Below are 234,787 nucleotides of genomic sequence, written 5' to 3'. Positions count from 1 at the left end.
CTGCACCAGCTCAAGACACTTTTACTTTCATATGAATTAAAACAAACAAGCTATGTCGTGTTGAACTGCGGGTTAACAGTTAGCTGATTTTCAACGTTTCAGTCTTCATGCAAAGCTAAATTAACGGGCGCCAGCTGTAGATTAATGTTAACCTTATAAACATATAAGCAGTATCAATCCCCCTATCTGACTCCTGTAAAACATGGTCATTATTTTTCTGTAAATGTGAGCATATGCTGCAGTCTTACATTATATAATTTTTAATCTAATTGCAAAACTTAAATAAAGCAACATAATGAATAAGGAATTTGGTTGGTGCACTTTGGCATAGTTGATGCAGCAGAGGGTCAGTGTTGTTAGAAACCAAAGACCCACTTACAGAAATATTACCATATTTGCCGCATATAAATGACTCTGCTAGTTCAGCCAGTTATGGAGACAAAATGTTTGGCACAAGATGGATTTATTTATTTGTATGCAAGCCTGATACACAACTTAGGTTAGATGACTTCCTGTACTTGGTAATAGACAATGATGACACTGATAACTATACAGCTGTCACAATCTGTAATGAATAACATCTGTAACATCTGCAGGGATGAACTCTGCTTCTCGCTCAGTCACTCTTTCTTTTTTCTCTTCTTAGCTTCATCCGTCAGCATCCTCTTCTGTCTCTTAGCTGTTGTATCAAACAGTAAAGACGGACTAACTGGCTACGTGCTGTAAAGCCATATACACTTCTTGCGAGAGACCCGCATCCCGCTGCCAAATTTACATCGTGATATAAACAGGCAACTTGGACACTATATGGACATGAGAGAGACACTCTTCTCTCTTTTGAAAGTTGACAACTTTAAACCTACTATTTTAAGATGGAAAAATAAAAAAATAAAAAAAAGCTATAAATGCTGTGGCAGATTATGTAAGAATGAGTCATGTTTCTAATCTGACACATCAGCACTGGATCTATGCTAACCAGTGGAAGAAATACAGAATCATTTGAGTCATTTGATTGAGTTTTAGATTGTGATCTTGGTTTACTTTATCTTTAAACTTGTTTTGACCTTTTATGACGTGAACACCATTTATGAAAAATAGTAATGAGGGAGTTTTGCGATTACAAATGTCTCTGTGAAAGCTTGCTGCTGGCTTCAGGGGAACCATTGCTTCACATCCACTGTGGGAGTAAAGCGGTTCCAACAGGCTGGAACACAACTAATAGAGCAAACTTTTTCTGGTGAAGCTTTGCCGTGTCATGCCCAGCTCTCTCACTGCTCCCATCCTCACCACTCTCAGTCCATATCGCATCCTCCTTCACACTGCAGCCCGGAGACTCATTTTACTGGAGCATTATGAGAAACCATTAGCTCCTCTAAATAATCACCAAGATTTAATGACCCCTGCCGTGGTGCTCTCATTTGCACAGGAGTCAGATTGACAGTCTGCAGGCAATCAAACTCTTAAAAGCCAGAATGTTCCCTTGTAATGCTTTTAGTCAAAACGGAGAGTCCACGGGACGCCTGCTGTCACATCATGTGGAGAAAGTTAACATTTTTAATGGAGTGAACATTAAAGGATGAGAGGGGTTATTCCCTGGTTCTCATCATTTCAGCTAAACGGAGCGCATAAAGCAGATGGCAGAACGCAGCTGACACATTTGGCATTTGTGCGACTGCTATCTCTGATTCCCACATGATCAATGTAAGTCTATATATCTCTGTAATAAGATCCTGTTGATAACCGCCCGGCAATGTGATGAATCATTCAGCGGCCCAAACTGTAACCACTGATGTTTGATCTGAGAACTCATCTTCACAAGCGAGTCTGTTTAAAGGCTTTATATGTGATTTTTCACACTTAAATGTCATATAAATCAAGTATATCCTCTGAAAATAACTCTGTGAGTCATGACTGTCTACAATGGGTGTAACACCCGAGTCCCACTGTCTGTGATGTTTTCAGAGTTTTCAGAGTCCTATCTTCACTTTGTTTACATTGCCAGGACGGCCGGCTGACTCCTCCCCTCGTGTATAAAAGTTGTTTAATTGAGGGACTAGAGAAAAGAAGAATAACATACTGTACTCACTGCTTAACTGTGTTTCTAGATCACGCTCATTTCAGGTAAATTTACATGCAGTGTGAAGATATGAGCATAATAAAGATCACTAGCATTAGCATGCTAACACAACAATGCAGCGCAAGTTGTTTTGGTTTCATGCTGGTGCTCAAGGGCGACATCTGCTGGATCAAAAAATCACATATAAAGCCTTTAAGACACTGCAAATGTTCCTTTCTGATCTGATAATAAAGTGTCATGACGCTTTGCATTGTAAAATCTTGCAACCTATGAAAGGTCCTTCTATCAGTCGTCTACTTATAACACATCCATGCTCTTGAATACTCAAAAAAAATTCTGTATTTTTAGGCTAAGCCCCCGTGTACAGCTGCACCAACACGACAAATTCAAGCAAATTAATTCTGTTTGATTCTTTGAAGTCTCTGCGCCACGGCCTCTAGATGCTCCCTGCAAGCCTCCTCTTATCCGTATGCATGTTGAGCTGTGACAGAAGGATATTCAGCTTACTTCAGGTTGGTTTCAGGCAGCTGTGCTCAGTTTATTTATTAGCCAGTGGCAGCAAATGCGAAGCTCCCTAAAAATAAACCTTACTTTTGAAGAAGTCCTCCGTCTGCACTCTCAGCATCATGCAGCATATGTACAGCATTAGTCAGAGGATGGAACTGGACTTCTGTGTGTGTATCACTAGTGTGCAGCTCCATCTATATACATTTTTTTATAGCAAATCTTACTATTAGCCATGACTCATTTTTGCAATCAGATTCACACGTTCACATGCTGCCGTAATGGATGCGATGGGAAGTTTTGCATTTTGCTCCCAGTTGGAAAGATGTCCCACATGTTTCCTTTGACCTCCATTTGATTCCTTATGTTTCTCTTTCTCCGGTTTCTCTTCCTGCCTGCTCCACTCTCTCAACCATTGTGTGAAAGGAAGTGTGTCACGTTACTTGTGTGTTTGCATTAGCAGGAATGTGCGTGGGATTATTGCAGATGGTTTTCACAGGATGCAGGAATTCCCCAAAAAGTCGACAAGACAAGAAGAGTCGCAGCTTTGACTGTCTATGCGTACATCGATAGACATTATTTCTAAGTTATATTTTTATGAGAACTTATTCAGAATATTTACACAGCAGCCGTTTACCTGTAATGTCAATCTCAGGGTTGGAATCTCACAACCTGTCACTCTGTCGTCCTGCAGTGCTCCAGGTTACATTTTGTATTTGGTCATCTAAAACTTTTTTTTTTTTTTTTTTTTAATAATTTCCCAGCTTCTGATTTGATAGGCAACAAAAGTAAAGAGTATGAGTAAACATCCAGAGGAACATCAGGCAATATTTAACACATTTGATAACTTATAGGCTATTGTTAGATAACAGTAACAATGATAAGCATTCCACAAAGTTCTAGCTTTCCTCAATGGTTGTGTCTGAAACTGCACACTCATTCCCTTCTTCCTCCCCATCAGAAAACTCTTGACTTTATGGTGAACTCATCAGCACAATGAGATTTTTTTTTTTTTCAGACCCTACTTGCAGGATAAATAACAACATGAATATCATTGGTAATTTGTATTATTCTAAGCATTTACAAAACAATGAAATCTCAGACATAAAGTATTTTACTGTATTTCTAATAAAGTAAAGATAAGTACTTCATGCCAAGCACTGAAGCCTCACAGGAAGAACGTTTCTGGTTTGAATCCCTGTTGGATGTGGCTTTCTGTTTGGAGTTTGTGTATCCTCCCCTTGCATTATGTGGCTTCCCTCCGGGTACTCCTACTTCCTCACAGTTCAGAGACAAGCTTGTCAGGTTAATTGGTGGCTCGAGGTGTGAGTGTGACTACTTGTTATATCTATAGGTCTGCCCTGTGATTGGCTGGTGACCAGTCCCGGGTGTACTCCGCTTCTTATCCAATAACAGCTGGGATCCCAATCCCAAACAGGACCTGCGGTATAAATAACCCATGGATAGACATTCCCTTATCTTCCTTTTTTTTTTTTGTAGTCCGTTTTTGTTTCAGTGAATCCGCCAGCTGACATTACACATTCAAGTTACAATGGTCACAGGATTTTCAAACCTGGAACACAGCAGTTCAACCCTTTCCCTTTTTAACAGTATTTAGCTTACCACCCTGTCACATTGTAGAGAAAAATGGTCATCGTGACTTTTCTTTGTGAAACAAAAGAGGTGATACATTTGATACAGCCTCATTGCAAAACACATTCCACTTAGGACTGAATGAGAAGGAACCACATAACAAGACAAAGAATTAAGAAAACAGATCATATATAGCCTCAATCTCAATCCAGACAAACCAAACCCTAAAACAGCAACTGAAACTCTGAAGCTGTAATAACTCTTTATTTTCCTCAATATAACAGTAAGGGTCATGAAACAGGTTACGTGCTTACAAGGCTGCAGTCGTACAACAGCAGCCAAAAGATGCACTGGATGAATCCAGCTCTGCACATCAGGGTCATTTCCTTGATGAGTGCAACTAAAGTTCAGGGCAAGGAAAAAAAAAGGAGGACAATAAAACAGAATGCCACATATAGATGGACGTGGTACGAAGCAGAAATCTGTCACACGTATATTAGAAATGTTTTGGTGCATTTGACGGTTGTCTAAATTTCAGTTTTTGTTCTTTTTGATACCCTCAAGGTTTATGAAAACCCACATCCCCTCAAATACCAAAGAGCTAACTTATATCACGGTCTTGCTGTGGGATATATAAATGTGATACCGACCACATGATGTTTTCCCAGACAAGATAAAGTGAGACTCCATTCACTCAGAAAGTACATGTCTCATCATGTGCATTTGAATCTATACGTAAGATTATGTCATGAGACAGAATTGGCTCTTCAACTACATTGCTGCTAAATTACAAAAAAAAAAACATAGACATGTCTTTGTTGGGCTATTTTTCACGTGGAAAGGAAAATAAACCATAGGTCATCGTTCTTACCGATAATGTCATTTTTATAGAAACATTTGGCGTCCATGTTGTGTGACAAAACGTTATTAATTGATGGATAGGTGCACCTTCACATGTCCCATTAAATAAATCCTGGAGACGTGGATGATCTTCTGAGATTTAATCCTATCTGAATTGTTTTTTTGCTATTGTAAGGAAGCCCTAAGGAGACATTCATCCATAGATTTTAGCAGTGAGTGAGTTCTTCTTCTTTTCTCTAATATTTGACTTAAACAGCTTTTATATGCAAGGAGAGGAGCCGACCGTCCCGTCATGTAAACATGATGTAAACAGGGTTCCAACAACAACACAGCCAGAGGGACTCAGGCTTCTCACTGATTACAGACAGTCATGACTCAGAGAGACATTTACACAGGATATAGTTGATTTCTGCTGTATTCATGAGTGAATGTTTGCACATTCCACCTTCAAACCGTTGTGTTCCTTTATTGTGTCTTTTGCTGTTTTGATCACGTCTTTGCTCCCCACACACTAACAGATTCTATCTGTCAACAACCAGAATCCTGACTGTTAAATCTGGAAATCCTGTGAAATTTTTAAGTGGCCAAACGCATATGAAGGGTAAACAAACATGACAGACGACAGGCAGGAAGAAATGAAGATTGTTTTTGACTCATTTTAAATGAAAATCCACAAAGAAGGAAGTTAAGCTATGGACATGGAGACATCTTTCACATAATCCATACTAGCTGGAGGTGAGTACAAAACTGAATTTCTGCACTTGTTGTTCTTCCTTCTTCAGTGAGCTTGCTTCTCAAGTGGCTGTTGTTTCGTTCACATGACGATTCACATAGTGACTGTTTTCTGTGGGGTTCCTGAAAGTCGATTTGTAATTGGGTTGGCCATGACGTCCTTCAGAACAGCTCTGATTATTTTTAATTAACACACCTCACACCACAGAACAACTGTCAAGACAATCTTTAGAAACATTTAAATATCAGGACTTTGATTAGGTTTGGTGAAAGGGGGGGAACAGGCAATGCCCTGTTTTTAATGTTAAGCTTATTTTTATGTTTGTGTTGTGCTTTTTGCAACTCTGGGGAAACAAGACAAGATCTTAAGAAAACAATCGGAAATCACTTTGTATCACAGGAAAACGGAGTAAATAAAATGTATGTATGTGTGCTTGTCCTCTTAGGGCTTCCGTACTCGTACACGTAAACTGGATCATGTTTTCACTGCAGAATGTCTCTGTATGAATAAGAAAATAAATTTTTGTGAGCAAAGACATATCAGTAAATTGACAAATCAGCCTTACCCTGTATTCCACCCATATTCCTCCCCATGCATGCAGACAACAGTGTGTATGTGCAGAAATCAGACTGCAGCACATGCACACAGTCATCCACTCTTCCAGGCTCGGGGTCAGTCCATCCACTGCACACGAGATGTTTTAATTTGCCCAACATATGCTGCCTCATAGGACCCCGCTTCCAGTGAAATATGGAAGCGCATTCATGCAAAGTTTTCTGCTGGAAGTGCAGGCAGAGATGACGTCAGGCTTGGGGTCGAGTTTAGGGGTCAGAAATTAATCAGCCGAGCAAAAGTCTCACTCGTACAACTTCTGCTCTTCATGTCAGAATAACTTGACATCCTCGGTTTAACTCTGGCATATGGATTCATTTAAAAAAAAAAAAAAAAAAATGTACTTCATGGACAAAATGCTCCTGGCAAACACCGTTCACATTGTTAACAGCAGATGAATCAACTCAAGTGTTTCATTGATTAGAGGGGAAATAATAGAACTGTAGGATGGAGAGAGTGTGCTTTTGCTGGACTCCACCCTTTTAGTTCCACTGCAGCTGGAAGCTGAGCCTCTTCCTGTTCAGTTCCAGACGTCTGCGCTCAACGCCAGATTATTCCCAAAACTGACGTCCTTAAACACCCCCCCACACACACACACACACATACACATACACACACACAAAAAAACTTTACTTTTTTTTGGTCAAAAGTAGTAGAGAAGAAAAGCAATGTATATGAAGACATCATGTTTTTTGACTCACTTCTCCCTCAAAGTTTCTCTGAGCTGCTCTGTTTGCTTCCTGGCTGCAGGCGGGCCTTTCACGGTGTGTGAGGATGGATTTATGGGAACATGGTGCAAATTAATTGTAACGCCCATTGCTGTGGATTTTTATTTGTTTATGCCTCAAGCTTTTTAAAAGAAAAAAAAACATGTACGTATTCTATCCAAGGAAATAGAGGATATTAAGCTCTTACTTTCATACTGTATGCTGTGATTCAGAACAAACTGCAGACAGAGACATCTTTTTGTCCCCGGAGAATCAGCATCAGTGACATGTGATCAGATCACAAGACGAGTGTTTTTGGGACTAAGCTAATCAATATTTAAAGGTTATTAGACCATGACAACTTTCTGAGTTTTTGGCTCTTTATCATTTGACCTTTACAGGCTGATGAATTCAACACACTGTCGTTTTTTCTCTGGTTTGAACACAAGGTTACTTAAAAAAAAAAAAAAAATTCCACACCCTTGGATTTCTAAGTATGTGTTGTCTTAGTGTATAAACATCAAGAGATTTAAAAATAAGTTGCTGCTTGTGCTGTCCTCGTTCCAGTAATAGTGAGGTCATCTCCAGTGTATGAAACAATGGACACACACATCAGTTATGTCAGCGTGGCTGTACAGCCAACAAGTGGACTTTACAAACAGTGGGGACCACAGAGAAGGAAGTGTGGGAGTGGTGCACTAGTTTCCATATTTGTTGCATAACAGTTGGAGCTTTGCATGAACATACAAGAAAAAAAACCACACATTGCATTATAGCTATAAACTGACCCAAGCAAATAGTTACATGTAAATATTTCACTTACTGTGAATGAATAAATGTTCAAGCCAATTCAAAGGAACAGGACCACGCAAGCCAATGAGTAGTGGTGACATCTCCTATTTTTTCCACGACTCCCTAAAAAATAAATCCTAACTTCTGCATGAGATTGGATAAATAATTAATTAGCTACTATTACAGCAGGGGTGTGTCATTTTTAAAGGATGAAGAAAACGATTGTATGCCACCACAGAGGATTGAACCAGACCAAAAGAAAACTGTATTCAGTAAAATCTGGCTCACACTGCGATTTTTCCCCCGATTGTATAGAAGTCGGGGTGGCATGTCAGCTCACACTGTACGAGTGAAATCGAGACGGAGTGTTGACAATTGTTAATAAAGTTTCATTTGAAAACTCCAACGGACGACGGTTGGTGAAAGAGAAGGAAGTTGTTGTAGGAAATAGAAAAGTTGATACAATCATAGATATATGGATTGCATCCTGCCACTGGTCGCCATAACTACAGTCCTCCCTTGTCTCTCGTGATTATATTGTAGTCACACCGAACCCTTTCATGACGTAAACGTCAAGATTTTAAATTCTAAATATCAAACATGTTTGAAATAAATTGACGATAGCCGGGCAGATTGGAGACATTAAAATTGGATCTTTGTACCGCTCACACTACAAGATAATCTGAACAGATAATCGGGTCCGAGCAGCCTGGAGTCGGGAGAGACCCTGAGATTGTCGGGAAGGAAGAATCGGAGCTGAAATCGGGCCCGATTATCCTGCAGTGTGAGCCAGGCTTAATATGTTGTCTTTAAGTTGTAAAGCAGCCACTCACAAGCTCCCACTAATGGCTACTGAAATACTTCCATAACGCTCTTCTACCTGAATGAACCAGCACAGTGGATTGACGATGGCATCTCAATGGATGTATTTTGATCTAAAAATTTGAGCTGAAGTTGTAGGCTGTGTCAGATTAATGCATAACCACTCGACTGCCACACTCTGAAAATCAATTTAAATTTGTTTTTTTTGCAGACACCATGATCCTGTTTTCAATTTTGACCATTTTCAGATTGTTTTCTGAACTTTAAGTTCGATAGTCTTATTTTGAATTTCCACCTAATCCACTTTAAAAACGAGTTGCCTAGGAAACTCACTAATGAATACTGTTGCGTGGTACTGTTGTCGCTGATGACTTCTGTGATGTTCTGTAGTTTGCCAGTCCTTATGATTGAGCCTTGTAAAAGAGTCACAAAATGATGCTGATGAATTATGAGATAACGAAGGAGAGGAAAGAAGAAATACACAACTAAATATGTTTTCATTATTTTCTGTTTCAGTATGTGGAAATGGTTACTATGTCACATGGTGCATTTTGTCTCCAAAGTGGCTGACGATCAGGAATGGAGCAGTGATGTGACTTTAATCCTTGCTTTTTGAGAAATATTTAAATTTGAACTCTTTTTGGTCTCAACTACTATCATAAATAAACCACATGAGAAGTCAGGATGTTGGAGGGAGTAGGTATGAGATTGTTTCATCTTAAACTGGTTTTGGTTTATGTCATTCCCCTCTCTCTCCCTGGTTTCCAGCTCTGTCCGCTATCCTGTCTCTCCATTAAAAGGCACAAAAAGCCCAAAACTAAATAAATAAAAAACTAAAAAAAGACCTGTGTTTGGTTTTATAAACTGAATGTGTGTTATTGTATGTAGAAGTTAAATCTGTCAGTAACCAGAAGCTGCAGGTGAATGGAGTAGAAAGTAGAATAATGCAGTTTAAGATTGTTAAATTGAGATATTTGTATTTGTACTGCATTTAACGTTATTTTCCATCATTGGAAGTAAAGATACAGGTCGGATCAGATTTCAGAACACAGCTAGGGTGTGGAGAGTGCGTGGATCACATCATTTCCTTTTCTGGGACTTTCTCCTATTGTCTCTCTGCAGAGCTGCACAATGAGTCCTCAGCACAACTCCCTTCCTGAACTCTGGACCACATGCTGCGTCCTGCCTTCATTTTTTTTTATATCCCTGCAGCGGAACATCACTGGTCATCTTCTCTGGAAAAGCTTCAGTGAGTCATGAGCTCGGACGGGCATTGAGAGAGATGTCCTCATACCTACTTCACTGATAAAAAGGAAAGTTGAGCGGACACATGAAATCAGACTCACTTTGGTGTGGACTTTTAGAAGTTAACTTAAGGCGTTTGATAGTGTTTTAAAAGTATACCTAATGCACAGCACAGTGGTGATACTTATGAAATGTTGATATAATTTGACATTTTATCAATGGACTAGGTAGCTTTAAGAGATGAAACCGCTGTTCGGAAGGATGTCATGCCCACCCCAACTGTCCGAAATACAACAAAAAGTCAGGTTTCCTGCACTTGTCAGGTCCCCATACATTTTTTTGATGGATGTTTCAAACCCCCAACTGAAGTGAATTGGCTGTCTCTGACCTTAAAGGGGCTATATGTAACTTTCAAAAATACTGCGTTTGTAGCGATACCGCAGGCCGTTAGGTGAACTTCACCAGTAACCTGTTGCTTGCTCTCCCTCGCGTGCTCGTCATAAGTGCTCGTACGTACACAAACGAGCATCACCATCGGCCGCGAAACACTGGATATTTACCCTCATAATGTTTACAGAGGAGGTAAGTGGACATACACATGTGAAAGTCTGTGAAGGAGTCTATGTGTCTGTATTCATTCTCCATCCTACAAACGACAGTCTTTGCAGGCACTGGCTGAGAGCAGGAGTGTGTGATGAGTTTGATAGAAGTGTGTGGAAGACGGCCTCTGGCTGTGGAGGTGAAGACCGGGAGTGTGTGATGAGTTTGTTCTGTTGATCTCTGTAAGCGGAGCGGAGTGAGGAGGACGTTGAGAACGTGCAGAAAATGTCACTTCCTGGAGCTTTCGCGGAAAATCAACCCGGGGAAACTTTTTATACAGGCAACACAGATAGACAGTGAACATCTACTGTTTCACATCAGTTAACCGTTCACTTATTAATGGGCGATAAAAAACGATTTATGCATGTAAAAAGTTACACATAGCCCCTTGAATGAATCATTATTAACACATACTGAAAGTCTTGAAATTGAATGATCTAATGTTTCAGCTGCTGTTGCACTTCTTCTATCTTGTCCATCGATGATTCACTTGATATATCCTGACTTGTTGGTTGTCTCCATTTAAATTCATAAATGGAGATAGCTTCTTTCAATGAATGCTGCATTAATGTAGCCCACAAAGATGTGTTTTCCTATAAGTATATACATTCAAAGTTCACAGGAAATTGCTGTTTCAAATACACAGATGAAAAATTGTGCCATTGTATTTGAAATCCAAGATGGAGACTTCACGATCGACTACAGCTCACTGTGTGATGTACACAAGGTGAAAAGTTCATCTCCTTTAGGTCAACAATGCCTTTCTGCTATAACAGATGTATTGTATATGTTATTCTACAGAGAAACGATAGATCAAATACTTTGAAGTGCTTCCACTGTGTGAATATATACAAATGTACGGAAGAGGATTAGGGCCACTGAAAAAAAGAAATTTTGGTTCTGATTTTTTTTAAATTCTGACTTTAATTTCAGACTTTAATAAAGTCAGAATTCTGAGAAAACAGTCAGAATAAAAAAAAAAAAATCAGAACCAATTTTTTTTTTCAGTGGCCCTAATCCTCTTCCGTACATTTTATAAAATAAAAATTAAAAAAAGTTAAGAAACTACAGGCAATGCTACATCGATTTTAGAGATTCCCTCGTGTCACTGAAAAGTTAAAACTGAAATGATCGTGTTTACAGAGGAGGAGATTGTCTTTTTATGTGACGAATCAAAATGACTACAGAGATGCAAAAGAATAAATTTAAAATAAAAACACAAAGATGCCAATACAAAACAACTGCAGCAGCATTAAAAACCACCAAGAGACTCAAAACAACTGCAAACACACACAAAAAAACTACAAAAACACTCAAAACAACTACAAAGACATACAAAAAACTACAAAAGATTCAAGATTCAAGATTGAAAATGTTTATTGTCATGTGCACAGTAGGAAACATGTTTCCCTGTACAATGAAATTCTTTCTTCACAATAAATTCTTTTGTCCACAATAAATGCCAACAATAAAATATTAAAATTAAACATAGCCAAATAAAAAATATATATATACACGAATATACAAAAAATAAGGCAATTTGAAGGCAGTAGAGTGCAAATAGAAAATTTAAACTTTTAACTTTAAAATTTAAAAATTTAAATTGTGCAAAAAATGAGTGTAAAAACACTCAAAACAACTACAAAGATATACATGAATGAGTACAGAAAGACTCAACTACAAAGTCATTCAAACAAACCACAAAGAGAAACAATACATCTACAAAGGTCACAAAAAAAAACTACATAAAGGCACTGAACAACTACAAAGAGGTTCAGGTCACAACAAAGAGACAAAAAATGATTACACACAAATAATAAACTACCATAAAAATTAGCAAAACAGTAAAAGAGATAAGCATACAAACACAGTGACACTAACAAACGCTAAACCAACACAAATATAAACTCAGTATACGACCTGAAAACACACAAACAATCATCTGTGTGATTCTTTTCCTCATGTTGAAGGGCTGAGAGGCTTTGTAAAGTCTTGTGTTTTACTTGTCTATAATCCTCCCATGGATGAAAAGCTCCAGAACACATACTAATAAACCTTGTGGTGAGATTATTTGGACAAATACCTAATGCCAATGTTGGCCTAAATTTTGGATTATCACTAATCCATGAAATCAGATGAGATAATTGAAATACAGTGCCTCTTACTCAAAACATCGTATGAAAAGGTTGTGATTATTATTGTGCAACTCAAGGGATAAGGCAAATTAAAATCATGTTTAACCTTTCACTCAGTCAGGTGGGCTCCTACAGGGTTGATATAACACCTTAGTTTCACCCAGATACCTGAATCTATTTGCAAATCAGAGGAACAAATGCAAAATCCAGACTTGCAGATGTTCTTTCGAATCTGTTTATAGCCAATGATAGGGTAATTATTAAAATTCACCTTCATGGTCAGCTTAATAATAATAATAATAATAATAATAATAATGTGTTTTACCAACATCTGCTCCGATGAAGTTTAATGTAATGAATGCAATGTTAAATGAAAGTGAAAAATATGACTATTAAATCATTTTAACATGGAAATTAAAGTGTAAAAAATATTTCATAAACGTTAATTAGTCTACTTGAAATGCTCACGTGTGTGTGCGTGTGTGTGTGTGTGTGTGTGTGTGTGTGTGTGTGTGTGTGAGTGTGTGTGTGCGTGTGTGTGTGTGTTTAGTGTGGGGGTGTTATTAGCAGGGGCGGGGCTTGATGACGTCGCCGCGGTTGCAGTGAATGCAGACGGAGCAGCCAGAGGAGGATGGAGCAGAGAGCAGAGAGAAGGATGTCTAACAACGCGGGCAGACACATCTAAAAATCTCTCTGCCACATTTAGGACCCTTGTCTGTTCATTTACACCCAGACTGCGGCTTTTTCTTCTTTCTTTTTTTTTCTCTCCTGTTTTTTACGAGCATTTAACCAGCTGACACATGCGCACAAGCCCACTTCACATATCTGTCTGTCAACACACCGGGGTTTGGACTGTTTGTCATAGAAAATACTGTTGAGAATCAGTCAGTACAAATTCATATTCCGTGAGGTTTGAGTCGGTCACACCTTGTCTCGGACTGAACCTGTCACCGCCTCAGTCAACATGGATGAAGACAATCACGGTAAGGCTGTTTTTCCATTTCCACACTGGTTTCCTCTCTCCCCCCACTCAGCCCAGTGTGCATGCATGGATGCATGGATGGATGGATGTGTGAGTCAGTGGACACGGGAGATTTTTCAGGTTTTGTGCAGACACAAAACAACCAGAGTTGTCGTCTCATTATTTTAAACCTTCAAATAAACCAGCACTTCTCAGAATAACACTGCAACTCGCAGGTGAGAAAGAGTCGTGGCTGTGCAGAAACAAAAATAAAACTCTGCAAATGTTATCATCCATGCACCATTTCCATCTGTTTGATGTCTTTGCTGTAAACTTTGAAGTTGCTCTCACTTATCTCGTTGCGCTGCTGGAAGCCTCTAAAAAGTGGTGGAAAATGATAAGAAATCCTTCTGGCAGAGGTCCCATATGGAGGAGCAGGGATCTACTTCCTCTTGCAAAACATGTAAAACAGGAGGAAAATACATCTCTGTAGTGATAGTTTAGGGATTAACCCACAGTAAAACATGATCAGGTTGCTAAAAGCTGCACGGTGTATGAGATATAATATGAGCTAAAGCATAATAAATCTGTCAGTGAAACCCTAACTGTGGATGCATTGTAGTTTGGGGTCAGGCATTATAACCATTTGCTTTTCCACAACTTGTACTGAACAGGATGTGTAAATAAACTGAAGAACAAGTCTACAGTGGCGCAGACATGCTTCTGTGATTGAGTGATAAAATCTGAATGAAACGGACCCCTGTGCAGCTTGCAGCCTGACCCTGGATTACTGCTCACATGGAGGCTGCACAGTCCCGTATCAGTTATGATATGATAGTGGTGCTGAAACACACACACATGCAGCCTCTGCTCCTGAGCATGATAATCCAAACCGCTCTGTGGACTCAGAGCCTTGAAGGCAGTGTAGTGTAAACAAATGGTCATAGTCTGATAAGAGTTTGTCAGTTAAACTGTGAGAGATTAGCAGAGGGGCTCATCTGGACTTCCACTTTTTGAGCCCAACATTGTTCTCAGCCTGAATGCATCTTAACCATCCTACTAAATGGGAATGACCCAGTTTGTCTTATTTTATATGGTTCTGTACTTTACTTTTCTGTATGAAGTTACAGCCTGCTCTAGGTCTGAATGTAATCATACTTTTATGTCTCTGTTTTCTTTCATTAACTAAATTTAAAAAAGTGTTTTTAGATGATCTTGAATCTGTCTTTGTACATCCATGGTCCTCAGAGGATAAGTCACAAAGGGACCCCTTTCTTTCACAGTGGAACATTTGAGCAGAAATAATTCACAGAACATTTAGCTATACCTTCTACTGAGCTTCATCTCTTCAACTTTTAAAACTCTCACTCATCACCGTTTGCTGTATGCACGTGTTGGACGGTCAGACACTGTGGTTATCTTACTTAAAAGACTATTTTATAGGTTTGCTTCCTTTGTTTTATCAGTCAGAAGAGTACAGGAACTTTCTTTTCTCACTTTCTGCTCTAAAGGTCAGAACATAAAGAGCCCTTTAAATGTGTAAGGTGGGAAACTTAAGGAGCTGCTCTCATTGGATATTAAATGTCTTGGAGGCGGGCACATCTAGCTGTAGATGTTTTGGCACGATATAATTATAAATGTGGTTGACTTTGACAGACATTGGCTGCTTTCACTTGTTATTTCATGTCTTTTTTGATGTATTAACGTCGTGTATCTAATATTATGTTTGTATGGCTGCTTGTTGTTCGTATAGGAAACTTTTGCTGACTGTGCTGCGACCAGAGTTGGCCAGGTCACTCTTGGAAAATAAACCCATAATCTTAACAAACCTTTCTTTGTTTAATAGCCCAAGAAAAAAAACATATTTCTGAATAACTAGCTTGAATTTGAGTGTGCACATTTGACCTGCATGATATGAGAAAAATATGCGACGTGCGATAACAGTAACGATATGAATTGTGATAAATAAAGAAAAAATTAAAGTACATATGTCTGCCACATGTCCCTTCTCAATCCAAAATAAATCCACTAATTAATTGGAGAGAAGCTGATAGTTAGCTTTAGCTTCGTCTGACTGCATCAAAATGTTGCAACACAGGCCTCGTACAACTGGTAAAAAGCATTGTTTGACTACATTAAACCTTTTTTTTTTGGTAATGTATTGCGATAAATTCAGACATGTGATGTGTTTCTCGTGAGTGCTTATTAGGACCAGACCGCTATGAGATGTTTGAGGCCGATACCGATACTGGGGGAGAAAAAATATGACAACGATATATTGAACGATATCTTTCTAAGATCTATGCTCGACCTGTAGAGATAGATACTCATTTATTGCGTTGATCCCTCAACTGCAGATCAAACACGTGTGGAAAAGATTTGCATCAGCGCTTCACAATCTGGAGGGGGATATCGCTCATTGTAATCCATATAGCGCCCTCTGCTGGTGAAAGGGAACTGCTAGTTTAATACAATGACATTCAAATAAAAAGCTATTTGCCTCGTGAATAAATCTCATAATATCAGTGCATATCTGCAATAAAAATTTGCCGATACCGATAGACACTGGATAATGATAATATCGGCAGGTCGATTAATCGGTCGGCCTCTAATGCTTATATCGCAATGACGATCAAGGGAGGCTGCAACCTTCATCTTTTGGACACATCATTACCTTTCATCTGGTTAAAACATTGTGCTAAAGATGCTTTGGCATGAATTTTTCTTCCTGATACCAACTACAGTACACACATTAGTTTATTGGCTGATACAAGTATACCAGATAAATACAGAAATAAACAATGGTATTGAAAAGCATACTTGCTGCTACCTGCTCCTACATTTGAAGGTTGTATCCACTCAGTGTCTAATAACTCTCATTGCATGAACGCTATCTAACTTCATTGTGTGGGGATTAGGGGGGTATATTTTAGCATGTAATGATGATTTAAATGATGTTTAATTGATATTTATTTATTATACTAGGATAAGCCCCTTGGGGTGTATCACCTTGTTTTCAAGGGGGTCCCAAAAAGGGGATGAGGCTTAATGAAAGTTTAGAATGTTTAATATCCTCTTTGTATATGGACTCACTGTGGCCCTAAGTTTCCCCTCAAGATATAGAAGAGAATCACATGTCCCGCCGGTGCACCCTCCATACATGAGAACAGTCAAAGAGATTGTGAAACATGTGACAGGATGTCAGAGAGCAGTGGAGGCACGCTGCTGCCTGCGATCGAGCTGGAAACACACGACACACACTCAGAAAAGATTATATGTGCAGCCCTCGTGCGGCACGGTGTGTGTGAATAATTCAAATAACTTACCATAAATGTTAAAGTAATTAAGTGCTCTAGTTCGCTCACTGACACCTTCACTGTCTCACACACTTAACATTGTTCACACACACACACACACACACACACACACACACACACACACACACTTTGTATCACAGCGCTGGCACTCTTGAGCTAAATTTGTCTCCAACACTTACTCACAGCAGCCGATGTCAAAGCTACACCTTCATCAAGAGAAGCTCGCCAACTCAGATAAGCACCGGAAACATAAGAGTGTAATATCTTTATGACCTGAATCCAGCTAATGATGAGCTTTTGCCTTTTTACTTTGAGGGCCTTTTTCTGCATGCCAACTAATGTGCACATGACCCCTCGTGTGTGTGCGTACATTATGGATCGCGCTCTCGCACGCCGGCCTGCGCAGTATGCATGCAAACATAAATAATGGGACTATAATCATTTCTGCATCAGGGAGTACAACAGACAGAGAACAGAGCCAACAGATGTCATGGATATCCTTTAGGATTAATACATGCCAAAACAAGATAAATCTCCCACAATGCATCACACATTAGAAATATTCTGTGTAAGAAAGGGGCAGTTTAGTATCCGTGCTGCGAGAGTTTTTTTTGTAAATTAGAAGTGGACATTAGAGATTCTAAACTTGATAACAATGGAAAACCATTTCATTAGGTGAGACATCATTGACTATAAATGATAACACCCAAACATGGAATTCATTAGTGCATTTTTTACTGCTCCCGCTAATCAGACTTGGCGCTTCTCCACTCAAGTTTACACACCCCGCAGCAGTCAGGGGTTGGGATGAAAATCAGCAACAGGCTCATATTCCTACAAGTTGTTTTTATTACTCATTGTGGGTCTATTTTTAGCATCATGCTATAGCTGGATGGAGAAGTGGAAAGAACACAGAAGCATAAATTGGCTGGAAAGCAGCTCACCGAGCAGCTGGAAGGACGCCCTGAGTTTAAACACTTGGCTCTTTTATAGTTTCTCGTCTGTGTTGCAGCTTTGTGTCGCTTCAGACGGGGGATTAATATGTGCAGAGTAAAAAGCTGTTTGGGGAGTAAGAGTAATAAAATGCTGAAATGAACAGAATTCACCAAAAAAAATCTTTGTGTAAGAATAAAGACATCTTTGAGGACTTTGCTCTTGAATGAAATACACAACACCGAATGAAATTAGGTGTAGGTACAGAACATTGACTGTATAAATATAGTCAATGTGTCTCAACTTCCAGGCAGGTGCAGGGAACACATTCCCCTTCACTTCAACAAAACAACTGACCCACCCTTAATCACTGGGAGAATACAGAGTTCTGAACACAGCTCTCAACACATAAATTACTACCACTATCACTGCTTCACTCTCTTCAGAGGATTCCCCCTGGCTCCTCGAGGAATTATGAATTACCTAACAAATAACTACAATTGGTGATGGTTTCATTAGGCTTTGACTTGCAGTCTCTTACCTGTCTGCCTCTCTCTTTCTCACTGCCTCCCTGACCAGTATTTGCAGTCGATTAAAAAAAGAAATCTTGTTTAATATCCGTTAATTATCAATATGTATTAACCTATTATATTTCCTGAAAAGTTTTTTTTTTACATTTAAGTCTCCCACTGTAACCATAGAATATCACAGGTATATCAATTGAATAATTTTAATGGAAACTTCTGGTAACTTCTTGAAACTCACTTGAAGTTCGGACTAAGTTACAGAAACATCTTTTCCTAAGTCCTCAGAGAATTAGGAACTGAATGTTTGAATTCTCTGTTGTTTGCCTTAATGATAAAAAAAACTTTCAGCGCCCCAGTCTCAAAAGTCTGGATACGCCCCTGCTGACAAAACAAAATGCACTAAAATGTTTGTGAAGGGAGTCCTGTGAGGTTTCCTCGGCCATGTTTCCTGAGTAAATTCGGTGATAACCTCTCTGCGTCAATCGACACTTCTTCTGTTTCTCTGACCGTGGGAAAGCTGAATGGGGAAGGCTTTTTTCCCTTCAATTCTTCTCCTCTCTTTGGGCTGAAAGTGTGAGTGTGTGCTAGAATAACAAATCATATCAGACCGCAGCACAAGTGTTTTGTCTGTAAAAGCATTTGAAAGGCTTTATATGTGATTTTTCACACTTAAATATAATATAAATCAAGTATATCCTCTGAAAATAACTCTGTGAGTCATGACTGTCTACAATGGGTGTAACACCTGAGTCCCACTGTCTGTGATGTTTTCAGAGTTTTCAGAGTCCTATCTTCAGTTTGTTTACATCGCCGGGACGGCCGGCTGACTCCTCCCCTCACGTATAAAAGTTGTTTAATTGAGGGACTAGAGAAAAGAAGAATAACATACTGTACTCACTGCTTAACTGTGTTTCTAGATCACGCTCATTTCAGGTAAATTTACATGCAGTGTGAAGATACGAGCATAATAAAGATCACTAGCATTAGCATGCTAACACAACAATGCAGCGCGAGCTGTTTTGGTTTCATGCTGGTGCTCAAGGGCGACATCTGCTGGATGAATATAAAGCCTTGTGGAGCATTCATGACGTTCTCTGAGTGAAGGATCAATAAGGAACACCTTGGCTTTGAGATTGTTCTTTTTTTTTAAATGAAGCATCTCCCTTACGATGAGAAGTGTCTTGTCCTCAAACTGTTTAACTGAACTTTTTTATTCTGAATCACATCTGAATTTTTCAAGCCAACAAGCCAAACATGTCTTTCCATTATTCATCACAGAACTCCTCCTGTTAAACCCATGCTAAGGTAGCTTCAGAAGAAATGTGACTCATCATACTGTGTGTTTGTGATTTCTTGGCATCGACTGTCATTCTGAGGAGGATTAGTCTGTAAGAAGGGGAAGTTGATGTGATTAGGATACTCTCTTTGTTGTGGCTCGAGGCTCTGTGTGTGGGAGGACACGGGGGCGATCACTCGAGGCGAGATGTGGCTGCTCTCTAGCTAAACTTTGCCCCGGGAGGCTGGCTCGCTTACTCTCAAGTGGTTGGTGCTGAATGGCGAGATAGCCGCAGAACAGAGTGCAGACATCTGTGTCTGTCTGCATCTGTTTCATCTACCTAATGTGGCCTTACTGCATTCAGAATCTTATAGGTTAAAATGCATTAAAGCTGAAATAACAGAATTTTTTTCTAATTGTGTTTTTGGAACTCTTTTAATCAGTTAAATACTTACTGGTTTATTGTTTTGTAATAGATATTCACTGAAAGAACTCTGGATTTTGGACATTGCTTCTGACAAAACATGACCATGGGAAGCATCACTGGCTTTTAGCACTCTTTGTGGATATTTTCAGAATCAGAATCAGAATCAGAATTGGGGTTTATTGCCAAGTACATTTACACATACAAGGAATTTGACTTGGTGTATTGGTGCTAAACAATTAACATTGAAATAAAACAGAACTAGCATGATAGTATGGCTATAGAGCCTTTCAGAAGCCTTTGTTTTCAAGTGGATGTCTTGTGTATTTCACATCTGTTTTATTCACCTGCATCACCCCAGAAAGAATTCCCCCTCAGGTATAAAAAAAACATTGAGCTGGATTGAATTCACCATTTCCAAATTTCCTGCAACACACCCCAGTAGCCAGAAAACAAATGTCTGCAGCGGTTTAGACAAAACGAGCCTCTTATGTGTGTCGACACCAATGCCAAAGAAATGTGTGAAAACAGTCTCTTTTACAGTCTCGTCGGTTGACCCCGCCAGGCTGCCGATGTTGTTTAAAGGCTTAAGGGCAGATTTGGAAAGAACAGAAATTCATTTTGACTGCCAAGATTATGTTTTTTTTGTTTGTGGTGCAACATTAGAAGATTAAACATACAGCACGTTGTACCCACATGCAACGAGACAAATACACCAAACACAGACGGGGCTGGCGGGTGACGTGCGAGGGTTGAGCCGTGGCTTGTAACAAAGTGGATGATTGAAGTGAGAGAGGAGACTACATATGGACCTGATTAGGAGCGAGACTGGGGAGGCTTCCCGACATCTTCCCATCACCATGGTAGTGTGACTGTGTGTGTGTGTAGGGGTCTGTCGGTAAAGCAACATTTCTGCTGTTGAATAGAGGTACTCTTTGCCTGGAATTATTGCTTGGAGCTGTCGAGAGGGGGGATCCCTTTAACTGTGAGGCAGAGCAGATGGGAGACAAAAAGGAACGGCAAATTAAATGAGCTGGAGTCACTGCGGAGCACAGTCTGACATTTAGGGGTAGCAGAGATGTACCGTGTTGAAGTAATCCACACCTAATTACAGTGGAAGGAGGGTTAAGAGAAAACAAGGTCCAGCTGATTCTACAGACAGAATGAGGAGGGGGGCGAGGGGGAGCTGTAGGGACGTGTGTTTCTTGGCTTCAGCCTCAAAAAGAAATGGAGAACTCCTTTTTTCACCTTTATAACATTCCCTGGCACTTTTTCATTTCATTTCCTTTCATTTTTTTTCCAAAACAAAGTATTATCTGCTGTTCTGTTTCAAATAGACATGCTGAGGAGAGAGCTGCTTTTTTCCAGCAGGTAGCCATGAAAGCAAATCTTTTTTTTAACAAGATCCATCTTTGAGGAACTGTAGTGAACTTCATGTCAATACCAAAAGAGACCGATTATCTTAACTTGCTGGGTGGTTTCTATTTTATGGATCAGAGGTAGCTCTGGTCAAATTTGTGTCTCAGATCAGGGTGGTCCGACAAAGTCAGTGTTTTTGCAGGCAGGCACACAACCATCACAGAAGCAATGTGGACTTGAAGCAGGGCTGGAGGCGGACATGTTGTTCAACACTGTGAGGTTTGAAGTCAGTGCCAATCATCCAGACCGGCCCCCTCTCTCTCTCTGCTCGTATCTGCTCAACATCACTGGAGATATGAAATCCTATTTCCTCTCATCTGTTGTTGTGTACAAGATGAAATGCAGACCAAATTGTTCCCCTAGCTAGATATCAATCGCAATAATGCAGGTGAGCGTGTTCATATCAGATAAAGCGTCACATTCATTCTGTTTGCTGTCAATCACCTGACTGACACCAGCAGGAAGTAACTGCACTGTTGGAAATGAAATAAACCCCTCAATGTTGTCTTTCAACATTTATTGTCTTCCATTCTGGTTTGTTGAGACGAGGGTTTTGTTTGATTCATGTTTGAATCTTGAATCGTGCAATAAAAGAAGCAAAAGAAAGATGTCTGTCACATGGACCATCTGACCATCTTGATCCATACTAATGGTCCACCTAGACTTATATTTCTGTTCTCTCAAACAGTCAGTTTAAAATATAGAGATATGAAACGTCTTTGAGCCTCTAAACAAAGTCCAGTTGTCTTTTGGATCAAGCTTTGCAACAGCAAGGAAGTTGTTTATAGTCAAGCGAGTGGCTCTTGGACGCTGTACCTTGTTTTCAGCTAACACAAAAGTCAGCTGGCTAACTTGCTCATAATGACGGTGCCAACTATTGTTAGGCAAGTATAATCCCTACCTCATTCACGATCTTATTTTATTGAGTTAGCATGAAATTTGTAAGTTAACAAGAAAAACAATCGATTGGGGTTGAAAATTTAAATTTTCTTATCTAATCATAAACCAAAGTATTTAAAAAAAGAGGAGAGCTTATTGAACTTCAACGTCACTGGGCATGTAGATATCTAACATGAACTGTGTGAAGCGGTTTATACACTGCTGTTTTGAAGACTTTTAGCATTTTGACCATCACCAAATTAGTTTCTTTGGAGCAGGAAATGACCATATTTGGACATCATGGTAAATACGTTTTGTTAGTGTCTATCCTTGGGCCGGCAGTAGCTCAGGCTGTAGGGACTTGGGTTGGGTACCAGAGGGTCATCGGTTCAAGTCCCGGTTGCATGACTCATTAACCGAGTGTAAAAACAGAATTTCCCCTTGGAAGGATCAATAAAGTAAATCTTCTTCTTCTTGTCATATTGTTAGTCTCTAGTTGAATAGCTCTGTAGTATACCTTGTCTTTCAGAGGTAGCCACGCCCTAAAGTTATGTGAACTAGATATTCATGGTATTAAAGTGAACTCTACATAACACCAGTTTCCGGCCCCTATGTATTAAATTTAAGCTATTCCAGTCCTTTGAGAGAAAAAAAGGGAAAGCGTTCCTCTAAATGTTGTTGAAAACCTGGATGAAGATCTGTTGTTGTGAGTTAACAGAGCCTCTTGGACCATGCCAACCCTGTGAAAGCCCCTCATCCCACCCTGACTCCAGGAGAAACAGCACCCATCTAATTCACTCTCAGGCCTATCATATCATCAGATTATGGTTGCTTGGGCTCCAGCATATGGCCGTAGGAAAACCCCCTCAGATTCTGCTGGCTGTGTTCATCAAATCAAATATTGACATAGTGCTGATGCTGAGCAGATGTGTGATATAGGGAGGCCATCGTGGGCAGGACCACCTCCTATGCAACCACACGCTCAAACACAAAATGCACTCACAGCAGGAGGTCCCTCCCCAAAACTGCAGATTAACCAGAGCAATCAGTGTGAGGGCTCTTCAGCTCCCCCGAGCCCCAGATTCTCCTCCTGACCCAGCGGTAGTTAAAAACTAGAAGCCATATTAGCCCCCCCAAATCTGTCTTCTCACGCAATAATGGCCGGGGACTGATGTTACTGAATTATTACTGATCAGGCTACTGCACAGTGAGTTATGATGCATGACTTCACACACAGAGATATTTATCAGGGGGTCGTAGTTTTTAAAGAAAGGTATGTGCTTGTGAAGAAACAATATGACTAATGTAGGCTCAGTCTAATTTTTTTCATACTCTGGTTACAAAATTAATTTAAGCCCCATAATGATTCAGCGGACATAAAAGCTTCTATGCCTTCTGTTTTAATTGGTTTCTGTTTTTTGGGGTCAGTTCTTTCTTTTTCTTTCTTTTATTATTTCTCCTTGGGCTCTATTAAACTGGATTTACTGTATTATGTACATATACTGTTTTTTTCTTTTTATCTGTATCAAGGTTTCTTTTAATTACCATCATCATTTGATACATTTTCTTTAAGCAGGACAATTATGTTCTAAACTTGTCCATTAAACAGTATACCATGCAATTTAGGATTCTGTTCCAGGGATTTTTCCCTTGATCTCTATTTCTACATGGCGGCATGGCTTTTGCACATGCATGTCTCCTCCTGTGTGTCTGGCCTTTCACCCTCTGTATCATAACCTCCCCTCTCTGCTGATGTCCCAGCATTCCTATCTCTGTGGCTCTGAGCCAAAAGAGAGACTGCTCACACCGTCACATTTCACCCGGCATCACTGAGGCGAAGTAGGTTAAAGGCAGGCAAGCGGGCTGGTCGGCGGCAACATCTGTGCATATGCTGTTATACATCACACTTCCGCTCTGACAGACTTACAGAGAGGCGGGGAGGGCGAGTGTATGGGATTAATGCCAGCTGGCTTTGGTGTGTGTGTGCTCATGTGGGGCTCTGTCCACATATCTTTCTGTCTGTGTGTCTGTGTCTGTGTGTGTGTGTGTGTGTGTGTGTGTGTGTGTGTGTGTGTGTGTGTGTGTGTGTGTGTGTGTGTGTGTGTGTGTGTGTGTGTGTGTGTGTGTGTGTGTGTGTGTGTGTGTGTGTGTGTGTCTGTCTGTCTGTCTGTCTGTCTGTCTGTCTGTCTGTTTCTCTCTGTGTGTGTGTGTGTGTGTGTGTGTGTGTGTGTGTGTGTGTGTGTGGGACCCAGACCCATGTCATTGTCTACAGTTAGAGGGATTGAGAGCGGCGGGTTTCAGATTAGAGTCTGGATCCAGAGGAAGTTTCTTTTTCCCTCCTTGCTTCCTCTGCACGTGTTAACCACTGTGCTGCACGGCCAGCCGGGGGGTAACAGGGTTATCTTTTTTTAAAGCTCACCCACTTTTAAGCGACATTATATAGCAGCGAAAGTCGCAGTTTAAAGCCAGTAGATCTGGGCAAATCCTCTCTCAGTCACACGAGTCGCTGAAAACTGTGTGGGAGCGCAGCCAGTGTTAAAGTGAGCGTGGGATTTTTCACTCTGAGCTCCTCACTCAGCGCTGTTGGATACTGGTCGTGAGGAAGTCCGCGATTAAGTTCTCAAGGCCTGGACATACTCTCTCTGTCTTTGTTTTCCCTTCTCTAAAAAATGGCAAATTCGACCAAAATAAATATTTTAAAAGTGATGAAATTAAGCATTGATGTGCCCCCCGGGATAGGTTTTGTCATGCCAAAGCATCGCTGCATTAGTTTAAATGCCATCAAAGCTGTTGGTTTCAGTGGGTGGCCGGGGACAGTTGTTAGTTTTGGGTGTGAGGAGCAGCAGGGGATTTACTCCCAAAAGTAGATTTTGAGGGATTTTGTTTTTTAGGGGGGGAAATTACTGGAGCTTCTTTTTTTTTTTTTCTGTGGTGCACATGTTGGAGTTTAAACCCTTTGGACCCTCTCAACCCACCACTCATACGGTGGATTTGTGGGGCTTTCGTAATGCAGACCTCTTTAAAAGTCACAGAGGTTGAACGCTTTAAAATTGTCTGACCATTTAGCTCACATGCAATAAAAAAAAAAAACTGTTCTGCACCAGCTACAGCTTCCCCCTCTATTAGACCGTCTGACCTCCCCAAGGTCTTTTGTTTACTACGAAGCAATGACTCACACCAAAGTTGATCTTAGTAAATTATCATTCAAGCATGGCCTAGTTTGGTTTGAGTCAAGTGTGGAGCTTTGCCCCTCTGATGACTCCCTCTGTGCCTGCTGAAGACACCAAACTAATTTCCTGAATGAGTCACAGAAGGTCACAGGGGGGAAGTGTGTTAATCATGTAATTGGTGGACCACCTCTGTAGAAGAGCCCCTCCACCAACATTAAACAAGATTAACCAATGGACCAGAGACGTTAGCACTGGTTTTATAGCACCCGTCTTATTTTGAATATGTGATTTTGAAAGATAAATAATAAAGAAATGCCAGTAAGGGTGGCCTGGATTGGAGGATAATGGAAAACCTTGCTGCCATTAATGGTGGTAGGTTTGGATTAAAGGGAGCGTCCTCTGCCTTTCATTAGATTTGCAATGAGTCAAGATTGTAATCACACACATTGTTGCAGCCAGTATCTCCATTAGCTAATGCACAACCTGCAGGCAAAATGTTAGCTGTCTGCTCCTGGCACATCAACTTCCTCCAAGCCTGATATCTGCTGTCCGTTTCCCCGGCTTAATGGTATCGTCTTCATCAGAAAAAGGCACAATGCTCTTTGCTAAATGCTAACATCAGCCTGCTAAAAGGTTTCTAATGACAAAGCTAGCTTGTTGACATTAAGTAGGCAATGTTTGCTATCTTAGTTTAGCTAGTTAAGTGAGTTAGGAGTCTGGCATCAACTAGTTGACCGGGGATGATGGGAATGACAATATTTAGCAGACTATTGGTTATGAGTTTAAGCTAAAGAAAGTGTGTCTTTGATTTGAATAAACCACCGCAGTGTTTCAGCACTGACAGATATAGTTTTGGTGTGACTGATCTCTGTCACAATAAATCATAAACAATATGTAGATAGTGCCTTGGGTTATTTACAACTAAGTGTTTCATTATTTAGTTTTTGCCAATATTGTAACTTTGTAGTGGCAGGAATGACCTTGTAATGTTTTAAAATGTATTAACTTAAATTATAGTTTCTCCTAAAGCTAATCAAATTTGCCTTTTTTCAAGAGGAAATGCTAAATCTCCAAGGCTTTGACAAAATGTGGCTTTGTGACACATTAAAACATGAAATTTGAATGCGCTCAGCCCAGCAGGTTTAAAAAAAATCTCAAGTTATGGAAAGTAGCGTTTGTTAAATTTGAGGAAGAGTCAGCAAGCAGCTCGCTAAGTTAGCATAGAGACAGCTAGCCTTCCTGTCTTTAAGTCACTGAATCGGATCTAACATCCAAGATAAATAACAAAGTTAGTTTATCTTTTGATGTGCTGGAAGGTTTTATAGCTCTTTACTCATTTCCAATGTTCATGCTAAGCTAAACAGCTGCTGGTTGGCAGAAGATCAAAGTTTTAACATGTTCAAGCTAGCATGTGTGCCAGGTATTCTTTAGACACATGGACATAATTGAATGCCTATGGGCCAACATTTTACAGTTACTCCAGAAGAAGAATCATGTAAAACGGCCGTATATCTGTTTAAGGGCACTAAATAGCTTAAAAGGTATCATCACAGAGCTCACAGTTGTTTTGTGTATAAATGCTGTGAGACTGCCTCAGGTTAGCAATGCTAATTAACATTTTTATTTTCATACATTTACTCATTGTGCATTTATAATCCCTTATCTTGTCTATTAAAAACATGGTCCACAAAGGATTTCCGTCAGCTGTTTCTCCTGCTGTTTAGCTGACCCTCATCATGCTGCTTCAGGATTAAATAACTAGGTTATGAAGCGCCTTTTGTCTCTTAATTTGAATGCCTTCTTTTACAATACTTGGCTCCCCTGAACGCAAACTCTTTTACAAGCTGTTGAATTAAAACAGGCTGCATGCCCTCTCTTGAACATGTAGACCTTGTTGAGCGTTAATTGGGATTCTTTCCCGCCTGTAAGAGGAAATAACAAGTGTTTTTTTTTATTTTATCTCTTTTTTTAGCAGCACATAGGCACACAGCTGTGACTGTGATAAAAGATGTGCCATTTTTCCTGTTGAGAGCTTTCCGTTTTCTGCCTCTAAGCTGGCTTAATGAAGCAAGATTTGCACAGAGGCTTCTTTTTTTTTCTGCATAAAAATTGAGAAATAAAGTGTGTGTGTGGGTGGAAATGAAAAAAGAGAGAATGAGCGGAGTGGGGTAAAAGATTGAAAAACAAGATTGAGAGATCAAGTCAGAGTGAAGAACAGAGGGGGGGGACTCCGAACAGAAATCAAGTCATCCTCCACTCACGCTCATTACGCCTGGAGTGCTGACATCCTCGCGGCCTGGGATTCAGGGTCGTGGGCCGTGTTAAAAAAATCACTCCTAATGAAAAAAATCTTAATCTGGATTGGTTTTATTAATAGCATTTCTCCCCTGAGCCAAGTGGAGAAGGAGGGGGGGAAGGCGCAAAAATCACTTTCAAGTGGAATAATTAAGACCCCCTCGTCTTCTCTCTTTGTAGTTAATTAAGGGCGAACACGCTGCCTCTTGATATGTGTTGCTGCAGCTGAACAAGGTGAAACAGCAGCAGCAGCAGCCTTGTCACTTTTGTGCCTCTCACCTGTACTGAGCTGAGTGTGTGCAGGGATGTGAGTTGTGCACAGAACGAGAGTAAAGCTGTGTTTTTTCCCCATCATGTGTTGCAGTTCCTGAGGATCTGTCCCTGGAGGAGAGGGATGAGCTGTCAAACATCCGACGCAGGAAGAGAGAGCTGCTCGACGATATCGAGGTGCGTGACATAAGTATATCCAATACAGTACAGGAAGGAGCTGTTTCACATCTATTTATAACATATCGTTCAAATTTGAAATTTGAGTACAGTATCTGCTTGGCTTTTCTTTCTAACCTTTTGCCTATCAACTGTAAGCTCTATTTGCATGCTGTGTGCAATGCAAATAGACCTACAGCACATCTTTGCAAAGTCAATTTGCTGTCAGAAATCGATGATCTTTTCTTCACAAGCAGCAGGACATGTCCTTGTGCTTCCTCTGTTTTAACCGAGACATGTCTCACTTTCTCTCAGAGGTTGAAGTTTGAGATAGCAGAGGTCATGACGGAGATCGAGCAGCTGACGTGTGTTGGAGAAAGGTAAGTCGCTGCAGTCGAGATGCCATTCCTTGCATGATGTGCATGTTTACATCAGACAGTATATATCAGAAATGTTGCATTTGTCAATGGTTTTAAAGTGTTTCTCAGCTTCAAAATACTCCATTTTATTGTGTAGGTTTACTCGATCGTTCATCTAAAGTAATCTATGGCAAACCAGTAGGCTTCAATAGTTCTGCTTTAAATAGGAACTTTCAGGTTGATTTTTGAAAGTCACTAACTCTAACCCTAACCCATATTATCCTTGGTTTAATATTGTTTAACAAGTGCTTATATTTGGAGAAAATCCCCAACCTGCAAGTTGCTTTCTCAAAGCTCCTGTGGGGAACTTTTTCATTTGGAGTTGATTTTGATGTTCCTCCTGTGAACGAGGCGGAAACTCTTATCTCTTTAACTGATCTTGTCCTGAACTTGTGTGAATCATGTTTTCTGAAGAAAATTTGAATCCTGCTTTTTTTTAAAGTGTCAAACGTATCGAGCATTGTGATCCTTTCCATTGAAAGTGTCAACAAAGGTTCTTCTTATCTTTTAATAGAGCTGTTTATCACCTCGCCTGACACAGATCCCTTGGCAGCACTTACAGATATATATAAAATATATTGCTGTACATCATAAAAAGGGCATCAGTAGTCATTTCAGTTTGTTTAATAATCAGCGGTGTTAAAGTCCCCATTACACGTGCCAAAGTGACATCAGTCTCTATAATTTTTTGTTGATTGGGTAATTTGACATGTAGTCCAGTGATATAGTCAGTGAAGTTAATTATGAATTCAAAGGCGATAACAAGTGATTAAGTTACTTTATAAGAGAGTTTAAAGGTTGCTTCAAGGCTCTCTGCACTCGGACAAGATGGGGGAAATAAGAAATACAAACCGTGTTGAATAAATGTGGCTCCTTAAGTTACAGAAAATAAAAAGATGACCTCCACTGCCCTAAAGCAGACTTGTAAAAGTGTTTGCCTTCAGTCATAAATAACCAGTAGCAGAGTTATGAGTATTTGTTGAGGCACTGCCTTTATCTCGCTCGTCTTTGGGATTTGCATGTGAGCTTTTTTGTTTGACAGATATAGGCTGTAACATTGACATAGCTGGATAGGATATCCATCTGGTTGTTTATATAGATCAAATATTGACTTTTTAGTGATTGAAAATGTTAACAACACCATTCTTTACAAAAAACTGTCCACAACGAGCTGCTTAGAGTACAGTGTGTGTTTTTAACTACCAGCTGCATAAAGCAAACAGTAACAGTTGATATGCAGCATGTGTGCTCATTAAATCAATCAGGCATGTTGTCTTGTCCATACATAAACTGTGTGTCTGTGTGTGTGTGTGTTTCTGTGTACTGTTTATCATTGAGGTCAGGCCTGCTCTGTCATCAAACCTAACACTTTATCGAGTGCATGTTAACACACACACACACACACACACACACACACACACACACACACACACACACACACACACACACACACACATTTAGACCATGTTTTTTTAAGATGAGTTTCAGATGAGTCTCAGACATGAACATATTTAATGGTTCATTATAGACCATAGAGATGTTGCATCCGTATATAAAGCATAATAGCATGTTTGTTATTCAGGTGTCTGTATGTGGTATTTTTTTGTGTATTTATTAGTGTTTAGTCTACAAGTATGTTTCTGTGTTGCAGTAAAACCTCCCAGAGAAACAAACAGATCGCCATGGGCAGAAAGAAATTCAACATGGATCCAAAGAAGGTACAGCGTGCCCTCATCATAAAGCACCACAGCCTCCAGTGTATCTGCAGAAATAAACGATTTCACCTGTGCTATACCTCAAAGAGCGATCCATTCTCAGCCATGAAACCCTGTCATCTTCCATCATCCCTCCTCAATTGAGATGAACAGCCGTCCTGATTGCCCCTCTCCCCCTCTCCCTCCCCGTTTCTCTAGGGAATCCAGTTCCTGCTGGAGAACGACCTCCTCCAGCACACTCCTGAAGACATCGCACAGTTCCTCTACAAAGGCGAGGGTCTCAACAAGACTGTCATCGGAGACTACTTGGGCGAGCGGTGAGACAAAGAACAGCCCCCCCCCCCCCCCCCCCCTTTACATAAGATTAATGCTCTGTCTGTGATTAGAGAAGGATATTATGGGCTGAGTTTATTACATGATTGACCCCCTCCACATTATGAATCCTTGAGTTATTGTGTGTCTTGTCATTGTTTAACTGGTAGTAAAAAGGGCAATGCAGCTCCTCGTCTCTTAGTCCAGACTGCTGGATAATAAAGAAGAAGGGAAGTCCTGCAGATAGTGAGATGGATGATGTTATCTCAAAATCAGATTAGAGGCAAAAAAGGAACAAAATACACTGAATCAAAAAAGAGGAAGTTCCAGTTTAGTGTTTCAGAATTATGACGAGCAAATGCAGTTGATTCATCATCTGTGTTCAATTTCAAAAACCTACTATCAATTAGAAATTATTTGAATGTGAGCTGCTAAGGTTTATGCTGTGAAAATGACATGCACACCAACATGCCACATATTATATAAACTGATATTTAACTGAAATATGTGTGACTGATCTCCGATTTAAGTATGGTCGTCTTTCTATAACAAATTTCTGTCATTGATTTTTTTTTGTAAGTGTATCGTAACAGAGGAGTCAATGTCTTTAAAAAATCAAATTAATTAGTCTATGTTATTTTAGGAAAGAACTATGAATCAATAGAGACAATGAAACACACACACATACACACGCTCAGTGAATGAGGCTGAAGGATGGGGAGGGGGGACTTTTAGGGCTTTATTCATGGAGCATCATCAAAGAGACCACCTACCCGGTGAAAATCACACTTAAACACAGGCTGAGGGTTCACGCTCAGTAATTATCACTAATTGAGCTTATGCAAGGAGCAGGAACCTATCATTACATGCTGAGCCAAGCGGGAGAGGAAGGGGGGGGGGGGACAGAGAGAGAGAAGGACACATGGAAACAGAGATGGAGGCAGTGAAGAGAAAATAGCTGGAAGGAGAAAAGATAGCAGGAGATGGATGCAGGCTGAGAGGATGACTGGCTGCTAAATGAAGCTGTTATTGTTTGTTTGTATACAATACAACCCACCTTTTCAACACTGAGACACCTATATGAGTTTTATTTTACAAAGAGCAGGCGGGTTTATTTTTTAATAAACTGCACCTATTGCAATAACCTTCTATATGTAACCCTCATTGGACAGCATTCATTTCATTGGGCTGCAGAGAAAGACAGAAATACCCTGAGTCATCAGCCAAATAATCCGAGACTGTTATTGCAATACAAGTTTGTTGTTTATTTTTCAACCTCAAACAAAAATCTAAGAATTCCTGCTTTCGTTTAAACAACACACAACACAAAGCTGATCCAGGATCTGGATCACATGAGACCCTGAAGTACAACAAACATGATCAGAGAAGCTGTGACCGCAATCCGAGAGAAGCTGTTGACTTTTTCTCCAAAACCCCCTCCGATTGGCCAAACAAACCTCTGAGAAAAAAAGAAAAAAAAAGAAAAAAGGAGCCTGTGTGGGTTTCAGTTTTTGGCTGTTTTTCATCAGTCAAACATGCAGTTTTACTCCCCTCAGGGCGGAGAGACACTCAGCATCGGCCAGCTGTTTAAATTGTTTCCAGACCCAACGTCCGGTATGAATAAGAGCACAAACATGACAGGAATGCTGAGAAACAGGAATTCAGGTTGAGAGATGCTAACATGGAGGAAATAGGGTTTTCCCCCCACCCTGTCTTCAGGGTTCACATTGTTTTCAGAGTTATCTTAAATCTTCTCTCAGGTGTTTTGATGTCTCTTGGATGGTCTAATTGTTCTTTAGGATTTTTTTCTCATCCCTCTTTTTGATCACCAGGGATGACTTCAACATCAAGGTGCTGCAGGCTTTTGTGGAGCTACACGAGTTTGCAGACCTCAACCTGGTCCAAGCACTACGGTCAGCAGAATGATTTACCTTTTTATTTTTAAAGTCCTGTGCACCCTTATTCCCAGCAACAACACATAATAATCTCCTTTCCTCTGCTTTAAATTGTAGGCAGTTCTTGTGGAGTTTCCGTTTGCCGGGAGAAGCCCAGAAGATCGATCGTATGATGGAGGCGTTTGCCTCGCGGTACTGCCAATGCAACCCTGGAGTCTTCCAATCCACAGGTGAGACGCGAAGCAGCACCAATGGGTTATTGGTACTCATCTAACAAGCCTCTCAGAAGAGCTCCTGTGCCCCCTTCAATGACCCCAACACTCTTTTTACAAGTCTTATATGAAATGATTTCTACAATTCGCAGACGCTTTTATCCAAAGTGATGTACATCAGAGAGTAAATACAACACAAGCAAGGATCTAGAAAAAAGGGAACAATGTCACTAAGGGCAAACGATCAGCTTTGAGTCCGATTGGACACACAGGTGCTGACAGGAAGTGACCAGAGGCAAAGCACAACATTGAGGGCAGTTCTTGATTCTAGTCAGTTCTAATAAGTATAGAAACCATCTTATAAGTCATCGTTATCCAACAAAAACCATCGTCATTACCATCATTATCATCAATAATATGGAGACCATCATCATTAAGTTAGTAGGTATTCATGAAAGAGCTGGGTCTTTAGCTTTTTCTTAAAGGTGCAGAGATTTTACACTGGATCTTATTTAAAGACCCATCCAATGAAAAGCAAGTCTATTAACTTGTTTACATGTCAATGTGGTTTAAGTAATTTTCCACAAGACAAGTCAGGAGCATGCTATAATGAACTGTTTTAAAATGTAGTCCAGCTGACATTTGTATCTATTATGTTTTCAACATTGAAACATAGACACACAAAGCAAAAGCAAAACAAACACAGCAAAACAAACACATAACACACCTACTAGACTGGAGCTTTATTACATGGGACACTATTTTTAGTTTGACCAGTGTTTGATTAGTGTTATTAGTTTTTAGTTGTTGGACAGGTGGTGGTGAATCTCTTGGAGCATGCTAAATAGATGGAGTTACATCTAAACTTTCCCTCTACAACACCACATTGCTGATGCCATAGCTGACCCAATTACTTTTTAAATTCTTCATTGTATTAAAATGGAGCTCATCTTTTTATGCAGCCCAAAACTAAAACTAAAAATAGTGTCCTATGTAATAAATTCCCCTGCCACTTATCCCAGGGGGTATATGTATGAGCAAAGTGTGAAATCCAATATGTTGGACAAAGTCAATGTAAGCAGTGTAGGCTTATGTTCCCGCAGAAGTACCGCCTGAGGGTTTTTGTAATGCATTTAGTGATGGCCTATTTTTTATTTAATGCATTTTAATCATTAGGCCTTGAGAGTAGCTGTAACTAAAGCTCAATGAGGATTAACAGGATAACAGTAACTAAAGATCACAGTTCACAGCAGCATGTTTAGAGTGAACAACACAGCAACAAACAAGAGACATCCATTATTCAGGAGGACTCAACCTGGCTGAGTAATACACAGTCCTGTGATAAACAAAGCCTACAGCTACAACGATCTGCAGTTAATTATTGAAAACGTTTGTGGAGCAACTTATTGTGTACAAGCTCATTGAGGATGTTTGTGGTCCCATTGAGGAAATAAAGCAGAATTGGCAATTCAGTTGACACATTAAATAATGAGTGGCAGTATTATATGTTATGTGATATACAGAGAGCAACTTTATTTATGATGAATGCCTCCAAAATGTATGACTTTGAAAACTTTAAGACAAAATGTTTTGCAGATTCGTATTAGAACCATGGATGTTGCAAAACCGTATGTTGTTTCCCTAAATAAAACAACACATCTAGTTATTATATTAATAGATAATTTCCACGAGCATGAGCAAACCCTCTCTGTCTCTCAACTTAATTTTTCATGCTCATCAATTTTTTTGATCAGACTGACATTCCTCTGGCTGTTTCCAGCACCTCTCCCCCCGCTGTGCACACACTCTATCTTTATATAGAGAGCAGACAATAGGCGGCCCAGGACAGCCAGGACCAAAGTGTGTCAGTGAGAGGAGACAGACAGAGGGGAATGAATGATTCATTTACAGGCAGCCAGTGGCCCGTGTGTGTCTGCACATTAACACGGAGTAGAGAAAAAGCCCTGCCCCCCCACCCCAGACGTGGCTGACTGACTCTAAAGATCCACTCGTCTCATAAATAGAGAGAGACTTAACCTTTTTTTTCCTCAGTGTCTTTCTGTATCTTTCTTGCTCCTATACCAGTCTGGTGCTGGATCAATTAAAGAAACATTTCAATTTAGTGGAATCAGGATCATCTTTGCCGTCAATAACATCAGATGAACTAAAGGTGTCTCTTTATGCTGATGATATCCTGTTATTTGTACGAGAGCTTTAAAATTGAAGCTTTAAAATGTTACACTACATTTGCTACAAACATTTTCCCTGTTTCACATTAGAGATGAATCACCATAGAGAAATACAAATGGAAAATAAAACCTATATTTAACATGTCATTTTATATTTTCAAATTTAGCAAACAATACACTGATTAACTAGGGACATTTTTTTATTTCCTCAAGGAGGGAAACTTATTATTTTTGAGACTTGTAGTAGCATTCAATCAGGTTGTTGAGAATACTTCACACTAGGAAATAGATATTAAGATATGAATAGCGTGTTATTACCAAATTGAAATGGGGTCTCCACAGCAGGACATACTCTCTTTTAACACATTCGATTCTCTGTTGCTCTCAGATACCTGCTATGTGCTGTCATTTGCTATCATCATGTTGAACACCAGCCTACACAACCCTAACGTCAGAGACAAGCCCCCTGTGGAACGCTTCATTTCAATGAACAGAGGCATCAATGAAGGAGGAGATCTGCCAGAGGAGCTTCTCAGGGTGAGGGTATATCTGTAGAGTGTGTGTGTGTGTGTGTGTGTGTGTGTGTGTGTGTGTGTGTGTGTGTGTGTGTGTGTGTGTGTGTGTGTGTGTGTGTGTGTGTGTGTGTGTGTGTGTGTGTGTGTGTGTGTGTGTGTGTGTGTGTGTGTGTGTGTGTGTGTGTGTGTGTGTGTGTTTTTGAGTGGGATGATTGATCTTTGTGACTGCTCTGTCACACCTACTCCATGAGAATGATGTGTTACCTCCACCGTTTTCATTTTTGATAAATAGTGTAACTCTCCCCATCTGCAGAATCTTTACGACAGCATCAAAAACGAGCCATTCAAGATCCCAGAGGATGATGGGAATGATCTGACGCACACATTCTTCAATCCCGACAGAGAAGGCTGGCTCTTAAAGCTTGGTATGTACATTAATTGAGAGAAAAGTATCGTGTTTATATATACTGTATATGTCAGCAGAGCCCGTCTGTCGAGCAGTGTCCTTCATTTTCATGGGGATGAGTGTTTGTGTTGTTTGATTTTGTGAAACTATTTCATGATTGGCTGTCAAGTAACCATGTAAAGGCTCATTTATGTTTCCTTTATATGAAATTAGACACATACATTTAAAACGATATAATGGTCACTATCCATATACTCCCATGCGTCCTTTACTGTAGGATGGACGTTGTCCAATGGGCAGGTTAACATCACATATATCTTTATAGTTCATAACCAACTCGCACAATGCTTTCTCAAAAAAGGTTTTTGCCATTTTCCAAACTCTTCTTCTTGGTTGTGTTTTGCTGGTCTGGCTTGAACTATTGGCTACACTGCTCGACGCTGCACCTATGATTTCAGGTGGTATTTCAACTTTTTGGTCTGTCTCCATAAGCTTCTGAAAAACATTCCAGAAATACGGATGAAATAAGTGCAGAGTACAGGCAAAAGGCGCCGTCAATATTTCGTATGCGTATCAGACGTAGAGCATAAATGAGCCTTTAGAGGTTGAAAGCTCTTGGGCAACAAAGATGAAATAGACAGAAATAAGAGTCCAAAATGGAGAAAGCTGTCAAAAGTGGTGTAACACCATCCATTGTGTATGACACTGCTCTACCTTGGCATAAATTCATAATAATGTTAGCAAACTGCTTAAGATTAGGTCGGCGATCGAAGGGTGAGCGCTTTAGCATGTCAGTATTAGCATTTAGCTTTAAGCACATTGGGCCTGGTATTACTTCCCTCAACTAATAGTAGGCCTATGGCTCGCAACTTATTTCTGTTAGCCTGCTTACAACTGTGGGACATACTGTATTACAACAACTGATTGGTCACGGGCGGCTAGTTCACAAAAACGTTACTATTTAACCGGCTCTTTGCTAACTATTATTGTTAGGAAACGAAGATAATCTTCAGTCATGAATTTATGCTCCGTATAGCATAGCTAGGCTATAAAGTGGTTGTGGTTCAACAAAAGCTAACACAGCAATTAATTATTTTCGGAACTTTCCTCTGCTTCTCTAACTGGTTTAAATCATCGCTTTTTCCGCCAAAACTGTCCTCCTCAAACTCTCCTCATGATGTTAGCCAAAAATGCTATGAGATGTGTCCTTTCTCTCTTCATCCAGATACCTCGTCTTTGTTTTGTCTCGGAGGCTACTGTCTCTCTCCTTCTTCTCTTCTCTCTTAAAGCATGCTGCTTCTTGTAATTACACTTTCACTCCATGTCTCTATGACATGGTGATCTTTGTGCTTGTTTAGAAACCTTCTGTGCTTTTTTTGTTACTCGCTCCCTCTCTCTAACGTTTCACCCTTTCAACTTTTGTTCTGTTCTGTGATGGCTGTTCCTCCTTGAATCTCTGTATTAGGAGGTAGGTCACACTCCTTCCTCCATCCTCCCAGTTCATAACAGAGTCCCTCATAAAGGCATTGGCTGCCTCAGCACACCGAGCCCCTGAAACATGCTAGCCACCTCATTTAGTTGGCTTATTTTATTTAGAGCAGTTTTTGAGCAACATAGTGAAACGGTGGATTGTCGCATTTAAAGGCAAAGGCGATCATCAGGTCAGTGGTCTCTCTCATTCTGCATGGGGATTGGCTGGTCTCCTCTTGTGCCTCTGGAGTAGCTGGATGACGCACAGGGCTCGTCTCAGTTGGTGCACAAGCAGGTCACTAATTTTTGTCCCAAGAAGCTTTCACATGAGTAACTGTTGACCTCATCAGACTACAGTGTCACACGCAAGTTCCTCTATAATATCTTGACTGTCTGCACACAAACATAGCCTATCATGTCTGTGTGTATCCAGGAAAAGTAATTATTAGGCTACAGATGTTCCCACGAATACCATTTGTCAAAATTACTGATTTGACTTTATTTAACAGTTTAATCGGTTAATTTCTCCATTTGTAAGGACAACTTCATTAATGTGAACATTTTTGAGGAAATAATGAAAAAAAAAAAGGAACAGACTTTTTTGCCCCCTAAATCGCTACTAGACAAAGAATTTAGGTCAATCGAATATTGAAAGGTCAAATTTCTAGCTGCCATCTAAACTTAGCTTAGCACAATAACGATAAATAACTTTAAAAAGCTAGCAAGGCCAGGTCCAAAGGTAACAAAATTAAGCCCCAAATCCTCTTCAGCTCACTAATTAACACTGTTTTAAGCTAACTACTAGCTTAAATGTTAGCATATTAGCATACAGACATAGGAGTGTATTGTGTACGTTTTTGCAACTGTTGCCAAGAACGCTTAAAGATTACTTCTAAAATGTATTTCACTAGGTCTTTAAAGTTGCTAAAAAGGGACAGTACACCCCTTACAACAACCTTAAAGCAATTGAGCAAGAAATTCTTATATAATAAGGCTAACGTTGCTTGATTGACTCTCCCACCATTTGAACCTGCCCTGTGCCTCACACAGCTCCTGTGAAGTATCGGGCTAGTGGGGATGCATACCCACTTCTGCATTTCTGGACATTACATTTAAATGAAGGAGACCCTTACTTGATTTTTTCCCCCTGTATTTACACTCCTACAGACCTCAGTATCAAGCACTACTGCCTGCTTATCCTCTTCCTGCTTTCAGCTGCATTTCCCACATCATTTATCTCATTAGTGGATTCTACACTCATTTTAGTTCCCCCAGCAGACTCCCCGCCTAATGAGAGAGGATTTTCTTTTAGTTGTGAATGACGCACTCTGCTAGCCTGTCAGGTTTTTCAATATGACATATTGCTGCACCGCTGAAGTTTCATAAGCTCTCATTACACCATACTGTTAGCGAGGGTTGAGCCTGCTGCCATGTCTGAATCCCTCATCATCAAGTGTGTAAAGCATGCTTAATTATTATTTAGACTTTTTTTTTTGTTTATCATAAGGATTACTGTCTGTTTAGAGGTTAGACTGACACTTTGTTGGTCCAGGTTTTAATGATGGAAAAGAGTAAGAAGACAAGGACAGATGCCACCATTTTTAACATGGTCCATATTCATTTGAACCATTGACAGTAAAAGAGGGACAATGTGTATCCACCTCTTCCCGTTGAACTAAAGTGAACACAAAATCCTGACAGGCGCTGGTGCTGTCAATTGGAGCCACAGTAGCGCAGTAGGCTCTCGGCACAGTTTGGATGTCTCGCCCCCTTCTGCTCACCAAGACACACTTTAAAAAGACAAAGACCCTTCCTGTTCCTCCTCTACTCTGCTAATCTTTCACATAACTCCCCAAAGGAGCAATGTGAAAGAATCATGATTTGACTCATCTGGCATTTAATTCTATTAAGTGTTCAGTTAGTAAACTAACCAATTGAATCAATACTGCTATGAAATGACCAGTCAATGTGCTTTATTGTGGCTGTTCTTCAAATACATCCAACAAATAACCTTTTGACTAAATTATACTCAGGGGAAACATTTTGATCCTTAGTTCAATAATACTAAGTGAATGACAAATGTGCATTTTGAAAGCATGAAAACCTGAACCTGCAGTTAAATTTCATATTAAATGTCTGGTTTTGCAGATGAAATTTCACATATGGCTAAGCAGGATAAACTGCTTTGTGGTAAAAAAAAAAAACTGGCTGAGTAAAATGTGTCTGTGGATTCGCCCCAACAAAATAGGCGATTTATTTTTTTTTAACTCCGTCCTTGTTACTTGAGTAAAATGCATGGATGCATCTTAAAGTCAACACTTCTCATGAATAATATAGATGCTGCATTTTACTCTAGCTTTCCCGTATACAATGAAAATCTGGGTCAAGCGAACATTACATATTGATTACATCAGTAGCGGCTGCTCGGCGCTCTTTCTGTGATGTCAGCAAAACGTATTATTGTGCACGTGCTGCAGGAGACGCACTGACATCAGCCTCATTGTGTTTAGTTTGATAACAAAGGTAAACAGCACATTGCATCACTGACGGGAAAATCCAATAAGCCTGATAATCTACTTTTATCTGATGATGGAGGCAGATGGAGAGATTTTGTCGCTGATGATATTATTCCTACAATCGAATGTGTAACCCCACTCACTCCTGCTTTAGTTTTCACATGTATGTAGATACACGTCTGGGACCAGTTTTCATGAGACCCCCGCCCCCCCTTCTCCCCTCCCCACTGAGCTGATTCCCCAGGCGTGGATCTCTTGAGACGGGGGGAGGAGAGAATCCAGCCTCTGATTGAGCCTAATAATGCAGAAAACTGAAAATCAGAGCCAGATGTGGCACGTGGAGCAAGGTCTCCAGCAGGTTAGGTTTCGACATGTCCCCCCTCTCCCCCAGTTTGAACTCAAATGTCGTGTGTTTCTCTCTCTGCAGGCGGCAGGGTGAAGACGTGGAAGAGACGGTGGTTCATTCTGACCGACAACTGCCTCTATTACTTTGAATACACGACAGTAAGTCTGCTGTTAGACGAGGGATTATGTGTGTCTGACGTGACTGCATCTTTTGCAAATAAAGGCTATATATGGTTTGTTAAGCAGACTGTATGTGACATGATCGCATGATAAAGAGTTATAGAAGATTGATGCCACTCTCTTATCTGTTCAGCTACGGCTCAGAGAAGGTTAACTTAGCTTATCTGCAAACAGCTAGCCTAGCTTTGTCCAAACCTAAAAAAAAGAATCTTACTAAGTTCAATGAATAAAATGTATTTTATTTTTTTAATCTGTCACAAAATTTAACATTAAAAATATCAATTTCCTTAGTTTTCTGAGGATTCTGTGCAGGAATATTTCTTGGCCATGGTTTCATGGAGTGTTCATGGTTTACCCTGCAACAAGATGATACGCTGTTCTTTGCTAAGCTAACAAGCTGGTATCAACCCTTTCATGTAACTAACAAGAGAGTAAAAAAAGCACATTTTAAAATGTCAAAACGCCTCAAAGAATCTCTACAATTATTTTCAAAATGTGTATAGTTTTAGATCCATGTGTTCCAGAGAGCTGATGATATAATGGTATAGACGAGTAAAGCACTGCCAGATTGTAAAACGAAAACATTAAGACGAGAAGGCATCAAAGCAATCCAATCAATGTCCCTCTTACATACCTTACACAAACACACACACACACACACACACACACACACACACACACACACACACACACACACACACACACACACACACACATAGTTGAACGTAGGGTCTGGGGTCTTTGCCTTCGAGCTCTGCCTCTTTAACAGATGCAGCCCCTTTGACCTAAATGAACCTCACTCCAGCAATTAACATGAAGCATTATGGGAAACATCTGCAGAGTCTACGCCGCCACACATCTGGCCCTGCTAAGCCGTCAGCCAAGTGCCTCCCCTTACCCTGCCGCCCCTCACCCCACACTTTACCCCAGAACCCAGCAACCCCCCCCCCCCAAAAAAAAAAAAAAAAAACCTTCAAATGCTTACATGCATCAATCCCTCAGCCTCAGCACACGCAAAGGCACAACAGAGCAGGGGCACACTCATACACACTCATACACACTCATACACACACATACACACTCATACACACTCATACACACTCATACACACTCATACACACTCATACACACACATACACACTCATACACACTCATACACACTCATACACACACATACACACTCATACACACTCATACACACTCATACACACACATACACACTCATACACACTCATACACACACATACACACTCATACACACTCATACACACTCATACACACACATACACACTCATACACACTCATACACACTCATACACACTCATACACACTCATACACACTCATACACACACATACACACTCATACACACTCATACACACTCATACACACTCATACACACTCATACACACTCATACACACACATACACACTCATACACACACATACACACTCATACACACTCATACACACACATACACACTCATACACACTCATACACACTCATACACACACATACACACTCATACACACTCATACACACACATACACACTCATACACACTCATACACACTCATACACACTCATACACACACATACACACTCATACACACTCATACACACTCATACACACACACTCATAAAAGACACGCACACAGCCAGCTGTGAGCAGCTGTCCAAGGGCATTTCCTCCCCCTGCTGTGCCCCCTTATTAGTAAGAAGATGATAAGCAGGACGCGGGGCTGTTCCTCAAGGACCCCCTCAACACACACACACAAACACAAACACACACCTCACATCTGGCCCCGCAGACACACAGCAGTCACTGGAGGATGGAGGTGCAGGGCTCCCTCGGGGGCTGTCCTCCACGCGACCAGGACTTATAAAAAACCTCCAGTGTGTTTTTATCACCATTGGGATTTTGACTTTGATGCTGTCGGGCTATTTGAGATTTTAAAATAGTTCTTCAGACATTCCTGTGTTTAACATAAAAAGGTAACTATAGCAACATTAGCATTTTGGTTTTCAGACTCCAAGCTTTATAAAGTTGCTCAGATAATAACATCCATGCAGAGTGTCATTTTCCACCAGCCACACGTTGTGAGAAAAGTGTAGTTTGTAATGAATCAAATAAAATGACTGCATATTTATTACCATATAACAAACAATATAAACTATACTCTGCTTCTCCTGCATGCATTTTGATCCCCTAAGAAATAATAGAACTAAGGAACATCCCAGGTGCATGCTTACATCAAAATGAAAATCCTGAGCTGTTTTCAGATGTTAAACGTGTATGTTATTTTCCTTTGCACCATTTTAGTTCAGTGTGTTAGCATGCTAGCATTAGCTACATACAACTACATTCTGAGAACAGCTCATAAAACGGAAATGATAAACAGAAATTGTGACTGGATTTTCGGCCATATTTAAAGGTTGACCGAAAAATCATTCAAATATATTTATTCTACTGGAAGATATTTAACTAGAAGATGATGAGGATGGATGAGGCCACCCTTCATCTTACCTGCTGTTATTTTACTGCTAATATAAACAGCTAGCAAAACGGTTTGAAATGATCCATTCATTTATGATAACAGTGAAGTAAAGAGGAAGTGTCTTCACTGACTTCAGTTTACAAGATTAAAGATTTGGTTTATTTGTCATTTTTCTTCAGCATCTGCAGACACACTACTCCCCCCCCCCCTCCTTAGAATCCCTTTAAAAAAGCACAGGTCCAGTGAAAACATCCTAAGTTAAATAAGAAGTAAATGTGATATGTAATATTTTCTGGTTCCTCTCTTTTGGTGATGATTGTCATCTTTGTGTGTTTCCAGGACAAAGAGCCTCGTGGGATTATTCCTCTGGAGAACCTCAGTATCAGAGAGGTGGACGAGCCCAGGAAACCTGTAAGGATTCACCCCCAGACTCCTTATCTCTGAATCCATCTTCATCTGCCCTACAAAGGCAAAATGCAGTAACTTAGAAAAACGTAGATTAATATAACGTTAGCTAGATCGGCAATCCTTACCCTCTATCTAAGTTGATTCTTGACTTGAGTTATTCTTGTGTGACTTTTATTAACTAGTAGAAAACTTACACACATCATCAACAACAACTTTTATGCCCTGTGTGTTTTATCTGAAAACATTAACTGATAGTCATAGTTACCTTGGCGTTACAAAATCAGTTGCAAACTGTTACTTAAGGATTATGAAGAGAAGAGTACCTTAAAGGCTTTATATGCGTTTCTTTGATCCAGTAGATGTCGCCCTTGAGCATCAGCATGAAACCAAAACAACTCGCGGTTTGGCTGGACAACAAAAAAGACTTTAAAGTCATTTTTCTCAGTTCTACACTCTGGCGAGTTAGGGCAGTATAGAGAACATCAACTTTGTAAAAACTTTATAATAAACCTTTATTTTTCCCTCCTGATGTGTTCCCCCAGAACTGTTTCGAACTCTACAACCCCAACCACAAAGGTCAGGTGATAAAGGCCTGTAAGACAGAGGCGGACGGCCGGGTCGTCGAGGGCAACCACGTTGTGTACAGGATATCGGCCCCCACGCCAGAGGAGAAGGAGGAGTGGATCAAATCCATCAAGTAAGAGAGAGCGCGCATGTTAATGTGGATCCATTTACACTGAGAGGGCACTTAGCCAACACCAGGCTGCTCCCATGTGAGACTTTCTCATGTCTGACCTTGACTGTGAGACCCCGACATGTACAAACACACACTCTTTGAAACACACAGAGCTGCTAGCTTAATGAAAAACACACACACACACACACACACACACACACACACACACACACACACACACACACACACACACACACACACACACTGGTGACTAAATGTGAGTCCATTTCTCACACCTCCACACAGATAACACTCTGAGGTGATTTCTGCCCGGCTGGAAAAGCTCACTTCCATTTGATTAGCAAAGAAAACACACGCACACACACACACACACACACACACACACACACACACACACACACACACACACACACACACACACACACACACACACACACACACACACACACACACACTTTGGCAGCCTCTGCAGCTGATTTGTCGTATCCAAACGCTCTCTTGTTAACCAGGAAGCGAGTAAAAGTGCAGCAGTAAATTGGACCTGGTGGGTAATTGATCAGCTGGTTGGATATCGTCCTCTCAGCTGCAGCTTTAACAGCAAATATGATCAATATCACAGCAGAAATCATATTACACATTAACGCTAACACACTCTAATGATATCTATAAACTGTTTAGCATCGACATATGTGTATCCATTAAACACAGTGATGGGTTTAAAGGCTAAGTTAACTGGAAATCTTGCGCTGGTGATGCTGCTTTGAGCACAGTTAAAGTGATTGGGAAAAAGGAGGGTTAAGAGATTTAGGTTGTTGACCTTCATATGACACGCTGTCTGTGTTACACTTTTCACACTAGTGCAAAAATGAAAGTGTGACCCTGGAGTGTTTTCTTTAGTCCAGTTGCACGCCCCCTCTTGTCACTATGGGCCAGTGGTGTAATGATACACAGCAATAGTACTTTGTAGGGCTGGACGATATGGACCAAAACTCATATCTCCATATTGTTTAGCTGAAAGGCGATACTCGATATATATCGATATGTATTTTATTAACAGTGAAAACACAAGGAAAATAAACTACCTGTTTGTGAATTTAAAAAGTAATATTATAAAATAAAATGTTCCTTAAATACAATAAAAGAGAGCGAGAGGAGGAGCAGAGTTAAGAGGGACAGACAGTCAGTCATCATCAGTGAGATGAGAAAAAGGTGAACTGGCACCTCTATAACCTTATTTTAATGCAACATAAACTATATCCATATTAAATATATTGTCTTACTCTATAGCTTGTTTGAAAATATATCCATATATCTTAAAAACTTGATATATTGCCCAGCTCTAGTACTTTGTTACAGGAGTTAAGTATTTTCTGGGAGTATCTGTACTTTATTTGAGATTTCACATTTCTGTCAACCTCTAAAAGTGTACTTTTACATTTTTTATTGTAGAATTATTATTAATCAAATTTAAATCAATGGAAATGTGTTGGTCAAGGGATTTTGGATTTTTTACTTCTCAAGTTATATTTAATTAGCTGACGTTCACCTTTACCAAATTAATTGTCTAGTTTCATGTTTGTCCCTTTACTCAAGTCTGGCTCTTTAGTAATTCATCCTTCACAAAACAGATCACAGATTGGACTCAGCAGGACAAACAGAGCTGTGCTGCCTGAAACACACTCTCATCTGACTCAGCTGCCGGGGCGGCAGACTGTCCCGTGGTCAGCAGATTCTCTCACACACACAGACACTCACACACACACACACACACACACACACACACAGAGTCCCACCTGACTCATCTGCACGGCTAGAAACCGCCCCTTGATGTTTTCTGTGCACACACAAGTGTAATACTGGTGCTCTCAGCGTGTCCACTGTTCCTCTGCTGGGAAAGCAGCAGGTTACTCAGAGTTTTTCTCATCATCAGTGTGTGGTTGTGTGTGTGTGAGGACACTTTTAGAAATGAAGCTTTGATTTGTGTGTGTGTACAGAATGCATGAGAGGCTGTTGATCTGCGTTAACACACACCAAAACAACTTCAAGAAACTATTTGTGATGACAACATATCAGTCAACTGTCAAAGGGTTTACTTAGAAAGACAAATGTTTATTACTCAACTCATTTAGTCTTTGGAGCTCTGTTGAGCGTTTTAGTGCCTTTCTGCTGTTGTTTTGATTTAGTTGGCTTTTAATTGACTGTTTTTGACTGCTCACAAAGTGCTTCAGACTGCAGGAGGAGAATATTCTCAGCGAAAATGCTAACTTATTTTGAGTTAGCGACTAGTCAAAAAAAAACTTTAAACACTGGATTGAGAAGCAGTTATAAGACATAAAACTTTCTAACTTTATGGGAGATGCAGGGTTTCTGTAGTCAAAGACAAATCAGTATTTTGCAAATTTTTCACCAATATTAATTTAATTACCGGTAAACTTTTTCTTGAGTACATTAGTGATTAGATAAATTTAAAAAAATCTGCTTTTCTAAAAAAAGGAAAGTAGTTGTTTTGTTTCTTAAAGAGATGAGTTTTGTGGCGACATCAGAGCCAAAGATAACGACAAAAACCCATCACACTTATTGAGCTTAATGTACAATTGATTGATAAACCTCTCAGCAGAGATGACTCTATAGTGACGAGTTGACAAACGTTTTTATTGCTTTTTTTTTGTGGCAGCAAAGTGTGTCGAGTTTGAAGACCAGACGTCTTCAGAGGTGTAACAAATCACTGTAAATGTCAGGATTTGGTGCAAATAGCACAGAATCAAAGCAAACAGGCTTCTTTGTACATCTCCCAGAATGCACTGCAGACAAAAAGCACGATGTGTTTTTTGGTGAGATGAGTGATGGAGACGAGACAGATTAAGGTCAAGTTAGTACAACAAGAACTACATTGAGCTCATGCCAAAATAGGCAGGAAATATTAATCACATCACAAAATGTTTGAGATTTGATGTTTTTTTTTTTTTCCTCTTCGATTTTTTGAGGAAATATTAATTACGCACAAATTTGGAAAAATCAATGACTCTTTCTTTTTTCCCCCACAGAGCGAGCATCAGCAGGGATCCTTTCTACGACATGCTGGCCACCAGGAAGAGAAGGATAGCCAATAAGAAATGAGGACTGTCCACCTTCAATACCTTCATCTCCTCCATTTCTGCGACCTGCAGAGTCCTCCTGTGTGTGTTAGTGTGTGTTTTTGTGTGTGTGACAGGGGAGCCATGAAGACCTTCCCTTGTTCTTTCAGGACTGCACAGTGGGCAGTGGACACAGGTGGGCGTTTATTTCAGACTGAAATGGACCGTCTGCACCTCAATTCATGGTTGCTGTGAATGTGAAGTCCTTGTTACATCTGCACAGACTTCGAGGGACTCTTTGTGCTGAATCTTTAAACAAATGGAGAAAGGACCGGAGTCGATGGCAAATGTGGCTGTGACAAGATCGCCCTCTGCTGGAGGCATAAGGAATTTTACAGTCACCTTAATCATCCTCAGAAAGCTGCCAACACTAACAATATCTTTTGTAGTATTCACACTACAAAAAGCCTCAAGCTTCTAAATCAGCTGGTCTGATTTAAAGCCATCAAGTGACTGTATATGCAAACAGATTAACTCTGAAAAAAAAGAGAGAAACATAAGCTCATACATGTTTTCAATTTAGTTTGTTTCATTACCTCATAAGGCACAGAAGTTAAAGTTCAGATTCAGATATACTGTACATCATTTTGAGTGTAGTGACCCTTTAAGTGACCACAGTTTTATTCCATGGTATTGAATATCCTCCTCTTTGATCAAGTTAAATTCTTTTGTATTTATTTTCTGAATTTTGTTTAACAAAAAGAGGCAGCCACCATTTGACATTATGCATGTATAGTAGTAGATGTACATACAGTTCTTTTTCTTTGTGTTTATGTAGCATGTAAATCAAAACGGCTGTAGCCTTTACCCGTTCACCTTTTTTTGTTCAAAAGATAAGAGTTTACGAGTGTGGAGGGGGGGCAGCAGTGAGCCCTCCTCACACTGTGTCATTATTACTGGACATCAGATATACACGACGTGATGTGAAGAAAAGGTGTTTTCAAAGAGAATACAGGAAACAAGCGGGTTCAGAATACCTTTCAATACTGTGCAAATGCCGACTGGAATCTGAGGATTTTCCCCCCCATCAAACAGATCAAACAGAGTGGCAGCCTAATCTGAGGTTATGAGATGCAGTCTGAAGTTTAAACATAGTTTGATCTTCATTTGGGGGGGAAAACTTTGACTGAAACTTTGATGAAGACTTTGAATAAAAAAATACATGCTGATAATCAAACAAAATGTTGTCAATGTGAATTCAGTAAACCTTAACACTCACTTGGTTTCTCATTTATGAAACCAGTTCTGTGGTCAAATCTTCAGTTAGCTGAAAAGAATAATATCAAAGTGTTTGTCTAAACCTGACTACAGAAGAGTGCTTACATCATCATTTACATCATCATTTAACTGTAGTTTGTTCAACAAGAGACTCGAGTACAATCAGTCTATCAATAGTTTATAATACAAATACAGACAGGAGCTTTTTTTTAAGTTTCCTGGCACCTCTTCAGTTGTCTCAATCAGCACTTTTCATTACATCGCTTGTAAACAAAGTCAAAGACCAAGACCCACAAGTTACAATTTCTGACATAACAAATGTATTTAAGGCTTTTACCTTATACAATGTATAAATTCTGACATGCTAAACTAAAGATAGAACAGCTGTTTTCAACTTCTGTGTAAGGTTGAAAATAAAACAATCAAAAACAACTAAATCAAACCAGACTCAGTACAGACATTCGCCCGGAGAAAATGGTCAAAACATGAGATTTTCTAAAAACAAAGCCGAAAAAAAAAACGACCAAGCACCCTGATACAGGATTTTTACATATAAAAGTAACTGATAGTACAGTTGAAAATTAAATTCACAGTATTTTTATGACGCTAGAAGACACAAACTGTAGTTTTCATTTAAAAGCAAACACAAAATGGTCCACAGCCATGATAACACATTTTAGATGCATTGTTTTTTTTTTCTCTCTAAATGTTTAAAAAGAAAAGAATGTGAGACAGAAAAGAGAGGCATGATCTAGAGAAAAAACCTCCATATAGGTGAAAAAGTTTTAAAATTACAGTGTGAATCTTAGGCTTCTGAGAAGAATGGAAACAAAAAAGTTTTTAAGGTGGGAAATGTTCTCAAGTCTGTCCAGGCTTTAACGTGGAGGTATCAGTCAGAGAAGTCCTGTTCCCATCAATGCCCTCTTCTGTTTCATTCAGAAAAAATCTCGCCCGTTAGTTAGTCCACTCCCACTGGGAACAATGAAAAACTCAAACGTAGCAACTCCGTGGATTTGGGGATATCTTAAACTTGAAGCCATTCTTTTTTTTTTCTTAGGCAACACATTTCCCTTTTGATTCGTTGGGATTTGAAGCGGGTAGATATCGGTGATGGATGTTCATTTTTTAAGTCCTGAGTTCCACTGAGCAGCAGCTGAGATGTTTAAGCTCCAGGCGTTGCTTGTGTTCATACAAGTATATATTAATATTTTTCATCATAAATGTTCAAGGTGGCAGTTTTTTTAACCATTTTTTGAAGAATCACTGAAAACAAAACAATGCCCTTAAAAATGTTTTTTGAACATTTAAAACACTTCAGTTGCGATAAAAATACCCATTTACGAAGCACCACTTCAAAAAGGTCATTGACGTCATTCCTCTGCTGTTCTTAAAATAGTGGTGATGGGTCTGAAACACAAAAGAAGAGGCCTCCATGTCATCTAATAGCAGAGACACAACTTATACAGGAGAGGACTGTGTGAGGAGGAAAACCCACTCACCGAGTCAGTGCTTCAAGCCCCCGGAGAAGCCGTGGGTGTCGCCATTGGTGTGGCTGAAACCATTTCCTGCAAAACACCATCAACACTTCAAATTAAAGAGCACGACAGCAGCATCTACGCAATTATTTTCGTGATTTTTGAGGACGACTTTAAATGCAAAACAGCAGACGTACCTGTGAACCCATTGAGACGGCGGTGACATGAATCGTTTGTGGGTGAGGTGTGATGGGAGGGGAGTTGTTGATCACTGCTGTCGTCAGTATAATCTGTGCGCCGGCGCTTTTCCGGTGATAAACCGTTGTCGTGTTTAGAGTTCTTGTTGTCATTATAATGTCTCTTGCGGCTCCCCCTCTCCTCGCTGCTTCTGTTCTTGTGGCTGCGAGTAGCTCCCGGGCTGTGCTGCTCCTCCTCCTCGCTGTCCCGCTGTCGCTTCTTTTTCTTCTTCTTCTTTTTTGTTTCGGCAGCTCTGTCAGAATCAACGTCGGAGCTTCTAGAGCACAGACACCACAAAGGAATCAATCAGTCCAAGAATAAAAGACACAAGTCAAAAGTTAGCAACTTTTTATTTCACTGGGTGTGTATGTATGTGACTTCTGATGCTTCTGCAGCCAGCCTCAAGCCGACACTCAACTGACTGCAGGATCTGGCTTCCTTTTTTCCCCCCAACACTGGAGGTCGCTGCTGTAGCAACCAAGCTACTTTGTTTGTTTGTACAAACAAAAAAGTTTTAAAAAATCTTGACATATACTAAAGCAGTGAAAATTCCCCATCTGTTTTTCTGAAATATAGTCATTGGGCCCAAACATTCAGTTCGCTCGGTTAGAAATCTAAATTTAAAGAGCTCAACTCAGACTGGTTTGCATTTTGCAATATTGCATCATGAAAAATTGTTCAAATAATCAATCTTTGAAGTTTTTCTGCTTATTGACTTTTGAATGGTAATTATGCTTTAAAATTCACTTATTGGTAAATATGACTTCCCCAAAACTAATGAAGACAAAAAAGCCTCCTCAGGCATAGAAGCAAAGATATTGTCACTCACCCGCTCTCACGGCATCTGTCTTTATCCTTTGACTTCTTCTTTTTCTTGCTCTTTTTGTGTTTTTTAGAGTGACGGGCCTCACAGCTACCCTCCCTATCCTTGCTCCGACTCGTCTTATGATTTTGATCCTCCGTCCTGTCTGGAGCAGATTTGAATGAGGAGACGGGAGCTTTAGGGGGAGAGCTGTTGGACTTTGAGGAGGTTTCTGTCACTGTGGCAAATGAAGAAGTCTCTCTTTCTTTAGGCAGGTAACAGTCTCTCTCCCCGCCATTGCTTTTGTCCTTCATCAATCGGGATTCTCTACTCTCCTGCCACCTTCTGTGACCATTTGACTCATCGCGGTATGGGTAACCGTGTCCCCTCCGCCCACGCTCCCAGTCCTCTCTGGACCGGTAGCGATGGTAATGATGAGAGCACCTGTCACGATCGCGCTCTCTGGGGTGGTGGGGATGTCGCTCCCATCGACGCTCAGACTCCCCGTCCCTATGGTAACGATCATGAGTAGGCAAACGATCTCTGTACGAGCGGTGATGGTGATCTCTGTAGTCCCGCCTGTAACGGTGATGATCCGCATCGCTTTCTCGCTCCGTACTTCTGTCTCTGTAGTGTCTCTCCCTGTCTCTGCTCCAGTCAGAGTAGTACGATCTGTCTCTCTCCCTGTCTCTAGAAGAATGTCGTTCATTGCCTTTTACACTTAGTTTGTACTGGTGCTGCTCTTTACCATCTGTACGTCCTTCAGTCCCTGCTGACGGACATTTTGTCTGTGGTCTGTTCACTGCTTCGTCGTCACCTCTGCTAGTCTTTAGCTGAGACGCAGTGGGCCCATTGGTGCTTTGGGAGCCGTCTGACAGGGTGGATAAGGCCGCATTGAAGTTGCCATTATGGTCAGGAAAGGATGCAGATTCTGTAGATGTGACAGAACTAGTGTTTGTGGCCGTAGCTGAAGATGGAGAGCTAGCAGTGGACGATGGTGGAAACTGAGGAGGAGTCTCAGACACAGTTTTAGCCCTTGTGTCGGGATCGGAGATGTGCTGGCTTTCACTGGCAGCAGTGTGTACGCTCTGAGAAGAACTAGCCTGAGAGGCAGAATGATGTTCCTCTTTGCTGGGGAAACAAATCATACATACCTGTGTTAAATCACAATCACAAGGGGGATAATGCATAGTTTTAAAACTTGAGAAAAACTCTGAATAAGCCAATTCCAAAAATAAAAATGTGAAACTTAAGTAATTTATTAGTAGACCCTAATTACTATATTTTCTAAATTCTTTTTTTTTTCCTCAAGGAGTGTGTGTGTGTTTTGGGATGGGGCGGCTATAAAGGTTACCATATTGGGTTGGTGGTTAATCATTGTGCAAATCATTATAAACCTTGAGTGATCACCCTAAAGATAAATATATCTTTTATGGGGGTCGTAGGGGAATTTTCCTGGTGAAGGAGTAGGTCCAGGTTTTTCGCCATATTGATTGATGGATATTGATGACTATTGTAGTAATGATGTGTTGATCTGTTATTAATTGTGGGTCCCATAGATGGGATTATGTTGTAGTTTGAAAGGTTGAAGAATAACAGAAACACACAATCTGGACAGGAACAGGCACAAACCAACAGTTATCTAACCTCTGAATTTAGCCAGGTCATAAGGTCATGTTCTGATACACGTACACACATACCCACCCACCCTTTCCTGGTAATAGACCAGTTGTCCGTCCAAGAAACTTCTAGGAAATGGTCTTTATATAGCACACATATTGTAATTGCCCAGCGTGATGATTGGGATACAATAAAATAACTGCTCCAAGAGAAATAAACAGATCCTTGATTCACAAGCCACAGTCTCTGTCTGATTGTTCAAGAGCATTTACTCTTCTACAGTATCATAACTACTTCAAAAGAGGACTTTTTCTAAATCAGTGTCAGAGTGCTAATCTTACCTTGTGTGACTGTGCTCACTGTCCAGTCCATTTGCAGCAGCGGTAGCCACATGGAGCGAACTGCAATAATTACTGCCAGAGTCCTGAGTAACACAAACAACACACGATCATCACTACAGAGACAAAAAAGCTAGACAAAAAAAGTTATGAGTATATTATTATTTAAAGAATCAGCAGAAACACAAAAGAATATCTCTTACTTTATCAGGGTTGTTGTGTCCGTTCACTTTGTGGTGTCCATAATGGTGCCCGTTTTGACTGGGTTTGGAGATGCCATTGGCCGATCCATTTAATCCGTTACCATTATGGTGCACGCCTGAGTCTCCGTTTGTGCCCCTAGGAGAATTATTGAAGACTTCTCCTGATCTTTTGTTTCCGTTAAGGTGAGACTTTCCTAAACAGCCATTCCCCAGGGTACCACAGATCTCCTGGTCTGATTCCTCTGAAGACTCTTGGCTGTACGGCACCAAGAATGGTGCTCCGTTCCCTCCAGCATGGTGCTCCCCGTTACTGCAAGACGTGCCATTAACACGGTTTAGCTGACGTGGAACAAAGCGAATGTCTGAGTGGACTTCTGAGGTAGACTGTGAGGAGGATAAAGAGCTGGAGGAGGAACAGGAGCTGCTGCTGCTGCTGGCAGAGGACGGCTGGCTGTAAGAGGACGAGGAGGAGGAGGAGGACGGGCGCTTCTGCTTTCCTTGTCCAATGAAGAATGAAAGCTTCTGGCGTTTGTCATGATCAGGGATCATCGTGGGCCGGCTGATTGAGTGGGAGATGGATGAAGTGGAAGAGCCTAGCCCGTGGTTAGGTTTTCCCACAACACTGCTGCTGGTGCTGGGTTTTGAGTTGGTGGGATAATCCCGCAGAGATCCATTCCCATTAACGTGAAGGGAGTTCTGAGGATGATACAAATGCACAAAAACTTGGTCTGAGTTTCTCTGTCCAACAACATCTGGCTTTATCTTTCATCAGAGTATTTAGCATGTCTGCTGTACCTTTGTCATTTGTGGTGGCAGCTGAGGACCTATGAAGCCAATGTTATTGTGGTGGGCTGTGGTGTTGATGCGTGGTATCACCACTGGCCGGGGAGACGACTGACCAGGAATGCTTGGGTTATGGCCCATGTGACCATAGTCCCCAGTTTTCTTCACATCGCTGGATCTAGCAACACAAAATAAAAGGATATTAAGAACATTTTAAATGAACAAGGTCTTAAATTAGGACTTCTGAATGATTTTGAAGCAAGCTTCCTTTAAAACCCAACACATTTTCACTTACTTGATGTAGAAAAGGACATAGGCCTGCTGATTGAGAACAGACCTGATGTCACTGACAGACACGGACGAGTCATTCATCTGATACCACTGCCCATTGCTGGCCTGGAAACAAAACAGGACAGTTGGCAGGTTTTTAGATATTTATAGCAAATAAGAATCCTTTGTGTTTTAAAATGATAATGCTAGAAACAAGTCTGTCAAATACAAACTACATCATATTTACATGAGTTATATAGAAACAGAACACCATTTTTGTGTTGATGTCTTGTGTGCAAAGTTTTCTCTACGACTTCAAGTCTGTCCGAGAAAACGTTGTCATAAGAGATCTGCCTGTGACTGTTTCAGTGAGGCCATGACATAATAATGTTAGGGAGACAGATGTTTGCAAATGTACCTGACAACTTAAGTGTCATGATAGATTAGAAAGGTGATCGGCAGCAGTGCAGTACCTTAATATAGCAGAAGTAGTGACCAGCATGACAGCTGAATCCAGAGTGGACCAGCACAGCATACAGCCCGTAGACCAGGGACTCCCCTTGAGACTGAGACATGAAGGGCCGCAGGTCCAGGTACTCTGGATATTTCACATCCTAAAAATAAAATCAGCTGGTTGTTACTACATCCATTAGAGAGATATTAATAAAAGAACAAAGAATAACATAACACAAAGGTGCTGAATAATTGCATAATTATGGTTCTCTATTCATGTAACGGCACCTTTGTTATTTTGCCTCCACTGAAGTTTGCAAAGCGTTTGAGAGAGAGTGTGAGAACATTTGAGCTGCGGTGGATGGTGAATCTCTTTGAGGCTGTGACCATCTTTTTGCACCTGAAGGAAACACATTTCAGTTGGTGAGCTAGAATACTTTTAAAACATTTATAAATAAACAAACAAAAGGATTAAGGTCAATAAGAAACCGCCGGGGTGTGTGTTTAACTGTAAAACAACGTACTTGGTGCATTTGTAGGCGTTTTCTCCATCCAGCTGTTCTGGTTTGACAAACTGCTCCAGAGCCTTGGAGACACTGGGAGCTGTCTGCATGGAGAGAGAGAGAAATGTTTTATTTAGTGTTTTTACTAAATCTGAGTTTGTAACACATTTGCAGTAAAATATATCAGAAATATTGGACCCATAAGTTACAGTGTTTTTCCCCCACATTACCTTTATTTCCAGAGTAATATCCAGAAAAGGATCAAATGTGTCGGAGACTGCTTTGCAATTTAAACATTTAACTGGAAAAGGTGAAAAAGAGTGTTAATCAAGTAGTCTAGAAAAGCTGTGAAAGAAATCAACAGCAGCAGCATGAAAACATGTATTAAAAAAACGATTTAATAATTTACCTCTGGATCTTAGGTGCCCTCCAAATACTTGATGGATGAAAGTGGTTGCCTGCGTTTGCCTGTCCAATCTGTCAAAAAAACAAATATTAGGATGAAAAACCACCAAAAAAAGTCATGAAATAATAGTTTGAGTCCCAACAAATAGAAATTTACAATTTTTTTCAAGGAATACTAGAACACAGAAATTCCCTTGGTGGTTAGTCTGCGTGCCCCTTGTACAGAGGCTGAAGTAATCGAAGCGGGCAGTCCAGGTTCTAATCCGACCTGTGACTACTTTCCCGCATGTCATTTCACACTTTTTCTCCCTGATTCATGACTCTATCCACTGTCCTCTCTCTCTCTCTCAATAAAAAGGCACAAAATCCCAAAAATAGTCCCTTCACACTATCTGAACAGTAAAGTCATCAGATATTACAACCCAATGAGCAGAAGTGAGAAAAAGGAATTAGACCAAAAGTATTAGTTGAAAGGTCGACTGTTAATACAGAATAAGAACCGACTTGATACTTGTTTTTCTAAAATTCAATTTTAATAGCTCCCCTGAATGTTTAGCAAAAAATATCTCCTAAAGATGCATGTTAGCTTTTTGTATGTTTGCATAACCTACTTGGCAGTGGATTACAGTGACTTCAGTTAGGGCTGGGCGATATGGCCTAAAAATTAAATCTAGTCACTAATATTCATTCCCTACCCATAGCTGACGTTTGAAATCAAGATCGACCGGTAAATCGAGAACTTTGCCTTCAGGCTCAGCTCCCTTTCCACCACAATGGTTCGGTACAACGTCTGCATTACAGTGACGCCGAGCCAATCCGCCTGTCAATCTCCCGGTCCATCTTGCCCTCACTCGTAAAAAAAGACCCTGCAATACTTTAACTCCTTCACTTGGGGCAAAGACTCACTCCCCACTCAAAGGGGGGAATCCAATGTTTTCCTGCAGCGAACTATAGCCTTGGACTCAGAGGTGCTGACCCTCATCCCAGCCGCATCGCACAGTGCTGCAAACCCGCTCCAATACCTGCTGGAGGTCACAGTACGAGGAAGCAAACAAAACCACATCATCTGCAAAAAGCAGGGATGAGATATTGAGGCCCCCAAATGGGAAACCCAGAGCGTTCCTATCCGCGACCTGAAGTCACAGGGAGATGACTCTTTCGTTCATGAAAAAAGCTGCGCCAAAATGCCACTCCCACTTTACAGTCAGGATCAACAAGTCATGGAATCAGCCTGACATTTTAAAAACATTTTTTTTTAGTTTTCGGCAGTAAAAATAAACAAGGTGAATAATGTTAAAATCTGTCTGATATATAATTATGCAAAGTGAGTAAACAGCTGAGGTGAAGAAGAACTTGGTTCTGTCTTTTTCATGTTCATCATCAGACTATATGTGAATGATAACACTTCAAATCTGTTAGAATGTGAAATGCTAAGTACCATATATGTATCATTTACATGAAATAATTTTCCTTTTTCAAAAACATGGGGAAAATAAACCACTTAAACAAACTGGTGCACAAAAATACACCAGAATACAAGACCCCCAGATCCCCCAGGCTTAATTTAATTCAACATATTTGCTTTAAATGTTGAAGTGAACAAATTAGCTATCATGTTGTGTTGATTATAATTTTGAACATGGTACATTCATTTGTTTAATTAATAAGAAAGGTACCACCACCTCCTCAGCAAAAGTACAGATAAGGCAGAGGAACGTCAGTAAAGTACTTGTGGCTTGGTAGCACAAATCTGGGGCCACTCTGTAGGAAGGTAATGAGGGGGGAGAATGTGAACTACAGGAGCCCAAGGGGAGCAGTGAAAATGTTCTAATTATGTCAAAAAATGACCAACCTCTACAAGTTAACTCACAATTGATTTGTTATCCTCACTGTGTAGGTTTCTATAAATAAATTAAACTTACTTGGTTCCAGGTAAGCAGGACTTTTGCATAGCATCCACTGTGTACCGCAGGAATTCATGGGCATCCTCCTGGCTTCCATAGCGGAAGTGCTTTGCAATCCCTGTGTGGGGGAAAACACAGTAAGTTATATTAAGTTATTTTATGGAATCACACTTGCAAGTTAATGTTGAATTTACATATCTATCTCGTTAGCAGTAGACCACAAACTCCCAACTAAAAATTCCCTCCAAAAGTACAAAGGTAAACAGCCAAACAGCACCACCTGTCTCTCTTATCAAGTAATAATTTTGAGAGGGTACTACATCTGTAATTTTGCTTTCTAGAATCACTTACTTTTGAGCTCATTGAGCACACCAATGGGCTTAATGACATTCCCAGAGTTGGCAAAAACTTGAATGATGTGGTTTTGCATGGTGCACATCATACAGAACCCCGGCTCGTGACCTGTGGTGGAAACAGATGGATAAAACTTGAGTTCGACAATATTCAGACAAAAACAGAGTGCTCATAGATAGTGCTGAAGTGACAAAGATTGATAGAAAAACAACTGCATGACTGCACAGTTGCACAAGGCCTTCCTTGGTATGAAGAGGCACATCGAAACCCCAACTTACATGTTTTCGAGTGCTCTCGAGTCAGCATGTAGTTTGCAAATGGAGCCGTGTAGGTGAGACACTGTAGGGCTGAGTTGAGGAAGCAGGTGTTCCCCATGTTCTGCAGTCCTGCACCAATGCGGTGAACCTGGGTCCACTTTAGGTGGAGCCGCTCTGCAGGGAAGAGGACCTTCTGGGGCAAGTCGATGCCGTCATCACAGCTTATCACTGCACACAGAGAGCCAATGTTATTATTAAAATTAGAGTCAATCCATTTTCCTTGACAAGGACAGCAACAAGTATAAATTGCCAATATGTGATCACACTGACAAATTGTGAAGGAATATCAGTATCTTCCAGTGTAAGTTGCTCATATCAAACCATTAAAAAAAGACTACTGAAGCAGAAACAAGCTGGAGTAGAGGAGATAACAAAATGTGCTTTCTCTTTTGTTTTTGCGAACGTAAGGCTGCTGCTCTTTATGTCAAAACACTGATGCGTCACGAGCTGAAGTGATTGATCATGCTCTCACTTCAAAACTGGTTATGTAACTGGATGAACGAAAGTGGAGCGGAAGCAACAAAACAACACCCACAAAACCAGTTGTGTCACTCTCTCAAACAAAAATAGCATAATAAAGTTCATCTTCATAAGTTAAGTGCTTCATCGATAATGAATAACATTTCTGGAAAACAACAACTCCATTTGCTTGCAAGAGATTGGCACCTTAATGATTATGGACTAGCAGCAACATAATCTTTTTAAAGACTACTTTACTAATTTAATATAGCCAAGTCTGAAAAACAATACCTTTACAGATTTATCTCAGTTTCAAATCTGTGCATTAAACTCACAACTGATTAAAGCCCAGCTCTTACCTTGCTCTTTAGATCTTTCCACAGAGGATTGCGTGCTGTTGTAAACAGCAGCTCCAGGCATTGGGCCCAGGCAGCCTCCTGAAGCCTTTAGCCTCGGAGAGTCACTGGGCATGGTGGGACCCACTGCCCAGCTGCTGGAACAGCTGCCGTCCATCCCCACGTCTCCACTGGTGAAGGGAGATCGCTTACACCCGACTGACTCGTGGTCAGACTTCTCTGATGATCTGTCAACTATGGTCATTGTTCATTGCTGTATGGAGGCAGAAATACACAAGTATATTAGTTCACTGGATGTGGAAAATTAAAGTTATGTTGTTGTTGTTATTTTAGATGTAGACAAGTGTGTGTGGGTCATCATAAATCTATAAAATCTTGGATTTGATAAGCTACATTCTAATACAGTGGTAAAGTGGTTTTTGCTGTTAGTTTGAATAAGAAAACTAAACACTAAATTATGCATGTTTTATTAATAATAATATAATATATCGTATCACCCAAAGCAAATTGAGATTGCATTACACTTAGATCACAAGCACTAAATGCAAAAGCCAGGGAATCAATATCCCTACACACAACTGAGGGGAATATATTGTTCTTTTTAACTACATGCTGATCTAGTACTGTAATTTGACCTAAACAGGCAATCATTTCTTATCCACTTAGATAAATCAATGCATTTCAAGAGTACTCTTCTAGTAGGGTTGGGCAATTAATCGAACCCAATATTAAGAACCTCTGACTGACGTAATCTTGCCCATGTCGATTACGACACCAAACAAAAAGAAGTCAAATGTTAACACTGCGGAAAAACTGTTTGCAAGAAATGCAAGGTCTTTATTTTCTACTGTTTAAACTCAAATGTGTCTTTTTCATTTCAAGTGATGATTTGACTTCAGTTCAAAAATATCCAATAAATAACCACAAAATAGTTCATCAGATATGCACTCTCATTAGAAAAAATAACCCAGCTTTAATAGTTGAGCATATTTACAGTAGAGACCATGTCAGTGAACTATGTGGGAGAAAAACAAAAAATAAATAATTCTTCATTAATCATAATCGAGGTAAAATATTAAATTAATCGTAATGTTGATTTGAGGTCATGTCACCCAGCACTATATTCTAGGCAATAAGAGTAGAGATGAAGTTTCTACACTGTCTTGGTGATGCCCCACACATCAAACTATTTCCAGCAACAGCACAGCAGGCTTTTAAATACAGTACCAAACTCTGCGTGAGCAATGTATTTATGGTCATCATCAAACGTATCAATTACCAAGTAACACTGAATGAGTAATATCAGAGTCTATCACAGAGTTAAAGCATATTTAATTCAACAAATGCGTATATCCTATTCTGTGCATGTTAAATTTACAAATTATCCCTGCACTCATGTTGACTTCATTTGTCTGTCTACTCGCCGTTATATTGTATAGTTTCTGCTTTTAACATGTCTACACTCATGCACATTTACTTTTAATCTTCCATATTTAATCTTCCTATTTAAGACTAGTCATGCTAAATTAAATCCTGGTTGTATATATTCTCAATCTTAGTTTTGATATTTTTAGTGCTTATTTACTTTGTATTTAATATTATATTGTGTTTTTTTGCTCATATTGTGTGTTTGGATAACCTGCTGCTGTAACGCCACAATTTCCCTGTTTGGGATCAATAAAGTAATTCTATTCTATCCGGGAGCAACATTAACTATGCTCTTGGCGAATTATAGGCAACGCAAGTTCTCCATTAAGAGATTACTTTCAGGTAAACACTTGCAATGGAAAACATTTGATTTAACTAGTGTGTAGACCTACCAACTTCTGTGACCTAACATAAAACACTTGTTAAAGTAATAAAGTGGACGGCAACAGTTCAGATTGAGAGGAAATGTCCTGCCTGGTCGGAAGCACGTTTACAACAACAGCTGTTCCCTCCCACCTGCTCTCAGCAGACTGGCTCACATTGGCTAGCAGACGGCAGCTAGGCCTTTAACACGCAGTGCCGCCAAAACCTCATTAAAACTCACATTAAACCTTCGTTTACTCTCATAGATGACGGAGCATCGATTGAAAGTTAATATTTCTTGTCGAAGACGGGAACAGAATGAATGTGTTATGACCCAGCTATTCGGGAACACAGACACCGACTCCATGGAAACGGAGAACGTAACACATAGCTCCAGAACCAAGCTAACATAGAGATGCTAAGCTAGCTCCGCACGATGGAAGCTGACTGACACGGCGGAGAGCAACACAACCGTTTATTCTTCACGCTAAAGAGAGCCGTGTGTTGTTTACACAACGACGTTACTGTGAATTAAATGTCTTGACCCGAGAAACGGGGCTCTAACTAGCTTTAGAAAGGAGGGGCTCGACACCGGTGACTGTGTGTGCTCACTGCGCTGCTCTCCGACATGACAGAGACCCGGTGTAAGGCTACTACAACAAACCTAGGCGGCACAGGCCTCCAAAAATATCACAGCGGCACAGTTTTAGTGCTACTTAGTCGTAAGAGTAACAGTACACTCACCTGAAATCTATTATGAATACGTTAATAGCAGTTGTAAATCCATTCCTTATTTCCAGCGGGTGTCCGGCGGTGAACAATGACGTAGCTAATTGCTCCACGGGTACATCCGGGTACCTACGATGAAACAAGGTCTCTGATTGGTTCATTCGGCCGCTTCTCTGAGAGGAACGTGTTTCGGGGAGATCCGTCGCATGTACACTTCTGACCTTTGTGTAAATGATGTACACCAATATGGAGCGTTTTATACAAATAATTCCGTGGAGAGTAGCCAAAGACACTATTATTTATCATTATTTTGGGCTTAACTATGACGTGCGAACAGAATATCCTTTGCTGAAATAGCCTTCCTATTTATAAGGAGATTACATAGTTTCCATTGTAATTCCACTCTTGAAAGTTATCAAAATATGATTGTTTCCCTGTGACAGGTACATTATTCATTCAACCACATTGAACATCTGTGAATGAATGAATATGTCAATGTCCTTATTCAAAAAAGTATTGAGTCCAGAATTGCTTGCCACTTCTATAAACAAAATGGATCAAGAAGCTGCACATAATTGAAGTACACATTGTTAGCTTGGTAAGTCAGATTTTCAAATTGAAATAAGAAAAGTGTATTAACCCTGTTAAGTAACCTCAAATCTTAAAATAAAACAACTGCTTTTTCACAAGTCATGGCAGAAATAGGTTTAATTCAACAGCTAAATGAGGATAAATAATTGCACCTGTACATCATTCACAAGACACACACTCAAATACTTACACACACACACTCTCTAAACCACTTGTGCCTGTGAACAAAACAGTACAGCAGTGATTAAGAAATCAAGTTTTGTCAGTCTTTGTTGGTTGAGATGATGAAGTCTCAGGTGTTGTCCAGTTCAGAGAAATGTACTGTGACTTGTGAACTCTGAAGTCGACTGATCTGTCTCCTCAGCAGCATGATCTCTTCCTCCTGCTCTTCAACCTTTTTCTGCAAACCATGGATCACCTGAGACGGGAAGGGGGTATTGTTTAAATATTTTGCAATTACAATATTATAACACAGGGTATGGTTATACATAAAGGAAAACAAAGGCTGCACATAAAAAATACTCCTGAATAGTTAAAACCCATTTTTTAGGTCAAAAAACATTATACTCGTATTATTTTATTATTCCTTATACTTATATGTTTTTGATTTTACGGGTACAATATGCAACTTCAGACCAAAACAATACTCCCTGACCGCACCATCCCTCCTCGCCCGGCCCTCTCTTAGTACAGCTGTCTGAAGGTCTGATCTCCATTCTGATACTGCAGCCATAGACCAGAAAAAAAATATTTTCTATGGTTTGGAAAGATTGTTGGTTCTCCTTCAGTCCTAGTCTTGTGACTACACTCTGACATGATGCCTCTACTTACAGTATCCTATATTTGACTGGGCGGTCTCTGTTCCCCCACCATTGTGGCAGGATGAACAGCTGGACAGGGAGAGGTTCACGTTTAAAAAGCATGAATGAAATATGTCTGAACCTCTAAGTGAAATATAAACAAGCTGAAGGAAGCGCCGTCCCATCGGTATGAACACAGGGCTGAGAACAACAAACCCAGAGGGAGTTTGAATTCACTCTGTTTTCAGAAAGTCATTACGCAATGATACACGTATTATATATAATAAATATTTGATATCCGCTAAATTAATGTTTAAAATGTTGCATATTATACCTTTGATAGCACAAAAAGACATCAGAGTGTTAAATTCAATTCAAAGGTAAAACAGATCCAGAGACAACATACTATGTCTTTACTGCAGAAGAGTTCACTCTGTAGAAGCTGGCTGGCCGTTGGACGAACACTGGGCTCTTTACTCGTCAGGTTAAGGATGTACTTAGTCAGGAGTGGCCATCTTTGGCTGAAAGAGTCAGGGATTTTCCCCTCACTCAGGTCCTTAAGGGTCTGGACCCTCTCCATCTCTGTCCCAAATGGCTGAAATAGCTCCAGAGCCAGCACCCCAATGCTGTACATGTCCGACTGGTAGAGAACAACCGTACAAATATATGTTTAGCCTTCATAAAATGTTACATAAGAGACACCAATGAAGTTGTAAAATAATAAAATGAACGTGTTTACCTTTGAGTCATAATGTGAGCCATTCAGTTGTTCTGGTGCAGCGTAAACAAATGTGCCAACACCTGTAGTATGGGAAGAATCTGGGGGGGAAAAAGTGACTTTTAAGCAAACGGCTCCCTCTATTGGTGATTATTTGCCATGCACTATAACACATTAAGAGATGCAGTCTTACCACTTCTGAGAGAGGTGGTGCTTTTATGGCCGTCCACTATCATATTGCTGCAGGCCAAACCAAAGTCCCCTATCCGAACATGGCAGTCATGGCCATGAAGGAAAATGTTCCTGGGCTGTGAAAAAAACAAAAAACATTATGTCATATTGTAAATATATAGTAACATCTGTTTGTTATGAACATGTATTATGTTTTTGCACACACAATTGTGTTTTTACATTTGCAAAGTATTAAAAGCAGAATGCAACAATTTAAGGCTTTCACCCTAAAATTAGATTCTAAACTTAAATTAGTTTTGCCTTAAAAGCTTCTATGGGAATGTGGTGGGTTGAAGATCAAATGGCCTTGGATTTACTCGTCTATGTTCACTTTAAGAGGAACAAACTTCCACAGGACTCCGAAGTAAAACTGATCAAACAAATTCCTTTATTCCACAGTTTTGTTAAACAATCTTACTGGATGATTCAAAGTCAAGTTATCCTAATCAATTAAATATACTAAGGTAAAGAAACCATGTGGCTTGGTCCTTAATTGATCCCCAACTGCCTGAAACCAGTCTAACCCTCCCACAGCACTAAAGAGCTCTCTCTCTCTCTTAAAGGGACAGTAACCTACCTCACTGCTCTAACAGCAATACCATACTGCTTTTAACTTTACAGAAAATCCACATGAATTAAATCAAATTACCTTTAGCTGACTTTTAATACATTTTATAACTTAACTTATACAATGAAATCCCTAAAATAAAGATTAACTTTCAACCCAAAATTACACTGCTTATTTATTTACTTTAATATGTATGAATGTAACTTGGCTCCTACAGGGAAGTTGAATAAATGTATTTTTTTTCATAAAATACTGGATGAAGCTATTACACAGGTAGAGATGACAAAAACAAATCCAGCGGATTGGTGACAAAATTGTCGTCAAATAAAATGTAAATATTTCAACCTTTCTGACTGCATTAAAAAAAAAGATTAGTAGGCTATACATGTTTGCAAAGTTATATATCTGCTTAACTAACACTAAAATATTGAACACAGCATCAACCTGTAAATGACTAAGAGGGACGTCACCAGTTCCCATAATAGGCCCCAAACAAAAAGAAGTTATCAGTTTTTAACAGGAAGGCTCTGCATCAAACTTACTCTCACAGCAACATGGCAAAGTCAACACCCAACATGGTAAACGGAAGTAGTTAACGAAACAACCAACCACAGGAAACAACGGTAGCTCAAATACATTCGTATTGTTGCCCTTGCACCGCCTAATTTACAGCCATCATGAGTTCTTGCTTCGGCAAACCAGAAGAACAAGATCCAACCACCACAGAGCTTCAGGAAGCTTGAGCACAGACAGCTGTGCAGCTAGTCATGCTGATGGGGAAAGAGGAACATGACGATGGCAGAGCTAACCCTGTCAAGTTTCACAACGATGAATTCTATAACGCCATTATGGATGAAGACTTGGGACGTATAGAGGGCATGTCAAGAGAGTATGGGAGCAACACTCTCATCCAGATGCAACAGGGTGCACCTGGAGAAGTTTTCTGGAAGGTAATGCATTCTCCTTTTTAAGGAATAAGAAAAATATCTGAAGGATTTTTAAAAGTTTAACTATACATCAACATATCAGATGAATGTATGCATCTTCAAGTCTCATGGAATTAAATCAAAATGATCATGCATATAGGTAATGATAGCCAAGAGATGCAACAGAGTGATCTTTTAAAGCTTAGAGAAATTCCTGGACTATGAGATTACTCACTATTTGCATATTACAGTTTTCTAGTTGTTCTTGTTATGTCTTGTCTTGCTCTAGGGCTTTGCTATCTTCCCTCTTCACCTGGCTGCCTCTTACAGAAGAGTAAAGAGCATGCAGAGGCTGCTCTCTGCAGGGGCGGACCCTGAAATGAGGTCAAGACAAACACACACCCTACCACCATAAACCTCAAAACATTACACCTGTCAATACTGATGAGTTACATGAGGTTACTTCCTCCTTATGAAGTATAAAAAGCAGCTGGATCTCTACACATAACCTCATTTTGGCTGTAGTAGTTTAGATAATACATGAAGTGAGTGAGAGCCTGATTTAAATGTTTATGATTGGACAACATCCTGGTACTGCAAGCACGTGCAGGCAGGGTCCGAAATTAACACATTGTCACCTCTTTCACTTTCCCCACCTTACAGGGACCAGCAGGGTCGAACCACTCTACACTTGGTGATAGCCAGCTGGCCAAGCATTCCTACTGGTTTGTCGAAACGACAATCTAAATTCCTGACTGCTGTAATCAGCGCTCGGAGGCAGGCAGAGGCCTGTCTGCAGCTCCTCTGTGAGCATGGCGTTGACGTCAATGCAGAGGTAAAACTGTCTCTATTAAACACACCTTTGCATCTTTCTGCACAGCTTCTATCCCGTAAATTGAAAATGCACAGTTAATAAAAATATCTCATTTAATCTTTTTGAAGTGTTTTGCCTCAGGTGTGTGTTTCTTGTGGCTCCTCGCTAGGTGGAGGGAGAGAGTCACCAAACGGCTCTCCACCTGTCAGTACGCTACGCTGCACAGTCTGCTGCCCAGATTCTGTCCGTCCACGGTGCTAATGTGAATGCTGTGGACAGCTCTGGGATGACAGCCCTGCATATGGCTGCCGGGATGCTGCATCAGGACCTCATAGCAAGCTTGATCAAGGAGGGAGCAGATTTAAACGCGGTTTGTGCTACTTCTCTCTTATAGTGGCTGGCACTTTTTCAATCTTTGCTCAAACTTTAAATATGAAGCAGAAAAAAAACAAAGAGAAGAAATGCTTACAGCAGTCATTTTGGTGCATCCAATAGAAGTAAACGCTAGTGTTGAAGTCAAGACCACACTAACCAAGACCAAGACATACTCGAGACCAGAGTGCTCCGAGACCGAGTCAAGACCAAGACCAAGGCAGGTCAAGACTGAGACAAGACCAAGACCATAAATATTCATGAAAAATCTTCATCTTGTGTGCAGCAGACATGTCACTTATTAACCAGTCATGACATGGAAAATAGCCAATCAGTGGTGGTCTTGATTTGAAATCCTGAGTCCGCCCAGTTGGACACCAAGACAAGACTGGGTAAAAACGCTTTAGATTCCGAGGACAGAACCTTCAAAAAGTGGTCAAGACCAATTTTGAGTACTACAACACAAGTAAAAGCACAGTTGATATTAAGAATAGCGACTGCATTCAAAAGCCTATTGGATCATTGTTCATGTGATTGGTAAAATCTGTGATAGAACGTTGAGTGTCTGTCATAAAAAGGGTTTGTATTTGAAGGTGTTTATTCTGACCAAGAAAAGGATTAGGAGATCAAATATTCAATCATTATAATTCAGTCAAATATAAAGCAAAAATAAGAATACTGAATTCAAGAAACGTGCCCAAGTACAGACTTTAAAAGGTGACTTATTTAAGCCCGTAAGTCGTTAAATTGCGAGCAAATCAACAACAGCGTAGGTCTCAATTTGAAGAGGCAATTTGTGCTTCAATAATGTTGAAATTATTCATAAAGTTGCCGTCACTCCACAGCCTCTTAAAGTGTGCATTAGGTTCTATATATCTGCCCTACTCTGAACAAATGTAAATCCTTGACTCTTTCTAGGGGGTGAAGCACTCAGGGAACACTCCTCTGCACCTCGCTGCCATGTCAGTGTCTCTGAAGAGCAGTAAAGCCCTGGAGGAAAACATCCGATGCGTCTCTGAGCTGCTTAAGCAGGGGTCAGAGGTCAATGCAGTCAACAAAGCTGGTGTCACGCCCTTACAGGAGGCCTGCAGCATGGGCAACAAGGAGCTGGTGGACCTCCTGCTCGAACACGGAGCCGACATCAACCAGCTGAGTAACGCCGGGGAGAACTGTCTGTTCCTGTTCCTGAACCACAGGCGGAACGTTCGGAAGCGATCTCTGCTGGCGAAACTCCTCAGTCTGACGTCCCCGCTCACCATCTACAACCACAGCGGCCTCCTGCCCGACACCCTGACCCTACCATGTTTCCTCAAACAGAGAGGCCAGCTACTTAGTCTCACTCAGCAGCCGAGGAGGCTTCAAGATATCTGCAAGTGTTCTATTTATCTACGACATGTTCAAAGTGAAAGAGACGAGGCGAGGACAATTCTGCCTGTGAAACTTTACGACTTTGTGTTCAACGTCTGGGAGAATTTACACATTTCCTTTGGAGACTGATGGTGAAAGGGAACTCATTTAATCACCGTTGAGGTTTGTTTCATGGACACGTTGAATTTGCTGAGCCTTGAAAACATTGCAAACACAAGTTGATGAAATAAAATGGAGCACAGCACTTTACCTTCAGGTCTCTGTGCATGATTCCTTTGTAGTGAATGTACTCCACTCCTTCAAGTATCCTCCTCAGCAGGCTGAGTGTGTGTTCAGCATCCACACACCCATATGGAGCTGAAAGCATTAATGTTTCATATATTTAGTATACATTTATTTATACATTTCTTTATCAAAAGTGTTCTTGGTATAAAGTTCACTTCATTCTATGACATTAGCATTTATTTGCACATGCTAGAAAATCCTCAAGCAATCAAAAGTTGTGCCTCTTTTTTTTTTTAAATACAATCTGTGATGAAGCGTTATAATATGATTACAATATTGTGAAGTAGAGCACGTGTTAAAGAATTACTTCTTGAGGTTTGTTCTGGGAGAGGCTTGTTGTTCCTTTCAGAGATCCAGTCCTTCAGTGAGCGCTCACAAAGCTGCATCTGGATGTAGAGCATCAGCTGGAACTGTGCCTGCGGATGCAGCAAAATCAAAACTCATTTTTAAACAAACACACTTCAAGGATGATATGAAGCATGACAATCTTAAAAAAATAGATATTTTTTTATATGTTTCCTGAAGTCGATCCGAGCTACCTCTTTGGAAGGCTTTGTTGTGCGTTTGTTAGCTTGCTGTGGTTGTTCCTTCTCCATGCAGGAGTTGTTGTTCAGTTCGATGCTGCTCACGCTGAAGTCCTCCTCCAGCAGGGCTGAACTGTCCAAGTCAGTGGCGGGACATCTGGGGGCGTTCATTGGTCCTTGCTGTCCCAAGAACACACAGGGGACGTAGTTCTCTGGGATGCGGCGCATTGTCTTGGGGCACACCACCTGTCCCTTCTCTAAAGCTTTGACTGTCAGGGTCTCCTTCAGGGGTCCTTTGGCACTCGGGACAGCCTCCGTCTGTGCCTGACTGAGGCTTTGGAAAACGATAGAGTAGCTGTCTCTGCTGTCAGCGCTCTCATTAGAACTGCAAATGAAAAAAGATGAGATAGATATCATTGATTGTCTAATGGAGTCAGACAAAAACAACAACATTTTTAAAGTGAAATTCAACAGTTGCTGATATGTTGGCTGATAATTTAATTACTGCAATGAAAAGATATCAGTTCAAAACACGTACATTTTTTTCAAAGGCACGACTTAGAATCATGCAAAAGTCTTCTTTCTTAAACAAATGACTTTTACTCAAAACTTTGCTGTGGATCATTATTAGTGCTAAATGTGCTGCAGACAGTGCTGAGAGTAAAAAAGAGCATTGTTTTCTGCGTAGTATGACCTGTCCGATATGTCATATTGGAGTATTTTGGAAAAATGTTAATCATTAGGATTCAACTGAAAAAAAGAAACATAATTTTTGGATTATATCACAGTTTTTAAATCGTAGATCGGATTGTTATCATTCAGGTCAGCAAAAATAAAAAAATAAAAAATAAAAGGTTAAAATTAATTACTTTTCCACTCAACTGTCACTGTGAATCTTAACTGCACATCAATTCTCGTATTTGATCCTCAGTTGTCTATATTATTGTTTATTGATCCTTTTTAAATATTAAGTACAAGGGTTCAGATCAATCTTCATAGTTTTTTTTATTTTGAGGTACTTTAGAAAAATCTAAGTTCAACAGTCTAATATAAAAGGGTCAACTTTTAATATCATTAATTTTGTAACCCACTTAGGCACGTAAACAAACAAACAAACAAAATAAATCTTACCCGTCCTATCTCTGTGATTCATATACAGATACTGATAGAACTGATATCGGACAAATAATGTTAACTGATAAATTATTTGATTATTGATGTGCTATACCTTTTCAACCTTTAAAATCCTAAAGAATAAACGTGAGATCAGTTGGTGCTGGATCCTACCTGTCTGGATTCTCTGGAGATTCTAGTGCTGGCAGGTGAGACTCAGGAGCTGTGACAGAGATGATTTGAACATGAAGCATTTCTTCTGATGGAAACAGTCAGTGACTTTGTTCAAACCAGAACAGTAGAGCTTTACTCAGTCTAGGAAAGCGGTTAAATACTCACATGTTGCAGGCTGAACGTGCTCCATCCACGCAGTGTGATAACCCACAACGTTGACATGCTGCAGGCTGGACAACACTTTGACTTCCCTCAGGACCTGGAGCACATTACTCTGATTATCAGTTTTTTGGTTCTCTGTTCAGTGTTTAAAGTGATTATTGATGAAGCACTTATGTCCCACCTTCATACAGTCTTCCTTTGAGACTTTTTTGATGAGGATTTTCTTCACAGCGTAAAACTGTCCATCCAGTTTGTTCATGACCTACAACATGAAAACACACTGTTTTCATATACTGACTTCATATTCTACTATATGGAGGTTATTAAAACTGTAACCTCCACCATAACTCATTATTTATTAAAACTGCAATATAATAATAATGAATAATATGTCCATGATAATAAAGTGCAATATTAAAACAAACAGTGCAATTATCTTGAAAATGTGTGCATATATTCAATCTGACTCTTATTCCTGTAAATATTTCTTGTAAATATTATTGAAATCTTACTTACATTCCTATTCTATTTGATTAATATTTTTATTACTATATTTCTACTGCTATACTGTATATTTTGGAGCAACTGTAACAAATGAATTTCCCTCTGGGATTAATAAAGTATTTCTGATTCTGAAACTGAAGTATGGAGTACAAGGAGTTGAAATACCTTAAAAACGTTCCCATAGGATCCTTTTCCAAGCCTACATGTTTCTTCAAATTCTCCAAGGTACCTGGACGTCTGTGCCTGGAACAGTCCATCCTTCTGTCTGTGGGGAGGCCAAAAAAAGAAAACAGAAATCTTAATCATCACTCAAACATACCTAAAAATGTGTGTGTAGCAACTAATAGCAGAAAAAAACAACAATATGAGAGTTCAACCTACTTTATGGTCAGATTGTGTGTGTTTGGGCTGAGACGTTGTTGGCCCTGCAACATGACATGAGGAAAAACACAAACAAAACTTTAAACACAAATTGTTATAGATCCCGCAGTTCACAAAGTCAATAATGGGGGAAGATTATTTTAGCAATTTCAAAGCCAATTTTGTATTATTTCCCTGGCACCACTTGGCAATAAAATAAGCCGAAATGTAATAAATGAATTAAAAGAACAGGATATATTTGAGGAAAAAATGGCCAGTTCACACCTTTAAGAATTTTATATTAGCATACCCCTGACTTGACATCACTCACTGTTGCATTAGGGCTGGGCGATATGGACCAAATCTCATATCTCCATATTGTTTAGCTGAATGGCGATACTCGATATATATCGATATGTATTTTATTAACAGTGAAAACACATGAAAAATAAACTACCTGTTTGTGAATTTAAAAAGTAATATTATAAAATAAAATGTTCCTTAAATACAATAAAAGAGAGAGAGAGGAGGAGCAGGGTGAAGAGGGACAGACAGTCAGTCATCATCAGTGAGATGAGAAAAAGGTGACCTGGCACCTCTATAACCTTATTTTAATGCAACATAAACTATATCCATATTAAATATATTGTCTTACTCTATATCTTGTTTGAAAATATATCAATATATCTTAAAAACTTGATATATTTCCCAGCCCTATCTTGCATACTAGCATACACAAGACAGCAAGGCAGATCCAGGGGTGGCCTTGAAGTTCGGGGGATTATACTTAAATGTTTGCCCTTGCTATAGTTACCCAAAAATATAATAAAGTAAAGACTTCATAACACACTCAAAGTGTTACCTGTGGATACAGCGTGGAGCTGGCAGCGTGGAGCAGCTCCGTGAACGCTCGGTTGTGCTGCAGTCTGACCGTGCTGAACTCATCGCTGATGGCCAAAGGTGAGAGGAGGTTCATGGCTGCTAACTGCTGACCAATGACTGCCAGGGGGACGACAAAATCATTTTAAACTTGAATTTGAATCAAGATTTACTTTTTGGCTTCTGTCTTTATTTTGAAAGGAGAGAAGAAAAGAGTAGGACATTGGGGGGGGGGTGACAGATTTGATCCCAGGCTGCCCTCTTGGAGGATTAAGCCCCCTGTAAATTGGGGTGTGTGACCTAACCTGGAATTTGAATCTAAAAACAACAATTATTTCTATTTCTAAATGTTCAAGCAGCCTAAATTAATGACAGAGTGTTTTATACTATTTGTGAAATACCACGTCTCAGTACATACCTGTAAACAGCATGCGTGAGCGAGCTGGGTTGCTCTCGTAGACGTAGCACAGGTGCTCCAGCAGAGACCCCAGGAGAAGGTGGTTGGGGATCGCTGAAGCAAAATCCTGAATGGATGGATAATGTCTACCGGCCATTATCACCTCCCCATTATCATCTGTGTCTGAAGCTGAGCATCCAAACGAAACAAGAGAAGGAGGAAGCTGTGGTTAAGAGTTCCCTGTTTTGTCCATTTTGTTTCTGTGACATTGTTAGAATGAAAAATCCCCTGAGAACACTTGAAAGCAAGATCGCAGCACAAAACATGAGTTCAGATGATTTCAACTTCTAAATGAGAAACAAATGGAAACAACATTTCCTCTCGTTAGTCTTACCTTCTTCAATAACCTTTGCTATCATTTCAACAATCTTTTTGTCAACTAGATCCATTTTTGGAAACAAAAACACTTGTGGTCTCAAAGCTGTACTAATGATTGTCCTCGTCTCCCCCAAGTCAAAAACTGATCTTGCTTATACATGAGGGGCGTGTGCAGAAGTAATGCTTATCTGCCTGTTCCAGCGGACACCAGCCTCCTACACCTACTGAGCTCTGTAAACATAAAAGCAGGCTGAGGCACCCGGTCACTGTGTAAGAATGGGAAGGAGGCAGCCGCCTGATACTCCTTCACTCTCACTTCATCTTACAGCAGGATGAGTGCAGGGGCAAGTCCTGACATGTTTGGAGCCAGGAATTAATTCACTGGTGGAGATCCCTGTGACGTCACCAGACCGTGCAAGCTTATTAGCATATTAATAATAAAGGAATAAGGGGAGACTACACTTGACCTTACTTGACCTTCGGTTTACCCATCACAGCTACACTACTCTGGCTGTAAAACCTGCTATATAAGGTCAGCAGTAAATTCTGAGACAACCACCTTGAAAATGTCACTGTGGAAAAACCCTGACACTAACCCTGTGTTATAAACTGTGACCATATAATCTGAACGATAGCTGCATTTAACAGGCAGGAATGGTCTAATTAAAGACACCTTTAATTTTAAAGCATTGTGAACTTTGATGGGGATATCCCAGCATCTGCTGCTTGACTTTTGACTAAGCTATTTTTAGTCAGGTCCTCCTTCTCTTTGCACAATATCAAATTGCTGGAGTACTCATTTAAGCCTGTTGATCAGGGTTGGGCTGTATGGGAAGAAATAGCTAAAGAGCTAAACCCTTCTTCTTATTTTAATTTTGTGGTATCAGGTCAGGCAGTTTGTGTCTTGATTTGAGAGGTTGATTGCCTGTTCTAAGATGATTCTATAAAGTTGAAATCGATGGAGGTTTATAGTCTGCAGTTTGTGCAACAAAAAAAAGGCAATATCATGGCTTGTATAAAATGAAAGACTGTCCAAAGAGTGAAAGGCTAAAAGTGAATAAAAATGTCATTTGTTGCTCAAACTAACACTTTACTGGCCGGATAAACTTGATCTCACTTTTTAAGATTCTGGACGCTGCAATGCCAACTAAATCCAAGAATAAAATAAACATAATAAAGTTATAGATTACATTGATTTGGAAAAATGTTGAATAAAAAATGAATAAATTACCTTTTATAGATATTAAGAAAAATTTGAATTTCTTTTATTGTTAAAACATTTCAGAAAATGGACACAGGGAGATACTGGTCTGAAACACTGACATTATTTGCCTTTCCAAGAGTTTGTTCATTATTTTTATCTTGATATTTGTCAGCTGTCCACATTATAATTCTATATTTTGACACTGTTTCATTTTGTTTCTAAATAATGTATGACAGTTCATGTTTTATATGCGCCTAACAAAGTACTTTTTACTTTTGACATAATATATTTTAATAATAAAGAGTTAGGGTCAGGTGGGTATAGAAGAGGGGTAGGGACACCCTAAATGATTCCTTAAGTACGCCCTTGTCAGTTTCTAAAGAAAGACAACCCAAGAATCAGACCATACTTGTGTCCTTGTGGCAGATCGGACACTCGCCACCAGATTCAACTCAATAGCTGGAATTTCCCACTTAGGAGATGAACAGGAACGCACCAATAATGGAACAAGAAGACAAGCTGCTTACTGTCAAACTGGACTTCATCATCATCATCCTCTTCGCTTGCCAAACTAAACAGACTTATGTTCGTCTCAACCTCGTGTCTACTGATGGAGTTGATGTTTCGGTGAAGCAAAAGGTTACTGCCACTTCCAGAACAGTCCTCCAACAGCTCACGTCCCTTGGTCGATGTTGAACTGTACATTTTTAGTGTGGGGGGGAAAAATAATGACTAGACAAAACTAAGTGCTTTTTTAAAAACGTGACCAAAATCACAACAGCTAACCCATATCAGCAAGTGAAGCGTCGAGCCTCACGTTAAATCCCAGTTTCTGACGAGTTTACGTAGTCCTAAAAATGTCCAAAGAAAGCTCACAAGTCCATATGGTGTGTCAGTGACAACGAACGGCCATGCCTAATGTTGCATTCAAGTGCTGCTCGGGTGGTCCAAGTTTCCGAGTTGGGAAGTCGTTCTTCCAACTTCAGTGTGTTCATGTGATTTCAGTTCAGAAAGTCTGAATGTTGTAACAATAGCACAAAAAAGCGTTAAAGGTACGAAGAAGAAGATCAGGGAAATGTTACTGTTAAAAGTTATATTTGAGCAAAACTGAATTAATTAAAAGTATGTTAGCATTAACAAAACATATTTTGGACCCCATTTGATGACGGTTATGACGTCAGGTCGGGAAGTCGGGCACCTAATTCTTTTCCGAGTTTCCGAGTTGTTGTTCCGACTTGAGCAGGTGTTCATGTGCATTTTACAACTCGGAAACTCGTTTTTCCAATGTGTCCGACATCACCTGAATGCAGCATTACCAGCAGCAGTAAAAAAAAAAAAAAAGTTAGGGACCGTCAAACAATGTTGGTGTTTGACTTCACCTGATCAACACAAAAGAAAAATGGTTTGACGATTCATAAAATCAACACAAGTTAGACAACACGTGTCGCAATGCAAATTTAACTGTTTAATCGCAAATTGTAAAAAAGACCATAAAACAAAGAGTGAAGTGTACGTTTTGTTCACTACAAGACAACTGCACATGCGCCCTAACCTCTCCATGGTCAAGATGTAACACTATGACGATTTAGGCAACACTTTAACCCTACTTTTTTACGTGTAGCAATTTTATTTGTTTGTGTTTTTATCACTCATGTATTTTGTGTGTGTTTAGTGTGGTTACTCTTTTACGGTCTCAACAGTTTATATCGGTATCTTTATTAGTCAGACTGCGCAGTTTCGCGCAACAGTGGTGTTTGAGAACAGTCTGCGTCCTCGCGCGGTACTTGTGCACATTGTGTTTACAAATCCTAACGTGATGTTGTGAAGCGGTTGCACCTAAATGTTGTTACTTACCACCAGGTTAATACAAACTTGTCCATGTGCATGAACGGCTACGTGTTAGCTGGTTTAAAAGCCCGACTCTGTTTAAAAGTTATTTTTATTTCACTGACAAAACCTGAATGAATTCCTCGTGTTGCCTTTCGGCCCTTGAAGATGTCTGATGCTTGGTAAGTTAGCTGCCAAGGTATTTATTCAGCTTGCCTGCAAATGTTTGTTTTTCACACTGTAGTGGCATTCCTTCAGAAAGTTTGAGCCTTTACATTTAAAACATACGTGTTTGTTATTCTCTAGTCAAGTTTAACACTGAGTTAAACATTCTGAACAATAACATTTGAATGCTGTCAAAATGAACTTGTATTTTCAGATTGTGGACCTTACACACACTATGCACATTTAAATGTTATACAGTCTGGTTACAATGTAGGCACACACCTTTTCATTGGTCATTAACGTAACGTCACTCTACCTTAAAATGCATTTGATGTAATTGTTTATTGCAGTGTCTTAAGTCCACTCAATCTGCTTAGACACAATTTCTCCAGCTGGTATTTACTTTGGCAGAACTTCCTTGGTGCCTGACATTTCCACTGTAATCATGTACTTATCATAGACCAGATCACACTGAGTTTGAGGAGATGCTTACATACTCTTTTCTATCCAGTTGTTTCTAATATTTGTTTTCTGCGATATGAATATAAAGTTATTGCGTTGCCTGCTTATTTTCTTCTCAGCAGCTCTGAACCTGCTAAAGCCATCAAGGCCATTGACAAGCACTCGGTGCATCAGATCTGCTCAGGACAGGTGGTGCTGACTTTGGCCACCGCTGTCAAAGAGCTGGTGGAGAACAGCATCGATGCGGGGGCCACTAACGTTGGTAACTATTGATGCAAACAAGGGAATGCATTTGCAAGAACCAAACAATACCATATTGTATCAGGATACAGGGGCAATTAAATATATTTCTATTTATATATTTGTTTTGCATTTCCTCCCTTTTCTTAGGTCTGTTCTTCAGTTTTCACACTTTCCTTCAGATTTTGTTAAAGTGAAAGTGTCTCATATTGAAGAAAGAATAGCACACTGCTAATGTAATGGTCATGATTTAACTTATCACAAAATCAAATCACTCATAAATCATTCTTTGCATGCAATCTCTTGATTAAAAGTTTATAGTTTTTTTTTCTAATTCTACAATTCACTTAGCAGTGAACAACCCCTACACACAGTTGAACACATCTAAACAGCTGTGACAGGGTGATCTCTGTTTGTCAATAAGGTTTATATCCCTTCTTTCACCAATAAGAGCTACAGCCGTAAAATGCTGGAAACATAATCATCCTGTCGTCGTTAAATAACATGGGGCCAACACTTACAGGCACAGTAAAATAAAGAAATGTGTTAGAATTGAAAAGCAGTATCACATTGTCTCCTCTTTCAGATGTGAGGCTGAAGGAGTGTGGAGCTGAACTAGTGGAAGTGTCAGACAACGGCAAAGGAGTTGAAGAAGCTAACTTTGAAGCATTGAGTGAGTGGCAGCATTCTTATTATCAAATTTGTCTGTAGAGTTATTCCTGTTCTTTGTGCTGAGAGTGAAACTTGGTCTGTCTGTTCCACAGCTTTAAAGCATCACACATCAAAGCTTCGGGACTTTTCTGATCTCATCCATGTGGAAACGTTTGGTTTCAGAGGTGAAGCTCTCAGCTCTTTATGTGCTCTGAGGTAAAACACATTAAACAGCCTCTTTCATTTGATCTATAAGATTAGATTACTCCTCACCTGCTTAAATCCCTTCTGCCTTGCTTGCTGCAGTGACCTGGGTGTGGTGACGTGTCACGAGTCTAGCCATGTCGGGACCAAGCTTGTGTTTGACCATAAAGGCCACGTGGTGCAGCAGTCGCCTCACCCCCGGCAGCAAGGCACCACCGTCAGCCTGCAGCAGCTCTTCTACACCCTGCCTGTTCGACACAAGGAGTTCCATCGTAACATCAAGAAGGTCACTGAAGAATCATTGTTCTGTTTCTCAGCAGTCACAACAAATCACAGACATTTAATGTCAAGAATTTCATTGCTTTTTTAATAATAATAATAATAACTTATCCTTTATTAATCCCGCAAGGGGAAATTCAGTTTTACACTCTGTCTATTGAACATGCTACACACACATGCACAAACAGGATCCTATGGACATGCATTAATGGAGAGGTGTCAGAGTGAGGGAGCTGCCCACAGCGAGCACTCCAGATCAGTTTTGGGGTTCGGTGTCTTGCTCAAGGGCACCTCGGCAGTGCTCAGGAAGTGGACTGGCACCTCTCCAGCTACCAGACCAACTTCCAGACTTGGCCCGTGCCGGGACTTGAACCGGCGACCCTCCGATTCCCAACCCAAGTCCCTACAGACTGACCATTTTTCCTACTTTCTTGTTTTCTTGCAACAACTTTATGCTTACTTGGGATTAGTTATCTGTGAAAGTGATTATTCATTTATTATATATTATTAAACTGTAAAAGAGAGGGTGTAGTTGTTGTCAGCTGGGGAACCAAGAAGTGGTACATATCAGATTGTCAATGGCAACATTTTTTTGTTTGTTTTTCAATGATCATTTGTCCCTTATTGTTTTCTTAAAGGTTTGACTTCCTGACCCCATTTTGTAATAGTTCTTTTTTTTTTTTTTTTTTTTAAGATTTATTTTTGGCCTTTCTGTGCCTCTAATGTAGAGATAGGACAGTGGATAGAGTTGGAAATCGGGGAGAGAGAGAGAGTAGGGAACGATGCATGGAAAGGAGCCACAGGTGGGATTCAAACCTGGGCCGCCCGCCTAAAGGAGCGAAGCCTCCATACATGGGGAGCGTGCACTATGCACCGCACCACCAGCACCCCATTTTGTAATAGTTTTAAAGTCCCCATGAAATTTTGAGAGTATCCAACTGCCGTGCCATGACTTTAATACTTAATATTTATCTTTTTTTCTGTATTTTTTTAGGAGTACGCCAAAATGATACATGTCCTGCAGTCCTACTGTATCATCTCCACAGGAGTGCGGATCACTTGCTCCAACCAGAACGGGCAGGGAAAGCGCAGCACGGTCCTCAGCACCGGCGGCAGCCAGAGCATGAGAGACAACATAGGAGCCATATTTGGACCCAAACAGGTTTGAAACTCTCTCCGTTCACAGGTGTCTTAATGGTTTGATTTATTTATGGAACAAAGAATAGAGTAGAATAGATGTTTATTTCCACCTGCACAGGTACAGGACAGTACAGGTACATTGGAATTCTTGTGTGTTTCTCCCTGAGTCAGCTTCTACAAAAAAGTTAAAATGATATATAAAATAGAATAGCATTATAAGAAAAAAAGAGTAGAAAAGTACAAATAAAACAAATAAATAACTTATAGTAACAGCTAAGTTAATTAAAATAAAATGTACAGAAGCTATACACTGTATTAAAGCAAAGATATAATACAAACAATAACAAAGGGGAACACTGTACAATGAAATGAAAATATGAATATGTTTTCTTGTCGGAGGTGTCGACAGTATGTCACTAGAACAAATCTTTTTCTTTATTATTAATGGTTGGATTTATTAATGTGCTTTTTTGGCATTTGAGTAATTCACCAGTTTTCAAAGTCAATTTGTTTGACTTGTTTGGTAAATTCAGTGTTGGAATTTAAATGTTTATTGTTTCTTCTGCAGCTACAGAGTCTGCTGCCTTTTCAGCAAGTGTCTCCGACAGAAAATGTTATCGAGGAATATGGACTCAAAGAGGCAGAGCTCCCAAAACAACTGTTTTCGTGAGTCACACCATTTTCTATAATACATGAACATGCCTTCTCTGAAAACAAAGGACGTCTTTTATTATAAATGTAAAACTGTTTTGGTAGCATCACAGGGTTTGTGTCCCGAGGAGACCATGGTGTTGGGCGGAGTGCCACAGACAGACAGTTCTTTTTCATAAACAACCGGCCATGTGATCCTCTTAAGGTAAACATCCAGCACTCTATAATGAACAGGTAGTTTGTAAGCAGCCTTCAGGACCATTTGTAATTTGTTGTTGTCATATGCAGGTGACCAAGCTTGTGAATGAAGTGTATCATATGTACAACAGACATCAGTATCCATTTGTGGCTTTGAACATAGCTGTTGCCTCTGGTGAGAAAATCATCTCAAGTTATTTCTAAAAGACTCAGCATTTTTTTTGTCCTACATGAACTTTTTGTTCTGTATTTTTCTTATTTCAGAGTGTGTGGATGTGAACGTGACCCCGGACAAACGACAGGTTTTCCTTCAGGAGGAGAAACTCCTGCTGGCTATTCTTAAGACCTCTCTTATTAACATGTACGAGGCCGGAGTCAACAAAATCAGCCTGAACTTTACACCCATGCCAGGCACCAGTAAGAACATAGCATTGCACCCCCCCCTCCCCTTTCTTCTATTTATTTATTTATTTTCATCACTATTATTTCTCTAAATAATTCTCCTTTTTCTTTCCTTCCTTTCTTCTCTTTATACTATCTGACCTTTATTTATTTATTTTTATTGTTTTATATATATATATTGCTTTACATTTTGTGTTTTTTGGACACATATTTGCAGTGTATGTTGTAAACAAATGTACATTGATGTTGCTAATTGAAAAACTGTTAAACAAAAAAGAACATATCATTGCATTTAACCCACTAAACAACACATGGGGTATTTATATGGTTATGTAGCCTGACAGGTTTTTTTTTTCCATGAGAAATAGTGTGTTTTATTCTAGTGCTTTTTTTTAACACTTGCCATTTATTTTCTCTAGAAACAACGTCTGCCTCTGATATCTGTCAGGTTGTGATGCCTAATGAAAACATGCAAGAACGTGGAGCCGACAAGGAGTCAGTGGTTCAGAGCCCAAAGTCATCTCTAAACCTGGCCGGGCTCAAAGCTGCTTTTTCAAGTCACCACAGCTCCAGTTTTGGGAACAAGTCGAGTGGAGCGAAAGCTTCCAGCTGTGGTCCAACACAGAAAACTTTGCAGACTTTTTTCAAGGGCTCTGTCCAAACTTCTACCTGTGGTTCAAGTTCAAAATCTCCTTTGAAATCCACAGTAGACCCAGCTCAATGCTCGCCAGGGGGGAAGTCGGTGCTGGATGGGTTCAAATATGGAAAGATGTCAGTCGGTGCTGGAGATTCTGAAAAAGACAGTGCTGTCAGTGACCCTCATAGACAGTCTCCTGAACCATACACCAACACCGCCACTGTAAAAAATGAAACATTTGAAGAAACAATCGACCAAACTCACTCTGTCTCTGAAGACCTGGAGGTACAGATCGAGCCTTGCACTTCAAAGGACTCGTCCATAAGCCCAGATGCAAAGAGGGCCAGGACAGAGGAACCACATCTGGCTAAAGAACCCAAATCAAACAGTCTTTCAAACCGTTCAGAGCGGTCCTCCTCCTCCACAGTGGATGCTCCAGTTTCCCTGCAGAGGAGGACAGTACTGCTCCAGTTCTCTTTCCAGGAGCTGGTGGGAAAGCTGAAGAGGTTACAGGACCAACAGAAACAGAGGAGCAACACAGATCTGTGCTACAGACGCTTCAGGGCCAAGATCAACCCCGGAGAAAACCAAAGTGCAGAAGAAGAGCTCAGTAAAGAGATCAGGTAGAAATCTAATCATATAACTAGTACTGGTTAAACTTCCTGCTAAGATTAAAGATTCCTTAACAGAAGATGATCTTTGTTTCAGTAAAGACATGTTCAAACAAATGGAGATCATCGGTCAGTTTAACCTCGGCTTCATCATCACCAAACTCAACTCTGACATCTTCATGATTGACCAGCATGCAACAGACGAGAAATACAACTTTGAGATGCTGCAGCAGCACAACGTGCTTCAAGGACAGAAACTCATAGTGTAAGAATCTCAAACTGCTTGTTCAATTTACCTTTATAATTTCAGAAATGGCTCGTTACTGATCTGCTTTTTTTCTTGTAATTTTAGCCCTCAGAAGCTCCACCTTACGGCTGTGAGTGAAAATATACTGATGGAGAATATAGAGATATTCAGGAAGAACGGCTTTGAATTTCTAATCGATGAAGACGGTATGATCTGATTTAATATCCAGCTTGAAACAGTTATTTTACATTTTGAAGATAAGAAATATTAAAGTAACTTTTTTTTTTATTATTCTGACTGCAGCTCCGGTGATGGAGCGGGTTAAACTGGTGTCTCTGCCCACCAGTAGAAACTGGACGTTTGGCCCACCTGACATCGAGGAGCTCATCTTCATGTTGAGTGACAGCCCAGGAGTCATGTGTCGACCGTCGCGCGTCAGGCAGATGTTTGCCTCCAGAGCGTGTCGAAAATCTGTGAGTTCACACTCATTTCACAAATATTCTATTCTAATAAAAGTTATACTTATTTGTAGGGTAACTCACAATTCAATACCATACGATGCGATACACAATACACGATATATTATGTTGCCCATAATAAGGATAATATCACAATAAAGCGATTCTGGGATAATTGATATTTTGCTAAACATAATGATGATTAAATGGTATTGTGAAGAATTAATCTTTTCACTGTAGTTTGCAGTCAGTTTCACCTCTTATTATGCTTCAAATCTTTACTTCTGTTCACTGCTGTCAGACATTATCCAGCTGTCTTCCTTTCATTTATCTAACCCTCTGTCTACTTATTTTTTGTCCAATTAACTTCAGTTTGCATTACCATTATTAAATTAACAAGCGCCACCGTGAGGAGTCATGAGGTAGTGACAGGATGAGTCAAATTAGCAGAGAAATCTCTCCAGAGTGCCATTTTCTTTCTTTTTTGAAAGATTAAAATGTCTATGAATTGGCACCAGTGATTCGATTAATGTATCACACGAGTCAGGACTGCATCAATATTATGTCCCATCCCTAGAGTGTAGATATCTTAAAAAAAGACTTTGTTGAAAATAAACATTGGCTGAAATAAAAGGATAGAAGTCTAAAATGTAAATGATCTGAAATGTAATTTACTTTTTCAAATAAGTGAAATTAGTTTTGTTGAACAGGTATTTAAATACTGTTACTTTTGTCCTGATACATAATCTTTTGTTTTGCTGATGCTCATCTTCAGGTGATGATTGGCACTGCTCTAAGCGTCAGTGAGATGAAGAAACTTCTGGTTCACATGGGGGAGATTGAACATCCATGGAACTGTCCTCACGGCAGGCCCACCATGAGACACCTCGCCAACCTGGACATGATCTCATCCGACTGAGCACCTTTAGGATGGACCTGTTGAAGAGTGTTACTTGTCTTACACTGTCATTCCACTTTATTTCTGTTAAACAAAACCAGTGACTGAATGTTTACTGTCTTTTTTTTTTTACAATACAATGTTCAAATTAGTTCTGATTTTATTTGTATTTTGAATCCCAACAGTTTTTAGTTTGACACCTCATTACTGAGGGAAATAAATAAGCTATTTTTCAACATGTGCTGAAACTATCTGCTATTTTTACTGTTAAATGTAGTGCTGAAAGAAGAATTGAGATGCTTCACTTGATTTAAACTACTACAGCTGTTTTACACTGTCAATTATTAGCAGTAAATTTGCCTCAATTATCTAAAGATAAACCTAATCTGTTTAGTTGTGTAGTATTGTGCTGCAGATGTTTCTGCTGCATTGTAGGGGGCGGGGGAACAAAATTCGCGGTTTTCACCGGTCAAGATTAGTTGTGATATATATATATATTTTAATTTTTTGGGGGGCTTTTTATGCCACCATTCGGACAGACCAGGGTAGGAAATCAAGAAGAGAGTGGGGAATGACATGCTGGAGACGCTATGGATCATGGCCTCCGAACCTCCGCCGGGCCAGCACCGTCTCAGCACCGCCTCACCTATTTCTAACATTAGGAATTGTCTAAAGCTGCCAGCAAAGAAAAGTGAATAAAAAAACATCTTCCTCTTCGCTTTGGTGGTGTAGAGTGAATAAAAACTGATGTAAAATCTAGCATGGTCTACTGCTTGAGCAACACTTGACTATTTTGTAGTAACAGAATGACGGTAATACCCTTTTTGGCTGACTAAGGTTTCCGTAGCTCGGCGTCCCTTTCCGTTGCTATGGAGACATGGTTGACACGAGATTACTATATGGCGAAAAATGACACACAGAAAGGAAAAGAAGAAATGTGCGATGAAAGGAGAGACACAAAGAGCACAGGAGAGGAGAGAAAAGAAAAGGTCGTCGAGCAGATTTGAAGGTTTGAATTCAGCGGAGGAGGAACAGCCCGAGAAACACGATATTCATGAACTCCCCTCCCTTATTAACTTAACTGTGCAGAGGTGAACTACAACTCACAACAGTAACGTTACTAAGTTGTTTTTGTATAGTCACATCATGGTTAATAATATCCTGTCCTGTGTGTCACTGTCAGATATGAAGGGGAAACCTGTGAAGGACAGTTTCATGGAGAAGGGCTCGCTTGTTTTGAAGGAGGACATTTGTACAAGGTAGCCTAAATGTTTATAACACCATAAATTAAAGAAAGACAAGTTTGATTTTACACTTAAGACACTAAATGCATACTTTATGACTGTTTTAACCTACAGTATAACATTTAGCGAATTATGATTTGCTTATAGGTTCATAAAAATGTAACAAGTATTGACACTATAACTTTAATAAGAATAAAAATATACAAATTATTAGATATTTCAATGGCTAGCCTACATATTATACATCATTATTATTTGAAACTACATTATGCTTGTTTCTAATGTTTATTTACATGTAACTGGTTGTGGAAAGAAAAAATATATAACATATAAATCTGTTCCTCAAATGCAATGAAATGAATTCTGCAAACGCACCAGAAATGTGTATCAACTTTTCATTTTGCATGACTATGAACAAAACTACATATTTAAGTCACTGCTTGTTGTTTCTAAAGGGGATGTTTGCCAAGGGACTCATGGATGGACGAGGTGTGTTCACATGGGCAGGTGGCGTGAAATATGAGGTAGGGCACAGAAATGAGAAATGCCGCTATTATAAGCTTAATGATTTACATTTTAAAGTGCCGTCTGTGTAGGTCCTCAGTCATCCAGGTCATGGTAAATTTGAAGCTTGATCCAGAGGCAACTGGACTTGGTTGAAGATCTTGAAGATGTGACCCCCAACGACCCACAGATGACTTGGAGGAGTTAATGACTCTAAGTTAATGACTCTCATGTGAGTCATCCTTGATCATGCTCATGATCCACAGAGGCTCACATTTCTAGCTCGGTCCCCCAGTTAGTTTAGTCCAGTTGCCTTTGGATCAAGCTTAGAATTGAAGTGCTTTTTATACATCACATTTAAAAACATGCATCCTGTATGTTAAAAACAGAACTTCAGCAGGATGATAACATTTGAAAAATTATAACATGAGAAGGTTGATATGGGTTGATAAAGCATGAGGTAAATTTCTTATCCCAACAGGGAGAATTTGTCTGCAACCAGCCCCTGGGTGAGGGCACCTACACCTGGCCTGACGGCAGCTCCTATAAGGGGGAGGTATATTATGGTATACGCCATGGGACTGGAACTTACACATGTGCAACAAACAGAGTGTCATACATAGGGCAGTGGGACCAAGGCAAGAGGCATGGAAAGGTGCGATCCACTCATTTACATCTTTATTTTCTTTCTTTTGGAGTTTTATATTTAAATTGCTTATCTTTGTGTTAGGGTGAAGTGTATTACAACCGGGATAAGACATCTTGGTACAAAGGAGACTGGGTGAAGAACAACAGAGAGGGATGTGGAGTGAGATGGTATGTTTTGATTACTTGTGTACATGACCTCATCTGCAGCATGAGCATGTATTCAGAGGGTACATCTGTGTTTCACCGGCAGCTACCCCTCTGGTAACATTTACTCTGGTGAGTGGAAGAACAACCTGAGACATGGGGAAGGCAAGATGAGGTGGACACAACTGGGAGAGGAGTATGTTGGGATGTGGCAGAATGGAATCCAGGTTTGAATTCACACACAGAGTTATCATGTTGTATTGAAAATGACCCCAATCCAAAAGTCCCTCAATACAAACAAAAGCGAGATAAGATTGTTGTGAATGGAGTGAGCACTATTCTCTTGCAGCATGGACGAGGCACACACACCTGGATCCTTAGGCGAGCAGATGGATCCCAGTACACCCAGAGCAACCAGTACACTGGGGACTTTGTTCATGGTCAGAGGCACGGGCAGGGGGCCTTCAAATACGCTGGTGGAGCCATCTATGAAGGAGAATGGAGGGACAATAAAAAGCATGGGAAGGTGAGTCAATATGCTCACATACAAACATTTCAGGAATTTGTATTTTTTTTTTTTTTTTAAATGTTGAGTTTTAAGATATTGTTTATCCAGAAATACATCACTGTCAAAAAAAACGAAAAAAAAAAAAAAAGTGCAATACTCCTATTATTATTAGTTATTAGTATTACACATTAAAAAAACATATGCAAGCAGCTAAATCTGCACGTTGCACTTTGACACCCTGGACACTTTACACTGTTTACATTATTCTACATTTTGTATATTCAAATATTTCTTTTTTTAATTTTACATTATATTTCTACATTACTGTATATTTATGTGTATTAGTAATTTGAGTGTTTATTGCATGGCCTTGTGGAACAGTCTTTACATTTCACTGCACATCTGCATGAGCATGTGACAAATACAAATCTTGAATCTTGAATCTAAACTATTTTCCTTCTGTTTATGTCAGTAAAGTATCAGAACATCTGAATGCAATGTGTTGCTTATGTTTCACAGGGAAAATTCACATATAAGGATGGGCGTGTTTTTGAAGGAGAGTTTGTGAACGATCAGATGATGACAGATATCGTGAATGGAAAAAGAGCTCCCACCCCTTTTTGTGGTAAGCAGACACAATACATGAGCTCTATTTGAAAAAAATGCTCAGCCTCTCATGAAGGAGAGCATTCATAGTTTCAGAGTCTGGTACCAAAAGCTTACAATCCTTAATCTTGTTTTAAGGTCCGTCCCCCCTGCCAGGCGCTGATTCCACGATCTTAGGACCAGACATGGCTCTGAACATTCATCGTCTTCTGGAGAATATCCCAGAGAGAAACAGTGAAGCTGAGCGGGGACAGGTCAGGTCTCTCCTCACCCCCCTTTAATATATCATGTGTGACCTTTTTTCCATTTCCTAATTTTCACCAAAGAAACTTAAAAAAGAAGGAAGGGTCATATTGTCTGATTGCTGCTCTGTTGCCAGACTTTAGCTCTGCTTATATTGAAGTTAATGGAGAACAAAAATCCCACTTTTAAACTTCATATCTGTGTTTATTCAGATTACAATGAACATTTTTTTTAAAAAGCATGTTGTTCAAAAAAATGTTTTTGTTAATGTGCAAATGATTCTTCTTGTTATTGACATATTTATTGATCGAAAAAGACCAAGTACTTTGAGTTTTCTGTTGTATCACTACACTGATTTACACAAGTCTTATCCCCAAGGTACTTTTATTGTTCCATTTATGGTCTTAAATGGTCACGATTTACAATTTTGCTTTAGCTGTCTTGGAGGAAACAAGGGTTCATTAGAGTCAAAGGTAACTGCTGCAGGGTCTCTCAGATTCATTACAAAGAAAAACATATTTAAACATAATCAGACAACCCTAAAGACAGATTGCTCTGCATTACTTAATGTGTTTTATTCTCTCAGTAAGATGTGAAACCACAAGGACATTGTGGGTCATAGTGGTACTTGCCACGTCTGTTGTTGAAGAAGAGGCAGCACAGACAATGCACAATGCAATGACCCTTCCTCCACTTCAGTTTAGTTCATTCAACAGTAACATTATGCTATTAACATGGCAGAGTTATTCAAAAAGACTTTTTTTGTAGTCCCTGCCCAAGATGGCGGAAAAAAAAGTACCTAAAATACATCAAATGAAGACAAACCAAAGCAGAGCATTCACTCTAAAGACTGGGTTTAAAAGTTGGTTAAAATAAGTTGAAGCAGAAGAAGTGTAAATGCGTCTTAAACAAACATTTCATCCACTTTATTTTCCCTGTTGTGTTTCTGAGCTGATTGTGCGTCTCATGTGTAACAGGTGGAGTTTGTGGTGCTGATGCTGGCCACAGAGCTCAGGTCAGTGTACAGTTTCTACAGCAGACTCGGCCAGGCTCACTCTGCTGATAACACCTTCCTGCTGACCCGCCTGCAGCTCTGGCGTCTGCTCAAAGACTGTTACATTCACCATCGAGGCATCACTCTGACACAGATCGACCGTTTGATCAGAGGTGAGAGGTACTCTTTAACTCTCCTCTTTAATTCTCTTTGTTCGCTGACAGGGCAGACAAAGCTTCACACTTACAGTATGTTGTTTTTACTCCCTGTGTGTCTAAACAGATTTCAGTGCATTAGGGCCACACTCTCCTTTCACTCCCATTCTTCTTCATGGGCTCCTCAGCTGTCTCGTGGTTGTGTCCTACCACATCTACCATAAGGAAATGATGTAAGGAACTATTACAAATCTTTGCCTGTAGGAGAAATGTTTGTATCTCTTGTCTAGATAAAACATCTTATCTAGACATTGCTGGTCCCCAGAGGATGCATCCTTATTACTGTGGTGATCCCGTGGCTTTACTTCAGTGGTTATACAGTATAAGGCTATTATTTGTGAGTTTGAGGAGAAAACTAGATATTGTCTATCGGATTGACTGGACTTGTTGAACATATTTTATGTGTCCCTCAGGATAAATCCCAATAACTTTGTGTGTTGACCTTTTGTATTCAGTGTTGGAGAGGAGAAGTGAATTGTCTGTACAAAATAAGAACAAACTGGACAAGGTTGTTGAACCATGCAGCAAGTTAACTGGGAAGCAAATGTGCAGCATTTCTGACCTGACAGACCAGTAGACTCTGAATCTAGCCATCAAGATTACAAGGACTAAAAGAGGCATTACATCCTTTGTACCACTCAGCATTCAGCTGCTCAACAAGCTCTGATCATACATGAACTTAGCACTCTGCACTTTATTGAACTTGCTACTTTAAATCATGTGATGCTTCAATGATGTATATTGTGATTTGGTTTTTATGTGCTGTCCGGTATATGGTTACCTCGTCTTTTGTCACTTTTATTGTATTTTTATGCTCTCAGTGCTAGGCAAATCCCACGTAAAGTTTCCATTCATTCAGCAGCTGTGGAGGTCATAAAAGCTCCGACTGGGTCCTATATGTTGCTAGATTTGCTTTCATTGAAATATCAATACTGGGACAGAGAACAACTGAGGACACTATTAGAATAAAAGCTTTTGTTTATCACTGGTCATTTTTGGAGAAGACAAACATCCCTTCTTGTCTTTTTGCAGGTCGCAAAAGAACCTTCTGGCTGCCTGCTTTTCTAAACTGATGACAGACAACATCCTTCCTAATGCCAAGACTTTAAAAGGTGTGAACAATAATCTGTTGTAAAGTCCTGTGCACACACAAACTGCATGACAGAAACATGTTAACTGTGTGTGTGTGTGTGTGTGTGTGTGTGTGTGTGTGTGTGTGTGTGTGTGTGTGTGTGTGTGTGTGTGTGTGTGTGTGTGTGTGTGTGTGTGTGTGTGTGTGTGTGTGTGTGTGTGTGTGTGTGTGTGTGTGTGTGTGTGTGTGTGTGTGTGTGTGTGTGTGTGTGTGTGTGTGTGTGTTGTATTGGATGGTGTGTGTGTTGTATTGGATGGTGCAGGCTCCTTTTCTAAATGTGTTTTGAATCTATTTGTTTAGTTTTTTATATGTTTGTATTGTGTTTGTTTATTTTTGTTTTCTGTAAAGCACATTGAGTTTATGTTTGTTTGAAATGTCTTATAAAAATACAATTGAATTAAACTAATTTTAGAACTATGGAAAGAAAAAAAACAGGTATTTTATTTAGTGTAACAAGGTGTTAAAGTGCTAAAAAAAACATCTGAATAATGAATAAAAAACAATTAATAGTTTGTAAATAAAACCTTTACTCAATCTTTGCTTGATTTATTTTTATTTTGTATATATTTTGTCTGAGGGATAACACACATAAATATACAGTAATAACTGCACTTGTTAACTCCAGCTGTGTTTTTGCAGGCTTTCTGTTCAGGCAGCCAGACTGTGCAGTTGTGGCCTTGAACTACTTTCAGAAATGTTGGGAAATCTATCAGGCTTACTGCAAAGATTTCACAGCCCCCAGAGACGAGCAGACCATGACCTGCAGACACCTGCTGTGGATCTTCAAGGTGCAATGACTCGAACATGAAGATAGCCCTGTATAGAAATAGCTTCTTCCCATCATCAGTTTGAAGGCATAATGATGATTTGCACATTGCTACCCCATACAGGATCTCCATCTGCTGGACAACAACCTGACAGTCGAGAAATTACTGGAGATCATCACTTCAGAGAGCAATGACCCCAGCAACTATTCCTCCTGTCTGGATCTGGAGGTCCGTCTGGAGTGTTTACACCTAGACACACATGTTCCTTTTATGTATCCCCTCCCCCTCCGTTGAGTAACGTTTGTTGTTCCAACACTTCCTACATCAGATAACCTTCCTGGAGTTTTTTGAGGTGCTTCTGGGCTCTGCTGAGGTGAAGTGTCAGCAGGTTTGTGTCGGCCTGGAGGAGGAGGAGGGCCGATCATCGTTAAGTCCCGACACAGAGGCCATGAGAGACCTAAAGCTGGAGGCTGGAGAGAACATGGTAAAGACTACAAACAGCCCTTCCCAGCCCATCACAACCTCTCAAGGGTCTTTTATGGCCTTAAACCTTAAACAATTATTTGCAGTCAAATTGTTCTAGTGGAGGTTCATTTGTTTTTCTTTGAAATTAATCAAAAAGATACAAATATATGTTCAGATTTAAAATGTGCAAAAGTCTGAAGCCATTACAAACTTTGTTGTTTTAGGAGTTTTACTGTCAATCAATATTTTTTGTCTTTATGAAGTTACAAGCAGAAGGCAACAAGGCAGGCTTCTACAGAATTTATTGACTCAGCACATCTGAAACTCTTGAGAAGACATTCCTGATAAAGTTTTCCTCAGTAATCTTCTGGTTTATTATTCGTTGAATAGTTATATTTTAATCTCATCCTAGTCAGGAAAACCTGAAGGATCATCAGCTGCTGAAGAAGCCGAGAGTCGACCAGATGTCAAGACTGAAGAAAACAGCAAACTTCCGTCTGAAGGTTCATTTTTTTTTTATTATTCTTCTGGTTCTTTTAACTCATGTAGATGCATATTTGTATTATATTGTTTAACTGTTGAGGGATTTCATTTTCAAATAGTGACACATAATTTGTAGTCAGAAATAGATTTTATAAATTGGACTGAGAGACATAAACAAGTATAAGCTAGAAAGAACAATGTATGAAGTAATTATATAACATGTGACATATTTCCTCCTGTTCACTCAGACGAGCAGAGGAGTGAGGAAAAGAAGGCAAAGCAAACCAGAAGAGAGGAAGACAAAAGTCATGATCAGGAGCTTTGGAGACAGACAGTCCATCAGTTCTTCAACCACTTTTTCTTCCCGGCTTATGAACATGACCAGTTAGTGTCCAAAAACATGAAGGAAGAGACGCTCTGCAAGGAGAACTAGAGGAGGCATCGCTTTGGCCGAAGTCTAGGAGACAGCCAGGAAGTTCACTTCTACGAGTCCCAGCTAAGATGCAATATAAGACTCTGTACAAACATCTTCCTATCATCTAAGGCTGACTTAGCCAAAGCGTGAGCAGCCGTACTGGCTCAATGTTACAATGTTAACAGTTTGTTTTAAAAACCAAGCTCAGCTTCTTATGTTTAAATACATCCACCAGGGGGCATCTTTAAACCACGATCTAAAATCACCCCACTACTCAATGACTCACTGTGTTTCAGACACGATGTGTAATGAACTATTGTTCTGTGTTGTGCTACAGGTAGAAGAAGCATCAAGGCTCAGAAAAACCTAAATCAGCTCAGGAAGAAGCCAACTGTTACTTAAATGGACAATCTTTGAAATAAAGTGTTTAACAAAACAAACTGAGTGTGTGCTGGATTTGTGCTTTGAGGTAAAAGAAGAGCATTTGTCATTTTACTGTTGGAACTAAAACTTTAATAAACATCTTGTAAGACAAACTATTGTCCACTCATCTAAAATAAAAGAATAAAATCAGATATTGTAAGATACAAAAAGAGAGATTTAAAAAAAAAAAAAGAAACATTCTTAGCTACACTTTAGAGGGGCGGTGTAAAGACCATGAGGTCACTTGGACAGACAGACTGTCGTATCCGGTCCTTCAGGTCCGGGGTGAAGAGGAGCATTTCAGACTCAGCTGACTTGACCTGAAAGATCCAGAAACACAAAATAATAAAGTACGATTCAACAATGCAAGGAAATCGTATAAGTAATTGTCATTTTTGATCATGAGTTAAAAGAAAAACTATTTCAAAGTGAAAGTGAAAACAGCAATCACCTCCCCTGGAGATACACTACATCTGTTTGTCGGCTGGAGGTAACGCTCAAAGTCCAAACCGGTGATCTCCTGAAAGTAAGAAAACGTTTTTGTTTTAAAGCTAGATAAACCTTTTTAAAATTATTGGCATTCTAGAAAGGGTAGAAAATGTGTTTTACCTCGATAACTGAGCTGTCCGGAGTCTGACAAACAGAGTTCTGGGCCTCCACAGCAGGAGGAGGAGGGGAGGAGGTGGGTGGCTTGTTGGGAGTTTCACAGGGTGACAATGTGAAGCTCAGAGACGATGAGGGCTCAGGGGCCTCGGGGACCCGAAGAGGGGTTTTGCACAGAGAGAGGGAGAGTCTTGGAGAAAAAGCGAGCTCACTATTGACTGTGTCAGCTGGTTCTTCTTGCTCCACTACAAAAATAGATGGAAGTGGAGGCTCAGGTGTGGCCGTGCTTTCCTTCACAGAGACTGTTTCTGATTGGCTTGCTTCAGGCTGGGGGGCGACATCTGACAGAACTTCCCTGACGGGTGTGAAGCAGAGTGAGACATTTACAGAGTTCTTTCTGTTCTGAGACGACCGAGGAGTCCCTCTCTGAGACACTTGTGCTGGTGTTTGTTCCAGGGTGAGACAGAAGTGGGCGGGAGTGTGAGCGGGCCTAGCAGGAGAGGCGGCGGTGGCGGGAACAGGGGTCTGTGCCAGAGCCATGGATCGACGAGTGACTCTCCTGGGTGAGAGGAAGTTGGAGCAGGGCGAGGCCTGAGGGAGCACGGTGGCACTGAGACGACTGGATCTCCTCACTGAACCTACAGATATGATTATATGAATGACACAGTTTTAAGGTCGGAACATTGGAGCTGAAAAAAGGGGGGGAAAACAGCTAAATAAAAATCCTTCCCATACCTGGTAGTTTGGCTGGGCTCTCCACCTGGAAAAAGCCTCCATCAAACACCATGGTGTCAGCCTGGTTGGCCTCTGCTTGAGGCTCCTGAGATTTTTGACACAGGTTGTCGTCATTATTCCCAGCATCCTTTGCAGCTTTCTCTGCCTCAGCTGCCTGCTGCTTGGCTTTCATGGCTGCCTTGATGGCAGCCAGACGAGACTTAGCTGCTGCTTTGGTTCCTGAAGGCTTAGCAGGTGCAGCTGCCGGTTTCTGAGAAAAGACAGGAACAAATGATTCAAATTCACACTATGACACTAAAACTGAGTAAACGCACAATAACCTGCTTTCTTAAAGGTCCCATATTATGCTTTTTCTGGTTTTATATGCTCTTTAGTGTGTTTTCCAAGTGTCCTGTGCATGTTTAGGCACACCTATTTGCAAAAAGTCCGCGGAAACGCGGCTTCTCCTACGTCCTCCTGTTAGCTGTAGCATTAGCTGCATGTAACGCTCGGTTCTAGCCCCCCTCGATAAAAATTGTCAGTGTGAGATCACTGATCTAAGCCCATTGGCTCGTTGTGGCAAGCCCTGCAGCTCATGTTGCACGCCCATTAACTTCTGTAGCACGCCCACGATATGCTGTAGCCTGCCGTAGCACAGTAGTGCTAAGGTGCTAATGTTTATGCACCCGGCACTCGGAGCCAAAGTGGCTGAGTGACTGACCAATTACGGCAGAGCCGACAGGCCGACCAATCAGATCAGACTTAGACAGACTCTGACTGTCTACAATGGGTGTAACACCCGAGTCCCACTGTCTGTGATGTTTTCAGAGTCCTATCTTCAGTTTGTTTACATCGTTGGGACGGCCGGCTGACTCCTCCCCTCACGTATAAAAGTTGTTTAATTGAGGGACTAGAGAAAAGAAGAATAACATACTGTACTCACTGCTTAACTGTGTTTCTAGATCACGCTCATTTCAGGTAAATTTACATGCAGTGTGAAGATACCAGCATAATAAAGATCGCTAGCATTAGCATGCTAACACAACAATGCAGCGCGAGTTGTTTTGGTTTCATGCTGGTGCTCAAGGGCGACATCTGCTGGATGATTTTTTTTAAAAAAGCATTTAAAGCCTTTTAAAGCGAGCATCGGCTTACAATGAAGTTTAAAAAAAAAAGGTCTATTTTCCTCACCTTCACGACTTTCCTCTGTCTCGGTGGCGGCTTGTGCTCCTCCACCCACCCTCGGCTCTCTGCTTCTTTCAGAGCATCAAACTTCTTGTTGACGTCTTCTACCTGAAGAACGTTGTAAAACAAATACAATAATTATCCTCCAGCTTATCTTTTGTTTTGTGTCTGACACACCAAGTTGTTCCTCATTAATGAGGCGCTCACCTGGTAGTACACCATGTCCCAGAATCCCTGCAGGTCGGAGCAGGTTGTGATCTTCTCTCCTCGGCCCAGCTCGCAGTCATCCACCAGACCGCTGAACTGCTTAAAGCGCTCCTTCATCAGCAGCCTCGCCTGGCCGACGACTGTACGTATAGTGTCTCTCACTAAACAGACCAGAGCAAGAAATACATCACACACACAGTTCACCAACACGTTCTTAAATTAATAAGATACAGCCACACATTTAGGACGTCACTGTGCACACTCACTCTCCTCTGGGATGGATTCATCCTCCACTTTTGGCTCCCAGTGTTCACTCATCGTCGTCAGTCCGTTGGTCTCATTGGATATTTCTGACCTGAATCATCCACAATTAATAACAAAATAATCTTAAAACTTGGAATTGAATAAAAACACAAAAATAGTTGAACAAAGGGGTCTTGATGACTTTTGGCCACACCCCCCTTGGGGCTGTTAAGGTACTGCAGGTTGGCAATAGATGTGTTTCTCTTTTTTATTCCTTCAATGCTTTTTTCCTCACACTTGTAATGTGTAGGGATTATTTATATGCACTGCAGCATATTTATTGATGGTAATGAAATAAAAAGATACTGGTTAAAACGGCATCTTAGTCACACGTGCTGTGTGAGATGTTTAGGAAAACGTGTATTTAAATTTAAAAAAAAGATACGCTACCTGAAGTATGGAACGTCATGCTTGGATTCCAGCGAGCTAACTGGAGAGGGAGGGGCCGCTGTTGGAGATGAACGAGGAGGAGAGCGGCGAGGGGATTTAGGAGGGGACGGTTCGCTTGCCTCAGCCTGAGGCTCCTCGTTGAACGAGGGGGCTGCTGGGACATTGAAGCTGGAGCTGTACAGGAAGAATGGAAGTTTTAATCTTACAATCTTTAGTTTTTAAGTAGCCCGTCTGAAATAAACCTCCAGTACCCATATTGAGCTGGAATGAAACAAAAGAAGAACAGAAAAGCTCTCCAGTGTTCTAAATATCTTAACAAAACTGTTTAAAAATTAAAAGAGAGAGGGATATCACACACAAACACACCTCGGTGTGAGGAAAGCGTCCGCTGATCGCGGAGTAAGCGGCTCAAACTTAAAGGACGACAATCCATTGGGAGCCTGGAAGACAAAACCATCAGGAGCGAAAGAAGACGGTTCTTCTACGGGATCGACAGCCGGGACAGAGTCGAGCTGAGCTTCATCCACCATCATGTCCTCCTCCTCCTCAGGACAGGGTGCCGGGCTGGGCGGACATGGTTTCTCCTCAGGCTCCTGAATCTCAGGCTCCTACACAAGACCAAAACAGAACACTTATTAATTTACCGATCACATTTATTGTTTAGCACACATTTGTTAAAACTCAGAAACATGCTCACCTTAGGCTCAGCAGGCTGGGCTGCGTTGGTGACAGCTGCTGCATTAATAGAATGAGATACAGAGAAATGGTGTTAAGGGGTTAAATTACATCCAATCATTGCTCACTTCACAAAAAGGTGATACCAATTTTCACACTTTAGTCATTACCCCCTGAGTTCACTCTCTGGGTGGGACGTTTAAATGTTGTCCTGCTGGGTTGCAGGTCGTGAGACTTTTACAGAATCATAAACATTTTCATCAGTTCACCGCTTCTCTATGAATCAGGGACTGAAAAGACAACGGATTACGAAATAATGAGACTCAGGGCAGCAGTCTGGAGTTTAAAGATATTTGATCAAACTTTATCTACCATCAGATGAAACCCAAACATGAGCATTGACCTACATTAGTATTAGCTATATATACACACTATGAGCTAGGAAGTGGCATAAGGCTGTTTTTGATCAGCTCATGGTTTTATGAATATGTTCTTTACCTTTTATATACAACACAATGTCCCTTTAGATATTTACTCTCCACTACCTTTTTGCTTGTTGATCAACTGATCAGTCTGGATGACGTCAACAATTTGTCTGACAAACTTTATTTAAATGACATAACGTGAACTGATTTGTGCCAGATTTTATAACTGCACTTGAGCTTCCCACCCTGAGAGTGTGACATCAGTGGAAAATGGCCGCGGTGTGATTACGGTTAATTCAACAGCTCTTTTGAGAACATTATGTGGTTACCTTTACAGTTCCTTTTTCTGTCAGAAGGGGGAGCCAAAGGGTTGACAATCACTCTGCTTCCTGTGCTTCTAACATCTGAGTACAAGGAGACATTCAAAATGTTTTATCTTTTTTTTTCTGATGAGCTACAGAATCCGGCTGTTTTTAGTCAGTATCTCTGGTGACTTTAAAGTTTTATGCTTATGAAAAAAAAAAGTTCCTTCAATCGTAGCTGTGTCTCGGTGTGTACCTGCAGCCGTGTCCTTGGGTTTGTCTTTCACTGCCGGAGCAGCTGTAACAGGAGGCCTGCTGGCTGATCTGGAGGCTCGTACAACAGGCTCCACTACGGCAGGATGGCAGAGAGGCACAGATTGAGATGCAAATCAGGAAACACTATCGGGTGAAACCAACACGATAGCTAATCTACAGACCCAGTCAGGGGGCCAGGATTTCCTTCTCATTAGTTACCTGCACACACTTTGGTCTTGGTCGCAGGCGGCGCGGTCTTTGCAGTAACTGCCCGTGTCCGGTTCGATTTCTCCGCAGCAGGTTGAGCTACAGGAGGACCGAGAGGTTTTGATCTAATATTCAACAGAATTAGGGGCACTTCATTTAAAATAAAAAAAACAATCATTTACCTTTTCTTGAAGCATTTGGATCTTGCAGCTTCAGAGGCTGCAGAAAAACAAAGTGTATGTTAGCATCTGGTTTTAATAAAAGGTAATAAGAGAGCAGGTTTGTGAGGCATGCCAGATAAAGTTGTACCCTTTGCACTTCCTGCTGCTGCTTCATCGACCGGGTCACTCTGGTACTCTGGGGTGGAGCCATGTGTAACTTTGTCTGAAAGTAAAAAAAGTTGATCACATAGTCATTCAAATGTACCCAGCACCAGAGAGCTTTCATTCTTGTAATAACTCTTGTCACCATCTTTTGTAAATAGAGTAAACCAGTTCATTCCTCTCTCACCTCCTTAGTTCTGGTTGAGGCGCCTGGGACCAGGGGCAGAGAGCCAACGACAAAGGTGTCCTTAGGATGATAAACGCCGGTCTTGAAAACCCCTTTCCGCTCAAGTTCTCTCCTTTCTTTCTCCTTCTCCAGAGCTTTACGCTCCTTCCATCTCTCAAGCTGTTTCAGTCTCTCCTCTACAGCCACGTCTGCAGGGAAACAGGTGTGGGGGCACAAATAAGTAAAATTGTTGCATTCAAATACTACATTTTCCTATTGTACATCTTTTCAAAAGGAACACACTGATAGCTGCTGTAACCTGAAGAAGTAGGATCAGTGTAAATGTAGTTTTTTTTTATTTTAAAGATGCAATGGAAACTGACTCCTTACTTTTGGCAACTTTTGTCTTGTTCAGAGTCTTCTCCTGTATGATCGACATGTTGGCCATTGCGATGGAGGCATCCAGTGATGAGACGTCGAGCTCCGGGACCTGGTCAAGCTGTCTTCGAGAGTTCACAGCCCGGTCACGGTTCTCCTTCTGGGACTGAGACCTCCTGCGGGACAGTTTTACCCTCAGCATCGACACACTGGTGTCCCGCTGTCGCAGGTGAGCAAATCGAGAGTCCATGTTCAGGTATCTAGATTTAGCGGGGAGGTGAACAGAAGATGTGTCGTTAAGCAGCTGTTGAAAGTGCATAACTCTGGATGTACACGCATACAAATGAGAAACTAATCTCAACAGGGTGTTAAAATACGTTAAGAATCTTGAACCGAGGCTGGAATGAAAATAATGTGAGTTCTGATTGATAGGACTAAGTCTGAACTGTGACTTGCATCACTACACCCTTAACAACATAAAAACAAAAGACCTCATACAGAGATAGATACACACATTTGATGCAACAGTTCAAACACCAAACAAATATTTAAAGCTCCTCAGAAATGAACGTTTGATCCAGGATTAAGCTTTAAACTCAATTTCAGGATCTAATGGTGTACACAAGAGTGTTTCAGTCTGACTTCATTAACACATAGGACCCTGTAGCTCAGGTTTGAGGATAACTGTTCATATTCACTGAACTGTGGGCAGTCTTAACCAACTGGTATGGTAACTGGAACTCACTATTCAGGACTCCAACGTGTCCTAAAGGGCATTTACCACTCAGGACACTAAAAGAAGCAGGTTGTCTAAAAATTACATACAAGCAATCTACTTAAATATCCAAACTAAATGATCATACCCACCTCCGTTAACGCTTGATATAATAGTTTCATTTAAAGTCAAACTTCTTGAGTGTAAAGGAAACAGCGTTAACTCTGGAGGTGTGTCTCGTCTCTAGTTAAGGTTACAGATATTTGACGTCTGTATGTTATAGACACAATCAAAATACAGAAAACGTCGAGGCGAACTTATAGAGATAAAGTGGCCAACGATATGATTCACAAAACAATAACTAATAACGTTATAAAGATGGATTAAAACAGAAATGCCACATCTGGTACTAAATAGAGCTGTAATGTTTTCTAGGCCTTAATGTTTGTTTTCATTTCCACCACTCACTGGTATAAAGTTATCAAACTGGAGCCAGTAAAACTTCAACACGGTGAATTAACGACAGTGATGTAATGTTAACAGGTAACACAGTTAACTACACACGGTGAATTAACGACAGTGATGTAATGTTAACAGGTAACACAGTTAACTACACACGGTGAATTAACGACAGTGATGTAATGTTAACAGGTAACACAGTTAACTACACACGGTGAATTAACGACAGTGATGTAATGTTAACAGGTAACACAGTTAACTAAAGGAAGACACAAACTAACCGTTTAGTTACCTGCCAGATATCCTGTAAGGCTAATTAGCCCAAATATAATATAACATCCGTCTTACCTTTCTTTTATTCCTAAAACGACGTTAAACAAACAAGCTTCCTCTTCTTTGCGTCCAGAAAATAACAAAACTCACTGCACGACGGACGAGCTGAACTATTTCAGCCTGAACAACACAACAATCATGGCGGGTGAGGTTTGAAAATCTTCTTGGGCGACGCTGATTGGCTGGAAATCAGAGCGAGTGGTGAGCGCCGATTGGTTGTTGTTCTTCTTCTGATTGTTTTTGTGTGGCAGAATGATTTGATACTGCCCCCTAGTCTGGAATAGAGTAGTAGAGCCGTGTAAATTTAACACTTCGCAACAAGAAGCTTCCTCTGTTGAATTCGTCTCATGTTTTGTGATGTTTTTTTTATCCGTCACATCGTATTGATAGGGATGTTTATTCTCAATATAAGCTGATATTACAGTCTATGAAGCTGATATGTGTTTAATGGTTGTAACTATACAAAACCATCCAAATTATCATGGTTTTATTTATTATTATTGTCAAACATTTAAATCAGGGATGTCAGAGCTCTATTGGGTCGGGGGGGGTGGATTTGTTCAAATGAGACCTCAAGTGGGCCGGACTAATTTTGCCAACATCATTATAACTCAACACATAGATATATAGGCTAAGGTATGATTGTATAGAAAACTTTAACATTAACATTAAGCAGAGGGGTTAACTCTGTCATTGCAAACTGCATGTTGGCATATGGAAATGTTTAAATGTACCACATTACAGAAGACAACATCAATAATTATGTTTTGTTTGAGATTATTATATTATGTTTTAATATTGCTGTTCAAGGTTGTAGAAAGTTTGACACAGGTTATTCTACCTGCCCTGGGATCAGTGCATTAGAGAGACAGAGAGAGAGGGGGGGGGGGGAGAGAGAGAGAGAGAGAGAGAAAAGAGAGAGAGAGAGAGAGAGAGAGACAGAGAGAGAGAGAGAGAGAGACAGAGAGAGAGAGAGAGGGGGGGAGAGAGAGAGAGACAGAGAGGGGGGGGGGAAGAGAGAGAGAGAGAGAGAGAGAGAGAGGGGGGGGGGAGAGCGAGAGAGACAGAGAGGGGGGGAGAGAGAGAGAGAGAGAGACTCTTTAGATGTGTGTGTGTGTCAGGCCACAGCACAGTTTGCACTCGTTAAGGTTCATTACAGATAAAACCTGCTCACATGAATAAGTTGTCACAAACACACAGAGTGTCTTTGATGCATCTTCGGGTATTTTAGTGTGAGGCATTATAAAATGATAACATGTTTCCAAACCAACAGACTAGAATTGATCCTTCAGCGTTGATCACTGCAGTCTGATCAGCTCCGTGTGGAGTTCAACTTCTTCAACTAAGTAAACTCAGTTAAACGACATTTCATGAGTCTGGCTGTCCGTTCTTCTCCGTGTCCGCACTATCGTGATCTAACTCTGTCTCTGACTTTTTATGCGCCATCAATCTGTGTCATCTCCGTGCGCAATTCAAGGAAGCATTTTAGCGCTGCTCCTCGGTTAAACCAGCAGACCTCTGTATGATCGGACAGCCTGTGCGTGATATCGTTTTCAGATAAGAATGAAATGTTCAGTAATAGTTATATATTTACAGTCTGATGAAAGCTGGTGATAAAGGCGCAACAGCAGTCTACTGCATTTAGAAGTGATGCCACGCTGAAACTTTTAGATGATCAACACGTTCACCTCTGGGTGACCTAAAAATGAACCATCTGTAAATAAAATCAGTTATTATTCATTTTAATTTACTGTTTTTACAATAAGCAGAGGTAAAACTAGTCGGGAGATGCATCAGGCTCAACGTCTGGATGTGTGGAGACGGTCTGGGCCGTTACACAGGACAGAGATGATTGTTTTTTATTTGAACGAGCTGCTCTTTGTGGCTCACTCCATAGGAAGCTTTGTTATTATCAGCCAAACTTTTGTTTTCCATCAGTCAAGACAGGAGAAACTGCTAAGAAGTGTGCACAGAACCGAAGACCGCCAGGATGCGCGCGCAATGCAGCAGAGTAAAACTGAAGAAATATCGCTCCTTCGACCTCTCTTGAAAACCTGCATTCTGTGTCACCTGTCTCAGGTGTTCAGCCTGTTTTCTGATGTGATGTATTACCAGCGTAATGCAGGAGCAGCTCGTGATGCTCCCTGCTGAGAAAATAGTTCAAAGTGCCCCGTTTCATTAATATTCCTATCATGATATCAACCTTTACGTTGCTCATTATAGGTTTTAATACAATTCGGGGAAAATACGTATTACAAATATTTAATTTATAAAAAATCTCAAAATATTTTTCAATACATTTCCTCCTTCTTCCCAAAACGTCTAGTATGTCTGACATCCCTGATTTAAATTATTTTGTTTCTCTTTTTTCCACTCCAGTGCAAATTAATAAAATAAAATAAGCATAATTTCAAATTAGTTTTTTTTTTAACAAGTCTATCTTACTGGGAAGAGTATTTCTGACAGAGACTTGATTTTATCAGTTTTATTTGTTGTACAATCTGTGATTTACAGTCCTGGCAAAGCAAGAGGGCATATTGACAAATTGGATAAAATGTTTGGATGCCAATTATATATATATTTCATAGTTCTTTACAGTATTTTTCTCTGTTACTGAATATGTTAAAAATCATCTATCATTTCAAAACTTCAAACATTAAACTAGAATATCTAAGTTAGCCCTCAAATTACATCTTTGAATCTTTTCCTACTTTAGCAGCAGAATGATCACAACAAATCCCCACCTTGTAACAATCTTACACAGTGTATGTCTAGAACTTGATCTACTAGAATGCCATGATTTTGTTTGGGAAAAGGAGTCAGATGTCAGATGAAAATAATGGCTAGTACTAGTACTACATCTAAAACTATTTGCAGGTTGTCCTTAGCTTTTACTCGATGTGGATCTTTAACACAAAAAAAAGACATGTCTTACACTTGGTCAAATTACTTCTTAATTTATTTAAAGTAAGTGCAGTCCTTAATAAACTACAATACTTTTGAAATGATGACATCTTATTTGAAAACTATCTCTGATCATCAATGAACCTGGAGTTACTGTTCTGTGCGTGTTGTTTAAATTAACTTCAGACATTGTCATGATGTGTTCATTAAAAAAAAATGCATGAACAAACTGCTGAAAGAAATCGAATGCAAGAGTAAACAAAATTCTACAAATATGTACAAAGAAAAATGACAGAAAATAAAGTACATGTACAGTAAAAATCTGGATTTACACTTAATTACAAGAGAAAATTACAATTCTTATAGGTTAAATTAAAAAAAACTTGGTGAGAAAGCTTCTTTTTTTTTCTTATATTACAATGCAATTATTGCATTACACTGATGCTGTCATTGTACCCTGCAACAATGACAGTTTTTAGTGTGCCGAAACAGTCTGTGTGTCTGTTGCATCAGTCCAAGAAGAAGATGTTGTTGAACTGCGTCGCACAAAGCCTCTTAACCTCCTCTGCAGCGGGGAAAAGACAAAAGGGCATAAAGGGTGAGGCACCGATTAGGAATGGAGACATAAACATGGAGTATCTATTTTGGCCATAAGGACACAGTTTTACTCATACCCAGGGGGTGCAGACTCACCGTTAACTTCAATCAGATTTGCGTTTTTCTGATTCAAGATCACATACAGTTCTCTCTGGTCTGACTTCTTACCGACTACCCAGTAGTCTGTCATAGCTTTAACGATGATTTCTTCATCTTCATCCACCCTGGGAGACAGATAGAGTGTAATTAGCACCATCAAATAAGGGTAGTTATCACATTTACAGCATGTTTCTCACTGTATTTGTGGGCCACTCTTATTCAGCATTATGTATTTACCAACATGTACATCAACACGTCATACAAAAAGCCCTGACATTTGCATATTTCTGAACGTTTTCATCAAAAAATGACCGTCAGGCTGTTAAGTTACTGTATACAAAACACTACGTTTAAAGGGATACTTCACCTGTTGAAACATGAATCTGTATTGACATTGGGTCATATATGTAGTAGAAATGTGAAATACATGAAGTTGGTGCCTTTTTGACCAATAAAAGGCAGAAAGTGTCTTTTTGGCTCATGTGGATGAAAGACAACAACTCCCAGAATGCACAGCCCCCTCCTGTTCCTCCATCAGCCTCAACAGCTCGCCGCTATATCGCGACTCGTAGAGATAGCCACGAACATCTGATTAGATCACAAGACCTTCAAAACCCCCTTCATCCATATCAGTTTGAAGTTGAAACAGAGCCTGTTAGCATAGCTTCCAAGCAAGATGGTGGACGCTGCTTTTAGATTCTGGGCGTGAGGTCCCACCCACTGATCTGTAATAGGTCTGTAGCTTCACTGGGTCCCACCCCCCTATGGGCGGGTTGAAAACATGAGGAACTAGCGATGTCGTTTCACCCCCTCTAACCAAAGCAGCCTCCAATGATGCAAAATGACGATTTTTGCATCATCGGCGGCTCCTTTTCAGACAAGAAATACAGAGCTTTCCCATCTCAGGGGAAAATGAGGGCCGGATGCACGACCATTCAAAAATACTTTTAGGTTTCTAATGATACAAAGCTTAATGCAAATGGGTGAAGTATCCCTTTAACATTGAAAACACCCAAATATCTTATGACAGAAATAGCACTGTGGGTTTGCTTTGAGCTGAGGGCAGCATCTGCACATAAAGAGGAACTGATCTCGCTCCTGGAACAAATGATCCGTGTGTGCTCTATGTGTGGATGCCACAGCCACAGCATGCCCTGCAGACTGAAAACAGGGCTGTCACATGACGACTACAGTCTCATGACTGTTTGAATAGATAAGTGAGTTTACAAGATAGCCGGGGCATCACATTACTTATGAAAAAGACAAAACTGTTTTCAAATCATGTGAGAAAGGTTGAGGCTTCTTAGTTCAGCATATTTTCACACTCCACTTTTTTCTTTCTTTTAATTGGAAGCCACTGTGCTGATTTGTGGTCAGTCACTGTGAAAACTTGTAAATAAATGTCTGGAGGCATGTGGTGAAGATACAGATACAGCTACAGATTTAAAAAGCCTGCGTTCTCTGCGGCACCTGGCAAAGTCGCAGTTGATGTCTCCCAGGATCTTCATGAGGTCGGGATGGACGGAGGTGAGGCAGACGCTGGCGGTCTTCCTCATGTGGATGGTGCTCTTCTCCGCCAGGTTCATGTGGTTGAAGTAGATGAACTTAAACTGGGGCTCCTTTTCCGGCCTGAGGGGACAGAAAATGATCAATGCATTTGTTAATAAATGTAAATAAATGACACTCTGCTGTCCTCCTTGGTAAGGGGAATCATACAAGGAGTAATTACCACAGCTAACCTGACAACAGTGCTGTAATTGCTAGAAGAGTGTGTATGCATGCTGACTTCTATCTTTGCTGTTAATTTACAGTCCCAGAAGACCAAATCAGGGCAAAGGCATGAATGTGAGCTGAGGATTTTGGGACGTTATTATTTATTCAGAGGATTCTTCCGTAGCGTGATTAAAAAGGAGCCCATCACATTATCTGGGCCGGGGGAGTCCGGTCTTGGATTACAGGCGAGGACGTCTCCATAGCTAATGGCCAGGGTTTCAGGGACAGCAGACCAGGATGCAGGTCTGAGGCCTTTACAGCTACCCTGCTTGGGTTACATCTAAGTAGTGTGCCCCAATGATATCACATGGTGCCAGAGTGTCATCTATCACTGCCAGCCAGGCAGAGCTGCACACAAAAGGATTGTCTGCAAACTGATGACAAACAATAACAGAGATACTGTCACAGCTCTTTATGCTGCAGCTGCTCCGATTCTTCACCAGAATGCAACTAACGATTTTTTATTTACTATGGATAAATCTCTGGATTATTACCTCAATCCACAGATTGATCATTTGGATTTAAAAACAATGCCCATCACAGTTTCAGCACCCTCATAGTGATGTCATGAAATTGCTTCTTTTCTAACCAAGTATCTGACTTAATGTCAACATAAAAACATTTTTAGCGAATAAAACCAATAAAACAAGAACATTCGTCCAATAAAGAGGCTCCATTTGGGGATATTTGGCACATTTTACTTGAAAAATAATTGATTTAAGAAGTAGCTATACATATATAATAACTTTTATGTCTGTTGTGTATCCTTACTGTAATGAAAATATCAAACACTGTTAAACCATTTAAACAAAATGAGCACAGTAAGTATCAAGACATCAAGAACTGTGTACACAATCTGAGCCTCAGTAATCACACGGTGTGTGTCAGTGAGTTGTCATTTAAGGGGTGTGGTGGATTTTCTCTACTGACCCTGATATCCTGCGGTTAATGGTGAACTGTTCACATATGTCAGATGCCAGCAGAGTAAGCTGAGGGCCCACCAAGCCGTCTAACTGCTCACAGAAGTCCCTCGTCAGCTCCACAGAGGCTGCAAGAAGAGGACAGGAGAGTCCTATTTTAGATGTATACAAACTGTGAAATTGAAACATATCAAGAAGAATAGCAAAAAATAGTGAAAATGGAAGTTCCATCCATCTGTTGTGGTGGTCGGTGCTTACCATCGACCATAAAACAGGCTGCTGCACTCATTGCCTGTAAGAGAGCAGATCAAAGCTGTTTAAATGTGGACTCAGGTCACACAGGTTAGAAATGACATTACTGTGATGGTAAACATTTTGGGAGCGGCTTCATCATTTTAAAAATTCAGCTCTTTAATCCCTAAAGTCTATATCATTTTATTGAGCGGTGGAAAATGACATCTTTAATCAGCTGTTCAAACACAAATCCTGCAGTCACAGTTTATAAAAATAAAATTGTTCCTCTTTTAAAACATGAAACACGTTGTCCTAGAAAGGACTGATTACTTGTGTACACGTTCCTGAACTAGCAGATCACTTTTTTTTTTACCTTATAAACAATCAGATGCAGCTCCTCGTAGCCGTCCTCTGTGCTCACGAAGATTTTTGGAAATCGGAACTTGGCTTCTGGATCTTTGAGATTGGTCGGTCCTGTTAAAAACCTGGAAAAAGAAGTGCAGGGTTCATATTTTAAGTATGGCTGTGAAAGTCAGTATTTCTTTTTCTGAGACAACCATTACAGAACAGGGTTCAAAACAAAAAAAGAGCTGTAATGCCTACAGTGCTGTATAAAAAGAGGAGCCTGAAGAACAAAGGAACACACATTTTTAAAGTCTGCCCAAATAGTTGTGTTTGAGAAGAGTCCACGAGTGATAATAACCATATCAAGAAAAGACAGATAATAGAAGGAGGAGAACTGAGCATGTAAAAAACAGACGAGGAAAAACAAAGTTTCTGAATAGCAACTGCATTCTTGTGTTACATATTTTATCAGAGCTTTGACCTCTCTGAGGTTGATAACATTGTTAAGCTGAAGTCCCAAAAAATGGAAAAGCTGCTCTCCCGAATTCGGAGCAAATTCTGGGTACCTGGTAAAGCAGCCATCTAGTGGAGCGGAAATCCTAACAGCTGTTGGTGAGTGGTAAGAGATTATACAGATGTCAAAGGAGTTTACCCAGTTTGGCTTTGGAAATTAAAAAAAAAATACAAATGCATAATAAAGGGCATGGAAAATTAGCTGGACAGAAAATGTAACCCAATCTGATAAACTGAATCCAGGCAATGAACTGTGTGAAAGAAGAAGCAACATGCTTGTGAGTAATGTAGCCATCATCTTTAATACTTGGGAATGTAGCCCGTTTAAGTCTTTGATGAACTGCTTCGAAAAGGCAGAGCCGATGTACGTAGTGAAAAACAGTCTGCCAGTTTGTTCACTTGGTTCTTAGTTTGCATTTCAAAAGAAAGCCTGTGATTCATTCAAATGCTGAGGTTCTCAAAGGTTGATTCCCTTTAAATTGAATTACCCGGTTAAGTGGGAATGGCAGCATTATCTGAAATCTGGGAGCAAGCTGTAAAGAGTTTGTTCTTCTCAGAGTTAGGAAACATCTTTGGACCATGTTAACAACTAGTCCCAAAACTGATACCTGTGTTGTATCGCTATAAACCTCCAATTTAGCCTAATGAGGTAAAGTGTATCAGTAATCAACAGGTTTCAGTCAAATAACCATGTGATAACAAACAACTACAGTCCATTGCTAACAAAGGATGAAACGTTCGGCAAACAGAACAAAACACATTAACAATCTGTATGATTTTAATCCTACTGGTGCCTGAGGGACACTTGGTAGAACTAGAAGTTATAGCTAAGGTAAATAACTCTTTAACAGGAAGGACAGAGTGGTATGAAACACCTCTACGTATAACTAGGCATGCATCTACTGAAGGGGAGTCTGGAGAAGATACAACTAAATATACCACTGTATCATCTGCATAAAGATGCACTTTCTCTGTATCTCTGTAACTCATCTAAAGCCAGACAAACTTTATTTAAAGTACTTTTTTCAGAGTTTACTGGAGATTCTAAAATCTCAGAGAGGGAGGGGGTCTTGTAGCATGGACGTACTCGGTATATTTGAAAGTGAATGTGGAATTTGGAATGTGGTGTTTAAGGAATTTTCCTTAAACACCATCAGCATTTTAAACTTTTAGTAGATAGACCAAACCTAATCAAGCTGTTAGCATGCTAATGCTAATAATAAAAATAAAAAAACAAGCCTTCAAATGGACCAGAGAGTATTCACTACTCTTCCCTTCATGACTGATCCAAAGGAAGGGGCCCCGTGCTCAACAAAGACTTCACTGTTGTGCCCGTTAAACACTGGATTCCAAGGATGCCATTTACTATTAAGTGAAACCATTTGCACTGAGAGGCATACGTGTGTGCTCCTCTAGTGTAGCTTCAACAGCAGGACCTTGAAGAGCATCTGTAGCTTCTCCTATTTTAATTTAACCATGTTGGTATTTTATTGGTCTGTTTGCATTATGTATATATTTCAACTCTACATCCACCTAAAGCTGTAGTGCTGTTTCCTATCCCATGACCGGAGGCCAGGCGTCACACTGTGATTTCTGTACCTCTTCAGAACTCTTGACATGAAGCAGCATGCAGACACACGTTTTGTCAGTCAGCAAACACTGGAGCAAACTGTCTCTTGTTACATATGTATGTAAAGGCTGAAGTGATACTCTACCTACTGCTCTCTTACTAACATGCTTGCAATGTTATGCAAGGGAGTGCACTATATTTTGACAGCAAGCAAACCTTATTAATGTGAGTATGTCGAAACCAAATGATGCATGCAAATGTAAACATTGATGTGCACTCTGCTGTCACAGGTTTAATGCCTACTTCTAAACTGACATTGCATAAAGAGACATATGAACAAAAATACAAACTACTCGTTTCATCTTTCTCTGCAGAAGAAGAAGGTACACAGATACTCAAAGTTAGAGACTTACCTCCCATAGTGCAACAGATTCCCTGCGACCTCTGGCCTTAGAGGAGAGTCTCTGCCAGCCAACTAAGGAAAGACAAGAGTTGAAGGCTCAGAGGAATATTCAGTCATCTTGTTGGTTCTGTTTAAATCATTAATTTAAAACACATTCTTATATTGTTTGATATCAGGAAAAGGTTTCAGATGTCACACTGTTGGTTTTTACGTGGTTATGTCATCAGAAAAATGCTGTGCTGTTGTTTTCTAGATAGCAGTGAGCCTCTTTATTCTATTCTACGTAATCATCCCGTCCTCATTTTATTTCCCACACTTCCTTCAGCTTTTTTACATTTTACTATCTCTCCTGCACTCCCACTTCCTCACCTCTGGTTCAGAGTGTCTGGGAAACAATGAAGTGGTCAGGTACTTGTACAGGATCCTCATGTCATCTTGTTCCAGTCCGCTCCTGCAAGACCCAGCCAAAACGTAAGAATAACATGTCACACCTTCAAAAACTTCATGCCACACCTTATTCAAACTGCAAAAACAAACATGTGGATAAGTGCAGCATTTTCCGTGTGCTGTCAACTAATGAGTAATGCTCAATGACCTGGATGTTAAAATGGCATCACATAGTGGTGGTGATTACTGTTGAGCTTTGGCAGTAAAAAGGTACTGTGATGAATAGTGTGCACAATGCAGGCACTTAATTTGGACATTAATTAAAAGCTCTCCAGATCAAACAGCTCTGGAGTAATTTCATTAGCAATCATTTAATCCCTCAGTGTGTACACAGCCAGCCAAGTGGCAGGTGACATGTCAGGAAGCACATTAACTGCAAAGAGGATTACAGGTCGTGTTTGAAGCCACCTCTGTTTGCCCAGCATGCCTTGCTGAGTGTGTACATGTCAGTGCTGAGATTTTACACTTGTAGAAAAAAAACCATGTGGGGTTATATAAGGTTGTTGTGGACAACAGGAGTGTATGATACCACAAAACAATCGAAACCACAAGTGGATTTCAGAGACAAGCACATGGATTTAAGTGATAAGTGTGTGTACCAGATGAGCTGGTCATTGTAGAGAAAGGCTGTGTATTTGATCAAACTGAGGCTCTCCTCCACTCTGTTGACGAAGGACTGGATCTTCAGGTAGGTCATCTTGTCCAGTGGGAAGAAGCTGATTCCTCCAAACACATCCAGCAAGTCGCAGGACTGCAAGTGCAGAGTCTGCAGATACTGTAGAGCCCAGAGTGAGGCCACACAGACACACAGAGGCAGAGAAACACCAGAGAGACACATGAGAAGGGAAGGTGAAAGGGTTTTAGTTGAAGAGCTCCGTGCTTTGTTACAGTGCAATAAAGTCAAGAGGGATAAGAAACTTTGACTGATGCTCTGCTCTGCGTCATCCTGAAGGAAGCACTGACATTGAACCTCTTACAGGCACAACAAACCCCTCTCTGTTTCAATCTGTCTAAGGGTTACTTACCGGAGAGGGAATCCTGTGTCAACTTCTGGAGGGTTTTTCCTCATTAGGAATTCATTTCTTATACTTTTACTACTGATCAGTTTACGCAGTGTCATTCTAGGACATGAAGCAAGTTACCAGCTACAATTCTGTCAATGCCAGGTCAAAATATGCTAGACATGTAATGAAAACATATGATATGACTTCATGTTCAGATTTGGACAGTTTTTTTTTTACCCTGTAGAAGAACTTTTCAAGTTTCTGAATGAGCAGCTCAACTCCGCCAACTTCCATCGCTCTGCCAAATGTGCCGTTGAAGAGCTGCAATACAACGAAAACGAATAAATCAATAAATAAGGGTACTCATGTATGAAGTCAAAGGAGCTCAAAAGAGAACATGCAAAACAAAAAGAATATAAATGCAGAAATCAAAATTGGGGTAAATAATAGAGCCCGACCGATTAATCGGCCAGCCGATAATATCGGCCGATATTTGCATAAATAAACACAAGAAATTATTTAAAAACAGAACATTAAAATGACAATAAAAATTAAATATGGAAGAAATATTGTAATATTCTAACATTCACTTCTATATTTATCTATTTATTATATTTAGGGCTTTTATTAAATGAATAATGGAATAAGCTCCAAACGCAATGTAAATATATGTGACATAAAGAACAGTGTCCAATGAATCCATGCATATGATACCAAACATACCTTGTACATGCTGTAGCATTGTCTAACCACCGCACCATAAACTGTGTCCTGCAGATTAGAGAGGGCACAGTGAGTACAACTTTAAACTCAAGGGAACAAATGTTGGCGAGTATCTGTCAGCACTCACAAGTATTTCCTCTTCCTGATATTCTATTGTCGGAGGTTTGCCGTCTTTGTTTGGTTTCTCAATCATCGGGTTTCGAACCACCTGAGGAATGAAGTTTGAAATTCAAAGCGCAGATAGAGACGGGTTAGAGAGCTGATGCTGCAGTTTTACAAAAAAAAAGAGTCAATGACGAACAAGTGTTGTAAGCCTTGGAAATACCATGACTATCCAGAAGCTGTCCTCGGGCTCGAAGAAGAACTGCCGGTTCTTCTGTGTGTGCAGAGATTTCGCTGGTTTTGTTGGGCAGAATGTCCTGGAGGATGGAAGATGTGACCATGAAAACAAAGGAAAGACACTTAAATATGTCTCTTTATACATCCGATATGTGTCATTGTGTATCTTGTGAGTCATTATCTTCTCCTGAGGTTCTCATGGAATTCATGCTTTTTGATTCGTTTGCAAAGCCAGTCAAACCAACCAATGAGGTTGAAGTGTTTTTAGAACTGCTGACCTACAATATTTTACATATGTCAGAACGAGTCTTAATGATTAATAGCTATAACATGTTTTGGAATGATTCAGTCCAGTGTATAGGTCAGGGTTCAAACGCTTCTCGTCTACTCTTCAGTTTTGACTCCAGTCTGACATTTTCCACCAACTTCTCTCTGAAACAAACCCACCTCTGACCACAAGCATCCAGAGAAAGAACTGTTCTTAGGCAGACTTCATAAAAATTAAAAAAAGTATTTCAGTAGAAATAGGAAGCGTTGTGTGATGTAGTCAAACACTAACAAAAACAAAGCGAACCTGGCCGTTTCAGAGGCCAAACAACGGAACAATTCCAAAATGATTTTTACCTTTTAGTAATTTCCTTATATACTGGTAATATTAGAGCCAAGGTTTTTATGAGAATTATACTTTGATTTTTGAAAAGTTTAAATCCATGCCAAGACGGCTAAACAAACACACACAAAAATCCACCAAGTGAAACAATTCAGAGGATTTTCAGGTCCAAACTCTTTACCTGGTGAACTGTACAATGGCTTCACAAAGGCCAACATTTCGGATCTTCTCGTTCTTCTCTACATCACTAGGGTGGTAAAATAAAATCTTCTTCTCTTCCTAAAATAAAACACATCCCATATTAGCAATGCAAGTGAAACATAAATAGGAAAGGAAACGTATTTCGCTTTTGAATTGGCACAATGAATCTCACCTCTCCTTCCCGGGGTCCAAATGAAGGGTTATAAATGAAAAAATTGAGCAGAGACGGTGTGAACTGTTTGTCTTGCATTCCTGAGGCCATTCTGGGACTGTCAGAAAAAAAGATTAAACAATTAAAAGATGACAAACTTACATTAACATCTGCCTTTCATTATAAAAAAATCATGCTTTACCTAATCATCAGCATTAGTAGAACTTGTTTCTGGATTACTTCGCTTTAAAGGCAGTTTGGTTAGCATGCCGTGTGCCTGCAGAATGAAAACAAGTAAGATCACACTATGAAGTAAGACAAGTGAAATAATAATAAGCAATCATGTCTAACAGAGGGGTCCAAACATTCTGAGTAAGGTTGGTGTATCAGTTTGAAGCACTGAATGCAGTATGTCATCCAACACTTACCTGATTAAGTGGATCATATACTACTAATGACATGACAACAAACAGGTTTACATGTACAATAACATTCATTCATTCAATTCAAGTGACATTTTAAAACGGGTTCACACCAATACAGCTGATATGAGCAGATACTGGAGATGCACCGATTGTGACAGTCAGGGAAGAGACTGATGTTGAAAGTTTAGTCCATTAACCAATGACCAAATGTAAGACCAATATTGTTTTTTCATGATTTCTTTGTGTCTGTTTCAAACTAGGTATGAGATTTGATGCATTCACATATTTGCTAGTCGTCCCTCCTCTTGAAATGTCACAGGAATATGACTTACAAACAGCATATCACGGATCTCTCCCAGAGACGGTGTCAAGACTCTCACACTGGAACGTTTTCTTTCATGTGTGACCATGAAAACTAACAGTTTAAACTAGTTTATCTAACAGGTGATCCTTCTGAAATGCCTTTTCTCTTAACCACTAGTCAGGTTTACCAGCTTCATCTTGCCAGCATTAGATTGATGCAACACAACAGATACACATGGGCATCTGACATTGGTGCATGCCACACCATTTGCTGCCGTCTGTCAACATGGTCGATATCAGCGGATATTGGTGCATCCCTAGCAGATACCCTGAGCTGAAATATTGAAATTGGAAATGTCAGATTGGCACAAAGCTTATTCACTGAGTAGTGGTAAAGAAATGTAATAATCAGTCCAACCAATATATCTATCAGTCAGTATGGTTCAATAATGGATTGACATTGGAATATATGCTCTTACATAGAAGCAAATATGGTTTTAACATCTACATGTTATCTGTGTAGAAGTTGGAGCAAAAGCCACACATTATAAATATGTGTTTATTCCTGCTAAAATGTCTCTACTATACCCTCTAACTGTTTTGGCCATCTCTTTAAAAATCAGGGTCAGCCTTCAAAATCATATATTGGTCAGGCTTAGAAATAAACAAAAGTTCAATCATGCACAGAAATAAATTAACTTACAGGTGACTTCATTGAAAAGATGTGAAACATAGTCGACTAAGATATAGAGAAGGGTTGAGGCAAAACAATTCACCTGCACAACTGAAAAACAACCTTCAAAGTAGCAAGAAAGTCGAATCTGGCTCGTTTCTACAAAAATATTCAACATAAAACACTGATATAATCCTTATCAAGGTGGGATGTATTATTTCAGCAGCGTTGTATTGGATTGCATTAACTTCAATGAGGTGTATCTATCTGTTCACTTTGTGCATTTTAAGTACTTTGATAAATTCTTGGGGGGGGGGGGGGGGATTATTTATGAACGCAGTTGTCTGTAACCTTTTAATACTTTAATGGCACAACTTACTAGAAGCTAAGAGTACCCAAACAAATGCTTCTTATGAGCTTTTCCATGTTTAGCATGAAAGGTCTAAATCTTAACTTACAAATAATCTATCAGTCATAGATTCAACAGAAAAGAAATACGTGTTTATTTTTTTTACTTCAGAAAGTTACAGACTTGAACTGTGTTTTGCTGCAGCAGAGTTTGTTTACATGTTGTTTACATGCTGTTTACATGTCGTTTGTGACAGATTGTGTGTTGCTGTGATTCAGTTAATTTAACAACGCAGCTTTAAGCCGGTGAAGTCTCTGTGAGCGGAAAGAGCTTTAAACAGAAGCTGTTTTTGTAAATAAAGACTTAACAGATTAAACACAAGGTGACGTGTGTGGCTCTGTATTAACGAGTAAAACTACTTCAAATGAACTGCTAACAAACCAGCAAACAGCCGCTGTCTAGTTTAGCTAGCCGGGCTATGCTAGCAGAGTTGTGTTTGAGATCCAGGCGGAGAAAAGAGAAACATGAGGACAACACGACGGTAACACTCACCTTACAGAGCAGAAACACAACTCGTCCAGCAGCCTGTGGTTGTAGAGAGCGTAAATGATAATTTAAAATGAAGAAATGAAATCAATGATATGAGGAGATGCCGCATTATACTTCACATTCTTAACTTCCTGCTTTTGACAGCGCGGTGTCACAAGATCTTCTGTTCGGGTAAAATTGATTTCGAGCCAAAGAAAGGTTCCTATTCCAAACATAGGACATGAATTATGAACTGTAAAGAAATTACGACACGTTCTTTAAATGTGCAATTTGTGGGTTCATGTTTGGGCTAAATGGTACTTGGCATTGTGTAATTGACTTTTTTGCATAGAGGTTAATATTTCTCACTGCATTACATGAGAATAGTCATTCTTATATGATTAAAAACTAATGGAAGGCTCGGTTCAGTTTTCACTATAACCTCAAAGAATTATTGGGATGAACACTCCTAGTTTTTCATTCATGTCCTTTTATCTTTCTCAGCTTTCTAAGCTAATATATATAAACCTGATTCAAGTTTTGCTACATTAAAATACCCTGACATTTGAACTTTATGTTGATGATCTTTGAATAATACACTTTATAGCCGACCTTCAACAACAGTTACCAACATTTGTGAGCAACCATTTTTCACCATCATCATCTTCATCTATGTTGTGCTAATGCTGGAGTGACATTATTATGCTTGTTTTGAAAAACTTTTTTAAAAAGTCTGACGTAAAAAATCATAGTAAAAGTTCTCATTTTAAAACTTGAGCTTAAATCATGTAGGACTGCTGTGTGTGTAATTACAAGTGAAAAATAATGAATATATACAACATGTAAATAATCCCAAAACACTTTTATTTCCTGCTTTCATACATCTGGTTTATTCATTTGAAGACAGTATTTAAACTGTACAATACACACATCATTTTCATAGCATTTTGTTATCCATCTTTTACATTTCTTATTAGAGAAACGCTTAAAGAGGTGATCTTAATTTCCACATGTTTATTCATCTTATTGTTTGTAGGAGGTAGGCTTTGCACAGAAAAAGGACACATGGTCAAAAAACAGAGGAAAGAAAACTAAAAGTCATATGTATTTTTTAAAAGAATTAAAGGACACTTTCAAAACTATTGGACAGATTTTTGCAGAAAAAGAAAATCACTGGGAATAGAAGCTGTGACCAGAGGACTCCTGAGGTGTTGGGAGGACGGACGATCTGAGTACTTGAGTTCTTCCCATGAATAAAACTCAGGACAGGACCATAGTCTGGAATTCTGAGAAAAAGAAAAACATGGTGAAATAGTGACGAGTCATCTGCAAACAAAGTCACTAAATGTTAAAGACAGCACATTTCTTTGCCCTTAATTTTAATTGAATAACACAGACAGTCAAATGAAACAAAATTCAACCTTATGCTGAACTGTTACATGTATGATTGACGCCGGGATCACCTCTGAACCTTTAAGTGACCGAGCACTAGAAAATATAAACAAATACAGACTAAAAATAATCTCTTTTGGATTGTCCAAATCCTTTATCCTATTATGTAAGACAGCTGAGCTCAAATATTGCTCGTAACTAGAGGACAGGAAAATCAGGGACAGGATTTTTAAGGTCACGACTGCATGCAGATGTTTTCTACTTTGATAAACCTGAAACGACATGATTCAACGAATATCCTCAACAAACCATGTCCAATGCAAGTGCTCTCTGAACTAAATAAGCATTGGGTAAAAACCTTTTATTTAATTCACTTTTTCACTCTGGTCTGAAAAGATTTACTTTTTACAAAGTCTCTACAGTAGAAATGTAACATGTAATGCGCTTTACTTCTACCAACTGCATCTGATGTAGAAGATCGACCGCACACATAATCGCAAAGCAGCACCTGTCGCCATGGACGCACGTGTTTAAACTGAGCATGAAGAGCAACACTTCTGCCTATCATTTGTAAAGCGCTGCCTGTTTGACATGTGATGTTTCTACATTCATTCCTCAGAAAATAAGCCAGAGGTAGTGCACAGTGATGCCATTTAATGGTTCTCAAAATCTTCATTTGATCATTCAAGAAATACTTTTCTGTTGGATTAAAGACCTGCATTGTAAAAAATTATCCCACTGGATAAAATAACTTTAACAGTATAGTCAAACCACTGTGGAAGAATAGCATGAAATAGCATAAGAAAGGGGCGCTGGATAACGGTTATGTTGTGCGCCACATGTACAGAGGCTGCCATGGGTTCGAATCTGACTTCGGCCCTTTGCTGCCAACATTTCCTGTCTCCCTTCAGCCTATCAAATAAAGACAAAATGGCCCTGAAAAAGATTTTGCATGAAAAAATATTTTTTAAAACCTTGTTGCTTTCAACAAAGTATCTCAAAACTCTGGATGAAATTTGGCATTTTAGTCTTTCCATGCAGACAGAGCTTCTTTCACTTTTAATTTATTTAACAGGGACAATGCAATTTAACATCAACACAGAGTGAAACTGATGTGCTGCACAGAGTTTATAGCCAGGGTTCTTAAAGGTACAAATGAGGTGAAAACTTAAGAAGTGAGTACTAACAGTTTTTTTGACAGCACAGTATACCAACATAGTGAAAAACAAAGAATGATGCAAACTATTTGCTTGATTAGTCATTTACAAAAAGTAATTTGCAATTGGCATTAATTAATTTTTCACTAAATGAATTCTTACACATTTGTGTTTGTGGTTGTCTGACTCTGCCGACTCAGACTTGGTCTGGCCAATGACATGTTATCTGCTGACCTTATGAGTGTGAACATTTATAATCTAAGAAATCAGATACACACCATCTGCTCCAATTCTGCCGTCACTGTCCTCATCAGCTGCTGAGACGAAACTCTTAATTTCTGCTTCGCTCAGGGTCCTCGCCCCGGGAACAAACCTCTGCAGGAAGTACCTACACACACACACACACACACACACACACACACACACACACACACACACACACACACACACAGAACATCTGCTGTAAGTATTTGAGGTGGCTCTTCTCTGACACACATTTAAATACACATAACACCACTAATTCCTAAATTGCACGCAATAAGACAAAGGGGAATTATATCATCAGGGATTATTAGGAGAGGCCTGATGGTGCTATCCAAATAATACCACCACACTAAATCTTTGTGTGTATAACACCAGCTCTTTAACAACTGAAATGACTGTAAATAAAACATAGAAAGCAGGTGATTTTTGCAAGGAGGATAACATTTCTTTCAAACTTTTATTGTTTCACACACTTGAGCTCTGACTCCTCGATGAAGCCGCTGTTGTCCTCATCAAGGATCCGGAAGACATCTTTGACTTCCTGGGGCGTCTTTGAAGACAGGCCACACAGCTGGAAAAACTTTTTGTAGCAGAAGGAGTCTGGAGCTGAAAAACACATGTATGCAGTCACATACAACTATGATTTTTTTTTTTTTAAAAAGGATGGGAACTGCTGAATGTGGAGATTAAAACAGCATGAGGTTGCCTTCCCATGCTTTTATCTTTTAAATCCATGGGACACATTTAGATTTCATCGGGATTCAAAAGCTGGATGTGACTTTAGTGGTAATGTTGATGCAATGAATCATGTGTGTGTGTGTGTTGGGTGTGTGTGGAGATACTACCTTGACAGTCCTTGACAGCGTTTTCAATGGCCTCAGCTGAGAGGATAGAGGTAAGCGACATGTTGGTCCTGTTGGGTCAAAGGAAATCACCATAAATAAACCACACTCATTTTTGTCTGTCCATCTGTCTGTCTGTCTGTGTGTGTGTGTGTGTGTGTGTGTGTGTGTGTGTGTGTGTGTTTGTGTGTGTGTGTGTTTGTGTTTGTGTTTGTGTCTGTGTGTGTGTGTGAGTGTGTGTTTGTGTGTGTGTGTGTGTGTGTGTGTCTGTGTGTGTGTGTTTGTGTGTGTGTGTGTGTGTTTGTGTCTGTGTGTGTGTGTGTTTGTGTTTGTGTCTGTGTGTGTGTGTGAGTGTGTGTGTGTGTGTGTGTGTGTGTGTGTGTTTGTGTTTGTGTTTGTGTCTGTGTGTGTGTGTGAGTGTGTGTGTGTGCATGTGTGTGTAGGTATGTGTGTGTGTGTGTGTGTGTGTGTGTATCTGTCTGTCTGTCTGTCTGTGTGTGTGTGTGTGTGTGTGTGTGTGTGTGTGTGTGTGTGTGTATCTGTGTGTGTGTGTGTGTGTGTGTGTGTGTGTGTGTGTGTGTGTGTGTGTGTGTGTTTGTGTGTGTGTGTGTGTGTGTGTGTGTGTGTGTGTGTGTGTGTGTGTGTGTCTGTCTGTCTGTCTGTCTGTCTGTCTGTCCTACAAACATTTTTTTGTGTTACACTGGATTAACTTGTTTTGTATTTGCAGATGTATTAAGGTTAATATGATGATCCCAGAAAAGACTCTTATTGTGATTGTTTTGCGAAATCTAGCTAAAATGTCTGGTAAAAACTCTGAGGAATAAATTAATGCATAAACCTGATTTTCAAAAGTTCAAATGTCAATAAGTGTTGGTGTTCAAAAATATAAATCGAATATTCTAATAGGCTCCAAGTTTGTTTTTAACTTCCAGGATGTGTTTCCTCTCGTGGCCTGTTAATTGCTGACACTAATTGCTACCTCTGAATTACCTAATTGTGTTGGGACCATAAGATAATTCGCACTCAGGGACTGTAAAAAAAATATCACTGTTGGGGGTCGGATGTGATTGGGGAATAATGTTTTTTTAATCAAGAAAGAGCAGAACCTTTGGCATTGATATTAGTATTTTAGGATCTTTCGATAAATAAATGGTATAATAACATTGAAATCCTCACATAGTAAATAAATGTAATAATAGCCAATGATGGTTATTGATAACTGAACCAGCCTTTGCACTGACTCAGTTGGTGCTTTAGGACTTGGGCAATAAACCCATTTTAGAGTAAAGGACCAAACAAATTTTCTCTCTCATTAAAGTTAAATCCACCACCTACATCTTTTCCCATTCCAAAAATGACTGAAATGATCTGAACAGATCTGTCTAATAATGTTAGTACAGTCCCTTGTTGCCAAACGAGTTTAAACAGAAAGCCTATATATTTCTAAATTTGGATTTGTGTAATAACTAGACAATATTTAGAAAGTCAACTTTTGTCAAATTTAGAAGTAGGTAACTGTCAGAAAAATGGGTTATACAATTAAAAACAAACTATTATTGCACTTTTAAGTCACATAGTTCTTTAAGTCAAAAGATTTTAGCAGCCTTTTTTGTGTAAATAACATTTGGCTAAGTTAGCAAATCATTTTCTTATGTGGTGAGTAATGTCTAAAACTTCTTAAGTTACTCAAAAATTAACCTTTATAAAAGAAGATATTGGCTATATTTATATTGCTAGCTCAGTTTGGCGCCAAACTTCTTCAAAAGAGGCAGGTGGAGCATAAAGCCAACACCTGAATGTCCCTGAATGCGGCTGTGGGACTCACCGCTGTTGATTCCTCTGCGTCCAGGTCCAAAGCAGCAGCACCGGATAAGGCTTTGTGGTGCGATCACACAGCTGGCTCACTGTTATATACACGGGGGTGGATGCTATAGTTTCCAACCTGTCTGCGGATCAAATGTTCCCAGCCGCCTCCTTCTCGGGTTCCTCACCTGCTCACCTGCCCAATTAACCTTTCCTGTTCTGCTCTGCCAAATCAAACTTTTACTCCCTCTATTACATCTCTCTCTCTCTCTCTCTCTCTCTCTCTCTTTTTCTCTGCAGGTGCATGTGCATGGCTTACACAGACATCTCAAATTTAATCTGGCCTTCTTTTTTTTTATCTTTGGTTTTAGGGAATAATCTCCTACATTCAGATGACCATAGAGAACAGCAGGTCATAAATCATCTTATGACTCAGCAGGAGGGGTAGGGGATTTTTGTCTTTTTTCCCCCCTGGTGATCTTACATTATACTGATATTGCAAGCTTTGTCAGTAAATAAATAAATAAATAGACTGAACACCGAACACAGGTCGAAATATTTTTGGGTGTATTTTATTAATGCACAAGCTGAAGAGAACCCTTGTGTAAATGTTATTCAAAAATGAAAGTATATGTAAAGGTACAAATGACAAAAAGATTAACTCATAAGTAAGAAGAAGTTAAAAAAAGTAAATGCTTTATGAGAAATCGTTATTGGGGACTTAACATTTTATAAGTCAAATAGGCTACCTCTATACACTTCAGATAGCATCCAAATGTAGAAGGAGTTCACTTTCACCACTTCTTTTAAGCCCTTTTTTTGAATATATAAAACGGTAGAGTAATTCCACTTATAAATAATTAATTTATGTCACGCATTTGTAAGTAGGCTCTGCCAACATGTTGAGTTGGTGTCTTGTATTGTGCTGGTTTTCCTGTGGAAATGCTCTGACACACAGGTGCACACATGGCTGAAAGGTGAAGGCGTACAAGAGTTTTTGGTCACCATGGTAACAAGTCAACTGTATCCTGAGTATGTCTTCAAAGGGAACTCTTTCAAATCATCTGACACAGCATTGTCTCTCTGGTGAGCCCAGTCAGCATGTGAGCAGAGGAGAGGGATGCTTTTTGTAACAAGAACCATGGGAATAAGTCTCATTATTATTTAAAGCAGGCCTATCACATGCAGTGAACATGTGACTTGACACTTTGAGATTAGAGGTATTTTCATGCTCACTTCTAATAATGAAAAATAAACTATTTATTGACGTGAACTCGGGGAAACAAATGTGCTGTCACTCAATGTAAAAGACTCAAGCCACTGAAATCATAGCGGCACATTTAGGCTCTTAGATCACAGGCGCCATCTTGTGGCTGCTTCGCGTCAACGCTGAGCCATCTTTACTTTAGGGCATGAATGTCTGATTAACAACAAAATTAGAGAGGTTTCCTTGAAAATATTATATACTAGAATTATCCCACAAATCAGTAGCCTACATGATAATACCGTAAGAACTATAAACCAAATTGGCTACTTTTTGTAAAGATCACACTGAGACTATCCACCATTTATTTTGGAACTGTAGCCTACTTTATCAAGACATTTATTTAAAGAATTGTAATAACTAGCCTATATTATTTATAAAGTCTGTAAAAAAAATTCTCCACCTCTTGAATCTTTTTTTTGAGAGAGAGAGGCAATAAAAACATTTTTTCGTACATGTAATCAATCTTATTCTGCTTCTTTTTTCTTTTTTTTGTGCAAATTTCACATCCATACGTGCACATTTTTACATATGTCACGTTAATTAAAGAGTATAGAAAAGCTTTCAATTGTATAATGTTTTTGTCCTATTTAATTTATCTTTCTAAATTATGTTAAACATCAAGCTTTGATTTGATGCATCCCTTGGCATCTCACATTTTCTTCAGGCTACTTTTCGTCATTCCTGATTGTATTATTCTGTCTTCATGTTCTGTATTACAACAATATCCAGTATTGCTATTTGTATTAATAAAGGAAAAAGAAAAAAAGAGAAATATTATTAACAGTCTATAAGTCTATGGTGAAATCAAAAAGGTTGAATGACACTCGCAACAAAAAAATTCCGGTTGGGAGAAGGAAGTGTAAAATGCCATTTATAAAACAAGACTGTGACATTTTAAAGGGTGAAAAATAAGGCCCTCTTCTGAAAAAAGTATAAAGCCTTTATTAAATTGGCTATTTCATCACAATTGTTCTTATTAGGCTACAAATAAAAAGGTTAATTAATTAAAAAACATACTGTTGGTTTATTTGGCACATTCAAGGCCACTTTTAGCTAATGTTAATCATGTGAATGTTAGCTAACCTGCCAACTTTGGTAGCCTAGATCATGTTAGGATATAAAAGGTTAAGTTACTTTGCGCTCTTATCTTTTCCACTTACGGTCAAACGATTGGTTAGGTTAGCATTTTTGCTAAATGTTTTGAATTTAGCAAGGTTCCTGTTGTTACAAACCAGCAGCTTCAAGATTTTCATGGAAAAGGTGCATAAGCTAAAGTTGTCTTTTCTGTGGTCTTTAGGTGCTAGCCCTAATTGAAATGTTTATATTTAGTAAATAAACAAGAGGTATAAAATTATTTCTGGAGTATTACTGTATTAGCTATATCTTTAGGCTACTGTTAAAAGCTTTTGTTTGTGACTTTCTGCGATTTACTTCTCCACTTAAAATAGCAGGGTGAATAGGATTTAGCATGTTTTTTTTCTTTTGTTGCTGCAGTCAAACTTTAAGATAATAAATATCATTTATAATAGAAACATAAGATTCAAGATTGTTCTAAAATGTAAAGAAGATACAGTTTAATATTTAATATTTATTGTCTCTTTTATGATCATTTGGTGGCTTGACCTAAATAAAATTGCAGGATTTTGCACTTAAGTGGCAAAATTAAAATGTCCTATCTTTGAAGCTTTTGTTTGTGTTTGATAATTCCCAGCTGATTTAAAGACCAGGCTCAGACTTGTATTACTGAAAAAGAACCTTTATTGTTTTCTCATCATTCGTCCGTTTCCCATGAAAGTGCATCATCACTGATCTCATGGTAAGCAAAAACTCACATAGTAAAACGACGACAGAAGTGAGAGAGAGAGAGAAAGACACAAGTCAACCACGCCATACACTTAAGTCAGGTACATTCATAGTGGACAGCGAAGGGGTGAGCACTGCCAATGAGAGAGAGAGTGAGGGGGTCATAGTCTGTTTACAGTTGGGTCAGGAGTAAAGGTCAAGTGTATAAAAGTGGTGTGGAGAATTGAGAGAGAGAGAGAGAGTGGATGGGAAGAGGAGAAGAAGAGAGGAGGAGTTTGTCTCAAGTTGTTCCTTTAGAGTGTTGGAGTAAGATATCGTCTGCTTGTTCATTTATGCCTTGATCATGGCAGCAAACTCTGCAGGAAGAAAAAAGAAAATGAGAATTGTCACATTTGATTGGAGCTCAGGTTCTGATCCTTCTTCTGTTGTTAAAAAACAAAAAGTGTTCCTTACCATCAACTCCGATCTTGCCGTCACCATCAGAGTCACCGACTGCGAGGAAAGCAGCGGTCTCCTTGTCAGTCAGAGCTCTGGCGGAGGCAGAGAAGTTCTGCAGGAACAGCCTGGAAAGGATGATGATCAGAGAAAACCTGAGTACTGCAGTAAATACAACTGAAATATATATATATATAGATATATATATATATCTATATATATCGGAAGATCACTGTATATTTATGCACTCAGAATTTATTGCTTTTGAGAAACATTATACTAATGCCTAACTGATCAGTCATTTTATGTTGCTCATTCATTTTTTTTTTATGAATCATAAAAAATAGCTTGATTTGGCCCAACATGTCAAGCTTGCTTTGTTTGTACTACTGGTGTAGACAGTTATGGCCCAAGAGAGAAAAAAAAAAACAGTTCTCAAATACTTTGTGGCAATTTAAAGCTTTAAAGAGCATCTGTGTATTCTAAGGGTTCAGTGAATCTTGAGATGGAATATAAGAGATGCCACTTACTTCAGCTCATCCTCCTCAATGAAGCCACTCTTGTCCTGGTCAATGACGGCGAAGGCTTTCTTGATGTCGTCAGCAGACTTGGTAGACATGCCAACCTTGGCAAAGAACTCTTTGTGGTTGAAAGAGTCGGCAGCTGTGTGGAGACATAGATGAGCTTGTGTTAGACATTAAGACACACAACTTCAAGTGTTTTGTTAAGCTGCATTGTATACCATGGGCCCTCAACCGCCATCATTTTCAAGGCAGTAAGGATTCATTTCCATGTGTTTTCATCTTAATGTTGCTACTCAGATACAAATAAGATTGTCTGTTGGGTCACACTGAAATAACAAAGTCACATTCTGCAAACCTACTATAGTATTGATCAGCTCTGAAAATATTTGTAAAGATAATAAAAAGAGATGCACATTCTAATCTGCTGTAACTATTATTTGGTTATGCGATTAGAAAATGAATAAAGAAAGAATCCTGGTCATTCTTTTGCAAAGCAGATCTGAAAGAGCGTGGGTCACTACCATCTCTACTCTGTGTTATAATACTGCATGCTGTGTCATTTCTTTTGGTGGGCTTTACCCGCGCAAGCTGCAAGGGCTGCAGTGATGTCAGCTTCTTTGAGGGATGCGGCCAGTGCCATTTTTAGCTGAGGGAGGAGAGAAGAGGAGAGAAGAGTCATCAGTTCAACAAATCAGTACACAAATTTGGTAAATGACAAATACAGCTTTCAAAGTTCAAGGAGCAACTTTCAATCTTCATAAAGCCATGCAATAACTGTTTAATCTCCTCTTTGTGAATAATCCTCTCTGGAAAGCCCCAAAAAGAAAGGAACATGATCAATAAAGGTAGTCCAATTTTTTCCAAAACCAAGCCCTTCAAGGCAAAAGATCAAACATCCTTTGCAGCAGCAGTTGGTTGACAAATAGACTTTTCCCATTTGGTTCCTTAGTTGGTCCAAAATCAAACTCTGAGCTTTGCCTTTTCATCGATTTATATCCAAATGCATGAAGTTGAAGCCCTGAACCCCTCTCGGAGTCAGGCAGCAGTGCCTAAAGGTCTGCAGCTCCTCAGTGAAACTCACCTTCGGGTTATCTCTGAGGACAAGAGGGAAATGGCTGAGATGAATCGGTTCACTGCAGTGAAGCACTGGGAGTCGTTTGCAGGCTTATATACCTTCACTCAACAGAAATATGATGCATAGGCTATGTAATGGACACTGTGTAGAAGCAGTCAAAGCAGTCGGTCGAAAAATGTGTCCAGTAGACAGAGCTGTTCTATTTATATGCACATAAATGAAGATGCTTAAATGGTAGGCCAAGTGTAGACCTATGCAAAAGTGCTTGATATTGCATAGGGCTAATAATATACGCTGCTGATTTGGGTGAAATGGACTCTGTGGTCATGTAGTTTTGAGCTGTGCAGAGCATGAACCAAGTGAAGAAAGAGGTCAACTTTTAGTATGTAAGTTGCAGATTATCAGAATGCAAAGTTTACTATTAACACAGTGGCTTGTGTGCTATAATGTAAATGTTTTAAACACTGCATCCAGTCTTATTTTTATGACATACTGTTATTGTTTTTTTGCTCTGATAATGCAGCCAACAATAGAGCAAAAGCTAAATTTTGCATTGACATGCTAATTATCTTTGGTGATTGAAAACCCTTCATGTGACCTTTGACCGGCATCAAATGTCTGCAATGGGTTTGCTGGTATTTTGTTGTAAGAACAGTCTGGATGTTTTATGATTTATTATTACAGACATGGGTAGCTAAGTTAAAGTTCAAATAAATTCACGTCTTCATACGTTTGTATTTTCTGTTATATGCTAAGCTTAGCAGGACTTCACCAAAATAACAGACGTTTCTATATGTTTATTTCTGCAAAATAGATATTGTGTTCTAATTGTGTATGAAACTTAATGGGACAAAAAGGGATTCTGCATATATGTGATTCTCATGTTGCTCATGAAGATAATGAAATACACACTTAAGAATGCATTGCTATAGGGTCATTTATTATTCTTTCAAGGAACAGGTTGAGTTTATGGATATTTTGGCTTGTTTGTATGGAGTGTCACTACAGTGCATTATTTAAGGATTGCTCTCTCTCTGTAATAAAGGTATAGGAGTTTGATTGCAAAGCCAGCTAGATCCATTGAGATGCCTTTCTTTCAAAGTACCTGATCATCGTTTACTACCATGCAGCCAAAGATGTGTTTGCCAGGATTTATTTTTGGTCCTCTTACAGCAATTCAGACCATTTCTTCTTAAGGTGGTTAAACTATTTGATGCTATTTTAGGACTCATTGAAAACTAATATCTTCAGTATCATCATCTTATTAACACTCCCCCGGTGAACCATGTGCTTGCAGGCTTATGACACAGGGTTCCCACACTGCAGAAAACAATGTAATTAAAAAAGGGACTGGAAATGAGGGGGCTTTCCATGCCCATATTTGGCCGATGACTGTTGGCTGTTGTGTGCCTGTTGTACACTAGAGGTCAGTGTGGGTATTATCTTGTGACTACTGTTATAATGGAGTTATTATATCAGCAAATTTGAAAAATGAAAATCATATTGAAACTATATATTAAAATGAATAGGCAAGCAACAACTTTTCTGGAGATAATTAAAAAAAAATCTATATATATTTGGTGTCACAAACTTTAATACAAATCTTCTGAAAAAAACCTGCAAAACTCAACTTCACTTTCAACATTTGCTTCGGTCAAATGAGGTCTCTCACCTCTCACGACTGGGCCATAGATACTGTAACTATTTCTGCCCTCCTTCAATATCCAGCTTAAATTACAAATATCTCGCAGCAGGAATGTAACCCATCAAGTAAAGCCATGAATGTCAGTAATTTGAGACAGAGAAGTCACCAATCATATTCTCAGTTATATATTTTGAAGTTTGCCATAATTGCTAGAAAATGTAGAAAAGCCAATGATCCTTATAAATGCTCCAAAATTGGCCTGAGGTTTTAAAACTTTGAAACCACCACAACCACTTCTGTTTGAACCAATTTATGCTTATTAGTTACCTCCATATCTCTGTTGCTCCACCTGACAGACTATTGACACAGCAGGAATAGAAGTGACCTATATATTCTCAGTCTCTGGCTTGCCGTCTGAGAGAAAGTTGCAAATAAATGTGCTTCATTGACAGAACACCTGTAAATGTTCCAGCACAGAAACTCTATCCCCCTGTCCCAGAGTTCCTCTTCTGGGTCGTTACAAGTCCTCCTCTGACTGACACTGCTGAAGCTCTGCCTGACACTAAGTTGTCCAATCACAGAGCTGCCAATGGCCTCTGATTCAACTGTCTATGTCCTTACCCTATCTGCAACTAACACCAATCAACATTTATGAGCTGTAGTGGTTAAAACTCAGCGTGCCAAAGCAGATATGTGATCCAAAACTACAGAAGAATATAGCTGTGTGTAATCAGTACAGCAGTGACATACTGTCTTTGTTCAATGCTGTGCAGTGGGAGCATTTGAAGAGAAAACAAAATTGATCCTGGTATTGAGCCCTGAGGGGCTCCTCGATCCACTACGGCCTGAGAGAAATTGTGACCAACAACGGACACAAATCATTTTCAATCTGTGAAATAGGTATAAAACCACTTCAGAGCAGTTCAATGTATACCAACCCCAATCTCATTCTGTATATGTGAACAGTTTGTCCTCTATGTTAAAGTTAAAGTGACTGGAGTTCCACAGGGTTCAGTGCTCTGACACACACTGAGGCAGGGAGAAATACAAGACAAGAAACACTGGGGACAAGAACTACAAAATAAAAACAGGAAACACTAAAGATTAAACTAGGAAACATTAAGATAAAAACACACAAGGGAAACAAACAACACCAGGGAAGAATGTAAACTAAAACGAGAAAAAGTAATCTAAACTCCGAAATACACAAAATCCAAAACTAAACAAGACCAAATCATCAACTTCCACATTAAATACATTTCAACGACAGCCTTTTCACCTGTAAGTAACGTAGCAAAAACCAGATAAATCCTGTATCAACATGATGGAGATAAACTAAGTGATAAATTCATTACTAAGTTGGATTATTGCAATTACCTTTCATCAGACATCTGAAATACATCTCCAGACATTTATAGTCCAAAATCATACAGCTACCTTATGAAAAGGGTTAATATTTATTCTATACTAAAGTATCTTCATTGGCTTCCAATAAATGTTCAAAGAAACATTGGCAGGAAGTACTGTTATTATTACAGTTTTTCTGTTTTAAGCTCAATTTGAATACTTTCGATGAAGTATTTTACACTGTTTTATGAACACATTTACTTGTGTAAATCTTCAAACACATTTACAGGGGAAGTTGATTTAAATACAAAATCCTATAGTTTTCCCAATTTCCAGTTTAATGTAGGAAATCCTATTTCAAAGTTGTGACCTAGGTTTTTAGGTGTGTGATTAATGGTGAAAGAAAATGAACTTAAGTACATTTTTAAGTCAAAGTCTAGATTTATTTAAATATTTATTTGTGTATTTATATATTTGAATAATTTGATTAATTTGTATTTATTTATTTAAAATAGGGACAGTTTGTCATTGTTGGGTTTATTTGCTAGTGTGAGTTTTGTGTCTTTTTCTGGGGTGTTTTCTGTTTTTGTTTTGGTAGGATTTTGGTTCTTTTCTGGGTTTCTTGATTTGCTGCAGAGATTTGCAGAGGCTGAGCTGCTCTTTAGGCACAGCTGCGACTCACCAGGTGCAATCGACAGTTGCTGATTCTACTCCCGCTAAAGAGTCCTCTGGTTGCCAGTTTGTGCCTGCTCCTCCTGTGGTATTTTAAGTCCAAATCCATGAAAGTATCTTCTTGTTTTTCTCAGAGATTTTGAACCAATCCTTTGTTTCCCTGTTTTTCCAGTGTCTCCCTTCAGCAAGCCTCAGCACCTCCACCACTGCCCAGCCTCACCAGCACAAGTCTACCTACAGCATTCATGTTCATTATTTCTCCAGTCTGTATTAAATCCCTTTAACCCACTTCCCTCGTGTGAGCCTCGCTTTTGGGTCCTGCTCTAGTAATCGTCACACTGTGCACATTAATGAACATTAACCTATGGCCATATTGCGGCCATAGGCTAATTTCCATTTGTGGTACCAGGTTGGTGGTACACACATTAGATCACTCTATTAGTAGAATCTTAGGAGATGAATGTTGTGTGTATAGGTGTACACATTTAATTTACATGGAAAAACTCCCACTTATGGAAAACGTTTGTCCACTGGGAGGTTCAAACAGCCATTATTTGGAGAAACCAAATCATTCCAGCCCCTCTAACATGACTGAGACTATCTAAGTGCTAAATGTAAAAACTTAGGAGAGCAGTCTGCTCAGCCGTTTGGTTTTTGTTTGATATCAGCAGAAAGAAAACACAAATGTTCACATCTCATTGAGAAAAGTACATTTATTATACACTTTTCTTGCAGGGGAAGACTCATCACAGAGGGTCATTTCAGATTGAATTTGTGTTTAACTTTAATCACTTACACATTCCTACCTACCTACAACATATTTAAATACTTTGAACACATACGATCCATGGATGAGCCCATGTTCTACACTGAGGCTATTAGACATGAGGAAAAGATGTCCATCTCTGGGAACGTCACCATTCCACAAGTTTTACGGATTGAGTATGATTTATGAAGACTTGACCAGCGCAGAGAACTCTGGGGAAAAAGATAAGCAGATTTAAGACATGAGCGTTTTATTCTTTCATATATTGATCAAACTATAAGAACTGAAAACAATTTAACTTCACTCAGTGAAATGTTGAAGTTACAATAAACACATAGATTTGGGGTAATTCTGGTATTCTGGGTCAATCTTTAAGAGGACATATTATGAAAAATCCACTTTTACAGTGTTTTTGAACATATATTTGAGTAACCTGAGTGTCTACTGATCCACAAAATATGAAATAAACCCATCCAGTCCTTTATTTGTAGTCTGCATAAGTCTTACAACACAGAGAAAAATGCTCCATTTAAAATTTTCTCAGTTTGGGATGTCACAAGCTGGATTCTGGTAAAATCCATCGTCAGCTTAGAACAAAACTTTTGCACAGGTCTGCCAGTTTTATTCTCGATATAGTCTATCCGGAAAACTCAGGGAGGGGGGGCTCGTTGCATTTAAAGAGACACACACACCAAAACGGAGCGTTCTGAGAGAGCTGGTTTATACAGGGTCACAAACCTCCTCTGGTGCTTGATTCATGTTATATTTTGACCAAAGCACAGCACAGATGTTTCATTTAGACCACAGGGGACTGTTTGAAAAGGTCGAAAAGAGGTATAATATGTCCACTTTAAACAACTTTCACTTTGAAAGAATTCCAAAAATTCATGCTAAAAAAATAAAAAAAAAAGCAGAAAAAGAAAGCTAATCCCTGATCACCATCTATATGCTTCAATCTGCCTACCTTCCCAGCCAATCTTCCCATCTCCATCTGAGTCTCCCTCTGAAAGGAAAGCTCTGGTTTCAGCTGCAGTGAGGGTCCTCGCTCCTTTAGAGAAGTTCTGCAGGAACAGTCTGTCGTAGAGCACCGATGGAGCGACACAGTGTAAAAGAAGGATACACACAAATCATGAAGACAGAACAGAGATTTCAAAAACAAAACAAAATATGCTAAATGACATGCTTAAACATAATCACTGAAATGTCCAGTTCAAGTGAATATCTTCATTTAAAATAAATAGGAATTTGCTGTGTTAAAAACTCAACTGTAATTCATCCTGTTCTATGAAGCCGCTTTTGTCCTGGTCCAAAATTTTAAAGACCCTCTCGATCTCTACTGGAGTTTTCTTGGATAAACCCACTGTTTTAAAAAACATCTTCGGGCTGAAGGAATCCTTTGCTGAAAGATAAATCATAGATACGAGCTCATTAGACCCAGTTTATTAACATAATGATACCCTTCATTATAGTCAACCATCAATACACAACCGTCTCCTTACCCTTACAGGCGTTGATAGCTGAAGTGATGTCTGAGGCTGCTAGAAAGTCGGTGATGGCCATGGTGGTGGAGACTGCAGTGTGGTAGATGTTGCAGACTCGTGCAATATGTGACCACTGAAGGGCAGAGAGAAAGTAACGGTGACAGTGACTCGGCTTCAAGCCCCTGAGGTGTCAAAAACCACCAGTGTCCTTCTGTCTGCTGTCACCTGCAGCTGACCACTTCAAAAAACACTGAGTCTGATGTGTGTGCAAAAAGGACGTTCAGAAACAGACCAATGAGTGACTGTACATTTTTGTTTCCAGGAAAGGTTTCTTCAGGGGCTCAGAGGTTAAACTAAATCTACTTAAGCAGACCATAGACAGGTAGCATCTGTGTGGAATCAGAACAGGAGGTCAGGGAGATTATATTTAGCGCATATTGTCGGCCTGAATCTCTTCTCAGCCACAGTTGCTGCCTGCTTGTGGTCGTCCCTGGCAGTGTTTCCGCAGGCTGTAAACATCCTGTTATTATGGCCTCTGTCACTAAGGCTTCGCTCCATAGAGCTGTCTGCACTCAAAGTCGTCTTGTTGTGTTACTGTTAGCATTTCAGGAGCCCTGTGCTAGATGCTAAAAATGCTACTGAAATCTCGTCACCATCACACCATTGAAAAGTTACTCATAAAGTTACTCTACTTATTGACAGGGTGTTCTTTTCTCTAGCATCGTGATGCTAGTCATTAAAAAATATGAAATAAGCTTGTGTGTAAAATCCACTTTTGGTATATATATATATATATATATATATATATATAGGCCTATACTGTATAAAAACAATTAAAAACCACTCATGTACATTTTCAACCATTTCATAACTACTTTCTTCGCCATGGTGTGTCATGTACTAGCAAGCTAACATTCACTTCATGGGTTAAATCAGTCAGACAAAAAAAGTGTCAAATGGCAGCTGCTAGTACGGAAGAGGATGAGGGCCATTGGGTCTGACGTGTTTTCTCAGAATTCTGAGATTTTTACAGAGCCAGAATTCTGAGAAAAAAAGTCAGAATCCAAAAAAAATGTAAGAACCATAATCTTTTTTTTTCAGTGGACCTAATCCTCTTCCGTGGCTAGGTGTCATTATTCACTGACAACAACTTCACTTTTGAGAACCTGTATGTCTTCCTGTCTTTGTGTCGTTCATTTATCTCCAATAATTAAAAATAAAGTCATAACAGAGCAAAGTTTGTCGTATGAAGAGTTGTTTTCATAATGGATTCATCAAAATATAGGCTACAACAATATATTTAATTGACTGATACTTGAAAAACCTCCTGTTACGGCTCTGGCTGTGATCCTGTTTCTGTGTATCCTTTGTGTCCCCTCCCCCTCTGTCTGTCTGTGTGTGTCTCTGGAGGGTGTGGCTGCAATCAACACCGGGTGACTACTCACACCTGCAACTCATCTGCTCATCTGCTCATCTGCCTCAAGCTAAAAGCCCTGGGCTCAACTCGACTCATTGCCAGACTATTGAGTCTACTGAAGTAGTAGATACTATCGGCTGCTCGTAACATTTGTTAGAGTTTTGTTCCTAGCGTTTTACTAGTGGATCCTAACTGATTTTTCTCTCCTGTTGTCCAGATTCTCACCGGTGTCATCTCCTCCAGTCTGCTTTAATTTAATGCATTAGGGATTTTAAACAGATGGATTTTTAGTTTCATTTTCAGTTGCCTTTTGAATTGAAGTCTTGTTTGTACTTCACACACTGCATATATTGTATGTCTATGTTTTTGTAAAAAGGGACCCCAAATTGTCTTCCTTTTCTTCTCCTGTCAGAGGCTTTTTAAGAGGGCACTTTGTCATTATCCCAATTAACTCAGAGGTCTAAGTATAGAGGATGACTTATGCTGCACAGGTCACTCCTTGAGGAGTACGGTACTCTTTACATGAGCTAAATAACTAAAACTCACTTGGCTCGACATAGGCTACACTGTAGAACATCTGGTTGAAATACATCCTACAAACACAGCATACAGTTACTGTAGGAGATGGAGCAAGGCTGAGTCATTGTGAAACCTGAAGCTCAACAGGGTTTCACGATGAAACTTCAGACAGCAGCATTATCTTTACTTTTTTTTGACTTGTTGTGAACCATTGATAGGAGTTTCTGAAAAACCACCTGCGGAGGAATTCTCACACTTTGCAGATGGTTTGCTGTTCTGTAATATCACTAAACAGAAATAAGACGTAGTTAGCTGTCAGAGTTGTAGACACAACCCTCCACAGTTCTCTTTACGTTTGACCCCTCTTGTGTAACTATGTGGGATTTTGTTTCAACTTAACGTCCTGCTAATGATGTTACGCTTTCATCTCTTTCAATCAACAGATGTGTTTATAGCTCCCATGTGCTGGAGCATTGTAGTGACTGCGTCATACCCACCCTCACAGGCAGCACGTGTGGGCCCAAGGCCTTAACAGAATGACGTGAGCCCAGCTTCCTCAGGATGGACGACAGTGAGGTCTACAGCAACCAGAGGGGCTGAAGAACGACAAAAACATCCTCTGCTCCCTCCTCACATATACTCGCCCCCCCCCCCAGCCTTGTGCCTTTCCACGCTCTGTGGCTTGTTTTCAGGAAGACCAGGCTTTTCCTGCTTTACGGAGTGTTGGATGAGAGGAGGAAGAGGGGGATGGGAGAGAGCGAGGAAAAGACAGACAGGGGGAGAGATGGATAGGGATGGGGAGATGGTTTTATGCACGTAGTGGTTTGGGGGGGAGATGACAGGTACAGGCAGCTGGAGGAGGGTCTGGGAACAGGAAAGATTACAGGCAAATGTCCTGTGCAGATAAAAAAAAAATGTTGACTTTTTTGTCTCTTGCACCTGAAAAAGTCTAGTCCAATTTCAAAGAGGCAGACGGGGAGTAGCCTCGTGCAAAATGGGCTTAAATTGAGAAATGTAATTTTGTCCACATAAAAAAAACCCTGTGGGGACTGGTTTTTATTGTTATTGCATGTCTGACATACTTTGCTGATTTGTTCCTCCATTTGTTTTTGAGGGATACTAAGCTTACAGCACAGGACACCAGCAGAAGTGAGTCTTACATTAACAGACGGTAAGTTCAATTTTGTGCCAATTAAATAACCTATTAAATATGTGATGGTGTATTCATTAATTTCAGTTTTTTTTAGGATTCATGACATATTAATAACAAGCATACTGTAAGGGACTAATGTTGTGTGTTTAGGTCCTACATACTGTATCTTACTAAAGGACATCTCTACAGCATGTATAATAGACACATTCACACACGCTGGCTTATGTGTCATTTATTAAGTGAGATTTATTAAGTGTCATGTCATTGTTTTATCATAATTTTTTGATCGTGTGATTATTAGAAAAATATTGTAGTTCAGAGATGGATGTGTCTCACTCAGCAGCAGGACGTTTCCTCTGTAGAAATGTCATGCACTTTCTGTTTTTTACTTTCTGTTTATAACTATTTTAGACTTTTTCTTTTTTAAACCTACACAATTGTATTCAGGCCTTTTTTCTTTTTTTGCATTTGCATCGTTATTGCTCATGTCTCAAGTTTAAGACTGCACACCATGTACCACGTTTTTTTTTATTGAGTTTTGAAACATACAGATATAAGTTCGACGGGTTCTTAGGTAAAATAAGAGTTGTTTTAAGTAAAAAAAAACAAAAAAAAACAAAGAAAAGGAGACAACTAGAACACGACACAAACTAAGCTTGACCGTTCAACGAGTTACAAAAAGAAATAAACACAGTATGTATTTGAGGTAACTATAGCACAAAGAAGGGCAAAAGAAGGAAAACTGATCAAGTATGCATATGTGTAACGTGCACACACATACATGAATATGCAGAGACATACACATAACTTTAGCTTTTTGTCAATTATGCCAAATTTTGTAAAGGATTAAGCCTGGTTACTACCATCCCAAAGGAAAAAGTATTTAATATTTTATGTACAATTTGAATTCATGAATTCATCTGGTGTTAAGACTTGGTCTCCTACAATGTAAAGTACATGACTACTATATACAGGACCAGTCTAGTGTAGTAATTCACATATAACACAACTAATTATAATGTTGTGAATTTCTAAGTCAAAAGAGAAACAAGGGTATGAACTTGATGTTGGGGAAATGACTTTTCTCAGATTTGTTATTTCTTTTATGATCTTTTGGTCATTTATTGTTGGTTTTACATTCTGACACGTTCACTGTCCTGATTACAACCTTCAAAAATATAAGCATTATACATTATACATTATAGGTAGTAACAGGAATTATTTCTTTTTGGCCATTTTTGAGAAGATTTCTGTTCTGAAATGTTCAAAGTGTCCTTGTGACCCTATCTGTGTATTAGAATGCTGGACATCAGATATCACTGTCTGAGTAATGTCTTTAGTAGAAACAATTCATCTTGAGGCCATTCTTTTCCGATTTATGAAAATGTCTCACTACACACTGGTATCCTCTGTAATGTCTGAAACACTAGGCTTCTCAGACACATAGGGACAGAGAATAGGAGAGGTAGTTTGTTCATCTGTGAGGGGAGGCGATGCTCCTGCTTTTTTCTTGGCTTGGTTACGGTCTCGTCTATTTCAATCTGACCAGCTGTGATGAGGGCATGCCACTGACGATCTCAAATTCAGCCTCATCCGACACACTTGAAGCTCCACCCTCCAGCCTCGCTTACAGTTTCCTCTGACTCCTCTGTTCTGGCACCAATCTTTCAATCTGTGTGCGGTTTGTCTGTGGCATTCAATGCGTCTGTGCATGTGTGTGTGTCTCACCTTTGATATGAATTAATCAAGACTGGCTTTCTGAGTGTCTATATGGATCTATTTTGTGTAGCTTTACACAGTAGCTACCGTATAACAGTGCATATGTTTTTATGTGGGCCCTTGCATGTGTGCTAAAGACTGAATGTGTTTGTCAATGAGTTTAGAAAATTCCCTTCAAAGTACAACTTGAGTTGATCTTTTAACCTCTGACAGCACAAATGGCCAAGACCCTTATTCAATTTTACTCTTAATTTTTCCTCTACAGGTATGTGTCTGCTATACTTTTTCCACATTGACGTTCTTCTTTTATCCCCTTTCTTTTTTTTATCTTCCCACTAGCTAAATCTGTATAGAAGTGAAAATGAACATGTAAGTGTAGCCTATAGAAGTATGTTGTAGCAAAACAAAAACTGTCTTTTGCCCCCTGTAGAAGTTTACATGCAACAGAAATGATACTCGAGTAGGCTATTTAATTTAGCCTATAGTCATGTTTAAGTATGAGGATATCATTAAAACTATTAGTATGTCATGTCTGTATGCTAGCTAGAAAATTAACCTACAGCTTTCAAATAGCTTACTCAGCGTAGCCTGCATGTTAGCTAAAAATAAAGGTGAATAGCTTACTTAGATTAGCCCAAAACAAAAACACAAAATGAGGAGAGCCTGACCTGTAAAAAAGTAACCAGATATTTTACAGACTATTATTGGTCAGGTTAAGACAACTGGGAAGCTTAAGTGCAACTGGCCAAGAAATTTTCATGGCGCTTTATTAATGTTTCTGCAAAGATATGTTAGCAAGCTGATACATTGATAGCTAACAAACCAACATAAGAGTATTTTCCTTCCAAAACTCTTCTTTCACTTTTCAAAAGTACAACTTAAAAAAAGTTATAGGTTCTTCTTAATAGAAGGCAGCAGTCATCCGGCTTTATCACAGGATGAAGGAGAGTAAGTTGGTTCAATTAAAAAATAAAACGTCTATTGAAAACGAAGATGCAGCCATTGCTATCCTTTGTGTTCTCTATTTTTCACAAAGGGACAATCCTGCCTCGTTACATTTTTTACTTTGAAACTGTTGCTGCTGGTGTGCAACTGGATCAGGGCCTTGGGAATACCAGCGGACTTAAGGATGCAAGTAATAGTATCTGTACTGGGCAAGACAGGGTGGGGGTTTGTAAGGGGGAGTCAGGGACTCCCTCAGACGTCTCTGAGAGGGGGATTAAAAGAGAAAGATAGTGGCGTCAGGGAGGAGTTGGACTTCTTATTTAGTTGTTCAGAGCTTTGTACAGAACATAGAATGACTGAAATGCTAACAAGCTAACACTTCCTCCAGAATATGTACCATCTGAAAAACCCCTTTGTCTCTGTCACAAGCTTGAAAAGGTCGCCATAAACAGTTTAGGATTTTACATGAAAGCATTACTTCCTGTTTCATGTTCATATAGCGCGATGTAGAGTGATACACCCGAGAAGCATGATCTCCAAATTAGACATATACATTCAAGTATATTTCAATAGCCTACTAGCAGTCCCTGTAAACCTCATCACATTTAAGATTAACTGCTGAAACAGATCTCCCCTTATCTGATGTGTGTGTGTGTGTGTGTGTGTGTGTGTGTGTGTGTGTGTGTGTGTGTGTGTGTGTGTGTGTGTGTGTGTGTGTGTGTGTGTGTGTGTGTGTGTGTGTGTGTGTGTGTGTGTGTGTGTGTGTGTGTGTGTGTGTAAATGAGAGCTCTGTCAACGACCACTCATACTTGGCCCCTCCATAAACACTTTAAACCAGTTGGGGAGGAGTCCTACAGCTGTCTCAGCCTGTGCGTGCTCAAGTGTGTACACACGAGTGTGTGTTCGCACAGGTCAAAGGTCACTGACCTGCTTTTCAACACTTTTCACTGTTTTATTTCCTGCAAAAATATCCATGAGAAGTTAAATTAATCTCTGCTTGTGGGGGTGAATTTTGAGACAGCTTCATGCAATTGCTGAAATGATTAATTTGCCCTGCTTAGCCCCTCCCTTAGCTGAGCTAGGGTTACAGGACATGATGAGGTAAGTGTTTACAAGTTTTTACTCAAGCTCAAGCTCAAATGGCACATTTAAAGGTACACTATGAAGTTTTGGTGGTGAAATTTTTAAAGTTGGAGAAGTGAAACAATTCTATGCTATATTTTCTGACTTGAATACACAAACTTTACTCAAAGAAAAATTGGGTCCTTGGAACTCTGTTTGGAGCTTAAAAGCTACCAGGAGAGTTACGGTTTCACTGCAGCGGACCCCCACCATAACTTCTTGCATAGCAGTTTATCTTCAAACAGTGTTCCAGGGACCAAATTTTCCTCTGAGGACAGTTTGTGTACAGGGTTATGAACATATAGAACAGAATCTGTACACTTTTCCTACTTTTTCCAACCAAATTTCTCTATAAAAAATACATAGTGCACCTTTAAATGGCTCAAGTGCAGAAACAGAAAGTGGCCTACTTAAAGTGACAAACACTGGCTCTAGTGTCGACTAATATGAATGTAAAAAATTAAAAGATGAACTTATTTTGCTATTTGCATGATGTATAAATTAAGAATAAAATGCATGCATAAGGAAATTATTTTAAATTAATTTCAATGACATTGTTGAACATTGCGCATACCAGGTGTGTGTGTGTCTGCTGTTGTATGAAAATCTTATTTTACCCCTACTGTGGTTAACTGCTGCACTATACTGCTCCCTAGTGGTTGACTGCTACAACAACTCTCACATAAGTACCCCATTTAAAATTTCCTTTAATATGTATATACCTGCGTTCCCATTAGTAGAGGCGCTGATTTTAAATCATTGCAAGCGTATATTTTGAATTCATCATAGTTTTACTTTTTAAGCACAGCCTAAACCTAATTAAACATGTAAATACAGTATGAAAAACAACTAACTATAGAACGTATATGTGCTATAACAAATAACCTTGTTGTACCTTTCATTTGTTACAACAACTTAAAAGGGGATCATTCAAACAAGGCCTTTAAGTGTTCACAACATATTTGCGCAGGCTAATCAACCTTCTTTTCTTTGATAATTCCAGGTAAACAAAGTCTGTGATTTTCTCTTAATGTGCAGGAAAAAGCACTCCCTTGATGAAGAAAATGTGTTAGTTAGTGGTTCTGTTTTGGACAGTCTTCAATCTCAGGAAAAACTCTTAAGAACTTTTTTAACAGTTAAAATGCCTTATTTATATGTTCATAGAGCTTTAAAAAACTCCAAAGATTTACGTCATCAAGAGAGCTCATGACGATCACATTACAGAAAGGCATTTTAGTTTTTATTCTAAAAAACTCATTTTTACATTGAGACATGCTTCTCAGTGATACCAAATGACACTCATTTGTATCTCAGTGCTCTAAGTGTTGTCTTTCAGCAGGATCATTACCTGCCAGGTCAGACACACTTTATGTAAATATGAAATGTATTTCTCCATCTGTCACTAAATGGATTCAGTATATGATGAATGATGAAGCAATTAAGGACTCAGTCATCCTTATACCAGCAGGAGCTGAATAAATATAGATTTACACTGCTAACAAGTCCTCCCTCTCCTTCTTGTCACACACACACACACACACACACACACACACACACACACACACACACACGTATAGACACACCACATATAGATGTTTTCAGTGGTTCTCTTTTTTTAAATATTCTTTGTGGTTATCCACTTCAAGTCCATTTTACATACACCACATATAGAAGATGCAGTGCTGGTAAAGGCGAGCTGTGTTCCCAGGTCTGGACTTGGGAAGAGCAGGTGTACTGCTGTCAACAGAGGCTCATAAATACTCGACCAGTGAAGGGAGATGGATTACACGTTTATGTCATCATATTTAAGACTCTCTGTCAGCAAACACTTTATTGAACCTTTAATATCATGCTCAAGAAGATGTTTTTTGTCCTTACTTAATGGAGTTTACGACAAATATATTTTGCTAACCTGCAACCAAAGTGAATTAGTTTAATATTAGATGCTTAAATTATGTCAGGATATATATATTTTTTTAAAATTAAGGGGAAAGCAACGCTTCTGGGCTTTGCTGTCACCCTTTTCACAGAAGAAGTAACAGTTTTATTGCCGTTGAAAACATCATAAACAAATATGTACATAACAGTGACATATTTACCACTGTGCATGTCCTCATGTCAGTGTCACATGTCACTCTGCAGACATGAGATACTGCTGTGTCCAAATAAAGGCTTCAACTACCGTCCTGACCAGAGGTTTCATTACCCCTGTTATCACCCATAATCCTTTGCAGTGTCTGTAAAGACTCCTCCTGCTCAGGCCTGGATCACTGTGTATTCTGCATGCTTAGAATAAGCCTGAATCCTCTCCAATTACACCTCCTCCCACGGATTGTTCGGTGTCACCTCGCCATCTGCAGGCATGATAGGGTGATTCTGCGCCTGCAGTGTAAAAGGACACTTCTACAGTTCTTTTGGCATTTAGTGTGAACGCTACAACTCAATTTAAACTGAAGGACATAGCCGGACAACACAAGATGATAAAAAAAAGTGCTAACCCCTAGTTTGGGCTTGTTCTTAGCCTCTTAGGCACGACAGAAACATACTTAAGTAAACTACAGCAGATAATAGATTAAACTATAAAGCTTGTTAAGTGTCTACCCGATCAGACTGAAGGCCTGAAACCAAAGATGCATCATTCATTCATCTGACGATGCAGAAGCCGTCGAGATATCAGATTATGAACAACCCAGACATTGAGAGCACCCATCAATCACTGCTCCAATGTGAAAATAGAAAGTGGAACAGAGCGGAACAAGCTCACATTTTGCCCCTCCGAGAAGACTTTCAGATCCACAACTGTATCACATCCTCATGTGTACTGCTAAGTGCAGTGAAAAAAGAGTTGATGATACTTAAACACTGTAATGTAAGCAGTCAGAGAGGACTGGTTGACCTCAAAGAGGTCCGTAGGTTCATGATGCCTCACCACCATCATCATCATCATCCTCACTTTGAAGGAAACAACCATCTGTCCATCTCTGTGTCTCATTTCTCTTCTTTGTTGTTTTGATATCTTTCTTTTTTTCTTTTTGGGACCAGAGGTGGACTGAATGGTGTGATTGTTGCCTCCTGGGAACAACATCCTGATGCTGTCTGGGTGTGTGAAGCAGAACTCCAGCATCAGTGATTTTGTTGCCAGGGGGACAACTAAACCAGCCGGGACTTCCTCAAGTAAGAGTTTCAAATGCAGCTTAAGTGGCAGCTACAATAAAGTGTTTTTTGTGTGTATAACAGGTGAGGTATTTATCTGTTATTTCATGAATTCATATTAATTTGTCATTTTAATCTCATAGTTACATTGATAAATAATCCATAAATAGATTGTAATATGCCTTGGTGGAAGCTTTGCTGCAGTTCTCTTTTCTGCCTGCTATTCTGGCGTCAACCTCTAGAGGGGGCTAGTTTTCAACATCACTGTAACTGTATCTGACTAACTAGAGACAGAGGGGCTTTCTTAATTTAGCACACAAACACAATATACACACTTAGAATAAAAAGACACAGAACATTTTCTTGAAAATGTCCACATATACGCATTTTTCCATTTTCCATTTCTTGCTCAAGAATTTAGCAAATTGAGTAGTCCCATTTATTTATTTAAAAATGAAAATTTAAGAAATTGAAAAACCATGTTTCAATGTTTATTATTTTAATTACCAAGTATAGTTTCATTAATCGGACTGTGTAGAGTTTATTTTCAGTTTTTTCAATTTTTCTAACATTTAAAAAAAACACACAAACAGAAATGTATCCACACTTGCGTGTATGAATCGCAATGTAAAAAAAGCCTTCTGCATATAAAGGCAAATCTTGATAAGATAAATGAATGTATTCTTCAAGGTATGAGAGATTAACCTGACCGTTAAAAGATAACAGAAACATTTTCTACTTCTAAAAGTCAGTAAGTATCATAACACACACACACACACACACACACACACACACACACACACACACACACACACACACACACACACACACACACACACACACTCAAAATATATGTTTGTGTGTCTGCTGCTCTTTTTTTAATTCTTTTTTTTTTCCACACTGGAATTTACATGAAGTGTGACGCTGCATGAGTTAATTATAAAGAATAATAATGTATGTTAGTTTTGTTCTATGTCACTTTGACATCTACTGTGCTGTTAATCATTCAGTCAGCTGTTTTACAGAACAGATAAGTTATTGATCCCCCATCCTGCACTCTGCTGCTGCAGAGGCGGGCAGCGCCTAGGGAGTCTCCTGTAAATGTGAGCTCTTTGTCCTCTCTCTGTCCTCACATCCTCCCTTATCTCCTCCTCTTCATCATCTTCCTTCACTCTCCTTTAATCCTCACTTAACTCCTCTTATCTATTCCCTTTTTCCCCCTACCCTCCCTTATTTTTCACTCTCCATACCACCTCTAGTCTATACTCCCCTCTCTCTCTCATGCGGTGCATTCCCATCTCTCCTCTTTCTGTCCATATGTTCTGCTCGTCTCCTCCAGCGTCCTCTATGAGGTTTCTGTGCTGCAGAAAAAAGCCAGAGGGATGAGCGGGGCTCACAGAATGCAAGGTAAGATGGGAAAAAATACTGGTGTCATGCATGCACTGTGGATGCAGAGAGATTAAGGTCGTTGTGACATATTCTGCAGCGTCATGATGCAGCAGAATTGTAATGAAATACATTTCAGTTGAATAGCATGTTTCTTTACTTCTGTTTGCAGAGTTTAAATACTGCAGAGAGGGAGCGACTTTGGTGATTTCCTTGGAGGGTTTAAACTGGCTTTCTAAAAGGAGATGCAAGGACAAAAGACACAAAAAAAGGTATTTTTCAGGATTTTTGACTCGGCCTACAGGCACACTTAAAGAGTGCAGGCCTCTGTTTTGTACAAGAGGTACTAAAGTTGTCTTTTGTTAATTCTACTTTCTGAGTAGAGAAGTTATTATCATCTGTGTTTTTCTCCGAGCCCTCCACCTGTTACACAGTAAAGAGTACATTTACCTGAAACAGGGCAGATTACAGGCTTCATGGCCTACTGCATGCCTGTGTGTGTGTGTGTGTGTGTCTTGGTGTGTAAAGTGTGCATGTTTTGACATCCTTTACGTCACAGCTGCTGTGAGTCAGCTCCTCTCTTCCTTTCCTGAGTCACTCATGCAGCCGTTGCTTGGTGACTGCAGAGTGCTGAAAGTTTCCGATTGCGTCTTTGTCTCCGTGGATGGACTGGCCCCGATATTTATTCAGGCTCAGGAGTGAGTGGCCAAATAATGTATGTGTTTGTGAGCATGTGTGTGTGTGAGTGTGTAAGTGTGTGAGTGTGTGTGTGTGTGTGTGTGTTTTCGGTTTCAGCCAGTAGACTGAAGACTGACGAATCAGTTTTAGTACATCCTGTCAACACTGACATGATGTTTGTGCCCTTCATATACCTCTTAATAGTTGTTTAATGGATTTTAATAAAAGGCAAATCTGACACTGACATGGATAATATTTATGTGTAACAGGAGATTCTTCTAAGACAAAGTCTAGACATCATGTTTGGTCAAAGTGTCCGAAACAAATGCTTGTTGAATTGTGCTAGACAATGCCAGAGCTCATGTCAAAACTGACAAATTACAGAATAAGACTTCAAATACATTAGTGGTATATGCCACCAACACTTTCACCACTGGTATTCCACTCAACTGATAAACCCAAAGAAGCCTTGTGTCCGATAATATTAACCAAACCTGCAGGTGTCATTTAAAAATCATGCATTGTATCACTGACTGTAAGATAAACTCTTCTAAGTTGTAACTGTCACTTTCAGTTCCCTAATTAAAAGTCTTAAACAAGCTAGCTTGGCAGATTTAGCTGAATAGAACTATATTATGGAGATATCACTGATTCAAAACTATTTGTGAATGCGTAAATAGATCCACAAATGTTCACCTATTTGTAAATGCGTATAGTTTTTAATGACTGAGAAGACTGCGGCTGTGTCCGCAATAACACTCATTACTCAGTGCATTAATGTTGTATATGTATATGTGTATGTAGTGGGTTAGGGTTGTATATGTATCTGTGTATGCATTTCAGAATCTATTAACACATTTATTATCTTTTGGTACAATAAGCTCCATAAAAAAACCTGTTCAAATTTGAACAAGTGAGCTCCATTCTGCCACTGTCACCATGTACACCTGCACTTATCTCGCTGTGAATTGTTATCAAAGGAACAATGGCCAGTGCAAAAAAAAAAAAGACCTGAGGTTTAATTATCATTATCAGATCAGAATGCATGCTTCTTATTTTATTGAATACTATAATGGATTTAAAAGGTTTTAATATTCCTTACTTGTGTTGTTTAAAACACAGGGACGAGAAGCTCCAGTTGTTGATGCCATCTGATGAAGAGCTGCAGCCAATCACCTGCTTCTGTGTCTTCAATAAGAGACGATGTACAGGCCCTCGTATACAGAGAAAATACAGTGACCCCCAATCAAGCTTTTTAACATGGCCTCCTGTCTCATACCCCCCTCGACATGGTTATCTTCCCATGGAGCCGACCCCTCGCTCAACATGCAACTCTTTGGCTTCTTTTGTCTCAGACTGTCCCATGGAGGCCCGATGGACAAGACCCATTGTAGATATGATGGACATCATCAGGTTGATCACAAAGGGTCTAAACATTATGCACCAGCAGGATGCTGCAACAATGTTTAATAGGTTCATCATTTTCTGTAATGAAGATATACCCCTTGAACTTTATAGTGACATTTGTATCGGTGGGGATTGTAAGACATCGTTAAAGGACACAGGATGGCATTTAAGTGATAACAACGCGTCAAGTGATTTCACAAAGTCCACTGCCAACCAGCTTCACAATCTCAACGCCAACACCAACAACTCTCTGGGGATTTATAAAGATCTTCAGAAATCCTCTTCAATCTGTGATTCTCTAGGAGATTTGTTGAGGAAGGACAAGAAAGCAACAAAGAGGAAGAGTGTGTCCTTTGAGGACGATGTAACGGTCTACTTGTTTGATCAGGTACTGTTTCCATGTTGTCTGTTTATCTACAGTAAGGCATGTGGGTTTTGTTTTGCACTGGAGATTTAGGGGTTAACTACTTACTGATCTAATGCCATTCTTAGGAGAGCCCCACCTTGGAGCTGCACGCTGGGCCCTACGTATCTCGGCCAAGCCACAACTCCAACCTGCCAGAGGCCACAATAGAAGACACTGGTACTATATTGATGGACTAAATTAATGATTTGTGCATGTTTAACACATGAGCAACGTTACTGTTGAACATTTTTGCATTGTTGGAAAGAAAAAAGGTAATTGTACATTATAAGTTGTTAAGTAGAATTTTTTTTAATAGTCACTAACAAGTTGGTCTATGTCTTCAAACCATAGACTGTATAATAAGATGGACGGCACAATAGCCGACGTCACTTATTACGTGAAATATTTAGTGCGCCCCTTGCTGTTTGGCGGCATTAAAGGTTATGAACTTTGTTTCCTCTGTGTTAACAGATAGGACATGGGTAAAACTATTAAATCAAAATGCTTGTCGGAAACTTTTTTGTCAATCCCAGTTTTCATCACGATAGCTCAAGTTTCTGAGAAGTTTCTTTTAACTAGTTACTTAATGCTATCAAATTCCACGATTGACAGCTCTGTTGATGAATGAGTACTGGAGTAGTAGAGTACAGCAGAGTAAACGTACAAATTTCTGAGTATCCGCTTCAGAACGACACAGAGATTGTTGTGCTGTGGACTCTATCCTCCTGAGGGATTTTTTTTTGCCATTTTAATAGTAAATGTGTGCTTTTATTTGCTTTAGTGCAGGCATTGGTATATTGGAAATTGGCAATATGTCAGCTCCTGTCTTGGAGATATTCTGCCTTCATCCTGTTAAATGGGAGAAGACTGAGGCCCGCTGTATATTTGTACTGTCTGAAAAGCCCCTCACAGTTTAACAAGATCAGGGCGGTACACTTAAAGAGTTAGCAAACTTTAATGTTCTGCTAAACCCAGATGCTTCAGGCTGTTAACACTGTATTGTCACTGACTGTGTATTTGGTTGTTTGTGACTGCAGGCTTGGAGTGGGACGACGACTTCTCAGCTTTGGAGAATAACTGCCACTCTCAGCTCTCCCTGCAGACACAGAACTGCACTGCTGCGTCCAGGCTAGACCGTTTCTCTTTATCCCAAACCTGCCTGTTTCTCACACATGTCACTGAGGCAGACCTTGAGCTATGAGATAAAGGGGTTAATTCCCCATTTTTGCACAGCAACCTTTTTACATTGGATGTCCCGCCTAGGGTCGGAGGTTAAAATTTGGGTATGTGACTTATGACACGTTCCTTTTAGCTGTTTTCGTTAAGTTTTTGATCCGCAAAGAGGTTCCTTTTTGCGTAATGTCGTAACATCTGATCTGCCAGAAGATCCTTACTTTTTTTTTTTTTAAAGCAGGGTTGAATTCAAACAGGAAGTACTTTAATCGTATGACAGCAAAAACATGCAAAATAAAATCCTTACTATTTTTAAATGTGAAATTTTTCAATTTCAAACATGCGATTAATTATGTGATTAATTACATTAACTGCACAAATTCAGAATCATTTGACAGCCCTAATTACATTATATAACATTATAATATATGATATGATGTATTTGATGTATCATACAAACTATTATCATTTCACCACTTAGGAATTAAAGAGCAAATGAAAAGACAAGGAAAACTGACTTTTAGGAAAGACACTGGGTCAAACAAGTTATTTAAAACCATTAGTAATGTTTGACAAAAGCTAACTTAGCTAACTAAGCTAGCTGTTATAATGTTTGTTGGCCATTTAATTGAAGTTTGACAATAGCTAATGTCAGCATTCAATTCATAGATAACATATATTTTTGTTTAGCTTACTTTACGTAAGCTAGTAATTCAATCTCAAGCTTCTGCTACTTGCTTGTATTAATTGTGTTTCCTGTTGTGTAGCACTAAAGGCAGCAGTTAGCTTTTAGCCACTCACAAGCTAACAGTATTTTTGTCTGAATGCTAACATTAGCTTTATTGTTTGACTTTGACATGTTTTAGACTTCCTTCTCTGACCATAATATCTGAGGAACATGCACTGTGAATATGTTCAATGCCATATAACACAGTGGTATTGGCAGCCTTCATTTAAAGGCCGTCTCACTGTCACCATGGTCGAATGTGACATCCACGCTTGTTTTTCTTTCAGACGGACGGCCTTGACCTAATGGAAAATCTGACGAAGATCTCATCCTCCTCATCTCTTCCTCGTCTCCCAGCCTCCCCTCCTTCCCCTTTTTCATGATGAGTCAGGGACGTAAACAGCTCTTTCTGAAAACACCTGCCGTTCATGACATCACAGCCACGCAGGACAGTGTGACAGTGCTTTCAGCTTTCTGACACGGTCGCTGAGTATGATGTGATAACACAGCCTGGTTGTGCAACAGAGCCGGTACCTTTCCAGCTGCACAACTCTTCATAAGATACCTTTCATGTCATAAATTGAAAAAATAAATTGTAATCTGTGTCAATCCATCTTTTTTATTTTTGTTTTATTTAAGTCGTTTTTTAAGTAGTTGGAGTCCAAAGTGTGTGTTGTTTTTCTCAGTTTGTTTTGCGCAGAGTTTTGCTTGTGAAGGCCCCTGTTTGCTTGCCTCATTACTTGAGTGTGTTCAGCTCAGAATTTATCAGCGACTTCGACTGAATAAACAGTGTAAGTCGAAGCCTGAGGGCCAATGGAAGCAGAAACTGAACAAACTACAAGTAAAAGATAATGTTCCCACAGAGCCAGCATTAGCGAGGTTTGGTTGATTAGATACAGTGTACCTGCGGAAAAAAGGAAACCTGGCAAGACCAATCTAACACACACAAACACACACACACACACACACACACACACACACACACACACACACACACACACACACACACACACACACAGAATGCTTTTCAAGGACACTAAAAAGAGTGTGCCTCTGGGAGCTTCACACCTGTACATTATTATTGCCATGAGAGGGAGGTGAAATTCAGTGTTCATTTGTCTAAAGGTCATATTCTACTGCAGTTCAATGTCATCTTTGATCAAAAATACTTTACAAATATGTTCCTTTTTTAACTAAAGGCTATCATAAAGTGTGATGTTGTTATTGACTTAAATAGATAGATAGAATCTTTATTATCATTGTATACAAGGACACAACAAAACTTTGTTAGCAGCAATCTTCAACAGCAGCGTTTACAAAAACAACAAAAATAGTTCGCATAGACTACCTATCATAGGTTTTCTTTAATGTGAAAACTTAGCCTTATTAAAGCAAAAGTATTTTTCAAGCAATAATCTTCAGAGAAAATACTGTTACTGTTGCATTACTGCTGTGAAGCTAGCCTGCTAGCTGCTAGCTTAATCACCTGTGTTTCTTCGGGAGCGTGCCTATGTTCCCACATTAAAATATAAATATGTAAGTATCACACCTTGAATTGTGCGTATGGAGCTGTTACTCCATAATTCCACCTTTTTCTTATGAAATTACAAAAATAATGGCAAAAGACATTGAAGGAATAGACCTGGTCACAGGTTTTCATGTTATATAATGTGCAACTTCAGTCTGAAAAAGGAAATATATTCCCAGCAATTGAACTAATACTATTTTATTTCACAAAACATTTTTTCCTTGTTAATACATTTAATATATTACATCCTGTTGCTCAACATTTTCTTTCATCCGCAAGCTGTTCCTCATGATATTCCCTCAGTGTGTCGCAGTGACTTACAAAGTGGTTTTAAAGATGAAACATTTAGGCAGAAGACCTATAGTGTTATTCAATAAAAACACACTGTCATCTTGATAACTAGAGAGTAGAACTACTACAAGACTGTGGGGTGTGTTAACCAATCACTCGTGCTGTGAAACATGATTCAAACCATACGTAGACCTGTATCTCAGTGTCCTGACGTCCCCCTACGTCTACTTCATTGCCTATCACAGCAGGAAAGGGCAATAATCCTAACTGACAACAGTGTGTTCAGGCCCCCAGGTCAAACAGACAGAGTGTGATTACTGTAGATCACACATGTTAAGGGGTGTGTTGGCTTATTAAGTAGCCTATAGTCCTTGTTTGTTTGTTTTAATTCAGTCCAAAGTAATGTGGCTGTATCCTGTGGTACAACTGTCAGTAGGCGACAGGGAAACAACAATCCAAAGCAAAAAACAAACACTTTGTCTGGTAGAAAGTAAATAATGAGATACAGTTCACAGCAGACTTAACAGTTTCTGTACATTCAGGTTAGCCTGGAGGACTGTATTCAAATGAAGCGGTGGAAGGTGATAAGCTCATGGAAATTATGTTAACTGCTTGGAGTAAAAGGAGTGAACCAGGAACCAAAGTGTTTCTGACTGGGTTCATGTTGCTATGTTTTACTTCTTAAAGTCAGCTGAAAAAAAACATTTTAGCTCTGCTGCATCAGCTGAATCATAAATAAGAATATAAGTGCTACACTGTGAGCAGTCGAAGTGGGTTTTTTTTATCATGGGAAGCTGTTTAGAAAATAATAAATGAAGAGAGTGAGGCGTTTGTGCCTAAATATTCAGTAAATGCCTAGGTTACATTACAACATTTGAATTGCCCCCCGGGGACAAATAAAGTTTTTTGAATTGAATTGAATTGAAACAACATACCATAACCAATAACAACTTCATGAATCCAAAAAACTATTAGATGCTATCAGATTTGGCATGTAACCTACTTCTATTAAAACAATGATGCCCCTATTTTTGGCCTTGTATGTCAAACGTTGAAAACAGTACTTTGGCTTTTGATGCAGAACATTTAAAGCATATTATTGCCTTTTCCTCTAAATCTAAAAAAAAAGCCGGTTTTCAGTGAAGCCTGATACATGTGGGCAGGACGCGCAGCTTAAGGAGAGTGTGTTCTGCTCTGTGATTGGCTGAGCAGCGCTACGTGTACATCAGTCAGCTAACAGGTAGCTCACATGTGACAGTTATCTGCGTGTGTGTGTGTGGGTGTGTGTGTGTGTAAGTGTGTGAGTGAGTGTGTGTGCGTGTGTGTGTGTTTCAGCTGCACGGAGCCGCTCTTTCTGCATGATGCTGCTTTCAATGACCGGCTGCATGCTGCTGATTTCTCTGTAAACACTCAGGAAGGAGACTCTTTACTTTAAGGTGAGACTTTACATTTATTTTTTTTTATTTTTGATTTGATTAACTTTCATGTTTCAACTACAGTGAATGAAAGTGTTGCTGTCATATCAGTTAGGCTACAAAAACCGCCGTTTGTGTGATTAGGTTATGAAAATAAAGCCATCGTTTTTCCATTTTAAGTAATCTATGTAAAACAGAAAGTTTAAGAATATTCAATCATTAGCTTTAAAGACGTTAACGTTGCCAGAACCCCCCCCCCCTTAAGTAGACAAAAACAGCCAATTTAAACATTATGTTTGGACTTAAGGAGGCTTAAAAATGTTATATTGAAATGAATAATTTAATTTGTTAAGCCAAACTTCTCGTGGTTAAAGAAAGTTGAAAAAGTTTGACATTGGAGATGAATTTGCTAAGTGTTGGCTGGTCTCTGTGTTTTTGTGAGTGTAACCTTGAAATGGGCATTAGCCCAGTCTGTGGGGATAAGAGAGGGGTAGATTAACACACCAACATCATGGAGTTTTCACACTGCACCAGGCTGATTAGGTACAGCAGGATGTAGTGTTGTTTAAATGGGAGAGAAGCTTTACTGACTGGTCTGATGGGAGAAGAAAACACTTTTCTATGTTTCAAGTTCAACTTTGTCTCTGACTTTCCCGTTTTCTACTCCAGGACTGTCGGTCGAAGCTGTGAGATCTTTTGCTGCCACACAGAAAAAAAGAAGTTGAAGGAGGCAGCAGAATGAGGTCCAAAGGGAAGGCTACCAAACCATCCAGAATGACCTGGTCTGATCCTGATCCAGATCCGGAGCTAGAACCAGACACTGAACCAGGCTCCAGCGAGCAGGAGGGCTCAGAGGCCTCCGTCCGGATCGGCAGCTCCTGGAGAGGGTCCCTGAGGAGCGGGGGCCGCAAGCGACAAGGAGGAACCGGAGGAGGAGGAGGAGGAGGAGGAGGAGGAGGAGGCCGGAGACGCAGGCAGCGCAGCTCCAGCAACAAGGAGCGCAGCGTCAGACGACTGGAGAGCAACGAGAGGGAACGCCAGCGCATGCACAAACTCAACAACGCCTTCCAAGCGTTACAAGAGGCCATCCCCCACGTCAAGACCGACAAGAAGTTGTCCAAGATCGAGACCCTGACCCTGGCCAAGAACTACATCAAATCCTTAACCGGCATCATCCTGGACATGGGGGCCTGCCTGCCTGCTGAAGGGGTCCCATCAGAGGACAGCGCTGCCAAGCTGCTCCAGTGCTACCAGCAGCACCTGGAGGAGGAGGGGGAGGCAGATCTCACCCAGTACCTCACCCACGTGCACAGCTTGAGCCAGCGCAGTTAGCAGAGGTTGAATGTGGTTTTGAAACCAGAAGAGACTCCTTGAAGCTATTTCCAAGGCAGCGAGAGAGAGGCTTTGGAAGACCTTTTGGGGCCATGTTTCAAAGGATATCCAGTTTGTTCTGAGTCCAAACTGTTCTGGGAAACTGGTCCGAGGTGGGGCGCTCTGTAGATACTAGGAACCCACACCAGACAATAGGAGGGGCAATGTCCATAATGTGTCCTTCATGCAAAGTGTGGATGACCATCCATCTAGAGGGCACAAAGAATGATAACTGGACAGTGAAAAGCTACATGGATCATGGTTAGAAAGTGTAAAAAAAGACCCTTTTATTATTGTCCTTTTTCAATGAAGGGGCCCCTCTGTCTCTTATTTCTCATTTTCTTAGGTTTAAGCGGTGCAGGAAAGTTGTTCTCTTTTGTGTTATCTCGTGATCGTCTCATTTGTTTGCTGTTAAGAAACCCGCCGATCGCAGCCTCTAGTCATAACTGTCACGTCCAGGAAGAGAAGAAAGACAAGCAGGAGGTCTAAATATTTAAAATTTAAAAGGCTTGCTAGAGTGTTTACTCGTTTCTTCATCTTCAAAACATGATCAACTTGTCTTTTTACAGGTTGTGCATTATAGCCAGAAGGCAAAGGATGTTTTTAAGATGTTTGTTTTTTGACTTTTTGTGAGGCAGGATAATGAGGTGATAAAAGATGAGGAGCAGAGGGTGTGTCATCAATAAACACATTTATTTGTTGACAGGGACTATTATTTTGGTCATGCATGACACACGAGAAATGTTTTCCACGATGAAAGAACGGTGGTGTTACAGTAACACATAAAGAGATGTTATTGACAGATACTACAGACTGCTCTCTGTACACTTTCAGCATTTCAAAGCTGCTTCAGATTGAACATAACATTAGGATGTGAGACAGCTGTTAACATAAAATAATGCCAGAGCTGATAAAACATCATCAGTGTGGTCGCTTTATCAATATTTTTTTTTTAAACAGAAAGCTGCATTTTCACCAAATTTCTCTTTTGTCAAATGTACAAACACTACCACACTTTATTATATCACCACTTGAATGACTGTGTAATACTCATATTTTACAGATTTACAGGTATTTTACAAATAAAGCATTTTGAATGTCTTCTTTCGGCTTGCTTGTACATATAATTGCCATCAGTACAAAGGAAGTTGGCAGCATGCAAATGCTCCTGAGAAAAGAGGAAGGTTTCAGTTTAAGCTTCTTGACCACAAGACTTCTACAATAGAATTCATACTTTTCTTTATCAATTCACTTGTGATTGCACATACTCCTAGGAAACATTAGTATCTTTAAAAACATCACTCAGTTGATGGTACAAAGCTAGCAGCGACCACCATAGGTACATGAAACCAGGGCAGGTGTTTTAACGGGTGCTACATCCTGGCATTGAATGAAGACACATCCAATTGAATGGAAGGTGGTGGGAAATCTTCCTAAAAAATAAGCTTTAGTCTCAGTTGTACCATTATAACAGAAAAGGCTTCAATGGGTTTTGGGTTATCTACCTTCTAGCCAGGTCGCCTCTCGCCCTGTCAAACTCAGCTTCACACAGTTTTTCACCACATTACAATAAATTAGACAAGTTACACAAGTTCAGGTTCTGAACACGTGACAACAAGCTACTGCTGCTGCTGCAATGTCACAATGATGAAAAAATGTCTGCATTCATAGATGTTAGTGGGGGAAATGGCATTGTCTGGAAAAAATGAGCTGATTTAGGCTTCAGTAAGACGGTTCAGAAAGCTTAATAATACAAAAAAAAAAACAATAAAAAGAAGCCGGTGAAGACTGCCTGCTCCATCCTGTCTTCACTTTTGTTGTTGATCCTGTTGTTATCACTTGATTGGTACATTTGTTAGCCTGTTGCCTGCAGGCTAAGGTCAAACATTATTTTCACTTTGATCACAGCAGCCGTCCAGGAGCTGACAGCTCAGCAGCACTGAATTATTTTCTCTTTAAAAATAACATAAAAAGCATTCTTCTTCACCTTTCATGTGATGATCTAAACACAGGAAGCAACATATAAATGCAGTAAGACCACCATGTTCATGCCTGTGAGTCAAGACAAACAGAGATGGTAAAACAATGCCCGTACTGAGGGGATGAGTGGTTGGTGAAATGAAATACATTGAGGTTAAAGACTAGTGGCTTGTTCGAGGAAAGAAGGAGGCAGTGTGAGCGCAGCATTTAAGATTGTTCTGAGTGTTCATTCATTTAAGTCACATTTTCTGACACACTGAGTGCAGTGTGCTGCCACCTCAGTGTGTAAACACTTCAAACTAAAGACATTCCTCAAAGGTAAAGTGGTTTTAGGTTTAGTAGAAACAGTAGGTGTGCACTTATGTGTAAGTGTTTAGCATCTAAAAGCATTGCAGTTGACCTCTGTGTTCCTGAGAAGGAGGGGGGGGGGGGGGGCTCTACATTTGGGCTGACAGTTCTGTTAGAGAGGGAAGACGGGGGGGCTCCATGGAGTTCCCTCTCACTGTGACGTGGTCCCATCCACCCTAAAGAAAGACAGAGAAAGCGAGGGAGAGAGAGAGAGAGGGAGAGAGAAAGAGAGAGAGAGACATAAGCTGCAGGAAAGTGTTTCATATGTTTCCATGATCACAGAAAAAAGAATCATTACAGCCTCCTGCACCACAACTCAATGTAAGCACCATCAAACCGTCAGATTACAAATGTTAAATGTCTCATCCCAGTCCATCGTCTGACACAGAAGCATTTTGTAACCAACGTTACTGTCAACAGAAATGAAACGACATATCAGCAGAAAAAAATGTCATGGAAGACTGTTAGAATTCCTTCCACGGCGTATTTAGCTGAAACTCAATTCAACGCTTTTAGAGATCAAATCAAACAAACATCCTGACACCTGGGGCTGTACAGTAGAATCACCATGTGTTCGGTATAAAGACATAAAAACTTTAAAATCAAATATCAGTACAGCCTAGGCATTACATTCTTTAAATACAATAAATTACAATCATCCAACAATAGCTGACTATTCAGGTGATCTGATGTCACTCCCTCTGAAACACTAGGTGGCAGTATGCACCTGATCATAAACAAGGTAGAACTACTTGCTCATATACTTGTGTCAGCATCTTCAATTGGCAAAAACAGCACACTGTAGGTTTGACCACATTAGAATTTTGCCAATCTGCAGACAGCACTGTCATTGAGTGTAGTTTTTGTGGTGCCTCACCCCGATGCCGTAGTCCCACGACTGTCCTTTAGGCTCCTTCGGCTGGACTCCGAGTCGATGACAAACTGTTCCACAGCTCAGACTGCGGCTGCCCTGAACTTTGTCTGCTATGATCCACACCTACAACCCAAAATACAACAACATGACTACACACAGAAAATGATTGTTTAGAACCTCAAAGTGGTGTTTCTGCTTATTTCATGTGTAGACGCATACATGGAGAAATTTCAATCATTCATTAAAGAATCAAACTTTCATGTTAGAAGCTCTGAATACTAAAAATAAATACTGTCAAGACTGAAACCTCAATATCTGAGACATATGTTAGAAAAAATATATAGACTGCCAACAGCTGCTCATACCAACCTACCTAATCTCAGTGTGATGCCACATTAATCTAGAAAAAACTTCAGTGGCACCACACACAAAAAGGCTAAGAACGGTGAACACATGAAACTATGACATCTACAGCTGTTTACTTAAATGCAGAAAGTAACAAACTGTGACTAAAAGTTCCACAAAGTGAATTCCTGGTACTGACCTGGTCCAGAGGGCCTATAGAGACCTTACGCACATTATTAGAGATGTGTTCCCAGGCGGAGCCCTGAGGGTAGCTGGGGGTTACACCCTGCCTGTACCACAGGTTACCTGGGCAACAGAAAAATCAAAATCTCTCCACCAACAAATATTAATGATATCAGGCCTCTATCTAGTAGTTTTCTTAAATGTGAGCTATAAAAACTAATCAAAACGCTTTACTGTTTTCATCGACGGTGTACACAGAAGTCCTCCCGACAGACACCTGCTTCAGCTTCTGTTTGGATGGGGAGGGGATGTGGTACCAGCAGTCTCCTGTAGACACACACACACACACACACAGACACACAGACACACACACACACATTATGTGGAAAGCACCTGTATCTGCAGTACCCAAGGCTGACAAGTTTTGTTTTTGTACCTTGGAACATTCTAAAGCAAATTTTAATCTATAAATCCAACTGGAGCATGAATTAAATTCTCAGTACTTCCAGGCCAACTGACCTGCCGGGTCTTGTGAAGAGACTGATCCTCTGTAGAAGGCAGAACCGTCTCTGGCGATGGCCCAAACATGGCTGGCTGCCCCTATCGAGACGGACTTGAAAGGCTGGTCAGTCCCCACATGGAGCCATGAGGATCCCTAAGAGACCAACACGAGGATGTTAGAGCAACTTTTAAATCCCAAGTGCTATTTCTGCTTCCTCCTTTTTTGAGCTCCACTGGTAGAATCATTGCATTTTCCATTATTTTCTACCCATTGACAGGAATTTGATTAGTGCAGTTAATCATGGAGCTAAAAAAACTCATTGAAGAGTTAAAGAAAAGGAAAGGTTTCCATAGTGTCCAAAACAAGGAGAGTGAACAGATGCAATGATAAACATGCCAGTGAGTGTTTATGTGTGACTCATCAAATAAAGTTAAACCCGTTTTTGTAAATCTAATTGTGACTCACAGCGGGTGTCAGAGCGGTGACTCCCAGTCTGCAGAGGACGTCTCCCTTGTTACTGATCGCCCACAGAGGAACCACGTCCACACTGCTCTGAGCTGCACACGGCAGGATGCTAACATCACTCAGGGGTATGGGGGGGATTTCTTGCCAGGGTCCTGTGGTGGCCAGTTTGCACTTTCTGTTGTAGGAGGAAAACACAAAAGCTCACAGCTGACCACGCTAATACTTGGTCTCCTCATCTTACGACTTTTTTTTTTTAAACCCACACAATCACACACAAAAACTACAAATGTCAAGTGCAGATTCAGAACTCTCTGTACCTGCTAAACAAATAGGGTTGGAGATACTAATATGCCAGCGTTGCTATTTATAGTACCTGGCCCATCGCCTGCGACGCACAAAGTCCTTCATCGTTTTATAGCCGTGATATGACCTGCGGGTAAAGAAGAGGAAGAGAAAAAATAAAAGGCCATATATTAAACTAACTGACACAGAGGGTCATTCTGAGGAAAGTACAAATTAAACCTACGCTGGAAAATCTGCAGCATATTGCCAGCCCTCTCTGTCTGTCCCTCCAGAGACACTGTAGTCGACGGCCCAGTCAGACACCTGCAAACAACATACGCGGGTGGTGAAACACTCTCATATCAGTGCTATTTGGGATAGAAACCTTGTATGTGTTAATTACAGAACAATCATTTATAGTTTTCAAACTAGTGGCATGTCACAGTGTGTGTGTGTGTGTGTGTGTGAAGCTGTACTTACCCACGTCCACTGAGGAGAGGGAGGCTTTGTATTTGTTTTTGTGCACTCGTGTAGTCCTGATGCATCGCTCCACATGTAGCGGTCTGTTGGTAGCCCTCTAAAATAAATCAAACATACATGTACTTTAGGTGAAAGGTGAGGTTTTTTTTTTTTTCCAAATTATTAAAATAAAGATTAAATACAAACTGTGAAATCTGCAAAGCACAGCTGCAGCCTTTCATTCAAATTTCATAAACATTCAAATCTAAGTATCTCTAGTGCCGCTGTCTACACTGAACAACTCACACACAATAGAAATGTATGTGCTACCAGTTAGCCTCAGCTGGTGATGTATGCTAACAAAAAAATGTTTCAGCAGCAATTACTTTTTATAAAAACGATCCAGATGTAAATCATAAATGCAATCTTTAAATTCCAAACATCCCCTCTTGACTTGAATCTCAGTGCTGCCTGAAGTGAGCGCACTACCTGTTGGTGTAGCCGGTGACAGGGTTCCACCTGTGGTTCTCATAGATGTAGACGCTCTTCACATCCACTTGTGTGTAAATGTTATCTGTGCTGCTGGCCAGTCCCTGGAAGAAGCCTCCCCCATAGCCCCCGGTGTAGATCCAGGCTGTGTGGTCATAGCCGATCCCCCACACGATGCCAACGCTGTTACACTCGATCATGCGGAGGTGACCTCCCACCTGCCGCCAGAACCTGAAAAAGGGAGACATTTTTCATAAAGGTTTATTTAGTAAGAACACAAAAACCTGCAGCAAATATAAGAAGTGAAAATAACGTTTACTACTACGCTTATGTATCTTCACATCAGATTATTCTTTCTCTCCTGAATGTGAATGCATTCTTCTTACATCTGATCGCAGGGTGTGGGGTAAGGCATCTCCTCCAGGGCAGGAGAGGGCTCACTGACAAAGATGTCCCCTTTACAGGTGATAGACCAGATGGCCTGTTTGGAGGGGGGGCCCTGGATCCCCCTGGAGTCACAGCATGACACACTCAGCAACGCCAGCTTGAGATTGTGATGGAGGGAAAGCAGACAGAGTGGATTGTAGAGGGAGAGAGAGAGAGACAAGTGAGAAACAATTAGAAATAATCTAAGGCAATACAAAAGGGAACCTTACAAATATGTGCATGTCACACATCTGGACACATAAAAGATGTTGGAGGAAGTTTTTCATATCAAATGAAGCAAAATAAAAGTGCAAAAAAAAAAAAAAGCTCCACTGTTTTTTGTCTTTTTTAATATAGAATGCATTCATACCCAGTCGTGCATCTCCAGCTCTGTAGCTGCAGACACTCTGATTGGCCACCTCTGTTTGGTCCGCTCAGGGGTGTAGATGGCAAAAGTGTGTTTGTAGTCATTTAGTACAGGAACCAGAATGGTGACCTCGTTGATGAAGGCATGCAGGTACTAGAGAGGGCGACAACAGAGTGAGGAGAAAAGGAGAAGTAGATACTTAAAAATATGATGTTAATAGAGGAAGAAAGAATAAGAGAAAAGCAGTAGTGAATTGTAATAATTCACTTTTATGACTCATTTTATTACCAAAGGTATACATTATTCATCTGTTGGCTTCATGACAATCTGACTTTGTATTATAAAAACAAGATGGCTCAGACACTTGGTGCTCACCTTCTTCTCCTCATAGAAGTTGTAATAGATGAAAAGGATGCCGTCCTTGTTGCCCTCTGGTCCTGAGAACTGCTCCAGGGCAAAATGAACATCCATCCACTTGTGTGGCTTCCAGTCTCTCCACCATTGCATGGTTCCCTTCTTCATCCACACTGACTGCATTGTGGTGAGTGTAATGATTTGTGAAAAAGAAAGAAAGAAGAAAAATACCATTCAAAGAGTGACAGGATGAAGTGTCATAGAAGAAAAAGAAAACTACAACATCAAGACCGAAGTCTTTCCAATGGTACAAATACTGAATCCCAATCCTCCTAACACTTTGTTTTGGTCCTGCAGATGATAACTGTTCCTGCTTTTTGGTGGGGGAAATAGAGGTAGTGGTTATGAAACTTCAAACACCCCACCATATTAGGGGTTTCAGATGCAGACTACCAACAGAATGGATTTACTTGTGAGGCAGAGTAAAATAGTATACTGCTGAAGGTGCAGAGAAAGAAGCCCATTTTTTTAACAATCATATCAGAAAAAAATCCTATTCATGATATCAACACACTTTATGTAAGTAATGATTTATGTCTGATAAAAAAAAATATTTTCACATACTGTAAATGTGTCAAGTTTCAAATAATGACATAACAAGTTCTATTAAACCCAGAGTCCTTTGATTGTCTAGATTAAGATTTGAACCTGTACACGTTATGGGCCACTACGGACTCCAGGGCGCTCCAGAACTAGGATTGGGACCAATGGGGTTGGAAATGACATTGGGCTTTCATTGACCTGTTCTATGGCTTGTTCATAATGTCGGAAGTTATCCAGCTCTCTTTTGGTCCTCTCATTGAGTTGCTCAAAGATTTGTCTCTTCCAGGCTGCCGTCTGTGCCGGGGTGATGGACAGACTCATGGACTGGACTGACTGGACCAATACTGGGAAAGAGAGAGAGAGAGAGGAAAAAAAAAGGAGTAATTAAAACAACATGAACACAATTTTGATACTGCTTCACAAGTTTCCTGCTGATGTGAGATTATTTAATCGTGCTAGTGTCAATTTAAAAGCTCTTTCTTACCTGCAGAGAAGTGCCACACTTTAGAGCACTGACTCTGTATCAGGTCGGCAGAATCAGTCATCTCTTTTAAGTCCCTTCTTAAGACACACTTTTTTGTTAATTTTTTGACTTTTTTGATTTTTGTTGATTTTAAATTGTTACCATTTTCACTTCCTTTAAAAGAATTATATGTATTTTACAGTTCTTTTAAAAGGGATTTTACATCTTAAAGTGATTTTTATTCCTTAATCTTGCCTTGTTTCTTATTCTATGACCTGCCTGTTTTTATATTTGCTGTCCTTGTAAAGCACTTTGTAACTTGTTTTTGAAAATTGCTCTATAAATAAAAGATTCTTATTCTTATTATTAAGTGTAAATACATTTCACTCACAGGAAGCGTTCATGGAGCTGTTGAACCAGTTGAGTTGGGAGTGACTGTCCACAGAGCAGCCTCCTCCGCTGACCCACGCCCACAGAGGGTGCTCATCCGCCCCGTACGGGTCCTCCATGGCCAGGGTGTATGTGGCCACTGATGACAAGCTGCAGGTGTCAGCTGAGTCCAGTGCCGCTCCAGTCTGAGCCTGCTGTCCCTGCGCCTCCTCCAGGTCCACATTACTCCACTGAGGGTCCAGAGGAGCTCCGGACTGGCTTAAGGAAACAGCTAAAGCACCAGAGGGGGCTCTGACCTCTCTGTCCTCAGTGACAGTTCCCTCCTCCAGAACAGCTGGAGCCGCAGAGCCGCAGACCTCTCTGGAGATCTTTCCTGTTTCTCTGTCGGAGACCAGTTCAGAGATGAAACTGTCACTGGTGACTTTGGGGATGAGCGGTTTGGGGGTTTCTGAAAGTTGGTCTGAGGGTGCGTCCACAAAGGACTCGGGGGAAGTGGAGGTGGCGAGGCAGTTGGCTCCATCTGTAGATGCTTTGTCTGTGTCTGATTCCACATCGCTCGATACCGTCTGAACCTGGACCTCACCACAGAAGTAGCATCCAGCACTGTGAGGAGGAGGGAGAGGATCAGGATTCAGTTATTATTTGTTGCCCTACAGATATTCTAACATTATATATATATATGGGGACTGTTAGTATGTATTTTCATGAATTCATTCATCTTGATAATTTTGTGGATATATTTTTAAATTGTGTAAACCATCTCAGAGTAATTCTTCTTTTAGGTTTGTAAAGCTGTAATACACATGTGTTAGAGACCTCATAACAGCAGAGTTATATTTGGTTTGAAGTGTCTGATGTCTTCTTTCTAGCCTTTTAGAGATGAACCGAAGCAGCCAGGAATTTGTGGGCTGTACCTTCTAGTAGAATATAAGCAACACTGTGAAGATGAAGACTTTGTCAATGATTGTGAGATCTTGGTCTGCACTTTGTCAGCCATGTGTGTTGAGTTTCTGTGTTGTCTGACCATGGCTGAATAAATCTAAGATGATCCACAGTCTGTTTCACGATTTCATCATTGTTCATCTACTATAGAAACAACCCCCACCTAACAGGGATATGATAGTATGCAGTGGGATGCATGTCTACCTGCCCAAGTAGCTGCTGACAGATTCTTTTAAAAAGCTCTGATGGAATCATAATATAGGTTTTCATGACTAATCTTTTTTTGCAGATTGTTATGTTTATGCCGGTATGTGGCCAAACAATGACACATTTTCTGTTGTTTCTTATTTCACACTAGGACTCAGACTGTACTTGGAGGTGTTTAGTAATTGTTTTCTAAATATGTCCAAATGTATTGTTTACCTTTCCCTAACATGCTTTGATTGTCACACTGGCACTACAGTATAGGGTACCACAACAAATCCCACCTCAAATAAGAGAGCAGTCTCTTAATCATTGTGAGTGTCTGTGTGCGTCTGTGTCCTCTAAGGCTTCGCTACCTCTGCAGGCTGCTTGCGCTCGCACTGGAGTGAGATCTGTCTCCGTCTCGGGGGACGTTTATGACCCTCCAGGTTTTTCCGCTCAGTTCGCTAGAGGTCACACCTTGTCGGAAGCACACCGCCCGATCCTCACAGCTGATAGCCAACACCTACAACAAGAAGCAGGTTCACTTAAACATGTCGACGTGCGTACCAACAAGAAGGTAACTAATAGAATAAATCTTTGTTTCTTCCTGCTTTTTCTCTATATTACTGATCTGAAAACTAGTTCAACACTAAACACAACATCAGGCTGGAAGTTTTTAGGGTATATTCTAAAAGTATTCCGGGAGCTGTAATGCACAGTGCGGGACATTCACCTGGTCATTGAGTCCGACGTTGATCATGATCATTTCTCCTATCATGCTGATCCAGCCGGAGCCACAGGGGTTGTGGGAGTTCACGCCTCGTCTGAACCACACCTGACAAAGCCGGAGAGTGTGGTGAGAAGTGATCACTAATAACATCATTCTGCTCAAACACTAAGTCACCTACAGTTCATCCACACAATGTTTGTGTGCAGCTAGGGCTGGAAGATACGGTCCAAAACTCATATCTTGATATTGATTTTCTGAAAGGCGACACTCGATATATATCGATATGTATTTTATCAACAGTGAAAACACATGAAAAAATAAACTACCTGTTTGTGAATTTAAAAAGTAATATTATAAAATAAAATGTTCCTTAAATACAATAAAAGAGAGAGAGAGGAGGAGCAGGGTGAAGAGGGACAGACAGTCAGTCATCATCAGTGAGATGAGAAAAAGGTGACCTGGCACCTCTATAACCTTATTTTAATGCAACATAAACTATATCCATATTAAATATCTTGTCTTACCCTATATATCTTGAAAATATATCCATATATCTTAAAAACTCGATATATATTTCCCAGCCCTACGTGCAGCATGTTGTTATTGATAAATACAGAAAACTCTGACCGCCACAGCAAAGCTAAGCTATCGCTGCATTGTTATAGTAGTGCTTTATATGTTTATTTCACTTTTTCTAGAGCTGAAAATTAAAGAATTTAAAGTCACGTCAGTGTATGACTGCTTTCTATTAGTTTGTTCAAGCGCATGGATACTTATACAGAGCACTGCAGAAGCCAAGTTATACAAACAGTTATGGTAATACCATAAGGTTGTATATAAAAGGTAAAAGTTTTTGTTTTTTTTACTTCTTGATAAATAATATCAACTTCTTTTTCACATGTTTTCAGCAGTATTTCAATCTTTGTATTTTAATTAAAACTTACTTTATTGTCCTTGGTTAAAGCCCAAACAACATTGACTCCCACAGCAGCATGAATGGCTCCAACATCTGGACTAGGAGAGTCCACCACAGCCCAGGAGGTACCTGACGTGCAGACAGTATTATTTCAAATGCAGACACTCAAAGTCAAACCACCATGTTTTCCACCTCTGGTTAGTCAGTGTACCTTTGGGGCAGTCTCTTCCGATGCCCTCCCTGACTATGAGTTGCCCCTCCCACAGCACCGCCCAGACCAGATCCCCCGGGCCACAGCTGATCTGGACCACCTCGCCAGGGAGAGGCACCTCCTCCCATGAAGATCCCTCAGGATTGTGATGACAGATCCCTTCTCTGAACCACACCTGGATGGAGAGACAGGAGAGTGAAGCCTTGTTCACACTTTGCACAAAAAAATACTGAAACACTCCCAAAGTTTACAGGGTGGACTGCTCGTGTGAACGCAAACAAGCAGTGGAGAGTTTCTCCTGCCTGCCCCCCAGGTCTTTTTTCCTGTATGAAGTCTTAGTGAGCTGATGTGAGAACGCAGCAGGATATAAATCAGAAGAATTCACCTCGAGAGTTGGGGATGGGGTGGTGACGTTTATTCCCTGAGATCAGTTCACGACCATGGACTGTATGCACATGACCAGTGCTCGTAATTAAACTGCTGCATCATGATTTCTGTTCACCAGCATGTTTTAATAATCTCTTTGTCTCTTACAGACAAAGATCGTCATAACATACAGCAGAGGTGTCTAAAGTATTGACATTCATTACTCAGGTAGAAGTAAAGATACTAGGGTTTAAAAAGACTTCTGTAGAAGTTGAAGTATCAACTCAAGCTTTTTACTCAAGTAAAAGTGTAAAAGTACTGGTTTCAAAACTACTTCAAGTATAACAGTAAAAGTAATGTAAGGGGAAAAAATGCCATTAAGGACAAAAGCCATAAAGGCCATAATGACTATAATGTTATATTAAAATGTTAATGTTGAAACATTTGAGATGCACCTGTTTCAGCCGCATTTATGCCCATTGAAAATGAACGCATTTTAGTACAAATACATTAAAGAACCATATATGTGTACTACTGAGCATTAACATGTGTTTCATGGAGCGGAGGATATGATGACTAGTTGCCTGTAAGTATTGTAATGGTGCAAAAAGTCAAACTTCAGAGGCATGTTATCAACAGCCTTTATTGGAATGTAAATGTACATCCAAGCTTAGCTGCAGGAATCTGTGAGGGCAACAGATGTAAGATAACAAAACTGGACAAGAAAATTGGTGTACCCCAGGGCAGGCTTAGTAACAATTACCCTTGTATGGTCAAATTCACTCTATCCGGATGGCGCAATTTATCTGGATATTTTTTTTTTGTGTTTTTTTTGATCGATGACAAGCCGAAATGAAATAGGACTAACGAGGCTATTTTTAAAATGTAAGAAGTAGAAGTCAAAAGTCAGCTGATAAATAATTACTCCAGTAAAGTATAGATACCTAAAATGTCTACTTACATAAGGTAACAAAGTATTTGTACTTAGTTACTTGACACCTCTGGCAGACTCTGTTGCTGTGTGACTTTACAAAGCCATAGCATGTGTGTATACAATCACTGTGTATATCACATTAATCTAAACAATCCAACAGATTAGACAAATGGCAGGTGATACAGATCATAGAAGTTCTATCAAGCTGTACCTTGCCCTGCAGGGACACGGCCCACAGTGACAGCCGCGCTCTGGGCTCCTCGCTGATCTCCCAGCCTCCACAGGTGATGTCGCTGAAGGGATCTGGTAGAGACGTCTGCTGTTTGGGGATCTGTCGGCACAAAGCGGGGCGCGTGAACACAATGAACGCTTCACAGACACACACACACACACACAGACACACACACACACACACACACACACACACACACACACACACACACACACACACACACACACACACACACACACACACACACACACACACACACACACACACACACACACACACACACACACACACACACACACACACACACACACACACACACACACACACACACACACACACACACACACACACACACACACACACACACACACACACACACACACACACACACACACACACACACACACACACACACACACACACACACACACACACACACACCTTAGCCCAGGTGTCCATGGCTTTGTACCTCCTGTAGCGAAGCCATCGCCTCCGACGAACGCAGGAGTTCCACTTTTTGTCTTTGGTGTAGGTGGCGGGAAAGTCGATGGAATAGTTCCAACCCTGCAGACACAAACTCCTAAGTTTAAAAAAAGAGCTTGTTGAACTAATAAGTAATGCAGCAAAAAAAAAAAGAAAAGATAAACCCTCACCTCTTTCTCTGTGGGCTCCCCCTCGAAGTTTTCATCCATGTGCCAGTCGCCCTCCCACTCCCAGCTGCTGGAGGGGAGTGTGAAACTGTCCAGAGGCTGATGTTGCAAACCTGTGACGTCACTCCACTGCCAGCGATCGCTTGGCAACAATCGGTCCGAGAAGCCATCAACAGGGTTCCATCGCTGACAAGACAGAAAGACAAACGAAGAAGTCATTTAAAGCACACACTGCACATTACTTATAATGAGCAGGTGCAACACATTTCATAGGAGGGAAGAAACCTGTTTTGTTTTGTTTTTTTATTTGAGTTTCACATTGAGTGCTTTCACTTAGTCTGCCTGGAAATGAGTTCAATGTGCTTCTTATTAGCTTGTTAAGCAGCAGCTGACAGTGTGCTTAAGTTAGCAACAGAGGAAACAGAACTCTGCTGTATGAGGATGTAACACTTACACTTTAGTCTTTCCACATGACACAAGTCTAAGGGGAAGCCCAAATTTTCACTTTATTTTTTTGTATTTGTTAAGGGATTATGTACAATAATATATACATATTGTGCCATTTGAATTATATTGTATCAGAGTTATCCTAGAGCTTATTTACATCTGCAGTTCTCTGCAGTTCAAAATTTTGACAAGGAAAGGAAGAAAGTATTTGCTCCAGATTAAAATTCTTCTCAGAGTAAAACCTGATTGGAGGAAGAGACAAACCTGGTTCTCGTAGGTCTCCTCCTGGTAGCGGACGGGCAGGTCAGAAGCGTGGACGTTCAGGTAGATGTTGTTGTCACAGGCGATGCCCCAGCAGCACTGTTGAGCTGCCGTCACCCGCTTGAACTCCATCTGAGCATCTCGACACTGCTCCCACTGCTGCCCTGCCGTGGAGAGGCTGTAGACCCGCCCGTACACGTCCACCGCCCATAGCAGGGAGACGGGCATGGCTGCACTGGACCCTTGGGAACACGGGCACAGGAAGAGGATGGATCTAGACAATATAGCTTTCACTTTGCTTCTCCATCCTGTTTACGAATATCATTTGAAAGGGTTAGTTTTTAGTATGTTACTAGATGAAATTCATGACTAATACACAATTTTATGGCTAAATGTCATACAAATAGTTTTGTACATGTTTGAAATTTTAGTGAATCCCGCCTTGAATCCCAAAACTAAATTCAGATGTTTTTATGACAATTTGACAACATACAGGGGTCATGTTGGGCCAAATCTCAGGGTATGCATTTAATTTGACTGGTTGAAAAATAGCATAGAATAGAATTACTTTATTGATCCCAAACAGGGAAATTGTGGCGTTACAGCAGCAGGTTGTCCAAACACACAATATGAGCAAATAAACACAATATAATATTAAATACAAAGTAAATAAGCACTAAAAATATCAAAACTAAGAATGAGAATATATACAACCAGGATTTAACTTTTTTAACTAGCATTACTAGTCTTAAATATGAAAGATTAAATGTAAATGTGCAAAAACAGAGTTGTAAATGGACAGTATTGACATAGGGAGATGTGCAATCAGTGATACAAAAATAGCTTTGTAAAAATACAAGTGTGTGTGTACTTTATTCAAGATTTGTATTTGTCACATGCTCATACAGATGTGCAGTGAAATGTTTATGTTTATCTATGTGTGTGATAATTTAACCTGAACAAGCAAAACAGGGGTCAAAGCCTCACAATCAATGCTGAAAAGAGCAGAGCTTCACACATCAATGAAGATCATGTGTTGAGATGGTACAACACTTTCAATTCATTTATTACATCTCGACCCAGATCACCAAAACACCACGGCCTAGATCACATGTCATGCTGTAAACAATGCTGTAAACAATGCTGGGGTTGCATGTTGTCAGTGCTCTCCATTTCACAACACTGCGTATCTCCTGAGGGTGCTGATGCTTATAGGCGTATCCTCTGTCACCACTAACATCAACTATTAGCCTACTGTAAGATTAAAAAAGCTTGAAAACTCTGAAAACATTAATTAAAAAAACAGCTGCAAACACGACGAGTACAGCAAAATTAAAATGTCTCCGTTTGTGAATGTTTGACGTGTGTAGCTGCTTATTAAGATACATAGCTACATTTAGCACTATGAGCTAAAACATTAGGGTGAATGGGTAATTTAATGCAGGTGTGAATGAAATATGAGTGTTACAGGTAAGCTGTTGTGCTCCAGACAAACGTACATTGTAGAGTAAAATCAGCTTTAGGCTTGAACAGCAACACTCAGCTTGCTTTTGGTGCAGGCTTAGAGGCTTAGCTCTCTAGAAATAGAAAATGAACAGAGTTCAAACACACCTACCTGGTGGCTTCCTCTCATGAAGCGTCGATAACACGGCGCAGATGTGACGTCACAGCTGCTCCTTCAGCGAGTTTAAATGAATATCACAGTTTCTAAATCATGACGGCTCCGGCTCGGTCGGGACGGTCGGGACTCGGGTATCCCCTCTGATGTTCACTGCATAAATTCTCTCCCCTGCGAGAAACCGGAAGAGCTGCTGTTTCTTTGTTGCTATTGGTTGGTGCCGCGGCAGCAGGCGTCTGTAGCGTTAATCCTCCAGCAGAGGGCGCTGCTGGCTCACATTTCACAGCGGACACTGAAGCGAGAGGTAGAAAGTAACAAAAGTTTGATGTCCTCATACTTAACAACACCTGTATACTTGTAACGCACTACATAATAGAGGAACATCTTGCATATTTAATTGACTAGCCTCATCTCTCTGACAAATAGTTAGTTACGTTGAATATGCAAAACAAAAGTAACTTTAGAAAACATAGGCCTACATTAGAAGCCCTGCTTACTGATGTAAGTTTTGTCAGGTAGTTTATTAGATCTGCTTAGATTAGATATTGCTTAAACCTACCATGACAATGAAAAAGATGTTAAAATGTAGCTAATAAAACAAAAAAACATAAATAACAGAGGCCCCAAATCCCTGAATATATATATATATATATATATATATATATATATATATACACACAGTATATACCTATATGATAATAAGTTATGACTGGTTATGTTTGTTCTTTTCCTGATACTTCAAGTTTATTTTTCTAGTTACACATGCTTATGTATTTTATTACTGGTCTGTTCATGTTTTTATAAAAAGTAGGGGGATATAAAAATCTTAAATAACAGACCAGCATCTCTTTCATCATCAGAGAGACTAAGCTAAAGCTAAACAGCCAGAGCATCAATTATTAAAACAGCAGTATTCTCATGAGAACTAAAAGGAACCATCAGAACAGAAACACTATTCAGGGTGGATTGCTCACTGTCATCATCACGTATTTGTCATGGTCCCCTTTATAACTTTCGCAAAAGTTCAAATAAAAGCCCATCCCAATTTAAGGCCCAGTCCCTTTTACTAGCCTAGTGTAGCTGTAAAAAAATAGTTACAATCCAAATAAATAGGCTCCCCTTATCTAAATATCCGGGCGATAAGGAGAACCTAAACCACCACTTTATAACCAACTGATAAGAAAAATAAAAAGATTTGAGCTGGTGGCTCATTGGTTAGTGTGCGCGCCTCATTGTGGAGGCTATGCTCCTCCAGGCTCAAATCCCACCTGTGGCTCCCTTCCCACATGTCATTCCCCACTCTCTCTCTTCCTGATTTCTGAATCTATCCACTGTCCTAACTCTCAATTAAAGGCAAAAAAAACCCCAACCTAGATTCAAGGGCAGAACAAAGAAACTCACTACAGCTGAGACACAAAGGCCAACAGGCCCGTGTTTATAAAGAAATCAAAAAGGCTGGGTCAGAAATTCCCAGTCCCAGAAAACTAGACTTGTAGAGCTGCTAGAAATAGTAAGCAAGTCAAGTGGTGATTATACAGAATAACACACTTCTAACAGACACATGAAACACAGTGATAACCACTCACTATCTGTGATGGTGAAACAATGAGTCAGCCTAGTGCTGCAACTCAAGGGAATATATAAGCTAAACACACCTGGTCCAAATAAGGGCCAATCAGTCACACACACACACACACACACACACACACACACACACACACACACACACACACACACACACACACACACACACACACACACACACACACACACACACACACACACACACACACACACACACACACCTGACACTGCACTGAGATGATTAACTCCCCACACTCAGTGAGTAACCAGTGTGATCTCCCTCACAGAAAATAATTAAAGGCCTCGTTTCGACGCCTGCCTCAAATAGTGGCAGGGTCATTTCATAGATTGAAGTAAATAAAAGCCAGAGCTATTAATGAAGGTTTTATAGTATTTCTTAAAGTTCCCTTTGGATCCTTTTTAAAGAGGTATACAGCCCACACACCTGAAACAAATCTTGATATTTTGGGGATATCCATCTCCCTGTTGTCTAATAGCCTTAGCACTTTACAATTAAAGGTTGAATGACAATGATTAAAAACAGATCTTAATCTTTATCTCAGAGTATGAAAACAAGCTGTAAAAGCAGTGAGACGAAATGAAAAATAATAAAACACTCATTATGCCAACTTTGACTTAACCTTGTTTTATTCAGAAAAAAAGACTACACTGGTCAACACAGTGGCAGGATACTCTGTAGAAGGCAGATTAATTATATTTGTATGTTGGGTTCACTTACACACTTTACATCAGTGAGTCTGTGAGGGTAAAAAAAAACAGCTCAATCAGTTTCTCTTCATACATTTATATTCTGTAAAGGAAACACAGGCAAAGAAAAAGTCCTTTTCCTCACAGAACACTTAATACTTGATCAGATTTCAAACAGTGACCCACTTTCTTTTTTTCTTTATATGCTGCAAATGGCTACCAGTAAGGTACATTTTTTATTTGCATAAACTGCACAATGCTCACAGAATCTACATTTAACAGTAAAGCCATGAGGAGCGACAAATATTCCTTTCATCGAAAGGTCATTCTTCTCATTTGAAATACATATCAGCCGTCAAATCAGAAACAACGAGTGATGGTGACAACAATGTCTGTCTTATTTCGAGGGACACTACACAGAATTGACTCCTGTATACAAATCTTATTTAAATATCTTAAACAAATTGACTAAATATAAATAGCCTTCTCATTTGAAATCGTGACGTACTGTTTTGCCTTCACTCAAATGACAAACCTTTTTTTTCTCCCCCAACACATCACTCTCCCTTCATTCTCACAACCTTTTATATCACAATTCCTTTTTTTTAAAAAAGAAACACAAACATAGTCAATAAAAATAGAAATAATAACATATCAGATGTTTTTTTTTGTTGGCAAGTCAGGAAAACAGCCTGTGTCTTTTTCATCAGCATCAGCTTTTCTTCACTTTCTTTAGCGTCTCTTTTATCTGTATTCAAACACTGCGGACTGCAGGAAAACAAACCCTCTTAAAGGGACAGTCCACCCCAAAATGAAGACTCTGGTTTTATCTCGTTAAGCATGGGAATAAAAGCTCTGAACACAGAACATAATAAGTCAGGCTGTCCCAACCTCCGGGTCCCGAACGAATAGCATTCAAATGGGGTCCCATGAAATTTGTATTTATTGATGAATAAAAAATATATTGTATATTAAATATAGTGAACATAGGCTACTGTGGGCCATTATAGCCAAAGCCAAAACAAGAAACTTGCAGATTCTTCCTCTGTTCACAATAATATACATGAAAAGCCTGAATGTGGTCTAAAATCAATGTTTACTTGAAACATAGTAAAACATTTTTTTATAATACATGATTAAAAACAAATGAATTATAGCCAAAAGCTGTATGTGGTCTGTATAAATTGGGGTTTACCAGAGGTTGGGAACCACTGCAACAAGCCTTCATACCTATATTTAAGCTGTGTGTTATAATGCTAAATGCAGTTTATAACTGCATCAACAGTTCATGCTAACATTTACTAAAACAAATCCTTGTTCATTCTAATTCATTTGCTTTTAAGCCCGTTTAGGTTTAAGGTAATGTTTGTCAAAAAAGTTTTGAGATTTTTTTAACCTACTGTTAGGATGAAAGGACTGGAAGAATCTGGGTTTGTTTTTTTACACTTCCACTTTCAATTAGCATGTTTACTAGTTTGTGTTATTTCCTGATGTTTAGAGTTATAATCCTTTAGGTTTTCATGAAATCAAACCATAAGCTAGTACTAGTTATATATGGTGAGCATGTTTCAGCATTAGCCATTTAATATGGTAACGTTTATTGGCTCCCTCTCCTTATACTGCAGGAGTTTCTGTGGTATAGTGACAGGGCCAGCTCATTCACATGCTGCATGCTGATTGGCTGCTTTTGCATGATACTTCTATACAGTAAACAAGACTTATTTTCAGTGTTATAAGCCTGCTTTTTTTATTATCTCAGAGCTGTTTAAAGTGACATGAAATGTAAACCAGACATTTCCTTCTTCTTTTGCTTTGCACTAGCAGCACTCCACTGCTTTTATTCTGAACTATTTTAGGCAACTAGACAAATTCTGAATGTTAATTTTGGGATGGATTGTTCTCAGACATTTACTTTAAAAACAAAATGTTTGTTTTTGTACAACAAAAGACGTTCAGAGTTCTTGTGTTTCATCTGTTGATTGAGAAATATTTCCCTGTTGGGATACATGTTAAATACACTTGTTCAATGAAACAACGGATCCAGATAATAGAGCACACTGGTACTGAGAGAGACTAGCATGCAGGCCGGTGAGACGTCAGGTTGGGGTGATATCTGGTGTGTCACAGGGGTCCCCTTGTTTTTGACCCCCATGGAGGCATGACTCCTGTGATAATCCTCCTGCTGGGTGTCAGACGACCGGCGCTGATCTGTCATTCGTGACGGTTGGTCTCAGCTTGACTGTGGCAAACGGATTCCCTCCTCTGTGAGAAGAAAATTGGAATATAATCCAATTTCATAATCTGGTATTTAACAAATTTTTAATGATGAAATCTGTGAGTTTTTGTTAGTTGTGTTAGATCACTCACCCCAGAAAGGGAGCCTTTGCAGTCCCATTGACTAAAGACACCTGTTGTCAAAAAACACAGAAGAAGAAACCCTTTAAGATACAGCAGACACACTGACATAACACACACACCACCAGAATCACCATATATCCACACCCTGCCTCCAGCTGTGAGGAAAGTCACTGTTACCCGACTGGTTTGATCAGATTTCCCATCAGCACTCCCCCCCACCTCCCCCTCCCTCCTACCCAATCAGTGCATGGAAGATTTGACACGTAGTTTAGCTTCACCCTCAGACCTCAGCCAGTTTGGAATCTAGACAATCTAGAAAGGCTGGTGAGAGACACACTCCTCTTTTTTCTCACCTGAGGACGACAATAATGTTATCGCTTCCACTGAGCCAAGTGGGCATAGAGACGATAAAGTTTAAGATCATCAATCTCAGCTGTGAGTCCTGAGGCCTAGTATGGCACATACTTGATTATATGCCATATGAGTCCTTATTATGTAAGGCTAGCAGGGTGCTAACAGAGGAATTCAATCTATGAATGTTTTTTATTCCCTTGTTTTAGTCTTTCAGGAAACACCTCTCCGTGATCAGTACTTCCTTCTAACTTTCGTTTAAGTTTTTTTATTACAAACTTAAACGAAAAACGTATCAAACATAACACATCAATATTTTAACTTAAGCTTTTGCTTTTTTCAAAACTGAACATTGTTTTCCTTCTGGTTTTGCAGCAATATAAAAAAAAAGGAAAATCAAAAAATTTAAACTGAATAAGACATAAAAAAAAAATGTAGGACAAAAAGAATAAAATTTTCTTTTTATATATTCATGCAAATTTCAGATTACAACATTCAAACTAATCTCTGAACTTGGGACAAATAATGGGCCAATATTGGTCTTTTACAGCGTTTCAAATATGCGTTCACAAGGAAACAAAAAAAGGAAGGATGGACTTTAGTGCCGCCTGAGAGACTTAACGCAAGGGGGAAAAGTCCCCACCACACAGGTGACACAAGACCACCTTTGCCCCACAGTTACAATAACAAACCTAAAGTCAGCAGTCAGCCTTCTGCACCCTAAAAACTAAACAAAGGAGCGGCAAGAACTGATGTGTTTAAGTTTTTGTCCATGCTAAAAGGGTTGTAGTTTTAAAAATAATTTAAAACGAGGAGAATAATGAGTTCAAAGCGTACTTTCATACAGGGAAGGTGTGCTCCTCATTGTGTTTTATTTCATGGTGAAACCCTGAGGCAGCAGATACAGAGGACACCGAGTACAGAGCAGAGAGGAAGCTGATGATGAGGGAGAAAGGAGCGTGTCCGGGCTTGCCTGCTGGCTGGACAGCTCCTAGTTCATTTTCAATCAGCTGACACAGACCAGGAAATGAAAACGTACCTGTACCCTCTTGTCCTTCATGTCTCCCTCTGTAACTATCTCTCACCCACCTCTCTTGAGTGAACAGAATGAAGCTGGGAGCATTTTTTCAGACTAAGTATTTTTCTGTATTTAACACTTTTCCCTCAGCACAGGCGTCTTAACCAGTGTAGACATTGGGAAAACATTTCCTTTAAGGATGTTATAATAAAGATAAATACATATTCATTTCCTTGAACTGGTTGGAGGAATTGAGGTGTGTTCCTGGCACACTGTCTTAAGGGAGTGGAGGTGATGATGACGCAGAGACGACATGTTGATAAGACGTGAACAGTCAGAATAAAATACGACATCAGTGACTTCATTTTGAGGTTTGGACGTAGAGTCACTGATGAGGCAGATATCAAAGATATCAATGCAGGAATGTTAAGATCTTTTCTCAAGCATGTAGCCAAATCCATACTCCAGACATTCAAATATAGCAGCCATAAGTCTGAATCATCAAGAGGCTACTGCCTGCTGTAATGCTGACATAGTCTGTCATTGTGACTTAAACTGTGCCAAAGACAAAAACAAGAATAAATCATTTATGAAAGTTTTTAAATAGCAAAGATCTTAGCTGTACAATGCTGTTTGCAGATGCTACATGACCTATCTCTTTCATTCATCCTCATAATGGCTATGAGAATGCATTTATCTTTGCAAAAACTTAGCTAACATAAATGCGTTTCTCATAGTAAGGTTAAACAAGTTTTAAAAACCCCAAAAGGTATACTTTCATTTTAAATAGGCTTCATAAACAGCAGGCGCTGATCCTTTCACAACTAACTATCTTGTATGCTCACTTAAAATATTTGCTTTCATGAAGACACAAAGGACTGTTAGCAGGTGCTACTTCACCAGTTACATAACATTATATGTAACAAGCATGACGTCAATCCCTAGTTCCATCAAGATTCATCACAAGCTGCTAACACAATGCTAACATGTTCTCATCTTTAGAGGTGATATCGCCTCCTTCTTAGCAAAAAGATTGCTACAGAATTAAGCGTTCACAAACACAACTGTGGAGTTTATTATGGTAACATGTGATTTTTAATTTTCATCTGTTTTTGTTTAAGACTCACGGAGGAAATACATGGCTAACTAGCAAAATGCTTTCATTTGCTAGCTTCATGCTAACTTTGTTTATGGGTTTGCTCTGTTCGGTCATATTTCTGTTGTTTTTGTCTTGTAGTTGTACTGTGTGATGTTCAGTAGTTCATATAAGGAAGACTGTTGTTTTGAAAACCATTCTTGATATCACACAGTTGTAAATAACCAGCTTTTCTGGCTGTTTGTAGTCCATTTCCTGTGTTACTAGACAGAGTATAGTAATTTGTTAGAAGGAGTGAGAAGTTATGGATCAATGGATTAAGTTAGGATAGCTTTATGACAGTTTGTGACTATGTTCCTGGACCCAAACACAACAACAAATTCATGTTAAAGTATGTCTAAAGTTGTAATGTAGTGTGCATTTTAATGATCTGTTGTTCATGGTTTTTTGTCTTTTTTGGTAGACCACTTGGTTTCTGCTCGTTACATCATCAAACTGCACACACACAATGCCCATACTACTTTCACAATAATGCTTTAACAAAACTATTTTAATAACCAAGGGATCACATGTGGTTAGTGACTGCTGAGTCATTCTCTGGTACTGACTTTGTTCTGTGGTGAGGGCGTTGAGGGGACCGCTGGGTTCTCATCGCTGTAGTCTGGGGGGGGCAGTAGCACCGGCTCTTCCTCCTCCTGCTCCGGCAGACTTGCTGCACTCAGGCGGCGGACCGGCGTGCCCAGATTGCTGTAAACACACATGAAATAAAGGTTAGCATGTACATAGGCTATGAAATAAGTCATTCACTTCCCAGCAGAGTGTAATGTTTTCTCACCTATTTGATATGACGGCCTCAGTATAAGGTCTGCAGTAAGATGAGGGAAACCAGCCCCGACTAAAGACAGAGAGAGAAACATCAGAAACATCATCAATGTAGCATAAAGAAATTGGTACTGTCAAGTCTGGATGCTCTGCATGATAATACAATCGTCTTTATAAAAGAAACATGTCAAATGTAGGATAGAACTTCTGTAAAATGTTCACTTTCATTCAAAATCCTGAAAATAAAAGAGTCAGAGCAGGGAAACTGACACAGGCTGTTACTATTCTGTTTGGATACAAGAGGCTGCGAGGAGATCTGTTTGCGAGTAAAAATAGCTGAGCTTCCCCTGCTACACACATCACGATTGAATCAGACGCTCACACCAGACATGAGATATCTGACAGACAGACTTTGTTCACTAAAGACTCAGAAGTAGTTGACAAGTCACGATGAGAGGACAGATGGCTTATCCCGCTGATGCACTGGATTGGTTGCTGAGAAACAGGGTGTTATGAGAATAATGGCAACGTGTCCTCTTCTTGAGAAACAGCCAATGACTGCATGAAAACCACTTCAATTCAAAAAGCCCCTTAATTACACAAAACAGCTAGTGGATAATGCCGGTGTTGTGTGTTTTGAATTATAAGGAGCTGAAGATGACTCAGAGAGGATTTTGTGGATTAGTGCCGCAGCTACAAACAAAACTTCCCAACTTGATAATTTGATCAAATACGCCAAAAAAAAACCCAACTGTTGCTGGGGGTTTTTTTTTGTAATGAAGCATCTTCAGAGAAAATGTTTCCCTCTTTGTTGTCTGCAGGAGACACGGACACAGCTGCTGAATGAAGATGTGATTACACTGTAATTGCTTTTTTTTTTTGTTTAATTCACGTCAGTCACTCAGCATCGCGTGGCACAGTGAAGAAAAAATTTCTTCATGTTGATAGAATTATAAAAAGCCAGATGTCTCTTGTTTTGTGAGTGTGTGTGATAATGTGCACCTGTATTTACTTAATGCATGTGTTTGTTGTTGCTTGGCAGGGCTAAGGAGAGAGAGAGAGAGAGAGAGCGAGAGAGAGAGAGAGAGAGAGAGAGAGAGAGAGAGAACAGAGAGAGAGAGACAGAGAGAGGAGAGAGAGACAGAGAGAGAGGAGAGAGACAGAGAGAGAGAGAGAGAGACAGAGAGAGAGACAGAGAGAGTGCTTTATGACTGCCATGTTGAACATACCTGACATACTCTGTGTTTCTGCACATGATGAATTAGTCAAATATTCACAAACAGCTGAAAGCTCGTACTGGTAATTGAGTTATGTGGAAAACGTGTGTGTGTCAGTGCTGCATGTTTGTTGGAAGGAAAGTTCATTTCCTCTTGTGGGTGTGCCAAAGATTGCATTTAGAAAGCATTCAAAGCTATTATGTGAAAGAGGGGATTCAAATTACAAGATTGAATTCTTTTTTTCCCCAGCCTTTAGCAAACTTTTTTTGTAAACTGGAAGAATTCAATTCTTTTGAGGGACTATTTACACTCATTAGGGAGTATTAAAGTAATAACAGTTTCAGGCATATGTGAGTTAGCCTTAAAATAAACTACAGTGCTACCATTTGTCTGTACATAGTAATAAAGAGACATGTCACCAAGTGCAAAAGTGTGGAGCATAGGTGCATTATTGGTCTTTTCATGGAATTTAATGACCACAAGAAAAGTCTCTAATTACCAGACACATCATTTAAAAACATTAGATACTCTTATGAATTAGTAGCAGGGTTGGGTATGACTTATCATACAGACAAGAACCAACCCAACAACAAAACACATTTAAACTTTCCAAAAATAAAGAAAGGTAGGAGCATAGAGTTCAGTTGGACTGATGATATCTACAAATCCCTTACTGCTGTGTCTTCTCCTGCTCTCCGTACAGCCAGCCGTCTTTCTCTTCCTGGATGAGCAGTGTGATGATGTCGCCTTCGCCGAAGCTGAGGAGTGTGGGGTTGTTGCCCGCCGTGTGGGGAAAGATGGTCCTGACTCTGTGCTTCCTGCCCACGTTGAGACCAGAGGACTGAGATGTAGACCTGGACAGGCTGCCCTCTCCAAGACTGCCCTGGTCTGCACACAGCACATGATTACAAAAACAGATATTAGTTGTAAATCAAAAGATATACAGTCAAAGATAATCCATCCATATTCTTTATTTTCCAGATGTGACAATATAAAGCTAGCTAAATGTCTTATCTATGAAGTAAAATCAAGTTTCAGTTAGCTTAGCTTAGCTAAAAGACTGGTAACAGAGGGAAACAGCTGGCCTGGTTCTTTCCACATTTTCTTTTACGATCACTGTTTAATATGTATCCTGTTTCTTGTTAAATATGTACCAAACTGAAATGTAACATTGACAGCAAAACTGAGATTTGATGTGCTAATCTGTGAGCTTAAAAGATGTTGGCAGGGAGATTTTGTTATGCTTGGATAAAGCCATGCTAGCTGTTTCCCTTGTTTTCAGTCTTTATGCTATGTATTCGAGAGTGAAGACACATGTTTCTGAAACATTTTCTTTAAAAACCAACACATAATCTTAGGCAGCAGTACCCCTACTTTGACGAGAATACAAAGAATTAAATTACTGAAATGTCAAACGTATTTTATGCTAAGCTGTCAAAAATCAATCTTGATAATATTATTGTTTCGTTAATGAAATGTGACAATAGACTGGTATGATGTAGTTTATGAAATATATATAATGGAATGGATCACTTTTTCTCTGAAGCTTCAGAAAAATACATTTCAGGATCTCTGGATTAAATGGGTATCCTATGTCTCCCCTAAACTCCATTCTTTTGTTTAATCTGGTTTTACTTTAGTTATGAAACCCTGTATGCTTCGTTTTTGTAGTTGTTGTGGAAAATCACCCCATGTCTTACAATTTGTCTTTTTATTTGATTTGTTCGGTTCTATTTCTATTATTGTTATTTTATTTTTTCCTATTTGATTTATTTTGTTCTGTATAAATTTACAAAAATGTGACAAGAGGAATCACTCTATTGTCTAACTACAAATGAACAATATGTACAAATGTCTGTGAATGTGTGATTCTAAATAAGATTTAAAAAAAAGAAAATAAATGTGACAATAACACTGAGAGATAGTGATGTATGTTTGTGTTTCAGAGGAGCTGTCTGTACCTGAGTTGTGGTCTGAAGAGGAGGTGAGGGGAGATCTGGGCTCTGGGTTGAACATGTTGGCGAGTGGACTGATTTGTGCCTTCAGTGGCGGTGCAGGTGGAGGACCCATTGGCTCCACATTGTTCTGAAAACATAAAGCCCCTAAATGTGAGTTTGCTCGAACAAAATCATTTTTGCTTGAATGATGAGGGTAACGATCTTATCAAGGGGATGAATTCTAAACCTTCATGAGCTGAAGCTTATTGTCGACCTCCTACACAGCGATAAATAACCACGGCAAAATAAATCAGTAGATAGCAACAAGAGCACAAAGAGGATTTCCAATGGCTGATAGCCAGATAAACAAACACTTCACAGACAGCAGTCCCCATCAGATACATCAGCACCCGTTGCAAGATTAACTACAAACAACGAGACAAGATTAAAGCCTCCAGGGCAGTCTTTCCTAAAGGATTTCCACTTATTCAGTTCTATGAATGCTTTTATCCTAAACATCTTAGCAAGATATGAAAGTTGAGAAGCAACACAAAGTGAAAGATAAGATAACTAAACGCTCGTTATATCATGTATCCCCATTACTCAGACTAGCTTATTACTCACCCTGTTGTAGCGTTCGACCTGCGGCGATTGTTCTGGAGTGGTAGACAGCTCCTCTATCATGGTCATCACCGTGTCCGGCACCTTTGTGATGTCGCTGCACTTTTCCTGCCAGCTGGGGATCTTCACCGCTAGAGTCTCTTTGGCCTGGAAACGCCAGGAGGAAAAAAATAAAAATTAGGATAAAAGAGTTGATATTCTAAAAGGATCTGACAATGCAGGAATCTCTAAATGTTCACCTTCTCGTAGAAGTTGCTGGTTTGATAGGAGAACATGCAGTGTTTGTCGGCCAGGAAGCAGAAGCGCCTCTTTTCTTCCAGTAAAGCTTCTTTGCATCCGTCAGAGATGAACTTCTGCATGTCCATCTGTCGCGATGAGATGGTTTCCATATACTGCACACAGGGTCACAGGACAACAAAGACGTTAATGTGCAGGAGTGTTTACAAATGAGCAAATCAACATTTTACAGTAGAAAATGTCTGCATGTGACCACAACGTGCTCCAAAAAGAGAACCTGAAAGCTCTGGTTCTCCTTAAGCTCATGAAACGTTAGAACAGGCCTTGATAAAATAATAATAATTATAAAAATAAAATCAAGATTGATTCAAAAATAATCTAAAAACATAAAAAAACATCACATTCCTGTGTCGTACACAAAAATGCAATAAAGTATAAAAAAAATATTAAAAGTGAAAGAATAAATAGACATCACAGGGTAAAAAGGCTTAAATTGAGAATAATATCCAAATTCAAATGAAAGTAAGGAAACTACAAGAAACCATAACATATTTATTTTAAAAATAATACACAGATGATTAAAATAGAATAGAAAATACAAAAATTTAAATGAATAAATAAACAACAATAAGGTATATTTCTTCTTCTTCCTTTATTTTCTCGTTTTTTTTAAACATTTAAAAAATAAAACACCTTGATTTTTTAGTTTGTATTTTGTTTTCAATCAAATTTATGCAGATGTTGTTAGAAGCCAAGCTTTGGCACACACTTAACTTTTATTCAGTGCTCTACTTTATTCACAAACTCTTGTTTTGTGTTTCCTAAAGGACCTTTACTGAGACTTTGGTATTGTCTCGTAAGGCTGATGAAAGCTGTGGGAAATGCTCGCGCTGATCAGTATTTATACAACAGAAAAATCATTTGGACTAAATGTTCTTCTTGCACATTCAGCTCTGCAGTGCACGCAGTGACACAGGCTGCTCTGCAGAGAACCAGAGGAAAGTAACACTGACCTGAGTGGGAAGCAGGTCTAAATGGCATTCTCTCTCTCTCTCTCTCTCTTTCTCACTCTCTCTCTTTCTCTCTCTCTCTCCCCAAGTAAAAGCTAACGCAGACACAATAATTAAGACGCTGAAACAAGATGTTTACATGTGTGGGTCAGATCCACTAACCGACATCGTAATGAACTTTGTAATCCATGTCGATGCTCTTGGGGACTACTTTCTGTGGATTTCCTGCTGCCCGTGGATTGATTTTATTGCAGCAGGATACCAAATCAGTTTGCTTAATGAGACATTTTCTCCTCAGGGATATTGTAAAAGTCAAACAGAGCGGATGAACAACTGCTCGTGACATAAAGCATTTTAAACCCTCCATTTTTTTTTTCCTGCCACACACTCACTCCCCTTATCTCTCCTATTTTCCACAGGTTGCCATGGTGACACTAAAGCAGCCTGTCTCCAAAGGACTCTGTAGAAAGACTTTCCTCAACTGTTTGGTCTTATTTTCTCCCTCTCTCTGCCTCCCTCTCTCTGTCTGCCAGACACAGAATGAAGGGTCTTCATTTCCCATTCTTCTCAGCAAACAATCATCCAGGCTTTGAGCGAGATGAGAGAGAGCTTGCGGAACCAGACTGAGCTCATCACTGGCAGCCGTGCACATGATTATGAAAAAGCTGGTAGTAGTCTCCATTGTAGTCGACAGGTGTCAATTTATATCAGATAAGGAAAAAGCTGCTTCGAAGAAAGGAGTAAGGTGCCATTCAAGTGAAAAGACGGACTAATTCAGATGTTATCAGCAGGGATAAAAGAAACCGAGTGCCTTTTAACAGCTCTTTCACCTGCAAACACCTCTTGACTTGTCAATAAAGGGTTTAATGATTCTCTGAAAAAAAAGCCAACATTACAAACGATCATGGCTGTGTCCAAGTAAAGCTGCAAAAACAGTCAAAAAATATATAACAAGAGACAGGAAGGAGTTATTTGAAATCCCTCCCTCATCTGACATTGATATTCAAAACAAGAGTCTGACATATACATGTATCTGTATCTGTAGGCCAATCCCAGTTAACGGTGTATGTATTATTTTCTATAAGCCAATTTAAGAACCTTCTTTCCCACAACATAAAATGTAGAAAACAATGCTTGGATCTATACCATTATGTCAGCATTAAGTGCGTCCAGTAGAGCACTCTCTGAGAACTCTCAGCCCGATCTGTAACACATAAAGCTGAGGATTACAACTGAGCCAAACTTGGAAGCCATTGGCTGAAGATATAGCCTCTCATAGAGACGGTTCACTCTCCTGGCTTTCTGATGGAGCCACTGGTTAAACATAAACGACTTCACACTTGTGAAGCTCCCATGTGTTTAGACCATATGGAAGTGAAATTCATCCCTCCAAATGAATAAGTTTGTGAAAATAAACGCCATCATTTCAATGCCTGTTCATATGTTTCTGGTGAGTCAAAATGTCACTATAAATAGTAAGTTACACAGAGGATTCACTCTGACTTACTACAGAAAGCTGGTTAACTTGCGATTAACTTGCCTTACCAGGTCATTAGTTTGTTGAAATCACATCATGGAACAGATTTGGAAAGAGTATCAAGTATAAGATTTGTCGAATCTGTCCCCAAAAGGAGAAGAACACTGTGTTTAAAAGGTTTGTTGACTGGAGGTCAGATCGATAATTTCTGATGCATTCCAGGAAGTCAGGTAATCTAAACACTGATAGGCTTGCATCACACAGCGTCAAGATGATTGTTAGCTCAAGTTGAGATTTTGAATCCGATAGTTGCAGATATCCATTTAGAGGGATAAATAAACTTTTGTTAGATAACAAAGACAACAAAGTCTGCTGACATGCGATTGGTCAATACACCTCAGACTACAAACGGAGACCACAACGCTTCCCATACTAAAATCTGAACTCTTGGCAACAGATTCTTCATTTGAATGTAGAAACTGTGAATAGAGATTACAGCTAAGCAATAGGGACCTGCACTAGAACAACAACATTTAATAATGTTACATATTGGTGAATTAAGTTACTTGTTTAAGAAAGCAAACATCTGAGTTTGTTTGCATGGTCATATTAGTGCAAAATTGGAGCACAATGGACAAAAGCAGGAAAATCCACGCAATCTGTGACCATACCAGTAACCAATGATCTCCAAAATCCCTCTTCTGTCAGGCTGTGGACAGAAGGACAGAAACACCAAACATTGTGCAACGAACAGGCTTTTGAAAGCACACTCTTCAACCATTACATTTGGGGTCATTGAACCACATGCAACAAATATACTCAAGCAAGGCCAATGTCAATATCAACTGTAATCACTTCAAAGCCATGTGTGTGTGCTTCTGTTCACTGAGTAGTGGTGTTTGCTTTCGCTCTGGTTTGAGATGCAAAAGATTGAGTCTCTGAAGTTTCTCTAAATCTCCTCCTTGAAAAACCTTAAGACCAGCTCTCTGTGGATCGAGAGATTTCCTCATACTATTTCTAAAAGTTTAAATCATAGCAGAGAAAGTATTTTTCTACATTTACATCGAATATGACCACAGTGTCGATACAGGAGAACTTAATTTGAGTCTGTGTTGCAGATATAATCCTGCAAATATTAAACATGCTCAGTGCACTTTTAAAAAACTGCATGTCCTAGATACCAATACATGATAAATCAAAATTTGGCAACACTGGAAATAACTGAGAAGTACTGATGAGAAGTAAAGATGAATCGCGTGTGCAGTATCCAATACAACCTGAATCCCAGCACAATGTCCCAGTCTGTTTGCCTGTATCAATGTGATCATGCATGCAAATGATTTGCAAATGTGGGTGTGTACAGCATCAATACTGTAAATACACAATTTCTTTCACATCGAGTCAAAATATAAATTTCTTGTGCGTGTAAACCAGAGTCACAAGCGTGGTTGCATCTTTGATGGTTAAAGTCCCGTGTCCAACAAAAAAATTTAAAAAGCTGTTTAAAGAATGAAGTCTCTGAATACGCATCTCAAATAACTGTCATCAATAATGCTGAGCTGCTATGTCATTCTAAAGTACGACTTACACAAAAACTCCATGCTCCACACCTCCTTCTTTGTCCTGAGCACCGGTATGTTATAATCACGACAATAATCTTTGCCAAATCTCCCCACCCAGTCACGTAAATTGTACACTTGTCATTTTTCATGAGCATCAGAGCATAAGAATGCAACAACAGAAACCATGCTTGAAAAAGGATGTGAGGATGCGTTTGAGGTCCGTTTTGGTTCCAGTTCTCACCTCATTTTCTTTAATATCATACTTGGATGAGTTCTTCCCCTGACTTTTCCTCCGGAGCTTCTTCAGGTCTGTCTGTGAGCGCTCCAGGGAGTCCTGCTTCAGCTTGTGCTCTGACTGATAGCGCTTGAAGGTGGCCTGTAGAAGTTTGAAAAGCGAGGCAAGAGAAGGGAAGGAACTGATGATCACGACAGTCAAAATATTCCACAGATGCAAAGCAGCTAAATGTATTTCTCTGTTTAAAATTCCTATGTCCAGATGTTTTGATAAAAACCCTGGCATCTGTGTTAGCCCACTTCTTTTCTAAAATAGTAGCCTACATTGCAAAGTACATGATACTTTGTCAAACTATTGATTTAGAGCAGAGAAGAAAAAAAAGCAGAGAGCAGGTTATGCCAGCAAACTGTGAGCATTTCTATATGTATGTATTTTTGTTAAAACAATTAAAACGAGTGAAAACAAAAAATAAAGCAATTTCACTCTAAGATAAACCAGTAGGCCTTCATCTCTCCAACACTTTTCAGCAGACACAGGAAGTCAGAAGAGCCCGATGCAAATCTAATGCTTAAGCTAGCTTAGTTTAGGTTAACATTCATTTAGTGTACTAAGCTAGGCACAATAGCTATGTTAGCTATAATATAATAAAAGAGGCTCAGTAGCATTATGTAGTTATAATAAGTAAAATAAGGGATGTCAAAGGGGCTAATACTGAAGTCTAGAGGTCTGTGAATCAGCATTGGGAAATAAAACATTTGGTATCAAAACATCTCTTATTTAGAGTAAGCATAGACAGATATTTTAAGATTCATTCTACTTACATTCATGTATTTAACATCCATCTCTGTCTTCTTCTCGAGCTCGACAACAACCTCTCTGTGGAACCTTTTGAACTGCAGCGAGAAAACACACACACACACACACACACACACACACACACACACACACACACACACACACACACACACACACACACACACACACACACACACACACACACACACACACACACACACACACACACACACACACACACACACACACACACACACACACACACACACACACACTGTAGTTCATTGCATCACAAATCATCCTGCCTGCACACTGTTCCTAACACAATGTACAGATCGGGTCACATGGCTCGATGGCAACATTACGATAAGACAGGAGTGACCTTTGAGGAATGTATCTTAATGGGTTTCTGAGAGGAGGTGATTCCACCCATTTGGATAGCTTATCGGCATGTTAATGTTAAAAATTAACAACTTTCCCCTCGCGCAGATACTTTTCAATCAGTCCAGGATATTTCCCAGAGGGAAAATAAGAAATTACAGAATGTTTATCCTGCTGCAAGCAGTTTGTTACTTTCATTGTAGAAAACTGTGCATGTCTGACGCTTGTCTTAAATCAAACTGATTGTTGTGTTTAAACAGGGGACACTTGACTTCAATTAACTTCAAGTTACTCAGGTATCTGAAGCATCTCACCCTGAGGCAGCAGGGTCAGGAGTTTTTTTGGCTTTTTTTTTTTTTTTTTTACTCACGTCAAACTTTCTTTCACCTAACGTTACAACACTTTAAAACTTTCTAAAATGAAAAGAATGAGCTCAAAAGGTTGCAAAGGTGAGCAGAAAAGACAATGCGACAAATTGAAAATCTGTCCTGTCTGTCTGAAAGTGAACATGGTCACCATAGGGGACTTCAAGGAATGACCATTTTTCAACTGCTGATGCAAAAAAAACCAAAAAAAATTCAAGACATTGTAACATAGAATTTCTCTTCACATAACTTTTCCTTAATTCTTCTTAAGACATAAAGACTAAAAGAGCTGTGGGTTTCTCTTAGTACTCATCTTCAAAGGCAATAAACTAGTTTTTCAAATGTCAACAAATCCCATGAGACACAAAACCTGCAATGTTTAAGTTGGTCTTTTTTTAAAAAAGGAATAGATCACAAAAAAATGCTTTAGTTTTTCTCAAGTAAAATGTCACAGTCAGGTATCCCAACATCCCAACAAAATCCCTCTGAATAAAATTCGGTTTATATGTTGTACCCTACCCTATATAATGGTATCAAAATGTGAATACATTTCTTCACCTGACATTGGTAAATGTGACATTTGTTGAGGACACATTCTAGTGGTGAATTGTGGTCTGTAGTGTAGCTGTATAAACAGGATCAAGTAAATGAACTACAGAATTCATATTAATCTTCATGAAAGCACAATTAAGTCAGCCTGTGTAACAAGGGGCTCATTTATTTCTTTTGTTTTTTAAGGGGGCTGATGACAGAAGAATAAATTACAGATGAAGATAAATGAACCACATTGATCAAGGTTTTGTTTTGACAGTAAGAAAAAAAAAAAGAACAAGGCTACTCACGTTTTCTTCCAGTTCATTATGGACCTTCCTGTGGGCCTCAGCGATCTCCATCAGAACCACACCTTGTAAGAAAATGAAAAAAAAACTACTGTAAGTACATCAGACATTCAAAGAAGCATGTGTTGAATGCATGGACTGTTTTCCTCTTGATGTGGCAAAGTGGAAAAAAAAAAAAAAGTGACAGAGACCTTTACATTTTCAGAAATACATTTACATGCTTTTTTGCTGAGGGTGAGCAGCAATTAGTTGTGATACAAAAACACCAAAACAGAAAGTGATGCAACCGTAAAAAAAACTCATAACATATAGATACACTTAAACATGCTGTTATGAACAATAAGCTGGTTCCTCTTGGTTCGAGACCTTGTGCTAAGCTAAGCTAACTGGCTGCTGGTGGTGCTGTGTTTACATCATGGAGTCCAAGACAATTTTCCCTATGAGGACAGTGCATCGTATTGTATCCTATCATAACCTATTGTATTGTTTTAATGGTATTGTATCATATCACATCATATTGTGTTGTTATATCATATTGTATCATAACCTTTTGTAATGTTTAATAATGTGTTATAGTTTTGATTCCTATGTATCATTTCGTTTCATATCATGTCGTATTGCATTGCACAAAAGTAGCTTTCTCGAAATGCATAAGTATTGCTTCAATGGAAGAAGGTGACAGAAACCAGAAGCCAAAAAAAAGCTGAGTACACAGAAAAGCAGCTGCAGGAGGAGATGCAATTTACAAAGAGATCCAATCAACACTTTCCAAATATCAACATGGTAACCTGTTGTTTTTTTAAATTTTTTTGTATCAAGCCTTGCATATACTTTTACAGCCCCAGATTTTACAAGTGACATATCTCCTTTCAATATTTGAACAGCTGTCAATAAGTAATCTCTTTGAAATGTTCTGGTATTGTGCGGTCAGAAACAGAACAGTCTCCATTCACAGACGGGCTACGGCATATGACACAACACAATGGGAGTGAGTCAATACTGTAAACACGAGTGGACAATCATAGCGAAGCAGTTTATTGCATTATACCTCTGTCACAATGAGGTGAAATCTAGACTCAAGGTTCACTATAGGACACACAGTGTTCTGGTGAAACCTGTAAAAGCTGTGTGGCATCACAGTGTGTTTAAGGCTCGCTGTGACAGACACAAACATGTAAGAATTTGAACACCCTCAGAAGAAAGTCAAGAAGTCACTGGTGTAAGGGTTAATTAAGAGTCTTTTAGGAGGGAAAAGCTCCTAAAAAGTTGTCCATGTCAGCGCACTTTAACGCCTGATCGCCCTCCTGCACTCAGAGCACACGAAACGTAATGACCCGCAGACACAAAGCTGAACTTCTGTGATCTGACAGGCAGCGAGCAGCTACAACAACATTGCCCTCTGAAGGTCACCAGAACGTACTGGTAAATGCTGCCTTTGTGCTTGGACGGGGAGGGGTGGTGGTGGTAGTTGCGGGCTTTGGGGAGCTGTTTGTACAGCCCCAACAACACACTGCACAGGGAGTTAGAAGAGGGAGGCTGAGAAATGCAGGGGGGGGGGGGGGGGGGTCAAAGAGGCCCTTGTACACCTGCAGGTTTCACCTTTTGGGGTTAACAAGGTGTGAAAGTAAATGCTGCCACAAGTTATCACAGCTTGGTATACAGAGGCTGGATGGTGAATCAGGAATCTGGACATTACAGGATGAAGCGGTGTTAGAGGGCAACACACAGAAAGCCTGCAATTTTAAGTTTGTAGACTTTCTCCACAGAAACAAGGAATGCTGGAATTTGAATCAAAAGTATCTAATAACATAAATGTTTTTGATCCAAGTTCATCACTTTAAAACAGTAACAACATCACACTGTGATGTAGTGAGTAGTAGCTCCTACATTGCATCTTTTGTACATTTTGTATCTTACATTTTTTAATTCTATTTTAAATATTGTAATAGCTTCTTATACTGTATTATTTAAGTTGTTGCTAGTTCTGCTTTATTTCCCTGTTAATTGTTTAACACCAATACACCAATTTAAATTCTGCAGCCAACTCTCAGTTTATCTTATCTCATATCTCTATTTGTCACTGCCCGTGTTCTCTTTTCAAAGGTTTTAAAGAACCTACGTAATCTAATTTTACCACAACTATTTCAAATACACAACACTGTTTCAGCATGGATTTCTACACAGATCAGTACAGGGTTGGTAAAAGATAGCTGCAGACAAACTACACAACCCATGATTCTCAGAAATGTCTTATGGTTCCTTATTGACAAAGCTACCTAAAACCTGAACTTTTCCATGGTGTAAAGTGGTTCAGATATCGTAGCTTAAAACAATTTTATTCATCTTTGTTATCAAGGGTTGAACCTTAATTTGAAAGGAAAATCTATAACCCAACTTTGCAACTGAACATGGGTCACAGTGAAGGAGGAAAACTATGAAACGATCATTCAAAAGCCAGTTTTGTTTTTTTTAACGATAGTGCAAACACTACTCTAGTTAAGATACATAACTGCATGTCTTCATTCCAACACCTGTATCAAACGCTTGTTTTACAAGCAGACAGGACGCAGAGCCATGCCTTCAACATTCTCCACAGGTAATGCCTTTTATGAGCTGGGAGTGCCCTGCGGCAGCACAACCCAAGCCTATGTTTGGTCTAAGATAAGAAAGCTGTACTACATGAGATGATGTCGAAGAAGGCAGCCGACCTGTTGGCACGTTTTCTCCAGTTTGTTTTTATTTCTCCACAATTTAATGGATAATCTGTCCTCTGTTGTGCAAGCTTAGTTGGCACTGGTTATCAGCCATCAGTTATCGTTATATAGCATTGTTTTATCAGTGAGATGCATCACTGGGCTTGTACGCCCAGGTTAGCAGTGATGTGATGTGATGAAGAGCAGTCCCTCATATGTGACTCAGGATTGAATGGTCTATGATGTCACAACCAGTGCTTAATCCACTTAACTTAAGGAGAAGTAATAAGTTAAACTCCCTCCGAACACTTATTTTTACAAATGTAAGTACTTCCAAAGCTCCGGGTCAGCTCATAAATAAACCTCGAGGTGGGACTGGACTGTATGTAAAATGCTGTCTGTGAAACTGAAACTCTATTCTGGAAACGCTGGAAATGAAAATGAATTACAATTCATGACAACAGGGAAAACACTACCTGCTGATGAAGATAATGAAATGGTTTATATGCCTATGATTTGCTATTTTATGGACTTGAAGGTGAGACTGTTAAATTAACAATACCTTAATAAAAGTTAATGGCTTACTTAAGCTTGCATTTACAATTACAAAAGCGACACATACAGACTTGGGCTGCAACCAACTATTAATTAATGAATTACTGAATTCATCTGTGATAGGTGGATTTTTTTAACTTGCCAAGTAAGAACAAATCACACACATTTTCACTCTTGAAAAAGTAGAGGCAGATGAAATTGGGGATTTTTTAAGGATTTTTTTTTTTTTTTTTTTTTTACAATAGTTTGGATTAAAGGATTCATCATTTATTAAACATGTTACTGATGTGTTGAGGTTGTTGGCTAATAATTTCAGCTTCCTGTGAACAGAAGAATGTGTGTGCTTTGAGCCCTTCACTAATTTAGTGAAGAGTTTATTTCACTAATGATGATCAAAAGTGACCTTTGTTGACTTGTATTTTATTATTGATCCATGTGTCTGTCAGCCTTTCAGCTGCGTTTACTATAGATCAATATCCTGACAGCTTTCTTAACACAGAGTGATGACCTGCCGTGAAACAAAACACAACAAAACGTATGACGAGAACACGTAAAAATGACTTCAGCCTCAAGCATTGACAAACATTGCTTCGACTGAAACTTCAAACTGGAAGCAAACCTTCAATGACCTTAAAAACGTAATATATGCCACATTTGTTCTTTATGTGAAAATAAAAAAAGAACAAGTGAGTCTGGAGATTTCATAGACAGTTATCCCTTTAACCCGTGAAACTATAAAAGCCAATAAATGGAGGGGTCAAAAAGAATCATGGGGACTTTTTAGAAGGAACTGAAGTGTGACTGGGTTTTAAGTATTCCAACGTCACAGTTTATTGAGCAGTAAGTGAGTCTCTGGTCACTTTAGAGGTCCCTTGGAGGAAACTCCCAAAATACTGGAGAGCCGTTTGTTTAATGGTGGATGCAGGTGAAGGGTGTTTGAGGTCTGGGATCATTACAGAGCTGTGGAGTGTGACGAGAGGAGTCATAACTGACTGCGCAATATGGGGACTCCCTGTAAAACAACCAGCAGCTTTTTTATTTTGTTTGTTTTCAACAGTCCTGCTTTGGAAAAACAGCCCGTGTCTGTGTTACTGACCTTGTTAAGCCGTGGTCCAGACACATTTATGCCATATTGTTCCGTACTGTTCTATTGTTTTCATAATTAGCTGTAAAGCTATTAGTATTTTTTTTTTAAGAAACACAGTAGTTAAATACTTTTGAAATACTACTCCCTTTCTTTCATGCAGCAAATTTGATAAAAATGATACCACACCCATGTCGTTGTTATGCTATGTGGCTGAAACAAGAGAAAGTTAGCTTAAATTAGCATTTTAACTAGCGATCTCATTTTATGGGATAAGACTTACCTTTTGACAGAAACAGACTTACTGTAGCTATTTTCCCTTACTGCCCTTTTGTTCAGCTAAACTAAGCTAAACTAAGCTAAGCTAAACTAAGCTGTGATAGTCTAAGTCAATCTTTGTGTGTCATGGCTGAAGCCTTCAAAGCAAACTGATTGATGTGGTATCAATCTTCCTACTAAATTCTTGGATGGCGTGAAGCAAGTAAAATAAAACACAGGGAGAAATTCATAATAATGAAGGTGCTTGTACATGCTTTTGTGAACAAGCTTGCTGTTAGCATGTTGTTTCTGTTTGTAGGACAAATTGCCCATAATGTAGGAATGGCACAACACAGAAAAATAAATACCTCTCTCAATAACTGAAATCTGTTACAGAAGCTATCAGGACACACTCAGCTGTCTCCTCCTGAATCCTCAGTCTATGTGAAGAAAATACCGCTCAGACTGATATTACAATTTCTCTCACGCTGACCATACTTCAATATTTCAAAAAAACAATTTAGTCAAACAGTGCAGAGAAAAGGTGGAAGGGTGGGGATCGTGCTATTCTTGCACACGTAACATTCAGTCCCTCACTACCTGCTGCCTTTCATGGCAACTCCTTGTGGAGTCCAGTCACACAATATTGCACAGGAAGTTTCTTATTGTGCCCCCCCCCCACACTGAAAACCACGACTCTGACAGCTGAACTGCCCTCTCTTGCTTTATGCAGAGTTTTAAATAGCTACTGTCTCAACTATTTAAGGACAAATATTGTAACTGTTTTAGAAAGTGAAAACATTGAAATTGACATGGTTTGCAAGTATGATTGTGTTTGAGTATGTGCGTCATTATTTTGTTTTGTGTTTATATTCGTTCTGTTTTTTACTTGCGTTGCTGCTGCTGAGTTGTTCGCTTCATTTTTCTTCCTTTCTTTATTTAGTTACAAAACAAGGCAACATTTTGTTGCATTATTATCAACCGTGCAGGCAGGTAGACCTATAGGACAACATTTGCAAAGTTTGACCTGCCCTACTCTACCTCTGATTGGCTTTCCTTTATTTTTACCCAATCAACAAATAAAGGCGTAAGGAGTAAGGCGGTCATGCTGTAATCATCCTAGGATTTTTTGTTTTTGCATTATACTAAATGATACACATCAGGGAGAATTTAGAAGTTGGTACATGAAGACTATTGTTGTAGTCATGACAACACACTAACCAAGACCAGAGTTTCTCCAAGACCAAGACATTTAGGGAACAAGAGTCAGGACCAAGACCACGGCAGGTCGAGACTGAGACTGAGACACGACTAAGACCATAAATATCAATGAAAAATTATCATCTTGTGTGCATGGGGCACGTCACTCAGTTAGACTGTAACACAAGGAAGTTTGCAGCTGTAACCAGAGGATAAAAATCCAATTATTAATGAATCCAAGTGATTTGTCTTTTTTTTTTTAAATGTTATTCTAATCACAGTAATGGCGTGGAAAAACAGCCTGTCAGTGGTCTTGACTGGTCTTGAATTAATATCCGGAGTCAGCACAGTCCAAGACCAGACCGGGTAGAAATGCTTTTGATTCTGAGACGAGACGGAGACCTTGAAAAAGTGTTGAGACCAAGACCAATTTTGAATACTACAAAACTAGTGGAGACTGAAATATTAGTATACTGGTAGCAAACAGCATAGGTCACTTGAATCATTTGTCTGTCTTCAGGAAGTTCTGATGTTTGGCTCAAAGTCTTTCCTTATTGCTATGCCTCTATCACCTCTATTACAGCATCATTCATAGAAAAAATCTGGACAAACAGTCGTTCCCGGAAAAGAAGCAGCCCGGTATGAAGTAAAAGCCTCAGGTTAACTTTCTGCAAATACCTGCTAACCACTGTGATGCAAGGGCTTTCTACAGAAAACCATTCACAGAGAAAGGAAGAAAATCTTGCAGGTGTCATAACAACACCTAAACGATTTGGCCTTTAATTGTTAAAAATGAATTCTGCAAGCCTCCGCCTACACCAAACACCCCTCTGTCAGATATGGAGTGATTGATTCACATGAGGCAATGCTAGGCAACTGTAAATCTTTAAGAATCATTTACAAGGAGTGTCCGTCTTAATGTCTCTACCATCTGAGATGTCAACTTTTATGGAACTCTTTCAATTGTCTTTTGTTTTATTGTTCTACACCAGTAAAAAAAAGAAACATTCTGTAAAAGCCTCCCTATCCATACAGTTTGAGTCTCCTCTCTGGCCTCCACAAACAGATAGTAAAGACCATGGGTAGGTTTGGATAGGCAGATGGAGTAACAGTGGATGGAGAGGATCAGTGGTGGGAAGACAGTCTCCTCTGTCTGTCTGTTTGTTCAGCGTGTTTGCTACTCTGCTGCCTGTAATGTGTGAGAGAATTCACACTGTCTTGCTGTCGTCTATTCCAAGCAGAGAAGGAATGACAGGGATGGAGGGAATGAGCTGGGAGATCAAGATTTCCATGGGCCTTTTTCCATGAAGTCATTTTGATTTTGGACTTGTGGATACAACATGTCAGTCACTACTTCCTTATTTATCACGTCTAAGAGGTCAATTTCCCTTTCAATTCAATCTATGAGTGAAATATTCCAACTTTGTTTTTCCATAAATGAATACAGCAGCTTGTTCAGATTGAATGCCATAATATGTCTGTGTAACCAAACAGGCTTTGCTTTAGAAATGAAGCAACCAATGCCAAAGCTGCAAGTTTCCCCATGATCATAGGACAAGTTGGCATGGAATCTTGTTCTGGCATTTGTGAGGTTGCTTCAGCTCAGTGTGTTTCAGTATGAAGTAAAAATGTAACCGACTAACTACGAAAGATCATCGTATCATTTAATGAAGCGATGGAGGGTTAACATTGTTCAATGACAGGTGTGGCCCCGACAAAAGGGGGATTTTAATTACAGAATATGGAAATAACTATTTGTAAGGCAAAAAAGCAGCCTGAGGAAAATTATTAATTTATCTTATACGGTTTAGAATCATGAGGAGAAGCTTTGTAATATCTCTCTGATGTCCGATTTGCCCAGTCTATTCTTCATTCGATAACTTTTTAAGAAAAAATAAGACCATACTGTCCACTCTATAAAGTATCCATCGTGGTTTCATTTTCAGACACTGACGCTGCTCAGATGGTGAGCGTTGGCTTTATGCTAACCTCTTTATTCCATTATTTACATTTTCATTAAAGCTTGGAAACATGCCTAATCTTTTCTCTTTTACACCGTGGCAGCTCTGTGACAATCACTTCACCTCGTCTGACTTTACAACAGATTGTGTTAATGACTGGAAAAAATGCAAATGCTGTCTATAGGAAGAAAACTCAGTCAAAAAAAGGTTCATAGAAAATCTATTTCATGAGAGTAAATGAAAGTGTCAATCTTGGTGGTCACGATTTAAATACATAAGACCAAAATAACAAAGCATGATTTTTCAGGTTTAAGGATTTTTTTTTTTTTCCTGCCTGTCAAATCAGCCTGAGCTGTCATGAAGCCAATTTAAACCCCTATGCATTCTAAAAAAAACCAACTTGATGAATTGTAATAGTGCAAAATTGGGTCCCTTAGGCAAAGTAGGTCGGCTCCAAATTTTCAGCACTAATGGAATAATTGGCGATGAGTCACAGGATGGATGAAAAACAACCTGTACATGGTTGATGACAGCTTCAGAGAAGAGACAGAGGAGAGGAAGCACTTCAATCAGGGCCAGATGTACAGCAGATGATAATGAATTTCTGCAGCTGATGTGAATCTGTCAATCAATGGCACTACCAGATGTTTGCATAATTGCACATTTGGGATTATTGTCACATGCAAGCAAAATGTGTCACCATGATTAAGTTGCATAGAAACAGCACTTTGCTGGTGTCCAGCTTCCATTATTTAACGGGATGTTTGGGTGAAAAATCCCATTTTTCATTCTCAATAAAGAATCAATTTAGCATTTTTGGAACGGTACTTTTTGGTTTTCTTTCTCAGATTTTTTCACAAAACTACTCGTCACATGTCTGTACATAACCCATTAGGCTAAAACCAGCAACTAGTGGGTTTAGTTTAGCGTTAGGAGCAAAAAGAGGACAGTTAGCCTGGTATTTATTAAAATGGACAATAACACCTACCACTCACCAGTACCTCTAAAGCTCTAAATCCAACAGGTTAAAGCATTTGTAAGATATTTTTGGGAATAAACAACAACAACAAAAATGTGGGTTTCTACACAGGATTATTTCTTGGCCCGGAAGCAGTGATGTCCTGAAGTCACAGTTTTTGGCAACACAAAATTGAAAATTTGAAATCAGTCACAAAAAAAAAAAAAAGGATTTCATGTGAATGAGTAGTAGTCATCCAGGTTATGCTAGCTCAAAGCCTGATCCAAAGGCAACTGGACTTGGTTGAAGAAGTAAACCAGTAATGCTTACTGACTCAGCATGTATACATTTAACCAATCGGATGGAGGCGATCAGATTAAGCATGGGTTAGCTATCAGCTAACCTCAGATTAATATTTGTCAATTTAGTGCCAAAATAAACTGCGAAGAGATTGATTTGGGATTCAGAAAGGACACGTTGCTAAGACAAATATTGTGTAAAACATGAGCAACAGTACATAGAAAGAAACACTGTGAGGGAAAGCTCATTTGCATAAATATTTGTTTAGTTATCACACCTCATGTCGGTAACACAATACTGAATAACTTAATCGCACATTGCCTAATTTCCCTGAGGTTCTACTCTTTGTTCTTCAAATCGTACTTTTTACATTAAAGTAAAGACGTTCATGACAGATTGTCAAACGATGTCAGTATTTACATTTCAACTGAAATATCCTTGAGGAATCTTAGTCTTTTCTTTCTGCTGCACCATAGAGATATTTGTATATATCAGGCAAACCATCTTGAGATTTGACTAAAGATGGATCTGTATGAAACTCACCAAGCTCTCTGGAGACCGGAGACACCATAGCATTCTCTCCAACCTTTGAGACTGCATCAAAGTAGGCCTTTCCAGCAAGAGTCATCGCTGAGTTCAAAGAGAGACAATCATCAAGTTACTGGCTGGGAGAGGAGGACTTGTTGGATCTTTTGTTGCAGAGAAACTTTTAATGAAACCAAACTTGACTTGTGACTGCGGTAGGCAGGATTCAAAAGTTCATGCTAAAAGATCACAACGTGATATCACTTGTATGTCCTGTGTAAGGGTGAAAGTTGTGTTTACCTGTGACTGATTTCTCATAACTCTTCCCTAGGTTGACCAGGTTCCTCAGGCCCGGGTTGAACTGGTCCATGACAATCTGGGAGAGAGAGCAAAGACTTAAGGTTGTGGAGAAAGGCAGCAAGCACAAACGCTCCTTTGCAGATCTTAATATACAGGTTAACATATTTTTAAGTTACTTCCTTTTTTTTGACAAATCAGGAAACAGCGCTTAATTGTTTAAGGGCTTGCCAGGGATAATATAACTCATGAAGCTATTTTTGTGACAGTGGGTGGAGAAGAGAAAAACAACAAACAAGATCGATATCAGCACGTGAGAACAATAAAACGTTCAATCTTTAACTTGACCCCTCGCGTATGCTTTACGACTCCCTCCAAAGAGCGAAGTCCCACACACAGAATGCAGCTATTTGCAGCATTAGCTTCATCACTCCCCCCCCCCCCCCCCCCCCCCCGCTTCTCTCCCTCTCTGTCTCCCTGTCTCCCTCTCTCTATTGAAATGCCTCAACAATCAAGTGCTGTTCACCTCCCCGTCTCTATTCCCCAGGCACGCCCTCAATAGAACAATGAAGGGGCAGGTATGACTTTACATGAAGAAAAAAAAGAAGTGGGCAGAGGAGAGAGAAAGAGAAAAAGGGAAACAGGTTCCTTGTTTTCTTTCTTTCTTTCTCTCTCTCTCACTCACTCACTCACACAGCTCATACTGTGACTGTAAGACTTCAGGTATGACTCCCTCTGTCCCTCAAACACAACACACACAATTTGTATAGCTTAACAAGAGAGGAAAACCCAAATTGAAGTATTTTACCAGAATTCTACCATCAAAAAAAATCTCAAAAAATGAGTTTATGAAACTTAGAAATTCTCACTATTTTGGAAACTTTTAAGTTTTTTTTATTTATTTTTTTAAAAACGCCTCACAGAGACATAAATTAATTCAGTAACACACTCGTCTTATCACGTGAGAGGCAATCGTGTTAACTTGATTAGATGAATAGATTTAATCAAACAGCCTGGATATTGATCACTCTAAGTCCACTGACAACCTACAGCAACTTGATTGACGGGACTAACTTTCTTGTGTCTTCTCTCTCGTACTGTGGTTTGTTGTGATTTATGCATCTAATAATTAGATAATAGGGTGTGTCATGAATTACGCTTGTAAACAATAACAGAAAGTTTCGATTGCTCAATCAGATGTTTTTTTTATTAGGCTAAGACAGTATGAAAGTACATACTGGGTCATTTCTAAAAAAAGCCATAAAACGTGACAATTGCAGTAAAAGCAAAGTACATGTACTCAAAATTGTAAAGTGTTGTTATCACTTTCATTGACAGACATTGACAGAAGTACTCCCTCCTTTAGCCACAATTACAAAGCAGTGAAAACATTCAACAGTTAGCCATGAACTAAGCTCTTTGCTCATTTCACTCACCTTGTATGTGTTTTCAGTGAGCTTGCTCACATCCTCTGGAGCGCGAGACATGGTGGCAGGTTGTTTCCTCAAAGCCAGAAGTCGAAGAAATAATAATAATAAAAAACAACAACCAAAAAGAGAAATAAAGATGGTGTTTTGTAATCCAGGAGTTCGCTCACGCCGAATAATAAATCCCAAAGTCGGTCCTGGTCGTTTGTCTGCCCCCTCACAGCCGGCGGAGGACGCACTGACTGACTGACTGACTGACTGACTGGGACACCGAGAGAGAGAGAGACACCGAGGGAGGGCGCCGTGACGTCATGAGCCGAGTTAAAGTTATTGGAGTTACTGTGTGGTGCAATAAAAAGATACAGAGGATTGTGTTTTATAAACGTTTTATTGTTAAGAGAAAGGTAGAAGGCATAGAAAATGTAATCATTGTGGGCTTTAATCATGATTAATGTCTCTGATGAGCCAACAGAGGGCTCCAGAGATCCAACATAGAATACTAAACAAAAAATACTCAAATAAAAAGTTTAAAAACAAAAGTTTTGTGTTTTGTTTGATCATAATTAAAGAACACATAATGAAAAATAATTCCTATAGGCTAACCATTTTATGTCATTCTTGGGTCATATGTCTTATGCAAATATGATACATTTTGAACCTGGACGAGGTGAAGCTAATCTTAGTTCATCCATCCTCCTCATCACCATCATCAGGATCATCATCATGAACCCGCATTGAAGCTTCGAAAATCATTGGGGTTTGCCCTCATTTACAATACTGGGAAGTCACAGCTATGAGGAAAAGTTCATTTAGGTAAAACACTTCCTTCCACGGCCTAAAGGGGGCGATATATCTCTTCAGTTGAAAGAACATCATGGGGTATCTGCAGAGAGCAGAGTAGCAAACAAGCTGCAAACTGTAATATACAGGTATCACATTTATAAAGTCTTATTCTGTTTGCCACAGTTTCCATGAAAGCATTGTGGAAACATATAGTAGCCCACATGTTTGGTTCTGGCAGCTTGTAATAAATATGAATGTAAACATAGCTGGATTAACACTAAAGGCATTAAGAGAAAAATACTCCTGTACAAAGGACGAGTGATGAAATGGACCAACTTTTTTTTGTACCAGTTTATCTACTAATACAAAAACTTTGGGTATATTTCAAAACAGCACACCAATTATACACATGTTCTCTCTTTTCCCATAATTCAAACATTGTGCACATCATTTTTATGTAAGCTAGCTTGAGGCCAGGCAATGTTTTAACAAATTAAATAATAAATAGTGAGCAGCTCACCATTTAATGGAGGAAACAGTGATGAAAGGACATAGAAGCTATGTCATGTAATGTGTAATAGTGTTGCCCATAGTGTTATAATATCAATATTGAAGCATATTAACAAACAAATATGCCCAGTAATCGGGCTCCTTAAATAACTGGATTATGTTATTCTTTAGTAGTTAGCGCCACCATGTGGTTATCTCATGTAGCAGAATAAACTCACCAATAAAATCATATTGTTGTTTTCATAGAATAAATATAGAAAAATCTTCCCACATCTTAGATAGATGTCCCACTTCTCTGACAGGAATGTGAGCCAGGCTGGAGCCTCTTACTGAAAGCTGATTGTTGTTATGGAGCCACATGATTGAAACGCATGGTGACAATTTCAAGCTTTTACACCCCTTATCTGCAGACTCTGAGACTCACAGCCAGTCAGAAGAAAACTTTAAACGTCGACCTTATTACCACTTAAGGTCCTTCGTTAGAGCAGATATGGAAAGGTACAACCAACACTTTAAAAAATATCTAGATTTCTTGATCAATTTCTAAACTGTGGGAAAAATTCTTTCAGACAAAATGCTACATGGATCCTGGTTCTCCTGTCCCTGGTCGTCTTAGGTGTGGCTGTGACCACCGACCCTTTGACAGATTTGGGTAGGTCATCAATCATATTGTGTTTATTCTATTCATGCAGCTGTCACAGCTTCATGGATGTCTTTTATTCTGAGCAGAAAATATTGCTGGGAAGCTGGTTTTCTATCAGATGGAAGGAAACGCCACCTATGTGAGGAACACAGGAGAGCTGGCTTCAGATGTTCCCACTGAGACCATGTTTGAACTCTTCGATCCACAGATGAATTTCAGCACAGCAAAGTTCACCTATACCTGGGACCTAGGGAACGGGTATGAGGACTTTTAATATTTCAAAAAATAAATGGAATTTTTAGGCGGCTTTCTTTCCTTTTTAAAAAAAAACTATGTCTGCGTCTGTGATATAGAGAGGTGATCAAAGGAACTGAGCCGGTGGTGCGATATAATTACCCTGAGTCTGGAAACTACACACTGCGGCTGAAAGTGGGAGCGAATTTAACCAAATCTGCACCTCAAATCACTGACGTTTACTCCATGGATGTACAAGTACTTGGTTTGTAGTTTAATATTTTCCATAGGAAACTATTAGCTGTAAGATGAGTCAAGATGTTTCAATGCTTCCAATTGTTTTCATTCAAAAGTTCCATTATGTATATCTGCAAAACAAATTAATCAGAATAAATATATAGAAGAATGGGGCAAGTCACTATTATAGTGGTTTTTTTGGATATTAAAGACCCAAAATCCCTAAAAGTTCATGTTCTAATTCTAATGCATTTCAATGTCTGTCAGAAGTTGTTAAGCACCATATTCAATGTCAAAAATCAAAGAAAAGAGAATGTAAGTTGTTGTATTATTGTTCTTTATCAGGCTAGAAAGTGTTTAAAGGAGTAATTATTGAAATGATTTTGTAGATGCCATTAGAAACATCGAGCTGAAGGGCCCTTCTGATTACGAGGTGTCTCAGAACACCAGCTTGGCAGTTCATGTGGATGGAAGGTAGGATATATCTTTTTAATTTTTTCTACTTTTTGTTAATTCCATTTAAAGCAAGTTATTTTGACTGAAGAAAAGCAGAGGTGCCCCCCCCCCCCACAATCAAAATTAAACCTCCCCCGAAATCCAGTTAAATTGGACTTGTGTGCTGTTTTTCCCATTAATCTGTATTGAAAAGTTTGATTTTATGACATTTGTTTAGCAACCCAAACATAATCATCCTTGTACAAATTACTGCATGAATATGAATGTGTATTTGTGTGTATCTAGTCCTCCCATGTGGGTGTGCTGGCGTTTCCTGCCAAACTGTGACCCTGACATGTCGGGTGGCTGCACGCTGACCATGCTGTATGAAAACACTTTGAGACTAAACCACACCTTCACCTCGGTCGGTGTCCACTGTCTGGACATCAGCGTACGCAATGACATCAGCAAGCTGCAGACCTCCTTCAGCATCTACGTCAAGAGAAGCTGTGAGGATACACGCACACACACACACACACACACACACACACACACACACACACACACACACACACACACACACACACACACACACACACACTACCGAGCCCCTGAAGTCCTGGAAAGTTTAAAGAAAAATCTTGTGTGCACAAAATAATTTGGAGGTTTGCCAAGATATTGTGTTGTGCACACAAGTTAGATGAGGGAACAAGATAATTATCTTTGGCGCGCAAGTTGTTATCTTTTTCGCTATCGTCAAACTTCTCTTGAGCGCACAAGATATTAACTTAACTTATTTTTTTTTTTTACTTGTTGGGAATTCAGGGCTCCATACAAATCTCAGTTTGCTAAAATAAACATATTATGACTTGGTTGGTTTTAGTTAATGTTCTATTTTCTTATCTTTTTTAAATATGTGGAATTTAGTTAAATTGATACTGTTTATATTTATTTAATTAAATTCCTTTATGTCCTTTTATCAATTAAGCTGCTAATTTGTAAATTGGGCTATAAATTTGATAACAATATATATTTTTTTTATCACCCAAGGAACTAATCTCTATTAATATTATAAATATAAAATGTGAAAAAAATATTTTTTTGGTCCAGTGAATGAATGAAAATAAAAAACGAGTCTTCATCAGGAAATGATGGAAATTAACTAGTTAGCTAAATATAGTACAAAGCATCTCTTCTCTTCTGAGACTGATGTTTTTGTGTGTACACTGTCCCTGATTCAAATAAACCAATAAACTAAATCATGACTCATCAGTTTGCTATAGTGTACGCGTGCCAATAATGAGCTACTTTAGTAGTTTTCTTTCCTCAAAAGATTCTATCCCTGGGTGGAAAGGCGGCTCTGGGTGTTTCAGATCTAAATCTTAACATTTCCTTTAAGCTGCATTAGTTCCACAGACAGAGAGGAGGCGGCAAAAATTAGAGAATCAAGGCTCAGCACATGACTGCTGTGTTGAATCAGTTTGATACTGTAATGTTCAAACTGAAGGTAAACTGCTTTTAGTGTCAGCTGGTTTGCATTTATTTCCCCTGAAAGTTTGGAAATGTTGTCTTTGCGTTGTAGACTTTGTCCTCTGCTGCTTAATTTTTTCACGTCTTTCAAGTTTCAAAAAAGGCCTATAAATGCTTCTCCATTGCTTCGCTCCAAGCATGAACAAAGAAATCAACTTACTGAATAATTCTAATTGAAGTACTTTAGTAAATTAACAGAACTTATAAATAGAGCATGTTGTTAAACTGTGAACTTCTTTTCAAAAGTTAACACTCACAAGAAAAATGTTTTTCTCTGTATTTCTTGCAGATAGCACCCATCTGTTCTTCATCCTGGCATGTGCTGCCATACTTGTTGCAACTTTTTCCTTCATCACTGTCATCGTCTGTCGCCCTCGTCATCAAAACAAATCACAGGTACAGATATTTTATTTCTTATTCCAATATCTTATTTTTAATTCAGTGTAAATCCTTATTAGACAGGTTTTAATAGGGTGAGAAGACGTGACAGCCAAGATCTGAGTGGAGCACATGAACCTGAATTAAATATCACATTTAATTTCATTTTCATGTCCTCTTATACAAACCATCAAACTTGGACAATGTGTACACCTACAGAAATAAAAAGGGCAAAGAGATCTAACAGCTGCTTTAACATAAAAAAAAGTGGAGGAAAACTTAAAACCAAAAAACATTGGTATAAATAATCCAGGTCCAAGCACTCAGAATGGTTGGAACTATATAAAAGGCCTTTAATTCATTGGGCTACAAACATTAAAATAAGTTTTCCCTTCCATGACTACTGGTGGTTTGAGCGATACCAGAAGCACTCCTGTTGTCTCTCTTTTTCAGAAGCTTTAACATTTGGTGGTTAATTATCTGGGTGGCTATGGGTCTGCGGTAGGGTGGATTGCCCTCCTATTGGAAGCTTGGCAATTTGATCAACAGACCCTCTAGCCTACATATTAAAGTATCCTTGGACAAGAAACAGAACCCCAAATGGCTCTGAAAGACACAGTCTGCATTGTATGAACATGTGTGTGAGTTAAAGGTTGTACAGTATCCTTGGATGGCAGTACGTTAGTGATTGTGTGTTAAAGGGAGAATGCTTTTTTTAATGCTTTGGAGAAGTTTTGAAGCACCTTGAGTGGTCAGGAGTATAGACGGCCACTATATAAGTGAAGTCCATTTATTGTTTAACTCATGTTGTTTGTTGTTAAACTATATGTAAAAAATCTAAACTTGCCTTAAGAGCCAGTTATCACACTTTAATACTGTTTGTGATCACAAGGAGGCAGTCTGTGACTAGAATCAAATAATTCTTGTGCATCTGGAGTGATTGAGTGAGTAGAGTGTATCTCTACATTACAATAATATTATGTTGATTAGAAAATTACAAAAAAAAGTATTTCCTGACCTTTATTTGCCAGAGATAAAATGGTATTTTATGGGGATTCATGAAACGTGGATTCTTTTGTCTAAACATTTGTAATATTTTTTTTCTATTTCTATTCGATTCAAAAGTCTGGCTCTGTGTTTAATTTTTGCAGATTGCTGTCTCCAGTAATGCCTTATTCCTGAAAAACCAAGAATCCGAGGGTCAAAGCACAATTCTTTTTAAATTCTCCAACGAGAAGAATGAAGAAAAGGAGCCTCTCCTGATGCAATATGGGACTCAATACTCCTCTTAAGAGTCAGTCTTCCAGCATGATGTGGCTGCATGTTAATCATGTAGGTATTTTGAAAAGGAAAATATACAATTGTAGTGATAAAATTATCATCTCACATTCTGACACATTATAAATAAATTTAGACACAAATGGATGATTTCTGCACAATGCATAGCCTTACATGTCATTTGAAATGTAAGTACTCCAGTAGAGTTGGATATATTAAGCTCTAATTGTGTCACTAATGTTCAGTGAGCTGGAACGAGAAACACCTTGAGATTTTCTAGAAACTAGATGATGGCAATCAATAAATGTGTCAGAGAGGAAAGTCTGACATTCAAATGTTCTCATAATAAAGCGCAGCTCATGTTTAAACAATGACTGTCTATTAAACAAGCTGTGAATCGATGTGGTCACAATCATTAATTTAATGTTTTTATATTGATGTTGAAATGTGAGCCTTTGCTTCAAAGCTTAGAAGATGATTAGATGTGTTTCTTTTTTATTTTGTTGTCAGTTCTGATGATAAATTCATATTTGTTGTAGATGCCTGTTCAAACATTCTTTTATTTTAAAATGAACATATATGTAGTGGAGGTGTAACTCAAAATATAAAGTTATTGAACGATAGTTAGAAAATCATTTTAAGCCTAAAGAAGATGATTGAACGATAACAAATACTATCAGCTGTCTGATCAAGTCACTACCTAAGGGTTAACTTTCTGTTGTTGTCTTTGAGTGAGTTTGATGAGTTTGTAAGTGAGCCAATCGGTGAACTCTATTAGCCCGTGAGCCGGCCAATCCAAGTACCAACGCCTTATTTGCTGCATATTTTCCTACAAAAATGAAATCATAGGATGGGTTTAATATGTAGCCAAACCCCCTTATATTCATATGTCATGTGTCATCATTTCTACATACCTCACTGAAATCACAGTGAGGTATGTAGTTCATGTAAAGATAGCAAAGATAAAACCTATATCTCTTAAGATACTTTTCAGAATATAGAAGACCACCAGTCACTATGGCTCAAAACATCAGCATATAGCTCTTTATAGGTGCTCATACTGATTTATATATTTTCATAAGCAACTCATGCATGTCTCAGTATTTTGCTGTCTTTATTTTTTTTATTGGATTTTGTCGTAGCTGTCCTGACCTTGTCTGTATGTATTTTTTGTCATGTATGTATGTATGCATTTTTTGTCATATGTCCCCAGTTTGTCACGCTATTGCACCTAATAATAAAAAATAAAAGAATACTTACCCGTGCTTCCGAGTGACTCACAGTGTTTGCCTAGTGACTCCTTGTTTCCCTTTTCGGATTTTTTTTTTTAATTAAATATTTTACTTCCATCTGCAATTGGGTCCAGTTCCTTGTTTTCCACTTCATGACAGTTTCTTGCCCATGTGTGCAAGGCTTAGTCCTGCCTTGTTGCTGTTCTGCCTTCATGGGCAAACTTTTAAGATGTGCAAGGACCTTTTTATTCCATTTGAACTACTGTAGCTTTTTCTTGAAAATTCAGCATATGTCCACAAAACACAGGACCCTGCTTAAGATGGAAATGTTTCCCCGTAAGTGAGTTAATATTGTGACACTGTCATAGACATGCGATGGACTTTTTTTTACATTTCAGAATGATGGTTGCTGTCTTACATTATGACTTGTGACATTTTGATGTAAATCTGACTTTCTATCTCAATTACTTTTTTTATCACACTATTTTGACTTTGGCCTTTCTCATTTGGCCAACATGACTTTTTATCTCGTAATTTGAACTTTCTTTAGGCCGACCATGTTATGTTTTCCCATTGTCTATTCCCTATTGTGTCTTAGTTTCAATCTACTGCTTACATGCACTTTCCTAATATCATGTCCCAAAGCTGGATCCTCTCCTTAAACCACATGATATTTACACATGTATCCTTTATTTGCCATGTAAACATGTAATTGATCATCTTCTCCATTATTGTGCACATTTTAATGCAATTGGTCTGTAATGTCCTGGACTTGTACAATCTTTTTCTTGTAAATTAGAGCTATGACAGGGGATATTTGTTACAGAAGTTTATTTGTTTTGAACACAAAGAACATCTTTGTGTGTGTTGGAAAGAAACTAGGATTAATACACAAGTAATCATTTCTTTGACTTTGTTGTTAAAAAGAGTTCCTGAAGATTGAATAGACCTTCTTTTTTTTGCAGCAAATATTCTCAACATGTCATTAAAAACACTTTGTTTCATTGCATTGGATCCAAAGATTTAAGGATGTTATAAACGACCTGTGTCTTTAAGTGTGTTATATGTTACATGAAAAGTTGTCAGGTCTCAGTTTGATTTGAAACGGTTTGTGAAACATTATCCTGGAGAATGTAAACTTTCATCAAGTCAAAGATCATTTGTATAACACCCTGGTAATTAAAGTGCAGGGATTTCTCATTATATGGAGAGCATTTTTACAATAGCTCAAATGAATTGTCATTATTAAAAATGTTGTATTGAAGGAGCAGTGCTGAAAGACAAAATAAATGTGTGACTCTGGTGTGACGAGCCCTCCACACCGTGCTGCTTGTTTGTTCTCTGTTACAGGTTCAGGTCAAGGCGGGGTCGTGATCAGGGGATGAGCTGCACCTTGGCCCGGTGTAGTCCTCATCCATATAATCCTCTTCTCAGGACAGACGCTCTCTCTCTCACCTTGTTCTCACATTTGATCATTGTTAATAAATATGGTGTTATTTTGGTAGAGCTCGTCTTCGGCTCCTGTTTTTGTTGCAGCCTCAGAGCCGGGTTGTAACACTGGAAAGAGTTTCTTCTTTCTTCCATGTTTTGATATCGTTTGACACAATTACTCTCCACTGTGGATCTTTCTCCAAAAGAAAATATAAATGTCAAAAAACAGATATTTAGTCAAATATGTACTTGAAATTGGAAATTTGATCAACTCCTCTGTTGGATTTCAGGATTGCATCATATTGGGTATGATAACAGCAGCAAAACATAAACTTCAAATTAAATAATTCAGAGTCGGGATATTAAACATGTTTGAGAAAACCTGTTTTTTCCTTAATAAGGAGATATTATTAAGGATATATAAATTGCCCATACATCAAAATAAAGAGAAAATACCAACAGTTGACAGAAGACATTATTCATGGATCTATATTTATTCAGATTTGAATTGCAAACTCTGTTTTTGCAGCTGATTCTAAATGTTGTGCCGACCTCTTGTTGTCTCCAAACTCATCTGTCTCTTCTTTAAATGGACTCCTCTGTTTGCTTTGAGGTCTCAGCTGAAACAAACAAACAATAAAATGGTTTAGTGGACATACATCACAAATCAAATGAAGTTCATCTAATGTCAGAGAAATGTTCCTCAAAGTGAGCCATGTTTTCTTATGAATATATTCAGAGCTGTTTTCATGAAGTTACCGTTGACACTTCACGTCTCTCGTCTTTTCTTCTTCTCTCTCGTTGTCGGTCTGTTCATTCAGCCTCATCCTGTCTGTGTCCTCTGTGCTGCTTCCTGTCTCCTCTGTTCTGTTGTTCACGGCTCTTCTTTAGATTTCACCTCCTGTTCCTAAAGAAAAAAAACAAACAAAAAAAAGAATCAAAAAGGATTCCATGCTGAAAACAAACATTGTGTAGGAATCAAACTCACCTTTTTTAGATCCCACCTGTCCGCTGAGGGAATGAATCAGAGACGCTGGGACATTCAATGAACCAAAAAGTTCATTTTGATGAAACAAAATGTAGCTCACATCACATGACCTGATATGTGACATCATTAATCATCACATCAGATCAGATCAGATCACATGACGAGACAACATGTTACAACAGAACGTAACACACAAAGACACAACAAGACACAACACTGCACAACAAACAAGACAACACATGACATGAATAACACCACATAACACATAAACACAATATAATATAGAAACATAATATCTGAAAAAAATCAAACAACAACACAACAAAATACAAGACAACACATGACATGAATAACACCACAAAACATATTTACACAATAAAACAACATCATGTGAAAAAACATCAAATCTGAAAAGATCACAACATCACATTAATATCCCCTGACTATGTTTTCAAGTTTCCAGTTTTCTATTGTTAAGGTTTTAAGAGCCAGAGTTTACTGTATTTGGATGAGAGGAGGAGTCGAAGAGGAGCAAGAGGTTACCAACAGAAACGTATCAAAAAGTTAGCAGACAGTCTTAGTTGTTAGTTGATGAGCTGGTGAGGGAGCTTTCTGACAGAATAAGTCGACAACAAACCTGAATTACAAACAAGAGCTGCAACAATAAATGACAAACACTAAACAAGATTCAGTCTGGATAAATAGCTAGTAAGCACAATGTTCATGACATTAATGTAGTATGAGACTGAAGCTATCTAAGATACAAGAGTTCATAAAACAGAAGACTTGCCCCTTACCCACATTCATTTCAAAGGTTAGAGCAGCAGGAGAATGGCAGGTACCAGGAACTAAAAGTAACAGGTTTCTCATCACACCATCCTGATAACCATGAGCCATTACAATTCAAACAATGTAACAAGCCAGGTACATTTAGATTATGTTTCTATCATACTTCATATTCAGGTTTTTGTTTAATTTCAAGTTATTTCTGATGTGACCATATTTGGACATGAGGAGGAGGAGCTTGAGAGGAGCAGGAAGTTAGCAAATGTCAAGTTATCAGACCAAAAGTCCTTACTTATCAATTCATAAGCTGCTAAAACAGCTAGTTTCCAGAATGAGTTTCTGCATTAAGTGATAGAAGGTGATAACATCACAAACACATCACAACAATAGACTGTAACATTGACGTAAACACTGTGATATAACCCTCGCTTTTGTTGCCTTTTGGAAGCGTTTGTTACCTGGAGCCACAGGTGACTTGAGGAGAGGGTGGAGCTGAGGAGGAGTGCTACATGAGAACAACTTTGTGCAGGAGATGTTCAATATAATGCTATTATAGAACTCAACGAGTAATAGAACTCATTATTTTGTTGCCATGTCAAAGCCTTTCGTTACCTGGAGACGGAGGTGACCATGTTTGAATACGACGGTGGAGCTGAAGAGGAGCGAAGCGCTGGCAAAAGCCAAGTTGCACGACCAAACAATGTAACAGTGATCAAACACAGAACAACACAATATACCAGGTACAGTGAGACACTGATACCATGAGCACAGTGTTCAAATAATTCAATGAAATCCTGGGTCTTTTTGGAGGTCTTTTTCTCTCCTGGGTCTTTTTTGTGATTTTTGGAGGAGAGGAGGAGCTGGTGAGGAGCAAGAAGTTAGCAAATGCCAAGATGTCAGTCGGGACCTCTTATTAATTCATTAGCTGCTAAAACAGCTAGTTTTCTTCACATTATAGAAGAGTAATAACATCACAGCACATCACAACCATAGAGCGTTAAAATGGATGTATCCACTATGATGTAAACATTGTTTTGTTGTCTTTTTAAGCCTTTTGTTACCTGGAGCCACAGGTGAGCATGTTTTGAGGAGAGAGAGGAGCTGAGGAGGAGCGCTATATGAGAACCACGACGTATGCTGGAGATGAATATTATAATGCTGAAATATATTTTTGAAATTCAACTTTTTCTTCCGTGACCATATTTGGAGGAGAGGGTGGAGCTAAAGACAACAAAATGTTATCAAATGCCAAGTCATCAGACCAAACAGGAAGTGCCCAAAGAAAGAAAACTACATCACACATCACAACCTTAGTCTGCAAGAATATATCTTATCTGAACTTAACTTATCTAAACTTATCTAAGCTTAACTTATCTAAACTTAACTGAACTTATTTTATCTTATTATATTATACTCGACACAGGAGCTTATCTCTAGTGAGGACGCTTCCGTGGAGGCTCTCCTTCCACCCGTGCAGCCGGTCTCTTCTGATGATGCCTAACAGAGGAGGAGCGAGAAGAGGGGGGAGAGGAGGAGGTAGAGGAGGGAGAGGAGGAAGAGGAGGAGCAAGAAGAGGAGGGAGAGAAGGGAGGAAGATGACGCTTCCGTGGAGGCTCTCCTTCCACCCGTGCAGCCGGTCTCTTCTGATGATGCCTAACAGAGGAGGAGCGAGAAGAGGTGGGAGAGGAGGAGGTAGAGGAGGGAGAGAAGGAGGGAGCGGAGGAAGAGGAGGAAGAGGAGGAGCAAAAAGAGGAGGGAGAGGAGGAGGGAGAGGAGGGAGGGGAGGAGCAAGAGGAGGAAGATGACGCTTCCGTGGAGGCTCTCCTTCCGCCCGTGCAGCCGGTCTCTTCTGATGACGAGAAGGAGGAGGGAGGAGGAAGAAGAGGAGCAAGAGAAGGAGAAAGAGGAGGCAGGGGAGGAGGGGAGGAGGCAGGTGAGGAGGGGAGGAGGGGGGAGGAAGAAGAGGATGGAGAGAAGGATGGAGAGGCAGGAGGGGAGGAGGGAGATAAGGGCGGAGTGGAGGAGGGAGTAACAAAAGGAGCGAGAGAAGGAGAAAAAGGAGGCAGGGGAGGAGGAAGAGGAGGGAGAGAAGGAGGTAGAGGAGGAAGGTGAGGAGGGAGTGGAGTAGGTAGAGAAGGAGGGAGAGGAGGGAGGGGAGGAGGGAGTGGAGGAGGGAGAAAAGGAGGGAGAGGAGGGAGGGGAGGAGGGAGGAAAGGAGGAGGGAGTAGGAACAGAAGGGGAGGAGGGGGAAGGAGGAAGAGGAGGGAGGGGATGAAGAAGAGGAGGAGCTCACTTGAAGGTCAAGGATCAAGCAGTTCGAGGGACAGGCAGGAGGAGAAACAGAAGGGGACCTGGGTGGAGACGGTTCTGGAGAACTGGCTGCTGCAGGGACCCTCCGCAGGATGAGCCTCAGACTGGTCTGATCTTCAGACTGGTCTGATCCGGGTCGTGGACAGTCCAGGGGGAGCACTAAAGACAGAAACAAACCAATATTTCAACATTCAAAGTCTGAAGTTGTAAAGAACATTCAAGAAGTGTTCCTTTAAGTCATTCAAACAAACACATTTCTACAAGTATTTGCTGTAATTCATATTTGTATTGTTTTGTAGGCAGGCTGTCAGCCTTTATGTTTATTGTTGGTGTGATGTGCTTCACCTATCAAAAGATCAAAGTGCACACTCACAAAGATTTTGGATGAAAAATGAATTATCTGAACCAAACTTCTTTCACAGTTTCTTCCACAACACAATATTAATAAAATAAATTGAAGTTTTTAACCAGTAAAAAGGCCTGATAAGTCAACATAAACAAGAATTGTACTGAAACTTCAAGTTGTTAAGGATCAGTGATTTACTTTAGGGTTTAAAAAAAAGATTTCAATCATTCTTGAGATGAAATACAAACCAACTGATGAGTTCAAAGGAAACAAGTGAATAATTACCTCTGCAGGTGAGGAAGGAGAGCGAGGAGGAGTTCCAGGCGGGGACCTCGGTGATGAACCTCCTGAAGAGCCGGCTGAAGACGGGATCCTCCTCAGGATCACCCTCGGGCTGGACCAGTCCGGGTCCTGGACGAGGGTGTAGGCTATCCTGAATCGCTGGTTCGTCTAAAAGACAGAAACAATCCCAAAATGTAAACCTCTGATAAATTTAAGAATATGTTTTCTAAAAAATAAATTCCTCACACTATAAAGGTATGACCAACAATCAATAATTATTCATGAAATGATTAAAAGTCACATTTCTATGAGTATTTACAGTAGAAAGTATTTTTTTTTATATCTATATATTGTTGGTTTAATGTGTTATTAAAGTTTACACTCATAGATTCATTCAGGATCAAACTTAATCCTGAACCAAACTACTTTCACTGTTTCTTTCTCAACACAATATAAATGAATTAGACTATTTGAGTTTGAAAACAGTTAAAGGTCTGACAGAAAATCATTTCGCTTTTATAAAGATCACGACAGAAGAAGCTGCTAACATTATGTTTTAATATTTAATTTATTACATGTTTTCATATTTGTGACAAAAAGTGAATAGTCTTAAAAACCTCTGAGTCCATGTTATCTTACTGAACTTTAAATAGAAACGTGTGATCGTGTCGATCTAGTTTGATTCAAATCATCAATCGTACGTCCTGCAAGCTCAAACACTTGTTGATAGGAGGAGAAACGTTTTCGATGAACATCTTTTGTGAAGAAATCCTTGAAAATATGAAACTTTTAAACCACTTTGGATATTTTCCGCTGTGGGGGTTTGTTTTTGTTCGAATAAATTCATTTTCGTATCTGGTCTATCATGAGCTAGGCCTCTCCTAGACAAAAATAACAGAAATAAAGTTCATGAATTAAGACCTTAACGATGAGAAAATAATAAAGGATGAAAATTGAGACAAACGCACATCAGTCCAACATCTGGGACAAAGTTAGTTTACTTTCATTATTTATCTTGTTGTTGTCTATTTGAACTCGACCTGGTCTGAAGCCTTAAATTAAATTGTGTTACTATTTTCAGTTTGTGTCAAACGTCTGTCATGTGCTAATGTCAGTTTAAAATGTAATTTAATAAACTTTAATCAATCCTCGTTTAATCTCAAAGTTACGATCGTGTCGACAGTAAAACAGTTTTATTCAAAGAATCAATCTTACGTCGTCCATGTTGACACTCTTGAGCTTCGTGATGATGTTCAGTCGATGTTTGGAGAACAAAAAGTCCTTGATGAAGATCTTTGTCCAAGAAATCCTCCAAAATATCAAACTTTGACACCACAGTGAATATTTGCTGCTGTCTCTCACTGAGATTTGTACTTTGACTTTGTTTTTGTTAAAATTACTTAATTCTAGAATCGTCTCCTAGCAACCTGGGTTACTATGGAGATTTGAAGTAGCCTACACATTATTTACTTGAATGTAGGCTATTTAAATCTACAATCTACATTTTTTTAAAATATATAAAACTGGGACTTATTTTTAGCCAATTTTTTTTTTTACCCCAATCTTTTAATCTTTAAATTGCGCCTGCAGATAGGGACTTCTAAAAATATTAAACACTGTTTTTCTCAATTTTATCTGATTAACCCCCTCTTCCAAAAAAGGACACCAGGTGGTGCTGTTATTCAGGTGGTTGAAGTATCTGTCGGCTTTGTGCTCCACCCTCATAATATTTATACTGAAAGGCTGACCAAACCACACGTGTTTACAATCCCCTCTACTTATCTTTGTGTGGTAGGCCTATTTCAACCTTTTCTTGCTTTGATAAAGATGTGGCTGCCACTTTGATTTCTAAGGCTCTTTTACAGACAATCTAAATCCTCACTTAAAGTAAAATGCACAAGTAACACACCTAAAGTGTTATCTCCTTTACAACAAAAACATACCAAAGTGTTTTTAAAGAGCAAGCACTTAATAGTCTTTGGTTTGGTAAACTACATTACAATATATTCAAAATGGTAAATGGACTGGACTCACAGCACTTTTCTAGTCTTCTGACCATGAACACACACTGCATGCAGCCTATAACATTCCCCACGGATTTGTTTGATTCTTTGATTTCTTCTTTTTTTAATGCAATTTGCAATTTTAGGACATGCAAGGTGACATTATTATTTGTTTTATTTTAAATTCATAATTCTGAAGAAGTTACAGAAATTTGCAACCCTAAAATAAAAATAAAAATACTTGTATTTATTTATTTTGGAGTGCATTAACTTTTCATCTCATAATTCCGACTTTTTACCTCATCATTTTGACTTAATATGAGCAATAAAACAAAGTTTAAATTTTGATATTTTTAACTGGTGGAAATGGGCTTCCATAGCCTGATTGGATTAAATATTAGATTTCACTATGCACTTTTAATCTAAGTTTATGGCACCATGGGAAAGCACAGGCGGGGTTTACCATTAGTAGAGGAATTCAACCAACCAGGGCTCTCCAATTATTAAAATCCCACAATGGCAATTTAGTTTTTAAATACTCACCCCCCCCTCCTCCCCTCCTGTCTCTGCTGCTGAACTGGCAGCGCGCCCAGCAATACAGCAATACGGTTGCTGCCGGCAGGCCCGTCTTGTGTTGCGACTGCCCCGCGGCCAGCGCCGGCGGACCCTGGCCGCCATTATCAGCTTTCTCCATACAGCCTGTTAGCATAGCTTCCAAGCAATATGGCGAACGTTAAGTTTCAATTCTGGGAGTGAGGTCCTACCCACTGACCTGTGATTGGTCTGTAGCTCCAGTGGTTGAAAATATGATGAACTAGCGTTGTAGTTGTCATTTTGCGTCACTGGAAGCTCCTTTTCAGACTTAGAAATACAAAGATTTCCCATCTCAGGGGAAAATGAGGGCGGGATGCACGACCATTCAAAAATACTACCAGGTTTCTAATGATACAAAGCTTAATGCTAATGGGGAAAAGGAATTTAAGCGTTGTTGTACAACTAAACTGAGATTTTGATTTGCCTTATGGGTTTACTGAAATATTAAGCTCTTTATTTTCATAGTAGCCTGCAGCAATTGATTTGATTACAGAATGATAATTGAGAGAAATGATCTGACCTTATTTATAGGTCACGTTGTGGTGACGGGTTGGAAATCATCGGACAGCCCGAGGTCCATTCCACAGAGGACTACGGATTCCAGATTGTCCTCAGATCCAGATATTCACAGATTCCAGTGCTTCCAGATTGCACAGATTCCCAGTCCTGTTGGCTGGGTGGTGAGCCGGATCATGACTGTTACTTTTACTTTAGAAGGATTTTCCCTTCCTTGCTCATCGTGTGGTATGACAAACACTGGCACGTAGTCATAAGGGACAAAAAGGGTTTTCTTTTCGTTTGCACTTTATCATTTTAGTTTGTTATTTTTCACATCTGTCATACCTGTTTATCTATGTATGTATGAACCATATTTTGTGTATTTAATATACAGGTTCAAACTTTCATTCTGGTGTGGAAATTCTCTTTATTGATATTCAAATTCTCTGGCTCTTAACAATCTAGTTTCTTTTGATATTGGTCTACATTCACATTGATGACAACATATAAGATCAAATTCTAATACTGTTTAGACCATTACTGAACTGTAAGAAGGGCTACAGAAGTAAATAGATACAAATCAAATATAGCTGCAAGTGACAATTATAGGGGTCGAATCATTGAGAAATTGAAGTAGCAGCAGCAACCATGTATTTGACTTTGCCAATTTATTGATTGTTTGTGTCTCTCTGGTCCCATATGCTGTTTGTTAAGTTTGCTGTTGCAAAAATTGGGGAAAAAACGGTTGCATTAAAATGAAGTTGTAATTTCTGAGTTGTGTTAATTGTTTTTGAAATCCCATGACTTTCTGTTTATAAATGTGTTTTACTTGATGTTTTATAAACCACTTAATATTTCATTCATTATAAATATTACAAGCATTTGTTGCAACTTTATAATAGTCATTCACATTTTGTTTATGAATGGTTTATAAACCATGTAAAAAGCAATCGTTAACGTTTTATAAACATCAATTCCAACTTTATAATAACCATCCAAATAATGTTAATAGATGCTCTACACATTATTTATTAACCATTTACAAAGTATTATAAACATCAGTTCCAACTTTACAATAACCATCCAGATAATAATTGTAGATGGTTTATAAACCAATTATTAATTATCTCTGAAAAATATTTAGACGCTTTACAAAGTACTAATAAGGGATTATAATCTTCAATTCCAACTTATAATAACCATCCAAATAATGTTAATAGACGCTTTATAAAATATGACAAAATGTCAGCTTGTCCCCACCCCCCCAACGCTGTAAACCTAGGGGAAACGCTGATCTCTGTAATGTTTATAGATGTTTAATAAACCATTTCTTAAAGGTGTTTATAAATCATTTGGTCATCATTAACAAACACTTTATAAAGTGTATGAAATGTTATAATGTGTGTATCAATAAACAGTTAACATAACATAAATTATAGCATTACAGATCATTAGCAAACATTAACTATAATTTCATTGTTAACAGTAAATAACTTTTAACTAATGGTTAATTAACTATCTATTTACCCGTATTTACCCTTTATAGATGATGTTTATCATAAAGTGTTACCTTTTTTGTTGTTGTGTAATTCTTGATCCAGTTTGTCTGTTGGTTTGTGTTATGAATTGTTCTAATACTAACAGAGGATGAAAATATATGGGCACTTTGGATATCAATCAAAAACTGTAGCCTTGGAAAGCTGTTGCCATCCTGACCTCACAAAGAGAAGACAATATATGTGATGGCTTCAAACAAAATCAATTAGGTAAGCTGTTGCTGAGCGGGTTTAACACGCTATCAAATAAAAACAAAAGGCAGCCGCGGATCCAAAGTCAACTTATAAACTATATTTATTAATAGAAAACTTCATAAAATAAAATAAACAAACAGATTGCTATATAATGTAGCGGGTTTTTGCAGATGTCCAGCTTGAGTTTAGGTCAGTTTTTGCAGATTTTTTTTCTTTGATTTAATAAAAGAAGTTGTTCTCTGAACTTGAAGATCCAACCTTTTTGTAGTCTGTTCCATGATGAGAAATACTGAATCAGCTTGCTGGTTGGATTTTTCTCCACCATGCTTAGACTATTAATAGATGCCTCGTTTTTTTTATTTATTTATTTATTTATTTATTTATTATTATTTATTTTTTATCTCTGGATCATCAGGAGGAATTTATCTCAATTTCTTCGGGGTCTCTGGCCAAGCTGTTTCTTGCAGTTCCAGATACTTGGGACCCTTGAGCCATCTTGACTCTAGGAAGGGTTCAACATGCAGCCCACGTGATGCCACGTCTGCTCGGTTGTCTTTAGAGCTGAAAGTCTGTTGGCAACAAAAGTGTGGAATCTCTTTGTATGATTATGAATATATCCTAGCACAGAGGTGCTGTCTGTCCAGAATATAGAGTCTTTGATTTCTACTTGTAGTTCTCTTTTCAACATCCTGTCCACCTTTACAGCAAGTGTCGCCGCTGTCAGCTCCAACCTGGGGATCGTAATCTGTTTGAGAGGAGGGACCCTGGATTTCCCCATAATGAATATGACATGGACTTGTCCAGCAACATTTGTAAACCTGAGGTAACTCACAGTGCCATAACCCATTTTGCTCGCATCACAGAAGTGATGGAGTTCTGTAGTCCTGATTGGGCCAAAATTCTCAGGTTTTATACATCTGTCCACTTGAAATCTGCTGAGCTGATCCAAACCTGTAACCCAGATCTGCCATTGCTTAGTCAGTTTTCCTGGGATGATTTCATCCCATCCACATTTTAATTTGCAGAGTTCTTGGAGTATTTGCCTGGCCTTGAGAATGAAAGGGGCAAGGAATCCCAACGGATCATAGATTGAGCTAACCATGGAAAGAATACCCCTTCTTGTGAGGGCTTTGTTCTTGATGGCGATTTTGAAGGTAAAGGAATCACTTTCAGTATTCCATTGGATCCCGAGAGCCGTTTCAACTGGCAGTTTCTCTCTGTCCAGATTTAGTTCCTTGAGATTCTTTGCTCTTTGATTTTCAGGAATACTCAACAGAACTTGGCGGCTATTACAGACCCATTTGGTCAATGAGAAGCCTCCCTGAGAGCAAGCTTCTTTGAGGTCTCTGATAAGCTTGATGGCTTGATCTACTGTGGCCACTGATTTGAGGCAGTCGTCAACATAGAAATTGTGTTGGATTGATTCAGTTACCTCTTTTTCGTACTTGTAGTTGTTGTCTTCTGCTGTTTGTTTTAGAGCAAAATTGGCAATGCTAGGCGAAGAAACAGCGCCAAAGAGGTGAACCTTCATTCTATAGGTTTCCAAGGGTTTGTTGGTGTCTCCACAAGGCCACCATAGAAACCTGAGGAAGTCCCTATGGTTGTCATTAACCATTACCTGATAGAACATTGCCTCAATATCCGCCATGAAAGCTATTTGTTCCTGTCGAAACCTGAGTAGAACTCCAATGAGAGTATTTGCCAGGTCAGGACCTTGGAGGAGTTCTTTGTTAAAAGATGTGCCTTTGTAGGATGAAGCACAGTCAAACACAACTCTTAGTTTTCCTTTCTGACGATGGTAAACACTGTGATGAGGTATGTACCATACCTGTCCGTCTCTCCGATCTAGCTGTTCAGTTGGCACTTTCTCTGCAAATCCTTTCTTGAACACATCATCCATGAAAGTTTTGTACTCCATTGCATAACCTTCATCCCTTTTGAATCTCCTGAGAAGATTTAAGGTGCGCTGTTCTGCCATTTCATAGTTGTCAGGCATTACAGTCTCTTCGTTGCGAAAAGGCAAAGGTAGGTGATAGTGTCCATCCTTTTGTACAACTGAGGTTGATGCGATCTTCATGAATCTTCTGTCCTCATCTGACATTTCATTTTTCTCTTCATAGGCCTTTTCAGGGAAGTCCTGATTATATTGTCTTATCAGGAGATCCTTTAGTTGACCAACTGATATTCGATTGGCCATTGCTACCACGGGTCCAGATTCCACAGCAGAACAAGAATAAAGTGGCCCATTTACCACCCATCCAAACACTGTCTTGACTGCATATGGTCCATTTCCTTGGCTATTTATTATGTCCCATGGGTCCATTGCTTTAGGCACATCAACTCCTATTAGAAGATCAATATCAGCATCAATTTCATTCAGTTGTATTCTGTTTAGATATGGCCATCTTTCGAGATCCTTGATGTGTGAACACTGGGTAGGTTAAGGTAGGTGCTGCCCTCCAAGTTACCGATCTCCAATCCAGTGAGTTCATAACTCTTTATAGGCCTTTCCTGCCCCATGGTTTTTAAGACAACCGTAGTTCTCCTTGCTTTAGGGTTTAGCTGCTTCATCAGATGCTCTGTGCAAAATGATGCAGAGCTGCCAGGATCGAGGAATGCATAAGTTGAGATGAATTTATTCCCTTTATCAACTTTTACTCTGACTGGCACAATGGCTAATGCGCAGTCCCTACCGGCCCCAGTTACTTCATCCGCTGAAACAAGAGCACTGCATTCTTTTGTTTTGTGTAGGGCTAGCATTGGGTTTGAGTTTTTGATTTGTCGTTCCTATGCCTTCTGTGTAAAATTGTTGGGTGATTCCTGTTACACTTTTGACATGTCAGCCTTCGTTTGCAGTTTTTGCTTATATGTCCTTTTATTAAACATCCAAAGCAGTGACCATTTGTTTTTAGGAAATCAACCTTTTTCTTGTGTGGAAGGACTTTAAATTTTACACAATCTGTTAGTACATGCTTGTTTTTACAGAAAGTGCATTGAGAAGCAGGACTGCCACCTGCTGGCAGCTGTTTGAATGTGCAGTGCTGTCCCATACATGGGTGTGAAGCACTGCCTTCTGTCTGTCTGTAAGTCTGTTGTTATTATAGTAGCAAAGCTGCTACCTTGGCTCTTATGTGCTTTTAGGTTCACTGTTTGGTTTCTTGTTACCATCCTTTTGTTTGACAGGTGGTGGTCTTGAATATCTCCAAACAATGGATCCAGAAGTATATTTGCTTGTTTTAATGAACTCCACAAGGTGTTGGAATCTAGCTCTCCTGTTTGTTCTTTGCAAAACATCATAGGCTGCCATTCGCCATCTTTCTCGAAGTTTATAAGGAAATTTGGATGCGATTGACCTTAAAGTTGAGGGAATATCAAGCTCCTCCATGTGCTGCAAATCCTGCATAGCATTACAGCATCCTCTCAAGTACATTGCATATGCATTCAGCGCTCCTCCATCATCAGCTTTAATAAGCATCCATTTCAATGCCTTTTCCAAATAAGCACAGGATATTTTGATTTCATCCCCATAGTGCTCCTTTAATAGTTGTTTGGCGTTTATAAAACCTCTTTGTGCATCCATATGTAGACAGCTTCGGACAAGACTTTTAGGCTGGCCTGAGGTGTATTGCGCAAGAAAATAGAGCCTATCCTGGCTGCTATTGGTTTTATCCTCAATAAGGTGCTTAAATGCCTGCATAAAAGATTTATATGCCATAGGATCACCATCAAATATTGTTATCTTCATAGTCGGCAGCATGGCTAGTTTTTGTTGCATTATTATAAGTTCAGTAATGTCATTCTGTCTTTGCCCTGTGTTAATGTTATCATGATTGTCGTGGCTACAGACTGAGTCATCCATACTGTGTAACCTGGAAGGCTTTGAATCTTTAGTTGATTGTGAAAATCGCTTTGATGATGCATTGTTTCAACAGTTTTCTGAAGGGGTGTTTTAGGCACTGCACCCATTCTCATAAACTCCACCGGTGAGACCTCAGGATTCATAAAGTCTATTTTCCTTTGTCTATTTTCATCCAGATATGCATTCATTCCATCCAATCGAGTTTCTTCCTCCACTCCAGGTCCTGGGTACATCTCATCCATTTGAGTGTTTTGGAGAATTTTTATTTTGGCAGCTGATGCTGCAATTTCTGCGTTGAGCTCCATGTTCTCCAATTCTGTCTTCAACTTTGCTTCTTGCAGTAACAGTGCATGTTTGTCCTTTAATGCAGCAGCTTTGGCCAGCAGGGCAGCACTTTCAGCAGCTGCCTTCCTACATGCCAATGATGCTGAGGAAGAAGCCTTTGATCCTCTTGATTTTCTTGACACATTAGAGATGCTGTCCTGAGGTTCAATCCTCAATTGTGCAATTTGTTTCTTTTTCCATATTTCAACCTCTTTCACACAATATTTAAAGTTGATCATCCTAGGCTCAAACCAGTCTTCATGATCCTCCTCTTTCTCAGCCTCTGATAAGAGCCTTTGCACAGAGATATGCACATCATTGAAATGAGCCACCGTTTCATGAAAAGTTTTTAAACCTTTATTGACATCATCAATACATCCACCATCATGCTGCAAAGCTTTTATTTCGTTCATTTTCCTTGTGCACGCTCCTAATTTTCCTTTTGCGGGATGCTTTGAGAGCTTTTAACATTTCTTCTGCCTCGGCAGAGGTCTTGGGAATTTCCATGCTTTATTTTATTTATCACTCGTTATTATGATGACAGTTTTGTTTATTTATTTTTTGCGGAGCGCAGCAAGACGTCATTTCGTGACGCTCCCTTGCCTATATTGCGTTGCATTTAAATCAGCGCCGTCCGTCAACTCTTTAAACACAGCCCACATCCATAAACACGTTAATTTGCACTCTTCTTCAGTCTGTTCATATCGACTCTTGTATTTTAATTGTCATCCAACATTTCCGACATGTCATACAAAGCGTTGAACGCCGATCCATTCATCATTTATTTGTTTACTCACGACCGGACCAGTGTTTCCTCTGTTGTCCTGTTCACTGTGTGTTTCTTCTTTTACTTAATGTGATGGCTTCAAACAAATACACAGATACCCCCAAATCAATTAACACAATGTAAAACCAAATTAAACCAGAATAATCAATAATATAAACAAATAAGTCATTAATGTTTGGCTCTTTACGATTTTTTCACTGTAAATAATTCATATGGCCATTTGGCCACAACAATATATCTTTGCTTCAGTGGGTCCACCCCAATCAAAAAGATCTAGACACAACACTGGCATGGATGTTTGCCTGGGAGGATAGTGTATTTATATCACTGTTTTCCAGTGTGAACACACTGCATTCTAAAACATGCTTAAAATTAGTATTGACTTTGAGGTATGAGTGTAAAGCAATACTACAGAGAAACTCTGTGATGCTAGTGCTGCTGTCAGCTTGCTACCATCCTCATAATGGAAATGCCAACAGACTGACACTTGGTATAGAAAATGCTTATGGATCACTTAGGGCAGTTTGGCTAATATTTGCTTTTTTGCTTAAACCATAGACTACATAAAACATGGACATAGTTTCAGTTGTTTCACCCATTAATTTCTTTAGAGGTGTTACGAAGCCCAACCATGATGCCATATTGAAAATGTTAACTCCAAGTAACTATCGGCTAATCTAGAAACAGACCAGGAAGTGCAGTTTAGTCATTTCAGATGGATCTTAATGACTGACTAATGCACCCACCTGTCTGTCAAATCAACCACACCACGTATTTGTCTTGCATGCATACCTCTTGGCCTTAATGTATTTAAAACTGATGAGTTAATAAAGATTTGAGCTAATTAGTATTTTACCATGTGTAAACATATTCAATACAGTTGTAAAAATGGCCTTCTTATTAGGGAACATAATTGGAATCATTGGTTTTGGAGCAAATCTGAAGTAGTAAAATGGGAAAAAGCTTTTTTTACTTTCACATTAGCTTTTTTTTACCAACATTGGAGGTTGTCACCTACATTGCATACACACATAGTATAACCATATTTGAATTTTATTAATCTGACAGGTATTTTATTATAACCCTTTATTGTAAGTCCTGAAAACGATGATAACGACGATTTGGATGAATCAGTACAAGATTTAGAGCCAATTTCAAATTGGATAGTGATTTGTGAAGATAGTTCACTGGAAAAGTAAAAATCCTTGTCTGCAGAGTCACTGGTGGAAACAGTCTTGATTAAAAAGAAGCTGGACAAATCTACTACAGTCTACAACATTGATATCTGCACCAGGTTCCTTACCATTCAAGAGATGCTTAAGATTTGTCCGTGCTGTGTAAAGTGCTGTATCAATGTAACCATCCAATTCAAAACACACTCTTCACACTGCAGAAAGGACAAAACATCTACTTTGCTGGCTTAAAACTCAAAAGTTGCACATTATACAAACACCTATTACACTCTAAGCACAGACTAGGTCACAGTGAACGAGATACCTGGTGAGACGTAAATCTTACCGGACTGTGTTGTAATAAGTGTTCAAAGAAACAGGACTGAATATACTAAAGAAATTTATTTTTCCTTAAACAAGACAAAATCTATGATTCTTTTCCAACTTCACTGACGTCAGTGTGATGTTTTTTATGTGGTTGAGGACCTTGATGGTGTTTAGTAACAGCTTGTCCTCTGTTAGAGTTGTCTCAACATCATTAATTGTGAGTGTTGTGATGAATAACAGCTGTCTGAAAGCACTGTGGGAGAGCTATATATGCCAAGGTGAATACTTCACTTAACCTACTTCAATCAATCTAAAGACGTTTTCACATATACACTCCTCAAAGTTGATTATTTCAGGGGTCTCTTGAGGTGAGACAGCGGACGAAGCAACAGAGCTCGCTATACAATGCTATAATGTGAATATTTGGCTTTATATCAAAACTATGTGTAGTTTTTTTTTAATTACATGCACAGATCGTTGTGTGTATACACTTTATGCACTGTGCAGCAGTCACAGGATATAAACATCACCACTTGCTGCGGAAGGAGAAACTCCAGGTGAAATCCGAGCTAAAAATGTGGCTGTTTATGGTTCACACATACAGCTCCTCCTGCACATATCAGGAGTTTTTCAGGAGATTTCTGCAAGTGTGAAAGCCCAATAAAACAGTGCTGTTGTTAATCTGAAACTGTCCACAAATTTAAAAGAGCATAGCTCTAAATCATAAAGACTCCAATTGAAGGGCGATCCACAAATGTGGAAAAAAAACACACTTGAGATGGATGGGTCTAGCTCTGAAGAGAAGTTTGTTCAAGAGTGCCCCCTGTAAATTGGAAAATATGAGCGAAAGTCATAAAAGTCAAAATAGCTGACTTCTTTGTTTAAGAGTATGGGTGGTACAAGAGGTTATTTAATGCAGACTTTTTTTTTTTTTAACATTTGAAGGGGGCCCATGGGACCAGAGCCACAGACATAACACATTTTTCGCCACTTCTGATTCATGTTGAAAATTTTTTTTTTTTTTTTAATAATTTCAGACAAGAAAAAAAAGACAAGCTAAAAAAGCAAAGAATGGTCATTCCACTTTCCCACTAAACTGAAAACAGCTTAAGGCGATGAGACATTAATTCTATGACAATGTTGATTTTCTCTTGAGGTTTCTGTTCCATTCCTCGCTAACTCCTGAGGAAAATGTCTGGCTCTAGATTCTAATTCTTCTGCCATTATGTTCACAAGCTAACTTTATCTGTCTGCCGATCACCGCTCAGCAGATAGTGTAATTTAGAAGTCTTTACAAGTACATAATAATGGATCTGAGTAGATGTTCAGGCGTGTGATTGGACCTATAATTGTTCAATAGTGACCCTTGTCACCCATCTAATTACAATCTTGACCCAGAATTGTAGAGATCTGGAATAAGTTTGGAACCAAAAAAACGTACAAAATGAATACTATCATAACTAATTTCAGATAGTTATTTTTTTGTATTCAATTTACCCTATTAATGTTGTTTTGCAGTAATGTCTCGTCCTATTCCAGTCTACAGTTACACACATACACATTAAAGAGCGCTTCATTTGTTTGAAAGAGGTTCAGGAAGAGGATGGGATGCTATGTTTGACCTCTTTATCTTCAATATGAAAAGGGTGTCCATCTTTAGTCCCTCTAGTGATGCTGCTGAACTGTTTTAAATCTATTAAACTCTTTTAATCCTTCTCCTAAATCAGCCTTATCATGAAGTAAGTTACCCACACAATGCATTCACACTTATGTCATGATCAGTGTTGAACTGGTGTTAACATCTGCATTGTGTTTCTATGAATCAGAATCAGAATCAGAATCAGAATCAGATTTATTGTCCAGGTATGCTTACACACACAAGATATTTAACTTTGACCTGTGCTCTCTTATGTACAGGTACAACATTAAATATCAACAATAAACACAATCAGAAAAGACTAATATTTACATGACTAAATATGACACAGTGCAGTGGTGAATAGTGCAAAAGATGCTGAAGTAACATGAGAAGTAAAATGCAGTTATGTGACAGATGGGTCAATTAAGATGTCAATTACAGTATTTACATACATAAGTGTGTGTAGATTGATCATTTAAATTAAATAATACATCTATATATCTATATATACATATCTGTATATTCACAGTGACGGTTGGTTTAGAGTCATTTCACCGTGACAGGTCTGACAGTCACAGGTCTCTGTGACTGTTTAGCGTTCATCAGAGTGACAGCCTGGGGGAAGAAACTGTTCTTATGACAGGTTGTTTTTGCGTACAGTGTTCTGTAACGCCTACCAGAGGGGAGGAGTTTGAAAAGTAGCAACTGATCAACCCAAGTTTTACAAACCAACCTTGTTTATTATCCACATACCAGATAGTCCAGAAAGATAAAAAAACAGATCAATTAGAGCCTTCAACAGCACAATCCTGTGTCATTAGAAAATGACAAGTTGTAAAGACAGGAACAAAATGTATACCACAATGTATATCACAGAAAAAGAAACATCTGGTTCAGGTGTCTTATTTGCTTTACCTTTGATTATCCAAAAATATCAAAGAGGTGCATTTTAATGTCATACAGATCAGACATTATTTATCCTTTAAACCTTGTGTAGTTTTCAGGGGCTGCTCTGTCAAAGGGAGTGTGTCTGTGAGGCCGCGCTGACCTTTTAGCCTCTCTCATCTGTTAAGTGTTCCTAATGCCACCCTGGACACCTGTTGACCCAAGCCATCTAAGGCTAAAGATCCTCATCAGCTCTTTGTGCTAAACCTGCTCATGTCACCTTGCCAGTCTGACAGTTGCGGCTAACAGGGCGATTTGAAACTCGTGTACATCTGCCTCATGTTTAAACAAAGACCACTGATTCACTGTACTTTGTCATACCTTTGATTTATTTGAACTCACATAAAATGGGTGATATTAGCTGGAATCAATGTGATAACTTACAAATGAAGAAGTCATTTTCTTTGTTTTCCTCATGTTCATTTATTGGCAGGTGTACAACTTTCAACACTTAGAAAAAAAAATAACGGCACTTGGGTCTCCTTATGAAGGCCACAAGACAATATGGGTAATTGTTACATAAACCAGAGATTATATTATAAAACTAAAATCTGTTTGGACAATAACAAAAAAATAATACAATAGAAAATACAATATCGTTCACAAATGATGAAGATACAACAATTAACGTACATTCACTTCAAAATATATATTTGAGAGTTTTGTTTCAGATCTAATCTGTAACATTCATCCACTTCAACAATATCACAAATCACAAAGAGTAAAAAATATTTCACAACATTGAAGATAATGAATATCTTTTCAGTTTGATTTTACCATGGGTTTGTTCAAATGGGAAAGGCAAGATATTAAAAAAGCACTGTGATAGTCTTATTGGTATCACTGGTATTATGCATGACAAGAAGAAATAAATGAAGTCTTAGTTAACACTTACGTAAGTCGTAAAACTACTTTACTATTTCTGCAAGGGAATAAAAGCCTTTTGCACATAAACCAGTACTAAAGAACAAATAAAGTGCTACATTGAACTTTTCCAGTTGTATTCTACCTTTAAATGAAATATCCCGTCTGGATCAGAGGTGTAATTGAGGTTTGCCTTAAGCCTGCTCCATAGTTAAGGAATAGACATAACATTTGCCTGCTTTTAATCTTTCCAGTAACTCACTCCCACACATCACGCAACCAACTCACATGTCAAAGGCAAACTGTCGGCGAGTCAGTGTATTTTTAGAAGAAGCAGTGTGCGTGCTGTCTGTGCGGGACTAAGGTGGATTTTCATTACCTCAAAGCTTGAGGTGAGTGTTAATTTAAGCTTGCTTGAGCATTGGGGGGGGGGAGCTCTTGGAGAATGTGTTGGAATGAAGGTGTATGGGATTTTTTTTTAGAAACAGTACCTTAAGGAACCTTTTACAAATACTCTTGTATTAAAGATTAAGTTCCTTAATTGTTGGAACACAGTGGCTCTCGGATTTTCTCCTAGAAATGAAACAGCTGCTGATCACTGAGAGCGTCTGCAAACAAATAACTTTTCTAAATGTGTTCACAAACTTTGAAATATTGAGTGAAAAAAACAATAGATTAAACAATATTGTAACATCATTTCCACAAACGTTCTTCCAGTGAAAACAGAGAGTAAAAAAAAAAAATGCTGAATGGATGGAAACCCGCTAATCTAAAGAGAGGCAGGTAAGTGAGCTTTAAGCGTTTGGCAGCCGCTCCTGACACATCTCCAAGGGCCGCTTAAACGCTCCCCTCCCAAACACTTCAACATTGCTTGGCAGCCAGGAGATCACATTCCCAGGGAAATAAGAGCTGCAGTTAGCCATAGACCTGATCTCCGCCGGCTTCAGAACACGGTCCCAAATGTTCACTTGACTCAGCTCGCCCACAAAAGCCTGTCCGGCATCAAAGCGCCCGCCCACCACATCCTGCAAGGGCAATTAGACAGCAGGATGGAAACTTAAACAGCAAATATTATGATGTATCCAAAGGTGATTAACTTCCTGAACACTGGGAGTATTTATGGACCAGTCATTAAACTTTCAGGTTTAATTATTGTTATCACCTTTTTCTCTTCAATGTTGCAAATGTCAAAGAACTTAAACGGCCCTATATTTGTTTAAATATGTTCATTATGACTTAAGGATACAGAAATTGTGGGACATGTATAAAATGGAACAAATAACACACTTAGTGAGGCTTCAAACCCCCAAATTCACTAAGAGATGGAGTCCAGCCATGATGTTGCTAATGCAATAAAAAAATAAAAATAAAAAACTACCTTAACCTTACCTAGGGCAGGGTGTCTTGTATGTGTGTTTTTTCTGCTTTTTTTTTCTTTGTAGTTGTTGTTTCTTTTTTGTTTTTTTTAAATGCTATTTCTTTCTTCTGTACTGTGCCAAAAATTGAAATAAAAAATAAGTTGAAAAAAAAAACATGTTCATTTTGTAACTGGATTCTTATTAAGATTATAGAACCTTGATGCTTATCTTCTCCAAAGCTCTAGAGCTAAAATAAGACTAAATAAGTCAGGACAATGCCTGTGTAACTGTAAGTACACTCTGCTACTTCTATCTATAAGTAGGATGTAGTAGTCAGTTAATACTTGGTCGAATTTGACCTCAAGGTGAAGCTGATCAAAACATCAACCTTAAAAACTATCGATCTTAAAATGTAGCCTCAATGGCGTAATCCTGAGAAGAAATATACAGCCGTGTGTAATTTGTACTCCCAGCTCACAAATCTGTGCGAAGGATTTAAAAAACGTGATTTATGATGCATAATCCCTGCCCACACCTTTGAAATCAATGCCAAAGGTTTTGTCAATCCAGAACATTCACACAGGTTTGTAGGCAAAGAGCATGCTATCTATGTAAGAATTTGCTAGCGGCCTCGGGAGGTTGTACTTTAGAGAGGAGTATTGTAGCTGAACGTTAAAACAAGTATGCTAACATCCACACAAGGACCAGCAGATGTTTGCATTGTTTTTTTTCTAGTTAGTTTCAAATGTTAACATGCTGAGATTGGTAATAGTCACTAAAACATACACATTTACTTGGATGGTTTTGATTGTGACACATTGAATATTTATTTTTTAGATTTTTAAGGTTTTGTATAGATCTATTCAAATGGCTATTCCTATGTATTTATTACATTGTCTACATATTTGATTTTGATTATTTGATTTTGATTATTTTGTACATGCTACATTGTTGCTGCATTGTTGTGTTAGCATGCTAATGCTAGTGATCTTTATTATGCTCGTATCTTCACACTGCATGTAAATTTACCTGAAATGAGCGTGATCTAGAAACACAGTTAAGCAGTGAGTACAGTATGTTATTCTTCTTTTCTCTAGTCCCTCAATTAAACAACTTTTATACACGAGGGGAGGAGTCAGCCGGCCGTCCGGGCAATGTAAACAAAGTGAAGATAGGACTCTGAAAACTCTGAAAGCATCACAGACAGTGGGACTCGGGTGTTACACCCATTGTAGACAGTCATGACTCACAGAGTTATTTTCAGAGGATATACTTGATTTCTATTACATTTAAGTGTGAAAAATCGCATATAAAGCCTTTAAAGGAATGTCATTACATTTTATATATTTGGCCATTAAACATGTTGGCCAAACTACAATTTCGCTGAGATAATGCAGCCACTTAAGAAGGTCTTGAAATCTTAAAAGTGATTATGGTTCGTCCTGAGGGAGGCATGAATCAGTGAACCAAATTCAATACAAATCTTCCCAATAGTTTGGTAAACTTGAACTTTAAACCCACACATGTTAGCCTCATTGTAATAATATAAATGGTAGGGGATTCAATTAGGTTACTAGGATACATTATTGTCTTGGGACATGAATGTCTTTGGAAAACTTGAGTAGACTCAGACAAGTAAATATAGAGATACTTCCCTGGATAACTGACTACTTTGATGACTAGTGGTGCTTGACATAAAAAGTCTGGGCATCTACAACCGTTCTAAATATCATCCTATGGGGACAATGAATTTAAGCACAAAGTTTCAAGCAATCCGTTTGCCAATTTTGAGTTGTTTCACTCTGGACCAAAGTGGTGGAAAACGTACCGGCAGACCAACAGTGCAATTCAATTGTTTTAAAAAAAAACATTCAATATGAATTGTTGAATGCTACAGGTCTCACTTTGAGTTTCACAAAACTTGACACTGATTAATTCTAACTCTACAGACAGGTCCTTCAGAAACTTCAGGAGCCTCTGCCAATGGTAGGTTTCCTGTTGTCTTATAAATGGATTCGTCATGACAACCTGTCACCATCATCACTGCTGCTTCATGTCTGGTTTATTTTCCTGTTTCCACCGGCTGTTTGCTAAGGTGCTCCATAAATAACACTACACTGAACTACTTGACAATGCGGTTTGAAGCTTTTTGGCTTTTGAAAATGTGAACATGCTGCACTTCACATTTGACGCCTCATTGTCAGCATCTTTCACTGTCAATAATGTTAATATGGAAGACAAGCCATTAGTGATGTTGGCCTAATTCCAGGTAAGTGGTTGCTGTCTTCAATCATTAGAGAGAGAGATGACTAAATCTACTCATACAGACAGAAGTCTAACCACCGATGATGCTTTCTTACCTGTTCCTGCCCTAATATGATGACTCCCCCAGGTTTGATGGGGTGCCAGGCTGCCAGGTTGTCCCCACTTCCCAGCTTCTCGCCATCTTGGTACGCGTCCCATTGACCATCGCGTGTGGTCCAGGACATGCATATGTGGTGCCACCTCCCATCACGTACATCCAAAGGCAACTGGGCAACCTGTGGTCAGAATATGATGGGCTAAGTTATTGTTTCTTTTCATTGCAATGCATAGCACATACTAAGTTCGTGAAAGTATCAATAAGGAAGGCTTGGATTAAGTTGAAGCTCCCACTGACATTTGGAAGATCAACCATGCAGGTTTAATAGTTTTTGCACACTAGAAATGACTCACCTTGTCATTAATCAGCAGCTCTATTGGGTTGTTTCCCCATTCAATTAGCACAATCTCATTGGCTTGCCCTGGGACTCCGTAGGAGAAGGGAGTCCCAATGCCAGGACTGGCACTGGACTTGATCCACATGCAGAGTGTGAAGGCGTACATCTCGGGCAGACTCTTGGTGATTCGGCCGTACAGGTAGTTGGTACGCTGGGGAAGGGAAAGCTTGAACTGCTCAGGGGACTTGTAGTCTCCACCTCCTGTGATGAGACAGACAGAGAGGTTAGATGTGCTTGTGGTGTTTTAATGTCATCATTGTTGCCTACATATAAAAGCAAAGAAACGTCAGCACTACTTCCTATTAGGCTTAAAACATTTAGCATAAGCTTTGCTTAAACTTGTAGTTAGGGCAGGCTCATGTTCGCCTTGGACTGGATAGTCATTCTGCTACAGGATTGGACGCCACCTCCTTCTCCTTCCCTCTCTTTCTTTATCTGCATGCATTCATGTGCTATTATTGCATGACACTAACGTAATATCTTCCCTGATGTTTTATTCTCTCCTAACAGGTTTCTGTGGAACCTTGTTAACTGCGGCAGCACTTACCACCTCTGCTACAATCGTTATTATCATTCATACTTATATTTTCATTATTTAAGTCATTATTCCTGTCTCTTTCTCTGCCCATCCATTGCTCTTCACCTATCCTGCTAGAGCCTTCTGCCTGTTAATTTTCAAGAATAGGTTATTGGTGGTTTAAATTGGAAACAATACAGCACCCTCACTTTATATATCTATTCATGAAAATATGTTTCAGACAAAGTTGCAGCTGTTGCAACCCACTCAGACAGCACTCTACCTTTCTCCAGCTCACTGATCCTCTCCACCAGTGCGTTCAGCGTGCTCTCAGTCTTCATCCTGTAGGCAGCCGTGGCGTTAGACAGCATGCTCTTCTGCTCCTCCAGGTTGTTGACCTTCTTCAGGAGCTGCTTTTCCAACTGGCTGAGTCGACGCTGCAGCAGGTCGCGAAGCTCGCTGGGGAACGAGGCGCCGGAAACGTTGGCCCGCATCTGCTGTTGCTAAGGAAAGAGTGAGGTTACAAAATCAGCAGGAAGTGCACAAAGATGACCAGATGATAAGATAAACCCCTGAGGACTGAAAGTGATGCCTTACATCACCGATTGTTCTGCATGACTCCACTGCAAATGTTATCCAACACTTTGGAAAATGGTGTTAAGCTTTGTTTTTTTACCCCTCGATTTTATGATCCATGTCACTAATTAAGCCTCAGCTAGTGCTTTTATGTAATGTAAAGCACCGGATTTGCCTTCCTTTTTCAGAAGAAAACGTAAAAAAAGACACTTTGAAGAAAGACTTTTGGGAAGATATTTTTCATGCTTTTTACTTTTTGCGCTTGTCTGATTTTTCTCTCGGCATAAAGCTACTCAATAGGAAGTTCAAGGCTAATCAGAGTCTCTCTTGATCTCCACAATACCTACTCTAATGGTTTCCTGGAAGTGCCTACTGCTGAGCGTTGGGTCAACAAGATAAGCTTTTAAATCCTTGAATAAAATCAAACCTGGCTTTTACGCGTGGGCATGGCACCACATGTTTCCCTTTTGCGCAATTGTTTCCGACTTACCTCCAAGTTCTCCAACCGGTCCTTGAGCCCTTGCATGGTTTTCCGAAGACTGTCAATGGTGTCATTTGGATCCCTGGGAACATCCCCCATTGTGTTTTGCTTGTCTTTTCCCCAGGAACCCGCCTTATCGTACCTCCTGTCGTCAGTGGCGGACGCGCAGAGAGACAGCTTGGTGGTGAGCTCGTTGATGGTGCCTTGCTGTTTGGAAATATTTTCCTTCTGCTGTAGGATAGTCTCTCGCAGCTGCATAACGGTGTTTCTGAGCTCTTCTTCTTGGCCGCCGGTGTTAAGCTCCGGTAAGAGAGTAACGGGACAACTGGCATCGCCGCTGATGGGAACTGCCCTGCAAATGTACCTCTTTCCATCGTCCGGTTGTCCACTCGCCTGTCGACTGCAAACCAGTGCACAAAAACACAACAATCCGAACAAAACTGAGAACATACCTGCGTGCTTAAAAGGAAGTCAAGAATAAAAGTGGAAAGCAAATAAATAGGAAATCCAGTCTCAAATTTGGTGCGTAAAAACGTTCTCCGAAACGTCTACCTAGTAAAACACCACGTGTCAGCCTATCTAATTCTATAATAGTAGCGCCATCACTAACACATAAAATTAAGAAAATTCTGAGCAGAAAATCCGATCAGTGGAGCCTGTAAGCCCGGTTAATGTGGCTTGTGTTAACGGGACTATTCCTGGTTCCAACACAGCGCAATGTGTGGTGCTGATCGGACAGCTCCTCTTAGAAAAGAGGATTACCAAAAAAAAGTGTCTGTGAAAGCTCCCGGATTGGTTGTAGTAGGCTGACGTCACCGCCCTGCTGGTTCAAATACCTTGGTTCAAATATCTGTTTGTTTATTTATCTGGAAAGTTCATTAAGTAATGAGCAGTAAGTTAGTTTTATCAAATTGGTTAAGCCAATGAGGTTGCCACAGGGATCGGAAATGTGTGATTTGTTTTCTTGATGCGTCTAATTTCATATCCCCATGTTTATAAGGTCAAACATTTTTGTTTAGAACAACATTTTAAAAATAAGTTGTATCCATCCCTCGTCTTCAGGTATGAAGCAGGAAGAGAGGGTTGGTAAAAAAGGTAAACATGACCAATTGAATAAAGAAACAGGTATAAGACAATTGGGCACTAATACTGCTTGGCTGTACATATAATCATGTTGCATCAGACACGTTGGCCCAGAGTACACATTACAACACCTATAGATGACACAGTGTGTGGTACCAACTGTTGATAGTAGACTGGTTTAAGAAAAATAATTATGTTTAAAGCATTTATTTAAAAACAGGTCCTATACAAAAAGCTCTTGTTTGAGAGAATTGTACTTTTAGTAGATGGCCTTTTTCATCCACTGGGAGTCCTGTCTGCAAACACATACTTTACATAGAAAGTAGTCCACTTTAACAAATGCAATCTGAATGCTTAAATATTGGTCAGATGTTGCTTCATGTCTGCCCCCTATAAGACACTCCAACCAGCCTCTGTCTGCTATAAGGCTGGGTTTCCTGTAATCAATGGAAAATGTCCACTACTAAAAACAATCATAGTCAACTTAAGTTGGGCTCAAAGGCATCAGAGAGGCCATCGAGTGGACAGAAATAACGAAGTTGAAGTTTTGACACAATAAATTAAATACAAATCCAATTCTCAGTCTAGATCCACCAAGGGATAAAAAAAACGTATTTACTTATTTAAAAACATAATGTTTAATGTTATCTGGTCTTAGATTGGTTAGCAAGCAGACCATATAATAATAACAATAATAAAGTTTATTTATATAGCAATTTTCGCAGACAAAGGTCACAAAGTGCTTTACATCAACAAAAAACAACAACAGCATACATATAATGAAAGAAGAAGAAGAAAAAAGAATATGTCATGGAAGACATTATAAAATCCTACTATAACCAGGAACAATAATTGGCACAATAAAATATAGATGAGTAGGTACACTGGGTGGACCTGATTACCCATAGGCCTGTCTAAACATTAACGTTTGTAATTGTTTTTTAAAAGACTCAACAGAGTCAGAACTATAGGCCTACTACAGCTATAGTCTTGAAATTTAAAAATATAGTAGGCCATCCAGAACCTGAAAAATGACTGTATGCAGCAAAGCAAATGATGGAAAATCTGACATGTAATTAACTTTCCATGTAAGCGTTTATCATTTGGGATTAAGGCCAGATATCAGTATAAAATGCTTTTGTCCACCACAATTGATTCAATCACATTTTATATACATTTGACACCAGAATTAAAGTTTCAATGCCTTCAATCAGTCATTAACGTCATTCTAAATGTAGGTCAGTGGCTTCAATAAAGCAAGCAGTGAAGAAACAGGAGGTGGTGGTAAATAATTAGCACTAGCTGCCTGCATGGCTGTGAAAGGTCAATAAAGCCTGGAGTGCAGACTGGAAGACACACCACTGTGCTTTGAACATGACGTCCAACCATGCCCCAAACACACAGCCAATCAGTGAGGATGTGGAGACTGTCGGCTGATATTCACTGAACACAAATGGTTTAATATAAAACAACAAAAGATGTAGTTGTAAGGATTCTAATTTGTTTTGGATAATGATTAAATCAAAACGTCAATAAAAACATTCTTATTCAAGGATTTACATTTGAAGTAGTTTTCTTAGGAGACTATAGTTTCAGTTTACCTCATATCAATAAATATGAATTTTTGTTGGAGGCATACAGAGCCCTAACTTTACTGAAACAGCATAATAAGTAATAAACATTGTTTATTGTAACTTGTTTGAGTGGTCTTTCTTTTAACATTACTGTTATTATGAATAGTTGAGTTGCAACATTGGGGTCAGGTTAAGGTCCTGAAATAAATATAATGGTCTGGGGATGATTGGTGGCTGGGAACCAGAAAGAAGGTTCTGTGATGTCTTAAAATAAAACACTTCATACCTGTTTCATTGTAAAATAGAAATGTCTCAACCCATAGACATAAAAAACATACAGCCTAAACAACTATTTCATAAAGCTATAAGCATACAATTATTTAAATGACTTTTAATCAATGTATGAGCCTCTAATATGTTTGTATGTCTAAAATTAAGAGGAGAAATGCTTTAAGTGGAAAACACATGCAGAGGAGTAGGTGTAGGAAACATATAGAAATGCTGAAGTATACCAAAACATCAAAATTGAGTATACTTATACCTTATCTTATCTTATAAATTCAAAACGTATAATTGACTTTCCACCACTGTTAATGTCCACTTTCATATTAGATAATCATGTTTAAGTGCAATGTTCGCAATTATTCATTCCATCTTCATTACCTGTAAATTTTCCAGTGCTAAAATATGTATTTTGTCTTTAAATATGTATTTCTGTTATCTTTTGAAGATAATGAATCATATAAATTCTATGTGGATTGAATGAGCAAGTACATTGTGAAAACAGATGATTTAATAAACTTCCAATAATATTCCAATATGATTTTGAATGACTTTGGAAAAACAATGAAGAAAGGAGGGAAGGAAGGAAGGAAAGAAGGAATGAAGGAAATAGAAAGAAAGAAAACAGTTAAAAAGACAGAAAGAGATATAAAGAAAAAGCTAAGAAAGAAACAGACTGCAGGTGGTTCTGACAGCAGTAAGTGATCACCAACATCATGTATTTGATGTACATAGGGTTTTGTAGCTTTGCAAAGCTTGTTCAAACCTTCAGAAAGTTCACCATCACACCTTTTTCTGGT

At 39.4% G+C, this 234,787-nt stretch overlaps 17 protein-coding genes and 1 long non-coding RNA gene across 25 annotated transcripts; 7 read left to right on the top strand and 11 right to left on the bottom strand.

Annotated features, from left to right (window-relative positions):
- The first annotated feature begins 13,281 nt into the window (after positions 1-13,281).
- LOC109994693 (cytohesin-3) lies at positions 13,282-48,399 on the top strand. The gene is made up of 13 exons (XM_020648145.3): positions 13,282-13,664; positions 28,247-28,329; positions 28,624-28,688; positions 30,379-30,445; positions 30,641-30,759; positions 32,587-32,667; positions 32,767-32,879; positions 35,439-35,587; positions 35,879-35,990; positions 40,385-40,461; positions 43,318-43,389; positions 43,929-44,083; positions 47,128-48,399. Exons 1-13 carry the CDS (start codon positions 13,646-13,648, stop codon positions 47,198-47,200), a joined length of 1,185 nt encoding a protein of 394 aa, XP_020503801.1. The 5' UTR covers positions 13,282-13,645; the 3' UTR covers positions 47,201-48,399.
- A 197-nt stretch (positions 48,400-48,596) lies between these two features.
- On the bottom strand, positions 48,597-61,547 carry usp42 (ubiquitin specific peptidase 42). Its single transcript, XM_065949448.1, has 18 exons — positions 61,450-61,547; positions 58,918-59,167; positions 58,061-58,267; positions 57,780-57,890; positions 57,447-57,546; positions 55,529-55,596; positions 55,350-55,420; positions 55,141-55,223; positions 54,905-55,016; positions 54,637-54,777; positions 54,189-54,289; positions 53,906-54,071; positions 53,111-53,806; positions 52,911-52,993; positions 50,977-52,080; positions 50,108-50,424; positions 49,935-50,000; positions 48,597-49,842 (listed from the first exon to the last, which is right to left on the bottom strand). Exons 2-17 carry the CDS (start codon positions 59,156-59,158, stop codon positions 49,939-49,941), a joined length of 3,663 nt encoding a protein of 1,220 aa, XP_065805520.1. The 5' UTR covers positions 59,159-59,167; positions 61,450-61,547; the 3' UTR covers positions 48,597-49,842; positions 49,935-49,938.
- Positions 61,548-62,124: 577 nt separating this feature from the next.
- On the bottom strand, positions 62,125-74,742 carry eif2ak1 (eukaryotic translation initiation factor 2-alpha kinase 1). Of its 2 annotated transcripts, none has more exons than XM_020648180.3 (15): positions 74,330-74,742; positions 72,242-72,409; positions 71,807-71,943; positions 70,966-71,009; positions 70,750-70,849; positions 70,262-70,342; positions 70,084-70,177; positions 69,919-69,967; positions 68,647-69,016; positions 68,415-68,523; positions 68,073-68,179; positions 63,737-63,851; positions 63,565-63,644; positions 63,232-63,465; positions 62,125-62,443 (listed from the first exon to the last, which is right to left on the bottom strand). In XM_020648180.3, the coding sequence occupies exons 1-15, from the start codon at positions 74,505-74,507 to the stop codon at positions 62,318-62,320; spliced, it is 1,992 nt and encodes a 663-aa protein (XP_020503836.2). In that variant the 5' UTR covers positions 74,508-74,742; the 3' UTR covers positions 62,125-62,317. The 2 variants fall into 2 exon arrangements, with proteins under 2 accessions (XP_020503836.2, XP_065805551.1); XM_065949479.1 differs by lacking the exon at positions 74,330-74,742 and adding an exon at positions 72,615-72,851.
- On the top strand, positions 64,722-68,071 carry LOC109994728 (ankyrin repeat domain-containing protein 61). The gene is made up of 5 exons (XM_020648182.3): positions 64,722-65,292; positions 65,558-65,652; positions 65,932-66,103; positions 66,252-66,452; positions 67,373-68,071. The coding sequence occupies exons 1-5, from the start codon at positions 65,110-65,112 to the stop codon at positions 67,949-67,951; spliced, it is 1,230 nt and encodes a 409-aa protein (XP_020503838.1). The 5' UTR covers positions 64,722-65,109; the 3' UTR covers positions 67,952-68,071.
- A 660-nt stretch (positions 74,743-75,402) lies between the features above and the next one.
- On the top strand, positions 75,403-83,112 carry pms2 (PMS1 homolog 2, mismatch repair system component). Of its 2 annotated transcripts, none has more exons than XM_029280103.2 (15): positions 75,403-75,811; positions 76,379-76,518; positions 77,083-77,169; positions 77,261-77,363; positions 77,454-77,637; positions 78,625-78,792; positions 79,339-79,436; positions 79,527-79,626; positions 79,710-79,794; positions 79,884-80,036; positions 80,441-81,281; positions 81,367-81,534; positions 81,622-81,722; positions 81,820-81,989; positions 82,750-83,112. In XM_029280103.2, the coding sequence occupies exons 1-15, from the start codon at positions 75,798-75,800 to the stop codon at positions 82,891-82,893; spliced, it is 2,556 nt and encodes an 851-aa protein (XP_029135936.2). In that variant the 5' UTR covers positions 75,403-75,797; the 3' UTR covers positions 82,894-83,112. The 2 variants fall into 2 exon arrangements, with proteins under 2 accessions (XP_029135936.2, XP_020503800.2); XM_020648144.3 differs by having other exon boundaries at positions 76,376-76,518.
- Positions 83,113-83,742: 630 nt separating this feature from the next.
- rsph10b (radial spoke head 10 homolog B) lies at positions 83,743-91,671 on the top strand. Its single transcript, XM_065949478.1, has 17 exons — positions 83,743-83,963; positions 84,056-84,131; positions 84,572-84,640; positions 85,102-85,275; positions 85,351-85,436; positions 85,519-85,639; positions 85,762-85,938; positions 86,440-86,545; positions 86,665-86,780; positions 87,747-87,936; positions 88,046-88,151; positions 89,011-89,090; positions 89,750-89,898; positions 90,001-90,105; positions 90,206-90,361; positions 90,755-90,845; positions 91,074-91,671. The coding sequence occupies exons 1-17, from the start codon at positions 83,782-83,784 to the stop codon at positions 91,256-91,258; spliced, it is 2,169 nt and encodes a 722-aa protein (XP_065805550.1). The 5' UTR covers positions 83,743-83,781; the 3' UTR covers positions 91,259-91,671.
- Positions 91,672-91,852: 181 nt separating this feature from the next.
- dlgap5 (discs, large (Drosophila) homolog-associated protein 5) lies at positions 91,853-99,444 on the bottom strand. Of its 2 annotated transcripts, none has more exons than XM_020648141.3 (18): positions 99,319-99,444; positions 97,809-98,056; positions 97,440-97,627; positions 97,239-97,313; positions 97,112-97,148; positions 96,942-97,028; positions 96,724-96,816; positions 96,495-96,569; positions 95,763-95,800; positions 95,432-95,673; positions 95,066-95,239; positions 94,639-94,727; positions 94,373-94,533; positions 94,172-94,273; positions 93,002-93,251; positions 92,273-92,904; positions 92,115-92,183; positions 91,853-91,983 (listed from the first exon to the last, which is right to left on the bottom strand). In XM_020648141.3, exons 2-18 carry the CDS (start codon positions 98,044-98,046, stop codon positions 91,876-91,878), a joined length of 2,658 nt encoding a protein of 885 aa, XP_020503797.2. In that variant the 5' UTR covers positions 98,047-98,056; positions 99,319-99,444; the 3' UTR covers positions 91,853-91,875. The 2 variants fall into 2 exon arrangements, with proteins under 2 accessions (XP_020503797.2, XP_065805549.1); XM_065949477.1 differs by having other exon boundaries at positions 95,763-95,797.
- A 2,800-nt stretch (positions 99,445-102,244) lies between these two features.
- Positions 102,245-114,596, bottom strand: ccz1 (CCZ1 homolog, vacuolar protein trafficking and biogenesis associated). Its single transcript, XM_020648127.3, has 17 exons — positions 114,439-114,596; positions 112,339-112,413; positions 112,158-112,254; positions 111,966-112,063; positions 111,161-111,254; positions 110,963-111,043; positions 110,836-110,883; positions 110,350-110,433; positions 109,708-109,883; positions 109,031-109,112; positions 108,672-108,733; positions 106,204-106,315; positions 105,855-105,888; positions 105,607-105,724; positions 104,374-104,532; positions 102,901-103,028; positions 102,245-102,772 (listed from the first exon to the last, which is right to left on the bottom strand). Exons 2-17 carry the CDS (start codon positions 112,350-112,352, stop codon positions 102,717-102,719), a joined length of 1,443 nt encoding a protein of 480 aa, XP_020503783.1. The 5' UTR covers positions 112,353-112,413; positions 114,439-114,596; the 3' UTR covers positions 102,245-102,716.
- Positions 114,597-115,261: 665 nt separating this feature from the next.
- pvalb9 (parvalbumin 9) lies at positions 115,262-120,126 on the bottom strand. Its single transcript, XM_020648156.2, has 5 exons — positions 119,895-120,126; positions 118,073-118,140; positions 117,701-117,833; positions 117,242-117,351; positions 115,262-115,700 (listed from the first exon to the last, which is right to left on the bottom strand). Exons 2-5 carry the CDS (start codon positions 118,131-118,133, stop codon positions 115,675-115,677), a joined length of 330 nt encoding a protein of 109 aa, XP_020503812.1. The 5' UTR covers positions 118,134-118,140; positions 119,895-120,126; the 3' UTR covers positions 115,262-115,674.
- Positions 120,127-122,874: 2,748 nt separating this feature from the next.
- On the bottom strand, positions 122,875-125,077 carry pvalb3 (parvalbumin 3). Its single transcript, XM_020648151.3, has 5 exons — positions 124,983-125,077; positions 124,481-124,547; positions 123,908-124,040; positions 123,396-123,505; positions 122,875-123,298 (listed from the first exon to the last, which is right to left on the bottom strand). The coding sequence occupies exons 2-5, from the start codon at positions 124,539-124,541 to the stop codon at positions 123,273-123,275; spliced, it is 330 nt and encodes a 109-aa protein (XP_020503807.1). The 5' UTR covers positions 124,542-124,547; positions 124,983-125,077; the 3' UTR covers positions 122,875-123,272.
- A 4,258-nt stretch (positions 125,078-129,335) lies between these two features.
- LOC109994701 (parvalbumin, thymic) lies at positions 129,336-131,068 on the bottom strand. The gene is made up of 4 exons (XM_065950058.1): positions 130,906-131,068; positions 130,673-130,805; positions 130,371-130,480; positions 129,336-129,618 (listed from the first exon to the last, which is right to left on the bottom strand). The coding sequence occupies exons 1-4, from the start codon at positions 130,964-130,966 to the stop codon at positions 129,590-129,592; spliced, it is 333 nt and encodes a 110-aa protein (XP_065806130.1). The 5' UTR covers positions 130,967-131,068; the 3' UTR covers positions 129,336-129,589.
- Positions 131,069-140,914: 9,846 nt separating this feature from the next.
- On the top strand, positions 140,915-147,301 carry LOC109994709 (serine/threonine-protein kinase LMTK2). Of its 2 annotated transcripts, XM_065949558.1 has the most exons (6): positions 140,915-142,322; positions 142,474-142,573; positions 144,102-144,774; positions 144,879-144,969; positions 145,830-146,075; positions 146,980-147,301. In XM_065949558.1, exons 1-5 carry the CDS (start codon positions 142,298-142,300, stop codon positions 145,991-145,993), a joined length of 1,053 nt encoding a protein of 350 aa, XP_065805630.1. In that variant the 5' UTR covers positions 140,915-142,297; the 3' UTR covers positions 145,994-146,075; positions 146,980-147,301. The 2 variants fall into 2 exon arrangements, with proteins under 2 accessions (XP_065805630.1, XP_065805631.1); XM_065949559.1 differs by lacking the exon at positions 142,474-142,573 and having other exon boundaries at positions 140,918-142,322.
- Positions 147,302-147,456: 155 nt separating this feature from the next.
- bhlha15 (basic helix-loop-helix family, member a15) lies at positions 147,457-151,998 on the top strand. The gene is made up of 2 exons (XM_020648148.3): positions 147,457-149,947; positions 150,596-151,998. The coding sequence occupies exon 2, from the start codon at positions 150,665-150,667 to the stop codon at positions 151,256-151,258; it is 594 nt and encodes a 197-aa protein (XP_020503804.2). The 5' UTR covers positions 147,457-149,947; positions 150,596-150,664; the 3' UTR covers positions 151,259-151,998.
- On the bottom strand, positions 151,972-167,513 carry tecpr1a (tectonin beta-propeller repeat containing 1a). 3 transcript variants are annotated; one of them, XM_029280101.2, is made up of 24 exons: positions 167,314-167,513; positions 165,706-166,010; positions 164,998-165,180; positions 164,786-164,908; positions 164,324-164,443; positions 162,813-162,987; positions 162,630-162,730; positions 161,689-161,790; positions 161,330-161,478; positions 159,829-160,430; positions 159,173-159,318; positions 158,393-158,548; positions 158,021-158,170; positions 157,611-157,768; positions 157,225-157,455; positions 156,757-156,853; positions 156,521-156,600; positions 156,368-156,424; positions 155,995-156,169; positions 155,547-155,682; positions 155,262-155,354; positions 155,044-155,150; positions 154,503-154,622; positions 151,972-153,801 (listed from the first exon to the last, which is right to left on the bottom strand). In XM_029280101.2, exons 1-24 carry the CDS (start codon positions 167,333-167,335, stop codon positions 153,715-153,717), a joined length of 3,675 nt encoding a protein of 1,224 aa, XP_029135934.2. In that variant the 5' UTR covers positions 167,336-167,513; the 3' UTR covers positions 151,972-153,714. The 3 variants fall into 3 exon arrangements, with proteins under 3 accessions (XP_029135934.2, XP_065805628.1, XP_065805629.1); XM_065949556.1 differs by having other exon boundaries at positions 165,706-165,944; positions 167,318-167,513; XM_065949557.1 differs by lacking the exons at positions 165,706-166,010; positions 167,314-167,513 and having other exon boundaries at positions 164,814-164,908; positions 164,998-165,137.
- A 2,017-nt stretch (positions 167,514-169,530) lies between these two features.
- baiap2l1a (BAR/IMD domain containing adaptor protein 2 like 1a) lies at positions 169,531-197,451 on the bottom strand. The gene is made up of 14 exons (XM_065949759.1): positions 197,201-197,451; positions 195,768-195,843; positions 195,486-195,572; positions 185,937-185,998; positions 184,375-184,446; positions 183,560-183,694; positions 179,272-179,424; positions 179,036-179,179; positions 178,436-178,559; positions 177,149-177,362; positions 175,271-175,330; positions 175,044-175,182; positions 171,980-172,020; positions 169,531-171,874 (listed from the first exon to the last, which is right to left on the bottom strand). Exons 1-14 carry the CDS (start codon positions 197,249-197,251, stop codon positions 171,802-171,804), a joined length of 1,431 nt encoding a protein of 476 aa, XP_065805831.1. The 5' UTR covers positions 197,252-197,451; the 3' UTR covers positions 169,531-171,801.
- Positions 197,452-198,902: 1,451 nt separating this feature from the next.
- Positions 198,903-204,484, top strand: tmem130 (transmembrane protein 130). The gene is made up of 8 exons (XM_065949757.1): positions 198,903-198,982; positions 199,054-199,136; positions 199,214-199,385; positions 199,481-199,626; positions 199,988-200,072; positions 200,340-200,542; positions 201,853-201,959; positions 203,093-204,484. Exons 1-8 carry the CDS (start codon positions 198,975-198,977, stop codon positions 203,231-203,233), a joined length of 945 nt encoding a protein of 314 aa, XP_065805829.1. The 5' UTR covers positions 198,903-198,974; the 3' UTR covers positions 203,234-204,484.
- Positions 204,485-206,295: 1,811 nt separating this feature from the next.
- Positions 206,296-209,877, bottom strand: LOC136177292 (uncharacterized). The gene is made up of 3 exons (XR_010664933.1): positions 206,871-209,877; positions 206,642-206,789; positions 206,296-206,502 (listed from the first exon to the last, which is right to left on the bottom strand). It is a non-coding gene; the product is annotated as an uncharacterized lncRNA (long non-coding RNA).
- A 13,878-nt stretch (positions 209,878-223,755) lies between these two features.
- Positions 223,756-231,784, bottom strand: nptx2b (neuronal pentraxin IIb). 2 transcript variants are annotated; one of them, XM_065949999.1, is made up of 5 exons: positions 231,058-231,784; positions 230,275-230,488; positions 229,431-229,675; positions 229,076-229,255; positions 223,756-226,382 (listed from the first exon to the last, which is right to left on the bottom strand). In XM_065949999.1, the coding sequence occupies exons 1-5, from the start codon at positions 231,496-231,498 to the stop codon at positions 226,152-226,154; spliced, it is 1,311 nt and encodes a 436-aa protein (XP_065806071.1). In that variant the 5' UTR covers positions 231,499-231,784; the 3' UTR covers positions 223,756-226,151. The 2 variants fall into 2 exon arrangements, with proteins under 2 accessions (XP_065806071.1, XP_020511237.1); XM_020655581.3 differs by having other exon boundaries at positions 223,757-226,382; positions 230,275-230,494; positions 231,058-231,781.
- Between the last annotated feature and the right edge of the window lie 3,003 nt (positions 231,785-234,787).

The sequence above is a fragment of the Labrus bergylta genome, chromosome 21, assembly GCF_963930695.1.
Source record: "Labrus bergylta chromosome 21, fLabBer1.1, whole genome shotgun sequence".
Classification (NCBI taxonomy): domain Eukaryota; kingdom Metazoa; phylum Chordata; class Actinopteri; order Labriformes; family Labridae; genus Labrus; species Labrus bergylta.
The sequence above is the reverse complement of the archived record's forward strand: the minus strand, read 5'-3'. Positions and strand labels throughout refer to the sequence as shown.

What these genes read in the sequence shown, in the direction of transcription:
- LOC109994693 (XM_020648145.3), top strand. An exon ending in GGAGACTACTTGGGCGAGCG is followed by an intron (nt 30,760 to 32,586) that starts GTGAGACAAAGA and finishes TTTGATCACCAG; the next exon opens with GGATGACTTCAACATCAAGG. An exon ending in TGGACGAGCCCAGGAAACCT is followed by an intron (nt 43,390 to 43,928) that starts GTAAGGATTCAC and finishes GTGTTCCCCCAG; the next exon opens with AACTGTTTCGAACTCTACAA.
- usp42 (XM_065949448.1), bottom strand. Translation starts at nt 59,158, where the DNA reads ATGACCATAGTTGACAGATCATCAGAGAAGTCTGACCACGAGTCAGTC. An exon ending in ACTACTTCTGCTATATTAAG is followed by an intron (nt 54,290 to 54,636) that starts GTACTGCACTGC and finishes TTTTGTTTCCAG; the next exon opens with GCCAGCAATGGGCAGTGGTA. An exon ending in TATGTCCTTTTCTACATCAA is followed by an intron (nt 54,072 to 54,188) that starts GTAAGTGAAAAT and finishes TTGTGTTGCTAG; the next exon opens with ATCCAGCGATGTGAAGAAAA.
- LOC109994728 (XM_020648182.3), top strand. Translation starts at nt 65,110, where the DNA reads ATGCTGATGGGGAAAGAGGAACATGACGATGGCAGAGCTAACCCTGTC. An exon ending in CTGGAGAAGTTTTCTGGAAG is followed by an intron (nt 65,293 to 65,557) that starts GTAATGCATTCT and finishes GTCTTGCTCTAG; the next exon opens with GGCTTTGCTATCTTCCCTCT. An exon ending in GGGGCGGACCCTGAAATGAG is followed by an intron (nt 65,653 to 65,931) that starts GTCAAGACAAAC and finishes CCCACCTTACAG; the next exon opens with GGACCAGCAGGGTCGAACCA.
- eif2ak1 (XM_020648180.3), bottom strand. Translation starts at nt 74,507, where the DNA reads ATGTACAGTTCAACATCGACCAAGGGACGTGAGCTGTTGGAGGACTGT. An exon ending in CTCACGCATGCTGTTTACAG is followed by an intron (nt 71,944 to 72,241) that starts GTATGTACTGAG and finishes TCCCCCTGGCAG; the next exon opens with TCATTGGTCAGCAGTTAGCA. An exon ending in CACCACCTCTCTCAGAAGTG is followed by an intron (nt 63,645 to 63,736) that starts GTAAGACTGCAT and finishes TTTCCCCCCCAG; the next exon opens with ATTCTTCCCATACTACAGGT.
- pms2 (XM_020648144.3), top strand. An exon ending in TCCATCGTAACATCAAGAAG is followed by an intron (nt 77,638 to 78,624) that starts GTCACTGAAGAA and finishes GTATTTTTTTAG; the next exon opens with GAGTACGCCAAAATGATACA. An exon ending in CAAGGACAGAAACTCATAGT is followed by an intron (nt 81,535 to 81,621) that starts GTAAGAATCTCA and finishes TTGTAATTTTAG; the next exon opens with CCCTCAGAAGCTCCACCTTA.
- rsph10b (XM_065949478.1), top strand. Translation starts at nt 83,782, where the DNA reads ATGACACACAGAAAGGAAAAGAAGAAATGTGCGATGAAAGGAGAGACA. An exon ending in CAGGTGGCGTGAAATATGAG is followed by an intron (nt 84,641 to 85,101) that starts GTAGGGCACAGA and finishes TTATCCCAACAG; the next exon opens with GGAGAATTTGTCTGCAACCA. An exon ending in TAATGCCAAGACTTTAAAAG is followed by an intron (nt 89,091 to 89,749) that starts GTGTGAACAATA and finishes GTGTTTTTGCAG; the next exon opens with GCTTTCTGTTCAGGCAGCCA.
- dlgap5 (XM_020648141.3), bottom strand. Translation starts at nt 98,046, where the DNA reads ATGGACTCTCGATTTGCTCACCTGCGACAGCGGGACACCAGTGTGTCG. An exon ending in CCTCAACCAGAACTAAGGAG is followed by an intron (nt 97,314 to 97,439) that starts GTGAGAGAGGAA and finishes TTTTACTTTCAG; the next exon opens with ACAAAGTTACACATGGCTCC. An exon ending in GTAGTGTATCTCCAGGGGAG is followed by an intron (nt 91,984 to 92,114) that starts GTGATTGCTGTT and finishes TGGATCTTTCAG; the next exon opens with GTCAAGTCAGCTGAGTCTGA.
- ccz1 (XM_020648127.3), bottom strand. An exon ending in ACAGCTTCTGGATAGTCATG is followed by an intron (nt 111,044 to 111,160) that starts GTATTTCCAAGG and finishes TTCATTCCTCAG; the next exon opens with GTGGTTCGAAACCCGATGAT. An exon ending in ATTAACCGCAGGATATCAGG is followed by an intron (nt 104,533 to 105,606) that starts GTCAGTAGAGAA and finishes CTGTCCCCTCAG; the next exon opens with GCCGGAAAAGGAGCCCCAGT.
- pvalb9 (XM_020648156.2), bottom strand. Translation starts at nt 118,133, where the DNA reads ATGTCGCTTACCTCTATCCTCTCAGCTGAGGCCATTGAAAACGCTGTC. An exon ending in CGCTGTCAAGGACTGTCAAG is followed by an intron (nt 117,834 to 118,072) that starts GTAGTATCTCCA and finishes TGTGTTTTTCAG; the next exon opens with CTCCAGACTCCTTCTGCTAC. An exon ending in CGGCAGAATTGGAGCAGATG is followed by an intron (nt 115,701 to 117,241) that starts GTGTGTATCTGA and finishes TCTTTTTCTCAG; the next exon opens with AATTCCAGACTATGGTCCTG.
- pvalb3 (XM_020648151.3), bottom strand. Translation starts at nt 124,541, where the DNA reads ATGGCACTGGCCGCATCCCTCAAAGAAGCTGACATCACTGCAGCCCTT. An exon ending in AGCCCTTGCAGCTTGCGCGG is followed by an intron (nt 124,041 to 124,480) that starts GTAAAGCCCACC and finishes GTCTCCACACAG; the next exon opens with CTGCCGACTCTTTCAACCAC. An exon ending in ATTGAGGAGGATGAGCTGAA is followed by an intron (nt 123,506 to 123,907) that starts GTAAGTGGCATC and finishes CATCCTTTCCAG; the next exon opens with GCTGTTCCTGCAGAACTTCT.
- LOC109994701 (XM_065950058.1), bottom strand. Translation starts at nt 130,966, where the DNA reads ATGGCCATCACCGACTTTCTAGCAGCCTCAGACATCACTTCAGCTATC. An exon ending in AGCTATCAACGCCTGTAAGG is followed by an intron (nt 130,806 to 130,905) that starts GTAAGGAGACGG and finishes TTTATCTTTCAG; the next exon opens with CAAAGGATTCCTTCAGCCCG. An exon ending in TGGGAAGATTGGCTGGGAAG is followed by an intron (nt 129,619 to 130,370) that starts GTAGGCAGATTG and finishes CTTTTTCCCCAG; the next exon opens with AGTTCTCTGCGCTGGTCAAG.
- LOC109994709 (XM_065949558.1), top strand. Translation starts at nt 142,298, where the DNA reads ATGAGCGGGGCTCACAGAATGCAAG. An exon ending in CGGGGCTCACAGAATGCAAG is followed by an intron (nt 142,323 to 142,473) that starts GTAAGATGGGAA and finishes TTCTGTTTGCAG; the next exon opens with AGTTTAAATACTGCAGAGAG. An exon ending in CGGTCTACTTGTTTGATCAG is followed by an intron (nt 144,775 to 144,878) that starts GTACTGTTTCCA and finishes TGCCATTCTTAG; the next exon opens with GAGAGCCCCACCTTGGAGCT.
- bhlha15 (XM_020648148.3), top strand. Translation starts at nt 150,665, where the DNA reads ATGAGGTCCAAAGGGAAGGCTACCAAACCATCCAGAATGACCTGGTCT.
- tecpr1a (XM_029280101.2), bottom strand. Translation starts at nt 167,335, where the DNA reads ATGAGAGGAAGCCACCAGGTAG. An exon ending in CCTCTCCTCAGTGGACGTGG is followed by an intron (nt 156,601 to 156,756) that starts GTAAGTACAGCT and finishes TGTTGTTTGCAG; the next exon opens with GTGTCTGACTGGGCCGTCGA. An exon ending in CGTCGCAGGCGATGGGCCAG is followed by an intron (nt 156,170 to 156,367) that starts GTACTATAAATA and finishes CTCCTACAACAG; the next exon opens with AAAGTGCAAACTGGCCACCA.
- baiap2l1a (XM_065949759.1), bottom strand. Translation starts at nt 197,251, where the DNA reads ATGTCTCGCGCTCCAGAGGATGTGAGCAAGCTCACTGAAAACACATAC. An exon ending in AGGTCGAACGCTACAACAGG is followed by an intron (nt 178,560 to 179,035) that starts GTGAGTAATAAG and finishes TTATGTTTTCAG; the next exon opens with AACAATGTGGAGCCAATGGG. An exon ending in CGCCCTCACCACAGAACAAA is followed by an intron (nt 172,021 to 175,043) that starts GTCAGTACCAGA and finishes TTTTGACAACAG; the next exon opens with GTGTCTTTAGTCAATGGGAC.
- tmem130 (XM_065949757.1), top strand. An exon ending in CATCTACGTCAAGAGAAGCT is followed by an intron (nt 200,543 to 201,852) that starts GTGAGGATACAC and finishes TATTTCTTGCAG; the next exon opens with ATAGCACCCATCTGTTCTTC. An exon ending in GTCATCAAAACAAATCACAG is followed by an intron (nt 201,960 to 203,092) that starts GTACAGATATTT and finishes TAATTTTTGCAG; the next exon opens with ATTGCTGTCTCCAGTAATGC.
- nptx2b (XM_020655581.3), bottom strand. Translation starts at nt 231,498, where the DNA reads ATGTTCTCAGTTTTGTTCGGATTGTTGTGTTTTTGTGCACTGGTTTGC. An exon ending in AGCTGCTGATTAATGACAAG is followed by an intron (nt 229,256 to 229,430) that starts GTGAGTCATTTC and finishes TTCTGACCACAG; the next exon opens with GTTGCCCAGTTGCCTTTGGA. An exon ending in TCATATTAGGGCAGGAACAG is followed by an intron (nt 226,383 to 229,075) that starts GTAAGAAAGCAT and finishes TTGCCCTTGCAG; the next exon opens with GATGTGGTGGGCGGGCGCTT.